This window comes from Moschus berezovskii, chromosome 11 (genome assembly GCF_049115385.1).
Source record: "Moschus berezovskii isolate FMDL1 chromosome 11, NW_MosBer_1.0, whole genome shotgun sequence".
In the NCBI taxonomy this organism is placed as follows: Eukaryota; Metazoa; Chordata; class Mammalia; order Artiodactyla; family Moschidae; genus Moschus; species Moschus berezovskii.
Window position 1 is genome coordinate 79,046,206 of NC_142470.1, and position 227,161 is coordinate 79,273,366.

The 227,161-nt window shown below is 43.3% G+C and overlaps 5 protein-coding genes and 2 non-coding genes across 13 annotated transcripts; 3 read left to right on the forward strand and 4 right to left on the reverse strand.

The window, feature by feature from the left end:
- Positions 1-49,204: 49,204 nt before the first annotated feature.
- CRIPT (CXXC repeat containing interactor of PDZ3 domain) lies at positions 49,205-62,627 on the reverse strand. The gene is made up of 5 exons (XM_055400026.2): positions 62,483-62,627; positions 60,216-60,281; positions 56,109-56,163; positions 52,535-52,638; positions 49,205-52,195 (listed from the first exon to the last, which is right to left on the reverse strand). The coding sequence occupies exons 1-5, from the start codon at positions 62,496-62,498 to the stop codon at positions 52,131-52,133; spliced, it is 306 nt and encodes a 101-aa protein (XP_055256001.1). The 5' UTR covers positions 62,499-62,627; the 3' UTR covers positions 49,205-52,130.
- Positions 62,628-62,688: 61 nt separating this feature from the next.
- On the forward strand, positions 62,689-96,659 carry PIGF (phosphatidylinositol glycan anchor biosynthesis class F). The gene is made up of 6 exons (XM_055399138.2): positions 62,689-62,835; positions 64,922-65,170; positions 66,687-66,778; positions 68,136-68,252; positions 82,436-82,544; positions 96,352-96,659. Exons 2-6 carry the CDS (start codon positions 64,943-64,945, stop codon positions 96,463-96,465), a joined length of 660 nt encoding a protein of 219 aa, XP_055255113.2. The 5' UTR covers positions 62,689-62,835; positions 64,922-64,942; the 3' UTR covers positions 96,466-96,659.
- LOC129540169 (U6 spliceosomal RNA) lies at positions 86,764-86,867 on the reverse strand. The gene has a single exon (XR_008682620.1). It is a non-coding gene; the product is annotated as a U6 spliceosomal RNA (small nuclear RNA).
- RHOQ (ras homolog family member Q) lies at positions 93,735-133,612 on the reverse strand. The gene is made up of 5 exons (XM_055399139.2): positions 133,258-133,612; positions 132,639-132,697; positions 101,263-101,427; positions 100,874-100,969; positions 93,735-97,021 (listed from the first exon to the last, which is right to left on the reverse strand). The coding sequence occupies exons 1-5, from the start codon at positions 133,397-133,399 to the stop codon at positions 96,866-96,868; spliced, it is 618 nt and encodes a 205-aa protein (XP_055255114.1). The 5' UTR covers positions 133,400-133,612; the 3' UTR covers positions 93,735-96,865.
- Positions 133,613-133,888: 276 nt separating this feature from the next.
- ATP6V1E2 (ATPase H+ transporting V1 subunit E2) lies at positions 133,889-216,023 on the forward strand. Of its 7 annotated transcripts, none has more exons than XR_016038598.1 (5): positions 133,890-134,015; positions 134,873-134,964; positions 203,737-203,827; positions 204,703-204,902; positions 215,861-216,023. XR_016038598.1 is itself a non-coding variant. In XM_055399135.2 (3 exons), exon 3 carries the CDS (start codon positions 160,375-160,377, stop codon positions 161,053-161,055), a length of 681 nt encoding a protein of 226 aa, XP_055255110.2. In that variant the 5' UTR covers positions 133,890-134,015; positions 134,873-134,964; positions 160,272-160,374; the 3' UTR covers positions 161,056-161,214. The 7 variants fall into 7 exon arrangements, 4 of the variants coding, with proteins under 4 accessions (XP_088697630.1, XP_055255110.2, XP_055255111.2 ...); XR_016038599.1 differs by having other exon boundaries at positions 204,758-204,902; XR_008682379.2 differs by lacking the exons at positions 203,737-203,827; positions 204,703-204,902; positions 215,861-216,023 and adding an exon at positions 144,222-148,336.
- Positions 173,887-200,520, reverse strand: TMEM247 (transmembrane protein 247). Its single transcript, XM_088841789.1, has 6 exons — positions 200,404-200,520; positions 199,168-199,521; positions 196,009-196,398; positions 174,408-174,520; positions 174,162-174,249; positions 173,887-174,054 (listed from the first exon to the last, which is right to left on the reverse strand). Exons 1-6 carry the CDS (start codon positions 200,518-200,520, stop codon positions 173,887-173,889), a joined length of 1,230 nt encoding a protein of 409 aa, XP_088697915.1.
- Positions 203,045-203,116, forward strand: TRNAG-UCC (transfer RNA glycine (anticodon UCC)). The gene has a single exon. It is a non-coding gene; the product is annotated as a tRNA-Gly (tRNA).
- Positions 216,024-227,161: the final 11,138 nt, after the last annotated feature.

The window sequence follows — 227,161 nt, forward strand, 5'->3', positions numbered from 1 at the left end:
ATAGAGTAATAAATTGGAATCTGGGATGATTCTTAACTAAATCACTTTCAAACTGCGATTTTCAAATAAAAGATGAGATTGAAAAAACTCACTGATAGAAAAGAAAACAAAATGAATTTGTAAAGAAAGCCCATTTTGAATGAAGTCTTCAGAGATAAGGTCACCTGGCTAGAAAAGAGTTGAAACAAAATAAAGTGGCACAGGTGAGGACATTTGCTAAAGAAAACAAACCATCCTGACTTTGCTACATCCACCCAATGGATGCTGCTGCTGCTGCTGCTAAGTCACTTCAGTTATGTCCGACTCTGTGTGACCCCATAGATGGAAGCCCACCAGGCTCCCCCGTCCCTGGGATTCTCCAGGTAAGAACAATGGAGTGGGTTGCCATTTCCTTCTCCAATGTGTGAAAGTGAAAAGTGAAAGTGAAGTTGCTCAGTCGTGTCCAACCCTTAGCGACCCCACGGACTGCAGCCTACCAGGCTCCTCCATCCATGGGATTTTCTAGACAAGAGTACTGGAGTGGGTTGCCATTGCATCCACCCAAATGCAGCCTCCCAAAGGCAAGTGTTTTACCACATGTGCTCTACTTCCAAAAGGGACTGGATTTAGTCAACTGTGTTAGTTCTGTATTACTGTGTAACAAATATTCCAAAAGAGAGCTTATAACAAAATTTATTATCTTACAGTTTCTTTCTGTCAGAAATACAGGTATAGCTTAGCTGGTTTCTCCCGCTCAGGGCCTTTCATAAGACTGCAATGAAGGCATCAGCTTTTTAAAAACAACAATAAAATACACACATGCTTTTGAAAAATACAAAAGCACACAAAACAACAACTGAATTCTCACCCTTTGACTCCGTCCCTACTCCCACTCAACTTTAAGGGTAAAGATTTTTTAACTGTTTCTTAGATATTCCTCCAAATATTTTAAATGTGAATGCATTGTGTGTCTGTGTATGTATTTACATATATGGGATCATAATAATGTTGTACATCTTGGTTTTTTAAAAAAACGTAATAGGTCTGGGAACTTGTATAGATGAGGCCCATCTCAATTTTTTTCTTGACTACATAGTATTCTTTTAAATGGCTGGCTGTTTCATAATTTATTTACTGAGTCTCCACCTAATACACATTAATAGCCACCCCTCCCCCAACTTTGTGGGTATTTCAAACAATGCTGCAATAGGCATGCCTATCTCTGCATACTTTGGTGAGTTTCTCTTATAGACAAATCCCTAGCAGTGAAATTACTAGGCCAAAGGATATGTTCATTTAAAATTTTTAAAGCCTCTTTTTATTATAAAATACAAATACAGAAAATCAAATAAAATAAATGCAGAGCTTAATGGATTGTTATAAGGCAACACCCCCTTAACCATCACTCAGGTCAAGAAAGAGAACTTTGCCAGCCTTCCATGTGCTCCATGATCACAACTGCCTCCCTCCCTGATAATAACCGCTATACTGATTTTTATAGAAATCAATTTCCTTTGTGGTTTTACCACCCAAGTGGCATCCATAAATATTATAGTTTAGTTTTGTCCATTATAAAAACTATTGATATATCTTTCAAGTCTCTTTAAATTTGCAGTTTTCCCTTCCAAACTTTTCTTTTCCATGCAAGGGCTGTTATCACACTAGCCCAAATGCTTCTCAGCAAATACCTCTTGGCTGTTATTGAACTTTTCCATCCCCTAATCTTTTGGATACAATTTCTCATGGATTTCTCTGTTTCCTCATGCATAGGTGCTGATAACAGGCAGGTCTTCTGGCTATCCCATTTGGTTGGTATTTAGATGTTCACAGAGTTACTTTATCACCTAAGCTTTACTTAAATATTTTCAATGATTTTGAGTTTTGCTATCCAGTTATTTATTTTGGGGAAGGGATCTGGGGAGATTCAAAGCTATGCTACCACTTCCTCCATCTTCCCAGAATGTCCTCATTTTAAAATTTGGTTCAGTTCATTTTAGTCGCTCAGTAGTGTCCAGCTCTTTGCGACCCCATGGACTGCAGCACACCAGGCTTTCCTGTCCATCACCAACTCCCAGAGCCTGTTCAAACTCATGTCCATCGAGTTGGTGACACCATCCAACCATCTCATCCTCCATTGTTCCCTTCTCCTTCTGCCTTCAATCTTTCCCAGCATCAGGGTCTTTTCCAATGAGTCAGTTCTTCACATCAGATGACCAAAGTATTGGAGCTTCAGCTTCAGCATCAGTCCTTCCAATGAATATTCAGGACTGATTTCTTTTAGGATGGACTGGTTGGATCTCCTCGCAGTCCAAGGGACTCTCAAGAGTCTTCTCCAACACCACAGTTCAAAAGCATCGATTCTTTAGCACTCAGCTTTCTTTATGGTCCAACTCTCACATCCATAAATGACTACTGGAAAAACCATACCTTTAACTAGATGGACTCTTGTCTGCAAAGTAATGCCTCTGCTTTTTAATATGCTGTCTCGGTTTGTCATGGCTTTTCTTCCAAGGACCAAGTGTCTTTTAATCTCATGGCTGCAGTCACCATCTGCAGTGATTTGGGAGCCCAAGAAAATAGTCTGTCACTGTTTCCATTGTTTCCCCATCTATTTGCCATGAAGTGATGGAACTGGCTGCCATGGTCTTAGTTTTTTGAATGTTGAGTTTTAAGTCAGCTTTTTCACTTTCTTCTTTCACTTTCATCAAGAGGCTCCTCAGTTCCTCTTCACTTTCGCAAATTAATTAAAATTTGGTAGATGCGATCAAATTTCCTGGAGGATGATGTGCTTCTTGTGGACACTTGCCTAATGTTTAGAAAGTACTTATTCTCTTTTGACTGTGCTGGGTCTTCACTGCCGCACAGGCTTTCTCTGGTTGCTGTGCACGGCTTCTCACCACGGTTATGGTGGCTTCTCTTGCTGAAGTGCACACACTCTAGAATGTGCAGGCTTCAGTAGTTGCAGCTCACAGGCTTAGTCACCCAGTAGCATGTGGAATCTTCCCGGACCAGGGATCAAACTCATGTCTCCTGCATTGGCAGGCAGATTCTTAACCATTGGACCACCAGGGAAATCATGGACATTTACTTTAAATTAATAGACTTCCTATTCCTGAATAGCAGAGAGAAAATAGTGAAATCTTAGGAAGAGACTATATGTCCTATGCATTTTCATTCTGAACCAACGTCTGTGAATAGATATCAAAGAGGTTTGTAAATAAGAGCTGGTAGGATGTTCAGTTGGAGAAGGAAATGGCAACCCACTCCAGTGTTCTTGCCTGGAGAATCCCAGGGACGGGGGAGCCTGGTGGGCTTCCGTCTATGGGGTCACACAGAGTCGGACACGACTGAAGCGACTTAGCAGCAGCAGCAGCAGGATCTTCAGTTCTGTAGGATCTTTAGGCACTGCTCTGATGAACAATGCAGCTCGAGGACAGGAGGACACACTGCCTTTCAGAGACCAAATCAGGAGGAAGTGCCTATGGACCCTTCCATAAGCCACAGTGTCTTTGAAGCAGAAACTGAAGATCTCATGGGGTCAAGTTTTAATACTGATATGTTAGAGGAGTCTATTCGGGCATCTCTCAAACCACAGGTCATATGTCTGTGTTTTTTTCAGCTTTCTTAAGTCAGCTGGGAGGGACAATTGGCTTTTATTATATTCTTCTATTTCAACAGGGTTCTCATGAACGATGTCCAGCCACTGACAGGGACTTTTGTTGTGTTCTCAAAAAAGTATTGCCTTTTTTTTGTCCTCATATTTAGTTTATGTCTATACTGTTAAATTGAGTCCAAAACCTCTAAAATTAGCAACTCTCATTGTATTGACTAGTCAACTAGCGCGGTTATCTAAGAAAAAGAAAACATTCTGTATTTGACTGTCTTTCCAGACTGATGTGAGGAAGGCTTCCTCGTCATTGACTAATGATGTATTTTAGAATATTAGACTCAGCAATCTTCATATGTTTGGGTCAACATGCTTGTCCCTGTGAATTTTGTGTTCACTCCCAATTCACTGAGAGATGATGCCACCTACTCAGTGGCTTGAGTATGTAAAGGTGAAGATCCATTTACATGTCCATGGAGCCCTGCTGGCATTGAACCTGTCACTAGAAAACTCAGGATGAAACTTCAGTAGAGGGTGTTTTGGGGAAGTTTGGAGTGCAGTGATGAGTCCTTAGAATAGAAGTACTTAGAGTGGACAGTTCAATGAAAGATTAAAGACACTCTGGACAATTTTCTAATTTTAACCTGATTTTTTTAAAAAAAGTTTTTCCTGAGTGAATGGGTGCAATCCTGCCTTTTTGGAAAATACACCAATGAAACATTAAGAAGCATCATTCTCTAGAACTAATTAATTTCCTTAAATATATATTCCTGTCATATTTGTGTTAATTCTGCAGAGTACTAGCCCACAAACCATCTAGAAGATCCCAAAGGGACTGTTACCTCCTAAAAACTTAAACCCATACACTCCATCCATTCCTTATCAATCCACTACGTGATTTCTATCCATCCATCAAGAACATTCATAAAGCTGACTAAACTGCCACCAGACGTCTGCATTAAGTAGTATAACCTACAGGACAGCAGGAATTTCTCATATAGTTATCAGAGTAAAGCCTCATCAATTATTTACAATACATTTCCTATACCCAAGGCGCCATGCTAAATCATATTCACTGTTTGTGGAGGAGTTTAAAAGCAGTTAATTATTACCTAAGTGCAAGTCTCACAATTGACATTTGTGAAGTATGAAATGTCGAAAGTTACATTTTTAAGTATGATGCACAGAAGATACTGTTAATTGCTAAAATTTATTTGGCCTAAGAGACCTATTTTCTCCTCGCTGCATTGGCTACACATTAACTGGAGAATGGGAAGTCTTTTCTTTTTGTTGTGTTTTCAACATATACCCTCGGAGAAGGCAATGGCAACCCACTCCAGTGTTCTTGCCTGGAAAATCCCAGGGACAGGGGAGCCTGGTGGGCTGCCGTCTATGGGGTCGCACAGAGTCGGACACGACTGAAGCGACTTAGCGGCAGCAGCAGCAGCAGCAACGTATACCCTGTGACAAAAAAAAAAAAAAGATGACAAAGAATGAAGAGAAAAGAGAGTTTAGTGAGGGTGTAGAAATAGGGTAAAGAGAAAAATGAGGGTGGTTAGGGAGAAGGCAATGGCAAGCCACTCCAGTACTCTTGCCTAGAAAATCCCATGGATGGAGGAGCCTGGTAGGCTGCAGTCCGTGGGGTTGCTGGGGGTCGGACACGACTGGGCGACTTCGCTTTTGCTTTTCACTTTCACACATTGGAGAAGGAAATGGCAACCCACTCCAGTGTTCTTGCCTGGAGAATCCCAGGGACGGGGGAGCCTGGTGGGCTTCCGTCTATGGGGTCACACAGAGTCGGACACGACTGAAGTGACTTAGCAGCAGCAGCAGGGAGAATCGAGAGGGTTTGTGATTGGGATTCTGCAGGAGGAAAGGAAGGATATATTGGTTGTTTTGTTTTGCATCTTTGTTTGTTTTGAGCACATAGATGAGTGCTTAAATGCACACAGAAAACCAAAATCAGGGAAGAGAATGCAGCAGTAGACAAGGAGTCTTGAAGGAATGTTCTAGACAGGTGTTTGCTTCAGTATAGCTGTTTTATTTTTCCAGTAAGGACGTTTATACAGCAAGAAATATCTGGGTTAAGAAGCATGGATTAATGACAAATGGTGATGTGAAATACTGACCTGTTTATTATTAAAAAGCCATGTAAACATCATGGATATTTGTAGAATCATGGCAGTCTAAACCTCGAAAAGTTATTGCTTTCTCTCCTGGAAACAGTACCCATCAATACAAATATGAAAATCTAGAAAAGCTCCAGAAGGGTCTCAGAAATGACTTGAGGACTGATGACTTACTGAATGGGGTAAAGTACGTTGGAAGGAATACTGAACAGGAACATGATTAGATTTTATGAAACTATGAAGTTGATATACTGTGTAATTGGGAATGATTCACCAGATTTTCCACCACTAAAAGGGAGAAGGAGCTTTTGAACTTTGAAAGGAGTAATTTTAGAACACGTAAGAGGGGATTCTACTTTTAGTCTTTGAGTTATAAATTCATCATACCAAGAAGCACTAGCGACATGAACAAAATAAATGCTACTGCAATGTAGGTAACTGCATGGATAGAGGATTCATGATGAGTTGTTAAAGGAAGCAAGAGCTGCTTAGGATGTGTCTATAATTTTGTAAAGATGATGTATTGAAGACTATTTTTATCCTTCTATAAATACAGTCCTTGGTTTGTCTCAGGGTTGTCTTCTGAATAAGCCAAACTGGATCCAACCTATTGCACTATCCAGTACCTAGCACAGTGCCTGCTAGGAAGTAGGCTGTTAGTCTTTGCTTGGTTTGTTGATTCTCTTTTGTACATCAGAGAGGTATGGCCTTCAGAAAGGCCATGTTATGACCTATATCCGAATACTTAATTTGGATGAGGAAGTCATTTGAGCAATGCAGATAATTGTCATTAATAAATAAACAAATGGAATGAATTGTTATTTAGCAATGGGATGTGAATGCATAGGATGCAAGACTGGGTTGAGATTCCTGAGTTCCACTGTGGTTTCTGTGACTGTTCAAGGAGTGGTCCATTCCCTTTGATAAGTAAAATGACACTGATAAACACGGCTGGACGAAGACAGATGCCTTAATGGGACAGCTTTGTATTGCTTCAGACACATATAGTTAAATATGTGCTTAATATTTATTTAAAGACGGTTTCACAACCACAAGTGAAAGAGGACAGAATCTGTCTCTCCTCTATTGGCTTGAGCCATTTAATTCTGACCCAAACTTGTACCTCTGCTCAGCAGAAGAAGAACTCTACAGCTGACCACATCCCACCCCACTCTAAAGGCAGGTGAGTGAAATACCATTGTCACTTGTGTAATTCCCTTGGGAGTCTCCCAACCCAAGCAGCTTCCTGAGAGATTTCAAGTAAGCGTAATTATTTCTATTTTATTCCATTTCAGTATACAGATTGATTCAGTATACAGACTGAGTGTACATTTCATTTATAGAATGAGGCCTGGAGTTCTAACCTTAATTCAACTCTTAAAACAAAAAGAAGAGAGACAAAAGATATCCACTAAATTTAAGCTTTTTACTAAAATGACTTGCAATAGCAATAGATGATCACAAGATTGGCATTTTATGAGGGATTTCGGTGTTATTTCTGTATCTACATAAATTTGTCCACTGCGGGCAGACAGAGCATGCTTAGTGAATACAGATGGAAACAGTGCATGGTTGATAAAAGCAGGTAATACTGGGACTTCCCTGGTGATCCAGTGGTTAAGAATCCACCTGTCAATGCAGGAGACACAGGAAGATCCCACAAGCTGCAGAGCAAGGAAGCCTACATGCTGCAACTACTAAAGGTTGCACTCTAGAGGCCTTGCTCTGCAACAAGAGAAGCCACCGCAATGAGAAGCCCATGCACGATAAGCAGAGAAAGCCCAAGTGCAGCAACAAAGACCCAGCGCAGCCGAAAATAAAATTAATTAAATTTTTAAAAAGTGATTGAGAAAAAAAAAAAAAAGATGAATACTGGGTCACTCTCAATCTCCTCTTTCTTTGGCCCATGAAGCCAGCTTTCAGTTCAGTTCAGTTGCTCAGTCGTGTCCGACTCTTTGTGACCCCCTGAATCACAGCACGCCAGGCCTCCCTGTCCATCACCAACTCCCGGAGTTCACTCAAACTCATGTCCACAGAGTCGGTGATGCCATCCAGCCATCTCATTCTCTGTCGTTCCCGTCTCCTCCCACCCCCAATCCCTCCCAGCATCAGACTCTTTTCCAGTGAGTCAACTCGTCGCATGAGGTGGCCAAAGTATTGGAGTTTCAGCTTTAGTATCAGTCCTTCCAATGAACACCTAAAGACCACCATACTTTTTTCCCACATTGACTCATGGCGAGAATCCATTTTCAAGTTTGTGAGAGAAAGCAGCATCCTTGAAAGAGGACTACTCATTTACCACTAGCCAACAACCAAGGAAATTCAGGGATTTTTTTTACCTATTCTATTTTTTTTTAGAATAACTCAATATGCATTGTATTAGACTGATCCATATGAAGTAGCCTATTTTCAACCGTTTTTGACCTGCAAAGAGGCTAATCATAGTGAAAACTGTATTGTTTTCTTGGTGGAAAGAACGTGGAGGCCAGCTTCTGGAATTCGGAATTCAAGTCTCAGTACTGTGACTATGTCGAGGAGCCAGCTAACCTCCTCCAGGTCACATTTGCTCATTCAATAAAGACTGAGCTTATAGTCTATGTGAGACTCTCCAGAGAACACAAGATATGTGACACACAATTTCTGTCTTTTTGGACTCACAGTTTATTTGGGGAGAAAAAAATTCACCTGCAAAAAAAGCTATAATCCAAGAGAGTATACGATGGCTTTGTACACCTTTTTTTTTATTAACTCTGTCCCAAGTAAGAAAAACTACTTTTGCTGCTATAATCAGAAGAGCAATACAGAAGAGAAGACAGTTAAGCTTGGGCTTAAGGGACAGTTAAATTTCATTAAGCAGAGAACTGAGGGAGGGCAGTTCAAGCAAGTGATGGCAGGAGCAAAGGTGCAGAGGCTGAAATATGGTGCTATTTTTGTGTGACTGGACAGATGGTTTCTGTGGGCAGGCTAGGAGATAAGACTACAGACCTGTTTCTACCATGACACGTAGGGGCAATTTTTATTTCAATCGCTACACGGAATGAATGAAAAGGGCTTCCTAGGTGGCTCAGCGGTAAATAATCCGCCTGCAATGCAGGAGCCTCAGGAGATGAAGGTTCAGTCCTTGGGTCAGGAAGACCCCCTGGGGGAGGGCATGGCAAGCCACTCCAGTATTCTTGCCTGGAGAATCCCCTAGACAGATGAGCCTGGCATGCTACAGTCCATAGGGTTGCAAAGAGTCGGACACAACTGAAGTGACTTAGCACACGTGCATGAATGAAATAAGGAAGATTGGTAAGAAGAACCCCAGAATGGAAATCAGGAGAGCAGACATCAGCTTTGTCACCAGTTACCTGGACTCCCTCAAACAAGTCACTGTGGAGCTGAATTGTTCTCAGCTGTCAAACAGAGGTATTCTGACGCATCTCTACATGGTCCTAAGAGTTACAAGGACAAAATGAACAGAGGGAAAACTCTCAAAAAAGGAAATTGCTGTGCATTTCCCCCTAACATGAATTGCTATGGACTAAAGTGAAGAAAGCTGATCGCCGAAGAATTGATGCTTTTGAACTGTGGTGCTGGAGAAGACTCTTGAGAATCCCTTGGACTGCAAGGAGATCCAACCAGTCCATTCTAAAGGAGATCAATCCTGGGTGTTCATTGGAAGGACTGATGCTAAAGCTGAAACTCCAATACTTTGACCACCTCATGCGAAGATTTGACTCATTGGAAAAGACCCTGATGTTGGGAGGGATTGGGGGCGGGAGGAGGAGGGGATGACAGAGGATGAGATGGCTGGATGGCATCACCGACTTGATGGACATGAGTTTGAGTGAACTCCGGGAGTTGGTGATGGACAGGGAGGCCTGGTGATGGACAGGGAGGCCTAGCGTGCTGTGATTCATGGGGTTGCAAAGAGTCGGACACGACTGAGTGACTGAACTGAACTGAAAGTCAATTTAGATAATCTTGGTAACAGCAAACCTGTGTACCTTTTTCTTAGAGTACTTACTACATGATAATCTCATTTCTCAGTTACAATTGGAAGAAACTGGAGGAAAAAACTCAGAATTATGATCATTTGCGTCAGCCAAGAATACAACAAAATCTTGGATGAAGGCGTGGACAGAGACAGTATGGAAATATTAAATGAAAGCCTCGATATCAAATCATAGGTTCATCACAGTACCTGGAGAGAAGTGAGGAGAGGAAGCCTCCTGGAAGTAGGAGATCAGATGGAAGAATTCACTGAGCCCCAGGATTACAGACTACATAAACCTCTGGCACCCTTCCAGTCCCACACCGTGCCCTTCCTCCTGCAGCACACGACCCATGCACAGGTTACTGATGCGGAGCAGGAAGAAGCATTGTTATCCTTGCCAGTGACTTACCTGGAGCCAATCTACTTTGGCAGCCAGCCACCAGGGCAGAATGGGTGTTCCTCCATTACAGCTTCTTAAATGAGTCTTGCTCGTTTCAGCCAACTTTCCTTGGCTCACGGTTCCAGGATGGACTCTACCAGGTCAGAGTCTAAAAACAGCTCTGCATTTCCCAGATGAGAGTTGGCTTGACAGCTTCTTCTCTGTGGACTCAGATCAGATGCCCGCTGAGGCACCCCCTATACAGATCCCAAGGAATGTGGCTGCTCCTGGTGTTTACACTCTGTGGGTATGAGAAGGCTATAGGCAGACGGACCCATCCACGTGGCGCTGCCACCAAAGCCACAGGGAGAAGCAGCCATCTTCTGGGGTGTTTTCCTTGGCACTCTTGACCAAAGTCATTGCCATCTGTCAGGTCAGTGACTAGATGAGCTCATTTCTTCTGGTGGGATGAGTTATCCTAGAAAATCTAGAAGAAACTCCTATGGAATAGAGACTCAAGGACTCCAGTTCATCAGGGAGTAGTTCCCCACGCATCTCCTTCCTGAGCAAGCACCAGAGCTTCGGCCTCAACTAGAGCTTGTGGCAACTCCAGGAAAAAAAATGAGGGTGGGATGGCCATAGAGTTGGGGCTGGGTAGCAGTGCCCTTCACCTGTTGTTTCTGTTCCTGAGGCAACCTGATTTGGGGCCAGGCTCAGGTTTTACTGACTGGGAGAATCCCAGACTCCCTCATCAACTTACTGTGGAGAAGCAGGAGTCACAAAGGCAGAGATCCAACCACAGCGGGAAAGGATGTAACTTCATGCAGAAGAGTAATGCTGGCTAGAAAGTGTGAACAGGACAAGCACTAACGTTGCTCTGTGTAAAGAATTAGAGCAGCACTTATCTGATCCCCTTGAGAAAACTTCTCTTAAAATTCAAGTGAGCAAGAAAGATCCAGTCCGTGGAAGTTCTCTAGTATGTAAGTCTCCTGGTCTGGGAAACCATATCAAAACACTCCCATTTAAATCTGGAGGTGAAAATAGTGTGCCTGTCACTGACATCAATACCATTTCAGAAGGACTGACTGATGCTCATGATGTGTTTTATTGTCTTGGCATTTGAGAATCTGTCAATATTCTGGGATCATAAAAGGAAGATAAAGGTTAGTCCTGAGGTACGACTCCACGAAGACGAGCACAGAGCCTGACGGTGAGCTATTAACAGGACTGGCATTTCACAGCAGAGCTGCCATGAGTGAGATCAGAGTTCATTAATAACACCTTGGCACACAACAGGAGCTGTTTGCCCTGTCAAGACAGGCGAGGGTCTGGGCCTCGGAGCTGGAGATTTTCATGCTGAGGCATCCGTGAGGACCAGGGTCAAGTGAGGTCTCTAAATAATGGAGATGGCAATCCTCTTGACTATTCCTAAGGACAAAGCATGAATAAGAGTTAGGGGCATGGATACATTGCATAGGGGCATGTCACCACAAGTTTGCAGTGTGCAGACTTGCGTACTTGATTACTTCTGGTTTGTTCATCTATAACAATGTATATTTACAGTAAACATTTATGTCCTAAATGTCTTCACTTTCTCCCAATGTGGACTAGGCTGAAAATTGTAGGAAGCCTGCTTTTGCCATCACAGGTAGTGCCTGGAGCTAGGAGATACATATAGAAGACATTTCCACCCCTCAAACAGGATACTTTCGGGGATTGATTGGATGTGTAAGATTTTTACTTTCTGATATCTACCCTCTAGAAATGTGTCCAAAATAGTTTGACTAAGCACAGTTCTCAAAGCAACAGAACAGACTTTGGGATGGTTGGGCAGGATCTATCCCTGGGCTTCCTCTGATTCCTCTGGGTAAGGTTATTGGGTTGGAAAGGTTTTTCTTTGTTGGCAACTCTTCTCCTTCCAAAACATCCCAAACTGTTCTGTTCACCCCGTTCCTGTGTCCTCTTGGTACTTACGAACTCCCTTCCCTTGCAGTTGCTTATTCCATGGCGCTTTGCAATTATTCTCTAAGGCAATGGCACCCCACTCCAGTACTCTTGCCTGGAAAACCCCATGGATGGAGGAGCCTGGTAGGCTGCAGTCCATGGAGTCGCTAAGAGTCAGATACGACTGAGCGACTTCACTTTCACTTTTCACTTTCATTCATTGGAGAAGGAAATGGCACCCCACTCCAGTGTTCTTGCCTGGAGAATCCCAGGGGCGGGTGAGCCTGGTGGCTGCCGTCTAAGGGGTCGGACAGAGTCGGACACGACTGAAGTGACTTAGCAACAGCAGCAGCAGCAAGTCAGAAGCTCCCTAGCGCTAGGGCCTGCTGCCTCAGTAGCCAGGATTTCCCCAGAGCTGGGACCACTTCTCTTCCAACCAGCCTGGGACACTCATGGGTAGAAGCTCATCCTTCACCTCCTGTCTCTTCCCTAGGCCCCTTGGGAAGTGGGATGCTCTTAGCTGCTTGCCCTCAGGGTGCTGACCAACCACGTGGTTGCAACAGGACCACAGGTAAACAGGCCTTCTTTCCATGCCAGCAAATTCAGTCATGGCTAGAGCCGATTCACAGACCTTGGAGTCCACAGAGAATTTTCAGTGGTTCATCTAGTCTGCTCCTTCTCTCTGTTCTCTAGCGTGCTCTTCCTGCCCCCACCCTTCTGTCTATCTCCTGCTTATTTTCAGTAACCTCATCGGAAAGCCTTCGATGTGGAAGAAAAGGTTCTTTATCTGCCTCGTACATTTTGCGCAAAAACAAAAAGTAAAATGCACTGCAAAACCCTGGCACTGTCCTGAGTCTTTGCCATTGGTGGGGTCATTGCCTGTGAACTGGTGAAGTTGGGAGGTGGGAGTGGAGGTGGTGGTTGGATGCTTGTTAGCAAGGTTTGGAGCCCCTTTTCTGAGCCACCCCATATCACAGCCCCAAGTTATTTGGATCCCTTTTGGGGCAACTGTTTGGCCCCCAACTGCTTTTTGAAAAAAATGAATTGGCTGCATTTAGCAAAGTAGAGTTAGTGTTTTTAATAGCCAGAAAAATGATATCCAGATGCTCGACACAAAGGAGGGGGCCCTTCCCTCTAATTTCGAGCCTTCCACAGTGATCCTCGGCCTGGTCCCTCCCATCTGGCCAGTTGCCCTATGCTCTCTGGGGGTCTACCTTGGGAGACCGCCCAGGAGCTCCAACTGGCCCCAAACCCAAGGAAAAAAGGCAAACCATCTGGAATGCATCGTCCAGATCGACTCCACACAGCCCAGGCACCCTGACAGCTTCTTGGGACGGTTGGCGGCTTGGATTTAATCCATCAGGCTCTCCAGTCAGAGGCCTCCAGACCTCTCTTTGTCTCCTTCCAGAATTTAGATTCCACAGAGGCACAATTAGACCTGCTAGTCACTTCCAAGTTTGGCTTTCTCAGGAAAAGGACCAAGGTGTGTTCTGAGTGACTCATTCCAGCCGCTCTTGGACTAGGAACAAATGAGGGAAGGGAATGGTTTCAGCAAGAACCTTTTCCTCGCCTCCCTTTTCATTCCCACTCCACATGCTGACAGTCCACTGCAGCCCTGATGGTTGACACTTACTTGGAGGGGAGAAGGAAAAGCTGTCCCATTCTAGGATGTTTGAGGGACATTTTAAAATGGCAACCTGACTTTCCACACCATCTTCTCACCAGGCAAGGTATGCTTGGGAGAAACAAAAGAATCAACTCCACAGAGGAGGGAGTCACTAGAAAAGAGGTTCGGAACCATCCTCAAATCAAACAGTAAAAAAAATAGAACAAAGTGTTTTAAAATTTTTTTCCCTAAAACTGTAAACCCCCATCAATTATCAATGCATTTATTGCATTTTCCCCCCAAGGCAGTAAGCCAAGGATTACTAAATTTGCATAGGCTGAATATGTTTCCTACCATCTTGTCTCTACTTCTGATTTGTTTTTTCACAGACAAGGAAAAGGTAATTTCACCCAAACCCCTGACCATAGGAACGCAGATTCCAAGTTAATTGGATCCAAATTTAAGAGACTCTAGAGTGTCTGATATCAGGCTGCTGCTGCTGCTGCTGCTGCTGCTGCTCAGTCACTTCAGTCGTGTCCGACTCTGTGTGACCCCATAGACGGAAGCCCAACAGGCTCCCCCGTCCCTGGGATTCTCCAGGCAAGAACACTGGAGTGGGTTGCCATTTCCTTCTCCAATGTGTGAAAGTGAAAAGTGAAGTCGCTCAGTCGTGTCCGACCCTTAGCGACCCCATGGACTGCAGCCTACCAGGCTTCTCCATCCATGGGATTTTCTAGGCAAGAGTACTGGAGTGGCTTGCCATTGCCTTCTCCGGATATCAGGCTAGCTCTCTCAAATGGTGAGAGTGTAATGACAATGAACCCCAGAATAACCCAGCACAGTCATCTAAGAGTTGCCTTCAAAGCCTCTAGTGTGTTTGGCAGACAGGGGCTATGTTTCCTGTCCCTGCCTAAGTCTACCTGGCAGTTGCTTCTGTGTCAAGCACTTCGTCCTGCTTCTCCCAGACCCACTTTTAGCTTCTGCTCACCGCTAGTGTTGACCAACTGGAACTAGCAGTTTCCGGCCTAAAATCAAGGTCCAACACTCCTAGCTACATAAGTCTCAGCAGAGATGAGTGGAGCAGACCACGTTTCTCTATGCTCTGCCGTTGTCTCACTCCTCACGTCTCCACCACAAAAGCTGTAGAGGTGCATCTAGATTTGGAGAATGGAAGAGATCATCTTGCCTGATAGCAGACAAAATTCAACAGCAAAAGTCCTCTGGTCATGTCACATAGGGAATCTCTTATTGGCTCCTTTCCCCCTAGGTTCCAGCATCTTTCTGGGTCACTCAAACTACTCCAAACTTCTCCAGGGTCCTCTTTTCATTCTTTCCTTCATCTCCAGTGTCTACCAACTCCTTATGCAGAATAACCTAGCCAATTCTTTGTCTCCTATCAGACCATGTCTTTGGAGCATCACTTCCAAATGAAAAGAGGCCTGTAAGGGACCATTGTGGATGGGTCCGTGTATCCCTTTCCCATATTGGGGAAAACCCACTTGAAGCACTTGTCCTCTTTAGGACATCCTTATGCTGGGTCTCACTGGGTAAACCAAGGAATGTGGCTAGGGTTATATAGGGTTGGGGAACTGATCCAGTGGAGAAACTGGCCCATGATAGGAAGACAAGCATCCCAAGGCTTGATGAAAATCTCAGCTTTGACTTATATCAGTTCAAACCTGGGATTTCCAATCTGGCAGGCAGAGCACAGACCCTGGGAATTCAGAAGATAAGTAGTGCTCAGAAGACCTCTGAATGGACAAACACCATGTAGGAGGCTGGCCCATGGGCTGTAGGACTCAACCACAGGGTTTGGGTATAGGCCAGCACTCCAGCCCAGGAGGGGGACCAACAGAAGGATAGTCCCCCAGTGCTGGACGGTCATCCAGAGTGAGCTCCAGCCTCAGAAGGGGACTTAGTTGCCAAGCAGGATAAAGGGCTTAAATGTCAGACACTAAGGTCAAAGCTCTGGTGAACATGGAGGATGCAGAAAAAGCTATTCCTCAGGGCCAATATGCATGACCAGTGGTCTCCACAGAGGCCTCAGGTCTCAGCTCAGTTGCCCGTGAGGCTATGAGGGGAGTGAGTAGGCACCCTGGCTGCGGGAATAGGACCTGGTTGTCAGTCCCACTGGATGGTGGAGCGAGTGGGGTGGGCTGGGCTGGGCTCGTCTATTTATGTACTGAGCCAGCAAAGCCAGTGATGTCGGGCTATGGAGGACAGCAGAAAACAACGTGGACACTGGTTATCTTCAGCCATAAAGGATAGCATGTTTATCATTGGAATGGCACCTCCCTGGCACTCTGACCGTGCACCAGCTTGAAGCAGTGGGAAAGCACCAGATTAGAGGTCAGGTATCTCTATTCTCGTCCGGCTTTAGCTAATAATCAGTTGTGGGCCCTTAAATATGTACTTTTAATTCTTGAGCTTCAGTTTCCTCATCGGTGATCTGGACATTGGACTAAAATAGTGGTTTTCAGAGTGTGGTCCTCAGACTGGCAGCATTAGTGTCACTTAGGAGCTTGTGAGAACTGCAAGTTCTCAGGCCCCACCTGGAGTCAGAAACATTGGGTCGAGGCCTAGTAGTCAGTGCTTTAACAAGCCTGCAGGTGATCCTGATGTACAACAAAGTTTGAGATGCCCTGGGGCTAAATAATTTCTAAGTCCCTGCATGCTCAAACGCTTTTGGATCTGTTAGGAGACATGAAATCAGTCTCTCTGCTTCTCTCTCTCTCTCTCTTTCACACACACACACACACAACACAAGCCACATTTAACTTGGCCAATAAAATACCAGTCTTCGGATTTTGTAGTTAAAAGCCCCGTGAGCAGGTCTTCACTACATATTCCAGAAATCCAGCCGACATCATTTTTCTCCTCAGCCTGTCACTAAAATCAGAGCCTGCCTCTGAAATGGAGACATTGTGTTTCAGTCAGCAGGTGGCAAATTGGACCATAAATTCTTGTCTCCTCTACCTCCTGCCCGATTAGCCAGAGATAAGATAGGAAGATTTAGTCTTTTCTAAAGGTCACAAGCAAGGTCACAACCTGGAGCCCTAATAGAAGCCAGTTTCCAGCCTGGCTCTCCTGAGGCTCCTGCAGCGGATTGGCTAAGAGGCAGGTGGATCTGCCTGGTAGCAAGGATTTAATAGGCAAAGCGGTGCAGGGAGGAGACCCAACGGGGAAGAATAGCTGTGCTAAGCCTGCTGCCTTCTAGTTGAAAAATTTATAGATCTATTTATAACCCGTCTTGCTCCACAAAGGATTTGAGGCGCTGCCTTCTTACTGAAAAAAATCCATGATGCCGTGGACATCCCCGCCTGGAGTAGAGGGTCCAGTCTTCCACGTACAGCCTCTGTGGAGGATACAATGGCTGCTCCAGGCAGCCTGCTCTGGAGTATCCCTTCTTCCTGCTCGTCCCCTTCCTTCTACCTGCTTCCTCAGAGAAAACATAGTACCACGATCCTGTTGCTTTTTGTTTCTAAACTGCATAACTTGACACCTGGCTTTACGATTTCCCGTTTAGGTCAAATAAACAAGACCCACTAGAAAACATTTGAAAGCCTGATTTGAGGAGTGGTCGTGGACGGTCTACATATAGAATTCTTAACTTCCCTTAGCGATCTATTCCTCGTGGGAAAACACCAACAGAAAAAGCATCAGCTGGATACAGACTCTGAGTTGATTTAGGTTGGAGTAGGTGAGATTTAAATAAATTACTACATGGAGTAAGTGCGTGGAAGAGAGATAGGCCCATAGTAAATGATCAGTGGTGTCTAAACAAACAAACACAAATATCCGTAAATGGACATGGATTCATACCAGAACCATTTATGTTCTTTTTGGAAAAAAAACACACTGGTGCTATGGGTTCAACTAGGTTTGTCTCTTGAGATATTAATTGATGCCTATGAATCTGAATCCCCAACTCTGGCTTCTTTTCCAATTTTCACTTATCTCCTTAGCCTAAAACAGTATTCAACAATTAAGTCACTCCTAGTTTTCCTCTTTTTTCAGAATAAGTAATTCCAGTTCTTCAGTGTGTGCATGCTTGCAAAGTCGCTTCAGTCATGCCCACCTGTGTGCAACACTATGGACTGTAGCCCGCCAGGCTCCTCTGTCCATGGGATTCTCCTGGCAAGAATACTGGAGTGGGTTGCCATGCCCTCTTCCAGAGGATCTCCCGACCCAGGGGTTGAACCTGTGTCTCCTGCACTGGCAGGCAGATTCTTCGCCACTGTGCCACCTGGAACACCTGTGCCAGGGTTCTTCAAGAAACTTCCCCAAACGTGGAGGTTTAGTACCTTTATGACATCCCTGGGCCACTGGGTTAATGGAAATAAGCAGAGACAGCCTCACACCACTTTTTGACGCTGGCCGAGCTTCCCCAGGCTGGGTGGTTTCTGGGTTTCAGACATGCTATGGTGGCTGGCGCCGCCTTTCATCACCCACTCTGCCCCACGTGGTCCTCACTGGCGTGCATGTGGGTGCCCTCCCCCAGCTCCTGCTTCTACCCATGACAAATCCTTTCAGGAACCTGACAAACCATTTAAAACATTTTACGGGGAAGAGCCAAGAGCAAAGAATAGATAAGATCCTCCTAAAAAAGTAAAGAGACTTACTCTACCAGATATCGAGACTTATTATTAAGCTTATAGAAATTAAAACTGTTGTTGGTATAGGGATATATTACTAGTCTAATGGAACAGAAGAAAGAACCCAGAAACAGGCCCACACACATTTAAATACATGACTGAGAAAGCACTAAAGATAGGAAAGGGAGATGAGGGTCTATTCTGCAAGTGAGACTGGAAAATTAGTTTCCTTTATCACAAGGGAAAAAAGAAACTTGATCCCTACTATGTACAAAAATGAATTTCTGATAGAATAAAAATTTAAATGTAAAAGGCACAATTTAAAAGATCTTAAAAAAGAACTACAAAATAAGTTTAGAAACTCAGCATTGGAAAGAGTGTCTCAAATAAGTCACAAAAGGCATAAACCATTAAGGAAATGAATAGTACATTTTTTCTACATTGCATTTTTAAATTCCTGTTAGTCAGAATTCACCTTAAAGAGAGCAAAAAGATAAGTCACAGTCTGGGAAAGTATTTGCAACATATATAACTGGTAAAGGATTACTGCCTGCTATATAAGGAGGACACCAATGAATCAAGAAGAAAGAGAAACACCCCAATAGAAAAATGGACAAAAGTCATAAGCAGGCATTCACAGAAAAGGAAAGACAAGTGGCTAATGAACAAGTAAAAAGATGCTACAATGAGATAGCCATTTCATACCCAACAATGAGCAAAAAGTTTAAAGTCTAACAACAACAAATGCTGGAAAGAATGTGGAGCAAGCAAAACTCCTTATTAGTGTGAATGTACCCTGGTACAGGTACAGGAGAATAATTTGGTATTTCCTGCTTAGGGTCAAGACAGGCATACCCTACCATCCAGTAATTTTGCATGCAAGTATGTACCGTAGACATTCTGTATCTATGTTTATATCTATGCCTGTACCTATATCCATATCCACGTTCATGGATGCTGCTGCTGCTGCTAAGTCGCTTCAGTCGTGTCCGACTCTGTGTGACCCCATAGACGGCAGCCGACCAGGCTTCACCGTCCCTGGGATTCTCCAGGCAAGAACACTGGAGTGGGTTGCCATTTCCTTCTCCAATGTGTGAAAGTGAAAAGTGAAAGTGAAGTTGCTCAGTCGTGTCCGACTAGTAGCGACTCCATGGACTGCAGCCCACCAGGCTCCTCTGTCCATGCGATTTTCTAGGCAAGAGTACTGGAGTGGCTTGCCATTGCCTTCTCCGACATTCATGGATATCTGTATCTAAACCCAGAGACATGTACAAGAATGTTTTGTGCCACATATTCAGAATAACCAACCCAAATATCCATCAACATTAAGTGAACAGGTCAATTGTGATGTGTTCCTTTCAATGCAGTATTATACAGCAAATAAACAATAGCTACACACCTCATTATAGATGACTCTCACAAACTACATTAAGAAAAGCATGACCAAGAAAAATACACTGGGCCGTTTCATTGATGTAAAGACAAAACCCAGAAAAACTAAAAATGTATTGTTTAGGGACACAGGCATGTACTCTCTTGTCAGTACTCTGGCAAGAAAGAAACCATACACAAGCTGGGTGGCTGAGGAAACTTTTTAAAGGGACTCGTTACAAAAAATATGAGTTGGTTTGAGGTATACATTCTCACTGAGGGGCCATATTATCCCCAAGGAGGCAAAGAAGTATTATTCTTTTCATGTGTAAAGCAGAGATGTGTATAGTACATAAACAGATACATAGTATGTCTGTGGTATTAAAATTTCACGGTGGGGAAGAAGATTAGGAAAAAAATCTGAGGCTACTTGGTGGTTGAGGTGGGTGGTGAAAATGGGAAAAAAGATATTTGAGAAACACTAGGTTTGGGTAACCACAAAGAATGGTATAGTGCCCTGGGGCTAGCACAACAGTCCAGAAGCTTTACCATCCCTAAGTCTGAAGGTGCTGGTGGGGGCAGGGGGAAGGACAGGGAGGGAATCGCTGCATAGAAGGCTGCCTACCTTTGGCAGAGTAACTGATTTATTACAGTGGGTGACCCAGCAGGGAGGGGCAGGGGGGCTAACACCCTGGCCTCATTCTCCTCATCCTCTGATCTCCTGCCAGCACTTCACTTTAGCCAAACCCATCAGGAAGCCAGGGATCAAGGGAGCCTCCCAGGGCAGTCAATACAGGGCAGCTCCAGGGGACACCAGGAATGATGAAGAAGACTGGAGACTGGATCTGGAGGGGCAGTGGCTATGCCACAGCAACCACATGTGGTAAAATTATAAGGCACAAAGGAATTGCGGGAACACATGTCAGGATTGTGGTTACCTCCAGGGCTGGGAACAGAGGGGAATATGGGATTTCAATCATAATGGTAGTATATTATTCCTTAAGTTGAGGGGTGGGTTCATAAGGGCTTAATTTTCTTAAACAATACATGTTATATTATTTCTATTTATTTGCACATACAATCCACTTCATATTCTATTTGTAGAAAGTTAACAGGATAGAAACTTGGTAGGTGCAGTAAAATGAAAAGAAATAGCCATTGGACCTGGAGATGGAAATGGAGGATTAGAATCAAGGTTTTACTGCTAACTAGTGTTCCTGCCTGGAGAATCCCAAGGACGGGGAAGCCTGGTGGGCTTCCGTCTATGGGGTCACACAGAGTCGGACACGACTTAGCAGCAGCAGCAGCAGCAGCTGTTTGAGATTAAGCAAATAGGTTAGTTTCCTTGATGAACCCTCTTAAAGGCTGAGGAACCACCATCCCTAGCCCCTTTTCCCAAGGATGTTCAGATTAAGTGAAATTAGTATGTAAAATCATGTGACACATTAATTGGTGCATAATACATAGTTTTTCTTCTTCCCTATTCTATCTATCCAATTCTATGTCCTGTTGCTTACTCTCTTACAAGTTCCTGTGTCCCAGCAACCCCATCTCCTCCCCGACCCCCAACTCTGGCCTTGCATCCATACCTGGGTTCATGCTGTGTCCTTCCCCAGTCTGATCCTTTCTCCTGTCAATCAGCTTGGCTCTAGTCCCACCCCCAAGCCCCACCCTGCCAGTAACTCCTCCCTTTCCGCTCCAGCAAGGTACCTCCTTCAGTTCAGTTCGGTTCAGTCGCTCAGTCCTGTCAGACTCTTTGCGACCCCATGAATCACAGCATGCCAGGCCTCCCTGTCCATCACCAACTCCCGGAGTTCACTCAAACTCATGTCCATCGAGTCGGTGATGCCATCCAGCCATCTCATTCTCTGTCGTCCCCTTCTCCTCCTACCCACAATCCCTCCCAGCATCAGAATCTTTTCCAGTGAGTCAACTCGTCGCATGAGGTGGCCAAAGTATTGGAGTTTCAGCTTTAGCATCAGTCCTTCCAATGAACATCCAGGACTGATCTTCTTTAGAATGGACTGGTTGGATCTCCTTGCAGTCCAAGGGACTCTCAAGAGTCTTCTCCAACACCACAGTTCAAAAGCATCAATTCTTCGGCAATCAGCTTTCTTCACAGTCCAACTCTCACATCCATACATGACCACTGGGAAAACCATAGCCTTGACTAGACGAACCTTTGTTGGCAAAGTAATGTCTCTGCTTTTTAATATGCTATCTAGGTTGGTCACTTAGTCTCTTACAAATTGTAGATGCTAATTTTAAAAAAAGGGAATTAGGATATTATTGTAGATGGTCTCATCAAATGCAATTGGGACTATTGTTGATCAGTTACTTGAAAACATTGGTTAGGGCAGATAAGACAATGAAACACACAAGCCTTAAGCATCTCGAAAGAAACAAAGTGTTAGTTGCTAAATTGTGTCCAACTCTTTGTGACCCCATGGACTGTATCCCACCAGGCTCCTGTGTCTATAGAATTCTCCAGGCAAGAACACTGGAGTGGGTTGTCCTTCCTTTCTCCAGGGGATCTTCCCGACCCAGGGATCAAACCAGGATCTGTTATATCTCCTGCATTCCCTGGCAGTTTCTTTACCACTAACGCCACCTGGGGAGTCTTATTTTAACTTAAAACATACAGGTAGGGGGTTATTTGCCAGTCTTTTGGTGAAAAGCCTAGGTTTTTCCTCTGAGTGCGAGTTCCTCATCATCTTTCTTGCATCATGCCAGCATCTCTAAGGTGGAGCGAGAGCGCAGTCACTTGAGAAGCCCAAGGTCACAGAGCTTGCAACAGACCTGCTACCAGAAGGACTTTGTACTCCTCAGCACAGTGCCGAGTGGAGCAGTGTCCTATAAATTTAGCTGAAGTGCACAGAGCAGCTTGGATGGGTGCCTGAGGAGGGCCGGGATGGGAACAAAGAGGCTAATCTGTGAGCCGCAGGCGGGTGCCAAAGACAACTTGACTTAAATTATGACACTGCCTCTGGTGGCCATCCCTGGATCAACCACTGGGCACAGCTACACGCACCCTCACACACAAAGCTTCAACTGGTGTCTGTCTCTCTTACAGCCAATTGCTCATTTTGGGATTTACTGATTCTTTGGTGTATGTATTGCAGGGTAAATACAGGAGGCTGGGTGGGAGAGAGGGACATGGATGGTGAGGAAGGTAGACTTTGGCTTCCCTGGCATTTTTAGGCCCTTTTTTGTCCAGTCTGTGCTCCAAGGTTAGAATCTAGTCCACAGCTATTTAAAAGCCTTGACTTGGCCCTGGAATGCTGGCAAGCTCCAGTGGAATTAGAGTTCATAAGTACAATTTCCTAGGGCTGTTGATGCTTCATGTGAGAGGCTCAGCAAACTCCAAGGAGACAGTTGGTATGCATACATGCATATAAATACATATGTATGTATGTGTGTCCATGTGCGTGCATGTGTGTGTGTGGATGTGTGCTTCCTTCCCCACTGAGACCAAGTGAGTACAAATTGCAAAGGGAACCAGGCAGTGCCTTTGCAGTTCAGAACTCCTAGAATTTCAAGATGCATGTGCTGCTGCAGATTATACTTTTTCTCATAAATATTATCTTATTGTCCCTACTTGGGCAGTGCTCTCCCAGGGGACAGGGGAGGCCATGCAAGTCCAACCTGTTTGTCTTGGCTGGGCCTGCCCTGGGATAAAGCATGGTGGCCACTGGCTCTTCCCTTGGTGTGGGTGGCCAGCTGCAGAGGGAGCAGTGGCAGGGTGAAGGCACATGGGCTGCGGTGGCTGTGGGGGAGTGGTGAGGGAGAAACCCAGGTGATGTAGAACCCCTTCAGCACTCACTATGTGTTTTCATTCTCCCGCCTATTCAAGGGCCTGATTTAGGAGAGTTATAACACAGCTTTGTAAGTTCTGTCCAGCCAAGGAGGATGTGAATTCCTGATGTACTCCTGATGAGTACTAATCTGTTATTTCCTATCAGTACAATTTAGGTTATTGAGAGATTTGGGCTGGGCAAGAGGAAGTCCTTCTTTGACAACAGGAGTGATTAGTGACTGGGTCAGAAGCTCTTAGATGGTAGATCATTCCCGAATAGCTTCTTGATATAGATATTCAAACTATAGCCCAGAGAGGTTCACTGACTTGTCCCAGGTCACACAGCTCATTGGATTGGATGGCATGCTTCATGAAGTCTTTTTTTATTTTTTAGGACTGAATTGTTCAGAATTTTTTTCATTAATTTTTACACTAAATAAAGAACAAAGTAGCAACTGGCTTCTCTGTTTACTAGCTGTGATACTTGTACCACAATGTACCTTCTGTTTCCTCCTCTGTAAAGTGGAATAAACAACACCTCCCAAGATCAGTGTGAGGAAGAGAAAGTTAATGCATGTGAGGTCTCTCTCTCAAGCACTCAAAGGGCTCAACAAATGCTAGTTCCTTATTCCTTCTCTCATCTTCATTTTCTCCTCCCTGCCCTTTGAAATCACAATAAACAAAAATACGTCCACACCTTATTTCATAGCCAGGCTCACCTCAAATCTGAGAGGATATGACAAAAACTGGTTAGAACTAATTAGATCCAAGATGGAGGAAGACTCGACTTAGTAGACCTTGAGCCTCATTATACACTCATTACAATATATTAGCGTATGCTAAATAACATACCCACAAGCTCCAGGACAGTTCTGAGGCCAACCATAAAAGGCCAAAAGTGGATTGTGCCCCAGTTCCTGGAAATCCCCACCGCTTCTCCAAGATAGTTAAGACTATTCCTCCCACTGGTTAGCCTATAAAATTACCTGGCCCAAAAAACTAACCACCCCTACGGCTGCTCTCACTTTCCCAGATGACCCCATGTCCTGGGGCTGCCTCTTGCCTTCTGAGACGGTCCACAGCCTGTCAGTGGAGTGTGTATCTTGCTGGATAAATCTGCTTTCACTTTGCCATGGCTCACTCTTGAGTTCTTTCCTGCACAAAGCCAAGGACCCTCACTTGGCAGTCCATCCCAGGTACTCACCCGAGACCCAGGACATGACCATCTTCTCCAGCTCCACTTTCCTGCCACACCTTGAGCTGAAATGCAGACCTGAATGCACAATGTGGGTGGTCCATCCTTCAAGCCCAACTGAAGCTCAATTCCGGTCTCTTCTTGAAAGCTTCATTAGAGGAAATCTAGAGGCACATGATTCCTAGAATGTCGACGTTCACTCTTGCCATCTCCTGTTTGGCCACACCCAATTTGCCTTGATTCATGGACCTAACATTCCAGGTTCCAATGCAATATTGCTCTTTACAGCATCTGACCTTGCTTCTATCACCAGTCACATCCACAACTGGGTATTTGTTTCGCTTTGGCTCCATCCCTTCATACTGGGCAACTACCGACCTGGGGAATTCCTCATTCAGTATCCTACCATTTTGCCTTTTGATACTGTTCATGGGGTTCTCAAGGCAAGTATACTGAAGTGGTTTGCCATTCCCTTCTCCAGTGGACCACATTCTGTCAGACCTCTCCACCATGACCCGTCCTTCTTGGGTGGCCCCACACGGCATGGCTTAGTTTCATTGAGTTAGACAGCGCTGTGGTCCATATGATCAGATCAACTAGTTTTTTGTGATTATGATTTCAGTGTGTCTGCCTTCTAATACCCCCTCCCAATACCTACCGTCTTATTTGGGTTTCACTTACCTTGGTCTTGGAGTATCTCTTCACAGCTGCTCCAAGAAAGCGCAGCCGCTGTACCTTACCTTGGACGAGGGGTGAGGTATCTTGGAATGTGAAGTCAAGTGGGCCTTAGAGAGCATCACTATGAACAAAGCTAGTGGAGGTGATGGAATTCCAATTGAGCTATTTCAAATCCTAAAAGATGATGCTGTGAAAGTGCTGCACTCAATATGCCAGCAAATTTGGAAAACTCAGCAGTGGCCACAGGACTGGAAAAGGTCAGTCTTCATTCCAATCCCAAAGAAAGGCAATGCTAAAGAATGCTCAAACTACCGCACAATTGCACTCATTTCACACGCTAGTAAAGTCATGCTCAAAATTCTCCAAGCTAGGCTTCAGCAATATGTGAATCGTGAACTTCCAGATGTTCAAGCAGGTTTTAGAAAAGGCAGAGACACCAGAGATCAAATTGCCAACATCCACTGGATCATGGAGAAAGCAAGAGAGTTCCAGAAAAACATCTATTTCTGCTTCATTGACTATGCCAAAGCCTTTGACTGTGTGGATCACAATAAACTGTGGAACATTCTGAAAGAGATGGGAATCCCAGACCACCTGACCTGCCTCTTGAGAAACCTGTATGCAGGTCAGGAAGCAACAGTTAGAACTGGTCATGGAACAACAGACTGGTTCCAAATAGGAAAAGGTGTACGTCAAGGTTGTATATTGTCACCCTGCTTATTTAACTTATATGCAGAGCACATCATGAGGAACGCTGGGCTGGAAGAAGCACAAGCGGGAATCAAGATGGCTGGGAGAAATATCAATAACCTCAGATATGCAGATGACACCACCCTTATGGCAGAAAGTGAAGAGGAACTCAAAGGCCTTTTGATGAAAGTGAAAGAGGAGAGTGAAAAAGTTGGCTTGAAGCTCAACATTCAGAAAACGAAGATCATGGCATCTGGTCCCATCACTTCATGGGAAATAGATGGGGAAACAGTGGAAACAGTGTCAGACTTTATTTTTTTGGGCTCCAAAATCACTTCAGATGCTGATTGCAGCCATGAAATTAAAAGACTCTTGCTCCTTGGAAGGAAAGTTATGACCAGCCTAGATAGCACATTAAAAAGCAGAGACATTACTTTGCCAACCAAGGTCCGTCTAGTCAAGGCTATGGTTTTTCCAGTGGTCATGTGTTGATGTGAGAGTTGGACTGTGAAGAAAGCTGAGTGCCAAAGAATTGATGCTTTTGAACTGTGGTGCTGGAGAAGACTCTTGAGAGTCCCTTGGACTGCAAGGAGATTCAACCAGTCCATTCTAAAAGAGATCAATCCTGGGTGTTCATTGGAAGGACTTATGCTAAAGCTGAAACTCCAATACTTTGGCCACCTCATGCGACGAGTTGACTCACTGGAAAAGAGTCTGAAGCTAGGAGGGATTGGGGGTAGGAGGAGACAGGGACGGCAGAGAATGAGATGGCTGGATGGCATCACCGACTCGATGGACATGAGTTTGAGTGAACTCCGGGAGTTGGCGATGGACAGGGAGGCCTGGTGTGCTGTGGTTCATGGGGTTGCAAAGAGTCGGACACGACTAAGCGACTGAACTGAACTGAACTGAACTGAGAGGCACATGATGACCTTAGCTGTGTCTCCCTGGGCAACATTAATTTGTGGGATACAATTCAATTGCTTTGACCACCTGGGTTCCCAGGTTCTCCTTTCCTCCCCCAAAAGTCACTGTGAGGGAATCTCCCCATTGTTGTACCCCACCCACTCTGCCATGTGGTGGTTCCCTTCTGCAACTTCGTACCCACAGTTCAAGACCCCAGAAACCAAGGTTGATGTGTCAGGCACCAACCAGCATCTGAATTCTCCACACAGATAAGGGGTCCAGAGGCATTGGCTCCAGGCAGGGTGTAGCATCCACACAAGGGGGAGAAATGGGATCTCCAGTCCTGGATGCCAAAGATTTGAAGAGAGCAACATCCAGATGAGAAATGGAAATGCAAACCTTGTCCCATCCAATGTAGTCATCTATCCAAAAGGGCTTTGGAGAGATGGAGAATACATTTTCAGCAAAGCAGTGCAACCAGGAAGAAGTCCCTGAGCCTGAGAACACAGCTTCACCCACTTTGTAAGAGGTGGGAGAAGAAGAAGTAAGGGACCATGGGTTGACTGGATAAGCAATGTCCATTCAAGGCTTTGTGTTCTGGTCACTCAGCCCAGAGAAGATTCTTGTTCTCTCCATGCTGCTGATTACAAGTCTTACTAGGTTGCAGAAATGAAATTTAATGCTGTCTCTGATGAAGGACCTGAGTGAGTTTCTAGGACCCTGCCAAGAGTCTAAAGCTATTTGTGAGTGACCTTGCCACATCTCTGATCAGCATTACTCCTCTCAACTTGCCAGTCCCCTCTGCCTTCAAGATCCCCCCTGCTTGGGACAGAGAGTCCTGTGTCTTCCATGGAATCAGGGGAGAAAATAAAAAAAATAGAACAGGTGAAGAAGAGAGGACTGAGTTCTATGAGCCAAAGATGAGAGTCTAAATGGATGAAGTCAGGGAGATAATGCCAAGAAAACTGTGGCTTCACACTGGCAAGCAAGTCATGGTAGAAATCTGGAGTGTGGGCTGGAGCTGCCCCAAAGGCCCAAAAAGGCAGCATGTTCAGGCCTCACTGGCCAGTCTAGCTCAGGCCCAGGTTTGGGCTTCTCCAGGTACCTCAGCTTACCTATCTGGGGCTTTTAAGAACTTCTTCCCAGAACTGAGGACTTGTTTACTGTTCCACTTTGGAAAAGGAAAGCCTGGGGCTTTGGGACCAATCATCAATCCTCAGAAGTCTTCTTTGCCATTTCTCCCCAAAGAGATGGGAGAATTGTCTTTCATGTAAATAAAATCTTTAATTGTGCCCTCCTTTTCCTAAACTCAGGGCTTTTTATGTATCCTGCCTCACCCCAGACTTCTACTTTACTCATTTAGCCATTATCCTAAACTGACAGTTATACTTTTTGATAATTACAGCACATGTGTTTTGTCACTCCAATTAGGCAGTGCATACTTTGTGATTCAGTATGGAGAGCCTACTATGGTCCAGACTCTTTGCTAAGGGCTTTGCAGACTATCTCAGCTAATTTGTATAACAACCCAATGAAGCAGGCATCATAATTTATTTTCCCCGCTTTTCTGGGGGAAGTAGGGGAACAGAGATGTCAACCAACCAGCCCAAGATTCTTGCTCCTGTGTGAGCTGAGCAAGTTAAATAACCTCTGTGCTTCACCTCAGTCTCTGTCAAATGGAATGAATAACAGTACCAACCTGATAAGACTTCTATGAGGTTTAAAGGAGCTGAATGTTTAAGTGCTCAGAGGAGTGCCTGGCCTATAAGTGTTGGTGAAATAACAAATGACCTTCTGGCAGAGCAGGGCAGAACCCAGGCAGTTTGATTTCAGAGCACATATCCCTAACCATGATACATTTCTTTGCTGATCGTGGCCCATTTTGTTTCTCCTGGAAATTTTCACAGGGCTTTTGATTTCCACTTTACAAAGATGGGCAGACTGAGCTACAGAAGTGATCAGAACAGGGTGATACATGAGTTTCTCTTCCTGAGAATTCCATTGTGACAGTTCATGTATTCTTATGGGCTGGGCACTGCTCTGCTGGCTTGGCTAATTATGGTTGATCAGTGTGTTTTTAAAAAAGTAAACTGGAACAATCTCCTCCATTAGGAAAGAAAGTCTCCTCCACAATGTTCCTATGATCTTGTGATTTAACACCAAGAGCAAAACTTCAATGGGTCAATAAATGGCTGCAGGCTTGTGCGGTGTGGAGGGTGACCAACCATTCCGGTTTGCCCAGGATTAAGAGGTTTTCTGTAACACAGGACTTTCAGCTTTACAACTGGGACATTTCTTAGCAAACCATTTTGATTTGGTCGCCCTAGAAATGGGCCAAACTGGGAGAATCTGAACGTTAGGCCTTGAAAGTTAGGCCAGGGCAGTTATTGAAACCTGGGGTCCAATGCAGGGCTTGCTCATAGACCACGGCAGACAAGGTGAGACAGGGTGACTCAGGTCCCTCAGTAAGAGGCTTTGCACACATGACCCACCAAGCTATTATTTTGTTTTCCTTTGACATTTTCACTCTTCCTAAACATTTTCTCATAATTTCCTTTTAGGGGAAGGAAAGCAGCAGAATAAGGAGATCTGGCCTTGGCTTTAGGGAGTCCCCATGAGTAGAAGGGAGAAGGCAATGGCACCCCATTCCAGTACTCTTGCCTGGAGAATCCCATGGACAGAGGAGCCTGGTGGGCTGCAGTCCATGGGGTTGCTGAGGTTGGACACGACTGAGCAACTTCACTTTCAAGGATTGGGGAAGGAAATGGCAACCCACTCCCAGTGTTCTTGCCTGGAGAATCCCAGGGATGGGGGAGCCTGGTGGGCTGCCATCTATGGGGTCGCACAGAGTCGGACACGACTGAAGCGACTTAGCAGCAGCAGCAGCATAAGTAGAAGAAAGAATATCGACCTTGGAGGCAGAGAGAACAGGGTGTGAATCCTGTCTCTGATTTTACACCTTTGTGCAAGTGAGTTAACCTCTCTGAATGTTGTCACGAAAGGATAATATAAGAATATCAGTGATGAAGTATATAAAATGATTTGCACAGGGTGGACTGGTAGATGCTAAATGACTGATGAAAGAGGCACAGCTCAAGGTTGGAGCTCCCAGTGGACTGGTCCTGATCTAAAATGGGAGCTGAGGTCTCCGGAGAGGTGCTGCTGGGTGTCTGATTCATGCCTGATGTTGTCTCTTGGCCAAATTCTTCTCTTCTTACCTTCAACATCGCTTCCCTAAGGAAGCCTTACTACAGACTCATACTTTCTTATAGGAAGGATGCTATACTTCTTCATACGACTTTTTGTAATTTGAATTCAAATTTACTTGGAATCTTAAAAATACAACCAACTAGTGACTACAACAAAAAGAAGCAGACTCACAGATATAAAAAACAAACTAGTAATTACCAGTCATGAGAGGCAAGAGGGAAGAGGATTAAGAGGTACAAGCTATCCTGTATAAAATAACCTACAAGAATATATTACACAATCTGGGGAATATAGCCAATATTTTATAATAACTACAAATGGAAGACAGCCTTTAAAAATTATGCATCACCATAGTGTACACTTGTATCTTATAAAAGATTATACATAACTATACTTCAATTAAAAATAGTAAAAATTAAAAAGACAAAAATAAAAACAACAATGTACTCGACAAATTATTAATTTCTGTCTTTCCCATTTGACCACAAACTCCCTTAAGGCAGGGACCAAGTCTGTCTTGTTCACTGTTGTAGATTTAGCAGACAAATGCCCGGCATACAGTAAGCATTCAGTAAATGCTGTTGAATGAAATGAAAGGATGAATCAAATGACCAGCAACTGTACTGGAAGACATAATTTTGTGAGGGAACTTAGGCAGCAGTAAGCCACTAGATGGAGCTACTACCCTGCATGAAAACCATCCAACACATCTTGCGGGAAACGTGAGGCTCTGAACCCTGGACTGCTGGCCTCCAAGCCTGTGCTCTTTCCAGGGTTTTTACTTTGGTAGTCTAATGCAGCCAGTGGACACGCTTCCTGCTGCGACAGTCTCCCCACTCTTACCCCGACCTTTTTTCCCCTCACAGCTTGTTGTTGTTTTATCACATACCCAAGAAGAACTCTCCACACAACCACTGGTTTCTAAAACCCCAACTTAGGGGAAATGAGAGGCAGAGTAGACTCAGTGTCCTTAGACCAGACATTTGATTTAAGTCCTGAGCTCACTCATGAGCTAGGTGTGGCATTCTGAGGAAGTGGGGAATGGTCTTCAGTGTATCGGTCAGTCATTAGTTCTTCACTCAGCACCTGCCTTGTGTACACAGGGCTGAGCAAACACAGACAGGCTCGTAATCTAGTAGGGGATACAAGACATGCCTACACAGGACATAACGCACTGTGGGACCTAAGAGCTTGTGGATGACGCATATAATAAGTGTACTAGGAATTCAGAGGCAGAAAGATTCCTATGAGTGAGGGTAGTTGTAGATCTGAAAAAGTCAGGATCGATCCTCCACAGAAAACACATTTAAAGGTATGGGCACCAAGTAAACTCGTCCCTTTCTTCTAGAGGTGTGGACTAAGGACCAGTTGCTTTGACACCATTGAAAGCTTGTTACAAGTGTAGAACTGTGGGTCTCGTCTCGGACCTGCTGAACCAGAATCTGCATTTTAACAGGATCTCCAGATGGTTTCAGACTTTTGGGGACTAAGTATCAGTATTCACATGTCCCTTTAAAATGAAATACTACTCTATCTAAAATGCTCCTCAATTTTACTGTTCAGTTTAACTTTAGATTTTTATTTGCTTTTTTTAAAATTAATTTTTATTGGCGATAGTTGCATTACAATGTGTTAGTTTCTACTACACACCAAAACGAGTTAGTCATACACATACATATATCCTCTCCCTTTTGGACTTCCTTCCCATTCAGGTCACCACAGTGCATTTGATTTGTTTTTAAAAGAATGCTATTAAGTACTTCAAATTTCTGCCATTTCTGTCTATGACAACCTATGAAGATTCTTAATAGCCACATTGTCTGTGGCCTTGTGATTCACTAACTGAAAGGAAATCTTTAATTCAAAGCACCTTCACATGTATTTATTATACAATGGAAACTGTTGTTGAAGAAACTAGGCTTTGCATATTCCTAAAGGATGTTTTCTGAATCACTAAAGTGTATGAATTCCCTGATGGTACAGAGGATAAGAATCCACCTGCCTATGCAGGGGACTTGGGTTCAATCCCTGGTCCAGTAAGATTCCATATGCCTCAGGGCAAATAAACCATGCATCGCAACTACTGAGCCTGCATGCCCTAGAGTCCATGTTCCACCAAGAGAAGCCACCACAATGAAAAGCCCACACACCTCCACTAGAGTAGCCCCCTGCCCACTGTAATTAGAGAAAGCCTACACTCAGCATTGAAGACCCAGTGTAGCCAAAAATAAACAAATAAATAAAAATTTAAAATAAAAGTTTATTCTTACTATACCGGTTCAATGTAATTTTGGTACATCCTAATTCTTTTCTAACCTATGTATGATAGAACCATAACACTGGATCATCTCCTCAGGTCACACCCTACCTCTCTACACTATGTCTTCCCCTAGTACCTTTGAAGACCCAACAGATGCCATGAAAGTAGAGCCAATAACTGGGGGAAATGTTCTGTCCTAATAGTAAAGTATACAACTTCTCTGACCCAATAATATCAAGTCAAATGATCTGGTTAAATGAAGCTTACATTTTAACATTGAAAAAAAATATTTTTGCTTAAACTCAAGCGTGATATTAACTCTACTCGTATCAGCTGTATAAATGAAAATTTTTGGAAAGTGAAATCTGTGATAACTCTGGAGAAAGTTAAGATACCAGCATATCCATAATATTTGCTTTGACCTTTCAGTAAGAAGTGATGGTGGCCTTATGTCTAACGGTGGTCCCATTTCTCTTATCCACTCACAGAAGTTGGGTAAGTCCGTTCAGAAGGCAGCATGGTAAAAGGAAAACAGCACTAGAAAACTAATGAGGAAACAAGGGATCAGGTCTGAGACATGATAGCTGTATATCTTCACTTCTCTGAGTGTCAGTTCCTCATCTATCAACCTGGGATGTGAGCTAGATGCTTGCTAAGGTCCCTCCCTGGCTTAGCATTGTATAAGCCTAGTTAAGTAGGACTTAGAGCATGGTGGAGTTAGAGCATCGTTCATCGAAACCAGATTGCTGTTGCCGCTGCTAGGTCACTTCTGTCGTGTCTGACTCTGTGCCATCCCATAGACGGCAGCCCACCAGGCTCCCCCGTCCCTGGGATTCTCCAGGCAAGAACACTGGGAGTGGGTTGCCAGTTCCTTCTCCAATGCATGAAAGTGAAAAGTGAAAGTGAAGTCACTCAGTTGTGTCTAACTCTTAGCGACCCCATGGACTGCAGCCTACCAGGCTCCTCTGTCCATGGGATTTTCCAGGCAAGCGTACTGGAGTGGGGTAAAACCAGATTATATACTCCCAAATAGAAACAGTCCATATTGTCTTCACTTACAGATAGAAAAGTTGAGAAGGTTGGTTACCATAGCAATTTACCTTCATGGAGTCATTTACTGATTTCATTCTGTGAAGTAACAGTATCATGAACTGGCACCTGCACAACTCCCTAATGTTTCCTTTGCTTCCATTCTCGATGACGAGGCAACAGTGCCAAGAGTAGTCCTTATCTGGAGAAGCAATCAGAGTCCTCAAGCTGCCTTTCGGTCTGCTAGAACAGAAGGTGCTGACAGGGGTGGGAGTGAAGGCAGGCTCCCTTTCAGTTTACTAATTCTGTAGCCGCCCTTCACAAACTCCAGCAAATATTTTGCGATGTTGCAAGGTGTTACGAGAAGTGAAAAGCAAGCTGTGATTCAGCTGGTATGAAGACTTTGCAAACAAAAAAGAGTGATCTGTTTTGCAACAAACTATTATTTCTGCCAGAGTCCACAGACTGGAATACTAAAAGAGGTATTTCTGCAAGACATCACCATCACACATATTGGAGTTGCCAAATAAGACTAATTTCAAATGAATTGGCCCAGCAGGTTCCCACTTGTGGACCTCAGACCCCTGGGAGCGGTGGAGTTACCTGAGGGGATCTGCAAACCCACGTGCATGTTCTGTCTGTAGACTAAGTGAAAAGTGTGTGCATCCATATGGATTCCTTCTCAAATATGCATAAATGCTTTTATGATGAGTCAAATTATCTTACAATGTTGCTGAATATATCTTAGCTTTTTGTTATGTATTTTCTTAATCAGGTGGATACTAAAAAAAGTAGAGTTAATATCATGCTTGAATTTAAACAAAAACATTTTTTTCAATGTTGACATGCAGTCTTTACACTAGGATCATTTGACTTTGTTATTGGGTCAGGAAATTTGGACACTTTACCATTAGGAGAGAACCTTTCCCTCCAGTTATTGACTCTACTTTCATGGCATATGTTGGATAGTACACTCACCATTTGGTTTCTAGAAACTTAAAACCTAAAAAGACATTTTAATGTCTACTTGAACACAGCTGCTCTGTGGGAAATGTCACCCCTAAATATAAGGTATGAGCAGTGGATGTATGTCTTAATTCACAAATTTATGTAAGAAATAGAACCTAAATTTTATTCCAGTCTTCCATTTCTTGGCATTGTCAGTAACTTAATTTGTAGATTTCAACCTCCCCTTTCCCCTGATTGTGTCTAGTTCCTAGGAGGGGTTTATGAGGTGTCAAGGTATGTGGTGGGGGAGGGGGAGTGGAGGGAGTGCTGAATCTGCTCCCCAAGGTTGTTCTACCACATACGCTGGTATTTACTGAGACATCCATTACCCTGGTTACATGACCCCTTCAGGTTCAGAAGCACCCTCCGTTTCTCTGGCATCCTCTCAGGCACAAGAAGAAAAGCTTTATATCTCACTGGGGCATGAAAAATCCTACCAGTCTACCTAAAGCCCCTTCATCAGGGAGCCACCATGCACCTAGTCCTTCTCTGAGGTCTTGAAACCTTCCCGGGGCTCTCCTGAGGGTGTACGAAACATTTTCTCTATTCCCAGACCCCATACAACCATCTAGGATTGTGCCTCCTTTCCAGGGTGACCTGTAGAGTAGTGCACAGTACCTGGAAATGTTTCTGCCCTTGGTATTTTCCCACGAATTCATCTCCCGCCCCCCAAGGATAAAGAGCTCTTTTCTATGCTTATTATCTTTTTCTCCAAATATTTTGTCTATGGTGTAAGTTTTCTTCTTCTTTATCCTCAATGCAACTTTTGAAACCAAAAGCCATTTTCTCTGACACTCGTTTGTCTACTTCTAGCTATCACATCTCTCCCCTGGGTAAGAAGCACAAACTAGGCTAGTTGCCTGAGTGAGGGGAAGAAAGAAGGCAGTTAAACACAGGGAAAGGGATAGGCTGTACTATTCTGCCACATATATAAATTAATACAGATTTCATGGATCCAAGGCCTGTAAGAGAGGAAACCAGCCCCAAGTGAAATCAGACACTGAGCAAAGAGTGAACTTTTAGAGAATAATTAAAATAAGACTCCCAACAGTAGTGCAGTTTTTCTAAGGCTCTTCATGTTTTCTGCAGTGTTTGCATCCAAGACTAAATGACTTTTAGACATGATGCTGAATAATAAAAGGATCTTCTCGAGGGATGAGGTGAAGGTTGAAAGCTCCCTCTCTGGAATATGAAGGCTCTCCAACCAGTCAGGCTGGATGTTGGGAGAGGAAGGGTAAGGATGGGAAGAAGGGGGAGGTGCTGTACACTTGTGGCTCTTCTCTCAGGCTCTCTCTGGAACTTCCTTGCCCCTAGGGCTGTTGGAAAGGCAACTGCACCAACTCTGGTGTTCCTGCCCTAGGTAGATCTGAAGTGCGTCTGTTCAGTTCGTTCATTCTTTCATAACCACTGAATTCCTATACTACGTTCTGGAGAACAAGCAGCCCTGTTTTGGTCTTGGTGAATTTATTCAAGAGTCTTGTTGAAAAGAAAAGGCATGGTCACTGGATTTCAAGACCTTACAATTCAGCTGGGGAGGGAGTGGAACCCATGGAAAGGACAGGGGGAGTGATGTCAATACCATGATGGGAAAACGCAGGCTGTAGTGAAACACTGTGGCAAGCCTGGAGGTGGCACAGAAGGCTTCCGGGGTAGAAGAAGAAGGAACAGTTATAACTTGAGAGAAGCAGCAGCAGGGCTTTGGGGGGCAGGGTAAACTTAGGAGGCTCTGAAAAAGCCCAAATTTCCAGTAGCTGTACCTTTCAAATTTGATGATTATGAACACATATTTTTCTCATTCAAAAGGTTCTTAACTACAAGCCTAAGCCAGAATGTTCCATGTCCCTGTTTCTCAACTTGTGCTACATCAAGAGCCTAGGGCAGAAATGGGTGGGCGTGAGAGTGGGGTAGGTCCTTTACCATGCAACAGCCACACACTCTCCCCCTGGCCTCTTGGAGACAAAATGGCAGTTGACTTAAAAGATCCTATATTTCAGGGACTTCCCTGGTGGCCCAGTTGCTAAGACTCCGTGCTCCCAATACAGAGGTCCAGGTTCTACCCCTTGTCAGAAAACTAGATCCCACGTGCTGCAACTAACAGTTAACGTGCCGCATCTAAAGATCCCACGTGCTGCAACTAAGATCCGGGGCAGCCAAATAAATAAAAATTAAAATTAAAAAAAGTTTTTTTTTAAAAAGATCCTATATTTCAAGAGAAGAATTTGTTGGCAAAACCAACAGACACCAGAGAATTTTTGTAAGCAATGTATTTTTATCATTAAACTCTTGGCCAAAGCTCATGTGTTCCAAATGGGCTATCTTAGCTGAGTATGCTCACCTGAGTTTGAGGAGAGAGTCTTGAAAATAGAGGTTTGTTGCAAACAATCCACAAAGAAAGCAAATTAACATTTATTTTATAGATAAAGGATAGTGTGAGAAGGCAGGAGGATCTCTGGCCCACTAAATCATGAAATAGGATGATGTTTCTCCAGCTGTGCGAAACTTAATATCCTGTTTGGAGAACCTCAATGACATCACTTGAAGGCCAACTCAGGGATGTGGAAACAAATCAAAGGACTGCATTTGGCAAGAGACCCCAACGTTCCAGATCACACAGGAAACAATGACGTACTATTACTCTTGAGTGCGTGTAGCAAGAAAATAAAATCCTAGGGTAAATAAATGGAACAAACTAAAGACACTTGCATTAAACTGTAAACAGTCATCTAGATTGAATTACTTAACAGTTTAATCCATCAGTGTAGAATAACATGAGTTTTAACTTAAGCCAGTAAGACATCCCTGAGCGATGTCTGAATGACTTCTGCCCAAATGTGGCCCATGAGGTGATTAAGGAATTAAGAAACAATAAAAGCAGCATGGGAAAACATTGAACCACTACTTTACAGCCACTAACCTTTTATATCCACTCAAGATTTTTCCCAAAATGCTGATCTTTTCTAGAACTATCTAGAACAAGAGTCAGCAAAATTTTTCTTGAAGGGTCAGGTAGTAAATATTTTAGCTTTGCAACTCTGCTTTCTTGTATAGCAGACAATCTATTAATGAATAGTCATAACTGTGTTCCAGTAAAAATGTATACACAAAAACAGGTAACTAGTCTGTGGGTCATAGTTTGGGTCATAGTTTGCTGACTCTTGAACAACTCCATAGATGTAGAAAAATTGCAAGCTCATTTGAAAGCATTACGAGTTTCCTGGAGCACCTCAGCAGACCAGTTTCTGTGGGGCCGAGATGAGGGTGTATTGGTCGATTTGTTAGCAAACTGTGCCCTTTTTCTACAAACATCACATAAACAATCCTGGATGAGGTGCTGTCACGAGGCTCGTTGGCTTCCAGGCGGCAGACCTGGTGCTGGATTCAGAGAGTTGTTAGTCTTAAGTGCAAACTACTTACATGAAGGAATAAGCACACTAAGCCAATTCCATAGTCTTTTCACATTTTCACCATTCATGGTAGCTTTGTAAGGTAGCTTGGGGATTCTGTAGCTGACACTAACTTCAAAAGGTAAAATTGTACACCAAAAAGTTTCATTTTTGTTCTAATTCAGATTCATTAAAACAACTCTTTTGTCTGGGTGAGTCAATGTGCCTGCCGTATTTGCAGTTGCCGTTGAATGGACAGCACAACCCATCCTCTGTCACTACTGGCCACTGAGGCTCAGGCATGTGTAATGTGTGCCCTGAACTGAAACATAGAACTGGGCCCTACTTCTCTTTCAGTAGTTTGAACTGAAACACTAGAGGGAAGAAATAGTTGGTGGAAGAGATGAAGCCCAGAGAGGGCGATGGCACCCCACTCCAGTACTCTTGCCTGGAAAATCCCATGGACATAGGAGCCTGGTGGGCTGCAGCCATGGGGTCTCGAAGAGTGGGACACGACTGAGCAACTTTACTTTCACTTTTCATTTTCATGCATTGGAGAAGGAAATGGCAACCCACTCCGGTGTTCTTGCCTGGAGAATCCCAGGGATGGGGGAGCCTGGTGGGCTGCCATCTATGGGGTCACACAGAGTCAGACACGACTGAAGTGATTTAGCAGCAGCAGCAGAGATGAAGCCAGAAAGGTCATGTGACCTCGGGAATTAGAATGGCCCATTGTGGGCCTTGTGCCAGATGTGTTCACTATAAAAGCAGAAGTGAAAAAGAGAAAGCGTTTCTGTTTCCAGTTCCAGAGGACTGGCTGTTCTTCAGGAATCTTTATATTCCAGCGTAACCACTCTGTGAATTTATAATAGCCTCCCTTTTCCTTTTCTTGACTTGTCTTGATTGGGCCTTTTCTCAGTAAATCACGTGGTGCTCAACCAGGCACATTTCTTGCCAAAAATGACATTTTATTTGGTGTTTCAGATCTACCACCCATGAATGTAAGATTCTATACATTTGACTGTGATCTAGCTTCTATATCTGCTGGAGGTAAAAATCAAATTTTCCCTGTCAATGACGTTTAAATCTGTCCTTTCCATTCCCATGCTCCCCAGTATGGCCTAGTTTATCACTCTATCTGAATTTCAGCCACAGTCCTGGAAGGCTCCTCTGCCTCTACTCATTCCCTGTTCTTGTCCATCTGTTGTCAGAGCTCTGAGATTAGTACTTATAAAATCTACTTTCATCAAATCACTTCTCAGATAAAAAGTCCATAATGCTTTCTGCCTGCATCCTGGATTCAATATGATATCAACAAACCAGTCTTTTAGGCTTCATAATCTGATCCCACCTTATTTATTGTATTTGTATCTCCCATAACCCTTCAAGATGAACTTCAATTTCAACCAGTTAATCTCCAATAATCTCTGTTAACATCTTTCTCTTCGTTCCTACTTCCCAATTATAATATTATCTATAAGAAAGGGTGGGAAGGAAAAAAAGGCTGTTATCTGTTCTCTTCCACCTGATAGTCCTCATTCCAAAGGGTAAGTGTCTGAATACAATTAGAAACATGACAAGTATTAAAAGTACACGAAATTGAAGCTTCTGGATAGACAGTTGAATGGACAGCATATCTGGATATGATATCTAGGAATGAAACATATCTAGCTTTCATCGTTCTCAACCCCCACATAAAAATACAGTAAAGGGGTGGCATAAATCCTAAGAATAAAGAGAGTGAAAGAGGACACCAAAAGAACCAAATTTTGGAGAGTAGAAAACAGACAAATAGTAATGGACCTGGCAAACTTTGAGAGACCACAAGTAAGTTAATAAGCAGACACTAAGTGAAGACAAATTGTATAAGCACTCTCAGTTCAGTTCAGTGGCTCCGTCGTGTCCGACTCTTTGTGACCCCATGGACTGCAGCACACCAGGCTTCTCTGTCCTTCACCAACACCTGGAGTTTGCTCAGACTTATGTCCATTGAGTGGGTGATGCCATCCAACCATCTCATCCTCTGTCGTCCCCTTCTCCTCCCATCTTCAATCTTTCCCAGCATCAGGGTCTTTTCTAATGAGTCAGTTCTTCGCATCAGGTGGCCAAAGTACTGGAGTTTCAGCTTCAGCATCAGTCCTTCCAATGAATATTCAGGACTGATCTCCTTTAGGATTGACTGGTTTGATCTCCTTGCTGTCCAAGGGACTCTCAAGAGTCTTCTCCCACACCACAGTTCAAAAGCATCAATTCTTTGGTGCTCAGCTTTCTTTATGGTCCAACTCTCATATCCACACATGACTACTAGACTCTCGAATCCTCAAAAAACTCAAGGATTGATGGCATCTCCGCAAGAGGGGTTAAATGGGGTGTTGAAATAAGGAAGACTGGTTGAATTAAGGTTGTTTGAAGATCAGGTAGCTTCCTGGATTTCTCTTCCCATACTCCACATCACTGGTTGATCACCCCTCCCACACTCTGGCCAAAGTCTAGAGGTTTAGGCTTCAGAGATGGGAAAACAGATGGATTCTGGTTGGAGGAAAACCAGTCATGGTTGAAGGTGGGTAGTACTTAAAACAAGAAAAATAAGTGGATGCATGTATATTGAATACTAAGACTTCCTGCTTCTTCTGCCACTTTATCCTTCAGCCAAGAGAAACTGGAGGACTAATCTGTGCAGAATATGACCATCTCAAAAAGAAGTATCTAAATACACTGACTTTAGGAGTCCCTTTGCAAATACCTTACATAGATCCCCTGGTGGCTCAGAGGTTAAAGTGTCTGCCCGCAATGCGGGAGACCCAGGTTCGATCCCTGGGTTGGGAAGATTCCTGGAGAAGGAAATGGCAACCCACTCCAGTACTCCTGCCTGGAAAATCCCACGGACAGAGGAGCCGGGGTAGGCTACAATCCACAGGGTCGCAAAGAGTCAGACACGACTGAGCGACTTCACTTTCACTTTCTTTCACTTTAGATAGATCACCCCAAATCAGTGATTCTAAACTTAAGACATATATGGCAAAGTCTGGAGACATTTTTTATTTTCACAAAACTTGGTGGGGTGGGGGGGGTTCTAGCATCTAAAGGGTAGAGGTTAGGGATGCTGCTAAAATATCCTACAATGCACAAGAAAAGCCTCCTACAACAAATGATTACCCAAACTAAAACATCAGTAGCATTACTGCTGATAACCTCTGCCTTACATGAAACTCATGGTCAACTTCTACCAATACAAGCAGAGTTTACAACAGTCTCCCCAAGAAAGAAAAAAAGACCAGACACTTGAGGAAAACAAGAACGGAGACCTAAACAAACAGATAAAAGCAACACGGAGGAAACAGAGACTGCGGGAAGGAAAAAACTACAAAACGACACTTGCTTCCCACTTACGACCACGATGGACTACCAGGGACCAAACAATTAGGAATCCAGACAAGTCTAGAAAACTGCTTTCTGATATTGGACAACAGGACTGCCTTTCACATCTAAGTCCTGTATTTGACTTTTGTTTACAAGGATCGTTTTAATTTACTGAAGAACCCCCACACTGATTTATAACGCCACCTGCGTCACAGGCCACCTTCCCGCACATGCATTCATCTCGTCTTAGTCGCTCTGTTTCCGTCTTGCTGCTGCTGCTAAGTCGCTTCAGTCGTGACCGACTTTGTGCGACCCCGTAGACGGCAGCCCACCAGGCTCCCCCGTCCCTGGGATTCTCCAGGCAAGAACACTGGAGCGGTGCGCCATTTCCTTCTCCAATGCATGCAAGTGAAAAGGGAAAGTGAAGTCGCTCAGTCGTGTTCGACTCTTTGTGACCCCATGGACTGCAGCCTACCAGGCTCCTCCGCCCATGGGATTTTCCAGGCAAGAGTACTGGAGTGGGGTGCCATCGCCTTCTCCGGTTTCTGTCTTAGTGCTGGTATAATACTGCCCTGGTATTATTATACTGGTATAATTCAGTTTTATAATAAACTTTGATATTTGGTACATCAAGTCCCTCCAACTTATTAATCATTAAAAGTATCTTTTGGCCCTTTGCTCTTCCATATAAACTTTATGATCAGCTTGCTGAGTTCTATCTTATTCAATAAATTTTATAACTTTCTCCAAAAGGACTTGGACACCTTTTGTTATATTTATTTTTATATAGTTTCTATTATAAATATTTTCAAATTACATTTAGTTTTTGCTGGTATGCTTAAATGCGTTCTGCTTTTGTATACTGATCTCCTTAGCAATAAATCGCATAAACTCTTTATTCAACACACTGAAATGCTGCAAACAATTAGTTTTGCTTTTTCCTTCTGACCTATATGCTTTTTTCCTCTTTGTCTTGTTTTACTGCACTGGCTAGAATCTCTAGTACAATACGAACAGAAATGGTGAAGGACTTCCTTGGTGGCCCAGTGGTAAAGGCTGCACTCACAACACAAGGGGCCTGGGTTTGATCCTTGGTCAGGGAACTAGATCACATGTGGTGCAACTAAGACCCACAACAGCCAAATAAATAAAAAGGCAGATTCTTTACCATCAGAGGCACCAGGAAGCCAGATAAAAATAAACACTTTAAAAAAGAAGTGGTAAGAGTAGGCATTCTTGTCTTGTTACTAGTTTTAAAGGTGATATATTTAACACTTGACATGATGTTTGCTGTGGACTTTGATGTTACCTTTTAGGAGGTTAAGAATTTCCATTCTAGTTTTCATTGTTTGTTGGATTTTACCAAAAATGATCATATAGTATTTTTTTTCATTTATTTGTTAATGTGACTAACAATTACATTAATAGATTAATTAAAATTAATATTTTAAAATGTTGGCCAATCTTGCATTTCTGGGATAAACCTGCAATGGTCACAAAATATTATCAACTGTTAAGAAATGAACAATTAGTTTTCTAATATTTTCCATTTTTGTTCATGACTGATAATGCTCTGTAATTTTCTATTCTTTACAGTACTTGCCTGATTTGGGTAACAAGGTTATACTAGCCTTACAAAGTGAGTTGAATAGTCCCACATTTTCTCGTTTGAAAAGGTTTGTGTAAGTCTGGAATCACTTATTAGTATTTTGGTATAATTCACCTGCAAAATTATCTCATTCTTTTGTTTTATGAGGAATTTTATAATTCCTCATAAAATTTCTTTAGTGACTATAGGATCTTTCAGGTTTTTAAACTTATTCTTGTCAATTTCAATCATTATTATTTTTATAGGAAAATATCCATTTCATCTATTTTTCAAATATACTGACATGTGTCCATAGTATCCTTTTTGTTATCCCTAGAATTAAGCTCTAATATCTATTAAAATTGTCTGTTTCTGATTTTTTAAAAATCAGTCTTGCTATAGGTTTTAGAGTACTGCTGCTGCTGCTAAGTTGCTTCGGTCGTGACCGACTCTGTGTGACCCCATAGACGGCAACCCACCAGGCTCCCCCATCCCTGGGATTCTCCAGGCAAGAACACTGGAGTGGGTTGCCATAGTCTTTACAAAGAATTAACTTTTTGAGCTCTATTCGTTTCCTATTGTACCTTAGTTTTACATATGATTCATTTATAATCTTATTTTTATTAATTCCTTTCTCTTACTTTCTTCGGATTTGTTTTCTAACTTCAGTTCAATTCTTAGCTCACTGTCAGACTTTATTCTCTTCCTAGATAAGCATTTAAAGCTATACACATCCCTCTGAATTCCACTTTAGTTGTATTCCACAAGTTTTGATAAATTATTTCATTAATCTCAAGTAAACTCTAATTCAACTATGATTGTTTGGACTCATTATTTAGAAGCATGTTTTATCCAAATACAGTTGTCCCTCCGTATCTGCAGGGGACTGTTTTCAGGACCACCCCCCACATACCACAATTTGCAGATGTTCAAGTCCCTTATATCAAATAGTGTAGTATTTCCATATAAACTATATACACCTTTCCTACCATATACTTTGAATCACCTCTAGATTACTTATAATGCCTATACTACTATGTAAATAGTTGTAAATACAGTGTAAATGCTGTCTAAATAGTTGCCAGCACATGGCAATCCAAATTTTGCTTTTCAGATCTTTCTGGAAATTTTGGGGGGAATATTTTCAATCCGTGCTTGGTTGAATTTGTGGATGCAAACCCAAGGATAGAGGGCTGACTATACACCCTTAAAAAAATTATCTTTCTGTTTTTTCTAACCTGTGTTATGATTAGAGGTTGGTCTTTCTGATACCAAATTTCTGAAAATTGTTGACATCTGTCTTATGGCTTAGTACATGATTTTTTGGTAATCCGTTGTACGCTTAACAATGCATATTATTCAGTTACTGAGATGATCATTTCTGTGTCCATTAGATCAAGTTATTAATTGTATTGTTCAAATCTTACTGAATGTTTTATCTTTCTGCTGTTTGATCAATTAGTGCAAGAAGTATGTAAAATCTTTCACTACAACAGTTTTGTCAATTTTTCCTTTATATATTTTGAAGCTACTAGCAGTATATACGGAGAAGGCAATGGCAAGCCACTCCAGTACTCTTGCCTGGAAAATCCCATGGATGGAGGAGCCTGGTGGTCTGCAGTCCGTGGGGTCGCTAAGGGTCGGACACGACTGAGCGACTTCACTTTCACTTTTCACTTTCACACATTGGAGAAGGAAATGGCAACCCACTCCGGTGTTCTTGCCTGGAGAATCCCAGGGACGGGGGAGCCTGGTGGGCTTCCGTCTATGGGGTCACACAGAGTCGGACACGACTGAAGTGACTTAGCAGCAGCAGCAGCAGTGCTTCTGACCTTAAGACTTACTTTCTCTGTATTAATATAGCCACATCAGTTTTCTTTTAATTAATATTTGCCTGGTATACTTTCCCATCCTGTTACTATAAACACACAGTCAGCATATGGCTGGAACTTTAAAAAAAAATGTGACAGAATTTGTTTCCTTTAACTGGAAAATTTAGTATAGTCACATCATTTGTGTTAGAGATACATTTGAATTTATTTCCTCCACATTACTTTGTCCCTTCTGTTCTCTAAATGTCTTTTCCCTGCACTCTCCTTTTTTTGACTTCTTTTGGATTGATATATTTTCCCTGACTCCATATACCTCAGTTTAGAAAATACGCTCTTTTATTCTTTGTTAAGAAATTTTAACATGTATTGCTTTAAAATGTGTTTTTTAACTTAACCAAGTTGAAAATTTGTCAGTATCTTTTTCTTCTTGAGTATTTAATCTGATCAACTATTTTACTATTTTCCAGTATTTTAGTTACTAACTCCACAAACTAAATGTTTCATAATCAATGTTTGTCTATACTTACCTGCCTATTTATCATTTTCTGGAACTGACCATTCTTTCTTGTATTTCATTAGTTTTTGAGCTCATTTTCTTCTTCCTGAAATATGCCTTTTGGAATGTCCTCTACTGAGGATTTGGTTGGTTTAAACTCACCTGCTTGCCTAAAAATGTCTATCTCATTCTGTTCTTAAGGAGAGATTTTCATTTTCTTCCCCATGTCTTCCCAAGACTAAGGCTAGGATAAAAACATATTCCCACTGCCTTTTTGTGTGTAAGTGGGTTTTATAGTAAATCCACTGAAAACACTGCCTTGGAGGGATCCATGCTTTATGCACCTATGTCTGATCTAACCTTCCCACCTTGCTCAAGTCCACGGCTTTGTCTTCTATGCACATGACGCTTTAAGTAGGTTTTAGACCCTGACAGATTGGAAGATAATTCTTTTAAGACAAGCTTTGGTACTAATGTACATTTTGGACTTCTTTCTCTTCATTTGTGGGCTCTAAGAATCATTATTTCCTGCCAGTTGATACATACAAAGAAATTTTATATACTTCTATGAATATGTATACATGTAAATAAATATTTTCCAGGACTTTTATTGTATGACTAAGTTTCTCTGGCTATCTTTTCACAATGTTGCTGGAGACTTAAATCCATCTAATTTGATCTGTACATCTAAAACTGCAAATCTTTTAGCACGATGGAAAACTGAAAACCAAGAAAGTACACCACTGCCCTCTGGTGGAGGAACTTACCATTAGAACATGTAAAGGAGACCCCGGATAACTCCTCATTTCCTCATTTAGTCAGCAAGGCAGTCAAGTCTTTTAACAGGTCATTCGAATCTGTCCCTTCATTTGCATTCTCTGAGTATCACCTTAGTCTAGTTCCTCTTTTTTGCTAGAATTGCTGTTTTTGAAACAGTCTCTCTCTTTAGTTACTATTCTTTCAATGTATTTTCTTTGTACCTTACTTTATAATACTATATTAATTGATGGGTTATTTATCACAGTCTTGCTGATGCTTATGAGCAAAAAACTTGGAGCCAATAAAAGTAGGTTGATTAGGGATGATGAGAACATAGTATAGATTCAATAAATGTTGGCTGAATCGAAACAAGTATTTAATAACAGTTATTCACTTACCAAATTTATCTCGGAGGCAGCTTAAGCACCAAAGTTCCCAAGCATTTTTCCTGCGCTAACAGACTGATGAACGACATTCACATATATCATTCTCCTGTTGGCTTACTTAGATTTTTAAGAAACTTAATACTATTTTTAATTACAAAATATATGAGCAGTATTAAACAATTCAGAGTTCTGCAATAATGATGCTGGAGACCCAGGTTCTCATTGTGGAAGAAGATACAAATATCAAATGGGTAAAGGCAAGAAAGAACACTGTGGGGTTGGTTTGGAATTGAAGGTATTAGAGAAACTGGTGATTTCTAATAAATGTTTCTTAGTTCTTTCTGTTGAAGGGTCCTATAAGCAATGACAAGCTAGCAGGTCTAGATCTTAGTTTCTAAACACCATTGTCCAATAAAAGAAACTAAGGATCTTTGGAGAAATGGCTGATTCCAGGGATGGGTGAAGGGAAACCAACAAGATAAACTTGGAACATTTTGTGCTGGAGAGTAAGAAATTTCTCAAAGAACGATAAAAACATGTCAAAAAGACTCAGAAGCCAGCCTAAAAGGTCTCCCACTGACCAAATATGGAACAATTTGACATTAAAACAAATGAGAGTAACAGATGAATAAAATAAGAATTTATGAGTTCATACTAAAAGAAGTGAGAAAAGGAACCTTTATAGTAGAATGCCAACTAATAAATGTGGGGGAATGACAGAACTGGAAAACCATCATCTGGCAGCCATCAGAGTAACAATTCAGCCAAGAGGGATCACTGGATGCTAAACTTAGTGTATGAAAGTTTGCTGAGAAACAGAATATTTACAGTCTCAAATTATCTCCCCACAAAATGCTTGCTAACTTAAAAGCAAAAGATTAGAAACTTTACAATGGAAAAATCTAGCAGATATCACTGAAAAGGACACAGTGTCACTTCTATGATATTCCTGCAAAGACATAAGCTCAATTTAATCATAAACAAACATTGGAAAATCTCAAATTAAGGGACACTTCATATACATAAGTACTCTATGTTTTTCACGCCCTTGACATTTCTGAGAGACAGACTGAAGAACTGCTCCAGACTGAAGGAGACTAGAGAGTTGACAACTAAATGGAATGCGTTATTCTGGACTGAATGCTGGACCAATTCACCGCTGCCCCTCCCCCGGCCATTACTGGAACAACCAGTGAAATGCGGAAAATACTAGATACTGTATTAATGCTAATTTTCTGATTTTGATAATTATGCTGTGGTTATATAAGAAAATATCCTTATTCTTCGAGAATACACACTTAAGTTATTTGGGGTAAAGAGGAATCGCCTGTAAGTAATATTCAAGTGGTCAGAATAAAAGCATTTATTCTATACTTATGATAAATAGATAAAGGGAAACTTTTTCTTTATAGTAGTATGACAACTAATTAATATAGAAAGAATAATATAGTTAGAAAAATCACAATTTTGTAAACATCACAGTAAAAATTTATTCAGACAAGAATTATCAAAAGATGCTAAATCTAGGAGGAGAAGGTTTGACAAGGAATAGAACATCAGTCAACCTGGTCTCAAAGTTTCTCCTCACAAATTATCTACTAATTGCAAAAGTTAAAACAGGAACTAACTATACAGTGGAGAAACTGGACAACATCTTACTCAAGTGATAAAATTAACATCACCAATAAGAGGCAAGGGGACATTCTGAAAGCCTGGAGATGACACTCAGAGGACACATCATTCACAGTATTTCAGCCCACACTGTATAATCCAAATCTAACCATAAGGAAGAGTCAGAAAAACCCAAACTAAAGGATAATCTATACTTTAACTATCCTGTATTCTCCAAATAAATATTATAAAAGATAAAGAGAGGCTGAAGAACTGGTCCAGATTAGTCTCATGATAATCTAACATGTGATCCTGGGTTAGATCCTGTAGCTGTAAAATTTACCAATGGGACAACAAATGGAACTGGAACAAGGACTATAGATTAGATGAAAATATTAAGGTTAAATTCCTGAATTCGATAACCATACTTCACATGCTTGTTCTTATGAAGTACATATGCACTATTAAAGGGTATTATGTCTGCAATGTATTCATCATGTGGTTTAAAAAATGTGCAATAAGATAGAAAATGGTAAAGCAAATAGGAGAAACATTAACAAGCTGAAGTGCAGAACAATGTATATATTTCTTCTGCTTGAAATTCTCAAAAAATAAATATGCATCTATGCATGTAAATACATATTTCTAGGATACTAAAATTATTAGTACTCTCCTGCTCCCCCAGGTAAAGGAATTAGAAGCTAAAAAGTACTAGGTAGTTGGCATGAGGCTATAAAAGGTTAAGTCTCTCTTTTCTCAACTCTTAGTTCTATTCCACAGAGAAAAACCGTTGTCAGTGGCTTTCAGATGTTTTCTATTTGTATACATAAACTTCTGCACAAATATGTAAATCTTGTATTATTTTGATGTCTGCATATTTTAATGAGTGAAAGTACTCAAGAAGTGTTCTGTTGTTATTTGTTTCTGACATACATACATTAAATGCAATCTGAGATTTAAAAAAAATGTTATTTAACTTGATAAAGGCTAGATATGATCTTAATCCTGTCATCTTAATGTTACATTTTCTATTTTGATGCTTTTGAACTGTGGTGTTGGAGAAGACTCTTGAGAGTCCCTTGGACTGCAAGGAGATCCAACCAGTCCATCCTAAAGGAGATCAGTCCTCGGTGTTCATTGGAAGGACTGATGCTAAAGCTGAAACTGCAATACTTTGGCCACCTCATGTGACGAGTTGACTCACTGGAAAAGACTCTGATGCTGGGAGGGATTGGGGGCGGGAGGAGAAGGGGACGACAGAGAATGAGATGGCTGGATGGCATCACCGACTCTGTGGACATGAGTTTGAGTGAACTCCGGGAGTTGGTGATGGACAGGGAGGCCTGGCGTGCTGTGATTCATGGGGTCGTGGAGAGTCGGACACGACTGAGCGACTGAACAGAACTGAACTGAATTTCTTTTAAAAAATATTTTACGTTTATGTTTTATTTTGGGACTTTCTTCCTCTTTTAATAACTTCTATTCAACTTACAGCAGTCACTTGTTATTTCAACAATATGATGGTTTATAACACTTACACTACTCTGAGGTATAACACTGACAAATATCTTCACAGAACAACCTGAGTCTGGCCATTGGATCATTTACAGTAGAAGGCTAGTCGGGCATGAATAGGAAATACGAGTTGTGGAAATCCACATCCCAGTTGATACCTGAAAAATGTACTTTCCCAAAGTTGACCAATGCAGCTTTTAATGGATCTGGGTCACTCTCTTAACCAGGTCCTATTATGTGTCCTTTGTGTTGATTTTAGTTTAAAATCCCATATTAAAGCATGAGAAGATACTTCTTGCCCTCAGAGCTACTGTTATTATATTTTGCATTATCACTGTGATCTTTCTGGGTAAGAATAAGAACATATCATGGGGGAAAAATCTTATAGATAAACAGTTAAAACTTTAAACACTTTCCACAGTAATTTTAAAACAGATAAAAATGTGGTATCTGTACCATGTGTATCATCATTGTATCTAGTCTACCATTTTATAGTGATAGGTATCATACTGCACTTGGCAACCAGGAATACTTTTTTGGCCTCCCACGGTAAGCTTGTTTCAAACGCAGAAGTCCTGTACCTCTAAAAGCAGCAAAAGAAAAGGCTTTGTCTGAAACCTGAAAGTGAACAGACAGCCTAGAAATAAACCCACACACCTATGGTCAATTAATCTTCAACAAAGGAGGCAAAAATATACAATGGAAAAAAGACAATCTCTTCAGCAAGTAGTGTTGAGGGAAAGTTGGACAGCTGCACGTGAATCAATGAAGTCAGAACACACAGAACACACCCTCTCACCATACACAAAAACAAACTCAAAATGGCTTAAACACTTCAGTATGAGACGTGATATGACACCATAAAACTCCTAAAAGAGAATGCAGGCAAAACATTCTCTGAAATAAATCGTACCAATATTTCTGAGGTCAGTCTACCAAAGCAATAGAAACAAAAGCAAAATTAAACCAATCGGACCTAATCAAACTTACAAGTTTTTGTATAACAGAGGAAATCATATACAAAATGAAAAGAACAACTTACAGACTAGGAGAAAATATTTACAAATGATGAGACTGACAAGTGTTTAATTTCCAAAACACACAAACAGTTCATATAATTCAACACAAAACCCAAACAACCCAATCAAAAAATGGGCAGAAGACCTAGACACTTCTCCAAAGAAGATAAATAGATGGCCAACAGGCACATGAGAAGATGCTCAACGTCACCAATCACTGGAGAAAAGCAAGTCAAAATTATAATGAAGTACCACCTCACACCAGTCAGAAAGGCTATCATTAAAAAATCGACCAATAACAAACGCTGGGGAGGGTGTGGAGGAAAAGGAACCTGCCTACACTGTTTGTAGGAATATGAGTTGGTACAGTCACTATGGAAAACAGTATGAAGGTTCCTCAAAAAACTAAAAATTGAACTAACATATGATCCAGTAATCCAACTCCTGGGCATATATTCAGACAAAATTACAATTCAAAAGACTGACACACACAATGGAATATCACTCAGCCATTAAAAGTATGAAATCATGTTCAATTAACAAGACGGCCTTAGAAATTACTGTACTAAGTGAGGTCAGAAAGACAGATACCATATGATTTCACTTAAAGGCAGAATCTAAAATATGACACAAATGAACCTATCTAAGAAACAGAAATAGACTCACAGACAAAGAGAACAACCCTGTGACTGCCAAGGGGGCTGTGGGGGTGGGGAGAGGGATTGGGAGTTAGGGGTTAGCAGACGCAAAGAATGGATAAACAACAGGGTCTTACTGCACAGCACAGGGAACTGTATACAATATCTTGTGATATACCACAATGGCAAAGAATTTAAAAAACAATGTATATATAGGTATAACTGAATCATTCTGTTGTACACAGCAGAAATTAACACAACATTGTAAATCAACTACACTACAGTTAAAAAAAAGAAACCTCAAAGCAGGCTTTTAGCAGTCTATACTATATATATATTTTAAAAAGAATCAAAGTGTTTGCTTTGTCTATTTATTTTTGGTAGGGGAGGGAAAAGAAGAGGAGGTTAAAAAAATGTTTGGTGTCTGCTTCAAAGCACTTTCCCAATGAATGGTGATTCATTCACTATACATCATTATGGATGCACAATGTTCTGGCTTTCATGATGGTCTGAATTCAAGGTGATATGTGTTTTTCTGAAATCCAAAGTATTTTTTTGGACATATGTGGGTTGTCCCTTGAGTTCCTGTTCTCATATGAAAGGTTTTGGCACTTTGGCTTCACAAATGAATAAACAATAACATAAAACAACTTTTGTTTAACTTGGGTCTGGGCTAATTTATTTAAGGAACTATTTAACAATAATGGGCTCAGATATTTAAATGCCCTATGATGCTGCAATTAATTAAGGAACTGCTGATCCTAAAACTACACAACCAACAGGGAATGAGGGAAGAATTACAAGTCTGAACGCCAAAATCAAAGCCATGTATCAATAACTTCCTTCTTACTTTTGCAATATCTATAATGTAGAGGGAAAAAGAATAAAAATTATATGAGTAATGATAAATTAAAAAGTGCAAACAGAACTAGGAAAATATTTTTGTTAGATTTGTTACTTACTCGAGTTAAATAAGATGTTTGTAAAGAAAATAAAAGCTTAAGGCAGAAAACTAGTTACAGTGTTGCTGAACTTCTTGACAGCAAAAGAAAGAATACCAGTCTATTTCCCTAGTTTACCTGTCTTAAGACATGTTATTTTGTAACTTGAACATTTAAGTTATGCCTTGAAAATTCAAAGCAAAAAGTAATATCATACAGAAAACCAGAAACTTCAATACATCTAAACAGACGTTTGCTTGTAGTTTTTGGTATCCAAAACCTTTTTTCCACACATAGCGCAGATGCCTAAAACAAACAAACAAACAAACAAACAGAAAACTCATGTAAGCAATCAAATGTTAACAACAACTGATTATACCAATCAAATATTTAACTAATACCAATGATCTGGTTTATTTAAGTCACTGCTGAAGGTTAAAAAAGAAAAAAAGAAATTAAACAGCATTAGAAAAAAGAAAACGTATATACTTTTAAATATGACAAGTTCTGTATATTTTGTCTTAGAAAAAAGAGCATTTATCTGACAAGATTTATGAAGGGCTACTCTTTTACTGTGTTATCCAAACCAGTATCAAAAGAAGTACATTTTATATAAACATAAAAGTGGTATTAAGAGAAACTCACCCTTTTTGTAGGCACAGCCTTGGCAATAATGAGAACCCGGTTGGTGTACAGAACTTTTACAAATTCTGCAAGTGGAGAACTTATTCTTTCCATAGGGATCAAATCTAGAGTTTTTTTTTAAAGAAAGAAAAATGTATAATACAATAGAAATACTCTTAAATAACCTCACTTAAGCAACAGATGTGATTAATCTATGCTTTCTGGTCCCTCTATAAAACTCTACAATTGACAGGCACAGCGCTCTTCTAGCTGGCTGCTCTATTAACATACCTGCACACTTCTGCCCCTTCCATGTAAGCTGTATGCTTATAAAGAGTCATCTGCACTGAATCCCAAACCTGTTTATAATAGTTGTATTTGTCAATCTATTCATGTGATACAATTAAATATTATGGAAACTCATGAAATGAAGAGTACAAAAAAAGTAACTGATTCTATTAAAAACTAAGTGAATACTTTAGGATGACCAGAAAAGAGTGAATCTTTAAAACTGCTACAGCATTAGTCATGGGTAAGAAAACTTAAAAATTGAGAAAAAATTCTCAATGGAAGGACTTGACACTTAAAAGTGTCAGTTCTTGAGCTACTTTAAAGATACTGAAAATATATATTCTGGCTATGATTTATATAAGGCAAATGATAAAGTAGACTCAAAAAGTCTTGTCTCAATGTAAAATGATTGATGAAATATATGTACAGTTATGTGCTTTGACTTGAAATAAGGTATGTGTATCTCTTCATGATTGCCTAGTTTAACTGATATTTTCAATTAACTGATGTAAACTTCTTTGGATAAAAAGTTTCTATTAAATGAAAATGTCACCTTACTGTAACTGGAGTGCAAAATAATTTTAGAGGAAATACTTCCCATCAAATTGGCAATAATTTTTTGTAACTGAACTCATATACTGAATACCAACACTGTCCAGACCTGGTTTCTTCTCTTGGGTACAATACAATCACTCATTTTTCAAAGGTTAATTTTTCTAAATCCAAAAGAATGTCACTTTACTTCCCACAAAGGAAGTTAAAAGTGAACCTCATTCTTCCTTTGAATAACAAGCTCAATTTGTTTGGACTTACAAGTCTAGAGATTACTTTTTCTTAGAACCATATTTTTTTCTAAAATGGAATTTTAATGTCTCAGAAATCTTATGTACACTTCCCAAAGTGAGACATTCAAAATACCCCAAAGTAATAGCTACTTATTAATGATACTGAACTAAGTTTGGAAGCATAAAGGAACTAGAAGGACCTAAAACTGTACACTCTATAAAAGGAACAACTTGGTCAATAATAAGTGAATGATCTTAGTGAATAGTGAAGTCACTCAGTCGTGTCTGACTCTTTGTGACCCCATAGACTGTAGCCTACCAGGCTTCTCTGTCCATGGGATTTTCCAGGCAAGAGTACTGGAGTGGGGTGCCATTGCCTTCTCCAACCATTAATGATAGTTAAAGCCATTTTAACATCTCTGAAAATATTAAATTCAAGAATTTTAAAACAATTCCTATACAGTATTTATTATTAAGCAGTCTACTTGAAATGGAAAATGAATGATTTTAGAAGACATCAATAGGTCAGTCAACAATACACCATGAGACAATATACTGAAGTTTAAGTCTATTATGCTATTTCATACTCATTATTTAATAAACACCTTTATGTGTAAGGCACTTTATATATTAGAAGCTTTATTATTAAAAGCCAAAGATGATTTGACAAAGCTTCTGTCCTCATCCAGTTGACATCTGTGAGAGGAGACAGACAGTAAGGAGACAACCACACTTTTAAGATAGTAATACCTGCTGTAGAGAAAATTCAAAGAGGATACTGTGGTGGACAGGAGGGGAAGGAAGGAAGGAAGACATTAGTTTAGATGCTGGTTAGGGACTGTCTCTGAAGAAATGACATTTCAGTTGCGACTCAAGTAACCAGAAGGAGCCAGCTACGTGAGCTCTTAGGGATGAGTTCTAGGAAGAGGGCACACAGTAAGCAAAACCTCTTCCAATCAGAGTGGGCTTGGCAAATCTGATTCAAGAGTTGGCTCAATGGGAAGTCACAGAGGTAGGAGGGGCCAGACCATAAAGGACCCTGTGAGAACATGGTACAGGGCCTGGATTTTATTCAATGTAAAAAGAAACCCAATGGACAGTTTTGAGCAAATGAGTTACATACCCTTTAAGGAACCACTCTGATTATGATGAAAATGAAGTATAGGGAATCAGAGAGGAAACAGGGAGACAGAAATTACTGTATTTAATAAGAAATAATAATGATGATGGTTCACGGGGTAGCAAAGAGTCAGACACGACTAAGCGACTGAACTGAACTGAACTGAATGATGATCCAGAAAAGGGTAATAGCAGTGAGATGAACAGAAGAAGGTGGACCCAGGTTACTTTTTGGTAGTAGAGCCACAGAACTCGCTAATGGATATGGGAAGTGAATGAAATGAAGAAATCAGTGAGGAATTTTGGTTTGTACAAGTAGATTGAACCCCAGAGCCATGATGAGAAGACTACGATTAGACTGAAGGAAAAAGAGGATGCCTGTCAAATATCAAATTAGAAAAGTCAAGGAGGCAACTGGATGTATGTCTGGAGTTCAGAAAAGTCACGACGAGATACACATGTGGAAGTCATTAACATACAGTTTGAATTTAAAGGTGTTGGACTAAAGTCACTTGAGGAGAGATAGCAAATTTATAAATGGGAAAAAAAAAGCCTAGGATTGAGTCTAGAAGCACTGGATTGAGAAGGAACAGTTAGTGAGTTAAGAGGAAACGAGAACGTGGTATCTCAAAGCCAAGAGAATAAATGGTTGCAAAAAAAAGGAGAGTCAGCACACTGTTGAAAGGTAAAGAAAGGTAAGAACTGAGAAGTAGCCAACAGTTTCAAAGATCATGTGTGACCTTGACAAGAGTAGGTTTATGAGTGTGGCAGAGACGGAGGCCTGACTACAGTGGCTGAAGGAATGAATAGAACTTAAGGACACTGAGAAAGTACTCTCTAGATACGGCTTTTGAAAACTTCTGCTATAAAAGGAAGCAAGAAAATGGATGGCAGCTGGAAGAATTTATGGGGCTTTTAAAACCGAATACAGTAGAGCGTGGTGTCAAAAATTGTTTTTATGGTGGGAGACATTTTTATCCCCATTCCTCGGTAAAAAAGCAATGTTCAGAAAAGTTAAGGAACTGTTTTGACTTGCTTAAGGTTATAGAACTAGACAGTAACAAAGTCGAGATTCAAATTTATGTCTGACTTTAGAGCTCATGATCTGTCCACATTTGTCTGCTGCCTGTGATTCATAGAAAAACTAAGAACTAGTAGAAATAAGTACTATTTTCTGGTCAAATTATAAAAATAATATATAATATCTTCATATAGTGATACAGTGAAAAGAACAGGGTGAAACCAATAGGATGTAACAGATAGCTTGGTTATACACCCTGGGAAGTACCTAAGTCTATGCTTTATTACAACACAATGAGGCAAAACAAATTCATTTCAATAGACTTAATATTAAAAAGAGTGGAAATTTATGACTGCTTTACAGATGCTCTTTTACCTACCTTGCTTTTTTTGAGGTCAAAGCCTTATTTTCATTCAGCTTTCTTCCACCACTTTCTGCATTGAAATATACACACATTTTAGTGGGTTATTTCTACACATTTCACATAATAATATAGCCATGCAACATTTAACAATTAGAAAGTTCATTTTTTTACTTCTAACCAATCAGTTCAGTTCAGTTGCTCAGTCATGCCCGACTCTTTGCGACCCCATGGACTGCAGCATGCCAGGCTTCCTTGTCCATCAAGTTAGAGATGCCATCCAACCATCTCATCCTCTGCTGTCCCCTTCTCCTCCTGCCTTCAATCTTTCCCAGCAGCAGGGTCTTTGCAAATGACTCAGTTCTTCACATCAGGTGGCCAAACTAACGGAGTTTCAGCTTCAGCATCAGTCCTTCCCATGAATATTCAGGACTGATTTCCTTTAGGATGGACTGGCTGGATCTCCTTGCAGTTCAGGGGATTCTCAAGAGTCTTCTCCAACACCCCAGTTCAAAAGCATATATTCTTCGGTGCTCAGCTTTCTTTATAGTCCAACTCTCACATCCATACATGACTACTGGAAAAACCATAGCTTTGTCTAGACAGATCTTTGTTGGCAAAGTAACGTCTCTTCTGCTTTTTAATATGCTGTCTAGGTTGGTCATAACTTTTCTTCCAAGGAGTAAGTCTTTTAATTTCATGACTGCACTCACCATCTGCAGTGATTTTGGAGCCCCCCAAAATAAAGTCTCTCACTGTTTCCATTGTTTTTCCATCTATTTGCCATGAAGTGATGGGACCAGATGCCATGATCTTAGTTTTCTGAATATTGAGTTTTAAGCCAACTTTTTCACTCTCCTCTTTCACCTTCATCAAGAGGTTCTCTAGTTCTTCAGTTTTCATCATAAGGGTGGTGTCATCTGCATATCTGAGATTATTGATATTTCTCCTGGCAATCTTGATTCCAGCTTGTGCTTCATCCAGCCCAGTGTTTCTCATGATGTACTTGGCATACGAGTTAAAAAACAGGGTGACAATATACAGCCTTGACATACTCCTTTCCTGATTTGGAACCAGTCTGTTGTTACATGTCCAGTTCTAACTATTGCTTCTTGATCTGCATACAGATTTCTCAAAAGGCAGGTCAGGTAGTCTGGTATTCCCAGGTCTTGAAGAACTTTCCAGTTTGTTGTGGTCCACATAGTCAAAGGCTTTGGTGTAGTCAATAAAGCAGAAGTAGATGTTTTTCTGGAACTCTCTTGCCTTTTCAATGATCCAACAGATGTTGGTAATTTGATCTCTGGTTCCTCTGCCTTTTCTAAAACCAGCTTGAACAACTGGAAGTTCATGTTTCACATACTGTTGAAGCCTGGCTTGGAGGATTTGGGGCATTACTTTGCTAGCGTGTGAGATGAGTGCAATTGTGCAGTAGTGTGAACATTCTTTGGCATTGGAATGAAAACTGATCTTTTCCTGTCCTGTGGCCACTGCTGAATTTTCCAAATTTGCTGGCATATTGAGTGCAGTACTTTGACAGCATTATCTTTTAGGATTTGAAATAGCTCAACTGGAATTCCATCACCTCCACTAGCTTTGTTCGTAGTGATGCTTTCTAAGGCCCCATGACTGCATTCCAGGATGTCTGGATATCTGGCTCTAGGTGAGTGATCACACCATCATGGTTATCTGGGTCATGAATATCTTTTTTGTATAGTTCTTCTGTGTATTCTTGCCACCTCTTCTTAATATCTTCTGCTTCTGTTAGGTCCATACCATTTCTGTCCTTTATTGAGCCCATCTTTGCATGAAATGTTCCCTTGGTATCTCTAATTTTCTTGACGAGATCTCTAGTCTTTCCCATTCTATTGTTTTCCTCTATTTCTTTGCATTGATCGCTGAGGAAGGCTTTCTTATCTGTCCTTGCTATTCTTTGGAACTCTGCATTCAAATGGGTATGTCTTTCCTTTTCTCCTTTGCCTTTAGCTTCTCTTCTCGCAGCTATTTGTAAGACCTCCTCAGACAGCCATTTTGCCTTTTTTGCATTTCTTTTTCTTGGGCATGGTCTTGATCACTACCTCCTGTACAATGTCATGAACCTCTGTCCATAGTTCTTCAGGCACTCTATCAGATCTAATCCCTTGGATCCATTTGTCACTTCCACTGTATAATCGTAAGGGTTTTGATTTAGGTCATATCTGAATGGTCCAGTGGTTTTCCCTATTTTCTTCAATTTAAGTCTGAATTTGGCCATAAGGAGTTCATGATGTAAGCCACAGTCAGCTCCTGGTCTTGTTTTTGCTGACTGAGCTTTTTACAGAGCTTCTCCATCTTTGGCTGCAAAGAATATACTCAATCTGATTTCAGTATTGACCATCTGGTGATGTCCATGTCTACAGTCTTCTCTTGTATTGTTGGAAGAGGGTGTTTGCTATGACCAGGGCGTTCTCTTGGCAAAACTATTAACCTCTGACCTGCTTCGTTTTGTACCCCAAGGTCAAATTTGCCTGTTATTCCAGGTGTTTCTTGACTTCCTACTTTTGCATTCCAGTCCCCTATAATGAAAAGGACACCTTTTTTGGGTGTTAGTTCTAGAGGGTCTTGTAGGTCTTCATAGAACCGTTCAACTTCAGCTTCTTCAGCATTACTGGTTGGGGCACATACCTGGATTACTGTGATACTGAACGGTTTGCCTTGGAAACGAACAGAGATCATTCTGTTGTTTTTGAGACTGCATCCAAGTACTGCATTTTGGACCCTTTTGTTGACTATGATGGCTACTCCATTTCTTGTAAGGAATTCTTGCCCACTGTAGTAGACATGATGGTCATTTGAGTTAAATTCACCCATTCCAGTCCATTTTAGTTCACTGATTCATAAAATGTTGATATTCACTCTTGCCATCTCCTGTTTGACCACTTCCAATTTGCCTTAATTCATGGACCTAGCATTCCAGGTAGACTAGCCTATATCAACATTTTCAAAAACCTTCATTTAAAAGCCAGATTTTAAAGATACTACTTCAAAATAAACAATTTTTTACTAGGAAAATAAAATTTAGATAAAAGGCAATCATTATAGGAATTCCCTGGCAGTACATGGTTAAGACTCCATGCTTTCACTGCCAAGGGGGTAGATTCAATCCCCAATCAGGGAACTATGATCCTGCAAGCTTCACAGCATGGTTGAGGATGCGAGGCAGGGTGTGGTGGTAGAAAAAAAGCAATCATCTTATTCCTCAGACTCAATGTAGGACTTTGGGAATGGGTCTATATTTACTCTATCTAATGTAAAATCCAGATGCCACTACTTTAGTGCCAGTGACATTGAATAGTGAAAATATTTCTTTTTGTTCCCTCTGAAAAAATCCTCACTGTATTTAATGATTATGACAGTGAAAATATTTAAATAATTTGTTTAAGAATATAAAAATCAGGTGAGGAAAAGGGGCTTTCAATACTAATCCTAATTAAGCTTCAGTTCAGTTCAGTTCAGTTGCTCAGTTGTGTCCAACTCTTTGCGACCCCAGGAATCACAGCACACCAGGTCTCTCTGTCCATCACCAACTCCCGGAGTTACTCAAACTCATGTCCACCCAGTCGGTGATGCCATCCAGCCATCTCATTCTCTGTCGTCCCCGTCTCCTCCTACCCCCAATCCTTCCTAGCATCAGACTCTTTTCCAGTGAGTCAACTCGTCGCATGAGGTGGCCAAAGTATTGGAGTTTCAGCTTTAGCATCAGTCCTTCCAGTGAACACCCAGGATTGAGCTTAATCAAATCAATTATTAATACTATGATACACTCATTGCTTAAAATTCATTTAATTATTTTGCTATTTCCTTTCTACCAAATCAGGAACCCTAACATGTCACTGAAAGAACGAAATAGAAGAATATATTAAACTGTTGGGAGATCTAGTATTCTTTAATGCTTAATAAATGAAGTATGTTGTATGCTGCTGCTGAGTCACTTCAGTCGTGTCCGACTCTGTGTGACCCCTTAGACGGAAGCCCACCAGGCTCCCCCGTCCCATATAACAATATTTCATTTTACAAATAATGTGAAAATGAAAACATTATTCACAGGAATTATCTGGTTCAATATCTATGTTGTAAAAGGAAAAATACCTGTGGTATTCCTTGCACCATCTTTCCATGTATCTGGAGTGATAACAGTACCAAGTTTCTTTTCACCTGTTATAAAAAGTAGTAAAAACAAGGGGGGATTAGTGTTTACTATCTAATAAATACACTACATTGTGCCTAAAGTTCACAATGGTATCACCAGTCATAATATGTACAAGCCTGTTAATGTTGGAGTCAGGGCCACTGAACTGAGACTTAAGATATTAACTGTGGGCAATAGATAACTGACTCTCAAGTCAAATTTGTGGATAACAGGATGGCTTATAATAGGCTTCCTCTGTACATGTATGAACAAATCTGATAAATCTATTTATTCCATTAATATTTACTAAGCATCTCTGATGTATAAGCCATTAGACAAAGTACAGAGAAAAGTAAAATGAATTAGATAAAGGTCTAGATTTCAAGGCGTTTATAGTACACTGATTGTCTTAACGGTAGTCCTTAGTCTGAGTCTCACAGGCAGGCCACAGACGGTATATGAATAAGACAAAACTGTACACAAACTTTTTGTATATTCCTTTTTAAGTAGACTATACTAAGTCCATAGCTTTCATCACATTCTCAAAGGGCTCAGAGAACCACCCTCAAAAGTTAAGAACTATTCAACTAAAATATAAGCTGGAAAATAAACAGTATAACAATTCAGAATTGTAGTATTAGGAGAAATCCCATGGAAGAAAAAATAGCCTTGATCAGGGAAATCCACAAACCTTTGTGGGGAAGGCAATAGAGAGGGTTAGTGGCAATGGGACTGGTAAGAGAGAAAAGAGGATGAAGATAGCCTGGATAAACGACACATCCTGGGGAAAGGCATGGAAAACTCAGGGTATGTACATACAGGCATACAAAACAGTTTGGTTTGACTGAACTGAAAAAAATAAGGGTTAGTGAAAATGAAGTTTAAAATGTAAGCTGAGGCTTTATTGTGGAGGGTCCTCCCGAATGTCAGGCTCAAAATATAAAAACACCAAATTATTTTCTGTACTCTGAGAATTTAATAAAGAAACCATCCATGGTCATTCTTTCACCTAATATAAAAACTCTGATTAAAACTCTCGGGCATCTGTGTTCAAAGTTTTATATACTATGGGGATATAAACAAAGCGGATCATGTTAATTATCAGGATATGAGGACTTGAATCTTTTTTACAAAAGAGTCAGACCATACCTAACGGTAGGAAAAAGGTATTTGAGGATATGACAGCTCTTTTTAAACCTATAACCAGTTTGTGAAGTCAAAAAATCATATTTTCTAGAACTCTCAAGGGTTGGCATTAGAGTCACTGAATGGCAACTATAAGGAGGACAGTGTTAGTCGCTTAGTCCTGTCTGACTCTTTGTGACCTCATGGACTGTAACCTGACAGGCTGCTCTGTCCATGGAATTCTCCAGGTAAGAATACAGGAGTGGGTTGCCATTCCCTCTCCCCCGTGATCTTCCGGACCGCGGGACGGAACCCGGGTCTACCTGCACTGCATGCAGATTCTATAGATTCTGAGCCATCAGGGAAGACCATAAGCAGGAAAGACTTCTCTAAAAGCCAGTGAAAACTACAGAGACTTCTTTGAAGATGGTAAGATTCTCCTAGCCCCGTGCCTCAGTACTCTAGGCATTCATGCAAAGAGCACTTAAGTCATTGGGTGGGATCCTCATTTAGGCTTGTTAGATAAAGTACAGGACACCCAGTGAGATTTAAATTTCAGATAAACAAAGACTAATTTTTCAGTAAAGAATGTCGTAAAACTGCGTGCTTTGAGACAAAGCACTTAATAGTAGTAAGGAGCAGCAAACAGGGCCAAGTCTCAAATACTGCATAGGACATATTCACACTAAAAGTTATTCATTGTTTACCTGAAATTCAAATTTAACTGGGCGTCCGGTACTTTTATTTGCTATGTCCAGCAATTCCAAATGTTGTGGAAATGATTTTTAAGATCCATTCCAACCCTGAGGGTCTGTGAAGCGAGCGAGCCTGTCAAGAAGCAATACAGGATGATATCGGGGTCGAGGGGAAGCAACCGAAATAGACAAAACGGGGCAAAACTGAGACCACCCCGAATCCAACAGATACAGGACTATACGGTCAATGGGAGGGGCCGGAATGGTCAAATAGCAAGACAAAAGGACAGAGACTATAATCAGAGGCCTGTGGCCGAAGGAAAAACAAAGAAAGGGCAAAGTTCCCGGGGAGTTCGAATTAGGGTCTCCCAGCCTCTTTCTCCCAGAGAAAAGTCTCCTCAACTCACATTTTTCGCACACCATCCTCTCCCGATGATACCCTCAGCCGCAGAACAGGCAGCAGCTGGAAGGTATCAACACTACAGCCAGGAAAGAACTCCCCTTCCGGGTTACTAAAACCCACTTCCGGCCCCGCCGCCCTTCGCCCCGCCTATCCTGCACCTGGAAAGCAGCGGGAGGAATAAACGCCAGCGAGAAGGCGGGGCTGCCTTCTTGGTCCGCCCCTCCACTTCTGCGATTGGCTGTGAGGCCTTGGGTCTCCGCCCCACAGACTGCGCCTGCGCGAGACTCAGGGCAGTGAGTGGCACCTGATGGTGGGAGGTAGTAACCCTCCCTTCCGTTCCGCGGGCGGGAGAGCTAGGTAAGCCCAGCCGAACTACCCCGCATGCGAGCCTCCCGAGGCTGCAAGCCACTTTCGCCAACTGCCCAGCTGGCCGGAAATCTCTGTCCCCGGCCAACTGGCGCCTGCTTGCCCCTCGAGCGCCGCCCTTCCGGCGTTACCCTGATGGACCGGCCTCTTTCGGATACGTCTTTCTGTGTCTGTACCTCGGTTTCTCTTGGTTTCCACGTCTGTGTTCTTTGATTATGCTTCTCAGCTCGTCCCTCGCAGCCCACACTCCGGTCGGCTGAGGCAGGCTTAGGCAGAGTCCAGAGCGATACAATTTGGGATGAAGCTGCAGGTTAATGTTCCGCCAAGGCTCCTCTGGGAGTCGCTCAGAAGGGCATTCTCTACCTGTGCAAGGCTGGAGGGCCTGGGTCAGGTCTGACTGCGGATGCCGGGTTCCTGGCCACCTGAGAGGGCACCTGACCAGAGTCGTCCTCGGCTGGCCAGGACCTAGCACAGGGCTGGTTTCTCAGAAGGGCAGCACTGGACCAACTCTTTGTTCATTCACCATTCCTCAAGCCATCTGAGTTTGGGTACTGCTCTCTGTCTTAGGTACAGATCTGCTCGGTCAGTTGGGATTCCGAGGGTGGCCCAGAAATATATCTGAAGGGTTGTCTATTGAGAGAATATATTCTAGATTTCCCTCCCCGCCCCTCCGCTGAGCGTAGCACCTGTGAGAAACATTTCCTTTCTTGCCATTCATTCTCTTCTCGACACCTTGGTGCCCTTTGGTGCGTATATATCAGCGAGGCTAGGGTTGAAATGGCTTTAGCACTTGAGAGCTTGAGACCTTGGAGTATTTCTTAATCTGTTTTAGCCTGTTTCCTTATCAGTAAAGTACTAATATTTGTCTTTGAAAAGTATAGTGTGAATTAATGAGAATGTTGGGATAAGGTGTTGATTCGCCCTTTTGCCCTAGTGGTTGCCTTGTGTGTGTGTGTGTGTTTTATAGACACACACACACATATATATAGGCTTCCCTGGTGGCTCAGTGGTAGGTAGAGTGCTCAGTCACTCAGTCCTGTTCGACTCTCTGAAACCCTGTGGACTATAGCCCGCCATACTCTTCTATCCATGGGATTTTCTGGGCAACAATACTGGAGTGGGTTGCCATTTCCTTCTCCATAGTGGTAAAGAATCTGTCTGCAAAGCAGGAAACTCAGGAGACCTGAGTTCAGTTCTGGCCGGAACAATCCCTTGGACAGAGAAACCTGGAAGGCTACAGTCTGTGGGGTCGCAAAGAATCGGACACAACTGCGTGAATGAGCACATTGTCCATATCTATATGTATGTACATATAATTTTTTCTGGACTGTTCACCACAGTGTAACCTGTGGACTATAATAAACTCCTTACTTAACATCAGTCCATACCATGTATAAGCTCTCTGTTAGGTAATTTGTAAATATGTACGTACATCAAATATGTGCTTTATAGAAAGAAAGTAAATATTTTTCTTCCTACATTGCCATTTTGGTATTTTTGCAGCACTGGGATTTCTTGGTTTAGCATAATGTTCTTTGAAGGCTCTTGATAACACTGGCCACCATTTGAGTATTCCAGTGTGTACCTGGTGTTACTTGGCATTTGCCAGAAAATGTGAACTACTGTGATGTTAGACAAAGGTCCATAATGATAAAAAATGCCAACAGTTCAGCCAAAGTATATTATGGGGTTCCTAGAAGGCATAGCTTATAATTCCAGAAGGGCAAGTTATTACCCTGTGCCCTTTGTTTTCACCTCTGATTTTGGCAAAGAAAAAAAGGAAAGGAAAAATACAATGGATTGCTTAAATAGTCCTAGCACATGACCATGTTGCAGAAACTAAACACAAATATTTAAGAAATTAATGTGTCCTTTTTTAGTCTGTGAGAACAGTTTGTACCATATTAGTCTACATGTATATTTCCACATATGCATCTCCCTGTATTCTAGCACTTAGACAGTTTTGCCCATAGAAAACTGACTTTGGTTCATGGCTTATTTTTAGACGTGGAAGCATTTAGGACAATGCAAAAAGTCATTATTGTCTGTGCTCTTTTCTTAATTTGTTTTTCATTAGATAGCCACTCAAGAAAACACCATGAAAGATACTGACATCAAGAAACTACTGTATACCCATCTTTTATGCATATTTTCAATTATCCTAAGCATCTTCATTCCATCATTCTTCTTGGAGAACTTCTCAATATTGGAGACACACTTGACATGGTTATGCATCTGTTCTGTTTCTGTAACTGCCGTGAATTTAGTATTGTATTTAGTAGTGAAACCAAATGTGTCTTCTAAAAGAAGTTCATTATCATACAAGGTAAGGCTTATTTCTTGATAAATGATTTTTAGATGTAGGTAATTTTTCTTTTACTGGAAGGATAAAGTATTAGTCAAGCACTTATTAGGCTATTTACAGTAAATAAAGAAGCTGATATTTTCCCCCCAAATCAGTAGTGTTTGCTTGCTGAAAGATTGTCCATAATGTTTGATAGATTCTTGCCATGAGTTCATCGGATATCATAGCATTGTGAACCTATATAGTCATGTTTTATGTCATCATAAAACATGATGAAGATAAAAACATGTAGCAATTGCACCTTTAAACCTTATAAGACATTTCAGTTTATTTTCATGCATCTTTTGCATTTCTGAAAGACGCGATGGGTTTTTTAGACATTATAAAATAAGCCACCTTGGTAGCTCTTGTTTCAAACATGGCCTTCCTTGACTAAATAGAAGTTGAAGTTTCAGATATTGGAATCTGTTTTCTGGAATATTTACTACAGTGTGAGAGTTGGACTGTGAAGAAAGCTGATCGCCGAAGAATTGATGCTTTTGAACTGTGGTGCTGGAGGACTCTTGAGAGTCCCTTGGACTGCAAGGAGATCCAACCAGTCCATCCTAAGGGAGATCAGACCTGGGTGTTCATTGGAAGGACTGATGCTAAAGCTGAAACTCCAATACTTTGGCCACCTCATGCGACGAGTTCACTCACTGGAAAAGACTCTGATGCTGGGAGGGATTGGGGGTAGGAGGAGACGGGGATGACAGAGAATGAGATGGCTGGATGGCATCACCGACTCGACGGACATGAGTTTGAGTGTACTCCGGGAGTTGGTGATGGACAGGGAGGCCTGGTGTGCTGTGATTCATGGGGTCGCAAAGAGTCGGACACGACTGAGCGACTGAACTGAACTGAACACGACTATTATTTGAAAAGTCCTCACTGAACATTATTCAGTAATTTAAAACATGTTTACTGCCCTTTGATATAAGAAGTTCATTGTGTGTTTTACTGTTAGATCTTCTTGAAGTCAAGTAGGTCCCACCATCTGATTTTCAAACTTGCAGGTCTTTTTAATAGTAACATAAATATGATTTGGGGAATTATTTAATATTGTAATTTTTTGTCCAGTTTTTCTAGGAATTTTGTTTTAAAATGAGAGAGATTTATTATAGTTGTTATTTTCTGTATTTCACGTGTAACATTATCACACAATAAGGACTGTTTTTTTGTGTATCCTAGCACTCTTATTGGTAAATATTTCATAAATAACTGTTTAACTCCATAAGTCAGTACATAGCAGAGGAACAGAAATGTTTTCTGACTCTGCTGTTGGTTAGGTGTGTGGAATATGGGGGTCGATTCTCATCTTTTAGGCTTTTTAAAAGTATTGTGCAAAGCGTATGTGATCTGACTTCAGGAGCAAATCCAAAGAATAGTCCCCTGTACCACTCAATGTGGGACCAAGTTGTATTTGTAGATAAAATTCAAAGTATCTGCTGTCCGTCAGGCACTCTTGATTCTTTAAATTGTTCATTTCTTTTTTCAGGTAACCAGATTTTTGAAATGCTGTATCTACTTTCTTACGTCTTGTTTCTTCTTTCATGTAGTTTTTGTTCTGTATGGAGCACCACTAATAGAGTAAGTCTGAAATGTGTACCTTAAGCCAATTATGTTTTAAAACAGTCATTTGTAAAACCAAATGCTGATTCTGTTGGTGATTAGAGAAAAAAATGGTGTGTTCAGTTAATGGATCACAGAAGGGTACTGACATCATTGCCCTTCCTTGCCAGTGTTATTATTTTTTTTTTTTAAAGACAGTGAAATAACTTAATTCACTAAATGTTCCTATTACCTAGCCTTCTGTTACCCAGTTGCCTGAGGAGGGAGGTACATGAGAAATTGTCCTATACCAGTAACTGTATGATACTGGTAATCATAATTCCTTAGAACCTCTAAGGAAACTGATTATAATGATATATATAAATTAGTTATAAACAGCATATCAATTCCTAGTAAATGTGATTCTAAACTGCTCGAAAAGTTTATTTTCTTAAAAGTCAGTAGGTTGCTGTATTGGAGAAGGCAGTGGCACCCCGCTCCAGTACTCTTGCCTGGAAAATCCCATGGATGGAGGTGCCTGGTGGGCTGCCATCTATGGGGTCGCACAGAGTCGGACACAACTGAAGCAACCTAGCAGCAGCAGCAGCAGATTGCTGTATTTAATTACATAATAAGCTAATGTTTATAGTTGAAAGATAAAATCTGACTGAATACCTTTTCTAAACTGAAAAATTTTAAATTAGTGAAAGGCAGATTCATGAATATGTCTTACGCGCACGGTAGTTGAAGAAGGTTCAGCTTAGCAGTGATAAATGATCATGGTGAAATGAGTGATGTAATACACATACACACACATAGCTGTGTGTGTATATATTTGTGTGTGTGTATCTGGTTATATGTACGCACAATAAATTATTTTCTAGAGGGGGGGACAAGACCTTTGTAACAGGAAATGGTAGTTTTCTGTCTAATCCATTTAGAGTAGAGTGAATATCTGGAGCAGTGGTTCTCCAAGCATGGTTCTAAAACCAACAGTATCAGCATTTTATCAGAATGCAAATTCTCAGGCCTTAGTCAGAAACTAGTTTACCAGTTCTTCACATGGTTCCAGTATAAGCTAAATTGAACCACTGGTTGCATAGAAAGTTCCAGAGACTGTTGAGGAAAAAGGTGATGATCTGGAAGTGGGTTTTCTTGCAATGGACAGTTTCAGTGTCACGGGGCATTTAACACTTCTGAACTCTATAGTTAGAGCCAGATATCTGCTAGATTGTTTTTTATAGTTTGCATTTCATTAGTAACATGTTTTATAGTCATCATTTTGGTAAGACAGTAGGTTTATATTATTAAATCTGTTTAAATGAAAATGACACAAAATGTGCACATGCACATTTAACACTTCTTAAAAAGCTAATGAAGGTTTTCTTCTTTCTAGGTTGGTATTGGAAACATTTTCACTTGCGGTTATTTTGTCCACTTTTACTACTGTGCCTTGTTTATGTTTGTTAGGACCAAACTGGAAAGCCTGGCTAAGAATTTTCAGTAGAAATGGGTAAGTTCTAATTTTATATTGTAGAGATGTTTGAAGTATTAAAAAGAAGCTAACTAGTTAGTATTAACTACCGACGTACTTTTCTATTCAGGGCAACTGTTTCTCAGCCCTGGATGGTTCTCAGGGATGCCTTCCGGGCCCACTGCAGCTGGGGACTGGGACCAGGGAAGGGTTGTGTGCACTTGAGGGGGACCCAGGCAGGCAGAACTATAGGCCTCTCCCTCCACTTTAGCATGATCAGCTCTGCTTTTTTTCCCCCCTGTATGGTAGAATTTCACTTTAGTCTTTTGTGTGAAAAAGAAAACTGCTACCGGAAGAAAACTTTGGAAACACTCCTCGGGGACACTTTGTCACTGTGATAAAATTGCTGCAGATAAAATTGCTTCCATACATCTTATAATGTAGAATTGGCATTCATTAGCAAAAAATGTTTAGTGTTAACAGCCATAGTTTCCTGTTCACCCTCTTCTGTGGTGAGACATCCAAGTGCAGGTCTTACAGGATTTTATTTCCTTAGCTGCTGCTGCTAAGTCACTTCAGTCGTGTCCGACTCTGTGTGACCCCATCGACGGAAGCCCACCAGGCTCCCCCGTCCCTGGGATTCTCCAGGCAAGAACACTGGAGTGGGTTGCCATTTCCTTCTCCAGTGTGTGAAAGTGAAAGTGAAGTCGCTCAGTCGTGTCCGACCCTTAGCGACCCCATGGACTGCAGCCTACCAGGCTCCTCCATCCATGGGATTTTCTAGGCAATAGTACTGGAGTGGCTTGCCATTGCCTTCTCCGATTCCCTTAGCAGCTGTATGTATTTTTAGCATCACTCAGTTAAAATTTTAGCTTCTTAAAAAGCATTGAAATCACTTGTATCAGAAATTGTTGAGTCATAACTAAGAAAACTAGAAGTTAGTTGGTACCCATGATTTTGTCCTGTTTATTATCCAGCAACAAAACCTTTTTGAGCCTTAACTCTGTAGAGTTTGTACAGAGTTTGTGGAATCTGAATCAGCTGATTCTCTCCCTGAGGGGCTTGGATATTCGAGGGGCAGGGATGAGACGAGCAAAAACATAAGACTAAATTTGTGTAAACAGTGAAGTTTTAGGAACTCGGTAACGGGGGAGATCCCTTAAGGGTGAGCTGGAATGGGGATGATCTGTGAAAGACTTGGATCAGGAGTAAGAGATTTGGTGAGATTAAGGGGAAAGGGGAGACACTGCGTGCTAGAGGAATGCGTGAAATCATAGCAACTGAAATGAATGTGGTATTTTTGTGTGATTTGGAAGAGAACAGCCCAAGTAGAGCAGATACGTGCCTAGACTCCATACATTACTGACTTTTTCCTTCTCAAATGCATACTGTTTGTTCCCCTTCAGGACCATCTTCTAGTGTTCATAAAGTCTCTAGAAAACAAGTGTATCACCATTGAATACCTTTTCCCAGATCATTACCATAGTATTCCAGATAGCATTGATTTCTTTTAGCATTTTAGTTTGAAAATTTTAAACAGGGAAAATCAGTTGAAATCTTATTGGTTTGGATTGGTGATTTATGCAGCTTTGATTTCGGTTTCTGATGATAGTACTGATGGTGCATTTGGGGTGATATTGTCATCTGATTGTACAGTCAGTTCTGCTATATGATGGCATATGCATATCTAAAAATCCTCGCATTATAGAAAACTAAGCAGCAAGAAACACAGAGCTTGTGAAGAAAATGGGATTGAGGTGCAACACTCAGAAACTGCATCAGTAACACATCATAAAAGATACTCAGAATTCAGAAGGGCATGTGCACGCGTGTTCAGTTGTGTCTGACTCTTTGTGATGCCGTGGACTGTAGTCCACCATGCTCCTCTGTCCATGGGGACTCTCCAGGCAAGAATACTGGAGTGGGTTGCCATATCCTCCTTCAGGGGATCTTCCCAGTCCTGGGATTGAATCTGTGTCTCTTGCATTGGCAGGTGGATTCATTAAAAAAGTAGGAACTTAATAAAAATGATAGGGCAGTTTAAAACGTGTTTAATGGCTAAGAAACACATAAATATTGTAGTAAGTTTGTCACTTTTTCTTGGACTAAACCTGAAATTTGCTTTTGGAAGTAGATGTGGGAGGGGTTGCCTCTTGTAAGGAGGGTTGTTGAAAAGTTAAGGCAGATGGTGGAAGTTGTAGCTCAGATATTTGAGGGGAACTGAGACAGCTGGGAGACGGGTTTTTTTTTTAACAGTATGGAGATATAATTCAGACACCATATATGTCACCTATATAGTGTCCAATTCAGTAATTTTTAATGTATTCAAAGATATGTGCAACAGATATGTCGGTTTTGAATATTTTCATCACCTGAAAAAGAAACTGTATCCTTTGGCTATAATTCCCTTATTCCTCTCCCCTAGACAACTGTAAGCACCCTGGAGAAGGAAATGGCAACCCACTCCAGTATTCTTGCCAGGGAAATTCCATGGACAGAGGAGCCTGGTGGGATACAGCATGGGTTGCGGAGACTTAGCACCTGAACAAGCCCTAAGCAACCACTAATCTATTTACTGTCTGTATTTGCCTGTTTTGGACATTTCATAACAATGGAATCATATAATATGTGATCTTTTGTGATTGGCTTTTTCATTTATCATGATATTTTTGAGGTTTATCCATGTTGTAGCATGTTGTTAAGTCATGTCTGACTCTTTTGCAACCCCATGGACTCCAGCCTGCCAGGCTGCTCTGTCTAGGGGATTTCCCAGACAAGAATTCTGGAGTGGGTTGCCGTTTTCTTCTCCAGGGTATCTTCCCTGCCCAGGGTTCGAACCCTGTCTCTTGCTTGGCTGGCAGTTCTTTACTACTGAGCCAGTTGTAGTAAGTGTTAATACTGTATTCCTTTCTATGGTTGAATAATAAGGATGGATATGTACCACATTTTGTTTATCCATTCATCAGCTGATAGACATCTGAGTTTCCTCTTTTTCCTATTCTGAAAAAGTTGCTGAAGGAGTCTGTGTGCAGGTTTTTGTGTGGATATATTTTTAAATATGAAACAGTTTTTTATTTTATGTTTTTAAACTTCACTGAGGAATAGTTGATGATATAAAATTATACATATTTAAAGTGATTTGATATACATTGCAGAATGATTCAAAGAGCAAGATAAGAAACACATATGGATAAACGTTTTTGTTTTACTTGAGTATATGCTGAGGAGTGGAGTTGTTGGGTCATATGGTAACTCCACATTTAATCATTTGAACAACTAACTGCCAGACTTTTTCAATGTGGCTGTTCCATTTTACATGTCCATAGCAGTGTGTGAGGGCACCAATCCCCCTACATCCTCACCAACAGTTATTAGTATTTGACTTTTTAATTATTGCCATCCTTATGGGTGTGAAGTATTATCTCTTTGTGTTTTTTATTTGTATTTCCCTTTGACTAGTGAGGTCAAGCATCTTTTCCCGCTCCTATTGGCTGTTATATGTTTTCCTTGAAGAAATATCTCTTTAGAGCATTTGCTTATTTTTCAATTGAGTTTTTTATGTTTTTATTATTGTTAGAGTTCTTTATGTATTCTGGATATAAGTCCTTTATCAGATGTATGATTTGCAAATATTATTTACTCTTTCTGTCTGTTGTTTTTTCACTTCCATGATAGTGTTCTTTGAGACACAAAGGTTTTAATTTTCATGAAATCTAATTTATTTTTTTCTTTGGTTGCTTGTACTTTTAGAGTCATATCTAAGAAATCATGGCCAAATCCAAGGTGTTGAAGATTTACTCCTGTGTTTCCTTCTAAGAGCTTTCTAATTTTAATTCTTAAATTTGGGTCTTTGATCCATTTTGTGTTAGTTTTTGTGTATGGTGTGAAGTAAGGGTCTCCCACTTTATTCTTTTGCACGTGACTTCCCAGGTGTCCTAACATCTTTTGTTGAAAAGCCGTTTATCCCTCTGAGTGATCTTGACACCTCTGTTGAAAATCAGTTGATCATAGCACATGATTCCATTTCTGGACTTTCAGCTCTTATTCCATTAATGTATATCCTGACGCCAGTATAACACTGTCTTAGTTAACTGCTAGATATTTGAGGGGTGTGCGTGTTTTATGTATTCATACGCTGCTCAGTTCAGCTGGGTGCAGTTTTTGTGTTCACTCAGTGTTTCTCACAGACAATCACTCCTATTGTTCTTTGATATATCAATCAAATTGGAATAAATTCAAATTTTCAAAACAAACATTATAGCAGAACTGACTAAATATATATAAATTCCTAATATTTTAAAATTGAAAAAAGACTTTAAAACTGAAGGGAAACAGTAACCATTCTTAGTTTCTGTTAGTAATTTATCATGAACTTATTATATAGACATTTTCTGAGCCTCTTTCTTTTGATAATTAATTTTTTTGAAGTATAGTTGTATTATATGTTATATGTTACAAGTTACAGTATAGTGATTCACAATTTTTAAAGGTTATACTCCATTTGCAGTTATTATAAAATATTGGTTTATTCCCCCTTGTTGTACAATATATCCTTGTAGCTTGTTTTGTACATGATAGTTTGTACCTCTTAACTGCCTACCCCTGTATTGCCCCTCCCAAGCTGAGAGCTGAGTGAGATTATGAAATAGTAAGTGCTCAAGAAATGTTTGTCAACTGGATTAACAGTTGTCAGGAGACATTTTTATACTTCAGACTCCCAATCCTGACTGCCATTTGTCTTAGTTTCTTGGTTTAGGTAACAGGCCAAGGTGTGCTGAGCATAGACAACCACAGGGAAGGAGGAATGGTTTTTACAGTACATTTAATGTAAAGTTGATTTGAACTTTGTTGTGGGGAACTTAAGTCTTCATGTCTCTACCATACATTAGTGATATTGCAGTTTCCTCCTATCACTTCCCTATCATTTTTATCCCACTTCAAGGATTTAGTATAAATATGTCACATGTCCAGTTTTGAATGAGGTAGGAAATAATCTGATACAGTAACTTGTTTAATGTTAGAGTTAGCCTTAAATGCGGAGAAGGCAATGGCAAGCCACTCCAGTGTTCTTGCCTGTAGAATCCCAGGGACGGGGGAGCCTGGTGGGCTTCCGTCTATGGGGTCACACAGAGTCGGACACGACTGAAGTGACTTAGCAGCAGCAGCAGCAGCCTTAAATGTTCACTTTTATGCAAAAAATTTTAAAAATTCAAAGATCTGGTGGTTCTGCAGTGATAGTATGAAATACCTAGGAAAAACAATGACTTGTGTGTTATTTTGAAATTATTTGAATATATTAACATTATTTATATTGAGTCACAATTTTAATTTAAAATATTATCATAATTTAAAGAGGTTATATAGAACATATGAATAATAGTTTTCTTCCTATCCAGTAATCATTTTCAACAGAAATTAAAGTTCTGATTTGAAGTACTTATGCTATAGTTCTAATTCACTGAAAGTATTTAAAATACCTTAAAGTACTGATTGAAGATTTTAGAACTTTAAATTGTTATCATTCATCCTGTGTTTTAGTATACAAAACATAATAGAGTAGTAGTTTTTTTTCCTTTTGTTTTGCTTATTTAAAGTTGGCCCTTGTATTATTTTTGAAATATAACTGATTCAGGTGTTCTGTATGAATAGCTCAGCTTTGAATTGGGCTGACATCTTGTTCAGTATTGAATTTATATTTTGTACTATTTTAAGTGAAATATCATTATATCCTAATTTTTAGTGTATTTATTTGCATGTGTAACACTGAGTGGATGATACTCAAATAAAGACTGAAGACACTGAAGCTCTGAATTTGAGAACTATGTAAGCGATTCATCCCAAGAGTAAAGGGCCAGTTCTGACACTATTCAGATTGAATATGTAATTAAATGACACTGTTTTAACAAGACTTTTTCTTAAAGTCATGTAAAGTTATTGTACATTTTTTTTTTAAAGAAAGCTATTTTAAAGAAGCTTGAAGATAGAAAAGTCATTTGGTTCCCTAAAAAATTCTAGCAACTCCTTTTTGTTATACTTTATTACTGAATATACTCAATTTGTACTAGTTTACTTCAATTTGTTGCTTTGGTGTTGTAATTATTGTGGGGCCTTTTTTTTTTTTTCCCATCCATTGAATTCCTTACAAAGGAAAATAATAATTTGACTATCTTCATCCTATATTTTTCATTCAAGTTTGCTTTTTCTTTTATCAGTTTATTTTATGCTTTTATTTGAATGTTTCAGAATTTGATCACTTTTCATGAAATGAAAAAATTTAATTTCTGAATACGTTCCTGAATCTGTGATTATCTTGCCAAGGTAAAGACAGCCTATAAGCCATATAGCGAAAACAATAGGCCTCTTTTTGCCATATTTGTGTTGAAATGGACTTTATATTGAAAACACCACTGTGGACATTAAAAGTGAAAGGATGGTGAATGACCAATTTTTATATGTATTAAAATTAGGTAATTTAGTCTTACTGTGGGTACAAAAATTTAGTAGCAGTGAGGCATTGGTTTTAATATTTATTCAGCGGGGGAAGGGAAAAGGTTATGTAAGACTTCTGTAAATATCTTTAGCCACTAGGAGGAGTTGTTTAGTGCCTGTTTTTTAGAGATCAACAGTTAAAAAGATCAACTCCGTCTAAACAAGCACTGTTTTAATGACAACCTGTCTGAGCCATAGTATTTATTATTAACTATTTCAGATAACTGATACAGTGTCTGGAACATAGATAGTAGGTATTTGAAATGGTTTACTTATTTCAATTAAGATTTGATAAAATGAATTTCAGTGGAGTCAAATAATGTGGACATTTACTTAGAACTCACTGTCATGAAGACTGATCTGTAATATTTAGTCACTTTTAAGTTTGTTTGCAGAATAGTGCACTACGTATTCTATTCTCAATCATATATGTGTGTAAATATAGATATAAAACTTAACTATGAAGAAATTAGCCATTAACCATTGAATTCCAGTGGCTTTATTATGGAAATTTATAAAATGAAAATAAATCAATGTCAGTGCTGCTATAAATCAGTGACTAGAAAGGAATTTATGCTTTTTGTTTTTTACAAAAGAATATTATAAAAATTCAAATAATAGAAAAACATCAAAAGTTAAAGATCTTAGAATGCTATGTAAAGAACAGCCGTTACTAACAGATTTTGTATGTTCCAGATTTTATCTGTGCAAAAATATATGTAATTTAACTGGTTTTACTAGTCACTGCTTTATAATTTGCTTTGCTTTTCACTTATTGGGCTGGTAGGGAAATGGCGGGAGAAGGCAATGGCACCCCACTCCAGTACTCTTGCCTGGAAAATCCCATGGACGGAGGAGCCTGGTGGGCTGCAGTCCTTGGGGTCGCGACTGAGAGACTTCACTTTCACGCGTTGGAGAAGGAAACGTCAGCCCATTCCAGTGTTCTTGCCTGGAGGATCCCAGGGACGGGGAAGCCTGGTGGGCTGCCGTCAGTGGGGTTGCAAGAGTCGGACACGACTGAAGCGACTTAGCAGCAGCAGCAGCAGGGAAATGGCAGCAACTTCTCTCCTTAAATCTTCCTAAACTAATCATTGGGAAAGAATGGGATCACCATGATTTAATTAGCCTACTCATCCGAGATGAGATGAATGTTGGCAACTAATCATCATTATAAGTATTCCATGTACCATGATTTAACTAATTTCCTATTGAGGGTTATTATCAAATTTTAATGATATAAATAATGTTGTTATGAACATCTTTGTACCATATAATTTTGTATACTTGTACACTGATTTCTGTATACCAGATTTCTGGAGTTAAATTCCTAGGTCAAAAGAAGTTGATAGACATCACCAAATTAAAATTCTAATTTGAAATATATATACACACACATATATATACTTTATTAAGTGGTAAAGAATTGCCTGCCAGTGCAGGAGACCCAGGTTCAATACCTGGGTTGGGAAGGCCCCCTGGAGTAGGAAGTGGCAACCCACTCCAGTATTCTTGCCTGGAAAATTCCATGGACAGTGGAGGCTGGCGGGCTACAGTCCATGGGGTTGCAAAGAGTTGTACACATCATCTGAGCACATCTGACCTCACATCACACAACTGAGCACACACATCATCATCAAAACTCACACACACAAACATAATACACCTCAACAGAGTGCCAGTTTCCCTGAATCCCCATCAGTGCTGTTTATACTCTTTATCAGTCTCCCAGGGCTGCCGCCTGCTGGGTTTTACCCAGGAAGCAGACTGTTCTACTATAGGTTCATCTGATTCCTAATGGAATGCATAAGCCCTGGTCAAAAAAATTTTTTTAAATTTGTAGAACCTCCATTCATTAAATTTCAGCTGAATATTTCTGATTATATCGCAAAGACACCATTTCCCTTGCCTTGGCTCTCTGCCACCATTCTTTCCTTCTGCCTCATGGCACCGAAAATTTGATAGAAAAGAACATCCAATCCTCAAAATGCAACTTCAAGACATGAAAGATTGATGTTGGTTAAGATGGGAAGGCAACTTCAAATAACGCATTCATTTTATCCCAGCAAATGGGTAGTTTGGGCAGCCTGACCATATGAAGTATGTGCAAGTTGAAAAGAAATGGTCTGACAATGCCTAAAAACAAACTATAGAAGAAGAAAAAGGCGTGTAGAAGATAAGGAACTTAGCCTGGAAGAAAATACTACCCAAGGAACAAAAACAAGCTCCACATAGTTTACCACAGAAAAAACTGTTATTAAGGATATTAATGCAATAAAATAAGAGCTCAAAGATGAGATAATTAAAGAAAATGAGGTGGAGAAGGAAATTGAAAAATTAATGAAATCCAGATCATACTATTAGATCATAAATTAGAAACATAGATAAATTAGAAAATCAAGTTGTAGCAGCAAGAAAGGTTTGAGCTAATCAAAATGAATGAAGGCTAACGGGGGTTGGAAAGAATAAAGCAATTAGAAAAGAAATGATAAATATAGAGAACATACAAAGGAGGTCAACTTAAGAAAAGTTAGTACCCCTAAAATACAAAGCAAAAAATAATTCAAAGATATGATAGAAGACAGTTTCCCCAGATGAAGGAATTACTGAGTACGTATATAAGGGGGTTACTATATCAAGAAATAATTGAATGGAGTTCAGAACAGAATAAAAATACTGTAGAGATATCATAGTAATGGAAGTTATACAGCGGGTGAAGGGAAGATGGAGAAAGATGCACCCCCAACCACTCTGGCTACCCCCAGATCCTGAGCCTAGTTACTACAACCTCTTAAGGAAGGCTTAAACAAAATTCTACATACTAAGCAATGAGTCTTTAGCTTATGCCTAGTCCTTTTTATCTTCTGGGCCCAGAACACTGACACCCAGGCTTATTCCATCTAGGCAGAATACTGAAATGATTTCTCTCTGAAACAAATGGTACCAAACAAAACACCTGTAGATACTGACATTTGAGATTTCTCTTAACAGGCAGGGTTCCTACCCAGTTCCTGGAGCAGTGAAGCCCATCAGTTGAATCATGCTACTTGTGTACAGTGATCAGCCAGCCAGCTGTTTAGAGTTTCACTTTTTTGTTGTCTTTTTAAAAAGCACATTATTGAGATATAACTTCAAGCCACAAAACTCACCCATTTAAAGTGTACAATTCAAGGGGACTTCCCTGGTGGTCCGGTGGTTAAGACTCCACGCTTCCACTGCAGGGGACAGAAGTTCAATCCCTGGTTGGGTAACTAAGATCCCACATAATGGCCAAAAAATAAAGCAATAAAATGTATAACTCGATAGTTTTTTTGTATAGATACTGTTTTGTAACCATCAGCACAATCTAAGTACATTTCATCACCCCAGAAGAAATACCTGTTAACAGTCGTTCTCCATTCCCACCGGTCTCTCCCACCCACCTGCTTACTCTCCATCCCAGGCAATCACTAAAGCACTTTCTGTCTCTATAAATTTGCCTTTTCTGGAAATTTCATATATAGTGTTTTACATTTAAGTAGAATGGTAACTGAAGAATCACTAGACATTTGAAGAACACCTCTAAGCTGAAAACCAGAAATGCAAACAACAAAAAAGAAACTCAGTGGAAATAAAAGCAGTGTAAGAACCAGAAGATAACTTTAAAATATATATATATTTTTATATCCATAAACATGAACAGGAGGTAATCAAAAGGAATATTCAGAGAAGAAAGCTGCTTGGGAATTAAAAAAGTCAACAGAAGTAGGGACAAAGTTGAAAAGACCCTTTAGTCAAACAAAAGGGCAAAGATATGGGAAATGAGTTAAAAAGTAAGATTAGAGAATTAATTCATAATGATATTATCCCCAGCAAAAGAGTAAGAAAAACAAAATTCTTAAGGGACCTGGGCATCAAAAGGCAAGTCTTTAAATGAAAATTTCAAGAACTAAAAACCTGACAGTCTAAATTAAGAAAGCCCATGTGTATTTCTGGCATAATGGATGAAGAGAACCACTCCAAGACATATTAATGTGAAATTTTAGATAACAAGAAATAAAGAGATGGTTCTAGAGGCTCCCAGAGAGGATGGTGGGAGGGTGGGGGCGTAGAGAACATGTTACTTACAGAGAACTGGGAGCCAAATGGCTCTGAACTACTCAAGCAGGAATCAGAAAACAATGGAGCAATGCCTTCAATATTCTGAGACAAAGTGATTGCCAACAATTATAGTAAAGTCACTGTCAGAGTTTAAACATCTCTAAAATCTTGTTTTCCCCCTACCTTTTCTCAGGAATGTGTTAAAGGATGTACTTTAAAAAAAGGGGGAAATGGAAGAAGTCTCGAAAGTCAGGAAAATGGAGACCCATCAGCCCTGAGAGAGGCAAGGGGAATTCACGAGATGGTGTAGGGCACTCACAGGAACACAGTTGCGCCTAAGTCTTAGACAGCAAGCAGTCAAGTTTAGAGCAGGTGAGGTGTCCCCACAAAAGAGGGGGGGGGGAGATTGGAGAGGGGGAGCACCAACGAGCATTAGAGCTGATGTTTGCTTTCCTTGGAATATTTGAGAATGACTTAGTGACAGATGTGTAAACAAATGGAGAGTAAAAAAGAGAGGCGTTCTTAATATCCAAAGAAAATTAAAATTTTACTCTAAGAAAGTATAATTATGGTTAGCTGTGTGCTTCAACTGTGATGAATATTTCCATAATCATCATAATGTAGGTACAGCTGAGAGGAGGCGATATTACCGTCAAAGAGGATGAGGAGTCATAGAGAAAGTGTATGTGGGAATGGGAGGCTTGTGGGTGAAGAGTTCTAAATCCTCTTCTTCCTCTGTAGAGAACAGAAAGTAACTAAGTCTTGAAAAACTATACATGTATGTTCTTTTAAATATGAGGTACATGAAAGAAACAGTGAAGAGCTGAAACTGTCTGCTTTAGAAGCTGAAATCAGGAGTGAGGAGGGATCAGAGAGGGGTTATTATTAGTCTAATGGTGATCTTTGATTTTAAAGATATTTATATATATTTTTTATAAATATAAATTTTTAATTTTAAAAAGATAGGCTCCAGATTTCTTCTAATTTTTAAATTAGGTCTTGGTTCCATTTTTTTCTGCGTTTGTTGTACGTAAGATCATAAACACTCTTCATACATCAAACAAACAAAATAGAGGACAACCTCTTGGATATTTGCCCTTATGTTAACAAATATAAGATGACCACAAGTGTGCTTATAACAATGAAAAACAAAGTGTGATGGCATGGATCTTGCCCCTTAGCGCAAGGAACTTGGAGCTTACATTAGACATGTACATAAGTCTTATTAGACTTACCTCATATTGCTGACTGGATTTAAAGCCTTCAGAGACTTCTTTTGACTTAAAAAATTTGACTTTTAAGGCTTTTATAAAATCCTAACCCTAAATCTACCACAATGAAATACCATTTCACCACTCACTAAGATGGCTATAATCAGTAAGTAGCAAGTGTTAGCAAGGATCTGGAAATTGGAACCCACATACACTGCTGATGGGAATATAAAATAGCTCAGCTGCTTTGGACAATAGTCTGGCAATTCCTCAAAACGTTAAGCACAGAGTTATCAACAAGTCTATTCCTTAGTATCCCCAAGAAAAACATATGTCCACACAAAACTTATACATGAATGTTTATAGTAGCATTAAATGTAATAGCCGAAAAGTCAGAACAACTCAGGTGTCCATCAACTAATGTGTAGAAAAAATAATATGTGATATATCTGTATAACAAAATATTTGGCAATAAAAGGGAATGACATTTTTACGTGCTACAAAATTGATGAACCTTGGAAAGTGAAATAATGCTGAGTGAAATAATCCAGTCACAGAAGACCACACATTGATTTCATTTGCATGAAATGTTCAGAATAGGCAAATCCATAGAGACAGAAAGTGGATTAGTGATCTCTCTAGAGGGAAGGGGAAATTGGGAGTGACTGCTAATGTAAAGGGTTTTGTTTTGTGGGTGATGATTGTGCAATTCTGTTAATATACTAAAAACATTGAATTGTGCACTTTAAGTGGATCGTATGGCTGGAAAAAGTTTCTCTGTAGCATTTTTTTAAAAACTGTATTCAATAAAGCCATTATTTTTTTAAAAAAATCCTACTCTAACCTACTTTTCCAGTATTGTTACCCATTCTTCCACTTGGGCTCAACCAATTTTACTTAAGTTCTTTTAACCTATAGTATATCTTTTCTTCATTTCTTCAAGACCAAATACTGCTCATTCTTCCAAATTCAGCTGAACTTCCTCTTTCATAAAAAAAGAAAAAAAGCAAAACTCTTCTTAGCAGAAAGTAAACTCTGCTCTCAACTTTGCTGATCTCTCAGCAAATCACTTTACACATTGCAATACCAAGAAGTGTGTGTTTTGGTGAAAGGTAGTCAACATTTCTCAGTGACATAAAGTAAAAAATTACCTTAGGCAAACCTTTAAATTGCCTGAATTGTACAATTCTGTCTTTACATTCAGCTCATTAGTTTTTTCACCTCTTAAGACTGGATTAGATCTCTGTTCTATTGAATGTTAGTTGAAGAAATTGACTTTTATTTTTAAGTGTTACACAAAATAGAAAAGAACAAGTAAGCCCAACAAATTTGGATGTATGGGGATTGCCTCCAATCTTCTTCCAGCCCCAGTTTTCAATAGAAACAGGCCAAAGTCCTTAACTCATGTAGGTGAGGGAAAGGTAGTAATGAGATGGATAGGTGATGGGATGTTGGTTTATGGACTGACTTGTTCTGGATGGTTTTAATTCAGTGTACATTTTGTGTATAGTAATTAGCCTGTTTCTAAAGCAGTCATCTAACAAATGTTTCCCCCCTTTACCACACTAACAGAAGAAACTGCTTTTCATAAATTTCAGAATAACTAAACACTGCATTTGAAACAATTGAATGTTTGGACTCCAGTTACTGCGTTTTGGGGGAGTGGTTTACTCCACTGTAATGAGATTCTTATTCCACCCAGTTAAGTGATCACATTAGGGGCAGACTGAAGCCAAGACTTACTAAGAGACAGGCAGAATTATGTCTTTCCACCTTTACACTGTAAGATGTGTATTTAATAAATAGAATTGTAGGCCAAAGCATTGGATCTTTTCTAATATTTTGTTCTCATTCTCTACTCCTTCCCCACCAAATAGAGTTGATTTTCTTAAATGGAATGTGCCATAAGGGACTAGTTGAATAAATGATGCTTCCTTGGGACAATGGAATACTAGTAAAACTGTTAATAGGGGAAGATACACAGCAAAACAGTGTTTATGACATGGTACATTTGAGTTTGTTTTGAAGGGTTTATACATACATGTGTGCATATAAGCAGATGTGCATATATCATTCTAAACAAAATTGTGTGGTTTTGTGTGCATAAAATATTTCTGGAAGGATGTTAGTAATAGTCATTTCTGGGAAAAGGAACCAAAGTTGATAATAAGGGTGAGAGGGGCACTTAGCATTCATTGCAAATACTCTTTTGTATTGTTTGACTTTCAGAATGTATATATGTTACTTTTCCAGCTGAAAACCACTTATATCTTCTTGCCAATTAATTGTTAATGATTCATGGCAAATATTTATGTGTCAATTTGAGATGCTTATTTGAAGTGAACAGAACACTTACATATGTATGGTTTTAATGTGTGTTATTCGTTTGCTTTCCCAGCAGCTGAGATCTGTTCCACCAGTGATTTACATATTTGTGTTTTACAGAGTTACGTCCATTTGGGAGAATAGTCTTCAGATCACTACAATTTCTAGTTTTGTAGGAATATGGCTTGGAGCCTTTCCTATTCCACTGGATTGGGGAAGACCATGGCAGGTTGGTTTCAACTCCTTAAAGCAGCAAAGTAAATGCTTGTGCAATGAGGTTTTGTAAAACTGATGACGCCAATGAGTGTATATATAAATTGTTTCATTGTTCAGTTAAGTAGGGATGTCGGTTCCCTCTGTCACTGTAACCTGGGTGACTTATTGGGGCCTCAGTGCTACAGGTATCCAGATTAGCCTGGTTCTGTCTTCCAGCACTATTTTCACATATAGCAAAGTTGATTTTGAAATAAGTGTGAAATTAGAGGAAACTTAAAAACATCAGATTTTTCATTTTCTATCACAGCAGGGTATAGCTATTAAGCTAGGTGAAGCACCATAAGTATTCTTTTTATCCGCATTTTATAGATGAGAAAATTTATACCTAGAGGACATGTGATATTTCCAAGGTCACTGAGCTGGTGATGGATACATCTTTGTCGTAATTTTTAATGGCTTTGTAGTAAATCATTATAATATAGTTATTCTAAAATTTAACAAATTCGCTGTTGATCATTTAAGTTATAGATAATAATTTACCATTTTTACTATTTTACTGTTATAAACAATGTTATGATAAAGATCTTTTAATCTGTATCTTAAAGGATGTTTCTAATTATCAAGATAATTTCTCCCAAATCAAGTTTAGTATTAAAAAATAAATATACTTTTCTTTTTCCAAAATGAGAATTTTTCTCTTGATTACAAAGACAGTATACATTTATTTAGAAAACTTCAGCAGTCCTAATAATTATATAAAGTAAGTAAAAATTATCAAATATCCAGCCACCCAGAGGCAGCTCCCATTTGTGTTTTGGTGACAATCTTTGCAGTCTCTTTATAACTATTCATAGTATACATATTATTTTTAATCTGTTTCTTTCCCCTTCAACAGTATTGTGGAACTCATTCCATGTCAGTGAAAAGTTGTATGGGTGTAATACTGTATAATTTGGGTAAAATCCCATCTGAATTTCTCATGAATGGATATTTAGATTATTTACGGTTTTCACTATTATTATCATAATTATCATAAAACATGCATCCTTGCAGTTTTGTCCGGTTTTCTCCTTAACTTTTTCTTTTTTTTTTTTTTGTAGTTAATTTATTTTTTATTGGAGGCAAATTATTTTACAATATTATATTGGTTGGTTTTGCCATACATTGATATGAATTTGCCCCGGGTTTACATAAGTTCCCCCTCCTGAACCCCCCTCCCACCTCCCTCCTCCCTTTATCCTCCCTCTGGGTCATCCCCGCATGTCAGCCCCGAGCATCCTATAACATGCATTGACCCTGAACTAGTGATTCGTTTCACATATGACAACATACGTGTTTCGATGCCATTCTCCCAAATCATCCCACCCTCACCCTCTCCCATAGAGTCCCAAAGACTGTTCTATACATCTGTGTCTCTTTTGCTGTCTCGTATACAGGGTTATAATTTGCATCTTTCTAAATTCCATATATATGTGTTAGTATACTGTATTGGTGTTTTTCTTTCTGGCTTACTTCACTCTGTATAATAGGCTCCAGTTTCACCCACCTCATTAGAACTGATTCAAATGTATTCTTTTTAATGGCTGAATAATACTCCATTGTGTATATGTACCAAAGCTTTCTTATCCATTCGTCTGCAGCTGGACATCTAGGTTGCTTCCATGTCCTGGCTATTATAAACAGTGCTGCAATGAACATTGGAGTACACGTGTCTCTTTCAATTCTGGTTTCCTCGGTGTGTATGCCCAGGAGTGCGATTGCTGGATCATATGGCAGTTCTATTTCCAATTTTTTGAGGAATCTCCACACTGTTCTCCATAGTGGCTGTACTAGTTTGCATTCCCACCAACAGTGTAAGAGGGTTCCTTTCTCTCCACATCCTCTCCAGCATTTATTGCATGTAGACTTTTGGATAGCAGCCATTCTGACTGGTGTGAAATGGTATCTCATTGTGGTTTTGATTTGCATCTCTCTGATTATGAGGGATGTTGAGCATTTTTTCATGTGTTTGTTAGCCATCTTTATGTCTTCTTTGGAGAAATTTCTGTTTAGTTCTTTGGCCCATTTTTTGATTGGGTCATTTATTTTTCTGGAATTGAGCTGCAGGAGCTGCTTGTATAATTTGGAGATTAATCCTTTATCAGTTCCTTCATTTGCTATTATTTTCTCCCATTCTGAAGGCTGTCTTTTCACCTTACTTATAGTTTCCTTTGCTGTGCAGAAGCTTTTGATTTTAATTAGGTCCCATTTGTTTATTTTTGCTTTTATTTCCAATATTCTGGGAGGTGGGTCATGGAGGATCCTGCTGTGATTTATGTCGGAGAGTGTTTTGCCTACGTTCTCCTCTAGGAGTTTTATAGTTTCTGGTCTTACATTTAGCTCTCTAATCCATTTTGAGTTTATTTTGGTGTATGGTGTTAGGAAGTGTTCTAGTTTCATTCTTTTACAAGTGGCTGACCAGTTTTCCCAGCACCACTTGTTAAAGAGACTGTCTTTTCTCCATTTTATATTCTTGCCTCCTTTGTCAAAGATGAGGTGTCCATAGATGCGTGGATTTATCTCTGGGCTTTCTATTTTGTTCCATTGATCTATATTTCTGTCTTTATGCCAGTACCATACTGTCTTGATGACTGTGGCTTTGTAGTAGAGCCTGAAGTCCGGCAGGTTAATTCCCCCAGTTCCATTTTTCTTCCTCAAGATTGCTTTGGCTATTCGAGGTTTTTTGTATTTCCATACAAATTGTGAGATTATTTGTTCTAGTTCTGTGAAAAATATCTTTGGTAGCTTGATAGGGATTGCATTGAATGTATAAATTATTTTGGGTAGTATACTCATTTTTAACAATATTTATTCTTCCAATCCAAGAACATGGTATATTTCTCCATCTATTAGTGTCCTCTTTGATTGCTTTCAGTAGTGTTTTATAGTTTTCTATGTACAAGTCTTTTGTTTCCTTAGGTAGATATATTCCTAAGTATTTAATTCTTTTCGTTGCAACAGTGAATGGAATAGTTTCCTTAATTTCTCTTTCTATTTTCTCATTATTAGTGTATAGGAATGCAAGGGATTTCTGTGTGTTGATTTTATATCCTGCAACGTTACTGTAATCATTGATTAGCTCTAGTAGTTTTCTGGTAGAGTCTCTAGGGTTTTCTGTGTAGAGGATCATGTCATCAGCGAACAGTGAAAGTTTTACTTCTTCTTTTCCAATTTGTATTCCTTTTATGTCTTTTTCTGCTCTGATTGCTGTAGCCAAAACTTCCAGAACTATGTTGAATAGTAGTGGTGAGAGTGGGCACCCTTGTCTTGTTCCTGACTTTAGGGGAAATGCTTTCAGTTTTTCACCATTGAGGATAATGTTTGCTGTGGGTTTGTCATATATAGCTTTTATTATGTTGAGGTATGTCCCTTCTATTCCCACTTTCTGGAGGGTTTTTATCATAAATGGATGTTGAATTTTATCGAAGGCTTTCTCTGCATCTATTGAGATAATCATATGATTTTTATTTTTCAGTTTGTTAATGTGGTGTATTACGTTGACTGATTTGCGGATATTGAAGAATCCTTGCATTCCTGGGATAAATCCTTAACTTTTTCTTAGTTTGTCCAGTTTTCTCTTTAAATTCCTAGGTAGTGAATCTCTGATATGTGTCTCACTTTCCAAAGGCCATTGAGGGAGCTAGATTGTATGTCTTGCACTTAACTGCCTACTTTTTAAGTCCATTCTTTCTGGTTTCTATTAGACGTTGTGTCTCCCTAACAAATGAGTTGTTGTTTTACATTCAGTAAGTCTGGTAGGTTTGCCCTTCCCCGTAATATTTCTTCACCTACTTATATGTTACAGAAATCCCTGGAGGTTTGGCATGTGTGGTGTCACTGATACCATTCCCAAGGTTATAGTATTAATAAAGGTTTCTTTTATATTCTCTTGGCCATCTCAGTGATTGCTGGGAAATAGAGATTCATTTGTACTCAAGTTACCATCTTATGAAACTTAATTTCATTCAATAGTGTCATAATTTCTTTTTCTTTTTCCTGCATAGGCAGGTTTCCTTTAACTGTTTCCATGGTTTACCACACTTTACCAGAGCTAAATATCCCCACATACCCATCAGTTACTAAAGCACATTTTCCAGTCATCGTCATGGTTAACAAGGAAAATGACAGGCAGCAAAGTAGGAAGAGAGACATATAGAAACAAGCAGAACTCAAACTGAATGGAAATTAAACTTAAAAATATGGAACGCTTCACGAATTTGCGTGTCATCCTTGCGCAGGGGCCATGCTAATCTCTGTATTGTTCCAATTTTAGTATATGTGCTCCCGAAGCGAGCACATATTGGAGGACAATTGGAGGACAATCAAAATCATTGAAAAGTATACGTAAGAAATTGTGTCTTAATCCCTTATTTCAGATATATGAAATTAAATCTAATACAAAGTATCAATATATAATGCACCATGGGCCATCAGCTTTTGAGTTGGTAAGGTAACGTGTAATTAGCTTGTTAGTTTGCATATAGATGAAATATTTTGGAGTGTAAAAGTTTGATATCTTCTTGTTGTTCAGTCACTAAGTTGTGTCCAAGTCTTTGCGATCCCATAGACTATAGCACACCAGGCTTCCTTGTCCTTCACTATCTCCTAGAGATTGCTCAAACTCATGTCCATCGAGTCGGTGATGCCATCCAACCATCTCATCCTCTGTTGCCCCCTTCTCCTCCTGCCCCCAATCTTTCTCAGCATCAGGGTCTTTTCCAGTGAGCTGACTCTTTGCATCTTACACCTGTATAAATGGCCTTAAGACTATGCAGGGACATCCCTGGTGGTTCGGTGGTTAAGACTTTGCCTTCTGGTGAAGGGGCCATGGGTTTGATCCCTGATTAGGAAACTAAGATCCCACATACTATGTGGTGCAGCCAAAGGTGGGGGAACAATAGACAAAAAGCCTGTGCAGAAGTAGATGCTGAATTATGGGGAGTCGATGCATCTTTCTAACATCTGGGTTTAGGTTTGTGCAGAAAATATATACTTCCGTTATTTACAATCCAATTACACATTTTTGACTATTTGGGCTTCTAGCTAGTGACTCTCATTTTTCTACCTCAGTTCTTATTTACAGTAAGAGGTGAACTGGATCCAAATTAATGGTATCAGACTTTTAAAATTAATATAAATTTTCTATTTGAATTATTGACTTAAAAAAAAATTTCTAGCTAGTTAATATAGTATGTAACAAATGTTGGTCTTCATTAGGAATGTTTCATTTGACTGGAATATTACTGGTTATTTAATAATCTTTACTATTGGGTTGTTTTAAGAGTATTCCAAGTTAATGAGCCACTTATTTACTATCATCTTTCAAAATTATGATAGATATGTATTCACTATCATCTTTTAAAATTATGATAGATATGTTAGAAGTGGTGTAAAATTAATCATCTTTTATTCACATAATAATTACCTGCCCCTCACCAGTTTAGCAATTATTTACTAGTTTAGCAATTATAAACTAGAGAAATGATGTCTTTTTTTTTCCACTTTTTATTTTCATCACTTTTTATTTTCTGTTCTGTTTTTTTCTTTGTAAACCTAACTACACAATAAGTACTCAGTGTGGCTCATGATGCTGACAGAATCTTCCAGAGAAACAGTAAACCAGATAAAAGATTATGGCATTACTTCAGAATGGAGATTTTTCTAAAGTAGAATTTCAGAAGGAGAAAACTTCTGTCTATACTTTATTATTTAAACTTTAATATTATATATAGTATTAGGAAGAGATTTTAGTTCTGTATTCCTTGTAGCCCAATAAAGATTTGATATGTTTGTGGTAAAGCAAGCTTTTCTGGGTTGTGATCTGATTTTACTTATGTTTAATAAAAATAAGTAAACTTGGAGAAGCAAGAAAGAGTATCTGGTTAAGCAATTACACTTTCTTTAAAAAAACATACACACAAACCACCTCACAAAAACTTTCACATATTTTAGTTCCATTTTTCTACTTTGTACTCAATCTGACTGGGTATAAAGTGCCCAGAGGCCAAGCATAAGATTATATAATGATGTGAGTTCTATATTGAGCAAGTTCAAGAATACTTATAGTTTTTAAATTGTTTCAGAATTTAATGACTGGAAAGGCCCAATGAAAATACATAACCTTAATGAAAAGGTTTTTTCACCTACTAATAGGAATTTTTGGAGAAGGCAATGGCACCCCTCTCCAGTACTCTTGCCTGGAAAATCCCCGGAGGAGCCTGGTGGGCTGCAGTCCATGGGGTCGCTAAGAGTTGGACACGACTGAGCAACTTCACTTTTACTTTCATGCATTGGAGCAGGAAATGGCAACCCACTCCAGTATTCTTGCCTGGAGAATCCCAGGGACGGGGGAGCCTGGTGGGCTGCCGTCTATGTGGTCGCACAGAGTCGGACACGACTGAAGTGACTTAGCAGCAGCAGCAATAGGAATTTTAAATAATTTTAAGTAATGACAAATGACAAAAGATACCAGGTATCTTTATAATTGGAGGAAGCCTTCTGTTTCTAGGAGGCAGCAAGAGTTTGGTGAAAGAGAATATGGTTGATGGCTGCCCACTATGTTGTTGGTCATCTTTATTGTTTTCTTTGAAAGTAGTTCAAAGACATCTTGCTTCTCTTCCCTGCCTTAATTATTACATTATAAACATTGAATTGCCCATAACCCAGACTGCCTTCTTCACCCCCAGAGAAAACTTATAGCTGCATTTTAACTGTTAATGTTTATGGCATTGTGCATTGTACCATTTATTAAATTTTATAAAAAGAAAAATTGGCACTTCACGTTATTAAAAAAATTAGTACACAGTTAAGAATTGTTGTTGGTCATTCTAAACAAAGGAAATTTACATGAAGTTTTTAAAGCCACATGTTTTATTAATAGGTAGACAGATAATACGATTTTTAAGAGCTGAGGCATCAAATTACTTGGTTCAAACCCTGGCTCTGACACTTGCTAGTGAGGATTAAATAATATAATTCTAAATTACTTAGTTCAGGACCCAACAGTTAACTGCTTAACTGATATTATAGGCATTTATGACCTATAAAGGAGTAGGTTAATGACTGTTTTTTCTTAGCATTCCCCAAAAACTGCCAATTCATTATTTGAATTCTCCAGAGAATGTGTATTACCTCAGCTTGTTTTATTCATTCTGCACAATGGTCCTTAAATTGGTAGAGTGGATTGTTAACTCATCTTTTTGTTTCTCTGGTATTTGGGTATTTAGGGTATTTGGATTTCACTTAATTTTCAATCCTATCTGATATTTCAGATGGCAGTAGAAGGAAAACACAATATCTTTTTGTTTATGTACCAGGCATGGGGCTTGGCACTGTCACACAAGTAACTTAATCCTGGTAACCATAGTGCAAGATAGCTTTCATCCTCATTTCTACACATAAGAGAGCCAAGTGTGAGGAGAGGAGTATGCATCTTGTTCAGCATTTCTTGACTGATAAGAGGAAGACTTGAAATCCAGTGCTCCAGGACACCATGATTCTCTTTATCCCTGTTCTTCTTTAACAATGGCCATGGCTTAGATTTTTTTGAAAAAGGTCGAGTAGTTATTATATTGTATTTCTTTCCCCACATGAGAATCTCATTTAAATGCCACGACCACTCAGTTTGGTAGTGTATGTTAGACCAAAAAATTTAATATATTTGTAGGAGAGTATTTGGAGCTAATACATGAGGATTTTGTACCTAGAAAACCAACAAATACCTTTAAACTCTTGACTTCCAGTGCTACTACCTCCAAAATGGAATTGAACACATAATCAAATCTCTTCTGAGTGTATTTGTTGATTATAAAGTTAAAAAGCAAAATGGATGGAGATTGTCTTTAAAACAATTTAAAATTGTTAAATATTTGTACTTATTCCCATCAGATAACAGATAAATGAGGCATTGTTGTATTTAAAAATTTTTTGTTTTCTCTGGTTTTATCAGGTTTAAAAATTAATATTTGTGAGACATATATTCATTATTAAAAGTCACAGGTGCCACAGATAATGCTTTAATAAATTGATGCTGGAGATCATTAGGAAAATTAAATGAATCACAGCAAATAATGATAGAGAAACGGATGAAGTCAAGATTATGGATTTAATTATTGAAAGAGTGCATATTTTTAGGTTAATTGGTGTTTCTGTTACTAAAAGTCTTACACAGTGTTTTAGACAAATCAAAATAAAATATTAATTATATGAATGTGAGTTACATACTTCAATACTTAACTGATAGAAAGTGGTTTGGGATTTAAAAGGAGGGTTCATTGTAGGGCAATGATACTGAAAATGATATGCTAGTAGGACTTTCATGTGATAGAGAAGAGTGCTGGCTAAGGTAAAACTCATTTGCATGGTCCTGGCAGGGACCTTATATCATCACTTTGACAAGAAGTTCCAGCCTGGAGACTGTGGACCTCTCCACAAATAGCTCTTCCTAAATCTGTGTTCTTAGTCACAGGAGAGTGGTAGAGTATACATGGCTCAGGGCAGAGTTACAACCAACTCCGAACCAACCAACTCTGAGTTACAACTAACCAGAGAAATGTATCCAGATGAATAGATTCATCTGTTCATGTATTCTTACACCAGACAGTAGCATCTACTTTAAGCACATCTGGAAAAACACATCATTTAAAACCAAATTCAGAGGAAAATATAAATGATCATTTAAAACCAGTTGAAGTTTGAAAGTAAGTAGGTTTTGAAAGATGAATTCTGTCAGTCGTGCAAATGTAAATCTATGGTAAGCATGATAAACAAAACATTAAAAAGTAGTTTGTGTGAAATTTAGAATTGCCTGGGTTTTATCTTTGTTTTTTATCTGCAAGAGTCAGTAATCCTAATGGTTGTGAGTTGTTCTGAGTGTTTCTAGGTTTTCTGATCTGCAGATAAGTCAGTTTTCCCTTGAGATCTCGTGTATCACATACCTCTCCAAAAATTATATTGCAACACATTTTTGTTATTAAAATTTATCTAAAAAATAATCTTAGTTTGCCCCTTAATTGCTTGGTTTATAGTAGGGGCTCTTAATACACAGTTTTGAATGAATTGAGCCATTCAAATGGAGACTTAAAAATGATAGAAATGTCTACTTTGTATAGGTAGGTGTCGTTTTTTAGAAATATGTTTAAAAATAGCTTTAGAGATGGTGTATTTGAGGAATGATAGTGTTGTAGATTGTAATTACAACTTATTTCATATGTACCTATTTAACAATATGAACTGAAAGATTGTCAATTATAACTCATTGATTGGTCACTTGTCCTATGTGCCAGACCTGTTTCAGGTATGATTGTAAGCACCACATAGGACATTACCTCATTTGGTCATTACAGTAACCCTGTGAGGTGAGTTTTACAGTGATCCTCATTTTGCAGATAAGAAAACAAGGCACAGAAAGGTTAGGCGACTTGCTTAGGGTCATATTTTTGTTAACTTTTTTTTTTTAAGTATAGTTGATTTACAATGTTGTGTTACTTCCAGATGTACAACAAAGTGATTCAGAATATATATATACATACACACATATATATACATATAGAGTATACTGTTCTCTGCTACTTAGAACATGCTTTCAAACTCTGTATATTAGTACATTTTCCTTTCCTAAAATGTAAAGCAGAGTTTTATAGCAGTGCCTGCTCAGAATGTAGTGTGGTCTCCAGGTAGAAATAAGCTTATATAATTTTGAAGTGTCTTTCAAGCAGCAATAATAGTGATTTTTCTAAAAGAAAAACACATATCTGTATTACTTTTAAAGTTTTTTAAAGCTTATTAGGGTGAAATTGTTTTATTTCTAAGAGAAAAATAGCCTATTGCTAGTACCATGTACTAAGATCCTATGTATCAGGCCTTTGTTAATGCTGATTGTTTTAAGTGAAAACTGACTTTTTTCAAGTGCTGAGACAAATAAGGAATTACTTGATTTAGAGCAAGGATAATATTTACTGTAAAGCAGGGCACTTTCTTCACATGATGTAGCTACTCACTTTTTTAAAGTTTTCCTTTTTGACAGTAACTATAGTAATTTTACCCAATTGCACTATATTATCTTTTGTTATGCAACAGAAAATTTTATTTTAGTGATTTTTAAAAAAATTTTACATTTATAAAAAATTGGATAAAAAGATGGTCTTTTGGTGATAAACACATGTGACTTTTACATGAATGTCTTTGAGTTTTCTATTTTCCTTAAACAAAACAAGATAATTATATAGCTCCATCTCAGATGACCATCATTTGGAGACATGTTTATAGCAACGCAGTTGAATTGTCTGTTCAGTAGATTCCGTGTGTTTTCCTCATCCTATTTGTAGTATGAGGAAGGATAAATAGGAACATCTCCGTATGTGAAATGATACATTTAAATAGAAAACTTCAAAATCTATTTATGAAAATACGTGACAAATCTAGGATTGTTTGACAATTCAGTATGATCCGTTGCCACAGGATAGTTTTTAAATTGTTTTAAAGCAGTTAGAAGAAGGTTAGTAGCAAACTGTTTGAGGAAAGGTTGTTTGTTGGCAGCCTCCGGCCCTTCCCCAACCCCAACTCCCTCCGATAGCCTCTGTGCCATTCCCTATCTTGGTTTATAAAAATCAGGAAAGTTTGCCCTTATATAAAGAAAATCTCTTGTTAAAAATGACTGTTACAGATAAGGATTACTTACTTTAAGGAAAATCAAGCAGGAGAGTGTGACCTGTCACTTGCAAACAGTGTCCACAGCTAGTCCAGCATTCTGATTTGTTGATGGCATAGGATTCCTTGAGATGTTGAATAGCAAGTATTTCAAACCTTAACCCCTCTTTAGGCAAAACTTTTTAATATTTACTTCATAGCTGGCATTCCACTGGAGGTGAGGTATGACAGCTATTTGAAGAATGTGTGTGTAAATGTATCTTTGTGTTTGGAAACAAAGAGCCACAATGAAATTACAAAGTGATTAAAATAGAATTTAGTAACCCAAATTGGAATCTGGCTGGATTCATGAGGGATTATGATTCTCCCTACACTTTGACAATGTGCTCACAATTGGCCGATGATGCATAAACTCACAGCAATGAGAAACAGGAAAATCGAGTGTTAGTCCAAATGTTTACATAGAGTGTTAAATAAAAACTACTAAGGTAAGAAGTTCAATACTTTACATAGGTAGTAAACTATGAATATTATTTTATTTGTAACCCCATGTGTTGAGATGGGACACTATTAAAGTAACAATCACTTAAAAAGCAACAACCAACAAACGAGTATTCAATTTGGTACGTAAACTGAATAATTAAAATCAAATGGAAGCAATGCCTAAAGTAACTAAGATAATTCACAATAAAAACCATTAGTTCAGGCTCTACGTATTGGAAATATGATAATTCAACATAGGCTAACCTAAAGTGTACCTTTAGAGATCGAATAAGGATATAAGCAAAATATTAAATAAGATGTCAGGAAGTCCCTAACTATGTTTAAAGACTTCAGACTGATTACTTGCATGCAAAAAAACAACTAAGTTTGAGTTCATTTATACATGATCTTATTTGAAGCACTGTGTTTTCATTCACTAGCAAAATTCATGTCAGTAAGATATTTTTGAAGTATTTTATTTTCCAGATATTTCACTATGTTGTTCCAGTGATTAGCCTGAATTTCTGTGGAAACCCAAGTTTTAAATGAAGACATGCTTCTGAAAATAAGGCAACTTTTCTATAATCTGTTTATAAACAGAAAAAAAGAAATCTTTGGTTTTAGTTAAAGTGGCTGAAAGGGTTTTGCAAAAAAAGAGATACTAAAGAACCGCAGCAATGAAAAGGCTCTTCATAAGGGGAAACTCCAAATCCCGTCAAGGTCAGTAGAGTACCTAAGGCACCTCAGGCTCAGAGGATACAATCATCTTTGCTTAGAGCTCTAGGAATCTATACACAGGATTTTTACCATCTTAGGAACATGAAGCCGAAAGGGTAATGTCCAACAGTGATTACCGTAAGAAAGAAGAAAATCATAGCAGTTGATAGGAAGAGATATTAGAATCCCTATTTAGAAGATGAGAAAAATGAGGCCCAATCAAGAAACAGAGATGACACTAGAGTTTGTGTTTCTAGAGTCTGAGTCCATTTCTCTTAGGGCGGGGCAAATTCTAGATTTTAGCTTTATTGGCTAGGAAACCAAGTGTGAAGAGTTTCAGATATGTGAACTGAGGAAGAAAAAAAACTCCCATCAAATCCCCGAAGGCAAGCTGGAAATAAATGTATAATACTTTACTGTCTTAATTCCTTTATATCACGTGTTGGACAACTTGGCTAATATACTAACTGAGTTACACAGTTCTTTCAGTTCTATCTAAAAATAGCAGACCAAAATTAAATGAGAAAGTTACATCAGATTCCATTTGAGCATACATAAGGCCATGATACTTAACATGAACCACCACTTCTTGGGAGAAAGAAGATATCCACTGTCCAGTTCAGGAGAGAAAGCTCCTGACCAGTTACCCAGTAGATTCTCCACTCTTCAATGGGGAAGATGATGCTTATATTTTTAAAAAAACCTCTACAAAACTCACATACAAGACAGTACATCCTAGATTTGTGACTGCTATGAGCATTTAAGGCTGTCATTTTCAAGTATAAAAGTTTAGTGTTCCATTACCCAATCTGTGCAACAGACATAGCTATAAGCTCAAATCATGGAAATTAACAGAAGCTCACCAAAGACATAAAGAAATCATAATTTATGCAACAGCAAGTTTAAATGTAGGAAAGGCTGGGGGAAAAATTATGTATTAGATTATGCTTCTCTGAACTACATCAGTTGCTCACTTTGCCTAACACACTGTGTCTAACAATCTTTGTCTAACACACTGTCCATTGCATGGCATTTGGACTAAGCTAGATCAACAGCAGACCAAACAAGGAAGCTTAATCAGGTAACAGAACTACCATTAAGATGGTTCACCTCTAACACAGTTATACGGCCTGTTTCCCTAGAGAAAAATGAGAAATGGCTCCAGTATACCAAATGAGCTTCACAGATAAACATGAAAAAAAATTTTTTTTAAAGCAGGACCTTTCACCTCGGGACCACCATGCACTGCTCATGGATGATCAATAAATCAATGTTATTTACTTCTGGCTAGAGGTAATATTGTGAAATGTAACATGACTGGAGAAAAATGGGTATTTGGAAGCCAGCACGTCATTTAACTTATACTCTAGATGTGTACGTTAAGTTGTAGTTCTGTAACTTCTACTGTGGTTTCAATATCTATGTCTGAAAGGTGACATCAGTGTTATTATGAAAGCAGCTGCTTTGTTATAAATTCCATGTAACATGCTTGTATTCTAAGTCATTTGTCTTTACATGACTTAAAGTTTCTTGTGGTTTGGTCAGCATACACACTTTTTGTCTCATTTGATATACAAGCCAATGTGGAAATTAAAAAAAAACTACCAACTAGTTCAGAGAGCTAAGTTGAGTCCAGGATTATGACAAAGTCTGACCCAAAGTTTTTAATCTGTAATCTCAGCATGTATCTCATGCAGTCTGGGGAGCATCAAACTAAATCTACAATCGCCAGAAGCCTTGTTACAGCTGAACGCACATTAACTAAAATGTGTACATTTTTAGTGTTCATGATAAATGCAGTTATGACCTTATTACACTTTTGGCATTCTTTAAGAAAGCATGTTAAGCTTTAATATAGAAATATTTAGGTTACACTTGTGCTCAAGTAATAGTAAAACATTTGTTCTTTTTGATCTCATACATTCTCTCCTCAGGAATGGCCCATCTCCTGCACGCTTGGAGCAACCTTTGGCTATGTGGCTGGCCTTGTTATTTCACCACTCTGGATATACTGGAATAGAAAGAAACTCACATACAAGAACAATTAATTGGAGCAAAGGGAGAAGAGATTTCTTTGTGCAGATTCAATAAAGACTGTGCAGAAATGTATATGGTCTAGGCCAGGCAGTTCCACTTAACAGCACTGTTTTTTATGTAGTTACATGATGTGATTGTAGCTTTTTAAACTATGAAACCCCTGAGAGATTGTACCTTCTAGTTGAAATAAAGTATTTATAATAGATTGTGGCTTCAGATGCTGTTTGCTGCTTCTTGGACCTTTAAGAAACATTCTTAATGAACTTTTATAGAATTCTGAGGACAGGGTTGGTTTTTTTTTTTCCTTTCAAGTTTTAAACTGCTTCATTATAAGAGGTCTGGGTACAGCTGTAGCATTTCATATGGTTTCTGAGAGAAATGTACAGTTTCCTTGGCCACTGAAGATGTTTCTCACGTAATCAAACAACAGTTTATACATCTTGATCCTATTCTTTTTTTTACTGTGTGTTTCTTTGGAGTTAAAATGGCTATAATAGCCTCATCAAAAACAGTCTTCAATCCCTTCTGTGTTAAAGCTGAACATTCCACATAGCAGCACGCACCTATCTGGGAGGGAGAAAAAAAATCATAAATATATAAAATCTTTTTTACACAACTGGTACCACATAAACATACCATTATAAGGAAAATCATAAAATGCAAAAAGAATGAAATCATATTTATGATTCCCTAGAGATAGCTACCTGTTAAAATATTAGTGTATATCCTTTCAGACTTTCTCTGAAAAATTTTTTCAATCATCAAATGTTTACTGGATACCTATTATATGCCTGGCACCATTTTTAGGTGCTGGGAATCATGTCTATGAACTGAGCAAAACAGCAAAACCCCTGCTGTATGATGCTTACATTTGCTTAAGTTGTACGGGGGGAGGAACACATGAAGGAATATAGAGGAGATGGTGGCACATGCTATGGGTTAAAGAAAAGAGGGAGGGAGAGGGTGCAGGTGACGGTGGTGGTGATGGTCAGTGAAAGCTGCTCGGCAAGGTAAAGTCTGAGCCGTAAGGGATACCTACTGGCACGGTTTCCAGGCATACAGAGCCACAGACATAAAGATCCCTGATGCAGGAACGTGCTTGGAACATTCAGGGGGCAGGACAGAAGCCAGAGTGGCAGGGGAGAGGGTGAGCAGGGGTAGTGGCGAGAGATGAGGTCAGTGAGGTAGCCTCAAGACAGTGACTTCGAGTAAGGACTTTGGCTTCTACTCAGAGGGGCCCCATCCATCCATCCATCCGTCTGTCCATTCATCGAAAACTTACAGAGCACTGATTTGCCAAATCAGAGGAAGGAATTTGTTCCTTCCTACAAGAAGGAACAAAATTAAGTCCCTATGCAACTCTCAATGAAACATATTTTAGAGGAAGAAGACCATGGATTAATATAGAGTTAGAAGAAGTGGTTTGGAGAAAAATGGGGAAGGACATAGGGAGTGGGGACAGATCAGGCAAGATCTCATTGAGAGAGTGATATTGGAGCAGAGATCTAAAAGGAAGTGCTTTCCTAGTAGCTCAGCTGGTAAAGAATCTGCCTGCAATACAGGAGACCCCAGTTCAATTCCTGGGTTGGGAAGATCCACTGGAGAAGGAGTATTCTTGGGCTTCCCTGGTGGCTCAGCTGGTAAAGAATCCACCTGCAATGCAGGAGACTTGGGTTTGATCCCTGGGTTGGGAAGATCCCCTGGAGAAGGGAAAGGCTACCCACTCCAGTATTGTGGCCTGGAGAATTCCACAGACTATATAGTCCATGGGGATAGGAAGTGGGGACAGGTCAGGCAAGATCTCATTGAGAGTGATATTGGTTCAGATATCTAAAAGGAAGGGATGAACAACGTCTACATCAGGAAGACTCCCAGGCAGAGGAAGCAGTGAAAGGGCAAAGGCCTGGAGGCAGAAAACGGGAAACAGCATGGAGGCCGTGTGCCTGGAGCAGAATGAGTGAGGCAGAGGTGGCTGGGCCTGGATGCCACAGAGGGGGTTTTATTTATTCAAAGTCAGCTGGGGAGCCACTGGAGGATACTGCACAGAGCAGTGAGCTAATGGAGCTTCTATTTTGAAAGACTCGATGGCTGCTGTGTTGAGAACAGCAGAAAGGTGAGTGAGAAGCTGTTCCAGTTAATCCAGGCAGAGAGGGAAGGAGCCTGGACCAGGCTGCCAAAGGAGGGGACAGTGAGGAACACAGGTACTCTGGATATATTCAAAAGCAAAAAAAACCAGGTTTTGCTGAAGGGTTCACTGTACGGTATGAGAGGAATAACAAGGTCAAGTGTGACTCCAAGGTTTTTAAACCCGAGTAACTGGGAAGACAAGCCTGGAGGATAAAACTGGGAATTCTGTATTGGACGCGTTAATTTTGAGACGCTTACCACCAGGATGGACTTGTTGGATGGAAAGTTTGACTACCAAGTCTAGAAGTCCAGGCTGCAGATGGGAATTTGGGAAGCTCAGCAGTAGACTGTTCAGACCACAAAACTGCTAGAAGCTCAACAAGCCTAAGGATTGAGTGTGGATATAGAAGGAAAGACATCCAAGAAGCTGAGGGCTGACCCCTGGACTCTCCAACACTCAGACAGGGAGACGAGGAGAAGGGGAGGCCAACAAGAGAGGAGAAAGCCCAAGAGAGGGCATTCAAGGAAGCCAAGTGAAAGTGTTTCACGAAAGGACCAATTGTGCCCAATGCTGCTGACAGGTCTAAAAATGGGATCATAGTGTTCTGCAACCATTTTCCCCCCTTAACCTATATAATAAGCATGAACATTATAATAGGTATATTAGTATAAAATTTTAATAGATGCAGGATTTTTTGTTTTTTGCTGTTATAAACAATGCAGCAACTTTATGGCCATCTCTTTAAGGACATCCTATATAATCATTTTAGGATACACTCCTACCTATGGAATTGCTTGATCAAAAGTGTTCATGACTTTAAGGCGTTTGCATGTTGTTGAGGCTGCTTTTACTCAATGACCAATAGAACAACAGAGTACCCACTTCCTTGCCCCATTGTGTGTAGTCATTCAGTCACGTCCAACTCTTTGTGACCCCATGGACTGTAGCCCGCCAGGCTCCTATCCATGGAATTCTCTAGGCAAGAATACTGGGGTGGGTTACCATTTGCTTCTCCAGGTGATCTTCCCAACCCAGGAATTGAGCCCAGGTCTCCCTCATTGCAGGCAGATTCTTTACCGTCTGAGCCACCAGGGAAGCCCTTGCCCTGCTGGGACAGTGTTTTTGCCAGTTTTATAGTTGGAAATTGAACTTACAGTTGACCACTAAGGAGTATGAATGTATTTCTTATCTTCTATGGCAATCTGCATTTTTTGAAGACTCTGAGTCCCTTTTCCTATTGGAGTGTATGAATATATATATATATATATATATATATATATGTAGAATTCCCAACATATGTATACCTGTCTTTTTCTGATTAATCCACATGCAACGGGGTCCTGTACACTAAGGATATTAACCCATTTTTCTACCATAAACGTCAAGTTTGTTATATGACTTTTAATTTTATTTCTGGTATTTTGATATATTTTTTATGTAGTTCAATCATCAATATTTTCATTTATGACTTTTACCTTTATGACATTTAGAAATTCCTTCTCTCCCAAGATGACAGAATTTAGTACTTCGAATTTCTAAAGTAACTTGTTAGTGAAACTATTTCTCTTTTGCTTTAGGAAACACTATCCTCCAAAAAGTTTTGTTGCTTTTTTTCTGTCTCTGGAAAGTGTTCCACAAAAGTCCTATTAAAGTCATAACATCTAAAAATAGAATTCAATAATGTTAGGGCCAAATGGAGAAAAAAGTATGCCTTTTTTGGGGGAGAGGAAGACTATAAGTTAAGAGGCATTTTGTGCATCAGAGTTATATTTTTAGAATGATAATATTTTCCACCTTTCATAAAAAGATTGCAACACATTTCCTCTCCTACCTAGCCATAATTTTTTGTTTTGTAACTGCAGATTTAAATTGCCTTCCAACTGCACTCCACTGTCTACTCCATGAGTCTTCACTGAAGACAGGGCCTGATTAAGAAGCCCCTTTTTCTGACACCTCTTTCTATACATGACATTAGGAAAATATTGTTGGCAGTGTAGCACAGGTTTGAAGGCTGGAGTCAGGTCTTTACTGAACTCAGCTCTGCCATTTATTACCTGCAGGACCTTACAAGCTACCAGACAAGTTACCTGACATTGCCACGCCTCTGTTTTCTCCTTCAGAGCAACTGGTCAATCGACCTCACCGAGCTGATGCAAGGATTAAATGACTGAATGCATGTAAAACACTCAGCACAGTGCCTGGCATATGGTAAATGCACAATAAATATTCGCTTCTATTATTACCTTAGCTTCATTTACATTTATTTTTAAATTCTGTAAAGGATGCATTACCTCTTTTGCTAGTTTCTGTCCTTGCTCCACACATATAGGTTTTTCCTTCATATCATTCAGTCTTGCTAAAGTTTTGGGGTCATCTCGGAGATCAATCTAGTTAAGAAAAGTTGACAACATCCCATAATAGCATCAGTCTTTAAAGATAAAACATGAAGTACCATTTAACCCCCACATATAAAAAAAGATTACAAGGGAAATTGATTTTTAAAACAGACTAATATAGTAACTGCTTTCTTTTGACACTACCTTTCCCAAAAGTGTGACAGAATTTATTATAACTAACAACTGAGATTAAACACGTATCTCATTTGCTAAATCTTAGGGCTGTCATCATGAAGCAGGCCAGAAAGGTTATTCTTGAATGGGTAAAATCAAAGCATACATACCTGAGTTCCTATTAATAAAAAGGGTACATTTGGTGCGTATTCTTTAAGTTCTGGTACCCATTCCTCTTTCACGTTTTGAAATGAGGCTGGATTCACCACAGAGAAGCATATAAGGAAGACATCAGTCATTGGGTAAGATAAAGGCCTCAGACGATCATAGTCTTCCTAAGGAAGAAAGAAAAACCTCATTATTTCCATCACTGTGAGTTTACTAATAAATATGTACATTAGATTAGATGGTCAAAAAAGCATGGTCAGGACTATTCCACAAATGAAACGTATGGCATTCTACATCAAACAACATAACTCCATTCATTTTTGCTTTTCTTCTTTTGGAAGTTCTGAACACCAGGGGGGTTAAAACATGACAATATCATTAACAACTACAAGAAAACTTTGAGAAAACACATTGTGATGACCACAGTTCTCACTGGAAGCATCTTTAACTGAAAAGTTTGCACACAGAATTGACTGTGGCTAAATATCTAGGTACAGTCATGTATAATAACTAATATTATATACTGAATGTTACTGTGTAAACATACCAATATGCTCTGTCATGTTACTTATTTAATCCTTGTAACAACTATATGACATAAGAACCACTCTGTATTACCTTTGTGTAAACTGAGGCACCCAAGTTAAACGACTTGTGTAAGGAAGCATAATAAGCAAAGGAGACAGGATTCAAACACTGGCAGCTTCACTCTAGAATCCATGCCTTAACCACTACACATCTTCACTGAGACCTTAAATCTTTGTTTTCCCTGTTTATATATTTTCTTAATTGTATGTATGTGTGTATATGTGCATGTTTGTGTGAAAAATTAAAGATAGAAACATATGGAATAAATCTATAAAATCCTTCTTACTCCCCAGCTTCCATTCCTTTCCTGAACTGCAGATTTTTCAGATGTGTCTTTTCTGTTGTTTTTTGTGCATGTATATGCCTACAGCTGTATGTATTTAAACATCTGTACATAGAAGAGGCCGTGCAATCCATCTTGTTCTGCACCTTTCAGCATGTCTTGGAGCTGGTGCCAGACTAGAACACGTTAGACTACCCTTTGATTTTAAACTGAAGTGTAGCTGATTTACTATGTTGTATTAGTTTCAGGTGTATAACAAAGTGATTCATATATATAATGAGTATATATGTGTGGTTATATATATATGTGCATGTGTGTGTGCTAAGTCACTTCAGTCGTGTCTGACTCTTTTGAGACCCTGTGGACTGTAGCCCACCAGACTCCTCTGTCCATGGAGAGTCTCCAGGCAAGAATACTGGAGTGGGTTGCCATGCCCTCCTCCAGGGAATCTTCCTGACACACATAAATATAATCTATTCTTTTTCAGATTCTTCTCCCTCGTAGGTTCTTACAATATATGTTGTTGCTGTTCAGTCGCTAAGTCATGTTCAACTCTTGGCAACCCCACAAACTGCAGCATGCCAGGCTCCTCTGTCCTCCACTGTCTCCTTGTATGTGTGCATGATAAATCCCTTCAGTTGTGTCCAACTCTTTGTGACCCCATGGACTGTAGCCCACCAGGCTCCTCTGTCCATGGGAATCCCCAGGCAAGAATACTGGAGTGAGTGGGTTGCCATGCCCTCCTCCAGGGGATCTTCCTAACCTAGGGATTGAACCTGCATCTCTTATATCTCCTGCACCGGCAGGTGTGTTCTTTACCACTAGTGCCACCTGGGAAGCACTGTTTCCTGGAGTTTGCTCAAATTTATGTCCATCGGGTCAGTGATACTATCTAACCATCTCAGTCTCTGCTGCTACCTTCTCCTTTTGCCTTCAGTCTTTTGACAGACATACAGTTTTAAACTGCTGCTTCATATTCTACAAAAGAGCTGCACTATCAATGGCTGTTTTAACATCTCTCCATCACAAAAGGCAGTGAATATCCTGTTGCTTAGATTATTTCCTAGGACACAAAATTCTGCTTGCTTACATTCCAGGGAGTGAGCAGAATCAGGATTCCATTTTTGTCAGGGCTAGCCTCTCATCTGGTTTCAAGGAAATTTTATTTTTGGCCTAAGCTGCCACCCCTCTTAAATGACCCTTCACGACTAGAACTGCATGAACGTGGAACTAAAGGCGTATTAAAAATATCTTCCACTTGGCGTTTCAGTGGTAGTATTTCTCTCATGGGACGACTTTCCTTTCATGCCATCTTCTGACATTTTTCCTACTACAGTGTTACACTCAAGCATATTATTATCTCAGACTCTGGACTTTGGAGTTAGCCCTTCTGGTTTTTTTGCAATGCTTTCTAAGGGCACACGTGCAGTCTGGGGCCAAGGGTATTGAAAGATCTCTCAGGTGTTGGCTCGGGACAAGATGGGAAATGCCACCCCCAGTCTTCTTGAACATTTGTTTTTAAAAAGTGGAGGCTTCTAACTGGTTTTGAAAGCAGAGCTCTAGTGTTAAGAAATTATTAATGATGAGTTCAAGTAGAATGGGTGTGAAACATGTTGGCACTCCAGTTACAAAAGGACTATTATCAAAAACATGTTTTAGAATCAGTTTGAGTCCATTCACGTAGAATAGCTAGCTAGTGGGAAGCTGCTGTAGAGGGCAAGGAGCTCAGCTCAGGGCTCTGTAATGACCTAGAAGGGTGGGATTGGGAAGTCCAAGAGTACACACAGCTGACTCACCTTGTTGTACAGCAGAAACACAATATTATAAAGCAACTATACCTCAATAAAAATAAAAAACTACATAAGCAAAGAAACAAACAAACAAACATTAGTTTGAGTGTTAAATAGTACAATTTGTTGCATTAAGTACACTTTCTGTACTCTACTCCAATTTCAAACTGCATGTTAAGAAGGAGAATTAAAGGGACAGCATCTGATCTTAGCATTCTACCTAGCAGCTGTCCGTTCCTGAGCAAACTTGCACACAGCATGGTCAGGGAAGGAGGGTGGGGTTCTTGCTACAAATTTCTCTTCCGCCATATTTCAAGATCTAGTTTTCACAGAATTAGAAATGAGGTTACTATCTCATAGGATTATGAGGAATAAATGAGATAACGCAACTAAAGCACTCAGCAGAGTGCCAGACACATAAAAATCTCTTTCAATGCTTTACCATAAATTCTTCAATCTCATGGGAAACTGGTTCTCCTATTCTCTGCCATCCACACAGGATCCCATCAATCCCATATCAGTCCTGGCTCTGCATCTCTCTCTCTTCAACCACAGGGAAGAAACTCTTCTAGTGAGAAACACAAATTTTCTACCCTGGCATCAAAACACACAAATGAAACTGAGGTCTCTTGAGGACAGTATAATTTTCAGATTACTATAAGAGAATGATATATTATTACTGTACTAATTAATCATTTGGGGACTCAAGAGCCTTAAGACTATTTACAATGTAACCCCCCCAAAAAGAATTATATATTTTTCAAGAAAATCAAATTAGATTTTTTAAATGAAAAATTTATCTCATCAGGGAAACAGAACATGCATTCTTTTTCAAGGAGGGTACTGAAAGTGAAAGTCTCTCAGTCATGTCCGACTCTTTGCGACCCCATGGACTGACTTCTCCAGGCCAGAAAACTGAAGTGGGTAGCCTTTCCCTTCTCCAGAGGATCTTCCCAACCCAGGGATCAAAGCCAGGTCTCCCGCATTGCAGGCGGATTCTTTACCAACTGAGATATGAGGGAAGACATAAAAAGTAACTGAATGGAAAGTTCTCTAGAAATGCTGAACAGTCATCCAAATATTCTACAGAAAGTAAGTCTGTTGCAACCATTCTTTTCATAACCTCAATGAGAGACGTGGGGGCAGAAAGGAAGGAACCTAGACTAATCATTTCTAGATTTGCTAAATTGTAGATTTTTGTTGCAAAAGTTAAAATATGAACTGAGGTTGAAAAAAAAGACTAGTGTGTTTAGGACTCCTTGGAAAGAAATATTACTTAAGTCTGAACTATCTAATATGAACTGCTTCTGCCTATAATCTCCAGCTAAACCATTGGCAGTGATTATCAGAATGAAACCTTTCCGCTTTCATCTAGCCTAAGTAATTAGAAGTCTAATAATAGATAACAAATTAAAAAAAAAAATGATTCCCTGTGCATACTGTACCATGCATCATATAAAATTGTTTACATCCACTGTGCAGTATCTTGAGAGAACACAATATGCCATTTTAGATTTGGGGATAAATAAATTGAAGCATGGAACCCTTTCCTCCCCAGCTATATATTTAAAATTTGACAACACAAAGAAAGTTAAATGTGGAACTGCCCTTTCTTTTGGAGAAGGAAATGGCAATCCACTCCAGTGTTCTTGCCTGGAGAATCCCAGGGACGGGGGAGCCTGGTGGGCTGCTTTCTGTGGGGTCGCACAGAGTCGGACATGACTGAAGTGACTTAGCAGCAGCCCTTCCTTTTAAAAGTCCTAATTCTTCAAAGTCAATTCTCATGTCCTCCTAATTCACAAACTGATTATATTTTAGTCTAAAAAAATTTTTTTAAAGGTAGATGTTTACACATTTCAGCCTGGTAATTGAAATATTCTCAGTGTATTAAAGACAACCGTCTTATGTCAAAAGCTGAGAAACAATGGTGAACTTGGTCAACAGGATTGCTGAAATGCTTAGTAAAAGCTTTAGTTTCTTAGCAACTGGCTGAGTACCAGTGGGATCCACTTTTTTACGGTGGGTTCTGGTAGCTCAGTGATTGATTAGACTCTCTGTGCTCATCAAGAGTGCTTGACCTGTGAGGATGACCAGCTTCACCCTTCAACAGTATCACAGTTGACGATCTGACAAGAGCCCACAGACAATGAGACCAATGCAACATGCTCTGAGAGAAAACAAAGCACCTTCAGGTGCAACAGAGAACTGGAGCCAATGGCCATCAGTCAGAAGCCCCCGTTTAATGCCCAGCTCAGCCAGCAATGCTCTCCAGGGTGCCCACTCTCACACCACCTTTGCTCCCTTCGTGTGGACCTGGGTGCTCCCTCCCACTTTAGTGAGTTCTGTTTAAAATACATGTTTTTAGAATGTGTACACCTACTCAAACTACGTATCCAAAATATGTACTTTAAGCAAACCACTCACACTGGGTGGTATAGCCTCTGCCATGCTTTTTGTGGTATTCTATCACCTACTGGTCACTGAAAATTAGCAAAGATGTTCCAAGGACATGTACACACAAATAAAAGAAATAATAATCCCCTCTGGAGCTCATATTTTGTTGGGAATTCAAGACATGAATACAGAAAAAGATATTCAGATGCGGCAATGGAAGAAAGAAAAGTGTAAACTGCAGCAGGTGAGCATATAAATGCTTGATCAAAAAGACATTAGTAAGCACCCACCATGTGTCCAGAGTGCAACCATCAGGGAAATGAAGTAAGGCCAAGATTCAGCCATTTCTAACTTGTAACATGCTTTATAGACATTTGCAAAATCCTCGTAAGACATCTGCATGTTGAAAATGTGGCAACGAGCTTGAATGAGCAACAACACTCCATGGTGTGCCAGGGTACCTCACTAGAACTTTGCACACCTCAAAGCCATAGCCTAGAACAGAAGAAACTGTGGTGCTGATAAGAGCATGCTAAGGTTGGCATTGAGGAGGAAGAATTGATAGAGAAGAGGTAAAAACGTTTATAACGGCTTTTGCTCTTAGGGAATTCACAGCAAGGGAAACAAACCTATGCGGACATTATATTACAAGTCAGAATGTGGTGAAAACCAAGGGCAGTAATTAGGAGGCGCTAAGAAAAGACTTCTTAGAAGAGGTGGCATTTGAGTTGGCCCTTACAGGAGGGAGAGGATTGGAACATATGTGACGTGCTAGCATGTGCCCTTTGTCAAATCACTTCTTTCTTAGAGCTTTTGTTTATCAGTTTGTAAAATAGGAGATTATCAATGACAAGTGCTTTGAAGACTATAAAGTGCTATAAGAATATATTATGCTTCTGAGTAATCCAGGATATTACTTTAGAAAATAGTTATTTATCAAAACCTGTACGAGTTTTCTTATTTAACCAACCTAGAATGAGAAGTGGGACCACAATTGAATAATTCTTTTAACAGTCAAGTCCCAGACTTCTAAAGTCTAAAACAGCTTCTGACTACTTTCAGGATATATAAAATGTAAGGCAACTGAGTAAGAATGTCTCTGACAACTGGTGGCTTGTGGTAAATGAAGGAGTAGTCATCTCCATCCGAAACATCTGTTTCTGGTGAGAAGCCCAAAATAGGTATCAGGCATGGCTTCTGAACCACTCCAACCCCCAAAGGGTGCTACACTATAGCCAAGAGGGCACATGGACTGAAGCTAGCTTCTGAAGATGAAAAGTATTTTGTCAGAAATCTTACATATCATCAACATTTCTGTAATAATTCTTGGTAACAGCAGTCTATGAAACCTCATCTTCTTTGTGAAGTTCGTCGTTTTGGTGTTCATTTTGTATTTCACTTTGTGAAATATTACTTTTCAGCCCCTTAAAAATAACTTTTCAAGGAAGCTGGGTTGGGTTCTTTGGAGGAGTATTTTGGTAAGTTTGGTTCAAAATGCATTGACAATGAGTTTATTGGACTAAATAAAATTTAAGGAGAATTTTTTTTAAGTGCTAGAAATTCCTAAAAAGTCATTGTTTTTCAAAAACTTAAAAAAATTTTTTTCACTTTCTTAACATCGTTTTTCCTTCCTTTCTTCTTTTCTTCCACCCTCCCTACCTCCCTCCTTCCCTTTTTTAAAAACATCTCATCTTCTGTTCAGTTGTGAAATGGTGTTTACTTATCATAAGCCTGATTAGTTCCTGGCGAGAGTTCTTGAAATTGAAGGCTCAGCTTCTAACTTTAAGCAACTGTCATCCTCATATATTTTGATTAGAATAAATCCATTTCCCAGTAATTAATCCATTACTAATTATCTAGGAGCTAGTGAACTAGAACTTTGGCTTCTTTTCCATTATTATCTTGCTTTTGGCTGTCTGACTGATTGTAACGCCTGTTTGGTTAGCTGGCGAAGAAAAGAGAGAAATGTAGCAGAAAGACAACCAGCTGGAGCGCGGACTGTGCCGTTATCTAACCATGTCTCATGAACCTGCACTTCCTCATCTCTAGAAGGAGAGGACTGAACTAGATTGCCACATCACATGGTGAGACACGCTCAAACTAACACTTTTTACCCTTGTGAGCAGCCCTAGTAACAGATTTAATGTGGGTGGAGGTTTAAACTACCGAATAAAAATCGAGTTTTAGGGTATTGTTTTATCCATGCTGACCCCCAAGGCAGGGGATCAAGACTTAGCTAAATATGGCCCTTTGGCAAGCTTCATTTCCCCATCTGTGAGGGGAGAATAAATATAGCATACACATGTTAAGATAAATGAGAGAGCTGGTCAAGTGTTTTGAGCTCTTCAACAAGACAAGCCTGACTTTCCAAAAAAAGACAAACCACAACTTCAGAGGCAGTGCAATTTCTTTTGTGCGTGGTGAGATGACTTCCTTCATTGTAAAGGATTTAGAGCTGCAAATCTACATTGTCTGGAGCTATAATTGCAAGTCTCTTTCACTGAAACAGAGGTCAGCTGGCCTAAGGCAGGCAGAAGGATGGTCAATGTCAGGTCACACTCCCTGTGCAGTGTGTTCCTTTTCTAACTTCTTTCGGTACAAATTTCACATTGATGGAATAGTCATGCATTCATGTATTCCAACAAATACTACCCACTAGGTGCTGAACCCTGTGTGCTCCAAAGAGAAACAGTTGCATACCCGGCCCTTGTGGTGTTCACCGTACAGCAGAGGCAAGTGCTTCCCCACTAGGGCAGGACTCCTCCAGGTTCAGGGGACACTGGGAAAATGCAGGAGTTATTTTTGATTGTCAACATGAATGTGGGAACCCTACCAGCATTTAGGGATTGGGAGCCAGGGTGCTACCTGACCTGTGTAATGAAAACTGGTCCTGGGTCCCGCATGATTGATGAGTGTATCTTGCTGGCCACTGAGTGACTCTAGGACCTATCTCTGCTGCATATGAGACAAAGGTAGATTTACCTGGTGTTGTTCAAACATTACAGGAGTTGCTCACCACTACAGAAAACTGTACACCACTGGTAATACCACTTCCAGTACACTAACTGCCGCTAAAACACAACCCTGTTAGTGAACTTCCGGAGCTACTGCTACAGTCATTCACCTGATGACTTCATTATGATTTCTGAAGTACTCAGCCTTGGGAACTTAGGAATTTAATACTGAAATAAATGCTTTTATTATGAATTTACTTTCCTTTTATTCCTCCTTCTTACTACTGCCAGGATGTAACACTGATTTAAAATTATGTATACAGAGAGGTTATATTACCTATTCATTTGAAGATAAGTATAGGAGAGATCTATTTTAAAAACTGTTATCAAAAGGGGAGAAAGAGATTTTCCTGGTGGTCCAGTAGCCAAGACTCTGTGTTCCCAATGCAGAGGGCCCAGCTTTGATCCCTGGTCAGGGAACTACATTCCATATGCCACAACTAAGGATCCTGCATGCTGCAATGAAGATCAAAGACCCTGAGTGCTTCAATTAAGACATGGCAGAGCCAAGTAAATAAATAAAAGCGGGGGGGTGTGGATCCAATGTATCAATATCAAGGACTTCCCTGGAGGTCCAGTGGTTAAGAATCTGCCTTTCAATGCAGTGGATATGGGTTCCATCCCTGGTTGGAGAACTAAAATCCTACATACCTGGGGGCAACTAAGCTGGCTCCCCACAACTAGAGAAAGACTGTACACCACAAGGAAGACCCAGTGCAGCCAAAAAATTAATAAATAACCACTGGACTGGCGGTCCAGTGCTTAAGAATCCACCTTGCAATGCAGGGGATGCAGGTCTGATCCCCGGTCAGGGAACTAAGATCCCACATGTGGCCAAGCACCAAGCCCACACACTGCAACTACTGATTTAAAGGTCCATTCGCTGCAGTGAAAGATCCTGTATGCTGCAACTAAGACCCAAGGCAGCCAAATTAAAAAAAAAAAAAAAAAAAAAAATATATATATATATATGCACTGAGTCAGGTATTTAACAAATTGGGACAAAAATGATTATGAATGCAAACTGGGATATTCTGAGAAGGAAAAGAGCCCAGAGAGAGGGCAACCAGGATGACCAGCTTCAGCCTGGTTAGTGTGAAAAGACCTCTTAGCGGGAACAATGTCTAACCTGAGATCTGAGGGATGCGTTGAGGAGCCAGAAACAAGATTGCAGGGGCAAAAGGCCCAAGGCAGGAAAGCCCTGACAGATAATGCAGGAAAGGCCAGCATGACACAGTGAGACTGGAGAGGGAGCCCGCCTGGATCCTTAGAGCTTACTACAATGGAAAGTTATGGAATGAGTGTCATGTAATTTGGTTTTTTTTTAAAGAAGGCAATTCAGTCTGCTTTGTGGTGAATGAAGGAGGTGGGCAGGAGTACAAGGAGAGACAGTATAATAGTAATTCAGGTGAGAGAAGATGGTGGTTTAGATTAAGTGGAAGCAGCTGATAGCTAGAGAAATGGTGGATTCTAGATATATTCTGGAATTAGACTCAAGTTTGGGAGATGGATGTGGAGGTTTAGGCCTTTAGGTTGGGGAGGCTTCTGGAATAATCCAGGGTTCAGTGTGTGCAGCTGGATGGCTAATGCCTTTTACAGCGATGAGGAAGACTGAGGGTGGAGAAATTGGTCCACAACTAGAGAAAGAGACCAATTTGGGGCCCATTAAGTTTGGGATGTTGAGTAGACAATGGAAAAGTGTATCTGGAGAAACTCTCTGCCTCTGAGTTCTGGACTCAGCTCTGGAAGTCTCCTTTTGGCGGAACCAAATGCATCTGAAATTTCACATTTCTAAAATGAAGTCATTTCTTCTTCCTCAAATTTTTACGTCCTCTAGGTTCACCATCTCATGAAAAGACATCACAACTCAATCAGGATCAAACCGGAATTCTGGAAGGCCTCAGTATCAACATCAAACACAAAGCAAATCACTTGCCCAGCCAGTCTGTTGTCCCCTCTCCACATTCCTCACCTGGGCACCTCACACACTCCCCTTTCAAACTTTGGTCTAAAAATCTCTTGGTCCAACAAACTTTCTTCAAACCCGCAGTTCAGATTGAGGTCCCTCTGGAACACAATGTCATCCCATTTCTTACATTGTCACAGATTGCCTCTTTTCTTTTTTTTTAATCTGTATCATTCGCAGACTCCCTGAGGGCAGAGGAGGACTCTTTAAAGTCTGGTTTATAGTAGCTGCTTTTAAAGTCTTGCTGAATGAATGAGGATAGCATGTGGGAGGTGAAGTCAGAAGAGTCAACCGCAGCCAGATCACAGAGACCTGCACCTCCTTCACCAGCTACAAAGCTGGAGACAGTGGATAAAGCATTTGAATTCTCCGCTAACAGGTGAATTTTTCAAGTTGCTGTTACCACTTTCAGCCAAGAATCCAACTGCCTGTCCAACCCATCTTCCTAAATAATAAGGTGAGCTCTAAGGAGCAAAGCCTCAGACTGAGCGATTCTTCCAGTATCTTACTTCCTGCTACTGTTTTTCACTGCCACCTTTTTTTCATTATCTTGACACTTATTCTACCTAGGATGGAGGATATCACTATCTTCCAGCATCCTTTTCCTGCTTGTTCCTTCTTTCCAAAACTAGTTTAGTAGTTCAGGACCTACCTCTCCTCTATCCAGACACATGACCCCATATTTAGCGTAAAGTAAGTCCTGGTTGGATTTAAGCCAATCATGGAGTTTCATTCCTTACCCCCTGGCCAAAGTAAGTATGGAAGGAAGGATTTACCACTCACTGGCCCCCCTCTCCAATACTTTGGCCACCTGACGTGAAGAACTGACTCACTGGAAAAGACCCTGATGCTAGGAAAGATTGAAGGTGGGAGGAGAAAGGGATGACAGAGGATGAGATGGCTGGATGGCATCACTGACTGGATGGACATGAGTTTGAGCAAGCTCCAGGAATTGGTGATGGACAGGGAAGCCTGGCGTGCTGCAGTCCATGAGGTCACAGAGTCAGACATGACTGTGCAACTGAACTGAACTGAACTGGCCCCATCTCTGCAGCCCCTGAAGACTGTTCAGGGACTCTGCCCAATGCTGTGGTCCCTGTATCACAGGGAACTAGTTTGCGCCCAGGGCTAACTATTTCATTGCAGGCATGGATAATTTCAGTGCAGGCCTGACACTTCCAGAGGAGCAGCCCTCCTACCCTTCCAACACCTGAGCTGCAGAGGACCCTTGGGCACTGTGGATGCAGGTCACCTGGGCTTCCCGTGGGCAAGGGTGCCAACATAGAAGTAGGAGTTACGGATGGGCCAAATCCAGAGGAAACACCATTTTTCTTGACTGTGGACTGAGACCTACATTCTTTGCCTTTGAGGCTGAGAAATAGGCTGCTGCTGCTGCTAAGTTGCTTCAGTCATGTCCAACTCTGTGTGACCCCATAGATGGCAGCCCACCAGGATCCCCCGTCCCTGGGATTCTCCAGGCAAGAACACTGGAGTGGGTTGCCATTTCCTTTTCCAATGCATGAAAGGGAAAAGTGAAAGTGAAGTCGCTCAGTTGTGTCTGACTCTTAGCAACCCCATGGACTGCAGCCCACCAGGCTTCTCTGTCCATGGGATTTTCCAGGGAAGAGTACTGGAGTGGGGTGCCATTGCCTTCTCTGGAGAAAGAGGCTGATGATGACTAAAGTTTCTCATTGGCAGACACCTTTACACACAGACTTCTAATACACTAGGGACAAACAGCAAGAGAAGACTCAGGAACTACCCTCCGATTAAGCTTGAAACACTGGTTTTCTCCATGCCCACCTGAGGCAGCCACGCTACACACAGGAGTTAAATCATAGCTAGCAAACATATTTGGAATCTGAATACTTGAACTACACTCCCTGGCCAAACACACGGTACAGGCAGATGGGGGAAGGAGGCTTCCGGGCAGGTAGGCAAAATCAGGATGACCTAAAGCCATTCACAAATACTGTCACAGAACAGACCCTTTAGGAAGTACACACAATTTCCGTTGGAACTTGACGGAGGTGGTGGTTATGCAACATTGTAAATGTACTGAAAAGAAGTGAAGTGAAAGTGTTAGTAATGTCTGACTCTGTGCGAGCCCACGGACAGTAACCTGCCAGGCTTCTCTGTCCATGGAATTCTACAGGCAAGAATACTGCAGTGGATGGCATTCCCTTCTCCAAAGAATGACCAATCTAGGGACTGAATGGGAGTCTCCTGCATTGCAGGCAAATTCTTCACCATCTGAGCCACCAGGGAAGCCCATAAATGTACAACGTGCCACTAAATTGTACACTTAAAAATGCTTAATGTTATGTTGTGTGAATTTCACCTTAATTTAAAGGAAATACATGGGTACACAATTGTGCAAAGCCAGGTCCTTGTGGGCACCCCCACACATGTGTGTATACACACACACACACACAGACAGATTTCTATGAAATTCAGAGAGGTGCTTGCACATGGCAGAAATACTCCTCCCCTGCAGAGAGTCCCTGGCAGAAACTCCCAAGACATCCAGTCCTCAGGAGGTGCGTTCATCACCATGACACGCTTCCACGTTGTGGAGCACGATTTACCCTCCTTCAGGCATGTCTCACACCCCCTACTCTGCCAGTTCTGCATAACCTGCCTCATCTTTTCCCTCCATTTCTGGCCCCCTTGTTCTACAGGAGGCTCCCAGCAGAGCTCTTTGCCAGGTTTATTATGGAGTGACTGCAGCACGCTACTTTAGCCTTATTTCACTTCACAGCAGAGAAAGCACAGCAAGCACAACCTTGCTTCTGCTACCACACTAGTCCGACCAGCCCACCAAACCTCCAGCTCCCAATATACTGATGAGGAAACTGTGGCTCAGAGAAACTCATCACTTGTCCAAAGTCACAGCTGAGTTGGGCAGAAGTGAGGCAGGAAGGCAGTTTCTCCTATCAACTAGTTTAGGACCCTCATGGCCTCTTTGTTCTAAGCAAGCAGTAGATTTTAGACACAGACCTTTTAAATCTCTGAATCATAGTCTTACTGGCTATGTGACCTCAGGCAAGTTACTTACTGTTTCCATTTCCTTCTTCTATAAAATGGACTCAACTGTTGGAAGGTTAAATGACAGACTGAGTCTGTGTGGTGGCTGCAAACTTTTCACCCCACCCGATGGTACACATTCTCTGTTCAGTTCCAAGAGAGTTGACGCAAAGGAATAAACTGGAGGAAAAGGAGCACTGAGGGGAAACTCGACTTTGTGAAAAACACACTGAGAGATCTGGCTGCTTACTAAGTGCATGCTTACCACGGCAGGCAAGAGCTGAAATTGGAGGTTTTACTAAAATAACTGAAGATCGCTAAATCAATAGACCCCAAAAGTACTGTTTTAAAGCAATGTATACGAGACTTGAGAAGTGAAAAAGAGTCAAGATGCGTGTGGACTTTGATGTGGCCACCCGGCCCTGCACAGCACAGGCAGTTTCCAGCTGCTGCCTGTAAAAGGCTTATCGGACCCACGTTTGCACCAGCATCTTTGTGCTCCCAGAAGCTCGGTCAGTCCAGGAGCTGGACTGCCCACCACAGAGAATCTGGCTAGAAGAAGATGTGACACTGGCCAAACACACCAAGAGCCAGAGCGACAAAACCAAAAGGCAGCGGATGAGGAAACAAAAAGTTTTCAGGAGAAACTTCAGTCATTTCCAGTGGTTTCGAATGTCCGTTCTCTTTCCTTGATCCCCTAAAACACTTGAAGGCGGCACTGGGACATGAGCTGCCCCCCAACCAGGGCAGAGAGCAGCAACCAGGCCCAGAGCAGTGGGTGAAGTGCTGCTGAGGCCGTGGCTGGAGCAGCGGGGCCAGTTAGCATGGGGGTGGAGGCTGTGTTCAACTGAAGAGGTGTGGGCCCTAGAATCTGGTCAAATCGCCAGGAATCTGTGAGGTTCCAGCTCTCAGCACCGCCCTAAATCACCCACTAAGCTGAGTCCCATCCCAGCTGACATGTCAACCCTTTTATGGAGTCTGTGTTATGTGCTTCCTGGAAAATCAAACAGTGTACATCTCCCTTCAGAGAGCCACTAGCTCAGTTAAGCAATCTAGTAAGACCCTGGCAGCAGGGGAAGTCACTAATTAGAATAATGACTTACAGATCTGGAGCCTGTGGGCCTGGTCTGAGGTCCAGCATTGCTCTCCTGGGGTGAGCGTGTAACTCATACAAGTCATTTCAATGTGCCTGTTTTCTCATCCATTTAAGCAAAGGCAGGAGGAGGGGTAGATAATATCACCTACTTCAGAGGTTGTTGTTATGATCAAATGGGATACACAGGTCCAAAGAAGGCCCCCTGATGTAGGCACAAAGAGACACATATGCTAAGTGCCACAGGAATTCATATGCTATGTCTGCCGCCTAAGGACTAGAGAAGGCTGCATGGAATACCTTGTCCTACCCATATTCCCTCTGAACCTCAAACACACATGTTCCCGTCACCTCCTCATCTAAGAAAACTGTCCTGACCTTCCCTGTCCCCATCCTCAAAGTGGAATTGACCTTCCTGCTTCCCAATGTCATTATCTGGGGATGCAGTTAATAAACATGGGGGAACTATCGTAGGACACCCTAATAGTTTGACATAAAGCTACATGTTGAGAACTAAAGTCATGAAAATGAAACCATAATCATCATTAGTCATCAGCAATATGGGTCATTACTAAGAGATCACATTACTAAGAAATCACTGACATGCTTGAAAACACCCGAATCTAATCAAGGTGAATAAAATGTAACTAAAGGAAGCTGTAACCTAATAGAGTATGTTTTAGCCTGTCTGAAAAATGTTGACTTAAAAATCATTATCTATAGAGATTCTAAGTAGACTTTTGTTGTTGTTGTTTATTTGCTAAGTCATATCCACCTCTTTTGCAACCCCATGGACTGTAGCCGGCCAGGCTCCTCTGTCCATGGGATTTCCCAGGCAAGAATAGTTAAGTGGGTTGCCATTTCCTTCTCCAGGGGACCTTCCCAACCCTAAGTAGAGTCTAGCAAAGGAGAAATTGCATAATCAGAAATATTCATGCCCATCCAGCTTTGCCCAACAGTAAGATGCTGGACCTGGTGGACAAACAGATCCTGGACACTAGAAAGCCAAGCTCTCACATGGAAGGGACAGTTAACCATATGGTTCCAGGATCCAGATGAAATTCATATAGCCTCTACCACCTTTTGTTCCAAAGCCTGAATCCCAAGAAAGCTTCTAACGAATTAATTTTCCCCGGTACCTTAATGCTAAGGGAAGGTACACTGGATAACAGGCACTGGAAAGGTATCTATCCCTATAGCTTTGCTCTTCATATGTATGTTTTCTGACTATTAAAACAAATTGGAGAAGAATTCAGTTAAACTTTAGCCAACTGAACACATGCATCTATCGTTGATCTTTCCCAAATCCTCTGACATATATAGTAATTAAAAAAAAAAGGCATTAAGCCACAGGACAAATTAAACAGCCACATAATTTTAGAAGGTAGAAAGCCAAAGAACAAGTAAGAACTGATATGCAGACCCTGGGAGCCAAATCCTGGATTCTGGGCCAGCGACAAGGGGAAGTTATAAAGCACCTTGTTCTGCTCAACAGAACCCTTTAAAGGTGTGGGAGCTCGCACAGTGTGTTCTGAAAGTGGGTTGAAAGCGTAGCCACAAACAAGGGGTGGGTTGACAGTCTGCTTGTAAAGCAGTTACACCCCAGATACCATTCTCTATCATGATAAATGCTCTCCCCAACCCTGACAAAAGACAGAGATATTTATTCCCAGGAAAGTGTAGAACAGAGGGTTCCCTGGGTGGGAGGACACAGGGCCCAGGTGAACATACCTAACACTCAGGCCAGGACAGTGGAGCCTCACAGGACCATCTCAGGCAGCAGAGAGGAAGATTCTTTTCTGGGGAACACGACCAGTGCAAGAGGAAGGACCAGGTTCCCCAGGGAAAAGGCCCAGACAGCTCACCCTCCAGCAGTGGTTCTCAAATGGGGAAATGGGAAGTAAGGGGCGATGCTGCCCCAAGGGAACCCCTGGCAATGTCTGGGACATTCTTGATCATCATGACTGGGGTGGGAAAGACAATGGGGATGCGCTAAACATTCTACAATTCACATGAAGCAGTCCAGCTCAAAATAGAATGGTGACAGGGTGAGAAACCCAGACTTTCAGTAAGGACCAGAGTCATCCAGCCCCATGTATACACAGCGCTTTCCACATTCTCCAGTGTCACTCTCATAAATATAATTAGACACTTGAGAAACTGCCACGAAAGCCAGAGACTAAAACAAAAGACTGTGGGAAAACAAAAATGTCAAAAACCTATCATTAATACCCTCAGAGACTTCTGATGTTTGCTTATGTAACCTTATCTCTTTGTTGTTAAGGTGTCTAATGGTTTATGATGTCTATCTTCTTTGTGAATTATACCTTTTATCATTAAAAATATTCATCTTTATTTAAAATAAATTTTTTTAAAAAGACAAAAAAAAAAAACAAAACTACCCTCAGAGAAATTAGAGAAGATACTCAAACAAAAAATAAGCCAAGCCAAACTTAGAAGATGCTAAAGAAAAAAAGAAAGGAACATCCAAAGAACAGGAAAAGGCTCTGCTAGAATGACATTAAACAAACAAACAATAGTAAGGGTAGATGATAAAATTGAGGAACTCTCCCAAAATAGAGCAAAAAGACACAGAAAGGGCAAATATAAGACAACTGTGTCTCAGCTGGTAAAGAATCCACTTGTAATGCAGGAGACTTGGGTTCAATCCCTGGATTGGGAAGATCCCCTGGAGAAGGGAAAGGCTACCCACTCCAGTATGCTGGCCTGGAGAATTCCATGGACTGTATGGACCCCATAGTCCATGGGGTCGCAAAGAGTCAGACACGACTGAGCAACTTTCACTTTCAGAGAACCACCCCAAAGCTCCAATATCTAAAACCCGGAAGTTCTAGTGTAACAGAAGAGATTAACTGGAAGTGAAGAAATCAAAGAAATAAACCAGGAAAATGTTCTCAGAACAGAAGGACATGAATCTCTAGAGTGAAAAGGCTCACACAGTTGGCTGGACCCTAACCCAAAGACCATGAGTGTGAAATTCCAGAGAGGAAAACCAGGTTCTTGACAATGAATCCAGATCCAGATTGGGATCAGACTTTCTGACAGCAGAAACTGAAAGTGGAAGACAATGGAGCAATGCCTTTAAAGTTCTGAAGAAAAAATGATTTCTAATCTATTTTCAAAATGTCAATCAAGTATGATGGAAATAAAAACACATTCAAACACACAGGCATCAAAAATTTTGCCTACAACGCACCTTTTCTCAGGAAACTAATAAAACAGATGCTCTATCAAAAAGAGGAACTAGACTGTGCAGACAAAAAAAATAAAAATAAGGATGTAATAAAGATAGAGCCAAAGGGAATCCCAATAATGATGAAGGAAAATCCCAGGATGACAGCTGTGCAGCAGCTAGAGGCAACTAGCCCAGTCTGAAGCAGAACAGCAGGCTCATGGCATAAGTCTCCAACAAGAGACAGACAGAAGACTTGATACACTGGAATGCCTGGAAAGGCAAGTTCAGGATGAAACAGACATACAATGAAAACTAAGCAAGGGAAGAAGCAAAACAATTAGTAATTCCAGGGAAACAAAAAGCGGCACAAAGAAGGAAAAGTAATTATAGTACATTACATGGCTCAGCTGTGCTAACACAGTAGAAAAGATACAACGATGAATCAATGATCAAACGGAAATGACCATATTGCTCCTGGGGATGGGTGGACGGGATGTGGAAGATACTCTGAAAGAGAGCTAAGCCTCATCATTCACAGTGTGAAGGCAACAGAGGATTTCTTTTACCAAAATAACTGCTAAGAATTGAAAGTGCTTGCCTTGGGGGAGTGGAAGGACTTTTCTACAGAGAAGTGGAAAGGAATCTTTTGTTTTTCCATAACAGGATCTTATAAAACTGCTGACTCTTTAAAATTCAAGCCATTTGTATATATAACTTCAATAAAATAAAGCAACATTTTTTATTAATTGAAGGAAAACAGAATAAAGTATAAAGAAGTAAATTTCTAAAAATATTCTCCATCACTACTGATTAACATTTTTGTTAATCAGTTTTGTATCAGTTTTTACTGAACTGTACATGAAGCGTCCTCTTCCCTGACTTCTGAATACCAATTTTTCTCATGTTCAATTTGATAAGTGATAAGTTAATTTTATTAACATTTTTAATAACAGATCATTAACATGACAATGTTGTACCAATTTTTTTCTTAGACATTATACATATGCATATTTTTCAAAGTTGTAATCATGCTATATTTTGATTCCTGCTTTTTCACACTTCACATACCACCAGCCTTTTCATATATCTTTAAATATCTGTGGAAAGCAGTTTTTAATGGCTGTGATTACTCTAATACACATCATGCTATCATTTAACAAATCCCTTTTTACTATGCATTAATATGTTTACATTTATCACTATTATAAGTATCACTGTGAATAACATCATTGTATGTAAATCTTTGTGTACACTGAATGTTTCCCTGGCATAAATTCATAGAAATGGATCATTGAAAATGTAACTACCTTTGCCAAATTAACTTCCAAATGGACTGTATCAGTTTTTACTGAACTGTACATAAAGCATCCTCTTCCCTGACTTCTGAATATCAATTTTTCTCATGTTCAATTTGATAAGTGAAAAAAAGTTTTTATTTTCATATCTCTGCATATTGTGTTTTCATTGGCTATTGGCTTTTCTTCCTTGTGAGCTACTGGTTTATGGCTTGTGTCCCTTTTTCCAATGAGACCACATGGTAAGTTAATCCCTCCACAGCCTTGTTTATATCTGGATCTGTATGAATTAACACAAATCAGACCCATGGACCTGATGATGTGTGAATGCCTCAGTGAAATCAGGTTTCTAAGTCTCAATGGCCCCACTGAGGGCTGAGCTCTCTGGGAGGCTCCAGGCAAGCAGCATGGCAGTCAGGCACCTCTATGACACTCCTCACACTCCTAACTTTTCTTGGCACATCTCATTTTCTGCTTTCATTTTGGTCATATGGACTTCCCTGGTGGCTCAGGTGGTAAAGAATCCACCTGCAATGCGGGAGACCTGGGTTTGATCCCTGGGTTGGGAAGATCCCCTGGAGAAGGGAACAGCTACCCACCCCAGTATTCTGGCCTGGAGAATTCCGTGGACTGTTTAGTCCGTGGGGTCACAAAGAGTGGGACACGACTGAGCAACTTTCACTGTCATAGTATACCTCTTCTCTTTGCAACAGACTCTAAGCTCCTACAGAGGAAGAATCCTATCTGATGGATCTTTATGTTCCTCACGTCACCTATATTTAACAGATACTCATGTACTTGAAGGATAAAGGGTGTGGATGGTGGGAGGTGGGGGAGGATTGTGAACACAGGCAGCAGGAGATCTGGAACACTGAAGGAGTAGGGGGAGACCGGCCCCGACCTTTCTGGAGGCTGGGGTGAAGGCTGCACCAGAAGCACTTGGCCAGCAGAACTTCAGAAAGTGGTTTCCAGGGTTCATGTAATGAAGACTGACAAAAAGGAATAAAAAGGACAGGCAAGGATTATTCGGCCGCAAAAAGAAAAGAAGTACTGGTATACTCTACAACATGAGTGAACTTTAAGAACACGATGCGAAGCGAAAGAGACCAGACACAAGGGCCACATATTGTACGATTCCACTGGTAGGAAATGGCCAGAATAGGTAAATCCACAGGGACAAAAAGTAGATGAGTGGTTGCTAAAAGCTAGGGGGAGAGGAGAATGGAGAGTATTAGTGGGTACAGGGTTTCTTTGGGGGATGATCAGAATGTGTTCTGGAATTAAGTAATGGTGATGGTTATACAACTTTGTGAATACATAAAATCTGCTGAATATGAATAATACCTCAACTTTTAAAAAGGAAAGAGGAGTAAACTTATACATCAAGCAGTCTGACCCATGAGAAACTTCTGAGGAATCGCCTTGCTCATAAGACCAGCTTGCCTAGACTGATGCTTCCACAATGACTGACCCAGCAGCAGGATGTCCGGACTCCCCACTAACCCCCTGCTTTTAACGGAAGGACACCTAACATAAAACACACTGAAGAGATCCTAGAGATCCAGACTTGCTGGAGAACAGCACACATCCTGTCCAGTATTTTATCCAAATAGACCTGGAAGCCTTTCCGCTAATGGCATCCATGAGTTAAGAAATGAGTTTTACTGTGCTTCAGTGGACAACACATTACAATGACCACCTATAACCTGAATTAAAGAACTTCAATAACATCCAGACAGATGAGAATCCCCTTTAAAATGAGCTGATGGAGGAGATGTAAAGTCATGGGAAAAGTCCTTTCCATGACTATCTTTCTGACAGAGTCCCCTAAATCCAAAACACACCTGGTTGTGAGCTGTGCTGTGTGTATGTGCCACTTGCAGCCTGCTCCTCCCCCATTCCCAGGGCTTACAATCTGGGGGCTGAGTAAAGATTTACACAAGAATAAAATGAAATGCTAGACTAGAGCCTATAGATGATTTTCTCAGCTGAAATTCAAAAAAGGAGTTCAATCCTTAAGAGGGCTGGAGCCTCAGAGGAGGAGCTCATGGGATGCCTGGGCCTCAGAAGGACCTTCTCACTTTCCGCAGACTGGATAAAGACCAGAAACTCCCTCCTGCTGGATAAGGCCCCAGTCTGAAGACTGCAAGAAACCCTCTCACCTCCAGCCCTTCCCCATTCCTCCAGGGCCAGGGAGGCCACGAGAAACACCTTAATTATGAACCCTTAATCAGCTAACTGGGAAGGACAGCTCTTTGAAAATAAGCTGGGGTAAATGGAATTTTAATCAAGCTGGACAATAAGAATTAAATGCTTTCCCTCAGTGGCAGCTCTTACAGGGGGCACACTTGAGCCAACTCATTTATAATCCCAACCATTAGCTCATTTGAAAGAGGATGGTCTTTCTTCACTGGAACAAGTTTTGAAAAAAAGAAAGAGCAAGAGAGAAAAAAAGAAGGACGAAAGAAAGGAATGAAGGAGGAATTCAAACGTGGGGGAAGGGAAGGGGAGTGGAGGAGGAGGGCACTTACACAGACAGCCATGGTCAGCCCGAAAAGTAATTACAGCTGAGAAGAGTGTCTGAGTAATGGCCTGTCCCAGTGACCTGCCTGGGGAGTTTCAATACAAAAGGATGTCATGCCCACCTGTTGCTTTGTAACTAATTTAGCACAAACTGAACCAGCATTGTCCTCAGGGGCAGGCCTGTCACCTCCCAGAGTGCTAACCTCAGCTACGGCGAACACAGCAGGGCCTGAGCCTCAAACCCGTCTGGCTGCTTACAGTACAGGGGAGAACACGGCCTGACACTCAGGTTTCATCAAAGTAAACTCATGGAGCCTACTGTGTGTACACCCTGGGCCAGACAGCATACCACTGGAGCCAAGGGCAGCTTAAGAAGTTCTGCTTCCGTTTTCTGCTGCTGATACTGCCTCGGCCCCATCTCCACCAGACAAGTGAGGAAGGCAGCACCGCTGGCTGAATGATTCAATTCATTCCAACATATACAGAGCGTCCCAACCGCATGTAAAGAACTAGAGATGAGGGTGTGTGTGGGCGTGTTTGGATGGATCGGGGTTAAAAGATGAGTAAGTTACGTACTGCACCTGGAGACAATGTGTAAGTAGGGCAGGTATACAGCACGTGTGTGTGTGTGTGTGTGTGTATACACATGTGTTGGGGGAGAGGAGGTGGCGTGCTATGAGGAGATACATGAGGTTCACAGTTATTCATTAATGGTGGCTCTGATATTTCAGTTGTATCAGAATCACCTGGAGGGCCTGTTATATCAGAGTTGTCCCAGATTTTCTGATTCAGGAGGTCTGGGGTGAAGCCTGAGTCTGGATGTCTAACAAATTCCCAGAAGACACATGTTGGCTCCAGGACCACATTTGAGAATCAGTGTAGTTTAATTCAAGGGCTTCCCAAGTGGCGCTAGTGATAAAGAACCCACCTGCCAACGCAGGAGACATAAGAGATTCACGTTTCAGCCCTGGGTCAGAAAGATCCCCTGGAGACGGGCATGGCAACCCACTCCAGTATTCTTGTCTGGAGAATCCCATGGACAGAGGAGCCTGGCGGCTATAGTCCCTAGGGTTGCAAAGAGTCGGACACGACTGAAGCCACTTGGCATGCATGCACGTAGTAATTCAAATCCTTGCTGAGCACTGAGTACATGTAAGAATCCAACCTGGCACTTTCTTCACCTAAAATCGACCTGGAGAATCCTAGGCAGCTTAGCTCTTAGGAGCAGTTCATTGCTTGGGAAGGACAGAACCCAGCCCGCTCGGCACCCCCTGATGAACAGGCACCTACTCCCTTGCCCCTCTGGCTGAACTGTGAGCTTCTGGCGGCAAGCCTGATCTGTCCTGTAAGCCCCGCCCCTGGCACAGGTACTGGCGGCCCAGACTAGTGCTCAAGGAATGTTTGCTGACTGAGTGAATGAATGTTTTCATCCAGTCCTGGCAGCCTCAGTGGCGGGATGCAGCCCAGGCTGTGGGATGTGGGAGCTGAGGTGGTACCAACGGGATACTCAGAAAGGCAGGCAAAATGAGGCACGGTGGCAGAGGGAGCCTCTGGGTGCACATCCAGGGCATACCCAATGGAAGAGGGACAAACAGGCTGAAAATAGCAATTTTTACTTATATAAGAAAACTCCTAAAGGGAGAAAAGAAAAGCCTGGGGCAGACCCTATGGGATGGAAAAGACACCTGCCATTTGCTGGCTGTCACGGCCCTGCCCAGTTGCCGCCGCACACACACTCCAGTCAAGTCAGGGCTGGCAGACGAGCGGGAGTGACAACACGAAGGGGCGCCAAGCACAGCCTGGTCCTCCTTCCTGGGAAGAGGCGATACAGGCACCAGCACGAAGCTTCTTCCACAGCCTCACCGGCAGTGCAGCCTCCGGTACCACGCAGGGGACGGCCTCTTTATCAGCAAGAATGGAAGTTAATGAACACATGGACAAAATGCCCTTAATCTCCCAGGGTGGGGATGCGGTGGGGGTCTCTTTAAGGGCCATTTCAGCAGCAGCCCCTGGTGTCCCAACTATAGATACCATCCCACCCACTCTTCCATCCAGAAAAGCAACAGGCCTGGATACACTGTTAAATGAAATAGTGATGGAGTGTCCATGATGTAAAGGAGACATATAACACCATCGAGCTGATTCATGTGAGCGATTTAACAGAAAGAGCCCAGGCCCTGGACTTGGGCAGTCTGGCCTGCAACCTTCATTTTGCCTTTTATCAGCTGTTGCGGTGTGAACAAGTTACTTAACTTCCCTGAACCTGCACAGGAGACAATGGCAACTGGCTTTCTTTACTCACAGAGCAGGTGACAGGCCTCATGGAGGCGTGACACAAAACCTGCTTTGGACCCTGTAAGAATACCATTCAAGGACGAGGGTGTCATTCTTGAAGCCCAGAGTCCGACCCTCAGTCTGGAAAGGGCTGGCTTGTGTGGGGATGGGGACAAGAGGTGGCTGGGCCTCTACTCAGTCACTTGAAATGAAACAGCAGCCCCTTCCCCCGTGTTCTGCTCTTTCTATTAAAATCAACAAGCATCGCAGCACCAGATTAAGATCTCTCTAATTGCTAAGCTGTCACGTACCAGGTGAAAAACTCCATGATTTAGTACTCATCCCTACTCCACATGTTGACACTGACGGCAGGGATCTGGGGTGCCCCAGAAAGACACAAGTGGGACACCCCACGCCTGCACTCCCCATGCTCTTCCGCTCTACCCAGAATATCAGTTCTCCACGCACCTCTGCCTGTGCAATCTCATTCAGTCCGTTGCTTCTCAAGCTTTCACTCCCCGGGAGAGAAAAGAGATATGTGTTCAGCACACAGTGGGTGGGGTAGAGGGGCCCTGGGGTAAGTGACTGAGCTGGAAGGGGCAACCTGAGCCCAGGGCTGTCCATCTGAGGCCCCACCCAGCTGCCTTGAGGCTGAGAAAAATCCCTTCCTTGGGAGCTGGAAAGCTTTGAGTTGATTTAATAATCCCCATTTTACAGATAAGGAAACAGGTTTTGAGAGGTCAAGATTCTTGTTTAGAAGTGGATCCTGGCAATCCAGTGCGGGGGCCCACCATTGTAACCAGCCTACTGTGCCACCTTCTACCACTTCCTGCAAGCCAACAACTTCCAAAAGCTCGTCGGGACCACCGCCTCTCAGTTGGGACCATGTGGCACTCGGTTTCACACGTGGAGTGTTCCCTATTGCATAGGTGGACCTTTATGCCATCTGATCCCCCCTTTCTCCTCCCCCAGGAGACTGGCACACAGACCCGGCCCCAAATCAACACCAGCTGAACTGAACTGGGTTGAAACCCCCAAAGCTGGCCTGGACCATCATCACAGGCTGAGTGCCAGGCCAATTGGGACCATCTCTAACCCTGATGGAACCCTGCAAGGTGGCCATTATCTCCCCACTTTATAGGGAGGGAAGAAGTTGGGCTTTCTGATGCTCTCACAGAGAGAGAAGAAGCAGGATTCAAAGATGTTCCAGACAATCTAATACCCATACATTTACTGCCAAGCTGCCTCCTCCTCAGGGGATTTGAGACTGAGATGCCTCAGGAAAGATGCTTGAGACGGCATTGGGGGACGGACCCACAGGTGATACTAAAGGCCCCAGGGTCTGAAAGAGGGGATGACACTGTTGGCCTGCTGCTTACCTACATGCCTATCACTCCTTTGAAACTTAAAGAGACTCCTGCTAAATTTACAAAGCTTTTTTTTCCCAAGAAAGGGGGTGTGCCAGAAGCTCTATTTAAGAGCAATAACCCTAGTCTTTGGTTAACCTTTTAGCAGAAATGGGTTGACAGCCAAATGGGAATCAACTCAATTTAAGGAATATTCATTGCAGGCTTACCATGCACCAGACACTGGGCTACGAGCTGGAAACATGGTGGAGAAAAAGAAATACAGTTGCCTGTCCTCACAGAGCTTAGAGGGAAGGGAGCCAGACCTGCAGGCAGCGGATCTGGAAGGACTGAACTCAGGAGGGCTGGGAGACCCGGGGAAGGGCTTGGATGGCTTGCCACGGCCAGCCTGCCATGGCCAGCCTGCCACCGTGCGCAGCCTCCCGGGCTGGGTCTCCCCTCGCTTCCTCGTGCAGAGCAGCTGTCTGCCAGAAACTAAAAGAGGAACAGCAAACTGCTGAGGGCAAGGAAAGCTGCTCCTTGACCCAGGCACGCCAAATTAGGGCAAAACCAAGCCCTCTGGCTGAAAAGAAATTCAGCTGAGGCGCACAAATTTTAAAGACATGGGTGGTCTTGGGCTTAGTTTCTTTGTGACAGCCTCTCTTTCCTCCTCCTTGTACATTGCTATTCTGTATCTGAGGCTGCTCAGTAGTACCAGCTGCTGCCAACACATGTGTCATTGCTAGAAACTGATAGCCCCATGGAGAGTGGCTCTGTTTTGTGTTGTTTTAATACCATTAGGGCTCATCTCTTGAAACCCCAAATTCCGCAACAAAACCGCAAACACCCAGCTCCCCATAAGGTCTCTGACCCATGAACTTTAAAGCAGTGCTTCCCACCTTTTTCACATCCTGGCACACACAGAAAGGACCGCATCTGCTCAGCTCCCTGGAGGCTGCACACTGCCCCGCCCCGCCGGAGCTGAGCGGATGGTATCTGGGCACACCTGTAACACCATTTCTGATACACCTGCTGCGAAGCTTTGGTTCCCAGAGCGTAAATGTCACCAAACTTCAAGAGAATCTGACAGAAGTAAAACCAGATGGATCAGACGACCACATCCCAAACCCATATCAGAGTCCCAAGACGGGGGACACAGGACCTTTGGCCACTGCAAAGGCTTTGGAGCCAAAAAAGGTCATCCACCTTCCCCAGACGGAGAAGGAAACCAGCATTCCCTATGATGCAGTGCAGGCTAGAGATATAAATAGCTTCTAAAAAGGTTAGCAAAATGCAGAGATGACAAATCTACAGTAGGTTACTAAGGGAAACCAGGGTGCTCGGTGCCAGCATCTCACCTGTTGCAGCTGATGTCTGAAAGGAACACTGGAGCTCCTCTCAAACTCTGCTCCCTGGGCCCCTCAGGATGAGTGAGGGGGTACAGGGACCTGGAGGCCTGGTGACGTGAGTAGGCACTTCCTGAGTCCCACTGATGTTCCCCGCAGACCCCTCCAAACTAAGGAAAACCTTTCTCTGGGTCTGGTTTTCACAAGCCCACTCCCTCAACAGGGAAGAGTCCACCTCGAAAGGTTCTGTGAGGATGCTGGCCTGAAGGCAGGAGGTGTTCCATGAGTGGCAATTCCCTGGGCTTTCCCCTCCCGCTTCCCGTGATCCTGGGCCCTTGGGTGCTGCCCAAGGAAACACTGAAGGCGGGGCATTCCAGAAGGCGGGGCATTCCAGAAGGCGGGGCATTCCCAGGCTGCTGGCCCTGGAGATTCCCTTCTGGAAGGGAAGTGCTTTCCTGGGCACCCAGAGGGCTTGCAAGGGAGCCACAGCTGCTGGGCTACGACAAGTAAGAAACAGAGCTTGCCTGTCCCTGAACCAACCCCCGGGGACACCTGAGCTAAGGTATTTATAGCTCTCCTGTATGCATCCTTGAACTTGTGTGTATTCAAGTTAACACATATAGCCACAGTACACCCCAAAGCACACACATATGGATGTGTACACACTGAGGCAGTGACTAAATCTGGAACTCTCGGGAACCCAAACCCAGGCCCAACATACACCCTCTTGAGTGCGGGTATTCCGGGACCTGGGATAAACTGGGCGTCTGTCCTTCCCTCTTCAAGGTATCAAGTTCTGCCTCCCTGCCAAGGATTAAGAGATCAGCCGGGTGCTGGAGAGCAGCTTGCCAGGCAGCTCCCACTGGCTCATCTGCCAGAGCCCTTTCTACTTCCCCCAAGCTCCCTGTACAGAGGCAGGAGGGGAAAATCTCACCCTCTAGCCCCTCTGTGAGCAGACAGAGGGGCTGCAGAGCCAACCTCAGAGTCCTGAAAGCTGGGCAAGAAAGGAGAAGCACTGCAGAGGCCCAGGCCGGAAGCCAGACCCTCCAGCAGGCCCCGGGGAGAAGGAGGGAGTGTCCTCAACTTCCACTCTGAAAAGCCTGGCAGTAAAATATTGGGCCTGGGCCACCCAGGGTCTTGGCCAAGAGAGGGGGGCTTCCCTTTGGCCTAATGCTGGTGGTGTTGAGGGATGTGCCCAGGCAGAGCGCATGACCGGACTAACACTGCCCATCACACTCACATTCTCTCTCTCCACCAGCAGCAGAGGTGAAGGGGGAAACTGCCTGCTCTGGAAGGCAAGAGGTCATCTGTTACAGCCACCTCTTGAATTGTTCTAACATGTGCTTAAATACATAAATTGGACCATTGTTACATGGCTTTGAACTCGACTGGGGTCAAAGAGAGGACCCAATGGGATTCCCTGGTGGTCCAGTGGTTAGGACTCCATGCTGCCAATGCAGAGGGCTCAGGTTCGATCCCTGGTTGGAGAACCAAGATCCCACATGCCAAACAGGGCAGCTAAAAAATAAAAATTAATAATTATTTTTAAGAGGGAACCCAAGAGTAGCTGCCCAGACTAGAAGTCCCAGCCAACCCGAGGAAGGTGCTGTTGCTATGACTCAAACACAGAGAGCACCCAAGTACACAAGTGAACACTGTACTTTATTTTTTAAAACTTTTTATATTTTTTTCTGGCTCAGGTAGGATCTTAGTTCCTCAAACCAGGGATCATACCTGTCCCCCCTGCATTGGAAGTGCAGAATCCAAACCACTGAACCACCAGGGAAGTACCCACAAGTGAACATCTGAAAGTGCTGAGTTCCTTCCCCACCCCAACCTACCTCCCAAAGTAGCATAAACTGAAACCTACATATCCCACTTGGTTCTCAGATTCTACACTGAACTCTTCATTTTGCTAAGCGTTCTATCATTGGGGATGTAGGTTCTGATTGAGAAAGGAAAACCATCTGACACAACAGGGCATTTAGAGAAGGGAGCATTCAACTGTGTCCATGGGTAGTTTTGGGGACTGTGGGAATTCTGAAGTACAAAGTTGGCACCATGGCTCCACTCAAAAGGCTCTAGGATCTGGCATCCTAGTGGAATTTCTATTAACTCCAAATATAAAAAAAACTGCCCTCTTCCACCTGCTACCCCTTCACCCCACAGAACTGCCCACAGAGGAGCACAGTGATTTCTCCAAATATTTATTGCACATCTACTACTATGAATGAAGAAGAGTGGCAGCTGCTTTTCTACACATTAAACAATTTAATTTGGCCTACAACACTGCAGTGCAGATTTTAATTATCTACATTTTTACTCGATCACAAAGAAGGTTAATAATGTGGTAAGAATCACAAGAACAGTTCAGCCAAGCAGAGATCCCGGCCCAAGCTAATTTGGTTCCAAAGCCTATGGGCTTTTTTCTGGTGCCCATTAGACTTTAAAATTTCTCTATATATGTATATATCTTTCTTGATCACTATTATTATTGTAAGATTAATCTGATATCGATTCATAAAGGCATGAGGCCTTAATGCCCAAGTATAACACAAGTACCTCCTATATAACACATGGCATCTAATTCAAACACTTTCACCTATGCTGTCATTGGCCATGGGAGATCCCTATCTTAAATTTATTCTTTGTAGCCCCCAGGTGCTTAGTACAGGGTTAGGTACCATAGAGCTGCAAAGAGTCGGATATGACTGAAGAGATTGAGCACAGACACACACAGGTACAAAGTGGGCACTCATTTAATTTTGTTGAGGATTATGTTGCTAAGATTGCTTATGAGTAATAAACACTTGGATAATGAAAGATGAATTATTGCTAAGAAAAGTCTTAGACACTGGGAGAAACACCAAAGGGGCCTAGTCCACCTCTTGGTCAACAGAATAGGTGATCCACCACTGGGTGAAAAGAGTAAACTTTAATCACTAACAGGTTGATCCCACTAGGTATACAGCTTACAATCTCCACTGGAAAGAGCAACTGACTCTTTGGACCTGGGTTCTTTCCTCTGCAGGACTGGCATAAAACCCCCACACAGAGAATGGCTGTGAAGATTCCAGGGACCATGTCTACAGACATACAAGCAACCCAATCAACCCAGGTGGTATCTCAGCACCTCCCATGGCTTCCTGTGTATATAACCACCTCTAACCAGGGCAGATTCAGACCCATGTCCTAACCCTAGCAATACCCTTCAGTAGCTGCGTGACCTTAGATCAGCGACCTAGCTTCTTTGAGCCCCTTTCCTCATCTGCAAAGATAGTGGATCACCTATCTCACGAGGTTGTTTAGTGGAAAAGATGATATAATATTTGCATGTGGATGACCCTGGCCTGATATGTACAATAGAAGAAAGTCAGCAAATATTAGTCAGATCTGAATGTGCACAGAACAGCTCTGACATATACACGTCCTGTTGAACAGGGCTCATGGTCAAAAAATGGTCATGGTGACAAGTAACAAAGAAAAGGGAAGAGACACTAGTGAGAGAAGTTAAAATTAGAGACGATTCTTAAAAACCTCTCTCTCCTTTCAACCAATAATTTCAACCTGTTGTTTACCAACTGTGCTGCTTAAACATCGGTCTTATTTGACTGAATGGGTTCTGCCTCTTGCCATCCATGATAGAAGGAGTAGCTACAAGGCAGGTAATGAAAAGTGGCCCTGGAAAGCTAAGAACTGGTTATACTGGGACTTCCCTGGTGGTCCAGAGGTTAAGATTTTGCCTTCCAATGCAGGGAGTACAGGTTCTATCTCTGATCAGGAGCTAAGACCCCATATGCCTCTGGGCAAAAAACCAAAATATAAAACAGAGCAATACTGTAACAAATTCAATAAAGACTTTAAAAATCGTTCACATCAAAAAAATAAATAAATAAATTAAAATGAACCGGTTATACTGACCTGGGTCAGTTTGGTGAGAGGGGGTGGCCTTAGGCACCTCTCTCGCCAGCAGTCTCTCTTTTGAGACTACTCTGTAGAGTCTATTCAAACAGTGTCTCTCAGAGGCTCCTCTAACTTCACAGTACAGAAACCAGAGGTCACACTGAGGTGCCCCCCGAGAAGACATTTTCCAGAATCTAACCTGATACTACAATTCTGAAACCCAGATATAGATGAGTTACAAAGAGAACCTCCTCTTTATTGACCTATCAAGTATGTGCCAGACTCAACGCTAAGCATCTAGCATATAATATATGCCCAGGTGAATGGTCTGAATTTTTTACACCCCATCTTACGCATAAGGAAACTGCACTGTTGGACACTCCCTACAGACACTCTCTAAGGCCCTCAACTGCCCACATGTCCTCAAGAACTCAAGTCAGGATGACATGTAGAAACTTCCATCTGAATTTTCAGGTCTAATCACAGGGCTGGATTTTGCAAAACTTCATCACACATCTTAGGCCCACAGCAAAAGTGGGTTTGGGAAAAGGGTGGAGCTGGGACAGAGTCAGAAAGGAGACTTCAACCCTTCAGAAGCCACCTTTAATTTGCCAATAATGGTTAGAGGCTGACAGGAGGAGGGTGCGTTTTCTTTCTGCACAGTGATCTCAAAGAAAACCCAGACAAAGTCACCTGGCCTTCCTAGGGAACAACAACAAAAGCTCTTCCTCCAAGGTTCAGGCTGAACTCCTAACCCTTCCTTCCTCTCTCTGCCCCAGGGAGTGGCTTGATGGTTGTTGTTTCTTTTCTTTTTTTCCCTGTGGTCCTCGGTAACACCACAAATTACGTTTCCAGGGACTTGAGTCCCAGAGTGCAATGATGTTGTAATAAACATAACCAGGACCAAATGCCTTCCCATCATATTAGATGATGCCATTTCCCACCAATCAGGCTCCTCGGGCAGGCAGACCACTCACCAATGAGGGACCAGACAAAGGCTGTGAGGGGAGACCTGGTCATCTGCAACTAAAAATAAGGGCGCTTCAGGATTGGCTGCTGCCACTTTGCAACAGGAGTTGGGACCCACACACTAGGCACCACACAGAAGGCACACACAGGCAAAAACTTTCAGCCCAGGGGTTCACATGGGGTGGGCTGGTCTGCCTTTGTTGCTGAGGTTTAATCTTTTTCCCAATGTGCTGACTCAAAGAAATACTTGATCCAGAGGGACCCTCGCAGACACACCCTCGCTCTTAGACACCTCTGTTTCTAAAGGCTCTTCGCGATCACCCTAAATTGGGGAAAGGGAAGGGGGTGTTGGCCAGGGCCGAGGCACTCACCTGTCCCGCTGTGTCATAGAGTCCCAGGAGGTACTGCTTGCCCCCCACGGTGACGCTAACTGCAAGGGCAGAAGTGGGGGCGGGGAGAGAAGCTCAATTACCTAGACTCTGGGGCAATTCTGTTTCCCACCAGGACCCTCCCGTCCCAAACCAGCGCTCGCAGGCGGGAGCTCCCAGGGAGATGCCACCCCTTTCCCTAGGCTCACAGTGAACTGGGGGTGAGGCTGGGATGAAGTGGCCCCAGCTGCCCACTCCCTTCTCCCAAGTCCCGTAGCCACGTTTCCCCCTCGGGGTTTGAGACTGTTGGGAAGGCGACTGTAGGAAGGTCAAGGAGGTCGGCCCGGAGCACCGAGGGGGTTGGGAAGTGCCGGGCGCCGGGACGCGGGACGCGGGACTGGGCACAAGGATTGCGGGGGCGGGGTGGGAAGAGGGGTGGGTCCAACTGGCAAGGGGGCTGCCCGAGGGATAGCCCGGGGGTGGGGCCGGGCGCCCAGTGGAGGGCGCGGCGGGGGAGGGGCGGGGAGCGCACGCAGGGGAGGCGGCGAGGGGGCTCATCCAAAGTTGCTCCAAAGTTCCCGGCCTGGGGAGCTGCCCCTTAGTCAGCACTTCCGAAGCTTACCTGCGTAGTGGTCGAAGACGGTGGGCACGTACTCCTCCGGGAAGGCGTCGTTGGCATAGCTCATGAGTAGGCACGTCTTGCCCACCGCCCCGTCACCGACCACCACGCACTTGAGCATCAGCGCGCCGGGCCCGTGAGCCATGCTGCGGCCGGCCGGCCTCCGGGCATGGTCCCCCCGGAGCCCCCGCCCCGGCCCCGGTCTTAGCCCCAGCCCGCCTGGGGGGTCCGCCGCCGCCGCCGCTCAGCGCAGCAGGGCCGACCCCCCGGCCCCATGCAGCGGCTCCCCCCGCCCAAGGGGAGGGGGCGACGGGCCCGGGGCGCTGCCGCCGCCTCGCTCGCTGCCCGGATCCCCGCCCGGGCCCCGGTCGCCGCGCCCGCCCGCTGCCCCCGCCGTTCGGCGCCCGCGCCCTCTCCCCGGCCCGGCCTCCCCAGGAGGATCCACTGGATCATAAGACTGGCCGGCCCCGGGGGAGACGGCAACTTTGGGGAGGGCAGCGGAGGGGAGGGGCCAGGCGGCTCACCCCGCCCCGCGCCGGGCCGGGGCCCCCTCCCCGCTGGGCCCCGGAGGAGGGCGGGCCCAGGCGCCTCCCCCGACTGCGGGCGGCCAGCCTCGCGCCCCCGCCCGCCGGCTCCGGAGCCCCGCGCCCCGCCCGCAGCCGCCGCTCTGCCCTGCCGGCTCACCCTAGCTTGGCTCCGCGCGGGGGCTGCGGGGAGGGGGCGTGGAGGAGGAGCCGAGGAGCCGCGTAGCGGGGAGGAAGGTGAGACTGGGGGAGGGGGCGAGAGACCCGCGCTCGGGCGGAGCCGAGGGCTCCTCGCGAAAGTGCCCGCAGCGCCCAGAAGCGTCCCAAGGCCCCGAAGCTGGGAGAAGACGTGGAGCCCTCTTGGGGGGCCACGACGACTTTTATGATGACGCAATAGTCGTGCAAAATTATTCATATATATTTAAACTCCACCCGGAAGGCAGGATCCATTCTATTAGCCTCTAAATGCACAATAGAACGAGAAATCGGGAAGGAAGAAAGGCCCAGAGAGTTTGGGAGAAAAAAAAATCGCACGGGGGTGACGGGGGAGGGGTGGCGGTAGTCCTGAGCTGGAAAGTAGGAACTCCTGAATTGAGGCTTGGTTTCCACTCCTTCCCCTCCACCAACCCAACCCATGCTGTCCACATCAGAGTTTGAATCATTTGCTATGAAACTGGTGACTAAGGGAGTTACAGCATCTTGAACCACTGACGCACTCCCCACCCCCCACCCCCCACAACTAGCCAGAAAAGGTAGACTGGGCGACTCTGGATGCTGCGGGTGTACCTGTGCTCCCCCTAGAGGCGACATTCTCTGAGGCCCCTTTACAGTCCCAGTATCCCTCGAAGGTGTTAGGCTGGGATCCCTGAGGAGTGATACACCCCAGAGCTCAAAGACGTGGCCAGTGAGCCAGGCGACAACCCCTACCCTCCCGCCTGGACGAAGCTTGGAAACACCCATCTGTTCACTGGCCAAAAGTGCTGCTTCTAAGTTTAGGCCTCGGAGGAGAGGGGAGGCGGGGATGATACACTCCACGTTGACACCACACCCTCCCTCCCCTTGCTGACGCGAGATAAATCTCTTCCTGTCATCAGTTCACAGGATCATAAAACGCTGTGTTGAGGGGCACCGCAGAGGTCAACCATACGGTCTCCCTGAGATCTCTGAGATCTCTCTCAGAGTGTAGGTAAGCAAATTGAGACGCAGACAGGTGAAGTGGTTATCCCAAAGGTCTTCACCTCTTTCCAGCATTCAGGTTCTGGGTACACACCGTGGGAAATGCTCAGTTAGTTATGTACTCATGCCATGCTTCCGAGGCCTCAACTCTCAAATCCCAAATCTGATTTCCATTGTCCTGAAAGACATCCTGGCTTTTCAGAAGTTTCTTGTGGAGTCCCACTGGATGTCTCACCAGACCCCCTGCATCGTGTTTGAGTGTGAGTACGTACATTGCCAGCTACTTTAGATCATGCAGTCAATCTGAAAGACACTTTATATGTACTGAATGCCTGGTTAAGGAAGGCAGTTCAGTGTCTTGAAGTCAGATCTCGGTTCAAGGCCAGTCTCTGCCACTTCCTTCGAGAGGGGAAGAAAGGAGGACTTGCCTCCTTTGCCTGCAGGACCACTTCTTCAGGCAGCATTTGCTGGGACTAGAATTCTGAAAGGAGTCTGTTGAGAGAGGTTAAGGAGCTACTGCATACTCTCAGCCGAGAGAGGACATTTGGTTCCAACTCTGACAGTAGTCAATCCTAAAGGAAATCAATCCTGAATATTCATTGGAACGACTGATGCTGAAGCTGAAACTCTAATACTTTGGCCACCTGGTGCGAAGAATTGACTCATTGGAGAAGACCCTGATGCTGAGAAAGACAAAGGCAGGAGGAGAAGGGGATAGCAGAGGATGGATGATTGGACTCAATGGACATGAGTCTGAGTAAGCTCCGGGAGTTGGTGATGAACAGGGAAGCCTGGCATGCTGCAGTCCATGGGATTGCAATGAGTCAGACACGATTGAGCGACTGAACTGACTGACAGTAGTTGGCAGTGTGACCTCGAGCATGCCACCCCTCTTCTCGGGGCCTCAGGTTTCTTACCTATAAACGTGAGCTTGTCCATAGGGTGTGATCAAAGCTCACCTTTGACAACTCTAGAGCTCTTCACAATGTGCTCTGAAAGATCCTGGTAAAGGCTTTGGGCCAGTTGCTAGAGACATGGGGAAGGCTTTTATGAGGGATAATGAGGTCTGTTCCAGGACTGGGAGGATGGAGGTTTCCTCCATTCAAGACTCCAGCCTCTCAGTTCTTTTGCTGCTTTTCAGAAGGGCAGATATTTACTGGGGATCCAGGGAGCTGGATGATTAGCTCCAGAACCTTGACAGATGGAAGGGTCTCCAGGTTCTGGATCCTTTGGGAGAAGTTCTGGGAATATCAGGACATTCCAAGTGGGGAACTGATGTCAGATGAATCATGCAATGATGACTTAATTGATGATGGTGACCTCATCCCTTTGGCCCATAGAAAAGCCAAAACAGACTGCCAGGAGTACTTCGAGCTCTGGGTTGATTCCACCAGTTGTATATGGAGTAGGAGGCAGAGGGGAGTATTATCCCAGATGCCCAGGTCAGCACACTGATAGGTTAGCTAGAAGGACCAAACAGATCTCAACAGATAAGTACTATATAATGTGTTCAGTGCTGTGGTAGGGGATGAAGAACAGTCTTTAGGAAGTGCAGGGAGGCTGTTAGTACCTAGCTCTGGGTGTGCAGAAGGGTGTCATTGGCCTGGGGTTTAATAGGAGTAAAATAAGATAAGAATGCCTGGGAAAGACACAAAGAAGGAACAGCACACGTCTTGGGAATGGTGAGCCATGTAGGGTGGACAGAATGCAGGATTAGTGGTGTGAAAGAACTGATTTGTATTTAATTGAGAACTGTGTGATACCACCAGGCCATGGGCCTCTGGATGCCACGTTAAGGGCATGCAGGGCCAACCTGGGCTGGGCAGTCTGTGCACTGCACCAAGGCAAAGGGAGAAATATGATATCCAGAAAGGCCCACGTGATACCCACAAAGCCATCACCCTGGCCAAAGGATGTGTACGTGGGAAGAAGGGGCACTTTTTTTAATCACAGAGGCAACTTCTGCTTACCAGACCTGTGCCTGTGGGGTGGCATCCACCCGCAGAGGCACATCTTTTTTATTTGTTATTGTTGTTTATTCACTAAGTCGTGTCAGACTCTTTGCAACCCTGTGGACTGCAGCATGCCAGGCTTCACTGTTCTTCACTGTCTCCCAGAGTTTGCTCAAACTCATGTCTGTTGAGTCAGTGATGCCATCCAACCATCTCATCCTCTGTCATCCCCTTCTCCTCCTGCCTTCCATGAGTTGGCTCAGGGTCTTTTTCCAATGAGTTATTTCTTCGCATCAGGTGGCCAAAGTACTGGAGCTTCAGCTTCAGCATCAGTCCCTCCAATGAATATTCAGGGTTGATTTCCTTTAGGATCGACTGGTTTGATCTCCTTGCTATCCAGCCAAAGGCACTAGCTGGGTAAACAGTGACTCTGATAGTAAGGATGTGATGAGGGAGGAAAGGAGGATTTGCTGTGTGCTGCCACTATGTACTGTGCCCAGGCACTGTCCTGGGTATTTGCTGCTCATTTCATAGGTCATCCTATTACACCCCCAAAATAACCACACAAGATAAAATTCATAGAGAATACCTCTTGGCTTCCCTATCCAAAACAACACCCTTTGCGTGTGTTACATGTTCTTTCTGTGATCATGTGGTTTATTTTCTTTTTAAAAACATTTACCTGTTGGTTTATTTGGCTGATCCAGGTCTTAGTTGCAGCATGCAGGGTCATTTAGTTGTGGCATGCGATCAAACCCAGGCTCCCTGCATTGGGAACGTGGAGCCTTAACCCCGGACCACCAGGGAAGTTCCAATCATATGGTTAAATGGTAGATGCCCTCTTCTTACACATCCCGTCCTTGACCTCCATTGATTAGCCCTGGGCACCTGACGCCAGATGGGATGACCAGAACCCTCCTTGAGAAGTTTGAATTTGGGATTCAAAACTGGTACTAACTAAACTGGAAGATAAGAGCCTAAAGGCAGTGGGTCATTCCTGCTTCATGTTTCAGACATTTACAAAATAGTCAACCCAAGGAAATGAAGCAACAATGCACAGAGAAACAAAAATGCAGAGAGATGCTCTCCACCCATCCCCCTTAAAAGTGGCGGGGATGACACAGGATATTTGTGAGTTCCTGATTCTGGGTATCCCTGAAACTCTGTTGTATACTACTGGGCTTCAGTTGGTCACTTAATAAGTCCTCCTTTCCTTTTTGCCTAGATGGTGTAGATTGGTTTTCTGTCACTGGTAACTAAAGGAATCTTGTCTATGATAGTATTATCATTACAGTCAAGATAGATGATGTGCAGAGAAATTAAGACATTTACTCAAAGTCATGTAGCTGCTAAGTGGCAGAGCTGGCTTTCAAAATAATTGGTCTGAGCTCATGCTATTTCCCGTGTTCCACAGGAGGGAGGTGTTAAAAGTTTTCAGTTGGAAATGACAAGTTTAGAGCTGTCTTTTGAGACGATCACTCTGGGAGTGGTGTAGAACATGGATTTAGAAGGAACCAGAGTGAAGGCAGAGAAAGTAAGGTCTGGATCAGGCATGGCTATGAAAATGAAGAGGAAGCAGGATGTTTCGATGACCATGTTCACAGGGCTTGGTAACACAGAGAAGGGCTGGGATACTCTGAGGTGTCTATGTTATGATTCCACTGACATATCCCTTCTCTCTCTTTCTTTCAAATCTTCTCTGTTTTATCCTCTTTACTTCTTTGGGTTTCTTCCTAACTTTTCAAAACTTACCAATCTCCTCTTGGTGATTAAAAATGTGACCAACTGCCTAAATCAAGCGGAGAGTAGGACTCCAGAAGGACACTAAGTTTCTAAAATGTGTTCGCTTTCTGTTATTTTGTTTGTGTCCCCTCACATTTACTCCAGAAACGGACAACTGGATTCCAGTAGATCATTTGGTTGTTATGACGCTTTGGGTTCCAAGTAATAGGAAAGTCAACCCCAAATGGTTTCAACAGCAAAGGGAATGTATGGACTTCTTTGACTGAAACAACCAGAAGTAGCTCAGGCTTCAAGTATGGCTTGATCAAAACCCTGAATCTATTTTTTTCCTGCACTTCTCTCAGTTTTTCTCTTCTCTCTGGGTCAGCATCCTACTTAGGTTGCTTTCTCTCTTGAAAACAAAATGGTTATACCATGTCCAGGCATTACCACCCAAATACCACACTGCCCAGCAGGAGAGAGAGCTTCTCTTGATTCACTTAATACACAAAATTCTCGAACTTCCTCTCATCAGATTAGCTGAGTTCATCACAGTGGCCAGCAGAATGTCAAATGCTCATTGCCTTAGGCCAGGGCTACTGGCTGTCCCGGAAACCATTGCTGGGACAGGGGCTTGGAACTATCCTTATTAGGCCTGTCAGGGCCCACCCCAAAGCCAGAGTTTTATTCCCCCTCAAATTCTATGTTTCCTGCACAGTGGACAGCAGGCATGGGGGGTAATATATGCTGGGGAGGCAACCAACAATACCTATTACCCCTGGATTGTTGCCAACAGTCAAAGTTTCAAGGTCTCCCCAAAGCTATACTAGAAATAAAGAAAAAGCAAATTTCAAGGGAAGAGGTAAGTGAGAAGAATCCAAGTCAAATCTGTGATTTGTTTTACATTTCAGTCAGTTGATTTGTCAGTACATGAATCCAAGCTTGGTGTGAGTCCCTCATTCTTGGCTGATGGTAGGTAGTCCTTTCCCTCTTCAGACTTCCTTCTTAGAGTTATTGGCAAGGAGGTAAAATGGTAGTCATTCTTTTACATGGTCCCTTCTGCTCTTTTGTTTATTTGGCTGCACTTGTTCTTCGTTGCAGCACACTGGATCTTCGATCTCTGTCGCAGCCCTCAAGATCTTTAGTTGGCAGTATGTGGGATCTAGTTCCCTGACCAGGGATCGAACCCAGGCCCCCTCCATTGGAAGCCCAGAGTCTTAGCCACTGGACCACCAAGAAAGTCCCTCCTCTGCTCTTCAGTTATGCTTCTTTCCTCCGTACTTGCCCAGTCTCTTCAGACTGCAGCCTCTTCACTCCCCAGGGCTCTCCTGCTTCCCACACCCCGCCTGGCCCACCTTTGGAGCATCACACCGTATGACGTACCTATTCTTTTTCTTCCTCCCACTAAAACCTCCCGTCTGCATCCTTTTCTCTTAGGGCTGAGATGTAATCTATTACACTATTTTTTAGCTGAGATGTTAATGGCTTAAACACTGCAACAATTTCTTAAAGGTCAGTGGTTCCTGATGATCAGAATGATTTAAAAAATCCAAAACATCTCGGTCACTTGATTTCATTTCTAGTTATGTTTCTAGAATACATCTAGATCTCCTTTTTTCCAATTCATTACATATCAGAAACTCAGAAGTAAATTCCAACCTCTGAGAATTTTAGCTCAAGCACCCTTAATAATGTTTTCCCATCTTCATTTCTAACCATCTTTTGCTGCAGCCTAGGTCAGGAGACCAGTCACTACAACAGATAGCATTACCACCACTGCTGAATCATAGAAAAGGACCCTTCATAGAGGCTGCTGGTACAGAATACTTCTGTGATCTGGGAGTGGCCACCTCCTGTAAGGTCCAAAGGAGGCCAGATCATAGATCTATCTTCCAGAAATGAAATTACTGATTTTATTCCAGGCTTCAGTTCTAACAGTGCCAGAAAACCATCCAAGATTTGTTGATGGTTATTTTTCCATAGTGTATCCTGTGGTCACTGAGTGTTATAGGCACATTTTGAATTTGGGGAATCTTCCACTTTGTAAGTCTTGGTGGGAAGAAAAGGATCACTCTTGTGGAAGCTGTTACAGACTCTTGCTTTCCTTGTCAGACTCAAGAGCTGGAGTGACTACAGTTAAATACAGAGCACACTCTTGCAGCTTTGGTGCTGGGCCCACAACTCAGTGCTGAATACAGGAAGTGGCACATAGGGTGGGTGGTGTTGTTGGTTGTGGTGTAATTGAGTTCCTGGTGCAGAAGTGACTACTGTATACACTATCTAGAATCTGTTGGCAGCAACAATATCAGAAGTGGTTTTCTCATCAGAGCAGGTCCTGAGGCATATGTTGGGCGTGGTTCCTGTACAGACAGTCCTGAGCAGCTCCTCTAGCCTGCCACTATCCTGTGAGCCATGCATGATCCTTAAAATTTCTGTTCTGTTAACCACTTCCAGCTTCTGTTCCTCACAACTCCAGCCTCCTGAGAAGACATTGGAGGACTGGATCGCTATATTCAATGTGCTGCATGCAGTGCGAGCAGAGATTCCAACTTCTACCATACCTAAATCCCTGTTTTCAGATATTGAATGTAGCTCAGGCCTGTGATTTCTGAAAGCAAGGAACGAATGAGGCAAACTCTACTATTACCCTTTCTGCTGGAATCACTTTCTGAATCGCAGTGCACAGCTGAACCAAAGTGGACCTTAGTGGTCTTGCTAAGTTGAGACTTTTCAAGACTGAGTAGTGTTCTCTTGAGTCTGTTGCTCATGCTAAGTTGCTCATTGTTCAGTTGCTAAGTGGTGTCCGGCTCTGCGAACACATGAACTGCAGCAAGCCAGGCTTCTCTGTCCTTCAGTGTCTCCCAGAGTTTGCCCAAACTCTTGTCCATTAAGTCGGTGATGCCATCCAACAATTGCATCATCTCTTGCTCCCTTCTCCTCCTGTCCTCAATCTTTCCCAGCATCGGGGTCTTTTTCCAACAAGTCAGCTCTTTGCATCAGGTGGCCAAAGTATTGGACCTTCAGCTTCAGCATCAGTCCTTCCAATGAATATTCAGGGTTGGTTTCCTTTAGGATTGACTGGTTTGATCTCCTTGTTGTCCAGAGGACTCTTAAGAGTCTTCTCCAGCACCACAGTTTGAAAGCATCAATTCTTTGGCACTCGGCCTTCTTTATGGTCCAACTCTCACGTGACTACTGGAAATAGTATAGCTTTGACTATACAGGCCTTTGTCAGCTGAGTGATATCTCTGCTTTTTAGTACGCTATCGAGGTTTGTCATCACTTTCCTTCCAAGGAGCGTCTTTTAATTTCATGGCTGCAGTCATGTTCTGCAGTGACTTTGGAGCCCAAGAAAATAAAATCTGTCACTGTTTCCACTCATGTGCAGGCACAGAGTGAAACGCCCTAGGGAATTAAATTCTTATTGAGCTCTGTGTTCCAAGTATGTGGGTGGAACAGGAGGAGGTGTCTCCCTGCAGCAACCACTGCAGCACCTCTTCACATTCCTCTCTCCTCCATCTGAAAAAGAGTTGCAGATCCCTAGGATTGTGAGTTCATACAGAAGACCCTTTCCTCACTATCCATCCATTTATCTATGAGTCCAGCAGATAATGCTTAAATGCTATGTCCTGGACTCTGTTGCTGTTCAGTCGCTAAGTTGTGTCCGATTCTTTGCGACCCCATGAACTGCAGCTCACCAGGCTTTCTTGTCCTTCACTGTGTCCTCGAGTTTGGTTAAACTCATGTTCATTGAGTCGGTGACGCCATCCAACCATCTCATCCTCTGTTGCCTCCTTCTCCTCCTGCCCTCAGTCTTTCCTAGAATCCGGGGCTTTTCCAGTGAGCCAGCTCTTTGCATCAGGTGGCTTGGAGCTTCAGCATCAGCATCAGTCCTTCCAGTGAATATTCAGGGTTGATTCCCTTTAGTATTGACTGGTTTGATCTCTGGGCAAAGTGTTAAGATGAGTGCAGAGGGGGTCAGAAAGAGCACTTTTCCCAACTATGTCATATGGAAGTCCCTGTGCACCATGAGGAACACAGTTGGTGGATGCACTGTCTTCCTTGCAAACCAGTAGCTCCCCTGCTTCTGGGCTTGAGCTGTGCCTCTTAGCAGAGGTGAAGCCAGTCAGGACCTATAGCAGCAAGCGTTAAGTCAATACTAGATGAGCATTTGGCATCTGAATGCATCCCCTGAACTGGGGACTGGTAGCAAACACTGCTTCTGATGTTCCTGAACAAGCAGAGCATCTGCTCTTTCTAGCTTGTCCCTGACTGTGGCCCACCAGCTGGAGACTTGGCCAGCCAGCTCCCTCGGAAAAGCTTGTGTCCTGGGGCTCCTGGATGACCTCAAGCCCACCCTCCACTTGCCTGGAGGCTTTCTAGGGCTCTGACTGCTGGCCTGCTCCTACCTCAAGGCAGCTTGAGGTTCTGGGATGGGCAGGATGATTGGGGTGGTGTTTTGTGAATGAGGACACCTGTGGTTCAGCTAGCATTTAACACAGCTTCGTAACTCCTCACTGCATTTGGCTTTCACAGAATTCCTCATTAACACCCTCTCTGTAAACAGATGAGGCTTTGTGTCTTTATCCAGAGGGAGTTCAAACAGATTGTGAGCCTTTATCCAGATCACCCAGCCTGTGAGTGACATCAGGATTGAAACTTTTAGCTCTGATGCTCCATCCATTGCACTTCTCTTGAACCAGTTATGACCCATGGGGGCATCCAGGACGGAGAGAGGCTTCTTCAGGGGCAGCCTGGTTCCTACCCTCAGTTACCATCCCATGATGTCCTGTGACTGCTCAGCCCCTGGGACTCAGTAGATATTAGCCCCTGGGGCTCAGTAGATACTAGCCATGTAAGTTGCTCATGCTTCCCAGGTGGCTCAGTGATAAAGACTCTGCCTGCCAATCCAGGAAGACACAGGAGACCCAGGTTCATGCCCTGAGTCAGAAAGATTCCCTGGAGGAAGAAATGGCAACCCACTCCAGAATTCTTGCCTGAAAATTCAATGGACAGAGGAGCCTGGCAGGCTATAGTACGTGGGCTCACAAAAAGTTGGATAGGACTGAGTGACCATGCTCCTCTGGCTCCTCATGTAGCCAGAATCTCAGACCACTTCCACCCACCCCCATCCCCAGTTAGAAGAGACGTGTTTTGGGGATGAATACTTTCGTAAATCGATTGAGGGAGAATTTCCAGGGTCTGCTTGAGTAACACTGGTGCTTTCTAAGGAGGTTGGATTCAATTAATGTGAGGTCAGAGTTTTTTGTTGTTGTTTTGTTTTTAAAAGTACTATTTATTTGGCTGTACCAGGTCTTAGTTGCCGTATGTGGGATCTAATTCCCTGACCAGGAATCAAACCCAAGTCCCCTGCACTGGGAGCACAGAGTTTTAGCCACTAGGCCATCAGGAAAGTCCGGAGGTCACTGTTGTTCAAATGTTTTGTATGTTAAATCACAGTTAACAAATTTTCATTGTGCATCAGAATACGTATGTACGTATGCATCATATATATGACAAAAATTTGACAAACAACACTTAAGCTCATGACCTGTAATGAATTTTGAATTTTCTATTCCTTTTGGTTTCACAGCCCACACTTTGGAAAACCCTATCTAGGAGCTGGCTACCTGGCTGGCAACTGGAGTGCTCAGGACCGCAGTGACAAGAACTCCTATAACTAAACAATAAAAACGACCTGGTTTTTTAAGTGGGCCTGAATAGACATTTCTCCAAAGAAAATACACAAATGCCCAATAAGCACATGAAAAGATGTTCACCCTCACTAATCATTAGGAAAATGCAAATCAAAACTATAATGAAGAGTACCACCTCACACCCATTAGGAAGGCTTTTGATAAAAACACAGAAAATAAATATTGGTGAAGATATGAGGAAATTGAAACCCTTGTTGCATTGTTGAGGGGAATATAAAATGGTGGAACCACTGTGGAAAATGGCACAGTTTCCTCAAAAAAGTAAAGCATTGCCATGTGATCTAGCAATTCCCTTTCTAGGTAAATACCTATAATAATTGAAGGCAAGGAGTGGAACAGATATTTGTACACCCACACTCAGAGGAATGTTATTCATAATAGCAAAAAGGTAGAAGCAACCCAAATGCCACTGACGACTGAGCAAAATGTGATAGATACATACAATGGAATGTTATTCAGACTTACAAAGGAAGGAAATTCTGACAAGTGCTACAGTATGTATAAACCTTGAAAATATTTTTCTAAGTGAAATAAGTCAGTCACAAAGGACAAATGATCCCACTTACAAGAGGTTTCAAGAGTGGTCAACTCTAGAAAAATGAGCATCAAAGAACTCATGCTTTTGAAATGTGATGTTGGAGAAGACTCTTAAGAGTCCCTTTGACTGCAAGGAGATCAAACCAGTCATTCTTAAAGGAAATCAGTCCTGAATATTCATTGGAAGGACTGATGCTGAAGCTGAAGCTCCAATACTTTGGCCACCTGATGTGAAGAACTGACTCCTTGAAAAAGATCCTGGTGCTTGGAGAGATTGAAGCCTGGAGGAGAAGGGGATGACAGAGGATGAGATGGTTGGATGGCATCACTGACTCGATAGACATGAGTTTGAGCGTGCTCCGGGAGCTGGTGATGGACTGGGAAGCCTGGTGTGCTGCAGTCCACGGGGTTGCAAAGAGTCAGACAAGCCTAAGCGACTGAACTGAACTGAACTGAGGGTGGTCAAATGCATAGAAACCCAAAGTAGTGTGATGGTTGCCAGGAAATGCGGGAGAAAGGAATGAGGAGTTAGTGTTTGATGGGTACAGCATTCTGGAGATGATTGGTGATGTCTTTCACACAACAATGTGAATGTATTTAATGCCATTGAACATTACTTAGTGGTTAAAATGACAAAAATTTGTTACATATATTTTACCACAATAAGACAAAGAAAAAAGATAAAAGGATTTTACTTTTCAAATGGGATTTCCAGCTTCTCTAAAATATGAGAACTTGTGCCCCCAAGTCCCCATTTCCAAAAGACTCAGAAGTCTGGGCCCTTTAGGCTGGGATGAGACTGAGGGGTTTTGTTTCGGAGGTGGGGGGAAGCCACCACTGAAAACCTTTAGCCATGCAACTTTGTAGCACATTGCTCTTTCTGAGAACTGGACTCCTTTGAAGTAACCTTCCTGCAGATGTGTGAAAAGGAGAAACTAAGTTGTAAATTCTTAATTTATATTATTTGGGGAAGAAATGTCTCTGACCCCACCTGATTCTCTCCTTTATATTACCTGCCTGCCTCTGTGGGCATTAGCTTTCTCCAGTCCCAACCACAGCGTGCTTTGCCACTGGGATGGAGTTCTTAGATTAAAACTGTATGTGTCCCCTTAGTTATCAGCAACTGAAGCAGAGATAAAGCTTTGTGGACACCTGATTTCCTCTCTGAGGGTCGGGTCTTTTAATTCCTCTCCTTTAATTCCAAGCCAGATGAACTCTCTGGCTGTTGCTCTCTCTACCCGCAGCTGGCTCTGGAAGGAACAGTGGGCGTCACACCTGCATTCCCACATCTTCACACTGAGTTGAGCAGCTCAACCCTGTGGGCGGAGCTTCGGCAGGTGCTGCCAGGGCCAGACCCTGAGTCTTCAAACCTGCCACCTCTGTACCACATCTCCTCCCACCTCTGTTCTCATGTTCTTGTCCAAGCCCTCATCCGTGCAGTCTTGACCTGACATTTACTTAAAGCCAGACTCTCCAGCTTTCACCACCACCAGGCTAATCTTTCTAAACCCAGGTTTGGCCAAGTTACATCCCTACTCAAAACCTTTAATGGGTCTCCTTAGCCTCATGTCCCAGCCCTCAGTCTGACATTTCAAATCTTCCCCAATTGAGCTCTGACTTTCTAGACATCGCTCACTCCCACTGCCACTGGAGGCCTGTCTGCTGCTGCTGATCCAATCTGTTCTTTGCGCTCAGACCTCCTACACATTCCCAGCACAGTGCCTCTGCCCACAGCGTTCTCCCTGTCTAAACACTCTCACTTTATCTTCCTGCTTTTCAAAAGTGTCTGTCTTTCAATGCCCATCTGTGCTTCTCCCTCGTAGGTTGACCCTTTGCCCAGAGGACCACTCCTTCTACTGAAGTCTGCAGTCACTCAGCCTGTGTCCTCTCCTTGCTCTTATTCCTTCCTATGTTGGGCCCAGGTACCTTTCCACGTTTCTGAACCAGAGTCCTTCTGGAAACCCCAAGGCACTGCTTCGAGTCAGGTATCCCTAACAACTTGATTGATTCTTATCTATTTGGAAAACCCTCCTTCATGAATATTACCAACTTGCTACCTTTTCCAAGTGGTGGTGATGGTTTAGTCACTAAGTTGTATTTGACTCTTGAGACCCCGTGAACTGTAGCCCGCCATGCTCCTCTGTCCATGGAATTCTCCAGGCAAGAATACTGGAATAGGTTGCCATTTCCTTCTCCAAGGGATCTTCCTGACCCAGGGATAGAACCTGGGTCTCTTACATTGCAAGTGGATTCTTTATCAATTGAGCTACCAGGGAAGTGACCTGCATCTAAAGCATTTGTTGTTACTAATGGTGTGTTTCAAACCACCCACTGCATAGTTTAATGGTTGCAGAGCAATTTATTATAAAAGAGCCCATGGTGAACTTGGGAGCAGGGGCAGTTTAGGCATTGGATCCCTTCATTTGCTTAGCCTTTTTTTTAACTCTATATTTATTTGGCCATGTCAGGTCTTAGTTGTGGCATGTGGGATCTTTAATTGCAGTGTATGGGATCTAGTTCCCAGATCTGGGATCGAACCCTGGCCCCCTGCATTGGGAGCTTGGAGTCTTAGCCAGTGGACCACCAGCGAAGTCCTCACCTAGCTATCTTAGAGCTGCTGATTGCTAACAGGCCACCCTGTAGTGTGACTTCCTGTTGACCTGTTGGTCCCCTCTATGACATCATGGGCTTGGGAGGCAGGGCTGGTGTTTGCTTGTTCTCTATCTCTAGTGCCTACGTGGTGCCTGGCATGTAGTAGATGTTCAGCAAATATTTGTCCAAAGACAGAAAAGGGGACACCCCCTTTCCACATATTAAATATTTTAAACCCCCCAAAGGAGTCCTTATTTTTCTAAATTTCCTCACCTACTTCCTGGGCCCTGCAAGTTGCCCCGTGCACCCTTCCCTTGCTCACTGTTTGTCTTTAAACCAGGGAGCCCAGACCTGGACACATGACCCCTCAGACTTAGAAATCCCAGCTGGAATGAGGAACGGTAGCATCAGCATCTGGACAGGGCTCCAGGTTGACAGACACATTTGGCCCCCCGAGCATGCCTGCCTCCCCTCCTCCCTCTCGCGGTGACGAGGATTCTCCAAGGTGCACACAGGCTCCTGTAGGTGAGGACTGGCAAAGAGAGATTTCCAAGCCCACACTTCTCTAAGAACACCTCTTATGCCGATGAATATAAAGTCATCAGTTTTGAAATGTCTTCTTCCCCAAGGTCTTAAGGAGGGGTTAATGGGGGTGCTGGTAATGTCCTTGTGCTTGACCTGGGTGCTGGTTACTGCATGTTTGCCTCATAATAATTTATTAAGCTATATACTTTTCTGAATGTGTGTTATAATTCACGGTTAAAAAAAAAAGTACTTCCCCCACCCCGGCCTCAAGCCTTTAATCCAATCGATTCATGTTTAACGAGTGCCTGTCTGCATCCAACCCCTGCTAGAGAAGGAGATTTTTGTCCTCAAGGAATTTCCTGGAGGAAGCAAGGTAACTGGAGCATCAAAAGACTGTGAATTATATCTGGAAAATAGGCCATGCTGTCATTTTGAGGAGTCCAGAGGTCGAGGAGGTAGTGGGACTCACACTGGGCCGAAGATGTAGATGGGATTTAGTTAAGTGGAGGGAAGCAGAGGAAGGCTGTTTAGCTGAGGGAACTGTGTGATCACAAGCTACATGAGTTAGGTAGGGCTGAGTCTGCTGTGTCTGGGGGTCAGTGAAGAGACCTCGGTATTGAATAGTTTATGGAAGTAAGACTGTCTTGAGAGCTTTAGGTGCTGTCCCCTACCAAGCATGGGCAGGACAGATGCCACTTACAGTGCAAGCCTGCCTCGTGGGACAGGAGAGTCCTGTGCCCCCGTGCAAGAGCAGACATGTATGTTTCATATTTCTTAGCTCCTTTTCATTGTTTTGTTTGAGCCACAGGCTCATGTGAGTTCATAATCCCCATCCCAGACAGACTGGAAGTTACATCAGCCAGATGCATTATATGGGCAGCCGCGTTCCTGCGGAGACACTTGCTCAACCCCTGACTTCTAGCCGTGCCCCACCCTGCAGCTGCTTTCAAGTCCCAGCACCGAGACACTGGTTAGAAGTGGGAGTCCCAGAGAAGGTATGAGAACTCAGGACTGCAGTTTCAGGGACTGTTACTGGCTGTGAGATGACTCCACCTCACCCCCAGCCCAAGAGCCCTGAAATTCCAGGACTTCACCTCCCATCACCAAGGATATGGCTGGCCACCTGAGACCATGGGTGAATATGCCATGAAGCGCTGGGAGGTTCTCAAGCTCCTTGCAGGGCTACTAAATTTCATACAAGGAAGCAAGACTAGGATGTGTTTCTACTTACCTTTTGAGAATGGAAATCAAAGCAGTCATAAGTACTCTGCACATACACAGAATGACGATGATGAGGCTTAAAGCAGAGGAGAAGAGCTAGTTATAAAGTAGTAGCAGCAGTAGTAGTGATGCTGCTGATGATGATAACTACCAAGCATGACGATTAACTGTGTGCTTAGCATTATGCTAAACACTCACTTCTTTCATTTAAGCCTCACAATAATCCTATGATGTGCATGCTATTATTATTTCCATTATACAGATGAGGAAACTGAGCCTTCAAGGCATGAGCTGATTCCCCAAAGTCATACAAATGTTAAGTGTGCAACTAGGATCTCAATTCTAGCAATCTTACTCCAGAGCCCACACTGTGGAAGCCAGTGTTGCCCCCTTTAAGCCCTGTCTGGACTTGGAGAGGATGTCCTCACTTATGGACCAGAGCATGCCAGTGCCCGTGGCCAGTGTGCCACTCTTAGAGACCATCTGGCACATTTTGTTTGCCCTGGTTTCTCACTGGACAACTTTTGCATTTGGTTTCCCATGTGACTTACATACAGAGAGAGAGGGCCATGACCTGCCAGCTTGACGGCTGTATTTTTCATTAGTAAATTAATAAACTGGCTGCTTGGGTTCACACATGTATCTGCTTCTGATGATTTGGTTAAGGTGAGCCCACCCCACTGTTGAAGCCCACATATGCCAACTTAATTGAGATTCTGGGCATGCAAGCATAGCCCCCAGCCCAGGCCTGTGTGCCAAGGAAATTCCTCTTGGCCTCCTTTTGGCGGGCTTGGCTCGCCTTCCCCAGTGACAGCCTGGCTCTTTCGATTCACATTGCCAGGTCAGACTGAGGGGGTCATCTGCAGAAAGAAGGAAGCAACAGTGCCAGGTTCCAGTGGGTGTTCCAAGCTCCACATTCCGCCTGCAGACGCCCGGCGCCAGAGCAAAGACTGGCCCTTGGCAGGGGGGCCGGTAAGGATTTGTCTGGTACATTTTTTCCTCTACACACTTAGCCTGCGACTTCCTGCATCTCCCACTCTGTCTTTCACTCACAGTGGCTCTCAAAGCTGATGATCAGAAGGGTTACCCAGAGAGCCTTAAAAAAAAATGTAATGGACTTGTCTTCTTTAGGAACAGAGAATGTTTTGTTCTGTTTACAAAAGCTCAGTTTAAGGAAAATTACATCCTAAAATAATGGAGAATGGATGGGCTAAATTATTTTCTTTTTAACTTCTGATGACAATCTGCAAAATTGAACCCAGAGTCTTGGTCTTTGTCACGAATATGGGCGTGTGTTTCCAACAAGCTTGGTGAGTGGTACATCTTTCTGGGACAGCAGTCTTCAGGTAACATAAAGTCTACCCTCTTAACAAAAAATTTAAGTGTTCAGTACAGTACTAGCTATATATATCGGATTTCTAGGACTTCTTCATCTTGTACGATTGAAACGCTATACCCATTAAACAGCAACTTCCTAATTCCGCTCCACTTAGCCCCTGGAAACCATCATTATACTTTCTGCTTCTGTGAATTTGATTACTTAAGATACCTCATTTAAGTGTAATCATGTAATATTTTTCCTGTGACTGACTTGTTTCACATTGCATAATAATGTCCTCAAGGTTCATCTATGATACAGCGTATGACAGAATTTCCTTGTCCTATTAAGGCAAAATAATATTTCATTGAATGTATATACAACCTTACCTTTATCCATTCAATCAACAATAGACATTTAAGTTGCTTCTACCTCTTGGCTACTGTGAGTAAAGCTCCAGTGAACATGGGAATGCAAATATCTCTTTTGAGATCCTGTTTTCGATTCTTTTGGGTGAATATCCAGAGGTGAAATTGTTAGATTATATGGGATTCTTTATTCCATTTGAGTTGATTTCTGTGTAAGATAAGGGTCCAATTTAATTCCTTTGCCTGAGGATATTTAGTTTTCCTAGTACCATTTGTTAAAGAGATTGTCCTTTCCCCCTTGTGTAGTCATGGCACCCTTGTTGAAGATCATTTTCTTGTGTTTGTGTGAGTTTACTTCTAGGATCTGTATCCTATTACATTGGTCTCTCTACCAGTACTATACTGTTTTGATTACTAAAGGTTTGTAATATATTTTGAAGCCTCCAGCTTTGTTCTCTTTCAAGACTGTTTTTGCTATGAAGGATTCCTTGTGGTTTCATATTAATTTTAAGGTTGTTTTTTCTATTTCTTAAAAAAATGCCATTGGGTATTTGATAGAGATCACACTGAATTTGTAGATTGATTTGAGTAGTATGAACAGTATTAAGTCTTCTAATGAATATAGGTTATCTTTCCATTTATTTGTGTCATTAAATTCTTCCAACAGTAATTTGTAGTTTTTAGTGTTCAAGTATTTAGCTTCCTTGGTTTAGTCACAGGATTTTGTTCTTTTTGATGATATTGTAGTTGGAATTGTTTTCTTAATTTTCTTTTTAGATTATTCGTTTTAGTATTATAGAGACAATTGATTTTTGTATGTTGATCTTGTATGTTTCCAATTTTGATGTCTTTCTCTCGTCTAATTGCTGTGACTAGGACTTCCAATTCTATGTTGAATGAAAGTGGCAAGAGTGGGCATCCTTGCCTTATTTCTGATGTTAGAAAAATTGGCTTTCAGTTTTTCACTGTTGAGTATGAATGATGTTGTGTGCTAAGTCGATTAGGTCATGTCTGACTCTTTGTGACCCCATGAACCACAGCCCTCCAGGCTTCTCTGTCCATGGGATTCTCCAGGCAAGAATATTGGAGTGGGTTGCCATTTCCTTCTCCAGGGGATTTTCCCAACCCAGGGATTGAGCTCATGTCCCTTATGTCTCTTGAATTACAGGCAGGTTCTTTACCACTTGGAGAAGGAAATGGCAACCCATTACAGTACTCTTGCCTGGAAAATCCCATGGACTGAGAAGCCTGGTAGGCTACAGTACATGGGGGTGCAAAGAGTCAGACACGACTGAGTGACTTCACTTTACTTCACTTCTTTACCACTAGCGCCACCTGGGAAGCCAGGTGAATGTTTGGAGAAGGCAATGGCAAGCCACTCCAGTACTCTTGCCTGTAAAATCCCATGGATGGAGGAGCCTGGTAGGCTGCAGTCCGCGGGGTCGCTAAGGGTCGGACACGACTGAGCGACTTCACTTTCACTTTTCACTTTCACACATTGGAGAAGGAAATGGCAACCCACTCCAGTGTTCTTGCCTGGAGAATCCCAGGGATGGGGGAGCCTGGTGGGCTTCCGTCTATGGGGTCACACAGAGTCGGACACGACTGAAGTGACTTAGCAGTAGCAGTAGCAGTGCACTTTTCATATATGACCTGCATTATATTGAGGTAATTTCATTCTATTCCTACTTTGTTGGTTGTTTTTTATCGTGAAATGGTGTCTAACTTTCTCAAATGCCTTTTCTGCATCTATTGAAATGATCATGTGATTTTTATCTTTCGTTCTATTAATGTGGCATATTGTACTTATTGATTTTTGCATGTTGAAAGATCATTTGTATGATCATTGATTTTTATATGGACTTCCCTGATGGCACAGACAGTAAAGTGTCTGCCTACAGTGCGGGAGACTTGGGTTCGATCCCTGGGTCAGGAAGATCCTCTGGAGAAGGAAATGGCAACACACTCCAGTACGCTTGCCTTGAACCATCCTTGCATTCTAGGGATAAATCCCACTTGGTCATGGTGTATAATTCTTCTAACGTGCTCTTGAATTTAGTTTGCTAATACTTTGTTGAGGATGTTTACATCTGTTCATCAAGGATATTGGGCGCAGTTTTCTTTTCTTGTAGTGTCTTTGGCTTTGGTATCGGGGTAATTGTTGTTGTTCAGTTGCTCAGTCATGTCCAACACTTTGTGACCTCATGGACTGCGGCACACCAGCCTTCTCTGTCCTTTGCCATCTCCCCAAGCTTGCTCAAACTCATGTTCCTTGAGTCAATGAAGCCATCCAACCTTCTCATCCTCTGTCATCCCCTTCTCTTCCTGCCTTCAGTCTTTCCCAGCATCAGGGTCTTTTCCAATGAGTCAGTTCTTCTCATCAGTTCAGTTCAGTTCAGTCGCTCAGTCGTGTCTGACTCTCTGCGACCCCATGAATCACAGCACGCCAGGCCTCCCTGTCCATCACCAACTCCCGGAGTTCACTCAAACTCATGTCCATCGAGTCGGTGATGCCATCCAGCCATCTCATTCTCTGTCATCCCCTTCTCCTCCTGCCCCTAATCCCTCCCAGCATCAGAGTCTTTTCCAGTGAGTCAACTCGTCGCATGAGGTGGCCAAAGTATTGCAGTTTCAGCTTTAGCATCAGTCCTTCCAGTGAACACCCAGGACTGATCTCCTTTAGAATGGACTGGTTGGATCTCCTTGCAGTCCAAGGGACTCTCAAGAGTCTTCTCCAACACCACAGTTCAAAAGCATCAATTCTTCGGTGATCAGCCTTCTTCACAGTCCAACTCTCACATCCATACATGACCACTGGAAAAACCATAGCCTTGACTAGACAGACCTTTGTTGGCAAAGTAATGTCTCTGCTTTTTAATATGCTGTCTAGGTTGGTCATAACTTTCCTTCCAAGGAGTAAGCTTCTTTTAATGTCATGGCTGCAATCAGCATCCACAGTGATTTTGGAGCCCAAAAAAACAAGGTCTGCCACTGTTTCCATTGTTTCCCCATCTATTTCCAATGAAGTGATGGGACCAGATGCCATGATCTTCGTTTTCTGAATGTTGAGCTTCAAGTCGACTTTTTCACTCTCCTCTTTCACTTTCATCAAGAGGCTTTTGAGTTTCTCTTCACTTTCTGCCATAAGGGTGGTGTCATCTGCATATCTGAGGTTATTGATATTTCTCCCGGCAATCTTGATTCCAGCTTGTGCTTCTTCCAGCCCAGCGTTCCTCGTGATGTACTCTGCATACAAGTTAAATAAGCAGGGTGACAATATACAACCTTGACATACTCCTTTTCCTATTTGGAACCAGTCTGTTGTTCCATGTCCAGTTCTAACTGTTGCTTCCTGACCTGCATACAGGTTTCTCAAGAGGCAAGTCAGGTGGTCTGGTATTCCCGTCTCTTTCAGAATTTTCCACAGTTTATTGTGATCCACACAGTCAAAGGCTTTGGCATAGTCAATCAAGCAGAAATAGATGTTTTTCTGGAACTCTTTTGCTTTTTCCATGATCTAGCAGATGTTGGCAATTTGATCTCTGGTGCCTCTGCCTTTTCTAAAACCTGCTTGAACATCTGCAAGTTCATGGTTCACATATTGCTGAAGCCTGGCTTGGAGAATTTTGAGCATGACTTTACTAGCGTGTGAGAAGAATGCAATTGTGTGGTAGTTTGAGCATTTTTTGGCATTGCCTTTCTTTGGGATTGGAATGAAGACTGACCTTTTCCAGTCCTGTGGCCATTGCTGAGTTTTCCAAATTTGCTGGCATATTGAGTGCAGCACTTTGATAGCATCATCTTTCACGATTTGAAATAGCTCAACTGGAATTCCATCACCTCCACTAGCTTTGTTCATAGTGATGCTTTCTAAGGCCCACTTGACTTCACATTCCAAGATATCTGGCTCTAGGTGAGTGATCACTCCATCGTGATTATCTTGGTCGTGAAGATCTTTTTTGTACAGTTCTTCTGTGTATTCTTGCCACCTCTTCTTAATATCTTCTGCTTCTGTTAGGTCCATACCATTTCTGTCCTTTATTGAGCCCATCTTTGCATGAAATGTTCCCTTGGTATCTCTAATTTTCTTGAAGAGATCTCTTGTCTTTGCTGTCCTGTTGTTTTCCTCTATTTCTTTGCATTGATCACTGAGGATGGCTTTCTTATCTCTCCTTGCTATTCTTTAGAACTCTAAATTCAGACGCTTATATCTTTCCTTTTCTCCTTTGCTTTTCGCTTCTTTTCTTTTCACAGCTATTTGTAAGGCCTCCTCAAACAGCCATTTTGCTTTTTTGCATTTCTTTTCCATGGGGATGATCTTGGTCCCTGTCTCCTGTACAATGTCACGAACCTCTGTCCATAGTTCATCAGGCACTCTATCTATCAGATCTAGTCAGTATGAAAAGGCAAAATGATAGGCTACTGAATGAGGAATTTCCCAGGTCGGTAGGTGCCCAGTATGCTACTTGAGATCAGTGGAGAAATAACCCCAGAAAGAATAAAGGGATGGAGCCAAAGCAAAAATAATACCCAGTTGTGGATGTGACTGGTGATAGAAGCAAGGTCCGATGCTGTAAAAAGCAATATTGCATAGAAACCTGGAATGTTAGGTCCATGAATCAAGGCAAATTGGAAGTGGTCAAACAGGAGATGGCAAGAGTGAACGTAGACATTCTAGGAATCAGTGAACTAAAATGGACTGGAATGGGTGAATTTAACTCAGATGACCATTGTATCTACTACTGTGGGCAGGAATCCCTTAGAAGAAATGGAGTAGCCATTATGGTCAACAAGAGAGTCCAAAATGCAGTACTTGGATGCAATCTCAAAAAGGACAGAATGATCACTGTTCGTTTCCAAAGCAAACCATTCAATACCACAGTAATCCAAGCCTATGCCCCAACCAGTAATGCTGAAGAAGCTGAAGTTGAACATTTCTATGAAGACCTACAAGACCTTTTAGAACTAACACCCAAAAAAGATGTCCTTTTCATTATAGGGGACTGGAATGCAAAAGTAGGAAGTCAAGCAACACCTGGAGTAACAGGCAAATTTGGCCTTGGAGCACAGAATGAAGCAGGGAAAAGGCTAATAGAGTTTTGCCAAGAGAATGCACTGGTCATAGCAAACACCCTCTTCCAACAACACAAGAGGAGACTCTATACATGAACATCACCAGATGGTCAACACCGAAATCAGATTGATTATATTCTTTGCAACCAAAGATGCAGAAGCTCTATACAGTTAGCAAAAACAAGACCAGGAGCTGACTGTGGCTCAGATCATGAACTCCTTATTGGCAAATTCAGACTTAAATTGATGAAAGTAGGGAAAACCACTAGATTGTTCAGATATGACCAGATCAAATCCCTTATGATTATACAGTGGAAGTGAGAAATAGATTTAAGGGACTAGATCTTCTCATCAGGTAGCCAAAATATTGAAGCTTCAGCTTCAGCATCAGTCCTTCCAATGAACTCCTAGGACTGATCTCCTTTAGGCTGGACTGGTTGGATCTCCTTGCAGTCCAAGGGACTCTCAAGAGTCTTCTCCAACATCACAGTTCAAAAGCATCAATTCTTTGGTGCTCAGCTTTCTTTATGGTCCAGCTCTCATGTCCATACATGACTAGTGGAAAAACCATAGCTTTGACTATATGGGCCTTTGTTGGTAAAGTGCTTTTTAATATGCTGTCTAGGTTTGTCATAACTTTTCTTCCAAGGAGCAAGCGTCTTTTAATTTCATGGTTGCAGTCACTGTCTGCAGTGATTTTGGAGTCCTAGAAGTATTTGGAGGTGTTCCCTCCTCTTCCGTTTTTTGGAAGAGTTTGCAAGGAGTTGACTTTGATTTTTAAATTTTTTTTGTAGGGTTCTCCTTTGAAGTTATCTGGTCCTGGGGTTTTTTCATTGGGAGGTTTTGATTACTGATTCAATCTCCTTACTTGTTATAGCTATGTTCAGATTTTCTATTTATATTTAGTCTTGGTAGGTTGTATGTATCTCGGAATTTATCCATTTCTTTTAGGTTTTCCAATTTGCTGGTATATGGTTGTTCATAGTAATCTCTTATAATCCTTTTTATTTCTGTGGCACCATTAGTAATGTCTCCTCTTTCATTTTTTATTTTATTTGAGTCTTCTCTTTTTTTCTTAGTCTAACTAAAGGTTGTCAGTTTTATCATTTCAAAAGCTCTTCATTTTATTGATTCCCCCCCCCCCGCCATTTTTCTATTTCATTCATTTTTGCCATAATTTTTATTATTTCCTTCTGCTAATTTTGGGCTTAGTTTTTGTTTTCCTAGTTCCTTAAATGTATAAAATTAGGCTGTTTATTTGAAAATTTTCTTCTTTAATACTTATTTTCTTTTTGGCTGTGCTGGGTCTTTGTTGCTGTGAGCAGGCTTCCTCTAGTTGCAGTGTGCAGGCTTCTCATTGTGTTGGCTTCTCTGGTTATGGAGCACAGGCTCTAGAGAGTGCAGACTTCAGTAGTGGTACACCAGCTTAAGTCATCATGAGGCATGTGGAATCTTCCTGAACCAGGGATTAAACCTGTGTCTCCTGCATTGACAGGCAGTTTCTTAACCATTGGACCACTCGGGCAGTCCTTTCTTCTTTTTAATTGTAGGCTTTTAACACTATAAACTTCTTTCTCAACACTGCTTTTGCTACATCCCAAGTTTTGGTATGTTGTATTTCATTTTCGTCTCCAGATATTTTCTAATTTCCCTTTTGATGTCTTCTTTGAGCTATTGGTTCTTTAAGAGCATTTTAATTTCCACATATTTGTGAAATTTCCATTTTTCCTTCTGCTACTGATTTCTGGTTTCATTCCATTGTAGTCAGAAAAGATGCTTGGTATGATTTCTGTCTTTTTCAGTTAAGACTTGGTTTGTGACCTAATATGTAATCTATGCTGGAGAATGTTAAAATTGTGCTTGAGAAAGATGTGTATTTTGCTGCTGTTCGTGGAATATTTTGCTATGTCTGTTAGATCTGTTTGATCTATATCATTGTAAATGTCCTGTTTCCTTACTGATCTTCTCTCTGGATATTTTATTCATTATTGAAAATGGGCTATTGAACTCTCTTACTATTATTGTGTTCCTGTCTATTCTTCAGTCCTGTCAATGTTTACTTCGTATATCTGGGTAGTCTGATGTTGGGTACATATCGATTTATAGTTATATCATCTTGTTGAATTGACCTTTATTATTATAAAATGTCTTTCTTTTACTCTTATGACAGTTTTTTACATGAAGTATATTTTATATAACTTAAGTACGGCCATTGCTACTCTCTTTTGGTTACCATTTGCACAGGCTATCTTTATCTTTTCACTTGAAAGTAAAAGGATATGTGTTTCACAGCCTATGTGTGTTCTTAAAGTGAGTCTCTTGTAGACCACATATGATTGGATCTCGTTTTGTTTTTAATTTCATTTAGCCACTCTATAGCTTTTGATTATGGAGTTTAATCTATTTACATTTTAAATAATTACTTATAAAAGAAAGATGTGCTATTGTCAGTTTGCTCATTGTTTTCTGTCTGTCTTCTAGCATTTTTTGTCCCTCTCTAGATGTCTCCTGTGTTTCACTGATTTGTTTTAGAGACATGATTTGGTTACATTGTCAGTTTTGTTTGTGAATCTGGATGTCCATTACCTTCCTCAGATCTGGGGAGTTTGGATTCATTATTTCTTCAAATAAGCTTTCTGCTCCTTTCTTTCTTTCTCCTCACCTTCTGGGCCTTCTATAGTGCATATATTAATCCATTTGATGGTGTTCCCTATGTCCTTACTTTCTTCACTTAAAAAAAAATTTGCTTCTCCAACAATAATGGATAATTTCAAATGGCCTATCTTTGAGTTTGCTGATTATTTTTTCTCCATAATCGGTCTGTTTTTGAACACCTCTAGTGAATCTTTCAATTCAGCTATTATATTCTTTAGCTTCAAATTTTCTGTTAGGTTCTTTTTAATATTTTCTGCCTCTTTATTGCTAGTCTTATTTTTTTGTATGTCATTTTAAAAATTTCATATATCATTTGCCTGGGCTCATTAAGCATCCCAGAGAGTCTTTTTTTTCTTTTCCATTATGGTTTATTACAGAATATTGAATATAGTTGCCTATACTATACAATAGGACCTTGTTGTTTAACCATGCTATATATAGTTTGCATCTGCTAGTCCTAATCTCCCAATCCAGCCCTCCCCTGCATCCCATCCACCTTAGCAGTCACAAGTTTGTTCTCTGTGTCTGTGAGTTTGTTTCTTTTTGGTAGATAAGTTCATTTGTGTCATATTTTAGATTCCACAGATAAATTATATATATGATATTTGTCTTTCTCTTTCTGACTTACTTTGCTTTTAGCATGATAATCTCTAAGTCCATTCATATAGCTGCAAATGGCATTATTTCATTCTTTTTTATGACTAACATTCCATTGTATATATGTGTGTGTGAATATATATATACCACATCTTTTTTCCATACATCTGTTCATGGACATTTAGATTGTTTCCATGCCTTGGCTTTTGTGAATAATGCCGAAATGAACATAGAGGTGCAGGTATCTTTTCACATTATAGTTTTGTCTGGATGTATGCCCAGGAGTGGGATTGCTGGATCATCTGGCAACTCTAGTTTTTTGAAGAACCTCCGTACTGTTTTCCATAGTGACTGCACCAATTCACGGTCCCACCAACAGTGTAGGAGGGCCCAGAGAGACTTAAAGATATGGATTCCAACCCAGACCCTACTGGCAGAGATTCTAATTCAGTATTCTGGAGTGGGACCTGGAAAACTGTGTTCCTGAAAGGTCCACAGGTGATTTATATGTACATCTAGGTTTAGAAACCACTTCCAGTTAAAGGACTACCATCAACCTCTCCCACTTCCAGTTTTCTCCAGGATGCACCATCTGCCTATGAGTATTGTGTCTCTTCGTGTCATTTGAGGCACTGAAGATCTTTCTTTTTCTAGGCAACCTTCCTGGATTGAATCCTGTTTAACCACAAGTTTCTTATGACTCTCCAACCTGAAATGTCCCTACACTTTCCATTTTTGTATTAATTTGACCTTTCCATTCTTTTCACTTGTTATCTGTGATTGAGCCATTGCTGGCTAGAAATCTTTTGTCTTGATCATCTCATATTGTTTGATGACAAAAAGGTGGTGAGTGTAGTAGAGATGGAACTCTGGGAACCCAAGTTTGAGTCTGATTCTACTAGGGTGTGACCTTGCACAAGCTGCTTTCCATCTCTGGGCTTCAGTTTCCTCATCTGTGAAATGAGTCGTGAATAAATGGTCTCCGTGATCCTTCCCTTTGGACCCTAACTCTATCCTTCCTCCCCTCATACACTCCACAGCTCAGAAAGTGGAGCTCCGGAAACACACCTGAAATTCTGCCCTAAGTCAGAGGAACCAGAGGGTCCACCCATTCTTCCTCTACCTCCCTTTCCAGGAGCAGCCATGGCCCTGAGTGATGTCGATGTGCAAAAGCAGATTAAGCACATGATGGCTTTCATTGAGCAGGAAGCCAATGAGAAGGCAGAAGAAATAGATGCCAAGGCTGAGGAGGAGTTCAACATTGAGAAAGGACGCCTTGTGCAAACCCAGCGACTGAAGATTATGGAGTATTATGAGAAGAAAGAGAAGCAGATCGAGCAGCAGAAGAAAATCCGGATGTCTACCATGAGGAATCAGGCAAGGCTGAAAGTCCTGAGAGCCCGAAACGACCTCATCTCGGAGTTGCTGAATGATGCAAAGCTGAGACTCAGCCGGATTGTGACAGACCGAGAATTTTACCAGGGGCTGCTGGATAAACTAGTGCTCCAGGGTCTGCTCCGACTGCTGGAGCCTGTGGTGATTGTACGCTGCAGGCCACAGGACCACCTCCTGGTGGAGGCCGCAGTCCAAAGAGCCATCCCCCAGTACACCACAGTCTCCCACAGATGTGTGGAAGTTCAAGTTGACAAAGAGGTGCAGCTGGCTACAGACACAACTGGAGGTGTGGAAGTCTACAGTAGCGATCAGAGAATAATGGTTTCTAATACTCTGGAAAGTCGACTGGATCTCTTATCCCAGCAAAAGATGCCAGAGATACGAAAGGCCTTGTTTGGAGCCAATGCCAACAGGAAGTTTTTTGTATAAGCCTCTGGAAAGTGAAGCTCCTGTTGAGTTTCAAAGCTGTAAAAGCATAACTTATTAGGGCAAAGCAAACTGGTAATATCTCCTCCTTTGTTTTACTCTGGGATTAGTCTATCTTTAAATACTCTCTGACTAGCTAATGGCATTATACTTTTGAATAAAGCCTGACTTAATGCTTATAAATCTAGTTCCATTTTATCTATACATTCTAGAGCTCCTGGTCAATTCTACAGTCTGGGCTGAAGGAAGTAGAGACATTTGCTCGTTATCTCATCTTTCAGCTGAGATGTGAATGGTAATCTTGATGTATACATCTGGGTGTCCTAAATTTCTTTAATACGTATTTGAAGTGTGTTTTTCTTCTTTTGTTTTAGCTTCTTGTTCTTATTTTACTTAATAAGGTTTAGAACTCTTTTTCAAGGAGGGCCTGGCAACCCACTCCAATATGCCTGTCTGGAGAATCACATGGACAGAGGAGCTTGGTGGGCTACAGTCCACCGGGTCGCAAATAGGGGGACATGACTGAAGCGCCTTAGTATCCACGCCCACACAGAACTCTTTTTGTTGTGTAGAGGGTCAACTTCATGGGCATATGATGAGTGCAGTCACACAGAGCTCCATGCTCAGAATTGCCCAGTAGTTGGGGTCTATGACAGAGGATGAGATGGTTGGATGGCATCACCGACTCGATGGACATGAGTTTGAGTAAGCTCCAGGAGTTGGTGATGGACAGGGAATTGCAAGTTGCTGCAGTCCATGGTGTCACAAAGGGTCAGACATGACTGAGTGACTGAACTGAACTGGGGTGTAGCTAACCATCTTGAAGTTCTTAATTTTATCTTTGAATGTGTGCTTTATAAGTGAAGTCCAGCAGGACTTCAGTGCATGTGCCAGGGGCTTGGACCCTGGCTCATGTGTGCAAGTACTAGCTCTTGAAGTCTACGCATCTCTCTGGGATGGGTTCTTGACCACCCACTTCTCAGCTCCCTGGTACTCCAAGATCCTGCCTTCCTCTCCCCTCAACCAGTGAACACTAGTGCCCTCTGCCCCTGGTTAGGGCCCTGTGTATGCCCTACAGGAAGGTGTGTACCTTTCATAGAAGCTTAGGGCTGGACATAATGGTGGCATCTCTGCCCCAGATTGGCAGCTCCATGGCACATCCAGCAGGCAACTTGGTGAGCGTGGATTTCTTACCCACCAGATACCAAGCACATCTCAGCGTGGAGGTAATGACCCTGGGATTCACCTGCCTGCTGTGAATTGGATCAGCCAGCTTATTGGAATGGGAGATGTGTGGCTTGACTTCCCTGATGTTTGGCAGAACACATAGATCTGGGGACTGGTGGGAAGGAGGGCATAACATTTGTTAGGGTTGCTGGGCCTGAGTCTCAGGGTGGGACTTTTGGAAGCTTATGAGGGTCTATACTTGCCTTGTAAAGTGCCCTGTGCCTAATGGAGTCCTCCATTGGACAACTCAGTGCACGGGGAAACTTGGGCTCATCTCTTGTTGCCAGTTGGATACATCTTCTGGGAGAAGCCAAGAAATACAGTCATTTTGGTGATTCTTCATATGGGCATTGCACAATGTAAAGATAAATGATAAGATTCATGCTAAGGATTTTATATTGTAATTTTTATTTACCCAGACATTAAATAGCAAATAAACACCATGACAAGCCAAAAGAGAGACTGGAGAAATAAGTAAAAAGCTTTATAAGTATTTCTGTGCCTTTAACTGTACTTTGGGCTTCTCTGATAGCTCAGTTGGTAAAGAATCTGCCTGCAGTGCAGGAGACCCTGGTTCAATTTCTGCATTGGGAAGATCTGCTGGAGAACGGATAGGCTACCCTCTCCAGTATTCTTCGGCTTCCCTTGTGGCTCAGCTGGTAAAGAATCTGCCTGTAATGCAGGAGACCCTGGTTCAGTTTCTGTATTGGGAAGATCCCCTGGAGAAGGGAAAGGCTACCCACTCCAGTATTCTGGCCTGGAGAATTCCATGGACTCCAGTCCATGGAGTTGCAGAGTCAGACACAACTGAGTGACTTTCACTCACTCAACTGTAATTTAAAATTAAAAAAATGTTAAAAATTTTTTTTGTCTGTGGTATGTCTTTGTTGCTGCATTTGAGGGCTGCTTTCTAGTTGCAGTACATGGTGGTCAGTAGTTGAAGAGTACAGGCTCAAGCACACAGGCTAAGGAGTTGTAGCACGTGGGCTTAGTTGCCCCATGGCATGTGAGATCTTCCCACACCAGGGATCGAACCCATGTCTCCTGCATTGCAAGGTGAATTCTTAACCACTGGACCACCGGGGAAGCCCTAACTATACTTTTGAACAAAGGATCCCACAGTTTCATTTTACATTAGGCCCCATCTATTTACATTAGGCCCCATAAATTATGCAGCTGGTTCTGCCTGTGTATGGTGATTTAAAGTCTAATTTATGCCTGAGTATGATTTTCGTATTAAACTAGAAGTTTTTTGAAGAAAAGAACCCTCAAGAAATTCTACAAAGAGCAAAGCTTGGCTTGTGTGGTCAGGAATTTATAAGTAACAGAAATCCCATGAAGCTCAACAACAGAATAGGAGGCAGGCTATCCATAAACAGGGTCACCTCATAGAAGCTTGGGACAGACATCTATCATAGTCTCAGGGAAGACCTAGAACTGAGTATCAGAAGCTTTATGAAGTCCTCTAGATGGTTACTTCATCCTTCTTTTCTAAAGAATGACGTTTTACTGTCCATTTTAGATGGTAGAGTTTGCATTCCCCACACACTTTATACCCCAGAGTCTACATGTTGTGGGCTTCCCTGGTGGCTCAGTGCTAAAGAATCTGCCTGCAATGCACGAGATGCAGGTTTGATCTCTGGGTCAGGAAGATCCCCTGCAGAAGGGCATGGCAACCCCCTCCAGTATTCTTGCCTGGAGCACCTCCATGGACAAAGGAGCCTGGAGGGATCCATCGGGTCGCAAAAAGTCAGACATGACTGAGCAACTAAGCATGCATGCACTACATGTTGTAGTTTTTGAAGGAAATTTGCTTTTGTTAGAGTCAGTTCCTTTTTTCTGAGAAGGAGACCATTTGGCCCAGCTCAGATCAGATGTCCATCTCCAGTCCGGTTGGTGTGTGGGGTCAGTTCTATGAGAAAAGGGTGTCTTTGTTAGCTGGACAGACTCCTTAAAAGATGTCATCTCTGTGGGCCCTTTTGAATTGCAAACTCAGTCATTCATTGAAAATTTTCTGAATGCTAGGAATGAGTTAGGCACTGCTCTGGCTGCTCAGCTGCAAAGAATACCATCTGGCCCTGTTCTTTCACTAGTTACAGACACATTCACAGATGATAACTTGATGATGAAACAATGCAGAAGTGCTGTATACAGCATGCTGTGGAAATACAGTGATAGGTGGAAGGAAAGGGTCACAGAAGGCTCTGGGGTGTTGGCAGTTGAACTGGGGAAAGAACTTCAGGTAAATGTGGGAGTCGGGGGTGGGGAGCGCATTTGGAAAGTCCCCGAGATGTGTAAAAGCAAACTGTGTTTGAGGACCTGTGTGTAGTTCAGTGTGATGGAGTGTGGGAGTGATAGGAAATGACATGGATGAGGCTGAAAAGATGGATGGAGCCTGCTTACATGGTGCTATGTGCCCCACTCAGGGATTAGATGAATTTGGGTAGGGGAGGCAGGGTGTAGGTGATGAGGGGTCATTGAAGGACTTCATTTATTTTAAATATTTGACCGAGCTGTGTGGCATGCGGGATCTTAGTTCCCTCACCAGGCATCGAACCCACGCCCCCTGAATTGGGAGGGTCTTGACCACTGGTCCACCAGGGAAATCGCAGAGAGCTGGACTCTCAAAAGATTCTTCTAGCGCCACGGTATGTGGAGGACACATTGGAGAAAGGGAGAAACTGCAGGCAGGGGCCCTGTTGGAAACTTCATCAGCCCAGGTGAGAGATGACAAATAATCTCCCTGTCTTTTTGGTGAGGTAGGTTAAATTCTTTGATACACAGGCTGGAAGAGGTCAGAGTCAGTGACCTGTGTCCTACCCACTCTCAGCTCCCTTCCTTCCATTCCAATAAATCCTTTCACTTGTCCATGGCTTGAGACTTTCCATCACACTTTCACACCATCTGACAAGTCCCATTGGACACCTCCCCAGCCCACCCCCTTCTCTCCCAGCCATCATTCCAGGCCCAGCAAAGAAAGCATTCCCTTCCCAGCTGCCTGAGCCCCCAGCCGCCTCCCCTTCTGGGGACTCTAACCCCACTTCAAGCTCTATAACCCAGGAGTGTCTGATCCCCTGGCCAACCCCAGTTCTGACCCTCTGAGTTGGCCTCAATCCATTATTGGGGCCCCAACGATCACCCATGTCCCCCAGATTGACATGAATTAATCTCCTCTGCAAACTCGTTTTAATGAAAGGCTTCGGGGGAAGTTGAGAGCTTTACAAAATTTCTCCGAGTCCCACTTCAATGTCTCTGTTTTCCAAAATGTCTCTTCCAGAGCTGCCTGATACTATCTCTTTGTCCCCAGCCTCCTTCTCAGACTCTCAATTTGTGTGTTTCGGTCTACACCGTCATAATGTCCCCTCCACAACTGGTGGACCAAGCCTCCCCTCCCAGCCCCTGGTCGCCAGGACCACAGCCCAGGTTGATGAGATCTTTCCCCTCATTGCCTTTATTTCCGGTCAGCAGCTTTGTCTGCTTGGCCTACCATCTTTTTCAGCACAGCTCTTTGTGGGCAGGACTGTGTCTTCATCCGTCTCTGTGGTCCCTGCTGCCCTGTTGTTTTAATGCTGACACTGGGGGTGCACACTGTAGGGTCTGAACAGACATTTGTGCTTCTTACAGTCTTCTGCCCTGGCCTGGCACTGGTTTCTGGATGGAGGCTTCCAGCGTCTGTCTCCTCTTCAACAATGGATTGTGCCATGGAAAGGGATGCTTAGGTGAGGTGAGGGCCAGGCAAGGATGCCCACCCTGTAACACAGGGATGGTGTTTGATAAGAGAATCCCTCTCTCCTGCTCCTGGCGGGGAAGGCTGCAGATGCGTGGAGTCTGAACTCAATCAGGACTCACTTCAGTCAGAGTTGGTTCCTCCTGGACAAATCTGGGTTTTACTGCGTCCCTTCCCTCTCTGGGAAACAAACCAGGGGAGGGACTTGCTTTAGACCTGGGTGCGAAGGTAGGGGACTGTAGATCAGCTAGGTCCTCCGCCATGAAGGGGCACCTTTCTGTAGCCCCCAGGCCTACCCTCGACCTGCGGGGGTCGGTTACTGGTCAACATCCTGTCCTTTCCGGCAGCGGCACTGCTGTCCAGATCTTTGCTTTAGAAATGTTTGCACTGGGCACTTTGTTCAATACCTGCTGCAAACTGACACACATTCTTAGCGTTAACCATCTTACCCTCAAGAAGGCGTGTTCCATGTAGAAGTTGCTCAGTGCCTATGAGCCAGAAGGAGCAAACTGTTACAACCGCAGGCAGGCACAGCCCTTCCTCTCCGCTCTCCTCATTAACACTTCCTGCCAAGGTGCAAGGGAAGCTGTTTGCTGCTGACGCAGTCCCAGGCTGTGCTCCAGCCGAGGCTGTTCTGCAGGCTCACTCCCTGCTCTGGGAGAACTGGGGGGAGCTGAACACTGGGTGGCCAGGCCCTGCCCCTCACTGAGGCCTGCTGCCCCAGGAAGGCAAGGATAACTTGGTGGATGGAGAGTGTGGATTTCATTCCGAGCCTGAGCTGCCTGGAGAGCCGGAAATGGAGAGGGAGATTTGTACACATGCTGCTGCTGCTAAGTCACTTCAGTCGTGTCCGACTCTGTGTGACCCCATAGATGGAAGCCCACCAGGCTTCCCCGTCCCTGGGATTCTCCAGGCAAGAACACTGGGTGGGTTGCCATTTTCTTCTCCAATGTGTGAAAGTGAAAAGTGAAAGTGAAGGTGCTCAGTCGTGTCTGACCCTTACACATGCTGGCGTTTTGGAAAATTCTGCAGGGCTTCCTCTCTGTTTCTAGGGTTCCAGGAACCCCTGAAGGGATCAGCAGACCTGTACTGGGCCAACCCCAACCCGCACACCTCCGGGGAGCCAGTGCAGCCCCTCATCGGACTGCCCAGGGAGATGCTCAAGTCTTTGCCCCCTTCCTCTCTTCTCCTCTGCATCCTCTCCATACCCTCCCAGCCCATTACTCTGACATTATACCTGTTCATTGACAACACCGTGCGTGCTCAGTCACTTTATTCGTGTCCGACTCTTTGCAACCCCGTGGACTGTAGCCCATCAGGCTTCTCTGTCCATGGGATTCTCTAGGCAAGAATACTGGAGTGGGTTGCTATACCTTCCTCCAGGGGATCTTCCTGACCCAGGGATCAAACCTGCATCTCTTATGTCTCCTGCATTGGCAGGCAGGTTCTTTACCACTAGTGCCACCTGAGAAGCCCATTGACAACACTAGGAAGGACTGAATCTCTCCTGCCACCCCCACCTTCCTAAGCTCTGTTCTTTTTTTTCCCCCCTTAAGCTCTGTTCTAAAGCATGATAAACCCTCACTTTGTCACAGCACCCCAGCTTTCCTGCACAACCTCACAGTTCACCTCGTGGTCTTTTCCTGCAGTATGGGACCCCTTTCACTATAAGGCAGGCTACTGCATTCTCTTTGCAGACGCAGCAAAATGGATTCCCAGTTCAGAGAGAGTCTTGGCACACCTTGACCCAGCTCACCACCCGCTCCTGTACACCCTTGGAGTGATGGAATTGAGCACATTTTTTTTTTTTGTCACTGGGAGATGAGCCCATAGAGGGTGATGTTTGACTCATCCTGGCTGCTACCAAGCCTGAGTGGATTCATGTGCCAAAGATTACACAAGATCTAGAACTTGAAGGGATCTGAGAAACCAAGTGTTCATTTGAATCTGAGGCTCAAAGGAAGCAAGAAAGTAGTCCTGGGTCATAGTCAGCTAATAAGACTCTTGGGACTACAAGCCAAAATCTTGATAAGACCAGGTTGTTGTCATTCATTTTTATGAAAAACTTAGTGTATAGGAACTCCAAAACTTTGACTCCCAAGAGGACAAATATCTTAGCAAATACATGCCTATAGCTGGTTCCTTTGAGAATCCTTCATTTCTCTTTCCCAGGGTGTCTGTCCTCAGAACAAGGAGGTCCAATGAAGGTCCACAGAGATGATGTACCAAGGGTGGGGGTGAGTGTATAAGGGATGTGATTTGAGGGGGCCTAGGGTTAGACTGGGGCCCTGGGTGAGGTCAGGGCACTGGGGACATGTTGGGGAGCAGAGTGGGTGGGAAGGTGGGCTTATCACTCAGCACCTAGCCAGAATAGGTGCTCATGAACCTCTGTAAAAGAAAGAAGCGAGGGTGGGAGGGAGGAGAGGAGAAAGTGGGAGCAAGCTGCATTGGGCTCAGTTGAAAGGAGGGAAGCGATAGGGAGCGTGTGAAGATTCTCATCTTTTCTCCTTTGGAATTTGAGCTCTGAGTGTCCACTCAGTTACATTCTGAGCAGCAGATCTCTTTTTCGTTCATTCATTCCACAAATATGTATTGGCTGGTTCCCAGTGTCAGGTGCTCTGCCAGGCACCCCATCCCTTTTAGTGAGCAGGGCAGGTAAGCCCCAGGTTTTACAGAGGAACCTGCTGAGGTGGAGGGTGGGGCACAAGTGGGAGGGGTCAGGGCTGGGGGGCAGTGGAGATACTGGCTATGCTGAGCAGGTAGACAACTGGTGACTTGGGTTGATCTAAGTACTATGGAGAAGTAAACGTTTATGCTTAGGTTGATGCTTTTGAACTGTGGTGTTGGAGAAGACTCTTGAGAGTCCCTTGGACTGCAAGGAGATCCAACCAGTCCATTCTAAAGGAGATCAGTCTTGGGTGTTCATTGGAAGGACAGATACTAAAGCTGAAACTCCAATACTTTGGCCACCTCATGTGAAGAGTTGACTCACTGGAAAAGTCCCTGATGCTGGGAGGGATTGGGGGCAGGAGGAGAAGGGGACGACAGAGGATGAGATGGCTGGATGGCATCACCGACTCTGTGGACATGAGTTTGAGTGAATTCCGGGAGTTGGTGATGGACAGGGAGGCCTGGCGTGCTGTGATTCATGGGGTCACAAAGAGTCGGATACGACTGAGCAACTGAACTGAACTGAGGGAGCAGAGGGAAGCAGGAGGAGGCAGCTGTGCACCCAGCAGGGTGAGGGGAAGGGGGCAGAAAGGACGGATGTTCTGAGCAGAGGGGCCCACAGTGTAAGGCACCAGGCAGAGACAGCTCTGTTGGGTTGAGGAGCAGAGAGGAGGTCAGTGGGGCTTCACTGAGGAAGTAAAGGTGAGAGAGAAGGGGCAGGGCCAGATCCCCTGACACTTACAGAATCTGAATTTATTCTAAATACAATGGGAAGCCACTGAGGGTTTGCAAGCATGGAATGGACATGGTTTCATTTTACCATCTCCCTGCTTCTCTGTTAGATCCCCAGCACAGCACTTGCACCTCTTCTTTACTCAAAAGAAATCCCAGCGACCCCACGGAAATAGGAAAGCAAACACCCAGCTATCATCAGCTCAGACCAATCTTGTCTCTTTAGAGACAAGATTTTTTTTCCCCCTAAGCCTCTTTGTAAATAGCACTTGGGGCCAGTCGCTTCCCTTTTCTTTATAGGAAGTATCATTACCTTCACCTTTGTCTTCAGTAGCAGGAACTGCTCACATTCAGGTCTTCCATGCTTTCCGTTCCAGTTGGGGGCAAATGCTTAAATGTACTGTTTACAGAAATCACCCTATCCAAGCACTTCCGCCTCCCATTCTGCTGACTAGGGACCCTCCCCTGACATCAGGATTGGTAAATCTAGGCTTTCCTCCCAGTCTTAACTTTTGTGCCATGGCCTTGCCCATGGGAATCCTTTGGTTTTCTTTTAGCCCTTTAGAGCACATGCATCCTGCTGGACCACTTGAGTCATATGTCTGTCTGACTCCTCCTGCCTTCTGGAAGCTTTCCCCACTGGGCCCTGGACTTGTCACGCCCCTGGACTCAGCCCATTGGTTTGTTTTCTGTGCTGTGGAGTTCGCATTTGTTTCTCTGGAGGAGTAATTGCCCCCTTGCCTGTGATATCCACATTTTCCTCACCTTGAGTCATAGGGGTCACCTGATCCCCAAAGGAGAGGGGACTGGGGACAGGGTACTGGCTCTGGACCCATGACAATAGGAAGATCTGATCAACAGGAATGGCACTGGGTATATCTTGAATGAATTAATGAAGCCTGGCTCTGTGGAGTTGTGGCCTGGTCTCTGACTAATTCCTTTGTGCTTTGGATTGGGCTTACTCCTGCTCAGTCTGGCTGTGACCCTGGTAAGTCACATCTCCTGTTCCACAAGGAACCAGGTCCTGATTCCCTGGGATTCCTCACCCGCTCCAGTTCCCCACTGCTGGCTTGGCCCATTGTCGCTGAGACTTGACCTCTTCTGATCTCTCTCTCTTTTTTTTTTTGATTGAAGTATAGTTGATTTACAATGTTGTTAGTTTCAGATATATAGTAAAGTGATTATATTTATTTATATATAAAAGAAAACATATATTTGTATATGCATTTTTCTTTTACAGATTATTTTCCATTATAGGCTAGTTATAAGATGTTGAATGTAATTCCCAGTGCTATACAGTAGGTTCTTGTTTATCTATTTTATGTATAGTTTTGTGTTTCTGCTAATCCCAAACTCATAATTTGTACCCCCTTCCCCACCTGTTTCCCATTTGGTAACATAAGTTTGTTTTCTATGTCTGTGAGTCTATTTCTGTTTTGTAAATAAATTCATTTGTATCTTTCTTTTTTTTAGGTTCCACATATAAATGATATCATATGATCTTTGTCTGACTTACTTTACCTCAGTATGATAATCTCTAGGTTCATCCATGTTGCAAGTAGAATTATGTCATTCTTTTTTATGGCTGAGTCATAGTCAATTGTATATGTTTTTTATATATATATATATATGCCACATCTTCTTTATCCATTCTTCTGTTGATGGACATTTAGGTTGCTTTCATGTCTTGGCTAATATGAATAGTGCTGCTCTGAACACTGGGTATATGTATCTTTTTCGAATTAGAGTTTTTGGTCTTCCATACAAATGCCCAGCAGTGGGATTGCTAGATCGTATGGTAGCTCTATTTTTAGCTTGAAGGACCCTCCATAGTGGCTGCTCCAATTTACATTCCCACCAACAGAATAGGAGGGTTCCCCTTTCTCCATACCCGCTCCAGCATTTGTTATTTGCAGATTTTTTAATGATGGCCATTTTGACCAGAGAGGGGGTACATCACTGTAGTTTTGATTTGCATTTCTGATGCTAAAGCTGAAACTGCAATACTTTGGCCACCTCATGCGACGAGTTGACTCACTGGAAAAGACTCTGATGCTGGGAAAGGTTGGGGGCGGGAGGAGAAGGGGACGACGGAGAATGAGATGGCTGGATGGCATCACCGACTCTGTGGACATGAGTTTGAGTGAACTCCGGGAGTTGGTGATGGACAGGGAGGCCTGGCGTGCTGTGATTCATGGGGTCGCGGAGAGTCGGACACGACTGAGTGACTGAACTGAACTGAATAATTAGCGATGTTGAGTATTCTTTATTGTGCCTGTTGGCAACCTGCATGTCCTGATGCTCTTTCCAGGCTTGCTTGTCTAGTGCCTATCTAGTTTGCAACTAACCTTTGACACATGCTGGCCTGTGGGGTCCCTGATCCTCCTCCTCTGGGGACTCTTGGTGAGACTGTACACCAGACGGTGTGGGGGAGGATAAACTACACATCTATTGGCCTCTCTCTCCATCCAAGACCAAGGCATGTTCCCAGGGAGCCTGTTTTTGGGGACACGGCTGGCTGTGTGTGTTGGGGGTGGAGGAGTTTGGAGCGTGGGGGAAAGCCTTAGGCCTTAGACATTCCCACTCTGAAGACAGAGAGGAGAAATAGGGCATGCTCCCTGCCCCCAGGCTCTTGCTCACTGGAGAGAATCTACACTCAGATCTCAGAGTTGGGGGTCTTAATCATTGTCTTTATTCTCCAGGCAGCACCATCAGCCTTTGCATCAGGAAATTGGTGTGGTTTATCAGCCAGAGTTCTGGGGTTGTAGGCTCTGGTCCCCGGGGTTGCCGCGCATTTACTAGTTTACTCCAAGTAACTCATTTGCCATCTTAATGCCTTAACTTTTCTACAGGTAAAATGAGAAAGAGCCTAGTCTCATTGGGGTGTTTTGGCAATGAAGTGAGATAAAACCGAAAGCATTCTGGAAAGGTAAAAAAGATTCCCATGTGCTCTGTGCTAATTTTGATATGGAACCTTAACACAATAAAATATTGTGTTATAAGTGTTTATAAAATAATAAAAATATTTTTATTAGGATAGAAGAAACAGAATATATTATAGAAGTTCAAAAAAGTTTTAAAAATCCCACATGATTTTACCATCCTGATAGTTATCTTTTGATATTGTTTTTTCTTTCAGATTTTACAACAATATTTTCAAATAATTGTGTAGAGTACACCTACCATTTGTACCTTGATTTTTCACATAATGGTATCACTTGATCTCTGTACCTCTCATTTTTAGTGCCTGCAAATTATTGCACCTAATGTGTTTTAAAATTCATTTAACTATTCAAAGAGTAATTGTCATGAACTACTTTGAAGTTTTCATTATATTAATAATAAATGATACCATAATTAAAACATGACTTTTTAGTGAAATCAATCTGTATATAACATTTTGTCTACTTGTTGAATTAATACATACACACTTCATTAAAAGATTCGGAATAGTATAAAGAGAACTTAAATCCCTGGTGATTGCAGTACTGAGGGATGCCACTGTGAGAATGTGGGTGTCTGTCCTTCCATTCTTTTGCTATTCATATATTGTGTGTGTGTACATGCTACTGACCTGATGGTGTGTGTGCAATATTCATACTGATTTCTTGCCACTTATTACTGTGACAGGCAGTTAAGAGCATGGGGGTTAAAAGGCTGGATTCTAGCCTCAGATTTTGTGGGTTCAAATCCTGCTTCTGTCATTTATCTAGGTAAGCCCTTTGGGTAATTGCTGAGTCTCAATTTCCCCATTTTATTAGCTAGTCAGCCTTAGGCAGGTTCCTTCTCTAGGCCACAGTTTTTAGAAGAGGGATAATAATGGTATCTGTCTCCTAAGGGTGTAAGTATCAATCCATAGAAAGCATTTAGCAGAACATCTGGTACATAGGAAGTGTTCAGCAAATACTCCCTGTGGTCATTGTTTCATACATTTTTCCATGTCATGAAAGATTCTTAGAAATCATTTTAAACAACTGAACAATATTATATTGTTTTTTTATACTCTAATCTATTCACTTTCCTTATATGGTTGGTTAATTTCAATAACAAAGTGACTTTCATGTACCTAAACCTTTGCCTCAGTTTGAATTACTTCCCGTACAAGCACGCTAGAAATGGAATTAATAGGCCATATGAAGATTTTTAAAAGACCGTTTAACACATATGCCAAATTGCTTTGACAGAAAAGATTTTAAGGAGCCTTAAGCATAATTTTCAAACTGCAGCAGCAATAAGTGCTATCTTGGACTTTTTTTCTCTCTCCCCTCCTTTCTAGCCCAGCCCTTTAAATTGTAACGTTTGGAGCCAAATCCTTCAGGATCCTACACTTTTGAGACGGTCCCTTGTTGTGAAAGGGACCAGAGCCTGCGAGAGAGGGAGGGAGAGAGAACTGGTTTGAATGTCGCACGCCGAGACCGGCTTAGTAATTGTATCACGGTTGACAGATGCGGGGACGGTCACGTGACCCGAGCATGACCTCATAGCTCCCGGCTCCCCCCACCCACTCTCCACGTCCACGGTTCGGCCTCTGGCTTCCAGAGCGGACTCGGCGGCGGCAGCGGTGGCGGGAGGGGGAGGGCCTTTCCATCACTCTTACTTGGCAAGCTGTCGAAAGGAGACCTGGGGTTTGGAAACTCTTTGGTTCCCTGGGCGGACAAGGAGGACGCTAGGAAGCCCAGACTTCTGTAATCACTGGCCAGAGGGAAAATTCTACTGCGCGATTAGCAAGTATTTGCTGAGCGCAGCTGGGTACCCAGTTCGGGCTGCAGGCCAGGCTCCGTGCCAGTACGAATTTCATCTCGCTGAATTCTTTATATCCGCCTCTTACTGCTGAGAAGAGTCTTGGAGACACAGATGAGAAAACGAATGGCTTAGCTGGGGAGTGAGAACTCGCCCAAAGCAAGAGAAAACTGGAGGAAGCAGTGGGTGCCGCACGTGTACAAGAGGTGTTAGACTGCTGTCAGCGAGTCTAGGGAGGGCAGGTGGGGGCACTGCCCACCTGAAAGCTTCTGGAAGAAAGGAACGGTGAGGCGGGATATAGACAAGTCCAAGAGATCTCACACTGACCGGACAGGCCATCTGTGGTGGAGAGAATGGGATTTGGGAGGAAAGCTGAAAATAAAACAAGCGAGAGAATTAAGAAGACGGAGGAAAGTGTTGATAGGATGAAGGGGGAGCGCCTCGGCCCAGTTTTGCACCAGTGAGAGGCCCCCACCCCCAGCCCAGCACTTTAAGGGTGCCCCCAGGTCCCTGGAGACTTAGGAAATCCTTAAAGGTGCTGATTTTGCATTCACCGAAGGCCATCCCCTTGCAGGCAAGAGCTAAGCTCTGTGAGCCTGGTGCTCTAAACGTTTTTCTTGTGGACTCCCATTTTTTTTTTTGGAAAATCTGTGTACCCCTTTGCACATTTTTAGGAGCAAAAAATTTCCATAGTTTAAATAGTTACATAGGGTGTACTTTCTGGTGTATGCAAATATTGACATTTAAAGATAAAACTGTTACAGTACTCTGAAAAATGTTTCTAAATGAAATAGTATAGTGATTGGATACCCAGCATAATCCTTTTAAAAAATACATGAAGTTTTCCCTTCACAGTTGGAAAAATTTCATCTTTTTTTCTCCTTGAATTTGTGTTTCCTTCTACTTCCCCAACAGAATTTTATCCTAATACATTTTTATGATTGAATCTTTTATTCACCCAATCATACGTCTCTCCAACAAAGCTATGTATAAAGAAGTGAATTTATTTTAAAATGTTCTTGTGACCATAGATTCTAAATATTACAGAATATTTTGTCTGGATTTGTACCATGACAACTAATCACAATTAATCAAAACAAATGCTATTAGAAAATTTAATAGCTACTTCAGTTCAGTTCAGTTCAGTTGCTCAGTCGTGTCCAAAGGAAGCATAAAAAATAAAGCTTAATTGAAAATGTATCTCTTAATGAGGACGAAGTGCTTTTTTCCCCACCCCAATTAGATCATATATCCATAGATGAATATTACTCATTGCTAGGAGGGGTCAAGTTTCAGTATTATTTCTATTTTAAAAAATAGATACAAGAGCTGATCTCAGAAACCTTTCCACATACGTAAATAATAAAGAATGTAAGGAGTTTTTTATGGCAGTGTCACTCAGTTTTATAAACTCTTTTTGAGTTGTATGTCAAAAATCATATGAGTAATCATTAAAAAACTATCAGTTGACAGACAACTAGAATAGATTCTCCTTCACTTCGAATGAAAGCAGAGAACCAGAAGCTAGTTGATTTGCCCAGTCATTTAGCCACCATTCTTTTCCACATAGATACAGGAATTTAGACTCTCGCTTCGTTGTGCCATACATGTTCCCTCAAGCCAGTGCACTGTGGGAAGATTCGGGATGGGTAAGAAGCATGCTCTTTGGGGAAGTGGGAGGAGGGTGATGGTGTAAGGGAAGCAGGAGGGAGAACCAGCCGCCTCCCTCACATGATACTCAAATGAGACAGCTGTTTAACATACAGTGCTTGTGAAAGGCGAGGACTTGTCATGTGAGGCTCTTAAAATGCCCCATGCCAAAATACCCTTGGGAGGTTCTTCGTGTACGCCCAGGAGCACCGGTACCTTAGTTTTTGCTGGTCCATTGCTGGATGGATGAGCAAAGAAAGGGAAGGTGATGGGATGAGGGGTCCCTGCAGGGTCTTAAGGTCTCTTTGTAGGAGGAAAGATGCTCTGGGCACAGGAGACATCCCCGAGGGGTGACCACCTCTCTGTAGGGTCTTTCTGAGGAAGGGACAGAAGCAACAATAACCTGAGTCCAGGTGCACTGGCTGCTGTGTGTCTCAGATCCAGACTCACTTCTTAGAACTTTCCTTCTCCTTTTGGTTCAACCTACCTTGAGCTCTTGAGAGACCTTCCTTCTCATTCTTCCATGAAGGGCCTCTGCGGGAGGAGCGATGGTGTCCCCACAGATCAGTCAGAGCAGAGAGGAGCTTAGCGGGGCCAACAAGAGGCTCGAGATGCTGCAGTCCCCATCGGACCCTGACGGAGGGCTGGCTGCTCTGCTGGCTCTCTCCTCTCCATCCCAGGGCACGCTCATTCCTGGCTGGCCCATGGTGCCTTTGTCACTAGGAAATGGCCTTCTTTGGGCAGATACAGCACCATGAGCACATGAGGCAGGGAGCACGAGACACCTTTGTGCGAACAGCAGTCTTCCCTCCAGACTGACACAGCGCATTGCCAAGAGGCATGGCTTGGCCAGGAGAGGGGAGCTGTGTTTCAGTCCCTGCCTGTCCCCTCGGCTGGGCGCCTTTTGACATTGCACAGCCTCATAACCACGTGGGTCATGCTGCTTGTTCTGAGCACACCCTCCCCCACCTTGGAGGGCTGTCCTTCTAGCCAGGTTCACCAGTTCCTACTCAGCCTTTGAGGCCCAGTGCTGGTGCCACTTTCTTCAAGAACCAGCTCTTCCCACCCACAGTCATCTCCCCCTCATCTGCCGTTGTTCAGCCGCTCAGTCACGTCTGACTCTTTGTGACCCCATGGACAGCAGCACGCCAGGCTTTCCTGTCCTTCATGATCTCCTAGAGTTTGCTCAAACTCACGTCCATCAAGTCGGTGAAGCCATCCAACCATCTCATCCTCTGTCATCCCCTTTTCCTCCTACCTTCAGTCTTTCCCAGCATCAAATTCTTTTCCAATGAGTTGGTTCTTCTCATCAGGTGGCCAAAGTATTGGAGCTTCAGTTTCAGCATCAGTCCTTCCAATGATTATTCAAGATTTCATTTAGGATTGATTGGTTTGGTCTCCTTGCAGTCCAAGGGACTCTCAAGAGTCTTCTCCAGCACCAATTCAAAAGCATCAATTCTTCAGCGCTCAGCCTTCTTTATGGTCCAACTCTCACATCCATACATGACTACTGGAAAAACCATAGCTTTGACTGGATGGACCTTTGCTGGCAAAGTGATGTCTCTGCTTTTTAGTATGCTATCTAGGTTTGTCATAGCTTTTCTTCCAAGGAGCAAGCGTCTTTTTGGGTGCACTCACCATCCACAGTGATTTTGGAGCACAAGAAAATAAAATCTATCACTGTTTCCATTGTTTCCCCATCTATTTGTCATGAAGTGATGGGATCGGATTCCATGATCTTAGTTTTTTGAATGTTGAGTTTTAAGCCAGTTTTTTCACTCTCTTCTTTCACCTTCATCAAGAGGCTCTCTTTAGTTCCTCTTTACTTTCTGCCATAAGGGTGATGTCATCTGCATATCTGAGGTTATTGACAGTCTTGATTCCAGCTTGAGTTTCATCCAGTCTAGCTTTTCTCATGATGTACTCTGCTGCTGCTGCTAAGTCGTTTCAGTCGTGTCCGACTCTGTGCGACCCCATAGACGGCAGCCCACTAGGCTTCTCTGTCCCTGGGATTCTCCATGCAAGAATACTGGAGTGGGTTGCCATTTCCTTCTCCAATACATGAAAGTGAAAAGTGAAAGTGAAGTCACTCAGTCACGTCCGACTCTTAGCGACCCCATGGACTGCAGCCTACCAGGCTCCTCAGTCCATGGGATTTTCCAGGCAAGAGTACTGGAGTGGGTTGCCATTGCCTTCTCTGCATGATGTACTCTACATATAAATTAAATAAGCAAGGTGACAATATATAGATTGACATATTCCTTTCCCAATTTGGAACTGTTGTTCCATGTCCAGTTCTAACTGTTCCTTCTTGACCTGCATATAGGTTTCTCAGAAGGCAGGTCAGGTGGTCTGGTATTCCCATCTCTTTCAGAGTTTTCCACAGTTTCTTGTGATCCACACAGTCAAAGGCTTTGGCGTAGTCAATGAAGCAGAAGTAGATGTTTTTCTGGAATTCCCTTGCTTTTTCTATGATCCAGCAGATGTTGGCAATTTGATCTCTGGTTCCTCTGTCTTTACTAAAGTCAGCTTGAACGTCTGGAAGTTCTCGGTTCATGTACTGCTGACGCCTACCTTGGAGGATTTTGAGCATTACCTTGACAGCATGTGAAATGAGTGCAATTTTGCAGTAGTTTGAACATTCTTTCCTGGTGGCTCAGCTGGTAAAGAATCCGTCTGCAATGTGGGAGACCTGGGTTCAATCCCTGGGTTGGGAAGATCCCCTGGAGAAGGGAAAGGCTACCCACTCCAGTATTCTGGCCTGGAGAATTCCATGGACTGTATAGCCCATGGGGTCGCAAAGAGCAACTTTCACTTTCACTTTGAACATTTTTTGGCACTGCCTTTTCATTGGGATCGGAATGAAAACTGACCCCCTCATCTGGCTTCCTATAATTATCCGTCTATAAACATTAATTATACTGGAAATTATGGGGAGGTGTTTATACTAGAGCAATAGTTCTCAGCTAGGGACAGTTTTGACCCCCATGGGATATTTGGCAGTGTCTGGAGATACTTTTTGTTCTTACAACTGGGGCAGGGAGCCTGTTACTGGCATCTAGTGGGTTAGAGGGCAGGGATGCTGTTAACATCCTGCAATGCACAGGACAGCTCCCCCTCTTTCCAAGCAAAGGGTGGTGGTGGTGAGAGTCACTCAGTCGTGTCCAACTCTTTGCGACCCCATGGACTATACAATCCACAGAATTCTCCAGGTCAGAATACTGAAGTGGGTACCCTTTCTCTTCTCCAGGGGATCTTCCCAACCCAGGGATTGAACCCAGGTCTCCTGCATTGCAGGTGGATTCTTTACCAGCTGAGGCACAAGGGAAGCCCAAGAATACTGGAGTGGGTAGCCTGTCCCTTCTCCAGGGGATCTTCCTGACCGTTGAACCCGGGTCTCCTGCATTGCCAGTGGATTCTTTACCAACTGAGCTATCAGGGAAGCCCAAGCAAACGGTAATGTAGTCCAAAGGATCAGCTGTGCCTAAGGAGAAACTCTGGATGAGATAATCTCTAGTCTTGAAAATGCTTTATGTCACACTCTGTTATATCGTGGGGTTTTTATATTGTGGTTTTTTTTGTTTTGTTTTGTTAAATGTTGAGCATCTTTTCTTTTTTTAAATATTTATTTTTATTTATTTGTTTGACTGTGTTGGGTGTGCGGGCTTCTCTTTAGTTGTAGCACATGGGCTCTAGAGCATCAGGCTCTCTAGTTAAGGCTTGGACTTAGTTGCCCTGTCATGTGAGATCTTAGTTCCCTGGCCAGGGATGGACTCAGGGTCCCCTACACTGAAAGGTGATTCTTAACCACTGGACCATCAGGGATCGTTGTGTTTTAATGATCCTCGTCAGTGTTACTTTGCAGCCAGATGATAAGTTCTTTGAGGACAGAGACCATGTGTCTTGAAGGTCTCTCCTGCAAGGGCACTAGCACACGATTCCTCGGAGTTTTTGGCTGCCAGGAAGATGTAGAGGAAGGATGTGTGGATACTCCCTGACCTGCCTCAGTCCTGCTCTCAGATGTTTCCCATGAGCTTCTGCTAGGATTCTTTGCCAGTTGGACTCTTACTACGTTATATCTTAAAAGCAACAACAACAAAACTGAAAGACAAGGGAGCCAGACAGGCACCGACTCCTTAGCATGGCTCTGAGAACCACTGAGTCTCCAGCCTGCACCCCACTATGTGCCTAAGCTGTGGGCTCAGCTGAGAAGACGTTGAGAGAAATCATTCAACTTCAGGTTGTGGGCAGCTGTGTATCAGCTATCTCTATAGCCTGGAGCAAAGAATCCATGAACTGTTTCCTAAATCCATAAATGCAGCCTGGGAAATCCCTTAGCAGGATTCTGTAGAAAGAAGAGCTCTGATAGATTTCTCTCAAGTGAAGCATCTCTCAGCATCAGATCTCTGTGTTTGTGGGTATCCAGAGCATGAAGACAAATGGAGGTCCACAAGCCATGTGTTTACGTATCGTACAGCTATAAAGCAGGCTAACAAATCATTAAATGTTTCAGCTTACTGTCTTGAAAAATACATCTTCATGATGACCTGGAAGGTTAAGTTTGAGAATGCTCATATTTCTCTGATCACTTGCTGGAATACTTGGTGATTGTGGGAAGAGCGGGCCCCAGGCCCCCCTGACCCTGCACTCACGGCCCGTGGTCTGTCCCTTTATCCTTCACCCCCCAGCTCTGCCTCATTCTTCGAGGGGCCTGGTGTGGGCAACCAGCCTACATATCCAAGTTCCAGTCACATCTCTTGTATGTGCCACCCCCCAGTTCAGTCTAGCCTGTGGAGGATGAACCTGGGGAAGAGGACTGCAGGCTCGAGAAACAGGTTTGGGACCTTTTGGGCAAGGAGTTCCTGGGTCCTGTATGCTGATGGTATGTTCTCAGGAGGTGGAGTGTAGTGGGCACATCCACTTGGCCCTACAGACTTTCTACCCTGTGGGGAGGGGTGAGACCAGATAAGAGTCAGAGGGGAGCCCTCGTACAGTGCTGGCCCAGAGTGAGGTCTCTCTTGTCAGATCTAAGGGCAGACTCCCGCCCAAAGTCGCAGCAGCTTCATCAAGTGCCCTGGGTCACCTGGTGTCTCCTGGAGGCTAACCTTTCACCTTTATCCCCCCCACACGCAGACTCAGCAGAAACCTCGAGCCATTTTGGAGGGTAAGAACTTTATTGAGATATAATTCATAAGTATATGAATTATATACTTATATACAATTTCCCATTTAAAGTGTGCAATTAGATGACTTTTAGCATTTCAGGTTTGCAACCATCACCACAGTTAATTTTAGAACATTTCATCACCCTAAAGGAAACTGTGTACCCATAGCTCTCATCTCCCAGTCCCTCTGTTCCCCTGGTCCTAAGCAACTACTAATCTACTTTGTCTCTCTAGAGATTTGCACATTCTGGACATTTTATGTAAATGGAATTATAACATTTGTAGTCTTTTATGTTTGGCTTCTTTCACTTAGCATGATGTTTTCAAGGTTCAGCCATGTGGTAGCATGGATCAATGCTTTATTCTTTTTTACTGCCAAGTATATTAAAAAGCAGAGACATTACTTTGCCAACAAAGGTCCGTCTAGTCAAGGCTATGGTTTTTCCCGTGGTCATGTATGGATGTGAGAGTTGGACTGTGAAGAAAGCTGATCGCCGAAGAATCGATGCTTTTGAACTGTGGTGTTGGAGAAGACTCTTGAGAGTCCCTTGGACTGCAAGGAGATCCAACCAGTCCATTCTAAAGGAGATCAGTCCTGGGTGTTCATTGGAAGGACAGATGCTAAAGCTGAAACTCCAATACTTTGGCCACCTCATGCGACGAGTTGACTCACTGGAAAAGACTCTGATGCTAGGAAAGGTTGGGGGCGGGAGGAGAAGGGGACGACGGAGAATGAGATGGCTGGATGGCATCACCGACTCTGTGGACATGAGTTTGAGTGAACTCCGGGAGTTGGTGATGGACAGGGAGGCCTGGCGTGCTGTGATTCATGGGGTCGCGGAGAGTCGGACACGACTGAGCGACTGAACTGAACTGAATATTCCATGGTATGGCTGTCCCACATGGTGATTATTGACACATCAGTTGATGGACACTTGGGTTGTTTCCAGACTGTTCATGGTCTTATTATGGAGCCTTTGCGATTGTACAGACTATGCTTGTCTATGGTTTTCCACTGGGCATCCCCTCTCAGTGATGCCCTGCCACCATTTCCATTGGCATGGACATCAATCCCTCAATCCCTCAAGGTGCCAGAGCAGGGCTGTTTTCCCTCCAGAAGTGGAGTAATGACTCCTTTCCCACATATGTGAGTTCTCATGTGTGCCCTCCTAATAGCGCCACTTCTCCCCTGTCTCTCAAACTCCCTTGTTTAGGTTCATCTGCTTGGCTTTCTCTACAGGACAGGCTGGAAACAGATGCCAAGTTTCCTCCATTAGCTATCGCTGAGCTCACGTTCCAGCTCATATAATTCTCTTCTCCTTAGCCAAATGGGAAAGCCCTTGCATGCTTCAGAACTCTTGGTTCCAAGTGAGAGAAACCCAATTTAAATAAAAGTTAACAGCAACTGAAAAGCTTAGGGATGTCTCTTATTTCAGGTGGATCCAGGAGCTCAAATCTGCCAACAAGGTCTCACTCTCTCTCTTTCTCCTCCCTCCCTCTCTTTCCCTGAGTCTTCTCATCCCTTCTTGGCTCTGGTTTTCTCCATGTAACCTGTATTCTCAGGTTGGGCTTTCCCAAGTGGAACAAAATAGTCACCAATCGCTCTTCACATTTATTCTGCCTAATTAGTACCCAAAGGAGAGTTTATTTTTCCCAGGAGTTCCATCTAAAGTCCTAAGTCTGAGACTCATTGGTCAGGCTTGGGTCATGTGTCCACACCAGAACCTATCATTTGGCCAAAAGATGGAATGCTCTGATTGGTCAGGTCTGGGTCTGGGGCCCACCCTCAATTGGAAGTCAGCCCACTGGAAATTTGCAAAGACTGATGAACAGGGAGTTCCCCAAAAGAAAATCAATGGGGAATGAACATTGGGTTCACATAGCAGATGTCACTGGAATCATGCTATAAACTGACCTGTCTGGGGTCTATCCTACTAACTTATCATACACGTTTAGATATGCCTGAATCCTAGTAATAGACATACCTAGGCTGAAGCCAAGACTCCTGCTATTTGTGATAAATTATGAGATTCTAGAAGTTAATATCCAACATATTACTGTTCCTAAGGAGGGTTTGTAATTGAACATGAACAAATCCTTAGTCCAAGAATTTTTGTCCTGATAGTTGAAGTACAGGCTTTCATAGCAGGACAGTGGAGAAAATATTTTTTAATTCAAGAGGCCTTTTGGAGGGACTTCCCTGGTGGTCCAGTGGCTCAGACTCCATGCTCCCAATGTAGGGGGCATGGGTTTGATCCCTGGTAAGGGAATTAGATCCCACATGCTGCAATTAAGAGTTCTCATGCTACAGCTAAAGATCCCACATGCTACAACTAAGACCTGGTGCAGCCAAATAAATATTTTAAAAAAATTTTTTTAAAAAGAGGTCTTCTAGAGACTGATGCGAAGTAACACATCCTATAGTTACACATGTAGTATCTGAATGTCTTTGACATCAGTTCATAGTATTTTCATTTCATAGTATTTTATCCATGCCAAGGTTGAGTGGAGTCAGGTGGGGGAGGTGGTAGAGGCCCCAGGAGTTATAGACAAGGTGCCTGGATGGAGGGGAGAGACCTGGCTGTAGCAGCACAATATAGCTCTTCTCTGAGATTCCCCCCTCCCTGCTTTTCTCCCCTCCCCTTTCCTTATTCCTTTGTTGCCATGGCAACTGATGATATGCCCTCATCCTCTTCCCCTCTCTGGCTGGATCCGGCCCCCAGGCTCCATCTCACCAATCTCACAGGGCTGTTGTCAATCTCTCTCCACATCCCTAAGTGAGGGCACCCAGCTTTGCCCTCTGCCTGCAATGCACTCTCTTTCCTCATTTCTCCACCCCCGGCCCTTGCCTTGCCCCTTCTTTAATCCTGATCCAGGCTTGAGTCAAATTCCTGTTTTCCTTCAAGTTGTATGAAAACTAGATTTTCCCCATTCTAGCTTGATTTGAAATGCATAAAGAGATCTGTCTCTTGAAACACCTCAAGGTGAGGCAATTTGTGAAGGGAAGAAACATCCTTTACTGCTGCTTCTCTGCTTAATGCAGGGCTAGAGTGAATCATATTCTATTTTTGTAACTAGGAATATTTTCTGTTTAAAGAATTCCCCCAGCACATCTCTGAGTGAAACAGAAGACTGTATCATAAGGGAAATCACATCTCAAGTTCAAAGGTTGTGAGTTGGTGGGCCTGCAGACTTTTGTCCATAGAGTGCCTAAAAAGATGGAGTCAACAGTTAAAAATCAGCAGGTGTCTCTTAAAAAGACTGGATTCCTGACTGCCCTTGAACTAGACACAGGGTGAAATGGGCAGGAGGGAGTCGTGGGGGGGCTGTCTCTTTTATGCTGATTCTTCCTTTCTTGTTAGCTCCACCTGGCCAGCTCCCCTCTTTCACCTGCCCCACTGAGCCCGTGAGTGAGGACTGACATGTCCCCTCTCAGAGATATTTCCCTCCACCACCTTTAGTGGGAGGAAGGCAGAGAACGGGTGGAAGAAAAGTGCAGATTTTTCAGTCGAGTGCCTTTGAAGCTGCTACCCCTAGGTGTGCACAATATGGAGATACAGCGGACCTCACACTAGCATTTGAAATACGGTAACATCACTCCTCACATTTATTATCAAAGCAGCTCTGAATCTCATTGACATCCAACCAGACGAGATAGATTTCTCAGCATTCTTTAAAGCAACTTTCGTCTCTGTGCTGTTCTTGGTCCCTGCCAGGCTTCCAGCCCAGGAAGCTCAGGCAGCTCCTGAACCTGTCTGAGTCTCATTCTCATTGGCAGAGTGAGGATGGTTATCGTACTCATAGGGTGGCCATGGGATGAGATGAGTTGACATGAAGTGTGTTGGACGGGGCAGAATACACAGTAGCTACTGGGTAAATGCGTGAGCCCTTCACTCCTCTCCAGGACATCTACACAGAAGGCTTGAGCTCAGAGTCTTCTCTCAGGCTGTCTGCTGTCGACTGCATCCTTTTGTTCATCGACTTGTTCATTCATTTGCTCCTCAAGCACTGACTGAAGCCCGGCAGAGGGTGGTCCCTGAAGCACACAATTAGCTGCTCCAGCTGGGAGGAGAGTGGCTCCGTGGTAGAGACTGTCTGGCATACGCCCTACCTAGGGATGGGGGAAGCTCCCAAGGACATCTCCCCCACCTCCCTCCTGCTGAGCCCCACCTTGTCAGCCAAGGGTTGCCTTGCTCAGCACTTTCTGCATGGCTTTCCGGTGGCTCTCTTCCAAGACCTGCTTTCTGCCCCAGGACCCTACAAAGGCTCCTTTGATGCAAAGTTTGAGGCAAAGTGACTGTGTCATTTGATACAAATGAGGCTCATGGGGGTAAAAAGTGTAGCTTTATTCTCTTATTTGGGGATTTTCTAGCCCAGAGAAAAACTAGCTGCTGAATGGGACTGGGGAGGAAGCCAGGAGGGAGAGGAAACGCCAAGAATTGGGGAACTCAGTGCTCGTGTTAGCCCTGAGATTAGCAGCTGCAAGCCCGGGGCGTGACCTGCACACCAAGAGGTGTCTCCCACTCAGCCAGACTCTGCTTCCAGAGCTGGTGGGGGTATGAGCCACCCCCCACCCTGCCACCATCCCGGACATTGCCTGCATGGGGACCTTTCCTCCCTTAGACAACCAGACTCAGCATCCTCGGCAGTTGGGCCTGCTCCCGTGGTCCCTACCCCCTTTCAAAATGCATAGTACCTGTTCCCCTTCCTCTGGCTGATGGGGTGTCAGGGACCAGAGGGGGATTTCAGAGGATCCACAAAAGCCCCCTACCCCGGAAGGTCTCCCACATCACTTGAGGGCCAGCCTCATGGGTGCTGCACTGCCCCCGGGCTCTATGCTCGGTGGGGGGGATGGCCTGCACTTAGCCAGACCCCACAGTTGGTTCCAGGATTCTGTCCCCACCTTGAAATCTTCAGTGGTTCTTGAACAAGGGACCCTCATTTTCCTTCTGCACTGGGCCCCGAAGATCCTGGAGCTGAGTTCTGATCGCTTCACTTCTCCTGGTTCTTAAAGTCAGGTCTCTGACCCCTAAATCCTCTGCCCTTCTCTTACTAACACCTCTCATTTGTAGAGCTGAGCCTGTACCCTGTTATCACATTGTCACCTTGAGTCCCTAAATCACTGACTCTTGGCAGAGGCATTTGGGGGATTTGTCTCCTGACCCCAGGTGCTTTGATGCCACCCCTTTGTTCTTGAGGAACCAAAATGCTTGCCTCCTAACCCTCTCTGTGATTCCCTCTTTCTTAAAGTATAGGAAATTTGTAAGTCTGGAGCTCTTAAAGAGCAGCAGACCTAGCCCTCCGAGGGTGCTTAATAAATACCAACTAATGAACCTGCAGCTGCTGCTCCTTTGGCTAATTAAATCTAAATAAGTCACAGACTTTAAATTATGCAACAAGGCTTGGCCAAAACAGCTTAAAAATGCGGGAGTCCTAGCTTTTCTGCTGTGCCCTGTGGAAAAAAAATCCCGTCTTTTAATCATGCTTAACCTTCCTGAAAGAACAGTGGCAACCTTTAAATAATGAATGAATGTATATTAGCAAGATTTTTCCCCAAGCTACAACGGAGCCAGATCATAAAAAGGACAGAGGCAGAGACAGGCCTGGGGGGATTCCGGAAGTTTCTGGTGAATCGCGGACTGCTGGGAGCAATTATTTGGTTGCTCAGAAGCCCAGAGCAAGGGCTGGTGAAGAGCATGGAGGGGAGGGGCAGAAGCGTGGCCACTCAGCCTGTGCCTGCCAGCTGTGAGGGGGCTCCCACAGCCCTCGCAGGGGCTGCACGCTGGTTATCCTCTCTCCTTTCCTTCCTGTCTTGCTTCCACCCCCCCCCCCACCCCGCCCGCGACTCTCCCTCTGCCCCCAGCCCAAGACCCTCCAGGCCGAGAGCACTGTCTTTGCAACTGAACAAAGGTTGAATTCACTTTACCTAGAGCAGCGCTTTTGTGACGTCCTTGTGTACAAGAGTCATTGAGAATATTGTCGAAAACGCAAATGATCAATGGGTCCAGAGTGGGACCTGGGATGCTGCATTTCTAAGATACCTGGGGCTGCTGGTCCTCAGATCATGTGTCGAGTCACAAGGATTTAGTTTTTGTAATGAAGCTGAAAATGTTACAATCAACTGGGGCAGTGTTCAAGTTACCAAACTCTCTGGACACGATCTCAGATCAATTAAATTGGAATTTTTGAAATCAGACCCAAGGCTCTTTGGTCCCATTCTCTCCACCCACCCCCCCACCTTTTTATTTTCTTTTTTTAAAAACCTGAGAGCCTAGGTAATTGGTAGGTCACCCAAATGACGCCTAGAAAGCTAAACCAACTGGCTTGCCATTGCGTGTTGAAGTGGGATTAGAAACAGAGATGGCAGGGAAGTTGGAAGCCAAGCCTGCTCCTCCTTCTCTCCTTGCAGATCTGAGCATTTCCAGGATCCTCGTCTGTCCCTGGGCTCGGGGTTGCAACCTATGTGATTCCACTGGGACAGCAGGCAAGATTCTTCTATCTTTCTCTTCCTAAGACTGCTTGAAACATTATTATTAGTGCTTAATTGCTTGGGCTATCGTGGAGTGTACCATGTAGGATCTGTTACGCTCTCAGTCTTCAGCAACACAGTGTGAGTGGGAACAGGACAGACTTTGGGGGCACTGGGCCCTGTTCTGCGGGATCTGGGACTCAGGAAGGGGAGGGACTCTAGGGGCAGACTGGCCTCCTCCTGCAACCTAGCACCAAGGGGTGTGCCCCAGGCAAGGCTGAGGCCCTTGTTGTGTAAGATCCTGGGGCCTCAGGCAGAGGTCAAGAGGATGAAGGCAGAGATGTTCCAGTCCTGTATTGACAGAAAACTGTGACCTTCTTGCTGTGGTATGTGAGTGAGGCCTTAAGGCAGAAGTGCAGCCGTTGCCCAGACCCAGCTTGGCCACAGCTGTGCTCCACCCAATTGTCTCAACCCGGACAGGACTATGATGCTGGCTCAGCACTGAGGCAGGGAGTGAGAGCTGGGCCTAAGAAAGCAGCAAGGTACTGTAGACACAGTTATTTGCTTATTCAATATCCACCCCTCTTTCCCCCCTCTTCCCCATACTATCAGAATCTTAATTTTGTTCAAGGCTGCAACAGTGTCCAGGCCAAAAACTTACTATACTAAAGATGTCCTGAAGCTAGGAGCAGCAACATGACCAGTCTGACCCATGAGATGCAAGCAGAAGTCGCTAAGTAGATCTTTCTGGAAGGCTTTTAAGAGGTGGCTTCATTTCTTTCCCCCCTTTGCTGACCAGGAGTTGATACTTGGAGCCACGGCAGCCATGTTGAGATTATGAGGCTAAAAGCCATGAAGTGAGCAGGATAAAAGCCACATGCTAAGGATGGTGGAACGAAAAGAAGGGTCCTTTATGACTGAGTTCTCTATGACTTCCTAGAGAAACTTCACCATCGTGGACTGTCTTACCAGGGATTTCTCAGTGTGTGAGACATGTAAACTCCTACTTTGTTAAGCCACTATAACTGGGTTTCTTTTACAGCTAAATGCAGTCTTCACATGGGGACGTTAGAACGAATGTTTCTAGATTGGAAATGGGAAGAAAAGGTCAAGGCAAGAACATGGCCCCCAGGAGAGGGGGTGGGGGAAGAATTTCCCCTTTTAGGGGGAGGGTCACTGTTGTTATTCAGTCACCGGTACTATCTGACTCTTTGTGGTCCCATGGACTGTAGCATGCCAAGCTCCGCTATCCTCTACTATCTCCTGGAGTTTACTCAAATTCATGTCCACTGAGTCAGTGATGCTATCTAACCATCTCATCCTCTGCCACCCACTTCTCCTTTTGCCTTCAGTCTTTCCCAGCATCAGAGTTTTTTCCACTGAGGTGATTCTTTGCATCAGGTGGCCAAAGTATTGGAGCTTCAGCGGCAGTCCTTCCAATGAATATTCAGGGTTGATTTCCTTTCGGATTGATTGATTTGATCTCTTTACAGTCCAAGGGACTCTCAAGAATCTTCTCCAGCACTACAATTTGAAAGCATCAATTCTTTAGCGCTCAGCCTTCTTTATAGTCCAACTCTCACATCCGTACATGACTACTGGAAAAATCATAGCTTTGACTAGATAGACCTTTGTTGGAAAAGTGATGTCTCTGCTTTTTAATACACTGTCTAGGTTTGTCATAGCTTACTTCCAAGGAGCAAGCATCTTTTAATTTCATGGCTGCAGTCATTGTCCACAGTGATTTTGGAGCCCAAGAAAATAAAGTCAGCCACCACTTCAACTTTTTGCCCCTCTATTTGCCATGAAGTGATGGGACCAGGTGCTATGATCTCACTTTTTTTAATGCTGAGTTTCAAGCCAGCTTTTTTCACTCTCCTCTTTCACCCTCATCAAGAGACTCTTTAGTTCATCACTTTCTGCCTTTCAGTTCAGTTCAGTTCAGTTCAGTCGCCCAGTCGTGACCGACACTTTGTGACCCCATGAATCGCAGAACACCAGGCCTCCCTGTCCATCACCAACTCCCACATTTCACTCAAATTCATGTTCATCGAGTTGGTGATCTAGCCATCTCATTCTCTGTTGTCCCCTTCTCCTCCTGCCCCCAATCCCTCCCAGCATCAGAGTCTTTTCTAGTGAGTCAACTCTTCGCATGAGGTGGCCAAAGTAGTGGAGTTTCAGCTTTAGCGTCAGTCCTTCCAATGAACACCCAGGACTGATCTCCTTTAGAATGGACTGGTTGGATCTCCTTGCAGTCCAAGGGACTCTCAAGTCTTCTCCAGCACCACAGTTCAAAAGCATCCATTCTTTGGCGGTCAGTTTTCTTCACAGTCCAACTCTCACATCCATACATGACCACGGGAAAAACTATAGCCTTGACTAGGTGGACCTTTGTTGGCAAAGTAATGTCTCTGCTTTTTAATATGCTGTCTAGGTTGGTCATAACTTTCCTTCCAAGGAGTAAGAGTCTTTTAATTTCATGGCTGCAATCACCATCTGCAGTGATTTTGGAGCCCCAAAACATAAAGTCTGACACTGTTTCCATTGTTTCCCCATCTATTGGCCATGAAATGATGGGACTGGATGCCATGATCTTCGTTTTCTGAATGTTGAGCTTCAAGCCACCTTTTTCACTCTCCTCTTTCACTTTCATCAAGAGGCTTTTGAGTTCCTCTTCACTTTCTGCCATAAGGGTGGTGTCATCTGCATATCTGAGGTTATTGATATTTCTCCCGGCAATCTTGATTCCAGCTTGTGCTTCTTCCAGCCCAGCGTTCCTCATGATGTACTCTGCATAGAAGTTAAATAAGCAGGGTGACAATATACAACCTTGACATACTCCTTTTCCTATTTGGAACCAGTCTGTTGTTCCATATCAATGCAAAGAAATAGAGGAAAACAGCAGAATAGGAAAGACAAGAGATCTATTCAAGAAAATTAAACATACCAAGGGAACATTTCTGCCTTTAGAGTGCTATTATCTGCATATCTGAGGGTGTTGATATTTCTCCCAGCAAACTTGATTCCAGTTTGTGATTCATCCTGCCCAGCATGTCACATGATGTACTCTGCATATAAGTTAAATAAGCAGGGTGATAAAATACAGCCTTTCCCAATTTTGAAACAGTCTATCATTCCATGTCTGGTTCTAACTTTTACTTCTTGACTGGCATACAGATTTCTCAGGAGACAGGTAAGGTGGTTTGGTACTCCCATTTCTTTAAGAATTTTCCACAGTTCATTGTGATCCACACAGTCAAAGGCTTTAGCATAGTCAACGAAGAAGTAAATGTTTTTCTAGAATTCCCTGGCTTTCTCCATGAGCCAATGAATGTTGGCAATTTGATCTCCAGTTTCTCTGCCTTTCCAAATCCAGCTTGTACATCTGGAAGTTCTTGATTCATACACTGCTGAAGCCTAGCTTGAAGGATTTTGAGCATGTGAAATAAGTGCAATAGCATAGTAGTTTGAACATCGCTTATTTCCTAAGAGATTAAGTTCACATTCCTCAGACCAACATTCAAAACTGTAAAATTTGGTTCCAAATCACTTTTCCAGGTCTGTTACTATTCACCAGAGTGAGGATGAGCCTACTCCTTTCTTTGAATTAAGATCCCACACTGGTCTGAATTCAGGTGAGTTCTCCCTGCTCCTTTTTACCTGTCCCAGGCTTACCGGCCCCTGTGAGCTGCTCTTTTGAGAAGACTTCCGATCACCTGTGCTCCAGGGCCCTCTCATTTAATCTCCTTCACCACTGAGGTCTATGTGCCTGATAGTTTCTTGACACTTTAGTGTGTATCAGCTGTATCTCCCAAGCAAGGCTGTGAAATCCTCTGAGGCAGGATTTTAGGAGTGTGTAAGTGTATAAAGATCATGTGTTTTGGAGTCAGACTTGAGATCTAAGATGGTTTTGGGTGCATCACTTAACCTCTCTGAGCCTCAGTATCCTTGTCTGTGAAATGGGGATGATATACATGTCTACCTACCAGGCCTCCATAAAGCATGTAACCAAGTACCAGGCACTTTGGAGATGCTCCAGAAGGGCTTGTGTGTTGACTTGTTGCCTGCTTGGTAACTCTAGGCTGTGCCTTTTTCCTATCCTTTGCATCTCTCATCGTTTTTTCTCTCTCCCTTCTGATTTCCTGCTTTCAAGTTGAACTGGGAGGCCTATACCAAGTTTGGGGAGTGACCTCATGGTCACATGCTCTCATTTTTGCTGAGGGCACATCTTCTCTTACTGGCTCCAGTCTTCTATCAGAGTAGGAGGAGAGGCAGAAGGGAGATTTCATGCCCATTGCTAAGGGGGTGAGAAGAGATGCTAACAACTGAAAGTTTACTCAGTCTTTCTCTAAAGATTTAAAAGGAAAATGGGTGCATTTAATCTAGTCTTACCTGACAAAAGGCTGATTAAATAAATGGTATTATAGCACTTCTTTTTTTTCAAACTCTCAATTCTATTTGCTCTAGCAGATTAAACATCTGAACCTTAATCTTTTTGATATCCTGATCTCCTCCTGCAGTTCAGTTCAGTCACTCAGTCATGTCCTACTCTTTGTGACCCCATGGACCACAGCACACCAGGCTTCCCTGTCCTTCACTAGCTCCTGGAGCTCGCTCAGACTTATGTCCATCAAGTTGGTGAAGCCATCCAACCATCTCACCCTCTGTTGTCCCCTTTTCCTCCTGCCTTCAATCTTTCTCAGCATCAGGGTCTTTTCCAATGAGTCAGTTCTTCACATCAGGTGGCCAAAGTATTGGAGTTACAGCTTCAACATCAGTCCTTCCAATGAATACTCAGGACTGATTTCCTTTAGGATTGACTGTTTGATCTCCTTGTTGTCCAAGGGACTCTCAAGAGTCTTCTCCAACACCACAGTTCAAAACCATCAATTCTTTGGCAATCAGCTTTCTTCATGGTCCAACTCTCACATCCATACGTGACCACTGGAAACACCATAGCTTTGACTAGATGGACCTTTGTTGGCAAAATAATGTCTCTGCTTTTTAATATGCTGTCTTGGTTTGTCATAGCTTTTCTTCCAAGGAGCAAGCATCTTTTAATTTCATGGCTGCAGTCACCATCTGCAGTGATTTTGGAGTCCCCTAAAATAAAGTCTGCCACTGTTTCCATTGTTTCCCCATCTATTTGCCATGAAGTGATGGGACCAGGTGCCGTGATCTTAGTTTTTTGAATGCTAAGTTTTAAGCCAGCTTTTTCACTCTCTTCTTTTACTTTCATCAAGAGGCTCTTTAGTTCTTCTTCGCTTTCTGCCATAAGGGTGGTGTCATCTGCATATCTGAGGTTATTGATATTTCTCCTGGCAATCTTGATTCCAGCTTGTGCTTCATACAGCACGGTATTTCACATGATGTACTCTGCATATAAGTTAAATAAGCAGGGTGACAATATACAGCCTTGACGTACTCCTTTTCCTATCTGCAACCAGTCTGCTGTTCCATGTCTGGTTCTAATGTTACTTCTTGACCTGCATACAGATTTCTCAGGAGGCAGGTAATGTGGTCTGGTATTCCCATCTCTTTAAGAATTTTCCATGGTTTGTTGTGATCAACACAGCCAAAGGCTTTTGTGTAGTCAATAAAGCAAGATCTTCTTCTTTTGCCTCAATCCTTGCCCCCCAGAAACCCAGATCAAATTAAGAGATTGTGAGAAGTGACCCATAGCAAAAAAATTCTATTGAAAGTTTAATCAGAAATGACAGTTTTATTACCTTCAAGTAAATACCTGCCACATGCAGCTACAAATGGGAATGGACGCATTGAACTGGGTGGAAAATAAGAAGTCACTGTGGACCGAAGTGCATGATAATATGTCCTGACATTGAATCCCAGGGTGGTCTTCTCTTTTCATGTATTTTCACTCAGCATCACTAGAGAGCCCAAGAAGACAGAGATGTATTCTTTTGTTCCTCTTAAAGCAGAGCCTCATGTCCAGGAAGAGGAGGGGTCAAAAAAAAAAAAAAAAAGATTTGACTGATTGCACAGCTGTGTCCATTCAGTTTGCTGCGTTATTCTTGAAGTCTCCCGCACTGGCCATCATTCTCAGATGGGGCTGGTGGGGTTGGGCAGCTGACAACCTCGTGTGTGTGTGTGTGTGTGTAGGGGGTAGGGGAGTTGAGCACACACACACCGGGCCACTGCATCTGTGCCCTCTGTGAGCCTTCTGGTGCCCAAAGTTTGTTCCTTTTAGCCGTTGCTGCCTGCTTATCTGTGCATCTGTCTATTGTGGGCAGCTATTAGCTATGTGTGTGTGTGTGTGTGTGTGTGTGTGTGTGAGATCTGAGGGCTGGGCTGTGTGGCGTGTTTGGTTTTGTACCCTCTCCTTCTACTTTTCCACAAGAGCAGCATTGCTGACTTGTTGTGGTTCTAATCAGACTTCAGTGCCTCCTTCCCAAGGCCCCTAGGAGTATGCCCAGATTTTGCCCTCACCTCACCCAGGCCTGTACTGCTCAATGATTAGGATACCAGATAGGTATATCCTGGGCTCCCTGGAGCTTCAGCATTTCTCTTCTTGAACTGCATGTTGCTGAGGGAAGGCTCTGAGCCTGTGTGATGGACTGTGTGCAGTCCTGCTCAGGCCAGGGTCAAATGGACCCTTGCCAATGGCATGGTGATGCCATCTAGACATGTCTGCAGAGCTGGAAGGAGCTTACAGAGTTTTGGCTCTTGTATTTGTTTCCTGTGTTAGTTTTGCTGCTGTCATAAATTATTACACATGTAGTGGCTTAAAGCAACTCATTTATTCTCTTATAGTTCTGGAGGTCAGAAATTTAAAATGGCTTTGGCAGGGCTGCATCCTTTCTGGTGACTCTAGGAAAGAGCCCATGTTCTTGCCTTTTCTAACTTCTCACAGTTGCACTCATCTCACACGCTAGTAAAGTCATGCTCAAAATTCTCCAAGCCAGGCTTCAGCAGTATGTAAACCGTGAACTCCCAGATGTTCAAGCAGGTTTTAGAAAAGGCAGAGGCACCAGAGATCAAATTGCCAACATCCGCTGGATCATGGAGAAAGCAAGAGAATTTCAGAAAAACATCTATTTCTGCTTCATTGACTATGCCAAAGCCTTTGACTGTGTCGATCACAATAAACTGTGGAACATTCTGAAAGAGATGGGAATCCCAGACCACCTGACCTGCCTCTTGAGAAACCTGTATGCAGGTCAGGAAGCAACAGTTAGAACTGGACATGGAACAACAGACTGGTTCCAAATAGGAAAAGGTGTACGTCAAGGTTGTATATTGTCACCCTGCTTATTTAACTTATATGCAGAGTACATCATGAGGAACGCTGGTCTGGAAGAAGCACAAGCTGGAATCAAGATTGTTGGGGGAAATATCAATAACCTCAGATATGCAGATGACACTACCCTTATGGCAGAAAGTGAAGAGGAACTCAAAAGCCTCTTGATGAAAGTGAAAGAGGAGAGTGAAAAGGTTGGCTTGAAGCTCAACATTCAGAAAACAAAGATCATGGCATCTGGTCCCATCACTTCATGGGAAATAGATGGAAAAACAGTGGAAACAGTGTCAGACTTTATTTTTTTGGGCTCCAAAATCACTGCGGATGCTGATTGCAGCCATGAAATTAAAAGACGCTTGCTCCTTGGAAGGAAAGTTATGACCAACCTTGATAGTATATTAAAAAGCAGAGACATTACTTTGCCAACAAAGGTCCGTCTAGTCAAGGCAATGGTTTTTCCCGTGGTCATGTATGGATGTGAGAGTTGGACTGTGAAGAAAGCTGATCGCTGAAGAATCGATGCTTTTGAACTGTGGTGTTGGAGAAGACTCTTGAGAGTCCCTTATCCTGCAAGGAGATCCAACCAGTCCATTCTAAAGGAGATCAATCCTGGATGTTCATTGGAGGGACTGATGCTAAAGCTGAAACTGCAATACTTTGGCCACCTCATGCGACGAGTTGACTCACTGGAAAAGACTCTGATGCTGGGAAAGGTTGGGGGCGGGAGGAGAAGGGGACGACGGAGAATGAGATGGCTGGATGGCATCACCGACTCTGTGGACATGAGTTTGAGTGTACTCCGGGAGTTGGTGATGGACAGGGAGGCCTGGCGTGCTGTAATTCATGGGGTCGCGGAGAGTCGGACACGACTGAGCGACTGAACTGAACTGAACTGATAGGCTGCCTACATTTCTTGGCTTGTGGTCCCACATCACTCCCCGCTCTGCTCCTACCGCCACATGTTCTCTGCCTCTCACCCTCCTGCCTCCCTCCCTCCTGCCTCCCTCTTATAAGAACCCTTTTGATTACACTGTGCTCATCTGGATAATCCAGGATCACTTCTTCATTTCAAGGCTTTAATTTAATCCCAAAGTCTTTTTTTTTTAATCATATAAGGTAACATATGGGAACTGGGATGTGGACCTCCTTGGGGGGGCCTACCTCCAAGCCTCCCTCAGCTCCTCACACCTCAGACAAGATCTGTCTAAATGAGAAGATTCAGTGGATCCCAAGTCAGCCCAGTCACGGTATAATTTCTGTGGTTCTGGAAAGGCTTTCTAAACCCCTTCTCCCTACAGATGCCTCCTTAACCCATTACCTTCTGAAATCCTCCTCTTGGGAAACAAAGCTTCTTCACCCACAGTGAGAACTCAGGCTTAGTACAAGGCCTAAACACGTTTCTCCACACTAAGGTGTAAATGTCTGACAGCAAACCTTTCCTAACGGCAAATTCTGATTGGGGGAGGGGGGCACAGGTGAGGGAAGGAGGTGCCCAGTGATGGAGAGAGAGCGAAGGCACTTGGAAGTATGACCATAAAGTTTTAATCAAACAGAGCAAAATGGCCGCAATGCAGAACAGGTAGTGCTTGGAGAAGAGAAAGAAGATCATCTCCTTGGTGACATAGATTATGTGTATGAAGATGAAGCAGTACAGGAACATGGCGAACTGGTTCTGGGGAAGCAGGAGGTCCTGGAGGCCTCCCGAGAACTGTGGGGAAAGAAGACAGTGGAAACGACCAGCTGGGGCCTGGGCACCAGGCAGACCTGGGCTTCCTTCCTGCTCTTGTCCCTTCCTGAATGTGACCTTAGGCAGGCTGTCTTCCTCACCCAAGGTGAGGGTAATTGTGCCCAATTCACAAGAGAGTGAGGAGGAAGAGTAAGACAAGAATGAAAAATTCCAGGCTACTGGCACAGAGGGGACTCATCAGTTTTCACTTCTTGAGCCTGGCCTTAGGCCTCCTGAGTCAGGCCGCCGCCCTCCTTTCTCTGCACGTTCCATGCAGCCTGTGGGTCCCACACGTGGGCAGTCTCTCTCCTGCTCAGAGATCCCCAGATCTGGACACTGGGTCTTGGGCTAGTTCCCTGGACGGTCTCCCCTGATGCCCCACCTTTTTTGCTGGATAGTGGCCCAATGAGAGGGCATCCCTTGGGCACAAATGAGTGTATGTGCTTTTCTGGGTGCTGGCGCGTGTCACATTGGGACAGGCTGCAGTCCTTCAGCCCAGGGTGTGTCTCTCCTGTGGGCAGGTAGTAGACAGGTGATGGGGCTCCCTAAACCCTCAGGGTCTTGGGTGTGGTCAGTTTGAGCTGTCTGGCTGATTCTGCCTGTGTGTTGCTCTTTTCCAGGATCTGTATCATTAGGGTCAAACAGATCCCCATTTAGGCTGTAAAAAGCATTAACATACAAGTGGAGTAAAAGCTGATGTAACTATTATGATCTGCAGTTAAGAAGGCATCACACCTATGGTTCGTTCTTTAAAATATCTTTTCAACTCATGCCACATTTTTTTAAAGCTGGGTTGGTGAAGCTCTGAATTCACTAGAAACATATTCAGAGGTATTTTTCAATACGATAACAACTGTCTACCTACTCACCCATCCACCCAGAAAAAGAGAGTTGGGAATTTAAAAATAAACTCAACTCTCCAAGGAAATGCACAGGAAGTAAAACGCCTTTGTAAAATATTGTTAAAGGTGGGGTTTTGGACACAATACTGTTGAAACAACTACATAAAATGTGAGGGCAGCTAAATAAAACTGAGCAGGGCAGAAAATGACTCCAGTAAAGCTGCGTCTAAAATGAATGGCAAGGAAGGCAGAAGACCAGAGGAAGAAACCCAGTGTTCTGGGGTGGGAGTGGAGGACTGGACAGATACTGTGTTTCTCTGCAGAACTGGTGTGGCTCTGTGTCCATGGACTCTTTGCTGCTGTTGGTGGTCTGCACGCTAATGACTGACATTTGTGATTTTGATAACAAACTGTGCATTTGTGAAACCTTTTAGACTTTTCAAAACACTTCCAATGGTCTCTTTTTTTAAGTGGAAGACAGAGGACAGATAGGACTATAAAGACTTCCATCTCCTCCAGCAAGGAGAAAGATTTTCAAACTAAAAAGCAAGTATTTCATGAGCAAGAAAAACAAAAGTTAATTGTCAAGAAGCCAACGTGTGTTCATTGAGAGCAAATCATGCAAAGCCAACTTAATTTTCTTTAAAAAGAACATGGACCAGTCAGTTGGGGAAATGCTATCATGTAATATCTTAATTCTGGGAAACCATTTGACTGTGTGTACCAGTACAGTTTTCTCGACAAGGTAGAGAAATGTGAGCTGGAGAAAATGTAACTCAAGGGTGCTGATTAATGGAACATTGCTAACCTGTAGGGAGCTCTTTTAGTGGTATGTACTTTAGGTCATATCCTCCTCAACAATTATAGCAATGACTTGGATAAAGCCAGAAAAGGCATGTTTCTCAGAACTGAGGATTACTCAGAACTGGGAAGCATAGCTAATACATTACATCCCAATAAAATTAAAAAGTGATGAACGTAGGTTGTTGTATTTGGGTCAAGAAGTGAATTGCATGAGTACATAAAAATGGTAATAGCTAACATTTATTGAGTGCTTACCTCAACGTGCCAGGCTCATTTCAGAGTGCCTCACATGTATTCTTTCGTTTAATCCTCCCCACAGCCCTATGAGGTAGGTATTGCCTTACGGATGAGCAAACCAAGGTTCAAAGAGGATTTGCCCAGTGTCATGCAATTCATGTTTCAGAGCCAGGATTTTAACCTAGTACTGCCTGATTTGAAAGCTCAGACAGTGCTGCTTTTAAACAATAACATCTTTCATTATTTAGTGCTTATGATGGTCCAGCCACAGTGTTAGGAACTTCCCATCCCATTTCATCACACACAGACTTTCTTATCCCCGTTTAGGTTAGGGGAGAGTGGCCCATTTCCTGCCAAAAGATATCTAAGTTTTAGTTGACAGCAAGGCAGTGTGATCCAATAGAACAAACGCAGCCCTGATCAGGGAAGGTGTGTGTCTGTGTGTGGTGGGGCGGGGGATGGTTCTATCAAAATCCACCGGGGTCAGGGCTGGGGGTGGGGGAGCATTGGAGGGGACGCGGCTGGGGGGCGTGGAGGGTCGGGGTGGTGGGGGTGTCCGCAGTCTAGGCCCAGGCATCCTGTTTTAAGACATGCCGAGAAGACAGGAGAGGGGTGGGAATCTAGCCAGAGAGGAAATGCTGAGTTTTCCCTGAGGAGGAAAACCGTGGACAAGGTGGTTCTGGGGCCAACCTTCCTTGAAGAGCTGGATCTGAGTTTAATTAACATGGAAGCTCTAAAGCTGTGAGCGGAGGGAGGGTGGAACGCAGCCACCAAATGGATAAACTAGGCTTCCTGTGCAGGTCAGCGACGGGCTCCCCTCACCCCGAGTGTCCCGCACCTTGGCCTCCGGGCGGGACCTGTCACCTACCAGGCGGGGCGTCGCCTGCTGCTGCAGCTGCTCCATCACCTCCTCGTGCTGCCGCTGCCGCTCGTTCTCCTCGTGCAGGTACTTGAGCCGCGTGAGCTCAAACTCCATGCGCACCTTCTCCAGCTCTATCTCGGCGTTGCGCTCGTGCACTGGGGTCCCCAGCGCCGCTGTGGCTGGGACCGAGGGCAGCTCGGCGGGTTCGGGTCCATCGCCCGCCTGTCCTTTAGTGGCAGCGGGGCCGGCCTTGGAGGACAGTGACTTAGGTGGCCCCGGGCAGCCTCTGTCCTCACAAGTTTCCATCTCCTCCAGGTAGTCGTAGGAGGAGTCTGGCTTCGGGGTGTCTTCCTCCTGGGGCTGGGGAGACGGAAATGAGGGGATGGGAGGAGTCAGTATGGGGCGGCCCCGCCTCCCACCCTGCTGTGCCTCTGCAGTCCCAGGCACAGTGCCCTGGGGGTGCTTGAAAGTGTGTTGTGAACTGTAGGCATCTAGACTGAATTCTTAGGAGAGACTTACACGGAGGTATCAGGACCTTGAGAGTTAAGAAGGAGAGGGCAAACTGACAGAGGAATGGCACCCTAAATTTGCAAGTGGGTGTGGTGGGGAAATTGAGTAGAAGTCTGTCTTCCTGGTGATCTTCAAATTGCTGCTTGCAGGTGACTCACCCCATCCCCACAACTAGTTTGAGATCAGTTAGATACCCAGTCGTCTAGAGGTTCCAGAGGGAGGAAGAAACCTAGGCTCTGCACTGAGTACCTCTGTATAGGAGGACCCGGATCCCCATCTGTAGGAGGAAGAAAGCCACTCCTGCCCCCCACCCATGGAGAGGTAGATTGTGTGTGTGAAAGTCGAGTCTGACTCTTTGGGACCCCATGGACTATACAGTACATGGCTCTTCAGGCCAGGATACTGGAGTGGGTAGCCTTTCCCTTCTCCAGTTGGGATCGAATCCAGGTCTCCTGCATTGGAGGCAGATTCTTTACCAGATGAGCCACCTGGGAAGTGGAGAGGTAGATGAGGGAGATTAAAGCCAACTTCAGGTGACTTCTCAATGTTATGAAGGCTACCTGGTCCCTGGATACAGCCAGGTGCCAGTGTGGGGACAGGGTGCATGCCACCCCCTCTTAGCAGCTCTCTGGAATCTCCCAGCACTCAGCCCCTAGCTCATGGTGTCCCCATTGTGCTCTTCCTCCCCTCACTGGGACGGGCTGGGGCAGTGGGAAGAGGCATCCTCCTTACCAACGAAGCCCTTGGCGTTCCTTCAGACATGGGGTCGTCAGGCGCCATCTTGGGGAAGGTTGGGCAACTTTCTCCTGCCCCTCGGCCTTCCATCATTTCCCTATCCTCTGTCGCCATCCAGAAAACCACAACACTGCCAGGTGGGGCCAAAGGACATTTTTTGAGGCATTAACATTTGGCCTCACAAGATTCCACAGCCCGACCACCATCACAATTGCCTGTCCTCATAATAACCCACATTCCACCAGTCGCTAGGGCCCCTTTGGCAGAGATACCTTTGAGGTGCCTTTTATGAAGAACTACAGGGTGGGCCTTCAGCACTGCTAGGGACCACTTTGAAAACTAGAATTCCCCCACTTGAAATCCAGAATTCCATCATTTGAAGTCTCTTCTCTTGAAGTTCCTCTTTTAAATGCAGGCTGTATTGAAATGAGTCACAATTAGCTCCACAAACCTTGTTATGGGCCGAATTTTGTCCTCTCACCCCCCACACTCATATGTTGAAGTCCTAGCCCTGAGTACCTTAGAATGTGACTTCCTGAAGAGATAAGGGTCTTTACAGAGGTGATTATGTTAAAATGAGGTCATGAGGGTGGGTCCTTATCCAGTATGACTGAGGAAATGGAAACACAGATATGGCCCTGTGGAGATAATGTGAAGATGAGGGAGAAGGTGGCCATCTAAAGACCAAAGAGAGGCGTCTCATATTAGAATTCTCCAGAGAGCCAACAGGAGCCCCATCTTATACATTTAAATAGGGGCTCAGGTGATTATGGAAGCTGAGAAGTGGCACGATCTGCTGTCAGAAAGTGGGAGACTCCTGAAAGCTGATGTATAACTTCCAGCCTGAGTCTGCAGGCCTAGTCACCAGGAGCACTGCTGGTGTAAGTCCTGGTCCAAGACTGATATCTCAGGCAGAGAGAATCAGTTCAACTTTCCTCTGCCTTTTTTCTCCATTTGGGCCTTCAAAGGATGAGATGATGCCCATCCACACTGAAACAGGGTAGTCTACTCTATCCAGTCTACCAATTCAAATATTGATCTCTTCCAGAAGCATACTCACAGACATACTCAGAAATAATGTCTAACCAGATATTTGGGCATCCCAGGGCCTAGTCAAGGTGACACAGAAAATTAATCATCAAAAGCCTAGGACAGATCCTTCCCTCACAGCCTTTAGCTGAAACCAAGCCTGCTGACACCTTGACCTTGGACATCTAGCTTCCAGAACTGTGAGAAAATAAACCACTGTCATTTAAGCCACCCAGTCTATGGTGCTTTGCTATGGCAGTCCTAGCAAATGGATACAACCTCAATTATTCCTTGAACACACTGAGTGGGAACAGTAAAGAGATTGGGTGCTGGGGAATATTCTTTGTTGTCTTCAGTTTTGTGGAAATGACAAAAAGCATTGTTGGTAGTTGGAGGCAGGGCTGCCTCTGGAGAGAGAAAGGGCTGCATTTGAATTCTAGCTTTGCTGCTGTTTCTAGCTGGATGTCCAAGGGCAAGTTATTTCCCATCTCTGATGTTCTGTGTACTCATTTGTGGAGGGGAATAAGGATTTGCCCACTCCCCTACCCTGTGGCTTTCCCAATGACTCAGCAAAGTCATTTCCCAAAGAACCTGCCTACAATGCAGGAGACGCAGGAGATGTGGCTTCGATTCCTGGATCAGGGATATCTCCTGGAGGAGGAAATGGCAACCCACTCCAGTATTCTTTCCTGAAAAATCCCATGGGCAGAGGAGCCTGGTAGGCTACAGTCCGTTGGGTTGCAAGAGTTGGACAGGGACACCACTGAGTGACTAAGCACTACACTGCAGCACTGATGTGAAACTAAGCCACTGTCTTTGCCCAGTACCTGCCTATACAGGGGCTATGAAAACGATAACCACACCACCTCGATTACAAGAGGGTTTGTCACTGGAGAGAAGAAAGTGCTCAACTTCTACCTTCTTGAAAGGTGTTTTTAGGCCATGCCAGGCAGCTTGCAGTATCTTAGTTCCCCAATCAGGGATTGAACCCAGGCCACACAGTGAAAGCCCAAAATACTAACCTCTAGGCCACCAGAGGTTGCAAATCTTTATCTGAACCATGGCTTTCCTCTCCCAGAATTATGATGGTGACCATGGGAACTATCTCACAGTTATTGTATAAGATGTTGATCCTGCCTCAAGCACTAGGAGTAGGATTGCCAGATAAATCTAGGGTGTCCAGTTAAACTTGAATTTTAGATGAATAATTTTTAGTATAAATAGGTTCTGAAACTTGCATGGGACATATTTATATTAAAGAATTCTTTGTTGTTTATCTGAGATTCAAGTTTATTGTAGCTGGAGATCCTGTGTTTTCATTTGCTAAATCCGAAGGTCTTAACTAGAAGAGACCTGCCCAGAGAAACAATTATATATGACTAATGTTCTGTTCTGTTCTGTTCTGTTCTGTTCCGTCGCTCAGTCGTGTCCGACTCTATGCGACCCTGTGGACTGTAGCCTACCAGGCTTCTCCGTCCATGGGATTCTCCAGGCAAGAATACTGGAGTGGGTTACCGTTTCCTTCTCCAGGGGATCTTCCCGACCCAGGGATTGAATCCGGGTCTCCCGCATTGGAGGCAGACGCTTTGACCTCTGAGCTACCAGGAAGGCGTTGGTGGTATAGTGGTGAGCATAGCTGCCTTCCAAGCAGTTGACCCGGGTTCGATTCCCGGCCAACGCATATGACTAATGAGTTGCTATTAAAAATCACTGAGTACTCAAGTGTATAATAAGTGGTAAGTGTAGTTGTATATCAAACAACCATAAAATCTCAGTGATGTAACAACAATAAACATTTATTTAACTCAGACATCTAAGAGTTGACTGATCTCCTAGGCTCCTCTGGGGGCTTGGTCAAGGCAGCTTCTTTCTCTTCTTGGGGCTAGTGGGCCGGCCTTGACATGCTCTTTTCATGGCAATGGGAGAAGTATAAGAGGTCTTGGAATTGGCATACCATCACTTCCATTTTATGCTATTGGCTTTGACCAAACTCAAAGTCGAATGATGGGGAAATGTACTCCATCCTTTCAGTGGGAAGAACTGTGATGACACAGTGTAAAAAGTGTCGATATGATGCAGTAAGAAGAGTTGGGGCCCATAAAGCAATCTCCTGTTGTAGTCAAGAAGGTTGGTGCTGCTCTGATTGGAGAAGCTGGCGAAGGTTTGGTGGAAGAGATGACATGAAGGGCGTGTGGGATTTGGGCAAGAGGATCAGCATGAGCAAATTCTTGGCTGATAATTATTATCCATTTGTCTTTCCATTTCTGCTCTCTGCCCTTCTCCATCCTGCCCTTTCCCTAGGAGGTTGTCTTTCATGAAACTGCATGAATTCATTAAGCAAAGCAGTATATTCCAAGCAAGCAAGATGTACTCTCATTTCCCCTGTCCCAAGGTAAGAACTGCACATACCTGTCCTTAGGGGACTCTATAGGAAGCTGGGGAGATAGCTCTCATGAGCTTTGGGTTGGCTTGGGACTTCTTCACCATGAAAAGAATCTCCCCTCCCCAACTGAGCCCAGGGAAAGGAGGCGCTAGTAAAGCCTCTTGAGGGAACAGGGAGACAGGATCACATGGGAGCCCCCGGGGACTGTGCTCCTTCAGCAGCCAGCGCTGCTGTGCCTTCACGTGCTTTGTCATTGTTACTTGGCTGGCTCTGATGTTTCTGCTTATGTGTGTCCTCTCACTTTAATCAACAGCCTTTCCCACTTTTTCCCTTATCTCACAGCTTTAATGTATGGAAGGATTCTGCTTCCTCCCAGTTTCGGTGTATTGTAATTTGAGCTTCTGATAACCCTTCTCAGCCCTGACTGCATGGCCTCACTCTGCGCATGCAGTGTTGTGTTTGTCTTAACCGTCTTACTCATCATGCTTTCCTAGTTGACTTTCCCAAGAGCGGGGATCAGAATGACCTGCTTTGTCTCTGTGTGGGCAGAGCTTCTCATTCTAGCTGCTGGGCAGCCGGTAGATTGGAAAGGTGTCCAGCCCAGCTGGGTGGGCAGTGGAAAAGCGGAGGGACGGGGAGGCAGGGCCATACGGAACAGTGTGCAGCAGCTTTGGGTGGTTCCTAAGCGGGAGCTGAGGGTAGGGGGGAGGGTCAGTTTCCCTTAGAAGGTCCACTGGGTGCAGCAGGCACCATGTTGAAAGTTGATGGACAGATTCATATAGTAAAGTGTCAATTGTTTTGGCAAATAACCCGATGAGAGATGTGTATGTATATTCGTATGGCACCCACAGACTTCCATGCCCATTATATCATTTGATTCTCAGAATGCCTGATGAGGCCATTTAAAGCAGGTGTAATTATTGCTTCCTGACAAGCAAGGAACCTGAGTCACACAGGGTGATGAAGTGATCAGTGTCTGAGGGCAGAGGACGTCAGTGGTTGAGATATGACTGGAATGCGGGCTTCCCGTCTCCTTCCCCGTCTCCTTCCCATAGGATGGTCTTTGGGGCTCCAGCTCTAAGAGGTAAGATGATTTTCTACTTCAAATAAAAGAAAGATGGGTGTACACGGATGTGTATTATACCATTGCTTATAATAGCAGAAGACTGGAAAAAAATTTCCACTAGAAGCAATCTGGTTAGTGCTGTATCCATATCAAGAATACTATGCAGATTTTTAAAAGAATAAGACTAGAGAAAAAAATAACAAGTAAGGTAGATGCATTAGCACACTATGGAATTCTCTCCAAATATATTACTCAGTGGAAAAGCAAAAGCAGTGCTTTCCTGTATATTAAAAATAGGAAAACATATTCTACTGGTAAAACCATAAAAGAAACTGGTTCCTGATGGCTGCACCTGAGGTGGGAGGATGGAGGGATTGAGGGTTTGGGGTGGGACAGAGATATTCCTAACTGTATAGCATTTTGTACTCTTAAACTTTTTTTTTTTTTAAAAGCAATGTGCGTATATTATGTTTTCAGTTAAAATTTTTAAAAAGTGTCTGGAAAAGAGAGGTTTGCTCAATATGGGTGAAAGGAAGTTTAGGCTGTGTAATCTGTTCTAGTTGAAGACAGGTAGGCATCTTTAAGCCACTGGGTCATACCCACCCTACATGCCATCCCCCCCATCTCTATGCCCCCTCCCCCATCTGGAGTTGCCTTCACTTCCACTGGGGACAGATGTCCAACTGCCAACATGTTCTCTTCCCTTTCTGGCTGCCTCAGCTGCAGACTGCTGGGATTTTGAGACATTTCAGCTCAGGTGCGCTAGAGCATTTAGAGGATTGTATGAGTTTGAGTAAGCTACGGGAGTTGTGATGGACAGGGAAGCCTGGCATGCCACAGTCCATGGGGTCACAAAGAGTCAGACACAACTGAGCGGCTGAAGTGAACTGAATAGTAACACCAACAAGTTTACAATGATTGGGCACTAGCCATCTACCAGGTACTGGGAACTTTTCATGGATCATTTTATGTAATTTTTCAGAGAAATCCTATGAGTTAGGTACTGAGATTATCTCTATCTTCACAGAAGTAGTAACTGAGTTTCAGAAAGGCTAAGTCGCCTGCCCGTAGTGATGCAGGTAGGATCAGGTGAAGCCTGGACTTAAGCACCAAAGTCCCTGTATTAAGTCCCTTCCTGCTGGAAATACTGAGAGCAGTTTCTATTTTCCTGACTGAACCCTGGCTGATATACAGTGAGTATGCAAGAGGAAGAGGAGACCTAAATGCTCAGAGGATTTGTTGGGTGCATCTGACGTAAGGGCACATGCCCCCAGGGTGTATGCCAGGATGTATATGAAGGCGTGTGTATGGCTTGCTCTCTGTATGTCCCCTTCTCCACCCGCACCCTCCTTACCTGACTATCCAAACCTCCTAATCATGGAACTTAACCAGTAACTGCCTACATGTTTGCCCCTTGCCCCAACTAGTGATTGTTCTAATCCTTACTCCAGAACAGGTCCACTTGCTAGTTTATTAAAGGGAAATGTCCACCCTTGTGATGCTTGTTAACCAAAGGGGTTGTGACGGCTATACCCCAGCAGCTGATTTCCCTGGTAACTGATGAACCAACCTGACATCACTTCCACCTATAAATGGTAGCCTCCCTGACTTCAGGCGTGTAAGAGCCCCTATCCAACAAACCATTGATATTAACAGCTCTGTCGCTCTTTCCAGGCTCTTTCTTTGGCCTGCAGCCTGGGCCATAACAAGACTTTCAGGCCTGAGGAGTGCAGCCCCACAGCATCTATATGAGCATTTTATCAGTCAGGGCCTGATCAGAAGACAGAAGCCACACAGAAATTCTAACAGGGAAGGCAGAATGTGAAGAATTATTAACTAGTGACAGGGAATTGGCTACTTAGGAGTAAAGCCAATTCTAAATGATACAGGAATGAATTTGGAAGCGGTGCCTCTTAGAGGCTGAGATTCAGATCTCACTGGAGAGGATGTGGCTGGAGTCATAGAGCCCTGCTCACTGAGGTCAAGGTCAAGCTGGAAACTGACCATGGAGTGCCAACAAATCTCACCTGGAAGGTGCCTAGAAGCTGGTGTTAAACTTTCCAGGAAGTCATTGGAGAACCTTAGCTAGGAAACCTGTTGGGACAAGTTTCTCCTGAGGTGCCTCTGAGACTCTCTGGAGATGAGTACCTTGCCCAGCATTGAGAGCGGAAGAAGAAAGCAAAGCACACCAGAGCCAGGAGAGGAGCCCTTTCTTCCTCTGATGTCTCTTCAGTTCAGTCCAGTCCAGTCACTCAGTTGTGTCCAACGCTTTGTGATCCCATGGACTGCAGCACAATTCCCTGTCCATCACCAGCTCCCAGAGTTTACCCAAACTCATGTCCATTGAGTCGGTGATGCCATCCAACCATCTCATCCTCTGTCCTTCCCTTCTCCTCCTGCCTTCAGTCTTTCCCAGCATCAGGGTCTTTTCAAATGAGTCAGCTCTTCACATCAGGTGGCCAAAGTATTAGAGTTTCAGCTTCAAATCAGTCCTTCCAATGAACACTCAGGACTGATCTCCTTTAGGATGGACTGGTTAGATCTCCTTGCAGTCCAAGGGACTCTCAAGAGTCTTCTCCAACACCATAGTTCAAAAGCAACAATTCTTCAGTGCTCAGTTTTCTTTATAGGCCAACTCTGACACCCATACATGACAACTGGAAAAACCATAGCCTTGACTAGACAGACATTTGTTGGCAAAGAAATGTCTCTGCTTTTTAATATGCTGTCTAGGTTGATCATAACTTTCCTTCCAAGGAACAAGTGTCTTTTAATTTGATGGCTGCCAGCACCATCTGCAGTGATTTTGGAGCCCCCCAAAATAAAGTCAGCCACTGTTTTCACTGTTTCTCCATCTATTTGCCATGAAGTGATGGGATGAGATGCCATGATCTTAGTTTTCTGAATGTTGAGCTTTAAGCCAACTTTTTCACTCTCGTCTTTCACTTTCATCAAGAAGCTCTTTAGTTCTTCACTTTCTGCCATAAGGGTGGTATCATCTGCATATCTGAGGTTATTGATATTTCTCCCAGCAATCTTGATTCCAGCTTGTGCTTCATCCAGCCCAGTGTTTCTCATGATGTACTCTGCATATAAGTTAAATAAGCAGGGTGACAATATACAGCCTTGATGAATTCCTTTTCCTATTTGAAGCAAGTCTGTTGTTCCATGTCCATTTCTTTCTTTCTTTTTTTTTTTAATACTGGAGTGGGTTGCCAATTCCTTCTCTAGGGCATCTTCCTGACTCAGGGATTGAACCCTTGTCTTCTTCATTGCAGACAGATTCTTTAAGGCTGACCCATCAGGGAAGCCCTATAAAATATATATGACTTTTCATAAAGCCTAATTTCTGGAGAAAATTACATACCAGGTCTCAAATAATAGGTTTACACATTGGTTTTTAAAGGGTCGTCTAGTTTATAAGTTAAAGCATAATTTAAACTAATTTGAACCAAAAAGTTTAATCTGAAAAATTATTTGGTATCTGACTATGTGCCTTTTTAATCCTTCAGCACTACCTTGACTGAATTGACAGCAGGAAAATCTACCACTGATGGACCTACCACTGAAATGTGAGATAGAAACAAAGATAGATTTAAACAAAAGTGTTTTAAAAAAAAGCATATTGTGGTTTCCTCGGTGTGTATGCCCAGGAGTGCAATTGCTGGATCATATGGCAGTTCTGTTTCCAGAATTGAAAGAGTCACATGTACTCCGATGTTCATTGCAGCACTGTTTATAATAGCCAGGACATGGAAGCAACCTAGATGTCCATCTGCAGATGAATGGATAAGAAAGCTATGGTACATATACACAATGGAGTATTACTCAGCCATTAAAAAGAATACATTTGAATCAGTTCTAATGAGGTGGATCAAACTGGAGCCTATTATACAGTGAAGTAAGCCAGAATGAAAAACACCAATACAGTATACTAATGCATATATATGGAATTTAGAAAGATGGTAATGATAACCCTGTATATAAGACAGCAAAAGAGACACAGATGTATGGAACAGTCTTTGGGACTCTGTGGGAGAGGGTGAGGGTGGGATGATTTGGGAGAATGGCATTGAAACATGTATATTATCATATGTGAAACAAATCACCAGTTCAGGGTCGATGCATCTTACAGGATGCTCGGGGCTGGTGTGCGGGGATGACCCAGAGGGAGGATAAGGGGAGGAGGGAGGTGGGAGGGGGGTTTGGGAGGGGGAACTCATGTGCACCCGGGGTGGATTCATGTCAATGTATGGCAAAACCAACCAATATAATATTGTAAAATAATTAGCCTCCAATAAAAAAAAAAGAGAAAAAAAAATAAAAATCGCATAAATGCAGAGAGAGAGCACCCAGGAGAGAGAAACAGAGGAAAGGGGAGAGAGGTTGCTATTTGAGAGGTCCATTTTTAGGAGTATTCATGATATAACAGCGTCTTTGACATTATTCCTAGATCTTTTTGCTGTAACCTGTGTAAATATCTTTCTTATCTTTTTTTACAATCTTGTTGGATAAAAGAGAAACAGGTCATAACAGAGATGCTTCTTTTTTTTTTTTCAATCCATTCTCCCAAATTATCCCACCCTCACTCTTTCCCACAGAGTCCAAAAGACTGCTCCACACTTCCAAGTCTCTGCTGTTGTCTCATATACAGGGTTATCATTATCCTCTTGCTATATTCCATATATATGTGTTAATATACTGTATTGGTGTTTTTGTTTCTGGCTTACTTCACTTTGTATAATAGGCTCCAGTTTCGTCCACCTCATTAGAACTAATTCAAATGTATTCTTTTTAATTGCTGAGTAGAACTCCATTGTGTAAATATACCACAGCTTTCTTATCCATTCGTCTGCGGATGGACATCTAGGTTGCTTCCACGTCCTGGCTATTATAAACAGTGCTGCGATGAACATTGGGGTACATGTGTCTCTTTCAATTCTGGTTTCCTCGGTGTGTATGCCCAGGAGTGGGATTGCTGGGTTGTATGGCAGTTCTATTTCCAGTTTTTTAAGGAATCTCCACACTGTTCTCCATAGTGGCTGTACTAGTTTGCATTCCCACCAACAGTGTAAGAGGGTCCATGTCCATTTCTAACTGTTGCTTCCTGACCTGCATACAAGAGGCAGGTCAGGTGGTCTGATATTCCCATCTTTTTCAGAATTTTCCACAGTTTATTGTGATCCACACAGTCAAAGGCTTTGGCATAGTCAATAAAGCAGAGATAGATGTTTATCTGGAACTCTCTTGCTTTTTCGATGATCCAACATATGTTGGCAATAGGATCTCTGGTTCCTTTGCCTTTTCTAAAATCAGCTTGGACATCTGGAAGTTCACAGTGGTTCATGTATTGCTGAAGCCTGGCTTGGAGAATTTTGAGCATGACTTTACTAGCATGTGAGATGAGTGCAATTGTGCAGTAGTTTGAGCATTCTTTGGCATTGCTTTTCTTAGGGACTGGAATGAAAACTGACCTTTTCCAGTCCTGTGGCCACTGCTGAGTTTTCCAAATTTGCTGGCATATTGAGTGCAGCACTTTCACAACATCATCTTTTAGGTTTTGAAATAGCTCAACTGGAATTCCATCACCTCCACTAGCTTTGATCGTTGCGATGCTCCCTAAGGCCCACTTGACTTCACATTCCAGGATGTCTGGCTCTAGGTGAGTGATCACATCATCGTGATTATCTGGGTCATGCAGATCTTTTTTTGTACAGTTCTTCTGTGTATTCTTGCCATCTCTTCTTCATATCTTCTGCTTCTGTTAGGTCCCTACCATTTCTGTCCTTTATTGAGCCCATCTTTGCATGAAATGTTCCCTTGGTATCTCTAATTTTCTTGAAGAGATCTATAGTTTTCCCCATTCTGTTGTTTTCCTCTATTTCTTTGCACTGATCACTGAGGAAGGCTTTCTTATCTGTCCTTGCAGTTCTTTGGAACTCTGCATTCAAACGGGTATATCTTTCCTTTTCTCCTTTGCTTTTTGCTTCTCTTCTATTCATAGCTATTTGTAAGGCCTCCTCAGACAGCCATTTTGCTTTTTTGCATTTCTTTTTCTTGGGGATGGTCTTGATCCCTGTCTCTTGTACAGTGTCATGAACCTCCATCCATAGTTCATCGGGCACTCTATCAGATCTAATCCCTTAAATCTATTTCTCACTTCCACTGTATAATTGTAAGGGATTTGATTTAGTCATACCTGAATGGTCCAGTAGTTTTCCCTACTTTCTTCAGTTTCAGTCTGAATTTGACAATAAGGAGTTCATAATCTGGAAGGAATGGAGAAGGAAATGGCATCCCTCTCCAGTACTCTTGCCTGGAAAATCCCATGGATGGAGGAGCCTGGTAGGCTACAGTCCATGGGGTTGCAAAGAGTCGGACATGACTGAGTGACTTCACTTAGTTCATGATCTGAGCCATAGTTAGCTCCCAGTCTTGTTTTTGCTAACTGTATACAGCTTCTCCATCTTTGGCTGCAAAGAATATAATCAATCTGATTTCGGTGTTGACCATCTGGTGATGTCCATGTGTAGAATCTTCTCTTGTGTTGTTGGAAAAGGGTGTTTGCTATGACCAGTGTGTTCTCTTGGCAAAACTCTATTAGCCTTTGCCCTGCTTCATTCCATGCTCCAAGGCCAAATTTACTTGTTACTCCAGGTGTTTCTCGACTTCCTACTTTTGCATTCCCGTCCCCTATAATGAAAAGGACATCTTTTTTGGGTGTTCTAAAAGGTCTTGTAAGTCTTCATAGAACCATTCAACTTCAGCTTCTTCAGCGTTACTGGTTGGGGCTTAGACTTGGATTACCGTGATACTGAATGGTTTGCCTTGGAAACGAACAGAGATCATTCTGTCATTTTTGAGATTACATCCAAGTACTGCATTTTGAACTCTTTTGTTGACTATGATGGCTACTCCATTTATTCTAAGGGATTCTTGCCCACAGTAGTAGATATAATGGTCATCTGAGTTAAATTCACCCATTCCAGTCCACTTTAGTTCATTGATTCCTAAAATGTCGATGTTCACTCTTGCAATCTCCTGTTTGACCACTTCCAATTTGCTCTGTTTCATGGACCTAACATTCCAGCTCCAACAGAAAACTGGATTAAAAATTTACTGAGCATGGTCCCATCCATCAGAGCAAGACCCGGTTTCCCCCTCAATCAGTCTTTCCCATCAGGAAGCTTCCATAAGCCTCTTATCTTTCTCCATCAGTGGGCAGACAGACTGAAAACCACAATCACAGAAAACTAACCAGTCTGATCACATGGACCACAGCCTTGTCTAATTCAATGAAACTGAGTCATGCCATGTAGGGCCACCCAAGACAGACGGATCATGGTGGAGAGTTCTGACAAAATGTGGTCCACTGGAGAAGGGAATGGCCAAACCACTTCAGTCTTCTTGCCTTGAGAACCCCATGAGCAGTATGATGTCTCTTCAGCGCCCTCTACTGAATAAGCGTAATATCGGGGGCTAACAAGAGAGATCGGAGAAGGCAATGGCAAGCCACTCCAGTACTCTTGCCTAGAAAATCCCACGGATGGAGGAGCCTGGTAGGCTGCAGTCCATGGGGTCGCTAAGGGTCGGACACGACTGAGCGACTTCACTTTCACTTTTCACTTTCACACATTGGAGAAGGAAATGGCAACCCACTCCGGTGTTCTTGCCTGGAGAATCCCAGGGACGGGGGAGCCTGGTGGGCTTCCGCCTATGGGGTTACACAGAGTCGGACACGACTGAAGTGACTTAGTAGCAGTAGCAGCAGCAACAAGAGAGATGCTTACAGGGCTTTGCTTCAGTATCAGGAGCTGGGCAATTAAGGGTGGATTTACAGTTGAGCGGAGGAGGCAATGGCAACTCACTCCAGTACTCTTGGAAAATCCCATGGACGGAGGAGCCTGGTAGGCTGCAGTCCATAGGGTCGCCAAGAGTCGGATACGACTGAGCGACTCCACTTTCACTTTACAGTTGAGAGGCAATAAGTTGATAACTGACATAGCATGTAGGTGCTAGGAATTCAGTTCCCTGTCAACACAACTGCCTCAGTACCCCAGAGGGAGGTGCTACCTTTTGAGAAGTTCACCCAGAATGATACTTCACAAGCCCCTTCCAGGATCATGAACCTGTGCTGGACACCGAGGCTCATCGTATGTGCTTCTCGCCTCCGTGGAGCATGTGATCTAATTGGAGAGGGACAATGCTTCTTGACGTTCCCTAGGCACACTCAAGTTCACATGCCTTCCTGACTTTTTGCTGGCAGTTTTCTCAGCCTACAAAACCCTCTCTCCTTTATCTCGGCCTACGAAAATCCGTCCAGACTTCAAGGCCTCTCCCAGCTACTGCCACCTGTGAAACTGTGTCCTTTGTGTGTCCCTAGCTGCCTTCTGTTAAGGGACCTGGTGCTTGTCTCATTCTCCCTCTAGAGCAGCAGTTGGATGCGGGCAGGACATCTGTCTCACTCACAGCAGGGGCAGTAAAGGGTCAGTGTAGCTGATGGCCCTGGTCAGGCTGCGGCTCCCTTCCGGCTAGTGAGTGCGAGGTAGGTAGGCCAGAGGGCATGCGAGAGTGGCAGGTCAGAGGGTCAAGGAGCTGCATTTTCTCCTTTTCGTCCTCACACCCTCGAAGGAGAACCAGAGGCCTCACTTCTGACCATTTTCCTTGTTTGAGCTCTCTGTGATATGAGTAAATTAGCAGCAGATGAATCCCCATAAAAGCGGATATACATTAAATGCCTGGGAAGTATGGTGATGGGTGTGGGAACCTTGCTATCTAAAAGAATTATATGTATCATTTCACAAAGCTGCTTCCCCCCCAGTCTATAATTTCTATAAATCCAATGGCCATTTACATACTGGGCTTACTGAAGCAAAGCCCACCAGTGGTGAAGTCTGAATACAGGTTCCCTTATGCTCTAACCAGGTGGAAGCTCCTGAGGGGAGGCCTACTCCGATGAAGAGTTGGCATAAGGGTGGAATTCTAGACTTGCATCGTTCAGAGCTGGAAACAGGGCGTAGAAACCTACAAGCTTGGGCCTCAGGGGCTTTCGGCACCAATTTCTGAATAACTCCTCTGGGGTGGCAGGAAGTGCCCAGTGGAGCACTGTGGAAAATGTTCTGACCCAGGGATTGAGGTCCTGGGGTCCTGGGTCCAGCTCTGCCAATGGCTAAGCCAAGACCCTGGCAAGTTATTGGAACCCTCCAGGAATGCAGTTTCTTCACATCAGCACTGGAGCCATGAAACCTGCCCTGCTTCATACAGGCCTGTTATCCTTGCTCCCACATTACCACAGGTGAGCTAGGAGCTAGGTGGTACAGCTGCTATTACACTTGCCATGAGCTGGTATTCTAGAATGTCCTGAATGAGGTATGGAACGTCTCCCCTATGCTAATGCTGAAGAAGCTCCCCCAAAGCCTTGACTATTTCATCAGACACTCCTTTTTCATTTCATATAACTTAACATAAACTTATTCCCATAAAGAATGTTCCATCCTTCCCGCAAGAGGAAGGCGACCTTAATTCAGTGAAGCACCGTTGGCCGACACTGCCCCCTTGTGGTGCAGCTTGTCCTTACGGGGCAGCTTTCAGCCTAGGAGTTTTTCTGGAGGTTCTTTCTCCCGGTCATTTGCAGAATTCCCAGGTCACCCCAGAAAAGCTAAATCCACAAGCCCCCTGGGAGGGATTCCAGCTTGAAAGAACTCCTGATGGCAACTCAGATCTCCAGAACTGGCTGTGGAGTCTGTGTTCTAGAGGGGAGAGTAAGGTGGGTAGAACATGTCATACACAGGAATACTCATCAATTGATTATAAAACGAACCATGGGAATGAGACCAGCAAAGGAAGAAGTCATTGTGGGGTGGGTCTTTGTCCATGGGGACCTCTAGCAGGAAGGAGTCGGGAGCCATCCAGTAGGAGGAGGCAGAGGAGAACTATTATAGTAGCATCTGGCTTTGTCCTGGGCCCTGGGGTACAACCCCCAATCCTTGTGGGGATAAAGGGCTACAGGGCTGCAGGCCCCAAAGTGGAATGACAGGCAGGAGATTAAGATACAAGGAGGGGTGAATGTGGCAGGGAATCCACTTCTGGGCTTGGGAAATAAGGTGACAGGGCAGGACCAAAGCACTCAGGTCTTGGACCTGGGGTAGCAGGTGGCTGGGTTTCCAGAACTGGGGGATAGGTTAGAGCAGGCCTGGACCTGAGTGTGACCTGTGCCTATAAATGCTATGTCATCTCACAGGGACTAGAGGCCTCTGGATAGACAGAAGTCTCCAGAGGGGAGTCAAACCTGTGGGAAAGGATTAACGGCCTCTCGCTGTGAGTGAGGAGATATCATTTCAGGCCAGTGTTTAGATTTTTACAGGGTTCCAAGTAAGCTGTGGGATTGGCAAATTCTGAAGGAGCTTAGATTGTGTTTCTTCTCTGCTGGCCCTACAGGGCCCTGGCTCCCCTCTGATGGCTCAGGTTGGCTCCCCCAGCCTACGTGCCCCCAGCCTGTATACCTGCTCTGAGCCTCAGAGTAACTTCCCAGCCCAGAAAACAAAGGTGCCACCTGTCACTTGAGAGGGGTCACATCGACTGACTCATACCTTGTGGTGGTGGCTGACGGAGGCTCAGGAGCATCTCCCGGGCATATTTGCACTTGAACTAATGTCCAGGCCTCCACGCGCCGATGATGGAATTTTAGGTGCAGAAGCAGAATAATGGAAGAGATGGCTGCAAGTTTGGGGAAGGCCTCTGAAAATTCTGCACCGTGACACAAGATGACAAAAACCCCATCAGCTTAAAATCCCAGCATTCACAGTGGGAGCCTCCCTAAAAACCCACACGTGGGCCATGGCTGTGGTGTCTCTGCTGGTGAGCAGCCACTTGCGTTGCTGGCAGGATCAAAAACTGGCTCACTCTGACAGGAACTGCTTAGCACCTGTATCGCACCTGTGGTTTACAGGAGTTTTTGATGTAATTTTTGCTTTCAGGTGTCATCTTTGAGCAGCAAGCCAAGACTAATGGCTGCATGGGAAGATCAAGTTCCCAGGACCAGATGGGACCCGGGAAGCACTGCAAACCTTTTCCCCCTCCCCTTCTAGAAACTCCCAGTTCACATCAGCATAATAAAAGTCTAGCCATGAAGGAACCTGTTTAACCTGCAAATTTATTTGCTCGAGACTCACTTTGCCTTATGTGCTCCGTGTTTCCTGCTCTTAGAACTAACTGCCTACAAAACTCAAGGGACCCCACCTTAGGGATGCTGGGTCATTATTAGAGGGTGGGCTGAAATGAGCTTTGACCTGCAGAAGCTGCCTGAAAGTCTCTGACTCTGGTGTGCCTGAGTTCCCAGCAGCTTCCAGGGGTTTCCATAGCAGCATCAAACTACTTCCATTATCTATCTTGGCTACTACCTTGGCTCATCCCCCAGGGGGGGTTGGAAGTAGGTTTGCCAGATTTAGCCACTAAAAATACAGGAGGACCACCTAGGACTGATGGCAAAGCTCCATTACTTTGGCCACCTGATGCGAAGAGCCAACTCACTGGAAAATACCCTGATGCTGGGAAAGACAGGGCAGGAGGAGAAAGCGGTGGCAGAGGATAAGACGGTTAACTAAAATCACTGACTCAGTGGACGTGGGTTTGAGCAAACGCAGGAGATAGTGGAGGACAGAGGAGCAGGGTGTTCTGCTGCAGTGCATGGGGTCACAAGGGTTGGACACAGCTTAGCGGCCAAACAGCAACAAAGCTAAACAAGTAATCGTGTTTTAGCATAAGCACATCTCACGAGGTGCGCCGGCCCTACTTGGAAGATGCCTGAGCCGTGTGGGTGCCTCTGGGAACAAGTGGACACAGAGCTCTACAGAAGACCCAAACTGGATCCTCAGTATCATGCCTCGAGGCCTCCACAGCCAGTCACTGACAGGCCTTGGGCTCGGGCTCCACAGGCATTGCCTCATTTAACTCCCCTCAGGAGAGACGGTTATCATCACTCCTGTTTATGAAGAAAGCACAGCTCAGAGAAGTTAAGTGGTTTGCCCACGTCACACAGCTGTGACGCAGCCAAGTTGAGATCCAAACCCAGTTTCCTTTTACTCTAAAGTCTGGTGTTCTACTTCCTCTTGGCCACAGCATTTACTGCCTGTCCCACCCCTGTGGGCTCTGCAGCACCCCCCTCCCCAAATCATCTTCAAAAAGATTCCATAACCTTTCACCTCTCCACCTTCTCTAGACTCTCCAAGGTTCCCACCCAAGTTCAACACCCTCCAAGTTTCCCAGTGATCAGTTGCTAACAATGTTCCCATCTGCTAACAATGTTGCCGGCCACTATGGAAAGGGGAGGAAGAGGGGGAGTGGCCAGTGACTCTATGAAACTAACTTGAGCCCTCCCTGCCCTCCTTTTTTGGCTGCTCAGTTCAGTTCAGTTCAGTTGCTCAGTCCTGTCTGACTCTTTGCAACCCCATGAACTGCAGCACGCCAGGCCTCTCTGTCCATCACCAACTCCCAGAGTTCACTCAAACTCATGTGCATCGAGTCGGTGATGCCATCCAGCCATCTCATCCTCTGTTGTCCCCTTCTCCTCCTGCCCCCAATCCCTCCCAGCATCAGAGTCTTTTCCAGTGAGTCAACTCGTCGCATGAGGTGGCCAAAGTATTGGAGTTTCAGCTTTAGCATCAGTCCTTCCAATGAACACCCAGGACTGATCTCCTTTAGAATGGACTGGTTGGATTTCCTTGCAGTCCAAGGGATTCTCAAGAGTCTTCTCCAACACCACAGTTCAAAAGCATCAATTCTTCGGCTCACCACCAGTCAAATGTCAACTTCTCTGTTCCCCTTGTACAATTTCCCTTTCTGCCCCAGGCAGACTTCCTCATTCCCAGGCCTGATGGCACATGGGACACCCCTTCGTGGCACTGATCACCTTGCAATGTTACTCTTGGCTCACAGGTTTCTGGACCTCTGGACTTTAGTTTGTTTTTTTTTTTAGTTAATCTTATAGAGAAATTTTTGGTTCGTCCAAAGAGACTCCAGACTTTTTATTTTTTAAATTGAATTTTAAGGAGAAGTTTTAGGTTCCCACAAAAAGACTCCAGGTTTTCTTTTAAAACAGGGACTGTGTGATTCATCTGCCCCCAGCACCTAGCATGGCCTCTGGCTCATAGCCGGGGTTCAAATGCATGCTTGTTTGTTGATAATTGAGGCAAGACACACTGGGAATAGAATGGAATTGTAGCATGTATATTATCATAAGTGACCAGTCCAGGTTCGACGCATAAATTTTCCTCTGTTCATTTCTTTGCATTTGTGCTTTTTTAATAAAATTCTTTTTTAGAAATAAAAAAAAAATAACAACAAAGAGATGTATCTTTACACGCATCTTTGCTGTTGAAAATGAAGTCCGTGACAGTTTTCTGGGAATTCAACAGTAGTTCTTTTTCATGGGCCCTCCTAGATTGGTTTTCAAGTTTGCCCTGGAAGCCTCCGCCGAAGCATCTTCTGTCCAAATAGCCTCTCGCTGGCAGCAGTTCTACCTTCGTCCAGAAGATGGCGGGCGAGGCCAGCAAGCGAGCTTCGCAAGGCAGCCAGGCGCCAGGCCTGCGCAGGTGACCCTTTTTAAACAAAAGGTGCGGGCACCTGAAGCCAATTTGCCAACCACATAAATGCGCATGGGCGACAAGAACTTCGGGGTAGGTTCTCGGGCTGATCCCCGTGAAAAGGAGCCTTTTTGAAAGGGTGTTTCAGAGGGAACATGGCAGCAAGTGGTTAAAACGCAGGTCCTCTAAAACTCCCCTTTGAGTGGGGAAAACACTGTGGAAAATGAACCTCCTATAAAGCAGGCACAGCCCTCAAAGTCTCCGTGACTCAGGACGATATGCATTTTTGCCTCTTAAAGCTTATTTGCTTTGGAAATGGTTCCCGGCTCCCTGGCCGCCTCCCCAGCTGACTGGAAGCTTCTCTTGGGTCACAATTCCTCCTTCTCACAGGTCTGCACACTCCAAACCGGTAAGGGAAGAGCTTCTGACTTGAGTTAACTTGAGTGGTGACAACTGAACGAAATGGCAAAATGGGGAATTTCCAGCACAATGGGACTTTGCCAAATAACTCTTTGGCAGGGCTGATGAGGCCTACCCACATCTCCTCCTAGAGCCCGCAGTGCTGGCTGAGGAAAGGGCAGCCACCTATGCGCCTGCCGGAGGGGCACAGGTGTGGCCGTGGGAACCGTCTCCATCTTGCGCTAGGCCAGATATTAAGGCTGTAGCCACCCCCTGCCCCCATTTTCCTTCTGACCTAAATCTTCCCTGAGGCTGAGCTGGGCTCCCGGCCAGGGTGTCAGCTGTGGACAAAAGCGCCCTGTTTGGAAGGCTTGGCTACTGTGTTTCCCTATACAGCCCAACAAACTGTGTCCAACTCCCCCAAGTCAATGTGATAACGCAAAAAGATGCAAAAATGGTAGTGGCCTCCGGGCTGCCTTCCAGGAAACCAGAAACACTGCCCTCTCGTGTTTTTACCACAAGGCAATGGGCTTGTTTATAGGAAGAGGCCCCCTGCGCGGTCTCCGCCTCTGGCTGATCACGTGGCAGGTGCTGTAGTGGGTGCTTCCGCAAGCTGAGCTTGCCCTATTTTTTTCTGGCTGGCTGGCTGGGGGAGCCGACCATTACTCACTGTTTTTCCCCCACCCTCCACAACCATGGTCCGTCCTCCCCTCCCCTCTCCTCCTCCTCCTTCCAGCTCCTCTGCCTCTGGCTTTGCAGGGGTCCCAGCAGAGGGCTGGAATGGGCTGGAGACCCAGGCGAGTTGAGCGGCAACTACCCACTGCTGTGTGGACTTGGGGAGATGGCTCTTTCAGCTCTTTGTGTGCAGGCTCTGCTCCTGTTAAACAGCAGTAATGACCTATGCTCTAACTTGTCAGTTGTTTGCAGGCTGTATTAGTATGGCTGGTGCCCAGGACAAACGGGGTGTGCAGTCAGGATGGGCACCGCTCTCTGCGGACTGGGAAGGTGGAAGGAGGAGGGAAGGTGGATAGGATAAGAGGAACTTAGTTCACATTATGGGGGAGGGAGTGCCAGGTTGGGGAAGTGGTGGGAACAATGGCACAATGACAGGAATCCATGGAACACTTCCTAGGAACAGTGGGGATGTCATTCTGGCTTAATCAAAAGCTCTGTGAATGTGTGTGTATGTGTATACACACCCTTGCAAGTGTGCCCATAATGGGGACACGATTCTGGAAATTTGGTTGGCAGCCCAGTTATGGGGGGCCTTGAAGTCGCAGCTTGTTACCTTGGGCAACATTGCAAGTTGATGAGCAAGGATCGCATGCAAAGGAGTGTGAGGAAGAGAATGTGTGAGAGAGGATTGGAGAGATCAACTGGAGGGACCCATTTTGGAGGCCCCTGTAAGTTCCAGGCTGGAGAGGATGGTGCGAGAGACCAGGATGGCACCCCAGGGGCCATACATGAAAACCATTGTGTAGGAAGGGTCAACAGGACTTGACTGAGGTTAGGCTTCTGAGACAGGAGGCTGGTGGGACTGTGGAAGAAACCAGCAAGGCTAGAGAAGAAAGCTGGTGAGGGGAGAACAGTTCAGCTTCAAAGGCACTCCACCCAAAGTGACTGATTTCGTTTGGCCAAATATAAGCCATAACTGGTGAAAAGGAGAGTTGAAAGCCCTCAGCTGATGGGATTCCTCTAGCAGGCTTTCCTCACTCTTCTGGTCTCCTGGGCCTTTCAGAAAGTGCCTTTCACCCTGCGCCTACATCCTGACTCAGCCTCTAGCTACCAGTCAGTTGAAAAAATGGAAGGCAGATCTTGGCCTCAGTGGGAAGATCCAGGCTGTACCTGGGCTTCACCGGGGCCTGCTGTTCCTCTTCCCACTGAACCAGATTCAGCTGTTTTTGCTGAACCTCATCTGGCAGGCTCTGTTTGGGGAATAGAGACCAGGAGTTCTGCCTAAGAAGCAGGGAGAGAAACAAAGGTGGTAGATCCTTTTCTGGAAGGGCAAAAGGTAGCTGGAGGCGTTTTATCCCTCAATTCAGAGTCATTCAGACAGCTGCTCATATGATCGATGGAGATGTTTATTTGCTGCAGTTTTCTTGGAATCGCTAATCTCTAGTAAATGCTCAGTGCCCTGCAGGAGAACACTGCTAGCATTGTGAGGTGTGCATTTTCATTCTAACGGAGTTGCAGATGCAGGCAAGACATTGATTAAATATAGCACTGGCAGGAGCAGATAGGTGTAAGTGCCCACAAAAAGGAGCTGGGTGGGGGAGGGAGCACCCAGCTCTGAGGCTCATCAGCCCCTTCCTCCCTCGAGACTTCAGTTTTCTCACCTGTCAAGTGAGTGTATTGGGCTGGAGGACCTCCAAGTTCCTTCTGTACCTGGAGATTCTACAGTTTATTTTGTGTCATGGTCCTAGCCTGGACCTGGGTTCTGCAGGCAGTGGTGAAGGAAAACACACAGACCTTGGCATCTGGAAAAGGCCACCTCAGAATTGGCCCTCGTGGGCTTCTCGAAAGCTTTTGAATCCGTCTTGGTCAGCTGAACAGAGTTCTGGTCTTGTGTGGGCCAGTGTCAGTTTTCACATTGTCTGCAGTTTGGCTTCTATTACAAACTGGTTGTAAGAAGTAACTTTTATGAGAGATGAGCAAAGATTAATTTTCAGAAAAATTTAAAAGCAGTTAAACCCTTTTCTTCAAAGGGAATTTTATGTGGACTTGAGATAGGACAGATAAAACTCTGGCTATTCTGGGAGAGGGGCCCGAGAGTCCCCAGGCTCCTATGTGAACCTGCAAGCTCTGGAGCACAGTTTGAAAGTGACCAGCCTGAGGGTCAGACAGTCTAATGACAGCTGTGTGGACAAGTGAGGTCCCTGATGCCATGTCCATGTCATACCTTTGATTTTAGCAAAGGTAACTTAAGGACCAGCACATGAATGCCTCCTCTGTATGGAAGGTTTCTGGTGAAGACACTGGACATTGGTTCATGCAGTGTTCGCCGTGGAATGCTCCTATGTGAGAAATTTCCCTCAGCAGTTTGTATGAGGAAAAACTTTCTTTCCCTAGGAACTAAAATGCCCTTTGGGTCTTTGTTCGAAAACAAACCACCAGCCAATGAGCAAACACTGTCTCCCCTGAGAGGAACTTTTCCATAATAAGATGTGCATCCCTTAATAAGCTGTGTGATTTCCTTTGTACTGTGTGGCAGGTGCCGTGTGTTGCCGCTTGGTGTCCACCTCAAGCTCATATGTGTCTTCCTGTGCCTGAGAGACTGTAAAGTTAAAAACACCATTTCCCAGGTTCTCCTGCTCCTAGGACTCTAGATTTATGTTTATTTCCACCACTAGATGGTCTAATGTAGTATGTGGAGGCAGAAGTGAGGGGAGGTCATTTTCAAGCTGCACTGGCTCTTGCTGGCAACCAGGGTGATTCTGGGTGTGAGTGTTCCTGCAGTCATGACTTCATGTCCGGTCACTAGCTCCATGGCTGTTGGTGGGCTGGCAGTGCCTCCCAGATTTTAAAACTGGAGTCATGGCAGTGTGCTCTTGATTTCAACGATTCTCTGTGTTGAGATTGATTCTCTGCCATCCTGATTATGGCAGAGGTGGCAGCTCACCTGAAGGGCCGGTTCTGATCGCTATTTCTGATGGCAAGCCACTCCAGTACTCTTGCCTAGAAAATCCCATGGATGAAGGAGCCTGGTAGGCTGCAGTCCATGGGGTTGCTAAGGGTCAGACACGACTGAGTGACTTCACTTTCCTTTTTCACTTTCACACATTGGAGAAGGAAATGGCAACCCACTCCAGTGTTCTTGCCTGGAGAATCCCAGGGACAGGGGAGCCTGGTGGGCTGCCGTCTATGGGGTCACACAGAGTCGGACACGACTGAAGTGACTTAGCAGCAGCAGCCTAGAGCTCTCTCACACACTCTTTCCATGATCCATTCTGTAAGCACTGATTTCCCTATGTTACAACATGTTTCCTTAAGAAGCAAGAGTGATTTCTGTTTCCTGTACTTAAACCCTGACTAATGTTCCATGGTTGTCAGGATGCTTAGATTCAAGTTTTGTTGCTTCCTGTTGAAGACTGAAGGGTCTTTGAACCTCAGTTTTCATATCTGAAGCTCCATGGTAGTAATAATCTCTTTATTTGTATTGTAATTGTTTCCATGTATCTCTCACCATTGACTCCTGCCTCCCTCCATGACTAAGAGCTGTTTGAGGTTTTACAGCTTACCAAGCCCTTTCTCCTTGTATGACTTGACTCTTACAACTACCATGGGAGGTCAAAGGGAGGGTTTATTATAATCATCAATACAAGCCCACAAGGTAATTGGCATGGTGGAGTCATGTACATAATCTGGCTGAAGAATGAGTGGAATGCTCTGGGTTGCTTGGAGGAATTGGATAAGGCTTTAGGAGGACATGGCACCTGAAATTTGAAGAACATGATGTCTAAAGAGAGAGAGGCAGGGGGAGGGCAAAGCATGTGCACAGGCTTGGAAGCCTGCACAGGTGTGCGTGTTCAGAGGAGGATGCAAGCATGAGTTTAGGACTGTTTGAGTGGACAGTGGGAGGGCTGTGACATGATAGGGACTGGGGCTCCTGTCTGCGGGAGTTTGTTTTCCCCTGTAGATGGCCAAGGGGCAGGAAGCAACCTGAATGATCGTACTGAGGCTGGAAAGGGCTGGACGCGCAAGTTTAGAAGCAGAAGGAGTGAGCAGCCTATGATGGCAGTTCAAGGACGAGGTGACCAGAGATGGTGCTGGGGTGGGAACCAGGGTATTGGATGTGGAGGGGGAGAGGGAGTGATCTAGGATGGCTCCTGGGTCTCTGGTTGGGACACCTGGATGAGTGGTGCTCTCTGAGAAGGGGAGCTTGGGAAGAGGAGCAGGTTTGCACTTACTGAGTTTCAGATTATCTGGTAACCAGATGCTTTACATGGGTCTGAAGCTGGAGAGAGGTCTGTCTGGAGGGGTAAGTTTTAGATCACGTTCAGGTGGTGGTTGAAACCTCGAGAAGATGAGCTTGTTTAGGGAGAATGTGAAGACTGGGGACAAAGGAAGATTGAAGACCATCTCTGCTTAAAGAAAGATAAACCTGGAAACAGGAGTAGAGAAAGATATAGAAGGAAAATTAAAGGAGGAGAGAGAGGTTCGGGGAGATGCATGCGGCACAGTGTTAGAGTTACAGGCGTATCTACACAGGTGGAACTTGGAATGCTTCCCTTGGATCACTGGTGAACATGGTAATTCAGTTCAGCTTCAACAGATATATATTGAATACCCACTATACTATTCCTAGAACGTGGGATTTTTCAGCAAATAATTCCATTCTAGTGAGGGGAGACAGCTAATAAAGAATGAACAAATATTTTTATAGCATGCTAGAAGGGTGTGTAAGTGCTATAGATAAAAAAGTGAGACAAACTAAGAGGAAAACCAGGAATGTTGGGTAGGGGTTGTGATTTTTAATCTGGTAGTTCCATGTGAGCAAACACTTGAAAGTGATGAAACCACATGAGTATCTGGGCAAAAGCTTGTCAGGCAAAAAGCACAGCCAGTGACAGGGCCTCAGGGTGGGATCTGCCTGGAATAGCGAGGAAGCCAGCACGACTAGAGGTAAGTGAGGAGAGACACATCGAGGAGGTAAGGGGTGGCGTGGAGGCAGATCTTCAAGGTCTGGCAGACCCTGGCAAGGACTTTGACTTTGGGTAAAAATGGAATGTTTGAGGCAAGAAATGATATGGTATAACTTATGCTATAAAAATACAGATTATTCTGGCTACTGCGTTGAAGATAGACTATAGGTGGGGGTGGGGGTTGCAGGAGTAATCCAGGCAAGAGGAGGTGATATCTTGAGTTAGGATGGTGGAGATAGTCAGAAGTGTCAAATTATGGATCTGTTCTGTTTTCTGTTTGTTTTTTCCCCCTTTTTAGTCCCCTCAGACTCTAAACTTCTAATTTTTGTGTTGGGATATATCTGATTTGGATCTGTTTTGAAGATACACACTACAGAATTCCTGGTGGATTGGGATGTAGGGTATGAGAGAAAGGAGAAGAGGAGTGTTCTGAGTTTCTTGAGCAACTGGAAGGATGGCATTACCCTCAGCTGAGCTGGTGAGGATTGTGAGTGAAGGTTTGGGTTCAGATATGAGAAGTTTGGTTTTGGACATGTTGAGTTTGAGCTGTCCACGAGGTCCCTGAGTGTAGATATTGACTAGATATTTTCAGGGGCATGGGAGGGGTGGACCCCAGATTGTCCGTATTGAGGAGTGGATTGGAAGTGAGAAAGTGGAGATTGTGCTATAAGCTTGGAAGAAAGGTACACAGTATGACTGCATAGTGAAAGTGAGAGGGAAGGGATTGATTGGGAGAATTTTCTTTTCAAAGGAGAAGCATGAGCTTGTTTATAGGAAGAAATAACAAGGAATTCATAGGCTGACAAGTACAGAAGGGAAATCGTTCCTAATGGAGCCGAGTCCTGAGGAAGTCCATGATAATGGATATATCTGAACATGCGGAATGTCCTATTTTCTGAGGGAGGGCCATGTGAAAGGTAGACCTAGACAGTTTTCTAGGTAGTGGCAATGGAGGGGCAAAAAGTTGAGAGATTTCAATTTATATCTCCCTGAGATAAGAATTAGGGTCACTGACTCGATGGACTTGAGTTTGAGTGAACTCCAGGAGTTAGTGATGGACAGGGAGGCCTGGCGTGCTGTGATTCATGGGGTTGCAAAGAGTCAGACACAGATGAGCAACTGAACTGAACTGAAAAGAGACAGGAACTGAGTATGGAAGTTGAGGAAAAACACAAAAGTTAGAAACCTTGAGGGGATGGGAGACGTTGAGTGGCTGAGAGTGGTGAGGGTGCAGCTGATGCTGTGAATTTGGGGAGCACAGTTCTTCACTGCAGTGAGCTCTTCTCTAGCAGCCCTGAAAGCAGCCGTGGTAAAGAAGGCAGAGATTTAGGTTAACCCAGGTTTAGGAGTTAATGGGGTAGATGTGATAGAAAGACAAGCAGATGATAGCGCTGAAGCGAAATTGTGTAGAAGGGGAAGGAAGTGAGGTCAGGAGCTGCTGACAGAAGTGGAGAGCCAGGTAAAGTTAGGAGCTCAGAGGTCAAGATGAGGTCAGAGAGTAGGTGTGGTGGGAGGTCCTGAGTGAGAGCTAGAGAAATCAAAGATGTAAGAGTGGATGATTAAGGTTAAGACTGTAAGGATGAAGTGGTTTTGGGTGGTTGTAATATAGGAGGTGGGACCAAGGGGATGGGCAGCCCAATATGGAAAGGAGATGACGGTCCCTAGAGCTGAGAATGTGAAGGACCTGGAGTCTGGGATGTTAGCTATTTGTGTGGATGCAAAATTCCTGAGATGATGCCGGGGATTAGGGTGAAAAGCAAATCAGTGGGTCTGGATGATCGACTCCTCAATCTAAGTTGGGGAGAATTCAGGCAGCTCCTAGAGAATCATGATAATAGGCAGTTGGAGACAATGAGATGGTTGGCTTAGCCGCCAAGAAGGGAGGAGATTTTTCCCCAAAGCTGAACAAGAATGGCCTGGTAAGTTCATTCCTCTTTCTGAGATTCCTCTGTATATTTTTTTGCACCTCTATGATAGCCTGTATTTCATTTGGCTGCCTCCTATTGCTGACCTTTTTCAGTCTTCTTCTTTTTCAATAGTGTTAGACCCTTGAAGGAAGGTATGATATGTTCTCGTGTTGGAGGTACTTAATAAATGTTCATTTAGAGATGGAAAATTGGCCAGATTGTGACTGGTGTTGTTTATGTTACTTGAAACAAATACAAAAATGCTTCATTTTCTGTCCATCAGTGTGTTTTCAGCACAAACACCCCATCCCCTAAACTCAAGGTCAGGATGGCTGGCCTCACATGGAAGATACAAGAGATACGAGATTCCCGTATGTGTCACCTCCTGGGACCTTGTGTCTGGAAGTGTCTCTGAAACCCAAGTGTGCTCAGGCTCCTGGTGACCTGACAACTGATGGGGAAACACAAGGAACTGGAAAAGATGCCAAGCCCAGAAGTGGCTGCTGGAAACTGAAAACTCTACCAGAAGATCAGTTGTACAATGAACAGCAAACTACTAAAGGAAAATATTTAATTTAAGGTGGGGCTTTATTTTCCCTATATCAGAATAATACAGACTCTGGATCAAAGCCTCTGGGACTAATGACAAAAAAATTAAATTAAGTGTAATTATATGCCACTCAAAGACTCCTGGGAAGCCATTCAAATATGCAAGTGTCCTGTGTGAAAGGTGGTATTGGTTATTCCTG

What these genes read in the sequence shown, in the direction of transcription:
- PIGF (XM_055399138.2), top strand. Translation starts at nt 64,943, where the DNA reads ATGAAAGATACTGACATCAAGAAACTACTGTATACCCATCTTTTATGC. An exon ending in AGAATTTTCAGTAGAAATGG is followed by an intron (nt 68,253 to 82,435) that starts GTAAGTTCTAAT and finishes TGTGTTTTACAG; the next exon opens with AGTTACGTCCATTTGGGAGA. An exon ending in ATTGGGGAAGACCATGGCAG is followed by an intron (nt 82,545 to 96,351) that starts GTTGGTTTCAAC and finishes TTCTCTCCTCAG; the next exon opens with GAATGGCCCATCTCCTGCAC.
- RHOQ (XM_055399139.2), bottom strand. Translation starts at nt 133,399, where the DNA reads ATGGCTCACGGGCCCGGCGCGCTGATGCTCAAGTGCGTGGTGGTCGGT. An exon ending in TCTATGACACAGCGGGACAG is followed by an intron (nt 101,428 to 132,638) that starts GTGAGTGCCTCG and finishes TTTCTTCCTTAG; the next exon opens with GAAGACTATGATCGTCTGAG. An exon ending in GACAGAAACTAGCAAAAGAG is followed by an intron (nt 97,022 to 100,873) that starts GTAATGCATCCT and finishes TCTCCCTCCCAG; the next exon opens with ATAGGTGCGTGCTGCTATGT.
- CRIPT (XM_055400026.2), bottom strand. An exon ending in TTGACCTCAAAAAAAGCAAG is followed by an intron (nt 52,639 to 56,108) that starts GTAGGTAAAAGA and finishes AAAAAACTCTAG; the next exon opens with ATTTGATCCCTATGGAAAGA. An exon ending in AGGCTGTGCCTACAAAAAGG is followed by an intron (nt 52,196 to 52,534) that starts GTGAGTTTCTCT and finishes TGTTTGTTTTAG; the next exon opens with GCATCTGCGCTATGTGTGGA.
- ATP6V1E2 (XM_088841504.1), top strand. Translation starts at nt 160,375, where the DNA reads ATGGCCCTGAGTGATGTCGATGTGCAAAAGCAGATTAAGCACATGATG.
- TMEM247 (XM_088841789.1), bottom strand. Translation starts at nt 200,520, where the DNA reads ATGGCGACAGAGGATAGGGAAATGATGGAAGGCCGAGGGGCAGGAGAA. An exon ending in GAACGCCAAGGGCTTCGTTG is followed by an intron (nt 199,522 to 200,403) that starts GTAAGGAGGATG and finishes CCGTCTCCCCAG; the next exon opens with CCCCAGGAGGAAGACACCCC. An exon ending in TTTCTTCCAGAAGCTTTCAG is followed by an intron (nt 174,250 to 174,407) that starts GTGGGCAGTGCC and finishes TGTGTCTCCAAG; the next exon opens with ACTCTTCTCAGCAGTAAGAG.